The sequence below is a fragment of the Narcine bancroftii genome, chromosome 7 (assembly GCF_036971445.1).
Source record: "Narcine bancroftii isolate sNarBan1 chromosome 7, sNarBan1.hap1, whole genome shotgun sequence".
NCBI lineage: Eukaryota > Metazoa > Chordata > Chondrichthyes > Torpediniformes > Narcinidae > Narcine > Narcine bancroftii.
Window position 1 is genome coordinate 30,802,969 of NC_091475.1, and position 252,374 is coordinate 31,055,342.

General features: G+C 39.5%; 1 protein-coding gene across 8 annotated transcripts; it reads right to left on the reverse strand.

Annotated features, from left to right (window-relative positions):
* Nucleotides 1-6,594: 6,594 nt before the first annotated feature.
* LOC138738687 (cyclic AMP receptor-like protein A) lies at nucleotides 6,595-240,352 on the reverse strand. 8 transcript variants are annotated; one of them, XM_069889385.1, is made up of 14 exons: nucleotides 240,098-240,352; nucleotides 231,562-231,614; nucleotides 230,635-230,689; nucleotides 204,946-205,002; nucleotides 193,083-193,143; nucleotides 170,796-170,883; nucleotides 144,980-145,069; nucleotides 115,558-115,596; nucleotides 110,591-110,669; nucleotides 89,728-89,775; nucleotides 87,832-87,914; nucleotides 36,783-36,930; nucleotides 15,454-15,515; nucleotides 6,595-7,227 (listed from the first exon to the last, which is right to left on the reverse strand). In XM_069889385.1, exons 1-14 carry the CDS (start codon nucleotides 240,194-240,196, stop codon nucleotides 7,155-7,157), a joined length of 1,035 nt encoding a protein of 344 aa, XP_069745486.1. In that variant the 5' UTR covers nucleotides 240,197-240,352; the 3' UTR covers nucleotides 6,595-7,154. The 8 variants fall into 8 exon arrangements, 7 of the variants coding, with proteins under 7 accessions (XP_069745486.1, XP_069745485.1, XP_069745487.1 ...); XM_069889384.1 differs by lacking the exon at nucleotides 6,595-7,227 and adding an exon at nucleotides 11,115-13,392 and having other exon boundaries at nucleotides 240,098-240,351; XR_011341679.1 differs by lacking the exon at nucleotides 6,595-7,227 and adding an exon at nucleotides 30,793-31,541 and having other exon boundaries at nucleotides 240,098-240,343.
* Between the last annotated feature and the right edge of the window lie 12,022 nt (nucleotides 240,353-252,374).

Genomic DNA, 252,374 nt, shown 5'->3' on the forward strand with positions numbered 1-252,374 from the left:
TAAGAGGTATCTCAACTGCATCAAGGAAAACAAAAGTCTCAGTGGGAGAGGCCCATCAGTGGCAAGTTCAGAAAAAAAGTACACTAAATGGACAATCTATCTCAGTCGAGGTAACCCCGCATTACAGCCATTTAGCTAACATAATTTCACCTTAGAAAATTCATGAATCACTACCCAAAAGAATGAGATAAGGAATAAAATTTACTTATGGAATTTATGTGAAAAAAGTAAATAAACAAAAAGTTATTTTCTTTTAACTTGCACTTCTTAATGGATTAGTCAGTTTGAGCAGCGTCAGAGGCGGTGGCGACTGGAGCTTGGGCAGTGTTCGGAGGAGGAGGAGCAAAATGTGAGTGACGGGGTTAATTGGTCAAGGGCCAATAAAAGGGGGGCAAGGCAAAGGAGTGGCCAGTAAGGAGTGGCCCAGTGAGTGAGCGGGGCTTCGGTGAGCAGAGGCTGAGGTCGAGCATATCGGGATTAAGGCAAGTGTGTGTGTACTTTTTTCTCTTTGTAAAGTGAGGGGGAAGAGAGATGTGTGTGAGAGCAGTTTGCTGTTCTCAGTGTCAGCTGTGGGAGGTTCTGGAATCTTCTAGCCTTCTGGACATCCATGTCTGCACTAGATGTGCTGAGTTGCAGTGTCTCAGACTGTGTTAGGGAACTGGAGCTGCAGCTCGATGACCTCGCTCTGGTCAGGGAGAGTGAGGTATTCATAAATAGGAGTTATAGCCAGGTGGTCTCATCAGGGCCATAGGAGGTTACAGTTAGGAGAGGGAAAGGGAAGATACAGCCACGAGAGGGCCCCTGTGCCTGTAGCCCTGAACAATAGGTACTCCTCCTTGAGTATGGGGGGGGGGGGGGGGGGGGGGCGGGGGGCGGAAACGACAGTCAGGCTGGGGAAGGCACCAGTCCTGTATCTCTGACACAAGGTCAGCCTCTGTAGCTCAAAAGGGTAGAGAAAGGAAAGGAAGGGCAATAGTTTATAGGGGATTCAGTGGTGAGGAGGACAAATAAAGGATTCTGTAGATACGATAAAGAAAACCAGATGGTGGTTTGCCTCTCTGGTGCCAGGGTTCAGGATGTAATTTTTCATGTCCATGACATCCTAAAGGGGGAGAGTAATGAGCCAGAGGTCATGGTCCATGTTGGTAACAATGACATAGGGAGGAAGAGTGAAGTGGTCCTAAAAAATTATAGGGAGTTAGGTAGGGAACTAAAAAGAAAGATCGCAAAAGTGGGTAATCTCTGCTTTACTTCCCGTGCCACGTGATAGCGACGGCAGGAATAGTATCATATGGAGGATGAATGTGTGGCTAAAGGGGTGGAGGAAGGGGCAGGGATTTGAGTTCTTGGATCACTGGGACCTATTTTGGGGGAGGTGGGACCTGTACCAAACAGACAGGTTACATCTGAATCCCAGAGGGACCAGGATCCTGGCGGGGGCACTTGCTAGGGCTACTAATGAGGCTTTAAACTAGTGCAGTGGGGGGGGGGGGGGGGGGAAGGGATCCATATGAAGGAGAACAGCGAAGAGCAGGTTTGTCCACAAACAGAGAAGGCTTGTAGACAAAGTTTGGGGATGGATTGATAGGTGATAGAGAAGGATAAAGATTGGTGCCATGATGGAGGGGGGAATGATGGAAATAAATAATAGAATTCTCCGTAAGATGGGGTTAAGTAGAAGGTAAGATGTGGGAATCTCTGAAATGAATTTACTTTAATGCTAGGAGTATTTTAAGGAAGGTGGAAGAGCTGAAGGTGTGGATGGACATGGCAGTATGACGTGGGGGTGATTAGTGAGACATAGTTGCAGGAGGGATGTGATCGGCAGCTAAATTTGGTAATCTAGGATTTCGCCTCTTTAGGTGTGATAGAATTGGAGGGGTAAGGGGGTGTGGTGTGTGGCATTGTTTGTCAGAGAAAATATTACAGCCGTGCTGATGCGAGATAGATTAGAGGGCTCATCAAGGGAGGCTGTGTGGGTGGAATTAAAAAATGGAAAAGGTTACAATTCTTGGGGTGTATTATAGACCACCTAATGGGGAGCAAGAAATAGAGGAGCAAATGTGTAAGGAAATATTTGAGATTTGTAATAAGCACAGGGCTGTGTTAGTGGGGGATTTTAATTTTCTTATATAGATTGGGAAACATTCTGTGAAGGGGCTGGATGGATTAGAATTTGTAAAATGTGTGCAGGATAGTTTTTTGCAGTAATACATTGAGGTACCCACTAGAGAAGGGCAGTGTTAGATCTACTGTTGGGGAATGAGATAGGGGCAGGTGACAGATGTGTGTTGGGGAGCACTTCGGATCCAGTGATCATGGTACCATTAGTTTCAACAAAATTATGGAAAGGGATAGGCCTGGTCCAACTATTAAGGTTTTTGAGTGGGGGAAAGCCAGATTTCATGAATTGAGATTTGAAAGGAGTGGTTTGGACTGATTTATTTTATGGGAAGGAGGTAGAGAATTGGAGTTCATTTAAAGGTGATATTTTGAGGGTGCAGAATCTTTAGGATAAAAGGCAGGGTCAAAAGTTCGAGAGAGCCGTGATTTTCAAGGGAGATTAGAAAGTTGGTTTGATATAAAAGGGAGGCCTACATTAAATATAAGCAAGGTATGGACAAGATGCTTAGTAAATACATGGATTGTTAAAAAGAACCTCAAGAAAGAAATTAAGATAGCAAAAAGAAGGTATGAGGTTGCTATAGTGAACAGGGTGAAAGTAAATCCAAAGGGTTTTACAAATATGTGAATAGCAAAAGGAGAGTGAAGGATAGAATTGGTCCATTAGAGAATCAGAACAGACAACTGTGTGTGGAGCCAAATGAGATGGGGGAGATAGTGAATGAGTTCTTCTCTTCAGTATTCACTAGGGAAAGGGATATGGAATCGTGTAGGATAAGAGAGGCAAAAAGGGTAATTATGAAAAATGTAAGGTTCGGAAAGAGGGGGCATTGGAACTTTTGAGGCTTATAAAGGTGGATAAGTCTCTGGGTCTCTATGGGATTTTCCCCAGGACCTTGAGGGAAGTCAGGGAGGAAATAGCGGAGGCTCTGATGGTAATTTTTCAACAGTCACTGAAGGAAGGCATGATGCTGTGGGATTGGCATGTTGCAAACATGGTTTCTCTGCTTAAAAAGGGCTCCAGGTGTAGGTTTGGCAATTATCGGCTGGTATGTTTGACTTTGGTGGTTGGTAAACTAAGGGAAAGTATTCTTAGAGATAATATGTATAAGTATCTAGTGGGGCAGTGACTGATCAGGGACACCCAACATGAGTTTGTGCAGGGAAGGTCACGTTTGACAAATCTTGTTGAATTTTTTGAGGAAGTGACTAGGAAGGTTGATGAGGGTAAAGCAGTAGATGTAGTCTATATAGGTTTCAGTAAGGCCTTTGGTAAGGTTCCACATGGAAAGTTAGTAAGAAAGGTTCAGGCAGTAGGTATTAATGTTGAAATAGTCAGATGAGTTCCACAGTGGCTAGAAGGTAGATGCTAGAGAGTCATGGTTGATAACTGTCTGTCAGGATGGAGGCCGGTGACGAGCACTGTGCCTCAGAGCTCAGTGTTGGGTCCCTTATTGTTTGTCATTTACATTAATGATTTGGATGGAGTGGTAAATTGGGTTAGTAAATATGCAGACAATACAAAACTAGGGGGAGTTGTGGATAGTGAAGATGGTTTTCAGGTACTGCAGAAGGATTTGGACTGCTTAGAAGAGTGGGCTGAACGATGGCAGATGGAGTTTAATATCGATAAGTATTTCATTTTGGGAAGAATAATCAAAACAGGACATATACATTAAAGGGGAGGGCATTGAGGAATGCAGAGGAACAGAGAGATCTTGGAATAATGGTTATTTGTTCTTTGAAAGTGGATGCTCATGTAGATAGGGTGATAGAGAAGGCTTTTGGTATGCTGGCCTATATAAATTATAGCGTAGAATTTAGGAGCTGGGGGGTAATGTTGAGACTGTTCAAGGCATTGGTGAGGCCAAATTTAGAATACTGTGTGCAGTTCTGGTCCCCAAATTATAAGGTAGAGCGAGAGCAGAGGAGATTTACTAAAATGTTGCCTGGATTGTACTATCTAGGATACAATGATTGAGTAGACTGGGTCTTTATTCATTGGAGCATAGAAGGTTGAGGGGGGAATTTGATAGAAGTATTTAAAATTATGAGGGGGATAGACTGAGTAGATGTGAATAGGCTCTTCCCCTTGAGGGTAGGTGAGATTGGAATGAAGGGGCATAAGGGTGGAGGGCAAAAGTTTAGAAGTAACATGAGAGGAAGCTTCTTCACTCAGAGAGGGGTGGCTGAGTGGAATGACCTTCCCGAAGAGGTGGTCGCAGCAGGGTCAGTTTTGTCATTTAAGAGGTTGGATAAGTTCATGGATGTGAGGGGATTGGAGGGTTACAGACAGGGAGCGGGTCGGTGGGACACGAGGAGATCACTTAGATCAGTGTGGACTAGAGGGGCCAAGATGGCCTGTTTCTGTACTGTAAATGTTAGATGATTTACAGATGACATAACTTCACACAAATATAGCAATATGTGCCATTCTCTAGGACCATCAACCCATTTTGCCCCCTCCCCTTCATGAAAAGGGTATCTTACGGAAGATTGCTTTGCAAAGGGGAAGCAGTTAGTGGAGTTGCTGTCTCCAAGTTCCAGCAAAGCCAAAACATTTAATCCAGACAATCCAGTGTGGAGTGAGCATGTGACCACGTGGGTTTACCCCACGTGTTCTCGTTTCCTCCCACATCTGAGGGTGGTGAGACTAATTGGCCACTGCGTTGGTCAATGGTTGAATGTGAAGGGAGTTGCTAGGAATGTAACGCTAAACTAACGGTTGCATTTTTAAGTAAAGAAGTTCAGAAACAGGGCTCTTATTGTTTGTAAAATACTTTGGAACTTCCTGAAAGCAGCATCAACGGGGGTGCAAAACGTGCCAACCCCCCCAACCTTCAAATGCGGCGTAGTTTGGACCTTAAATGTTCCCAGGGCAGCCACTGACCTGGGCCAGCGGTCTAGTCAAGGTTCTCAGTGTGAAGTTGGCGACTTTCAAACTGCTGAGAAGTTTGTCCCGATTGGTTTGGGGTTTAAAGTGAGAGCAACGTTAAACAATGAAGCAGCCGGTCATGCATGTTGCCATTAATAATTATACAACTAAACGTTCTGTTTACTTCCCCACACACGGTAGCATTGGTTCCCCCACCCCCCCAATTCACAGTCCTGCCTCCCACACACAGCCCAGTCCAGTGGGTGCGGTAACTGGGGACGAGGCCACACGCCGCCCCCACTGTCCATCCACTCCGAATTCTTCAGTGCGGAGACCCCACACGGACCGAAGCCAAATAATCCTCGACCAAACGACTTTCCCCCAGGCGGTTTTCACCCAACGCGGCCGAAGGTCCTGCCTCACGTCAGTCCGGGAATCGACGCCGCCACGAGACCAGGAGTCAGAAGGTGAGCGCCGCGGGACAACGCGAACGAACGCTCAGCAACGGCGACAACGAAAGGGTCCACGGCGCTGGAGCGCGAAAATAACAGAAGGGCGCTTTACCTGGGGCGGCGGAGCGGGCGGTGCTGCTCGTCCCCTTCTTTCGCAGAGGTCCGCCCGCACGGTGCCAGCCACTCCGGCTGCGGCCGGGCAGAGCCGGTCCCGCGCACCGCAGCAGATCTTAACTATGGCCAAGTTGGATTTCATTTCGACTTTAATACCATCCAGCTGAATGCATCCAATTATTCAGTCCTGGTTTAATTGCCATTTCAGTTTGCATTGATTGCTTTTTTTTCACACTCCCAGTGAAAATCTAACTTCCTCCAGAGGATTTTCAGTCCTTGAAATGAAGACCCCCCCACAACCACGATAATGCGAGAATGATTCGCTGGAAGTGAATGTATTTAGAAAATATCTATTTACTTGATCTGGAGATCAGGAGCAAAGGCCGATATAAATCATAGCATAGAATGTAGGAGCTGGGAGGAATTGCCCTCCTCTGAAACCCAACAGTCTGCAGACACCGCCAGTGAATGCGCGATGCTGGAGAAACTCAGCAGGTCAAACCGTGTCCTTGATGTAACATCACTAAGGGGCGAGATTAAGAGGGAGGACAAGTTCTGCCAGGCGGTGGTGGTGGTGGAGGAGGAGGGTGACTGGTTAGGTTTCCTGTCAAGAATGAATGGGAAGGCTTTGAGAGGCTTAGGAGAATTTGTGCACACCTTGATGAAGGGCTTATGGATCATTATCTTTATTATATAAAGTACACCGTTGGACAAGCTGAGTTTCAAGCCTTGTGTTTTTATTCTCATTTAGTGAGTAACCTAGTTGGGAACCAACTTGCAGATCCACTAGCGTCCATGATGGTAAATCCTAACCTGACTTTGAATGACCAGCTCCAGTGTGATAGCACCACTTACTTCCTATGACCTGAATTGGTCAGATCAAACACGAAACAGCTCGATAAAAACTTTTGTAATAAAATCAATCGGGGATTTTACGGCTTCTCAATACCTCAAAATCTTTTAAAATCCACAAAACAATTAAAACTGAATAAACATTGAAACAATAAAAAATTTAAAACAAACATGTACATTAAGCTGCAATGCAAGGAAAATGATGAAATAAGGTACAAACCTAAACAAAGCTGGGAAAAGGATTTAAACATAAAGATAAAGAATGAAACATGGGAAGAGAACTATGAAGAATACAATAAACACAAGGCGACGTAGGATACAACATAATTGGTTACACAGGCTATATATTACCCCTCAGAAATTAAAAGAGTGGGACCCAACAAGATTCGACAGATGCTTTCACTATAAACAAGAAATTGGATCAACAATACATGCAATTTGGGCATGCACAAAAGTGAATACATTTTGGAAAGAGCTAACTCAGATATTAAGCAAAATCATAAAAAACATACCAAAAAATTCAGAATTTTTTCTTTTAAATAATATAAGAGGTAAAGAACTAGGTCTTAAATTGGACAGAGCCCAAAAAAGAGTCATTATGATAGCCCTAGCAATAGCAAAAAAAAATGTATAATGTCAATCTGGAAAATGGAAGAGAGCCTGAAAATACAACAATGGTACATGGAAATGAATGTGTATTCCATTGGAAAAAATTACATATAATTTAAAAGACAAAGTTACATTGTTCGAACAAATTTAGGAACCATACATGAAATATGACAGAAAATGCCGGCCTTGGACCTCCATCTCCTAAAGTGATAAGAAGATAAACACGGTCAGATTTAACGTGTAAAAATAGACGACACAACTTACTTTATTTTTTTTGTATGAAGATGTTGTTTTATTGTATTTTATATGTTTAATATTTATTGGTTTTGGAGGGGGTGGGAAGGGGGAGGGAGGGTAGGGGGAGAAAAGAGGGAAAATGTCACTGTGTACATTTACTGAGAAACATTTGTACATATTGTTGATATGGTTCATAGTGCAATAAATAAAAAGTTACAACAATAAACATTGAAACAAGACAATTAAAATATTTGAGGAAACACATTTAATTCCTACAGTACCTAATACTTTTTTTTTGCTGTCATTCTTTTCCATTGAAATGAATAAATGCTTAGGAGACCAACACCAGAATGCAGTCAACAAAATGGGAAAGATAAATAGCAATTTCAGGTTATTTGCAGGGAAATCCAAAGTTGGTAGCATTCACTCAGAGAAAAAAAATGCTAGCAGTTTGCCTTCTGCCTCATAAGATAATGGTTGATCTTGTATCTCAAATATTTCTTTTACCCAAATATCACAATTTCCATCATTCCAAAAATCTATTGATTTTATACATATACCAGGCATTGACAACATTCAATGATTTACAATCTGCTGGAGAAACTGATTTGTCCCCTTTAATTGGAACACCACCTTAAGTTGTGTCTGTTTTAGGTGTTCCAATGAAAGAAACCAAGCACAGAACATTAAATCTGTAAATTCTCCCAGAATCTTGAGCGGTGATTAATAATCAACACTAAATCCTGTTGACTCGTGTTACGTGATCTGCTGAATATTTTGAATTATATCTGTACCTTTCAGATTTCCATCACCTCCTGATCTATCATAAGGCAGATATGACATTTTGCTCTTAATTAATTAACCATTATCTTAAAACTGTAAAAGTTCTCTTCACACTACCCATTCCAGATTATGAATTGTGAATAGTGAGGCAATTGGTTGAATGATACAGCAGGATATATATATCAGTGGAAATCTGGACAGAGAAATGGCTGATGGAGTTTAATTATGGACAAATATGAGGAAGTCAAATGCAAGAGAAAAGTATACAGTAAATAGTAGGACCCTTAGGAGATTGATGTACAGTGGGATCTTGGAATGCAGGCCCATAGCTCCCTGAAAGTGACAACACTAAATTAATAGAATGGTAAGGAAGGCAATAGAAATATTTTAGAGGTATTCAGTTAGAAACATGAACAGGAGGAGACTATATTAGATGTAGATTACAAGTTCAGTTTGGCATCACATCAAGTTTGTTATCTATGTCCTGCATTGTAGTTTTCCATGTTCTAACATGTCGGAGTATACAGTTGTGTCAATTAAAATTGATTTCATGAATGCACCTATTTTATAAAATTGTATTTCCCATAAGTAACAAATCATAATTTATTTTATCGTTCTGACTAAAAACAACATCATGCAATGTGTATATGCTTCCTCTCACTAATGTGTCCCCTGGGTAGCCAGACATGCTTTCCTTTCCTCTGTTTGAATGTTTCTGTTTGCTATAATAACAACAAAAATCATGTATGTAAGCCCATTAAGGTAGCAAAACCTCACAATTCATAGGATCGTTATTGAAAATAATTTGACCAAGGTCTATTCTGTCAGGACATCAAAAATTTGGTCAAAAAAGTTGGTAAAGAAGCATTTTAAAGAAAATGAATATGAGTGTGAGGGGTGAATGATGGGGTTACAATTCCAAATAGAGTCTTTTGAGTTGAGGATACAACTGCCAATTGTGAAATGATAAAAACCTGTGATTTCTAAGGGTGCAGGCGCACAACTATCTTAGATGCTTTGTGGAGCTGAAAAATAATGCAGAAGTATCCCAGGACCTCATGATTTGAAAATAAACGTATTATTTCCTCTTTTGTGTGCAATACTTGGTTACTCATGTTCTGCAGATGAATCAAAGAAATGAAGTGACCTTGATATCTTGGACAGACTCTCTCTTGCTTCTCTTTCTCATCTTGATAGTGGTACTGTACTATTGGCACCTCTTTGTGTCTTTGAAGGGCAAAGAAAGCAAATATTGTGGATTTTGTGGACATGGCAATAAAGTAACCTTGATCGTCCTCTCATGATCTATTACTCCTGGCAAAAAAAAAACCCACTGATGGCTGCAGCTCTGGATGTTCAATGTCATCTCACAGTACATTGCTATCAGTTTTAAGACTGTTGATGTAGGAAATGGCAGTATTAGGCAGGTCAACGCTAATCATTTCCATTCCACAAAGGCCTGGATTTGTATCGTCATTTTACTGTCAAACGACTGGTTCAATAGGAGCAATCACATTGTGAAGCCCCATAGGGGGCAGTAGTTAACATTGTGGGCATGTTACCAATTGAAAGGAATTCTGCCATTCAGATCTCAGTCTGATTCCATAGCAGCAGCAGTTGGGGTGCAAATTCAGTTCAGGATATTTCTCACCCTTAAGAACAATCTCCAATTATCTTATTTAAATGAAGTATGAGAACAAGATGTGAATTGAGATTTTTAAAAAAGGAGAAATTTTAAATATCTAATTGAAGTTGGGACAATGTCAGTTCAGTTGACGACACACATAGATTCACAGCACATAGATATTATTTTATGATGAAGTTGTTGATATTATTTAAGTAGATTTTGAGGAAGACAAGTGTTTCTGAGGTGGAAATTAAGGTATGTTATGGGGAGGTTTAATAGAAATTCAAAATAGTAATTATCTGTAGGTCTCAAAGCAGGGAAGAACCTGGTCAGCAGGTACAAGGTGCTCTCAGTACTGCTGTATACTGTGCAGGTGTGGCTCATCCCCCACACCTGTGGCCTGGCAGTTACCAGGGTAGTCTTCCAGATCATATGGGGATCTGAGATGGAAAGGGACCGAAGGGTCACCATATACAAGTCACCAGACAATGGGGACAAGAGTGTACCCAACATGGCCCTTATCCTGATGACCACCTTCAAGTATGACTGCATCAGGCTGTGCATAGAACCAAAGTAGCAAGGGCACCCAGTGGTGCTTGATGCTGAAGTTCTACCTGTCCCAGCTACTGCGAAGGATGGATCGTGCAATGTCTCAGTCAGCTGGACTTTGCCACACCACCTCTCTTTTACGGAAAAGTTCTTCCAGCTAACACCTTTGGCCACAAGGCCACTAGGCATTGGTCAGCATGAAATGTCCTGCAGACACTGAGAGACAAAGACTCGATGGACATGATGAGGTGGTTCCTGGAGCAGACCATCCAGTCATCTGGCAGAATGCCACATCACTATGTTCATAAACAAGCACCAGGATGAGGCCTGGCTGGTGGTGAGAGGAGCCCTTCCTGTACAACTAAAACATCACCCACAATGGACGTTGTCCCTGAGATGACTGCAGTGGAGTGGAGACAGTCACTCACCTCTTTGCAGAATGCAAATTTGCTAAGAGTGTGTAGAGAAAGTTCATCCCAGTAGCTGAGTAACAGAGGACTCTCTGATTTATGGGATGCACCCACAGATTATTATTATTTTGAATTCCCATTAAACTTCTCCAAAACATATCTAAACTTCCACATCAGAAACATTTGTCTTCCTCAAAATCTGTTGAAATAATATCAACTTCATTATAAAATAATATGTATGTGCTGTGAATCTGTGTGTTGTCAACTGAACTGGTATTGTCCCAATTCCAATGAGATTTTATAACTTTTTCCTTTTTATCTCAATTCAAATCTTGTTCTCACACTTCATTTACCTGAGATAATTGGAGCTTGTTCTTAAGGGTGAGAATATCCTACACAGAATTTGCACCAATTGCTGCCACTATGGAATCTGAAGACAATGGTAGAATTCCTGTCAAATGGTTTCCATACCCATAATGTTGACTACTGCCCTTTATGGGGCTTCACAATGTGATTGCTGCCATTAAATGCACAGAGTAAGATATCCAAAACTGCTTGAAGACCATGAACTCAGTGAAAGATGCACTTTGGTATGCCCGAAACCTGTTGATCTTTCAGCACATGGAGATATTGGTGCAGGAATGCTGCTGACTGGCACATTCCAGGTTGCAGGATTACATGCTGAGGGACACAATGAGGCTCGGTACAGCCAACATGAGGGCACTGTGGGGAAGGGCCACAGTCTAGAGGGGCTGAGACAGTGGGGAGTATCATTAAGGTGTCACAGTGGCGGCAATTGTATAAATAGAAATGAATGTAACTGTAGAATGATGGAAATGAAACTATGGGTGTGTAGTGTAGATTGTGGAGGTTGATGTGGCTTCTTCATTTGGAACCTGTTGGGAATGTGGATTGTGGAGGGTCATATGATCTCTCTCTCTCTGGAACCTAGTCAGAAGTCACATCACCTGCTAATCAAGGTTAGACTCAGCCCACCCATTAGTGTACACCTGACCATTGGCCCCTTACCTGGGCCAGACCCTCCAGCTTACTGTGATATAAAGCCCACCATGATTCAGTAGCTTAGCCTCTTTTGCTCTTCAGTCCTGAGACAACCCTACTGAGGAGTTTTTGGTAAGGTGTGCACTGCATGGTGATCAAGGTTGATGTATACGCTTGTAGTTGTAGATAGCATCTGAGTTGCACCTATGTTAGACAGAGAGCCTATTGTAGTCTTTGGTTGCAATAAGTATGTATAAAAAAAAAATTGTTGGTATTGGTAGTATCAAGTCTGATGTGACTGGGTTGTACTGTGCTTTGAGAGTGTAAGCAGGTATTGGTCATGTTATCTGATGTGACTGGTTGCACTGTGCTTTGAGAGTGTAAGATGTTACAGGTATTGGTCGTGTTATCTGATGTGACTGGGTTGCACTGTGCTTTGAGAGTGTAAGATGTTACAGGTATTGGTCGTGTTATCTAATGTGACTGGGTTGCACTGTGCTTTGAGAGTGTAAGATGTTACAGGTATTGGTCGTGTTATCTAATGTGACTGGGTTGCACTGTGCTTTGAGAGTGTAAGCAGTTACAGGTATTGGTCGTGTTATCTGATGTGACTGGGTTGCACTGTATTGTGTGATTGAGGATATTTGTGTGTATCCTTGTTGTGATCACTTTATGTGTGTTTCAATAAAGATTATTTCTGCATGCAGCCTGTGTCCAGACCCACTACTCTTTTAACCCACCAAACTTTCCCTCCTGACACAAGAGGGTTGGAAGAAATTTTGAACAATTTTCCTTTTGTAATTAATTTATTGTGAAAACTTATTTTTTTGGTTAAAAATATATAATCCAAGTAATGCTGAATTTTGTAACAAATACAGAGCCTAAAAAGTTTAAGAACATCACTTTGAATTGTCATCAATTCTTTGAATGAATGGAGGTTCCCTTCCAAAAATATCCAAAATAATCCTCACAAAGCAACTTGTGGTTTATTCGGTCACTTGCCAGTCCTGGAGAAGGACTTACAATGTAGTTCTGATTAGCAGATGGCAAATCTAAATACTCTCAGGAGGTTTTTTTCAAGAACGTATGTGATTCATGATTGGAACAGTAATCAGTCAACCAGTAGAAAATCTCCCATTGGCAAGGTGAGTTATGTGCTGTTAATTTGATAAATAGTATTATCTTATCTGGCAACTTTTACATTTTCTATTGTATGTAAAAGAATATTAATTCTTATTTTGTTACAGATATCATTAGCTTTCTTGTGGCTTTTGTAATATTGAATGAGACCTGAAAATGTGAGGTACATTATTGGTATTGCTTTAAGTAGTCCTATATTGAGATTTTCAATTAGTACATGTAGAAGAGCTGCCATCAAGATCTTATATGCAGGATAAATGGGCTGTGATTAAGTAGAGTCAGGTTTAAACTCTTCATGTAATCCCTTTGTAGGTGGGCCAGACTTCATATTTCTGCACTTTGGTGTCTGATGAGCAAGAGGGAATAAAATCTAATCGTGACGATGCAAGGCTTGCAAGTACTGGTCATCTTCAAAGTCGGTCTTTTTTCCTTATTTTTCTCTGCTTTCGTTAGGAGCTCCAAAGTCGCACTGAAGGATTTGGACCCTAATTTTCAGGGCTTGCAATCCATTCTTTCTGTACAATTGTTCCCTTCTATTTGCATCCTTGTGCACCTTCCCATGAAGAGATACATTTACAGCCATGAAATGCCATCAGTGAATCTTGATTTTTCTGTAATCTGTTTCACACAAATGAACAGCAAGGAATCATTGCTCTGAGCCTGTGGTACCAATTTTACATGGTCCCCATGATCATTTAAACAGGCACATGCAACAAGCACCTAATACCTAAGACCAAAATTAATTTCTAGGTAAGAATTTCTCCCTAATTCTTCACAATTTATTCGTAGCCTGTAGTGAGGGTGAAGGATAAGGAATGAGGTTAATGGGGAAGGGTGGAATGTAGGATGAAGCTTTTTCAAACACAGCCTAAACCACATTTCATTCATCCTGTCCAATTCTTTTTCTTTAGCAAGTCCCGTGGGTATCCCATAATTGTAGCTCAGCATTTCTTACATCATAAGTGAGAAAAAAAAAGTCTGTAATCTCTTTTAAGCCTTCAGGGTGTTAGAAGCAGGGTCAAATTTGTGCACAGAAAAATAAATCATCTCTAGAGGCTCCAAGTCCACCAATCACCAATTCTGCCTGTTTCAGTTGATATTGGCAACAGCAATACTGTAACCCCTTTACCTGACTCTGACATTCAATGTAATGGGTTTGAATCTTGGCGTTCCTGCAATGAATTTTAACAAGTGATTATCAGGTTCAAATAGCACTGACAGAATGCCTGAGACCTAACCACAAATGGCAGCTCAATTGTTATGATGCAGAGGCTAAGCATTAACAGGATCCATCCCAGTATGTGGGTTTTGCCGAGTACAAATGCCGCTCAATCATGGAAAATTAAGTAAAAAAAAAAAAAAAAAAATCCATGTGGAAAGCATAGCTCAGATGCATTTACGTTGGAGTCAGCCTCTCACTGTTGTAGCAGTCTCTAACCTTTTTAGACTTTGACCTATTTGATTATTTTCTAGTACTTGAGATGGCAGAGGCCGACAGCATCGAATCCACGCTGCTGAAGATCAAACTGCGCTGGGTAGGTCACGTCTCCAGAATGGAGGACCATCGCCTTCCCAAGATCGTGTTATATAGCGAGCTCTCCACTGGCCACCGAGACAGAGGTGCACCAAAGATGAGGTACAAGGACTGCCTAAAGAAAGCTCTTGGTGCCTGCCCCATTGACCACCGCCAGTGGGCTGATATCACCTCAAACTGTGCATCTTGGCACCTCACAGTTTGGCGGGCAGCAACCTCCTTTGAAGAAGACTGCAGAGCCCACCTCACTGTCAAAAGACAAAGGAGGAAAAACCCAACCCCAACCAACCAATTTTCCCTTGCAACCGCTGCAACCGTGTCTGCCTGTCCCACATCGGACGTGTCAGCCACAAACGACAAGATCGTGTTATATGGCGAGCTCTCCACTGGCCACCAAGACAGAGGTGCACCAAAGAAGAGGTACAAGGACTGCCTAAAGAAAGCTCTTGGTGCCTGCCACATTGACCATCGCCAGTGGGCTGATATCGCCTCAAACCGTGCATCTTGGCGCCTCACAGTTCGGCGGGCAGCAACCTCCTTTGAAGAAGACCGCAGAGCCCACCTCACTGACAAAAGACAAAGGAGGAAAAACCCAACACCCAACCCCAACCCACCAATTTTCCCTTGCAACTGCTGCACCCTTGTCTGCCTGTCCCGTATCGTACTTGTCAGCCACAAACGAGCCTGCAGCTGACGTGGACATTACCCCTCCATAAATCTTCGTTCGCGAAGCAAAGCCAAAGAAGAATGTCCAAAACCTTTTACAACTACCAATTAGAAGTCTGTTTCAAAAATTTTAAATCAGACTATTGTTTTGCCATTTTTATCTCAGAACCTGTGGCTCTGACAAAATTATTAAAATACAATAAAAGTTGAAAGCTGACTGCTAAGATGTCTCCTTTCTCTGACTTGCTTAACTCAAATGTTTCATTTAAAATTAGGACTGGTTTTACAAATGAGCTTTTGTGGATGAAGCCTAAAGATGAATAGATTGGAAAATCTGGTGAGTTGTTCAGCTGAATGAAATGTGGATCGGTTGGCAAATACCTCCAGGGAGGGATGTGAACAAACAAAACTGTGTACTGAGAGTCTCAGCCACAGGGAGCTGGAAAGAAGTGAATTACAGTAAAGATGCCATTACTCACAGTGGCAATCTGGCGTTTGGCTCGTCCTTGTGCCAGGCAGTGAGATGGACATAAAGCAGTGACTGCAAAGGTACAAAGTGTTGATTAGGATTTGCAATGGCATACTGGAGATGATCCAACCCATTTTAACCTTTGCAGACTGTGTGGCAGGACACATACTTGGAAAAACAAATGCATTTATTCCATCTAACTTCCCCACAATCATTTACATTATGGATATTTAGTAATCCAGTATATATCCATCCCTCAAATAAAGCAATAGGATTAAACATTTTGCATAATTCTCATTCTAAATTTAAAATAGCAATCTTTGCAAAATTGAACTTGAAAATCATTCCAACAAAATAGAAATGTATTAGAATGTGAAGTGAGTATGACACCAAAAAGACCTATTTTTAAAGTATATGTGCATTTGGGTTGAAGAGAAAGATAACCAATTGATATGTTCTTGGTGAAAGGCAGATTTTCTTTTCATTTTCAAAAGACAAATGAGTTTACCAATTACATTGGAGATCAAATCATTCATACATCAAAGAAACAGGCTCTTTGGCCCAAATTGTACATGTTGACCAGGTTTTCTAACTGTGTTTCCTTGGGTTTGGACCATATTCCTCTAAATCCCTATTATTCATATATCTATATATGAACAAAGAGAAACTGAATAATTCTTTACAGAGCTCAGTATATTGGCAATGGTGGCAGTAATGTTTTTCTACAACTGAATCTAGTTCTCATCACTGCATTAGCTGTTAGTTGGCTTATTTGACATCATTGTGGAGTCACTAATCGTCTGGAAAAAGTTTTGAAATCGGACATTAATGTACCAAGGGAATGGTAGAGAATGATGGTCTGTTTTTTTCATTGTGGGGAAACATAGGATGAAGTAAAAATAAGATTTATTCTAGGTTTCTTTGGATTGCTTATATAGGATTGGAAGCAGAGGAGGAGATGAAACAGTAGAAAGATGCAGATGATTTCTTATTGCTGAAGTTGCAAAACACTTAATCACTACTGCAGTAGCTTATTTAAGGGCATTATGCAAGGGTTAGTGCTGCTATTTTCATCACAACAGCATCTTCCTCCATCTCTGACTTGGGGAAGAGAGTCATCCCATATTCCAAAAGAATCTCACCAACAAACCATTTTCTTGCCTTGCATTGTCACCAATTGTGGTTCCAGACATCATTGCACCTATCCTCTACAATTAGAGGAACTACTTTTGTCTGTCTCTCTGAATCAAAGGACAAACAGATGCAGTTAAACCTTTTGCTGTGTGGCAGCTGTTAACATGGATCATAGTTGGCATAACCAGTGACAGTATTGGCTATTTTCCTCTGACCTGAGAGATGTTTCCAGTAAATGACAAAAATCTGCTTTAAGGCCAAACACCCAGCATCAAAATATCAACAGCAGTCCTATAAGCTTCACAAGGTGGAACTATGCTTTCCTGATTATTTTTGCCATCCATTTTCCCCATTACTTCAGCCTTGACAAGGATTACTAATGGTACAACAAAACCTTTCTAAAGGGTTCAGCAAGTGTAGTCCATCTAGTGTTACACTTTCCATTGATTTTCCCCATTCTGTTAAATTTCACATACACAATTTTCTGCATGAATATGCTTTCTAAAACAGTTGAAACTTTCACAGGGATCAGCAAATAATTACCCAAAAGGCCTAAATGGTTTGCCATTTTAATTCAAGTTTTTATCCATTCTGAATTGATTTATATTATCCCACAAATGTTTGGGTGTAATTGTTCAATGGATACCAGCAACCCTTGAGTAACTTGCTCTTCAATTATTAATCTTTGAAGCAAATTCCGACATGCTGATGAGTGCTTCCTGAGTTCTCTCATGTACATATTCCTGCGGAGCATGGAGGCAAAAGCTTGGATCACCTTTTCCTACTAGCAGCTCTATCATGCTGGCACAAAAGGGGGTGAATAAACTGCTGTTCTGCCCAACAGTTGACGTGGCAACAGTCTGAGTGGGATAAGTGTGAAACTCTCCTCGTCTGTCTGACTGGTTGCATCATGGCCTGGTTTGGAAATCTAAATGCCTAGGAATACAGATGCAGTCAAGTCCATCATGGGCACGGACTTCCTGTCCATCAAAGATCTCGATGTGAGGAGCTGCCTCACAAATACAGCCAATATATTACATGAACCCCCATCCATTATCCTAGCCATTTTCTCTTCATTGCTATCTTCAGGTAGATGAATGAAGTCGAGCAACTCAATGTTCAAGAACAGTTTCTTTCCAACAGCTACCAGGCTCTTGAACTTCCCTTCATCACTCAGACCACCAAAGATCTGCCTGTACTACTGACAGTATGTTTTTTGCAAAGCCAGCCAACTGTGACTATTATTTATTTTATTCCCTCTTCCTTTTATTTTTTGTTTCTCAGGACATTTTAATTATATTTATGTTCACATGTTTTATACAAGACTTTCATGCATCTGTATGTTGTATATGTATTTGACAATAAATTCTGATTCATTTGATGCACGCATCTGAGAAAGTGAGATAATTTCACTGTGGGCCTAAACACTTAGCTCCCATATATGTCTAATCCAAACTAAAACAAAATGTTTTCCATTTATGTCATTGGAAATAGTTATATAGCCTTTCCCCTGGATTCCCAGTAGGACCTAAACTTCTCTCAGAAAGCCAAACTCCTTCAGTACCTGGTTAATATGTGAGCAGAATTGAGAAAGTGGCCCAAGGCTGTAGACACGCACAAAGCATCTGCAAACGAGTGGATGGAAGACTCATTTGTTCACCCCAATGCCATTTAAGCAGCGTCAAAATTGGAGTAAATTTTCCCACTAATCCTTAAGGTATCCACTCAACATGTCCATGCCCACGGTCCCATGCTTGCCTAAGGAACAAAAAGGACTATTTGCCCAAAAGTTGTCTATTAGGCTAGTTGGCTGATGTTATGCACTGTAGCTTTAATCTGTTACAGCATTTCAGAGATCTCCTGGAGAATGCAAAGATACAGTCTGACAAATGTAATTACTTTTTGCTGGTGGCTCAGAAGAAACTCTCAGTATGGAAATCAGAAACAGTCAACCTCCTGCTGAATTCAAGAATGAGGGTTAGCAATCCTGAGTTGAGGGCCAGGTAACTTTGTATCAGGGCCTTCAACATTACACCAAGCTATTTGAGTGTGGTTGCTAATCCAAATGGAAAAGGTAAGTGAAAGTAAATGGCTTTTTCATTTTTTTGTTTTAATTAATAGATATTTTTACAAATTAATTAAAACTATAGCAACGCTTGAAAAGCTTTTTACCTGCTTGAGTTGGTCAGAAACCATTAAGGGCTCAGTATCTACCATCTTTGGCCTAGTATTCTACTTCGAGTGACAGCGAGGGAATGAGGACTTCAACTCAATTGGGGTGAAAATAATATGATCTGCAAGGCATGAAGGAAGGACTTGCTTCCATGCTGTACCCTCTAGACAAGGCAGAATTGAGCATGACATGTCCCAACATACATCTCCACAAAAGTGAATAAGGCTTGTCAGCTCAAGATATACTTAGAGACATCTCCTAGTGGTTAATTATGAAATGATGCTTCCTGGAAAAAGCCTGAATTAAGCATAAAGTAAACCAGCCATTCTCAATGGGGGCCCTATGACCTCCCCTCCCCCTGCACAACTACCCCCCCCCCCCACCAACAGGGGGGGGGGGCAACAGCAATATTTTAGTAAAAGAACATAAGAAATAAGAGCAGGAGTAGGCCATCCAGCCCATCATGCTTGCTCTGCCATTCAACAAGATGATGGCTAATCTGATGAAAGGCTTATCTCCCCCACCAGCCTTTCCCCCATATCCCTTAATTCCCTAATTATGTAAAAATCTATCCATCCTTGTCTTAAATATATTTGCTGTAGTAGCCTCCATTGTTCCAATGGGCAGCAAATTCCACAAATCTGGGAAAAGCAGTTCCTCCTCATCTCTCTCCTAAATTTACTACCTTGAATCTTGAGCCTATATTCCCTAGTTTTGGTCTCCCCTACTAATGGAAACAAACTTAGCTATCTCTATTTTATCGATGCATTTCATACTTTTATGTGTTTCTATAAGATCCCTTCTCAGTCTTCTAATTTCCAGTGAGTACAACCCCAGATGATCCAATCTCTTGTCATAGGCTAACCCCTTCAACCTGATGAACCTCCTTTGAACCGCCTCCAAATCCATCCTCAAGTAAGACCAGATCTGCATGCAGTACTCCAGATGTGGTCTCAACAGTACCTTCTACAGTTGCAGTATAACCTCCCTGCTCTTAAATTCAATCCCTCTAGCAATGAAGGCCAACGTTCCATTTGGCTTCTTGAAAGTTTGCAACACCTGCAAACCAACCTTTTGCGATTCATACACAAGCGTTCCCAAGTCCTTTTGTATGTCAGCATGCTGCAATTGCTTTCCATTTAAATAATATTCTGATCTTCCATTTTCCCTTCAAAAATGGATAACCTCACATTTGCCAACATTGTACTCCATCTGCCAAACCCTTTACAACTCATTTAACTTAACTATATCGATGCAGACTCTCCAAATCCTCTGCACAATTTGCTTTTCCATTCAATTAGCATAATCAGCAAACATAAATACACTACACTCTGTCCATCGTGAACAGATGCAGGCCCAGCACCGACCCCGTGGCACCCCACTCCCCATCAATTGCCATCAAGAAAAGCACAACTGTACCCTAACTCTGCTCTCTATTAATTAACCAATCCTCTATCCATGCTAATACATTACCCCCAACTCTATGCATTCTTATCTTCTGTACCTCTTTTATGTGGGACCTTACGAACGCTTCTAAAAATACAGATAAACAACACTGAAACAGATTATGCTGCATTTTGCATTTTGTGTGTGTGTGTGTGTGAGAGAGAGAGAGAGACAGAGAGAGAGAGAGACAGAGAGAGAGAGAGACAGAGAGAGACAGAGAGAGACAGAGAGAGACAGAGAGACAGAGAGAGACAGAGAGACAGAGACAGAGAGAGAGAGAGAGAGAGAGAGAGAGAGACAGAGAGAGAGAGAGACAGAGAGAGAGAGAGAGACAGAGAGAGAGAGAGAGAGAGAGAGAGAGAGAGAGAGAGAGAGAGAGAGAGAGAGAGAGAGAGAGAGAGAGAGAGAGAGAGAGAGAGAGAGAGAGAGAGAGAGAGAGAGAGAGAGAGAGAGAGAGAGAGAGAGAGAGACAGAGAGAGACAGAGAGAGAGAGAGACAGAGAGAGAGAGAGACAGAGAGAGACAGAGACAGAGAGAGACAGAGACAGAGAGAGACAGAGACAGAGAGAGACAGAGACAGAGACAGACAGAGACAGAGACAGACAGAGAGACAGAGAGAGAGAGAGAGACAGAGAGACAGAGAGACAGAGAGACAGAGAGACAGAGAGAGAGAGAGACAGAGAGAGAGAGAGACAGAGAGAGAGAGAGAGAGAGAGACAGAGAGAGAGAGACAGAGAGAGAGAGAGACAGAGAGAGAGAGAGAGAGAGAGACAGAGAGAGAGAGAGACAGAGAGAGAGAGAGACAGAGAGAGAGAGAGACAGAGAGAGAGAGAGACAGAGAGAGAGAGAGACAGAGAGAGAGAGAGACAGAGAGAGAGAGAGACAGAGAGAGAGAGAGACAGAGAGAGAGAGAGACAGAGAGAGAGAGAGACAGAGAGAGAGAGAGACAGAGAGAGAGAGAGACAGAGAGAGAGAGAGACAGAGAGAGACAGAGAGAGACAGAGAGAGAGAGAGAGACAGAGAGAGAGAGAGAGACAGAGAGAGAGAGAGAGACAGAGAGAGACAGAGAGAGAGAGAGAGACAGAGAGAGAGAGAGAGACAGACAGAGAGAGAGAGAGACAGACAGAGAGAGAGAGAGACAGACAGCGAACTAGAACATGACAAGCTGGCAAGCTTGTGGGAAAAATCCCATTTTGAAGAGTGGTTGTGAGTGCTTAGTTCAGCCTGGTCAAAGCCCTTGAAGTCCATAGAAGAGGAGAGGACTGGCTGCCTAATGTTTCACTTGAAATAAGTGGAACAAAAAGGAACTCTGTGGTGACCTGAAAGAAAGAGGTTATCATCTGGAAAACCCAGATGGGGCAAGTTTCTTCAGCAAAGCACTGACATAGTTGATTAGAAAAAATCAGTTTGTGTCCAGAAACCAACAAATCTCTCTCTGAAAACTAACAAGAACCTTACTGAGCGGTAACCATTTACCTTTCAAGCACCAAAGCCTGGTGAACTTCATATATGTTAAATTCTGTGCATAGTATAAGAATTGACTGCAACCAGTGAATTTGGAGGAGTAAGATTGGACTGTAATCAAAGAACATTTCTAAACGTACACACACATTTGCTTAGAATTAAAAAAGGGTAAAGTAAGTTAATAGTGATAAGTTTAATCCCGTTTTCATGTTTAAAGATAATTAAAAGCAACTTTTGTTTAAGTAACCATTTGTCTTGGTGAATTTCTGTTGCTGCTGGGATTTGGGGTCGTCTGGGCTCATAACAATATCCACCTGCTCCCCTCTATCTACCACGCTCACTATATCCTCAAAGAACTCCACTAAAACCAAAAATAGTAAATCTAGACCAAACTGGATTTATTAAAAAAAGACGAACAACAGACAATATTTGTAAATTTATTAACTTAATTCATGCAGTAGAAGGAAATAAAGCTCCAACAGTAGCGGTTGCTTTTGATGCAGAGAAGGCCTTTGACAGAGTAGAATGGAATTATTTATTCAAAGTACTACAAAAATTCAGTTTACCAGAGAAATATATTAATTGGATTAAAGCATTATATAAGGGGCCATTGGCGAAAGTGACAGTAAATGGATACATATCAAAACAATTTAACTTAAGCAGATCAACAAGGCAGGGATGCCCACTATCGCCCTTATTGTTCGCGTTAGCCATAGAACCACTAGCAGAACTGATAAGAACAGAAAATAAAAGGGATAAAAATAAAAGACAAGGAATATAAAATCAGTTTATTTGCAGATGAAGTTATAGTATACTTAACAGAACCAGAAATATCAATAAAAGAATTACATAAGAAATTGAAGGAATATGGAGAAGTGTTGGGATACAAGATTAACACAAATAAAAGTGAAGCAATGCCAATGAATAATGCGGATTTCTCAAAATTTAAGAAAGAATCACCATTCAGATGGCAAATGCAAGCAATACGATACCTAGGTATAAAAATAAATAAAAACCTCGGCTATCTATATAAACTCAATTATTATCCGCTAATGAAAAAATTACAGGACGACTTAGAGCATTGGAAAGACTTACCACTAACACTAATAGGAAGGATAAACTGTATTAAAATGAACATTTTCCCAAGGATACAATACCTATTTCAGGCATTGCCAATACACTTGACGGAGAAATTCTTCAAGGAGTTAAAGAAAATAATAAGGAAATTTTTATGGAAAGGGGGGAAACCGAGGATAGCACTAGATAAATTAACAGAATGGTATAAACAAGGAGGCTTACAACTGCCAAACTTTAAAAATTATTATAGAGCCGCACAATTAAGATACCTATCAGATTTTTATCAAACAAGGGAAAAGCCAGATTGGACTAGATTAGAACTAGTTAAACTAGGGGAGAAGATACCCGAACATATATTATATAAATGGGATGAAAAATTGGTACAACGTAGGAATTCTCCAGTATTACATCATCTGCTCAATATTTGGAAGAAGGTTCATGTAGAAAGGAATAAAACAAATTACCAACTACCAAAACTAATACTGGCGCAAAATCAGCTAATCCCTTTTACAATAGATAACCTTTCCTTTAGAGAATGGGAGAAAAAAGGGATCAAAAGAATAGAAAATTGCTTTTCAGGAAATAAATTATTATCCTTTGAACAAATGAAGGATAAATATAATATAACTCACGATACAGTGTTGGCATACTACCAACTGAAATCCTACTTGAAGGACAAATTGGGAAGCAGTCTGAGGTTACCACAGGGAAGTAATTTTGAATATGTGATTACAGACACAATGATAATCAAAAAATTTATAACAAACATGTATATTAAACTACAAGAAAAGGAGAACGAGGAAACAAATGGTAAAACTAAACAAAAATGGGAACAAGATCTAAACATAAAGATAAAGAAGGAAACATGGGAGAAGTTATGCTCAGGAACTATGAGAAATACAATAAATACGAGGTTACGTATGATACAATATAACTGGATACACAGGCTATATATTACACCTCAAAAGTTAAATAAATGGGACCCAACAGTATCTGACAGATGTTTTCGCTGTAAAAAGGAAATGGGAACAACAATTCATGCAATCTGGACATGTGAGAAAGTGAAAAAATTTTGGGAAGATCTAAACCAGATATTAAATAAAATCACAAAAAGCAATATACCAAAAAACCCAGAGATCTTCCTCCTAAGTAACATAAAAAACAAAGAATTTGGACTTGATTTGGAGGGTGCACAAAAAAGATTTGTTAGGATAGCCCTAGCTGTAGCAAAAAAATGTATTATGTCAACCTGGAAATTAGAAGATAACTTGAGAATACAACAATGGTATATAGAAATGAATAAATGTATTCCATTAGAAAAAATAACATATAATTTAAGAAATAATATTACAATACTTGAACAAATATGGGAGCCATACATGAAACACAATAGAGAAAACCTACCGGGGACATCTACCACCTAAAATGACAGAAGGGAATGAAAAGAATTGACTCAGTGGAATTTCTTGTTTATTTTTATTGAGTGACAACATTGTTTGACGGGTTTAATGTATCTTAGATTCTGAACTTTAAATGAATGGGAGGGGAGGTAGGGAGGGTGGGATGGGAAGAGGGAGGGGGGAGAGAAAATGACACTGTATATATTTGAAAAAGAAAATGTATGTATCTTGATCAATATGGTTTATAGTGTGAAAAATAAAAAAATTTAAAAAAAAATGAACTCCACTAAATTTGTCAAACAGGACCCGCCTTTGCTGAATCCAGGTTGCATCTGCCTGATGGATCCATTTAGCTCCAGATGCCTCGCTATTTCTTCTCTAATGATAGCTTCAACCATTTTCCAAACTACAGATTTTAAACTAACTGGCAATAGTTCCCTACCTTTTGCCTACATCCTTTCTTGAATAGTGGCATGACATTTGCCTTCTATCAATCCACCTGGACCAGCCGAGTCCAATTTTGGTAAAGTATCACCAATGCCTCGACTATAACTTCTGCTATTTCTTTTAATACTCAGGGATGTATTCCAACAGGATCAAAGGATTTATCTATCTTTTGAGCCTCACGTTTTCTAAACACTCCCTCTATAGTGATCGCTATTACATCCAGGTCCTCACCTCCCATCACATTATAACATCTGTCTTTGGCATGTTTGACGTGTCCTCCACCATGAATGCTGACACAAAATAGTTATTCAAAGCCTTACTCATTTCTTAAATTCCCAATATCAATTCTCCCTTCTCATCTTCCAAGGGTCTAACCTTTAATTGAGCCACCCTTTTGCACTTTATATAATTATAAAACATTTACTGCCTATTTTTATATTTTGTGCTAATCTTGTCTCATAGTCTACCTTCCCTCTCTTTATTCATGGTTCTTTGTTGCTTCTGAAAATTTTCCCAATCTTTTAGTTTCCAACTGCTCTTGGTGACTGTGCCTTCATATTTATTGATTTTATCTATCTTTCAACTAACATTTAGGACCAATTGCCTTTTGCAACTAGAACTAAAAGACTAAAGTAGTATTTTGAAGGAGAGCTCTAATAACATTCTGGTTAATATTTATCTCTCCAATAACATAACAAGATTATTTGGTCGTCACTGCATTGCTGTGTGTGGAGGCTTCCTTTTTTTTTGCTTTGAATTGCAATGTACAAAATGTTGCAACTTACTGGATATCGTTTTTTGGAATGCACTGATGTTGTGAAAGGTGCTATATCAGTGTAAATCTGCTTTTCTTTCTAACTCAAACTCAGATAATCTATTCGTAAGATGGAAGATATTTAACAATTGTGATTGAGGTGACCAAAGTAAAAATTGGAGTGTCAATCTGCACCACCAAAGTGTTCTGGAGTGGTCACACTCATGGTTCATTTCATACTGGAATTCACTGCCCCCTGAGAATAAGTGATGTAACTTATTTTAAGTGTGAGAAGAAAAATAATTTTTAAAAAACCATATGTTGACACTATAATGAGTTCAGTTAGTCCACTGTGCAACCACTTAAATATAACCATTCAATCAGCTTAACTGATTAAAAAAAAACTGAGGTGAAAGCCTCTGAGTGAGCAACTGAATCCAGCAAGATTTAGTCTGTACCATATTAGTTCAATTCAATAGTCTTTATTTACTCTAGATTATTGAGGGGAAATAAATAGCCTGAGATGCAGCTACCAAAAGTTATGTAGCAACACCTTTGGAAATCCATGAATGGACAGTTTTGGATTTGGTGTATGTTGATAATTCAGTCAAAGTCCTGGCATAACTAAATGTTACTCTGGTGGGAGTCAGAAATACGTGGTTTCTAAGAAAGCATTTTTATTATCACTAATGTGCTCTGGAAAGGTGGGAAAGAGAGAATTGGCAAATAAACAGGGAACATTTGTTCTGAAATATTTTAGAGACTTACCCGAAAGCTAAAAATATATAACCCACAATCTTTACTACACTTGTCATGTGGCAGCTGAGCTTTATTGGAAGCATTTTCAGAGGAATAAAGGAGAATTGTGAGACTTCATTTCAAATAGGCTGATTCTATCTAAGAAACAATGATGCCACGAGGTTATGATGCTTTAGCCCAATGCATAGACATGTGATGTATGACTTTAAAAAAAGTTAGAATGTTAGATAATCTGAGCAGAAGAGATACCAATGTTGCAGTGCCCATGTTAAGGATTATCCATAGAATAATGAATGTCAATTCATCTGAGAATGCTTGAGAGAAAAAAAATCATGTGTTAACCTTTGGACACAGTTTGCACAAAAAAAAATACCATTTTACTTCTGCCTAGTGTGGTGAAGGACTATTCTCAGGAGAATGTTGCCAGTAAAATACTGGTGCAACAATTATTTAAGGATGTTAGTTTCTGTATAAATTGCATTTTGCATAAGATAAATTGAGTGTGAATTACTGTATTTACAACAAATTACAGGGGGAAATAAAATACTTTCAGAGCGTACATAGCCCTAAAATTGTTAGACTGTGCTTTAAGCATGAATTCTCACTGAACAAGATTGCAGATCCTAAATCAAGAATGGAGTTCTGCAATATTCAGATTTTAACTCATTGAAGTTGGAGGTAATATTCTTTGGACCCCTAGCAAGGTAAATATTTGAGGCATTTTACAACTGGTATTAGTCGCAATGAGAAGCATATTTACAAAGAATATAATGGGTTGTTTTCCAAGTCCTATACTTCATTCCTCACAAATGTGGAAAGTTGAATATGTGAATACATTCATATCAAAGAACACTTGATTACTGTGCTTAATCTTCATTCGTATCATATTCAGGGCTGGAACAAAGCATTGTTTGAATTTGTTTATTACAATCAGCTGCTTCATTTTGACGCCACAATAAGCTGTTTCTTCCCATCTCTCAACCATTTACTCCAACGTCAAACCTATTCAGCTACACTCTGAAATAGCTGGCAGAATCACATACAATGGATCTATTAGTTTGGGTAGCAAGGTGGTACAGCACTTTGTGCTGGCTCCTTAGATGTCTGGGTTTGATCTTGACCTGAAAGCTTGTTTGCGTGTTCTCCCCATGACTTTGTGGGTTTCCACTGGATATCTGTGTTCCTTTCACATTCCAAAAAATGAGTCAGTAGAAGCATGGCAAAAGAATCAATCAGAAGTTGACGAGCATGTGAGAGAAAATAAATTGAAGAGACAAGGGAAACAAGACCAATGGGATTGCTTCGCTCAGAGCTGGTAAGGATGCAAAGGACTGAATGGCTGTAAAAAGCAATTTTATTTGCTGGAATGTGATCTTCCTGCAGTTAAGATTTGGATAATGATATAGCACATTGCAGTTCCAATGGTATTCCTCATCAAAGCACATGAGTCACTGAAAATCCCAAATCGTTCACAAAAGAGGCTTAAATTCAACAGGTGATTTTAAACTGAGTTATGTGGGTGGACTTTCTAACACCAAACTAAAGAAATACATTGGTAAAAATCTGTTGTCATACTGCCAAAAAGGCACACAAAAATCAGCAGAATCATGAACAAATAAAATTTAAATGTTTAATAATAACATACATGACAGTAAACTTGTTCTGATAATCGATTGTTAAGATTTTGATTTGAGCAGTGGGATCATGTTGGAGCTGGTGGAAATGTAGCCTATTTAATTTTGGGGGAAAATTGTGAAATGGAAAGTTATTTTGGAATATTAATGAATAGAATTGTGAAGATTTCACAATGGAGTAGATTTAATAAATATATCAAATTAAGCAAAAAACATCTGTTTTATGGGGCAAAAACTAAGTCACACTATGGGTCCACCAGAGCTGTCTAGTTCGTGCATCTTGGTAAGGAGATATACACTATATTGGTTCAAAATGGCTGGAGGAAATGAACTGGGCGGTTCTCCTTGATGTTTGGAGGCAAGTCATGGTACAGAGAAGGGTGCACTCAAAGAGTAAGAATGCCAATAGATTTATAGATAAAACAATTATTGTTGAAATTGCTTAGTTAAATAAAATTTAATTAGTGTTTTCTTTAAAAAATTGAGGTTGTCATTTCAGTCTACCTTTATAAATCTACAGAAAAATGTAATTGTAATTGACCAGTGAAATAAAGCTCAAAAGCATTTTATTTTTTACCAATCCAATAACCTCAAATGCAATTTTGCAATGATTCTTCTTTCTGCACTTATGGTTTTTGTCATTTTACAAATTTCCTTCTATGTTTATATTACCTATTTGTTGAATTAAAAATATGGACTCTCTGTGTTTAGGCATATTATTCTTTCCCCTCTTTTTTATAATTTCCAAATAATTCATTTTCCAACAATAACTGTAACTCTCATCTACCTACGTAAACATATTCAAAAACAGTCATGTGATCCTTGCTGATTTATCTGTGGCAATCCTATTTAGTGCGTAAATTTGGATACACCATATAATAAAGAAACCTTTTTATATTTTTGTTTTGACTGAACTGGGGAGTTTAGGAATTTGGGAAAATTTTTGTTCCGTTGATTTTGAAACAATTCAATTTTACACCGTGCTAAGTCATAAAGAGTTTACTATAGTTGAAAAATTGGTTCAGAATTTTATCAATTGTATCTTGAGTCCCCACCTGAGGATGCAGTAACTAGTTAAACCAATTTTCTTCCAGCTCCAGCGTGCTTTCCAAGACTACTCAAATGAAAGTAGAATATCCATTACTAAGATTTTATTCAATATTGCATTGTTTGCTGGTGTGTTGGACTCTCAGTCTGATTCATAAAATGACTGTTTTTGCATTTGGAAGTAAGAGTTTAAAAGTTAACTATAACAAAATATTGCATTAAATAGCACTTCTAACACAAAAAGTGTTTCAAAACAGATGCCAAAAACAATAAAAGTGATCAAAACTTGGTTGCAGAAATGAAGTTTTGCGGAAAGTCTTATAAGAGATTTAGGGAAGAAGTTTCAAAGCATGGTATCTGGCATGCCGATGACTTGGCAGGCAATGATGCAACATAGGGAGCACTGGAAAATTGAGAAGCAGAAAAAGAACTGTACTGCTGATGAAGTTACATTTGTAAGGAGGGAAGGTGAGGTAAACCAACGACAAAAGGGTAAAATTTGAGGCACTGGTAGTTAAAACTGTTCAACAGGTGTAAAGGAAATGGGCAACTGGGCCTCAATGTTGCATAGCACACAGACAGAAATTTTTAATGAATTAAAGTCTTCTACATTATGAGGTGGAAAGACATGGATGAAAATTTAAATATAAGATAATGTTGCATTGAATTGCTTGTCAAGGGCTACAACTAATTGTGATTGGACTGTGATTGTGATCCAAACTATTTTTATCTTTACTAAATGAAGGATCAGAGGTGGGATTCATTAACATTGAGATATTTCCTGTTCCACTTGTATTTTATGAGGTCTATCTTCAGAGCAATTGGCTAAAGGAGTCAAATTTCAACCTGAAAAGTCAATGGGATGTCAAAATTTTAAAGAGCACAAGATTGTCCACCACCAGGCTTGGTTATGGAGGTAGTAAAAAGGAACATTCAGTCAACTTGCTCCCAGGAGATTGATGAACTATTTTAATATTTTAATGAGGATTGGAGCCTCTGCTAAAGCTTTTGTTCAACAATGCAATTAATCCCAACTGCTTTTCTTCCCCAGACCTTGGAAAGGACAGGTAGACCAGGACAGATGCAAGAGAAACAATGTTTTTGCAACACAAGAACTGGGGTCAGAGATGCACAAATACATGTCTCGGTTCTCCAGACTTAAGAGAGTAATTCCGTTTGATCAGAATGCCCCCATAAAAACTATTTCCAACCAGGGATCACAACCTTTGCAGAGAGTAGAACTGAAACCCCCAATTCCTTCTCAGACTGACTCAACACATCACTGAGTGGAAGCCAAGTTTATAAATCAGACTGAGGTCTGAGTTCATGAAAAACTAACAGAGACACTGTGGAGTTAAAATTCCACAGCATGTGAATAGTTTCTAGTTCTCTTAGCACGCTCTGAGCATGCAAAATAAAGTATAGTTTAAGTTATTAGAAAAGATGATTACGCAACAGCATGTTTCACATCAGCAAACCACTGATTAAATTTTACAACATTTTTCAACACAAATTTCCCTTTTGAAATAATTGCATAATTATGTAGAATGTCAATATCCATTTAGTATTCATATAATTATGCCCTTTGAAACACACCTTTTTCCTGTGTTGGTTTATAAATTTCAACATTCATTACTTCGTGAGATACTTTTCACCATCTTACGAAGTGCAATACTGTGAGCTGAGAACACCTACTCATCTCATCAATACAATTCTATGACTTCCAAGCAGCTGTCTGTTCTGAATGAGGCAGGTTAGAACTGACCACACTTCTTTCTCGGGTTGCAGCAGAATATTAAGAAATCCCATTTCAATGCAAGTTATGGCTCAGAGATAAAGGCATCATTCAGATCGATAATTTTCAGTTTAAATGTCACTTCAGAGATCTCGCCTTAGTTCAAAAGCAGTAATAGAATAACGTTCTAAGAATTAAAAAAAACTCAAAAGTAGAAACATGCTAATATTATTGCATCAAAGTGAGAAAAGAGTAAATAAGCTGTAGATAATCCAGATACCTGCTGCGATAGGAGTTTTCTTCATCTCGGGTAAATGATGTTAAAATAACACTGGAAGTCGCTCTGCCCTTCCGTCAGTTTGTCGCTGTTTTCTACTAAGGATTTCCAATTATGCATTTTCAATTTTCTTCAACCTCCTCTCTCCCTATCCCCAGAATCAGCCTGATTTTCCCCACAGAAATCACATCATGATTTTCCTCCATAACCTGAACTATTACACTGCCTGCTGAACTGTGGTGTGAAAAATATTGTTTATGTAAAAAAAGATAACTTAAAACACAATGTCTTCAGAAAAGGATGTAAAAGCTGGTTATTTACTTCAAATTATTTTCCTCGGTTTTTTTGCATTTTTTAAAATTTGAAGCAGAACTAACCAGAGGCAGTTTCTTTAACTGATATGTTTATATTCAGCATAATGCCTCCTTCATAAATCTGAAGCTTCTGTTCCAGTTTTATGATATTAAATATTAAGAGCCTGGAATTAATAATGAAGGTTGACAGCTCGTCTTTAATGTCAAAAAGGAGTTCTTCCTTTGTCTTGGAGTCCAACAGTGCACATATTCAATTGAAGGGTGTTTCTGTTGTCAAGGTCTCCTGTCCCGAGACGTCATGGAGGATGTGTAAATTGCTCCTGTACCATCATCACATGAGTCCGAGGAATCACTTTCCAAATGGGCTATGTAACGCACTGGCCCAGGCTGGTACTCCTTAATCAATGTTGAATTAGAAAATCTGGACTGAAAAGCAAGCTGAAAAATTTAATATATCATGCACTGTAATAAAGGAATGATTTCAGGGACATGCCTGATAGAGTTTTATGTCCTTTTTTTTCCAAAAATGGCTATATGAAGAAATTTAAAGTACTTCTTAAAACACATATAGATCATGTCAAACAAAATGCACAGAAAAACAATTTATGCAACAAAGATCTCATAATCCTTTCAACTGATCAAAGGGATTGTTATTACAGGTATACCCCACTTTGTGAATACTTGCTTTAAGCAAATTCACTTTTAAGAAGAAAGCCATGTTCGCCTTTACGAAAGGATTTTCGCTTTTACGAAAAAGTGGCTGGTGGGGATGTCAAAACTCGCTGTCTTCCCGATTCTGGTAAGTGAAACTACACTGTACATACATTATTTCTACTTTATATAGGCTGGGTATTTATCATATCATTCCTGGTTTTAGTGTTATTTCAGGTTTTGTGTGTTATTTGGTAGGATTTGGTTTTTTTTTGGGTCTGGGAGCACTCAAAAAGTTTTTCCCATAGAAATCAATGATAATCACGTTCTCACTTTACACCATTTTGGCTTAAGAAAGGTTCCGTAGGAACACTATATTTTCATAAAGCAGGGTATACTTATACTTGAAAAGACAGCAGCACACTATTGAGTTGGTAACAAGGGAAGGGTTCAACATTGATGTAATGGTGTCACATTATTATTGCCACCATAAAAGGTGCTTTATTGATGCTGGACTTGGCTAAAATAAAATAATGAGAGCCAAAATAACAACCAGGAAGTAAACAATAAAATCAGATTTATTGAAAAATGATAGAAAAAATGTTCACAAAGATAAAGAAATGAAAAGATTACATTGAAGGTCTGAGTTTATTTAAGAAACTAGAAAGGCTAAAAGGAGAGAGGAGGTAGTACTGGCTATTTTAAAGAAAATAAAGGGGGATAAATCTCTGGGCCCTGACAAAATATTCCCTAGGACCTTGAGGGAGGTTAGTGTACAAATAGTGGGGGGGGGGGGGAGGATCTGAAAGAAATATTTAAAATAACATTAGCCACAGGGGAGGTGCTGGAGAATTGGAGGGTAGCTCATATTGTTCCACTATTTAAAAAAGGCTCTAAAAGTAAAGCTGGTAATTATAGGCCTGTGAGTCTGATATCAGTGATAGGTAAATTAATGGAGAGTGTTTTTAGAGATGGTATATACAATTAATTGGATAGATGGATTGATTAGGAGTAGTCAACATGATTTTGTGCATGGTAGATCATGTTTAACAAATCTTAGTGTTTTTTGAGGAGGTTACTAAGAAGGTTGACGAAGAGAGGTTGTGGATGTTGTCTATATGAACTTTAGTAAGGCCTTTGACAAGGTTCCGCATAAGACGTTAGTTAGGAAGGTTCAATCATTAGGCATTAATTTTGAAGTAGTGAAATGGATTTTTTTTTGATTGGAGCTATTTATTTATTTATTTGATGGTAAATAAAATTTCTGAAAAAGGACTCTGGACAATCTCTGGTCTTTCTTACATCATGTATCTGCTTCATTCTTTCTTGGGGCTATGGGGGGGAGGGATATACACACACACACACACACACACACACACACACACACACACACACAGATAGATATATATCTACATCTATCTATATCTATATATATATAGATATATGATATATATAATCCCAAAATCTATATATCTATCTATATATATCACATGTGTAATGGATTACACTATTTAAAAAAAATGTATTGTATATTTTATTTGGTGGTTAAAACTTGTAAGTAAATATTCAAATAAAAATGCATTGGTTGGATAGGATGTGCCAGAATAGTGGTGGAAAATAGTTTGTCCAATTGGAGGCCGCTGACTAGTGGAGTGCCTCAGGGATCGGAACTGGGTCCATTGTTGTTTGTCATATATATTAATGATCTGGATGATAGGATGTTAAATTGGATTAGTAAGTATGCAGATGAAACGAAGATTGGTTGTGTTGTGGACAGTGAAGAAGGTTTTCAAAGCGTGCAGTGGGATATAGGTCAGTTAGAAGAGTGGGGTGAAAGATAGCAGGTGGAGTTTAATACTGATAAGAGTGAGGTGCTACATTTTGGTAGGACTAATCAGCAAAGATCATGTATTTTAAATGGTAGATAATTGAGGAGTCCAGTAGAACCAAGGGATTTAGGCATTCTGGTACATACTTCCTTGAAAGAGGAGTCACATGTAGATAGGGTAATGAAGAAAGATTTTGGCATGTGGCCTTCATAAATCAGAGTATTGAGTACAGGAGTTGGGATATCATGTTGAAGTTGTATAGGGCATTAGTAAAGCCAAATTTGGAATATTGTGTGCAGTTTTGGTCACTGAATTATTGGAAGGTTATCAACAAAATAGAGAGTGCAGAGAAGATTTACAAGAATGTCACCTGGGTTTCAGGGTTTGAATTACAGGGAAAGATTGAGGGGTGATTTGATAGACATATTTAAAATTATGAGGGGAACAGATAGAGTAAAAGTGGATAGGTTTTTTCCATTGAGAGTGGGGGAGCTTCAAACATGAGAACATGGATTAAGATTAAAGGGGGAAAAATTTAGGGGAAACGTGAGGGGGAATTTTTTCACTCAGAGGTTGGTGGGAGTGTGGAATGAACTTCCAGCTAAAGTCGTAGATGGAGGCTTGATTTTAATATTTAAGGAAAAGTTGGATAGGTATATGGAAGAGAGAGGTGTGGAAGGTTAAGGGTCCGGGTCAATGGGACTAAGTGAGAGAAAGTGTTTGGCATGGACTAGAAGAGCTGAACTGGCCAGTTTCTGTGCTGTAATTGTTATATGGTTATATTTGTTGCCAATATCCTATGTTGATTTTATCTTAGAATGTACTTTCACCTTTGAGTAAAAGCTCTGGTCCTGTCATAATCACAGTCTTGTGTAAGCCATAGCAAATTTGGTGGTGTTGTTCCAGACTTTGTGCAGCGCCAACAGATCACTCACAATTCTCAAAAGCTTAAAGGGCAAATTTTCGACCTGAAATGAACTTCCCTTATCAACTCTGCTGATCTGCTTGGCTCTGGACAGGAAGAAGAGGTAAATTTTCTTGGAGACTGTAATCAATGGCATCGCAGGCCTAACAGTTTCCATATCCTTGTGTTTGGGTAACAAGTAGAATAATATTAAACAACTTCCGTCCATTGAAAAAAGTAAAGGATTATCATTTTAATACAAAGCAAGTTTCTGCAACATTTATTAGGATACTGTTAAAAATCTGCAGGTGTTTAAGTAATTCTGAAAGACTATGCTGAATAACTGTGAAGTAGGTGAGGTATTTTGGATTTTTAGCCTTGAGTGATGCCATATGACAGACTGAACCTCTGCCTTGAAAATATTAGCATAGAAGTGAACAGGGCTTTGGAGTAATTCCGCATGTTCCTCTGTCTTTTGCTTTGTGATACTAGTTTCATGGTCGAGTGTAGGTATAAATGGCTACCACAAGGCAAATGTGACCAAAACTTCACACCCAGGTCAAGATCCATTATTTAAATACACCCTCTTGCAGAAGGATGTCACTGGGGGAAATGTATAATTATTTCTAGGATGGTTGGTACTGCTGTTCCTTTCATGGCTGACTTGTTCAACAACTTGTGGTCTCTTTGATGACTAGATGGTCTTCATCCTCCAATTAAATTTCAATTAAGTGACCATATGACATTTGATAAACATCTGAGATTCCAGCTGGGCACAACACAACCCAATTCAGCTTTTGTAAGTAAAATTACTGTGACTTTTCTCTCTTTTTTAGCTAAGATTTTAGCATCGACATTCAATAGGGAGATTGGTCTATAAGAGGAACATTCACTTGTGTCTTTATCTTTCTTTGCAACTAAAGATATACAAGCCTTATTAAATGAGTCTGGAAGTTTTCCCTTTTCAAACAAATTAGTAAACATCACCTTTAAGTAAGGTGTGAGCCATTGAGAAAATAATATGAAAAATTCCAACCGGTCCAGATTGTAATGAGGAAATAACAGCTTCTTGCACAATAGATTCATCCAATTTGATTTGAATGTCTAGAGAAATATTGGGTATATTCAATCAATTGAATAATTTTTTCATCAAATTACCATCATTCGTATATTCAGAAGAATATAATTTGGAGTAGAATGTTTTAAATGTATTGTTTATCTCCAAATGATCTGAAGTCATAATACCATCATCTTTATAAACTTTTATGATGTATTGTTTAGCGCTAAATCCTCTCAACTGGTTAGCCAAAAACTTACCAGATTTATCACCATGGATGTAAAACTGACTTTTAGATTTCAAAAGTTGGCATTTGGCTAGGTATATTGAGAGAAGATCAAATTTTGTTTTAAGTTCAATCGGTTTTTGTAAACATCTGAGTTTTTAGTTTAAGCCTAATGTTGATCTATTGTTTCTCTCTCTCTTTGACGGAAGCCTGGAAAAATCTTGTGGGAAATATATGTAATTTCTCTGAGATTTTAGTTGATGTCAGTTTGAGACCAGTCTAAATAAGTGCAATGCTTGTAACTTAATGCAATACTTATAGCAACAAAGCTTATCCATCAGCGGAAAACTATTATTTCATGAATCTTCATTCAAAACACAGGCATTGAACTTTTATGAAATATATTTATTTAGCAACTGAGAAATATAATCTCCTAGTTGATAATGGTTGGCTATTGAAACTAGGATGTCACCTTTATGGTATTTTGAAGATTATGTGACAAAAACACTCTCTTACATTAAGAGTATACATTGTGTATAGGTTTTTCTTTGGTACTACCAATTAGTGTTAATTCTGCCTCGCCCACAGGAAAAAGAATCCCAGGGTTGTATGTGATGTCATGTGTATTCTCTGACAATAAATCTGAATCTGAAAAGCTCAAATTATGCTAACTATTACAGTTGGGGGTGAAGATGAGAGAAAGCAGCCAATCAGAATTGCAGTGTAAGAATTGTGTCCCTTAATTATGAGAACTGCACCCACATTCATAAGCTTTTACAGTCAATGATTTTTATATTACAGCTAATTTCCGGTGTCTCATCCATTGGTGCTAGGAAGCCACACACCATCTTCAATTTCAAAATCTGAAAGCTACTTAAAGAGACAAGGCTGCTGAGCTCTCAAAAACGGATATTTGTGGAAAAAATTATTAACATATGAAAGCCCTGCAGGAGATTCTTCAGAAAGGCAGGAAAGGAAACTATATTCAAGACATGTGTAGGAGTTTTTTTACCTGCAGAGATGTTAAATTCAGCTTCCCCCAAGTCTCTCTGTCAAATCCAAACACAATTGCATTGGCCAGTCCATGAAGTGGAGCAGTAATAACATGTAGGAGCGTCAGGACAAAAACAGGATGGTTAGGATCAAATGCATTGTGCAACCTAATATTTGAAAGAAGGAACAGAAATCAATGAACAAATTCTTTTACTATACTTATAAGAAACATAAGGACTAAATTTTCTTATCAATTTACATCTGACTAAAGGGTTATTGTTCTTGGTGGAAGAGGTCAAAGACAAAATAAAGGGAGATATTTCCGGAGCATTGATACAATTAATGTCTAAAAATTAAACAGATATCAGTTTTCCAACACTCACTGTGGCCTGATTAATTCAAGTACATTTCTGAATAAAGACACCAAAAAATTTCTTTAACATCACTCGAAGTATAAATAATGATTAGCCAACAGCTTTGTGTATAAATAGCACTTCAAACTTTGAGGTTCATGGTAACGGATGATCTCTTTAATTTGGCTCATTTAATAGCTCTTCACTGATCATCAACACAGGGTCACCTCAAGGCTGCATAGTTAGTTCCCTCTTCTATTCCCAGTATTAGAATGTAGCCAAGTTCAGCTTCATTCAACGGAATCTATAAATTTGCTGACAACACCACCATTGTTGGCTGAATAATTGGAAACGATGAATCAAAATGCAGGCTGAAGATAGAAGATCTGGTTGGGTGGTGCCAGATCAACAATCTTTTTCTCAATGTCAATGTTATTGTGGATTTAAGGAAAGGAAGGCACCTCTCTGCATTGATTGGATGGAAATTAGAGGGTTAGTACTTTCAAGTTCCTGAGGGGTTCACATATTGGAGGATCTCTCCTGAAGGCAGCACATTGAGGCAACTGTAAGGAAGGTATGGCCTTCTATTTTCTAAGAAGTCTGAGGAGATTTGTCATGCTGTCCAATACTTTACCAAACATCTACAGTTGTACTGTGAAAAGTGTAGTAGCTGGTTGCATCATGGCATGATATGGTATTTTGAGTGTCCAAGAATGCAATAGGCTACAGAAGGTAGCAAACATTGCTAAGTCCATCAAGACTTCTGACCTCCTATCCACTGAAGACATCTTTATGAAATGCTGCCTCAAGAAGGCCCCCATCACCCTGGTCACATTTTTTTTTACTGCTTCCTTCAGTAAGATGGTACATAAGCCTGGCAGCATCTCTAAGTTCAAGAACAGGTTTTCCAACAGCCATCAGGCTCTTCAACCTCCCTTAAATCATAAACGACAAAAAGACCTATTGCACTATTATAATACCACTTTTTTTTTGCACTACTGTATAAATATTTATATATCTTTTATATTTTGCTATCTCTTTCTGTGTGGTAATTTAATGTATACTATTGAAGTTTGTTTATTTTAAACAAGGTGTCTGTTTGGCTGCAGCAAGTTAGAATTTTGGTGCATATGCACATAGTATTTTGTATATGCCAATAAGCTCATTATCATAATTCAAGATTCTTTTATTGTCATGTAATAAATTAAAAAATGAAATATTACACAAAATTCCCTTTAGTCTATCGTAAGGTAGATAAAGGTTCATCATCAGCACAAATTGCCTGGCGCCCCTTACTGCCAGAGAAAGAGAAGCAAAAGAGTCCAGCCAGAGTCATCAAGTGTCCATGGATTCACCTCCAGCACTTCTGCTGCCTGCACAGCCACACAGCTCCAGTCCAAACCATCGTCAACCTGAGCTCCAGATCCAAACTTCCAACGCGATCAGGAACTCTTCAACGCCCTCGGCATCCTTTCACATCTCGGTACTGATTCTTGGAAATCCTTCAGCCAATCTCGAGCTCGTCTCCAGCAGTCTGCAGCCTGGTGTGAGTCCCTTGACTACAGTTGGCAGCAGCACACAACTTGTGTGAGTTTCTCGTCTCAAGTCACCAACAGCCCGCTCCCCCTGTGTTTTTCAGCCTCAGCGTCCCTCTCTGGCCCCTGTCCCATGGGTCATCTCCTCTGCTTCTCCTTTTCAAATGGGGAGGGGGAGTGGTCTACCTGTTTTCTGGTGCCCTGCTTCCCCAGAGTCTGCCACACCTCAAGGCCGCTGCCGAACACAGGTGTCGCCATCTTGGGCCCAGACCCTGTGGGCGCAGGATTTTAAAATAAAACTAAAAATTAACTACTGAAAGACAGATTCTTATACATAAGGATTGGAGAGTAACAATGGCAAATAATGATCCCAAAGTGAGATATCAGAACATTTTCATGAGATCACAAAAGATTATTTCAATGAATCTTGAAATGGAATAATTGGACAGAACATCCAAAAGAGCATGAACTACCCCTTCTTAACCACAGTGCTGTAGACTTGTTATAATTTCAATGAAAATTATAAATCAATCCTGAATTAAATTAACTTGAAAGCTGCTTTTATTTTGTGTTCAAGGCTGAAGACGCTGCAGTAAAGTGCATCCCTTTATGAACAAAATACCATTACGACTTTGCTTCCTATATTATAATTATAGTTACACTTCTAAAATGCTTCATGGAGTTAAAGAGCTTAATTTACCCCAATGTCATGAAAGGTGTAATATAAATGTAAGTCTTTTCATGAGTTGTGTACCAATAAAAGGTGAAATGCAACAGTACAATCGGTAACAAACATAAATCATTTGTTTGTTGGCCTCATCTGTTTGCTCCTTTGCACAGAATTTGAAAAATATGCATGCATTGAGAATATAATTAGAAATGTTACTTTGGGATGTATTTTCAAGGTTTGAGTACAACTTAATACAGCAGAGTTTCCTTGGAAAACATCATCCTGAGGTAGGAATGTAGTTACAAGATAAATATTTGATGATTAGGTACTCTATCCATTTCCATTAATGACTAAACAACAAAGTATTTTATTGTGCACAAGCAAAAATTGGCAAGTGTCAAAGTATAGTCAACCTGCCTTTGCATCATTTAATCCTTTATTAAATTTAATAAATGTTCAAAGTAGATCAATGCATTATAAGCAAAGCAAATTTACCATCAAGATGGATATGAGTTTACATTTTATCAGAAACATGCAAAAACTACTGGCTCAGTTTAAATGCACATCCTTTAAAGCCAAATTTACAATGGCATAAGGAGGTGGAAGTTTTTAACTTCTGAGTACAATTGGATTAAATAAATTCATACTTTGTGCATATTCTCCATTTTAATTGATAGCAGTAAATAAACATACTTATAAAAAGATTTAAGATACTTTTTCATGTATCAGTAAATGGAATGATAAAAACACTAAACCATAGAAAACTCCTGCACTTGCGTACAAGAGCTGATTAAACAACCCTACTGGGTGCCTGTAGTGTTGCTTCGGAGAGGCATAACATCTACTTCTGAAGACCACCTACATGCTTAGATTAGTTTTTTTTGAAGTTAAGTGCTTGGCCTTTTGTTACAGATAAGCTGCCCATTTTCAAAATGTTTGCTTGGGCTTTACTTTCTAAAGTCTGTGCCACTCAAGCTATTTTGTTAGTCAGAACAAAAAAAAAGGGTAGTCATTTAGGAATGCCCTTCAACCAAATAGCCAGTTGAATAAGTGCAAATGCCTTTCTCCATTTGAAGCAATGCATTTTCCTGTGGCTAACAAGATTTGGATTCCACAGTTTCTTTTTACAACATTAAAGTAGGTTAAAAGATCTTCAACTAATTTACCAAATGAGATTTAATTGTGTAGAAGCAAGTGAAAGAGCTGCAGGAACCCACCAACTTAACTATATAGATGCTATGATTTTGACAGTTTGAAAGTGTTCTTGCCGTTGTTGTCGAAAAGATTTACACTCCCAAGTGCTAAGCATATTTTAGACCAACCCAGACACAAAAATTATACAATGTCATCAAACAATGCAACAGCTACTCTACCTGTCAATAGAGAGTAACAATAGAAAACTGGATTTTGCACTCATTATGTTTAATCTTGTGGTGAAAAAAAATCACACCATCCTTTAGAATTGCATGCAACCACCTCAGGGTATTTATTAATCCATTTAATAACGTAGGCAATTATATAAATGTGAAAGCAACTTAAATTACATATATGCTTGATCCAAATGCAAGAGGTTAATTTCTTGTCAAACAAAGTATAAATTAGTTCTCAATCTAATGCCACGAGCACATCCTCCATTGTCCTTTATTTAAAATATCCAATCAAAATCCTACCAAAACCTCTCTACTATTAGCATCATGTACATTAGTCCACAAAGGAAAATTTTAGTTCTCTACTTTGCCAGATCCCAATATAAAACTGTGCCTAAACATACTGAGATCTCTTTCTTTCTTTGGCTTGGCTTCGCGGACGAAGATTTATGGAGGGGTAAATGTCCACGTTAGCTGCAGGCTCGTTTGTGGCTGACAAGTCCGATGCGGGACAGGCAGACACAGTTGCAGCAGTTGCAGGGGAAAATTGGTTGGTTGGGGTTGGGTGTTGGATTTTTCCTCCTTTGTCTTTTGTCAGTGAGGTGGGCTCTGCGGTCTTCTTCAAAGGAGGTTGCTGCCCGCCGAACTGTGAGGCGCCAAGATGCACGATTTGAGGCGATATCAGTCCACTGGCAGTGGTCAATGTGGCAGGCACCAAGAGATTTCTTTAGGCAGTCCTTGTACCTCTTCTTTGGTGCACCTCTGACACGATGGCCAGTGGAGAGCTCGCCATATAACACGATCTTGGGGAGGTGATGGTCCTCCATTCTGGAGACGAGACCTACCCAGCGCAGTTGGATCTTCAACAGCATGGATTCGATGCTGTCGGCCTCTGCCATCTCGAGTACTTCGATGTTAGGGATGAAGTCGCTCCAATGAATGTTGAGGATGGAGCGGAGACAACGCTGGTGGAAGTGTTCTAGGAGCCGTAGGTGATGCCGGTAAAGGATCCATGACTCGGAGCCGAACAGGAGTGTGGGCATGACAACGGCTCTGTATACGCTAATCTTTGTGCGGTTTTTCAGTTGGTTGTTTTTCCAGACTCTTTTGTGTAGTCTTCCAAAGGCGCTATTTGCCTTGGCGAGTCTGTTGTTTATCTCGTTGTCGATCCTTGCATCCAATGAAATGTAGCAGCCGAGATAGGTAAACTGGCTGACCGTTTTGAGTTTTGTGTGTGCGATGGAGATGTGGGGGGGCTGGATGTCCTGATGGGGAGCTGGCTGATGGAGGACCTCAGTTTTCTTCAGGCTGACTTCCAGGCCAAACATTTTGGCAGTTTCTGCAAAACAGGACGTCAAGCGCTTAAGAGCTGGCTCTGAATGGGCAACTAAAGCGGCATCATCTGCAAAGAGTAGTTCACAGACAAGTTGCTCTTGTGTCTTGGTGTGAGCTTTCAGGCGCCTCAGATTGAAGAGACTGCCATCCGTGCGGTACCGGATGTAAACAGCGTCTTCATTGTTGAGGTCTTTCATGGCTTGGTTCAACATCATGCTGAAGAAGATTGAAAAGAGGGTTGGTGCGAGAACGCAGCCTTGCTTCACGCCATTGTTTATGGAGAAGGGTTCAGAGAGCTCATTGCTGTATCTGACCCGACCTTGTTGGTTTTCGTGCAGTTGGATAACCATGTTGATGAACTTTGGGGGGCATCCGAGGCGCTCTAGTATTTGCCAAAGCCCTTTCTTGCTCACGGTGTCGAAGGCTTTGGTGAGGTCAACAAAGGTGATGTAGAGTCCTTTGTTTTGTTTTCTGCACTTTTCTTGGAGCTGTTTGAGGGCAAAGACCATGTCGGTAGTTCCTCTGTTTGCGCGAAAGCCGCACTGTGATTCTGGGAGAACATTCTCGGCGACACTAGGTATTATTCTATTTAGGAGAATCCTAGCGAAGATTTTGCCTGCAATGGAGAGCAGCGTGATTCCCCTGTAGTTTGAGCAGTCTGATTTCTCGCCTTTGTTTTTGTACAGGGTGATGATGATGGCATCACGAAGGTCCTGAGGCAGTTTTCCTTGGTCCCAGCAAAGCTTGAAAAACTCATGCAGTTTGGCATACAGAGTTTTGCCACCAGCCTTCCAGACCTCTGGGGGGATTCTATCCATACCTGCTGCTTTGCCACTTTTCAGTTGTTCAATTGCCTTATATGTCTCTTCCCAAAGAAAAACACCACAACAAATTAAACCTGAAATAGCCATTTAAAGAAATGGTCCTCTGTGCAGGTTTAAAAACATTTCTAGGGGTACATAAAAAAAAAATAACTGACACCAGTCAAAGGTCTTGGAGATTGGAGCATCATTCTCTTGAATGGACAGTGAAGAGGATGATGGATAATTTAGTGAAATCCACTTAACCACATTAATTCCTGGAAGGTGTGGGAAACCTCATGATAAGTGCTGAATCAATAAAGCAGAAAGAGGCAGGGGTCCATTGTAACAGTTACCACTAATTTGATAAATGCCTTAATCATCAGGTTTAAATCAATAATTTAACAAGCCTTTAATCAGAATAATTGTGTTCTTGTATCATTTCGGATTATTTCTTAATTACCTATGTGGAAATAACATCGAACAAGGCTGCTTCATCCACCTCTGGTCCACAGATCATGCAATAGCCTTGACCGTCCACTCCATCCTGACCCACCTAGAGAATGATGCCTCATATGCTAGGCTGTTGGATCACTGACTTCAACACGATCGTACCAAAGAGGCTGGTGGATAAGATGCCCTTGCTGGGACTCAACTACCCTCTATGCAACTGAGTTCTGGACTTTTGATAAAAGACCACAGTCTGTATGCATTGGCAGCAAAACCTCAACTCCTATCCCGCTGAGCACTGGCGTACCTCAAGTCTGTGTACTTAGCCTGCTACTGTTCATACTGCTGACTCATGACTGCACTGCCAGATTCAGTTCCAACAAAATTATCTAATTTTCAGATGATTCCACAGTAGTTGACCTCATCAGCAACAAGGATGAGTCATAATACAGAGAGGATGAAAGGCTCGTAAAATGGTGTGAGAACAACAACCCAAGTTTCAATGTAAAGAAGTCGAAGTAGATTATTGTGGACTTAAGGTGGATGAACGTCAACCATTCTGCACTACATATCAATGGTTCCTAATGAAGAACATGGAGAGCACAAAGTTCCTTGCTGTGCATACAAGGGACGACCTATTCTGGAGTCACAATACTTCTACTCTGCTTTGTCCCCCCTGGTCCAGTCCCTTCCCAGGACATTTCACATGCTCTTCACTTCAACAACTTCCAGTTCCATGAACTTGATCACCTCATGTTACCATGGACATCCAATCCCTATACATGTCCATTCCCCATACCAAAGAGCTCAAAGCTCTTCATTTCTTTCTGGACAACAGACCCAACTGGTCCCCCCTCCACCACCACCCTCCTCTGGCTGGCAGAACGTCTTCACCCTCAATAATGTCTCCTTTGATTCATCACACATTATCCAGGTTAAATGGGTAGCCATGGGTAACCGCATGGGCCCCAGCTATGCCTGCCTTTTTGTTGGCTATGTGGAGCAATCCATGCTACAAGCCTACACAGGCAAGGCCCATCAACTCTTCCTCTGCTACATCGATGCCTACTTTGGTGCTTCCTCATGTAGCCATGATAAGCTTGTTGACTTCATCCACTTTTCTGCCAACTTCCACCCCAACCTCAAATTCACTTGGTTTGTCTCTAGCAACACTCTCCCATTCCTTGATATCTCTGTCTCCATTTTGGGAGACAAACTCTCAACAGACATCTTCTACAAACCCACAAACACCCATACTTACCTCAACTACCCCTCTTCCCACCCTGTCCACTGTAAGGATTCCATTCCATTCTCTCAATTCCTCTGTCTCCTAGGACTTCCATGCCAGATCATCAGATATGTCCTCCTTCTTCAAACAACATGGTTTTCCCTCTATCACCATCAACTCAGGGCTCACCCGCATATCTTCCATTACCCGCGTACCTGCCCTAGCCTCCTCTTCCCCCACACATAAGGACAGGATTCGTCTTGTCCTCACCTACCACCCCCTCAGCCTCCACATCCAATGCATCCTCTTCCACCATTAACTATTTGATCCCATCACTAGACACATATTCCTCTCTCTACCTTCTGCAGGGACTGCTCCCTCTGTGACTCCTTTGTCCACTCCTCCCTCCCCACCAATCATCCCCTTGGGACCTACCCCTGTGACTGCAGGAGATGCTGCATTTATGCCCACACCTCCTCCTCCACCACCATTTGGGGCCCCAAACTGTCCTTCAAAATGAAGCAACATTAAACAAGTGAATCAGCAGCAGTCATCTAATGCATCCGGTGCTCCCGTTGTGGACTCCTCTACATCAGAGAGACTGGACGCAGATTGGGACATCACTTTGTTGAGCATGTTGGATCTGTCTACTGCAATAATATGGATTTCCCAGTGGCCACCCATTTCAGTTCTCCATCCCATTCCCTTTCTTACATGTCTGTCCATAGTCTCATGCACTGCCAGACTGAGACCACCCGCAAATTGGAGGAAAAACACCTAATCTTCTGACCAGGCACCCTCCAACCGATGGCATTAATATTAACATCTGGCTTTCGCTAACCCATCTCCTCACTTCTTCCCCTTTGCCTTCCCCCAGATCTCTCCCTCTCCCTTCCTTGTCTCCTTTTGCACAAATGTAATAAATTCTCACCTCATCCCTTATTATATACAACCAATACTTTTTGTTGGTCTAGATTCCTCCCCAGCCAGCATTGTCTGAATTCTGAGACTTTATAAGATTTCCTGCTTCTGGCTCATTCCTTGAAGAAGGGCTCAGGCCTGAATGTTGGCAATATAGCTTTGCTTTTTTTGGATGTTGAAAAGATTGGCTGAGTTCCTCCAGCATTTTGGTGTGCTTTTACTTCAATCACTGTGTCTGCAGACTTTCGTGCTTCACTCACCACATCTCCACATTAATCAGAAAGCCGCAGCAGTGCCTACACTTCTTAAGGAGGCTGAGGAGGGCAAGGCTATCAGCCTCCATGTTGACAACTTACTGCAGGAGCACAACTGAGAGTGTCCTATCTGGCTGTATGGTAGGAGCAAAGCATCAGACTAGACATCTATGCAGAGAATCATGAAAACATTCAAGAGGATCATTGGGTCTCACTTTCCTCTATAGATGACAGTTACTGCAAGTGTTGTCTAAAGAGGGCTCAAGGAATTATAGAAAACCCTTTCCATCAGTGCCATTAAGAAGGTGGTACAGATGAGCTAACAGGGCTGTCCCTTGTCTCCAGCACTTTCTGTCTTGGCTATTGAGCACTTGGCAGAGGCAATGAGGCAGGACCCGGAGATAAGGGGTTTTATGATGGGTCAGACAAGCCACAAAATTAATCTTATGGCAGACAATGTAATCCTATATTTGACAGATCCGATCAATTCCCTTACTAAATTACAGATTCTATTAAAAGCTTATGATGAACTTTCAAAGGTGAACTGGGGAAAAAGTGAAATCATCCCAATAACAAATTTTAATTATATTGAGTATCAGCAAACAAGTTCATTCAACTGGCCCTTGGGTAGCATCAGATACCCTGAAATAATAGTGGATGATGATCTCCAGAATTTATACAAACTCAATTATGTCCCACTATTTAGTAATATTGAACAAGACTTGAGTAGGTGGATGAACTTACCCATCACTCTAATTGGCAGGGTCAACTGTGTAAAGATTAATATATTGGCAAGATTGCAGTACCTTTTCCAGTCCTTGCCAATTTTATTACTTCAAACCTTTTTTAAAACCCTTAATAAGCATGTTGGGCAATTTATTTGGAATTGTAAGGTACTTAGAATATACATGGTGAAGTTGCCTAGTTTCAAAAAGTATTATTTGGCGGCCCAAATGAGATTCATTTCTTCATTTTTTGAGAGGGTCGATACTCCCTCCTGGGTACAAATTGGATTTCATTCTCTGAAAGAGAATGTGTATAATGATTTCATGTATAAATGAAATTCCAGAATTATAGCCTGCAGAACAGACAAGCCCATTTTAAAACACTGAGTTAAAATATGGGGTGAGGCCTGTGGAGGCTCTGGACTGAAAAGTGGATTGTCATTGAAGATACCTTTAAGATAAAATGAATTTATATGCATGACTTTGGATAATAAAATTTTGGAAGCTTGGCATCATAAGGGGATACAATGTCTGGAGGATTTTTATGAAATTTCATGTCATTTGAACAGCTGAAGAAGAAATATGACTTGTCCATTAAGACCTTTTTTTTGTTACCTTCAGTTGCGAACCTTCCTTAGTGCCAATTTGGGCCCTGATATGACTCTAATGGGACTTAATGTAAAGGAGAAACTACTTCATGAAGGAAACGTATGTTTATTTCTAGAATGTATTTTTTTCTTGCTCACACCAAGACACAAGAGAAATTTGTCCGTGAACTACTCTTTGCAGATGATGCCGCTTTAGTTGCCCATTCAGAGCCAGCTCTTCAGCGCTTGACGTCCTGCTTTGCGGAAACTGCCAAAATGTTTGGCCTGGAAGTCAGCCTGAAGAAAACTGAGGTCCTCCATCAGCCAGCTCCCCACCATGACTACCAGCCCCCCCACATCTCCATCGGGCACACAAAACTCAAAACGGTCAACCAGTTTACCTATCTCGGCTGCACCATTTCATCAGATGCAAGGATCGACAATGAGATAGACAACAGACTCGCCAAGGCAAATAGCGCCTTTGGAAGACTACACAAAAGAGTCTGGAAAAACAACCAACTGAAAAACCTCACAAAGATAAGCGTATACAGAGCCATTGTCATACCCACACTCCTGTTCGGCTCCGAATCATGGGTCCTCTACCGGCACCACCTACGGCTCCTAGAACGCTTCCACCAGCGTTGTCTCTGCTCCATCCTCAACATCCATTGGAGCGCTTACACCCCTAACGTCGAAGTACTCGAGATGGCAGAGGTCGACAGCATCGAGTCCACGCTGCTGAAGATCCAGCTGCGCTGGATGGGTCACGTCTCCAGAATGGAGGACCATCGCCTTCCCAAGATCGTGTTATATGGCGAGCTCTCCACTGGCCACCGTGACAGAGGTGCACCAAAGAAAAGGTACAAGGACTGCCTAAAGAAATCTCTTGGTGCCTGCCACATTGACCACCGCCAGTGGGCTGATAACGCCTCAAACCGTGCATCTTGGCGCGTCACAGTTTGGCGAGCAGCAACCTCAGAGACCGCAGAGCCCACCTCACTGACAAAAGGCAAAGGAGGAAAAACCCAACACCCAACCCCAACCAACCAATTTTCCCTTGCAACCGCTGCAATCGTGTCTGCCTGTCCCGCATCGGACTTGTCAGCCACAAACGAGCCTGCAGCTGACGTGGACTTTTTACCCCCTCCATTAATCTTCGTCCGCGAAGCCAAGCCAAAGAAGAAGATTTTTTATTGATGAGTGAGAGCCCAAAGCCAGGTTTGCATAAATCTAGGGTGAGATGGGAGTGAGATTTAGACACAACAAGTGATGGACAACTCTGGTCAGATGTCAGGGAGGTTTGTTGGCTACTATCAATGCCAGGTATAGATTAGTCCATTATAATCTTTTCCACCAACTGTACCTCACCCCAGAGAAATTACACTAGTATAAACCTGAAATATCATAGATCCTTTTTACATTCTGCCTGGCTTTGCACGAACGTGAGGCCCTTCTGGTATGACCAGTAGACCCAGAGCTTTGTCTTCTGGGGAACTTTACTGCAGTTGGAAGATTACTAACTAATTCTCAAATTAAATTCACAGAAACTGCTTTATGTGTAGCCAGGAAATGCATAGAGGTAACATGGAAGTCTAACTCCCATCTACTCATAGTCTACGGAGATGAATAGTTGCATTCCACTTGAAAAGGTCACATACAAGGATATAGCACCTTCCTAAAAATCTGGCAGCCTTAGTTAGAGAATATTGGTACCTCACTGGCGCCAATATAGAATTATGATTGCTACTGGCTCGCCAGTAGACCTCTGTAAAGATTTTAACAATGTAGTATTATTGTGTCTCCATATGTTTTACTGTACACACTGACAATGGGATGATTTTTTTTTCTTTTTCTTCATTCTTTCTCTGTTTAATAGGACATATAGAGGGGAAGGGGTGCAGGGAGGAGTTTTCTTGATGTTTTATATTTGGTATGATTGTTGATTGTTAAATATATTAAAATAATAAACAAAATATTACAAAACAAAAAGGTGGTACAGAAGTATCAAAATCAGGACTGTCAGGCTCGGGACAGCTTCTTCCCATATGCTATGAGACTAATGAACCGTATCTTGTAACAGTGTAAATTGTCCCAAGTATTTATGTATTTTATTTATGTGATCATTGTTTATCATGTGATTTTGTGTGCACTGTATCATCAGGTTTTATATATACAATCAGATGATAATAAATTTGAACTTGCTTCCATGTTCCCTAACCCGCCTTCAACAATATCCCAACTCTGATACAAAGAGGAATTATATATGGATTCATTAATTGACTTTTATCTATACTTTTTGTAATTAAACCTAGAATTGAATGGCTATTTGATTACTTCCTTTAACAACTTCCAAGTTACATATTTTCAGAACAAACACATCACAGGGTGGTAGAGGAGCTGCAGTTGGTGCACAAATTCAACATTGTCAGCACCCAAAGTCAGGGTTGTTCTCGAGTCCCTGGCAGTGTGAGGCAGTGGCTCTACTAGCTGTACCATTGTGCCACCTACAGAGGATGCTGGACAGTTGGCAACGACTCACTGTGCCAAAGGCCATTTCTATTTTCTGACTTACTAAACCTGACTGCATCCTTTTGCATTTCACTGCGCAATTTATTACTTGCTTTTATATAATCCCTACACTTTTATTGAGATTATTAAAAAGATTATAAGTAGCTGAAGCCCAGTTATAATTCTTGAGGGATGTTTGCACAGCTAAATTAATATATTAATTTGGGCTTTTGGATTATTAACACATCAGGAAACAGAAGATCAAATCCCACCATGATGGCTGGAGAATTTAAATTATCAAGAATTTGTAAGGTAATGGCGACCATGGTGACTGTAGGTAATGGCAACCATGAAGCTATCAATTTGTTGGTTAATCCTCTTATTCACTGCAAATTAATTATTCCCTTGACCTGAGACTGCACCTTAGATCAGACTCTCCAACTAAATTGGCTGGATGTTCTCACTCAGTCTGGCCAATCCAAACATTGTGATCAACTCCTCCTGCCCTCTGAAATGACCTCGAAATTCACAGTTGTATCAAACTGCTATATTTAAACTAAACGACATTTGATTCATACCAGGAAAAGCTGATCTCTGTCCGGTGACCTTGCAAAATTCTCTGTATCAATGTCCAATGATTAGAGTTATGCCCTGCACAAGGAAAAACTATTATGGTTGTCAGAAATCAATAATTGTAGTCCAAGGATATCAGTGTAAGAATCTCAAGGCAGTGCCCTAAGTCTAATTATCTTCAGCTACTCTATCAATGACCATAATATCAATGTCATAAGATCACAAGTAGGGATGTTCACTGATGAGTGAACAATGTTGAAAGCCATTTGCAACTCCTCAGCAAATGAAGCAATGCCTGCCTGCATGTTGCAATACCTAGACAATATTCAAGCATGGGATGATAAGGGAGAAGAAACTTACATTAAATTGCTAGCCAAAATCCACCTATGGTTGACATTCAATGCATCACAGAGTCTCTCACCATCAATATCCTTAGCAGAGCCAGCCACATAAGTATCATCTGCAACATGTGACTGACCTCCTGACATCTCATGGTGCTTCTACCATTTACAAGGCACAAATTAGAAGTGTGTTGGAAAACTTTTATTTTGCCTGGAGCACCAACTCTGAAAAAGCTTAACAATAACCAGGACAAACTAGCCTGCTTGACTACAAGCCCATCATCCATGGTAAACAACAACTTCCTTTAAAAAATCAGCAAAGGGTGGCTAAAAGGTAAGCAAGGATATTCTTTAAAGTATTAGGCAATGGGAAATGTTATTCTCAGAGGGCCTACACACTGCAAAGACTTAACATGCAAATATAGAGAGCAATAAGGACAGCAAATAGTATACAACAATTCCTAATTAGATGTGGACTGAATACAAGAGGAAATATATTAATTTAGCCTTGCTAACATCCCTCAAGGATTATAACTGGGCTTCAGCTACCTATAATCCTTTTAATAATCTAAATAAAAATGCAGAGATTATATAAAAACAGGTAATAAATTGTGCAGTGAGATGCAAAAGGATGCAGTCAGGTTTAGTAAGTCAGAAAACAGAAATGGCCTTTGGCACAGTGAGTCGTTGCCAACTGTCCAGCATCCTCTGTCCGTGGCACAATGGTACAAGTGGAAAGAAATCTTTCTGCAATAGTATGGTTACTGTCCTGTAACATTGATTGTGTACTTTTTTGACCTGATTTTAGGATAAATTTACTTGTGTTGGAATGAATGAAGCAAAGTGGTGCATACCGATTACTAGGAAGAGGGATTTGTCCTATGTAAAGATTGAGTAGATCTGATCAAAATTCCCCTTTCATTGAGAAGAATAAAAAGATCATAAACAAAATTTATCAGTGGCTTTGATGGGTAAATACTGAGAGTATTTCTCTGGATGAGTTGTCTAGTTCTAGGCATATAATATATTATGAATATGGATGACCCAGAACTGAGCTGAAGAGAGATTTCTTCATTCCAAGGATGGGAATCATTAACACAAAAACAGAAATATTGTCAGCTGAGCAGCATATGAGGAAAGAGAAACCAGTTAACGTTCTGAAAACAGAATAGCAGTAAATTATTGTATCAGTTTAAACAGGGAAATAAACTACTGGTTTTCAACCATAAAATATCTTGAGTCTCCAAATTTCACTCCATATTTGGTTCTCCCAAAACCTACCGACCATATTTTAGTGTATTGGAATGACAAGTAATGTTACTGCAGCACCAAAATTCCTATATCATATTGGCAACAGATTCAATGTAATCTGGATCTAAAAAGTCATATCTGTGAAGGCAGACAGAATGAGGTGAAGAGACATGGTTGCTCAGCATCTCAAGGTAGTATTTGACAAGGTGTGGCATCAAGGAGCTTGAATATACAGTAAAACCCCTGGTATCTGGAATTCAAACAACCAGCAAAAAAAAAGGTAAAAATACACAAGTTTAACATTTTAAAAGTGAATGTTCTCTGAAGTAACACATAAACCTTTGGTGAAAATTGGAGCAAATATTCAGCCAGTGGAATGCTTTGGTTGTGCTTTTCTTGTAGCAGCTGTTTGAATAAAGTTGTGTGAAACAGCAATGGCATCATGCAGGATGAAGAGCTGGCTGATGTTGCTCGATGCTGAGGTGATTCTCTTAAAGAGAATCCTTATCCCTGCTTAGTAAGTCAACGCCAGTCAGAGCCTTTATCTGTAAATTTGTGGGGGGGAGGGTTCAATTATCTCTAACGTTATTGTTTGTCTTTCAGGCGACTCCGTGGAGGAACCTGCAGATGCAGCGATGGTTAAATGTTTTCAAAGAATGTGACTGAAAATAAAGTATATTGCTTTAAGTTTTATATATTCATGCAAGTGAAATTTGTTCAGTATAAGTACAATGCCATTGTTAGAGCATGTCTCAAGTAACCGGAAAAAATACTTATCCGGCATCTAGTAATCCCCCATGGTTGCCGGATACCGGGGCTTAACTGTATTAAATTGGCATCAAGGTTAAAATACACTAATGCAGTAAAATTCCATTAATCCTGTATGCTCAGGACTTGGTAGTGTGTGAAGAGCAGATTTCCTTAATGATTGGATATCACTCAGTATACTGAAAATACTTTCAATAAAATATATCACATGGAAGAATAATACAATTTTCAGTGAATCTGGTATTTAAAGGGAGATAGGAAACAAGGTCCTGGTAAGATTCAAAGGAGTGTGGGAAACAGAAACTTTGGTCAGTGGACGTGAGAATGGGAACAAGGGCCCTGGGAAGCCGAAGAGAGCTTGGGAACAAGGACCCCAGAAAGTGGAGGGGAATGCAGGAATAGGGCCCCAGTGAGTAAAATAAAGCATAGGAATCAACACCCACTGAGCCAGGCGCAGAAACATTGGAATGTTGAAATAATTGGATAGGAGATTATCAGAGTTTTACCGTAGTTGGAATCATACCTCACAAAAAGGAAAATTGTTGTGGCTGTCAAAGTAACTCATTTCATCCCCATCATATAATTACAGAATCTCCTCAAGGCAGTGTCCTAGATCAGCTATTTCCATCAGAATCTCAGATTTCTCTTTACAACTCTAGAAAATGAAGCAGGCCAAGACCACATGCAGCAGAACCAAAACAATAGTCAGGCATGGGATGGTAAGTAACATTTACTGCCACAAAAATGCCAGAAAATGACTATCTCCAATAAGACATCACCATTACCATATTCCCACCATCAATATTGTACCAATGATGATAAACACAACCAGCCTTGTGGCATAATAAATTGACCACAAGAGCAGGTCAGGGGCTTGGTATCCTTTGGTGAATGACTCACCTTCTGATACCTCAAAGCCTTTCCACCAACTACAAATTAGGATTATATTGGAATGCTCTTCCCTTGCCTTGCCAACAACTTTCAAAAAGATTGACATTGTCAAAGTTTGTCAAAAGCAGCCGTTTTGATCAATCACACTAAACATACACAGAGGCTGCAATGCACTGATGTACAAAATGCACTGCAATTACTCACCCAGGCAACCCCGATAGTAATTTCCAACCATTCTTGATTTGCATATATATCCTGATATGAATCTTATATGCTGTGTGAGTAATTTTACCAGATATAGAGCTTCAAAAAAGCAGCTCATCACTACCTTCTCAAGGGCATTAAAAATGCTCAATGAATGCTGAAATTGATAATGACACCCAGATCCAGAAATATGCATTAATGAAAAATAGGAGTTAAAAGTACGAAGATTATGGAAACTTTTGATGGCCAACAATACAGACTTGGACTTCCCTTTAGTTCCTTATAAAAGGGAGATCTTCACAGTATATGCCTCCGTCCCCCACCCCATGAAGATTAGAGATGGGATTCAATGTTGTCATGTGATTTTATGTTATTTTTTTTAGAACAATAGCAGTACGTGAAGGAAAGAGGCATTATTCAAGGAGGATGGCCCCAAGAACTAATTTCTAAAACTATAGAATATATGGACATTATTAATCTATTTCTTATCTTTTGAAAGACAGGATGTTAAAAAGTACCATGAAAAATAAACTGGTACTTTTTAAAATGAGAAATGTTTGCCTTGAATATTCTCTTATTATACAATGTAGAAGTGAAACCTTATAGCAAATGTGCAATACTTATGACTAATTATTTTTGGGTGGCGAAGTGACAATTACAAGAATTTATTGGTTATCCTATAGTTAAACCTGAAAAATTAAAGTACTGCAACTAAATGTTCATTTATGTTTACTCTACTGTACTTTACCTAATTTCTGAAAGATGTCCAAATACAAAATTATATATTTTGTCTTTTTAAAATGTTATACAGGTTGAGCACCCCTTATCTGAAATGCACGGACCATAAGCTGGGCCCAGTACTGAAGGCAGTGAACAGCACCTCTATACGAACTTACAGCACCCTCACCACCCCCCTACGATTTGCTGGCCACCACTTTAAATAGACTTTTACCATCCTGGCAGTGGTGCAACCACTCCTGGGAGCCGAATTCCTGTGTACCCACTGCCTGCTGATAGATTTGAAAGGGCAGTGTTTGGTGCATGCCAGAACTTTCAAATGATGCCCCTAGGGGAAGCCAGACTATCGTCCTCCCACCTCGACTCCATCATGCTGTCCCACAACACTTACACATGCATCCTGGTGGAGTTCTCCACAATCATCGTGCCACAATTCTCCTCTATGGAACCAAAGCACGGGGTAAGGCACAACATCCACACTGAGAGTTCCCCGCTCCACATCATGGCGTGCCGCCTTCTCCTGAAAAACCTGCCCTCGCCAAAGAGGAATTTTTTTTAAATGGAGGAGTTGGGGGTAATGCGGTGGTCGGACAGTCCCTGGGTTTCCACCCTGCACATGGTCCCGAGGCAGCAGGAGGGTGGAGGCTATGTGGTGACTACCAACACCTCAACGAGGCCACCACACCAGACAGATAACCTGTGCCCCATATCCAAGACTTTACTGACAACTTACAAGGGGCACGGGTGTTTTCAAAGGTCGATTTAATCATGGATAATCATCAGATGCCAGTGCACCCCAAGGACATACCCAAAACTACCATAATCACCCCTTTCAGCCTGTTTGAATTCATGAGGATCCTCTTTGATGTTAAGAATGCTTCTCTAACCAAATCAAAAGGAAGAGGCTATTAAATTTACTGAAAAAAAGAAAAAATTGATATAGCATTCATGCAGGAAACACATCTAACTGAAGTGGAACACAAGAAATTAAGGAGAGACTGGGTAGGGCACGTAACAACAGCATCATATAACTCAAAAGCCAGAAGAGTAGCTATATTAATCAATAAAATGTACCAATCAAAATAGAAGAGGAAATAAAAGATCCAGCAGGGAGGTATGTAATGATCAAGTGTCAGATATATACGGAATTTTGGAATTTGCTAAATGTATATGGACCTAATGAAGAGGATCAAAAGTTTATGCAAGATTTATTTTTGAAGATTGTAGATACGCAGGGGAATATACTAATAGGAGGGGACTTTAACCTTAATTTGGACTCAAAGATGGATAAAACTGGACAAAAGACTAGCAGTAACCAAATTTATGGTTAAATCGATGCAGGAAATGCAACTTATGGATATATGGAGGAGACAACACCCAAAGGAGAAGGAATACTCATATTATTCGAGTAGACACAAAACATACTCAAGGATTGACCTGTTCCTGTTGTCAGCCCACATCCAAGGGAGAGTTAGGAAAATGGAATATAAAGCTAGATTGTTATCTGATCACTCACCCCTGTTATTAGCAATAGAGCTGGAGGACATCCCACCAAGAACGTATAGATGGAGATTAAACTCCATGCTACTCAAAAGACAGGATTTTAGAGAATTAATTGAGCGACAATTTAAAATGTACTTTGAAATAAATACGGAATCAGTAAAAGACAAATTTGTATTATGGGATGCAATTAAAGCTTTCATCAGAGGGCAGATAATAAGTTACGTAACTAAGATGAAGAAAGACTACAATCGGGAAATAGAACAGCTGGAAAGGGAAATAGTAAGTACAGAAAAAGAACTAGCAATAAGGGAAGATGCAACAAAAAGAGAATTGGCGGGCAAAAAAATAAAATATGAAACACTACAAACGTATAAGGTGGAGAAGAACATAATGAAGATAAAGCAGAAGTATTATGAGCTAGGAGAAAAAAGGCACAAAATACTAGCTTGCCAGCTTAAAACAGAACAAACTAAAAGAACGGTATTGGCAGCAAGGGAAAAGGACAAACAAATTACATATAACCCAAAAGAGATCAATGAAAACTTCAAGGAACTCTATGAGCAATTATATTGAGCTGAGAACAAAGGGGAAGAAGACAAAACAGATGAGTTTCTAGCTAAAATTGAACTACCGAAATTGCAAGAAGAGGAGCAAAACAAATTGATAAAACCATTTGAAATAGAGGTAGTACAGGATATATTAAAAAAAGCTATCGAACATTAAAACGCCTGGAGAGGACGGACTCCCAATAGAATTCTATAAAACATTTAAAGACTTATTAATTCCTCCTCTCCTGGAAGTAATGAACCAGATTGAAGAAACACAAAACATGCCAGATTCATGTTCTTCTTCTTTGGCTTGGCTTCGCGGACGAAGATTTATGGAGGGGTAATGTCCACGTCAGCTGCAGGCTCGTTTGTGGCTGACAAGTCCGATGCGGGACAGGCAGACACGGTTGCAGCGGTTGCAAGGGAAAATTGGTGGGTTGGGGTTGGGTGTTGGGTTTTTCCTCCTTTGTCTTTTGTTAGTGAGGTGGGCTCTGCGGTCTTCTTCAAAGGAGGTTTCTGCCTGCCGAACTGTGAGGCGCCAAGATGCACGGTTTGAGGCGATATCAGCCCACTTGCGGTGGTCAATGTGGCAGGCACCAAGAGATTTCTTTAGGCAGTCTTTGTACCTCTTCTTTGGTGCACCTCTGTCACAGTGGCCAGTGGAGAGCTCGCCATATAACACGATCTTGGGAAGGCGATGGTCCTCCATTCTGGAGACGTGTCCTACCCAGCGTAGTTGGATCTTCAGCAGCATGGATTCGATGCTGTCGGCCTCTGCCATCTCGAGTACTTCGATGTTAGGGATGAAGTCGCTCCAATGAATGTTGAGGATGGAGCGGAGACAACGCTGGTGGAAGCGTTCTAGGAGCAGTAGGTGATGCCAGTAGAGGACCCATGATTCGGAGCCAAACAGGAGTGTGGGTATGACAACGGCACTGTATACGCTAATCTTTGAGAGGTTTTTCAGTTGGTTGTTTTTCCAGACTCTTTTGTGTAGTCTTCCAAAGGCGCTATTTGCCTTGGCGAGTCTGTTGTCTATCTCGTTGTCGATCCTTGCATCCAATGAAATGGTGCAGCCGAGATAGGTAAACTGGTTGACCGTTTTGAGTTTTGTGTGCCCGATGGAGATGTTGGGGGGCTGGTAGTCATGGTGGGAAGCTGGCTGATGGAGGACCTCAGTTTTCTTCAGGCTGACTTCCAGGCCAAACATTTTGGCAGTTTCCGCAAAACAGGATGTCAAGCGCTGAAGAGCTGGCTCTGAATGGGCAACTAAAGCGGCATCGTCTGCAAAGAGTAGTTCACGGACAAGTTGCTCTTGTGTGAGCTTGCAGACGCCTCAGATTGAAGAGACTGCCATCCGTGCAGTACCGAATGTAAACAGCATCTTCATTGCTGAGGTCTTTCATGGCTTGTTTCAGCATCATGCTGAAGAAGTTTGAAAAGAGGGTTGGTGCGAGAATGCAGCCTTGCTTCACGCCTTTGTTAATGGAGAAGGGTTCAGAGAGCTCATTGCTGTATCTGACCCGACCTTGTTGGTTTTCGTTCAGTTGGAAAATCATGTTGAGGAACTTTGGGGGGCATCTGAGGCACTGCCTCCCCTCCTAGGTCAGACCATACTGCCCGGACCAGGCCCGGGGCCGCCGCTGCTTTCCCTGTGCCCGGACCGGGGCTGCCTCCTCCTTCTTTCTGCCCAGACCGGGGCCTCCGCCTGCTTCGCTCTGCCGAGGCCGGGGTCACCGCCTCCCCCTCGCTTCTGCCCGGATCGGGGCCTCTGCCTGCCTCACTCAACCGAGGCCGGGGCAGCCGCCTCCCCCTCGTTTTTGCCCGGATCAGGGCCGCCGCCGCCTACCTTCTGCCTGGACCGGGGCCGCCGCCTCCTTCTTTCTGCCTGGACCGGGGCCTCCGCCTGCTTCGCTCTGCCGAGGCCGGGGCCATCGCCTCCCCCTCACTTTTAAATGTCCCTCTTAAATGTCCCTTTTGAACCACCATCCCCGGCAATACATTCCAGGCACCCACCAGAGTACAACAGCGATAATTACAGTAATACCACCAACATTGTATAGACCAATATCTCTACTTAACTCAGATTATAAGATAATAGCTAAACTATTAGCAAACAGATTGGCTGAACTGTGTACCAAAAATAGTAAAACTAGATCAAACTGGATTTATTAAGAAAAGACAAACAACGGACAATATCTGTAAGTTCATTAACTTAATCCATGCAGTACAAGGAAATAAGACGCCAACAGTGGCAGTTGCTTTAGACGCAGAGAAAGCCTTTGACAGGGTAGAATGGAATTATTTATTCAAAGTACTACAGAGGTTCAACCTACCAGAGAAATATATTAATTGGATTAAAGCATTATATAAGGGACCAGTGGTGAAGGTGACAGTAAATGGATATATATCAAACCAATTTAAATTAAGCAGGTCAACTGGGCAGGGATATCCACCATCTCCCTCACTGTTTGCATTAGCTATAGAACCCTTGGCAGAACTGATAAGAACAGAAAGTAAAATAAAAGGGATAAAAATAAAAGAGAAGGAATATAAAATCAGTCTATTTGCAGATTATGTCATAGTATACTTAACAGAATGAGAATTATCAATAAAAGAATTATATAAGAAACTGAAGGAATATGGAGAAGTATCGGGGTACAAGATCAACGCAAATAAAAGTGAAGCGATACCAATGAAAAATTCGGATTTCACAAAGTTTAAGAAAGAATCACCATTTAAATGGCAAACAAAAGCAATCCGATACCTAGGTATTAGATTAGATAATAATCTAGGCCATCTATACAAATTAAATTATCAGCCATTAATGAAGAAATTACAAGAGGACTTAGAACATTGGAAAGATTTATTACTAACACTGATAGAAGGGTAAATTGCATTAAAATGAATATCTTCCTAAGGATAAAATACCTATTTCAATCGTTACCAATTCCCTTAACAGAGAAATTCTTCAATGAGATAAAGAAAATAATAAGGAAATTCTTATGGAAAGGGGGGAATCCGAGGGTAGTGCTAGATAAATTAACAGAATGGTACCAACAAGGAGGCTTACAGCTACCAAACTTTAAGAATTATTACAGAGCAGCACAATTAAGATACCTATCAGATTTTTATCAAACAAGGGAAAAACCAGATTGGACCAGATTAGAGCTAGATAAAATAGGGGAGAAGGTGCCAGAACATATACTATATAAGTGGGATGAAAAGCTGGTGCAACATAGGAGTTCATCAGTACTGCACCATCTGCTCAACATTTGGAAGAAGATTCATGTAAAAAGGAAAATAAAAAATTACCAACTACCAAAATTATTATTGATGCAAAATCAACTAATCCCTTTCACAACAGATAACCTTTCCTTTAGAGAATGGGAAAGAAAAGGGATCAAAAGAATAGAAAATTGTTTTTTTGGGAAATAATTTATTATCTTTTGAACAAATTAAGTATAAATATGGTATAACTCACGGTACAATGTTTGCATACCACCAACTGAAAACCTATTTGAAGGACAAATTGGGAAGCAGGCTGAGGTTACCAGAAGGAAGCAGCTTTGAATATGTGATTACAGACACAATGATAATTAAAAGATTTATAACAAACATGTACATCAAACTGCAAGAGAAAGAGAACGATGAAATAAGCTGTAAACCCAAACAAAAGTGGGAACAAGATCTAAACACAAAGATAAAAAATGAAAAATGGGAAAAGCTATGCTCCGGAATTATGAGAAATACAATAAACACGAGGTTATGCATGATACAATATAATTGGTTACACAGGCTATACACCACGCCCCAAAAGTTAAATAAATGGGACCCAACAGTATCAGATAGATGTTTTCGCTGTAAGAAGGAAACGGGAACAACAGTACATGCAATTTGGGCATGTGAGAAAGTGGAAAAGTTTTGGGAAGATCTAAATCAGGTATTAAATAAAATCACAAAAAGCAACATAACAAAAAATCCAGAGATCTTTCTTCTAAGTAATATAAGAAGTAAAGAACTCGGCCTGAATTTGGATGAAGCTCAAAAAATATTTATTATGATAGCCTTAGCTGTAGCAAAAAAAATGTATAATGTCAACCTGGAAATCAGAAGATAGCCTGAGAGTACAGCAATGGTACATAGAAATGAATAAATGTATTCTGTTGGAAAAAATAACATATAATTTAAGAAATAACATCACAGTATTCGAACAAATTTGGGAACCGTACATGGAACATAACAGAGAGGGCCTACCGCAGACCTCCACCCCTAAAATGACAGAATGAGAAGAAGACAAAATGAATTGACCCAGTGTGTAAAAGTAGATGAGATAATTTTCTTGTTTATTTTCATTGTGTGATGACATTGTTTAATGGGTTTAATGTATTGTATATGTTGAACGTTTAGTGGGTGGGTAGGGGGTGGGAAGAAGGGAGGGAAGGAAAATGACACTGTGTATATTCAAGAGAGAAATGTTTGTGTGTATTTTGGTTAATATGGTTCATTGTGTGAAAAATAAATTTAAAAAAATAATGCTGCTCAGATTTTTCAGCGGCTAATGGGACATGTTGGGCCGGGCCTCCCATTCGCATTCATCTACTTGGACAATATCCTTATTGCCAGCCGCCACCAATCAGAGCACATGGCCCACCTCAGACAACTATTCACCCGCCTGCAGGAGTTCGGGCTGACCATTAAATCCGCCAAGTGTCAGATCGGACGGGACACAATTGACTACCTGGGGCATTGCATTGACAGGTACAGGGCAAAACCACTGCCCGAGAAGGTGGAGGCCATTTGGCGGTTCACGAGCCTTCGCACCATGAAGTGGCTGCAGAGATCGCCAGTATGATCAACTTCTTCCATCAATTCATACCAGCAGCAGCTCGGATCATGCACCCCCTTTTCTGCACTCATGGCGGGGATAAATAAAGATATTGCCTCGGACAGGGAAACCTTGGAGGTGTTCCTGAAGGTGAAGGATGCTCTGGCCAATGCCACCCTTCTGGTTCACCCCAGGCTGGAGGCGCCGACCACCTTCACAGTGTACACTTCCAGCACAATGGTCGGAGGGGTCCTCAAACAGCTGATCGATGGGCATGGCAGTTCCCTGGCCTTTTGTAGCAGGCATCTCTAGCCACCTGAACTTAAATACAGTGCCTTTGACTGGGAGTTATGGCACTGTACCTGGTGGTCAGGCACTTCTGATACTTTCTAGAAGGCAGACAATTCAAGTTCTTCACAGAGCACAAACCACTGACTTTCGCCTTCCACAAAATGTCTGCCCATGGTCAGCCAGGCAGCAGAGGCACCTTTCCTATGTGTTCGAATTCACCACAGACATCTAGCACATTGCCAGCAAGAGAAATATGGTGGCCGATGCACTCTCCCGTCCCACCATTTTGTCCATCCACACCCTATCCCAGGGCATAGACTACGCAGCCCTAGCCAGGGCACAACACGACGACCCTGAGATCCCAGCAAACAGGATGTTGCTTTCCAAGCTGTGGCTGGAGGTTGTCGTCATTGCCCCTGGCAACCAGATGCTCCTCTGCGACGTCTCCACCGGCAAACCCCACCCCATCATGCTGGCAGCATGGAGGTGGCAGGTTTGACACGGTGCACAATTTGGTGCATTCACCCATCAGAACCATGGTAAAGATGCTGGCCAGCAAGTTCATCTGGCACGGACTCCACAAGCAGGTTAGTCAGTGGGACAAGATCTGAATGCTCTCCTAGACATCCAAGGTGCAGACTCAGACTAAAGCACCTCCTCAGACTTTTGAGCAAGCGCGGCGCAGGTTCAGCCACATCCACGTCGACATCATGGGGCCGCTACTTGTTTCCTGTGGGACGAGATACCTCCTATGATTGACTGCTCCACGAGGTGGCCGTAGGGTCCCAATGGCAAACACAACCACAGAGACCTGGCTAGGGCACTAATCAATATTCAGAGTCCAGGAATATCTCACCTCCGACAGGGAAAGCATAGTTTACCTCAGAGCTCTGGGCAAGACTAACCAAACTGTTGGGAACCCAACTCCACCATACCATGGCATATCACCCACAGGCCAACAGGTTGGTGGAGCGGTTCCACAGACACTTAGAAGCAGCCCTGATGGCCTGGCTCAAGGGGTCTAACTGGGCAGATGAACTGTCCTGGGTCCTTCTGGAGATATGCACTGCACCGAAAGAGGACTTTTTTTTTTAACTTTAATGGCTCCACATCAGAAATGGTCTACGGTGCACCCTTGGTCATCCTGGGGGAGTTCCTGGCCGCTGCCAAGGATCTGGAAACTCCCATGGATGGCACTGAAACAGCTGAGGGAAAGACTAGGTATCCTAGCCCCTCCACAGCCCCTGCAGCATGGGCAGCCCAAATCTTTCATCTACAATCGTGGTGCCACGCCTGCAAATTATGCTTTTGTGGAAGGGGAGCGCAGTGGGCACTCCTTCAATGGCCATATGAGGGGATGTACAATGGGTCGATGTGTGTATTGAAAATTGACGGAAAAGCGGAAACATTCATACTCAACTGCCTGAAACCAGCCCATGTAGACATTAGTCAGCCAGTCGAGGTTCAGTCTCCACGATGTAGAGGTAGGCCCCACAAAGTGGAAGTGGACACTCTGATCACTGGTTCGGGGGGGGGGGTTGTGTAGTGGCCCACAAACCAAGTGGTGGCCAGATTCACAAAATGGCCGGTGAACGCAGCAATTCTGAGGGTCCCACAGGGACCAACGGCTGTCATCCCGTGTGACCTCCCGCAAAGTGGGAAACAGCAGGCAACGGCAGGAACGCCAGCCAGTTGGAGGGCGGCGGTGTGATGACATCACTCCAGCTGGCAGAGGCAGGGAGTGAATATAAACAGAGCTAGCTGGCAGAGCAATAGATCAGTTTTCAACCTTGATTCGACTTTGTGTGTGTGTGGTTCTTACTCCACACTTCACGTAGAGCGTCCGCTACAATAGAAAACAACCTCCATTTCACCATATTTAAGTAAAGGCTATTTTTATTTTCAGTACAACCATTTAAATATTAACACAGTATTTTTAAATAACATAATTTTGCCAGAATGAGGTCCAGTATAAACTATAAGAACAACTCTTCACTTTTCACCTGGGTAGTCTACAGCCCAATGGTATGAACATTGAATTTTTAATTTCAAGTAACCCTCACCCTACTCTTCTACCTATCTACCTTTGGTCATTCTGCATTCCATATTGTTCATGTTTTCATCCCCTGCCCCAACTAATTTTAATTTCCTCCTCATCCTGATTCCATCTACCGCTATTCACACATTTCACCCAGTGGATCCCCTCCTTCTACTTGGTCACATATGTCCCTCACCTCGTCTATAGTTTCCATTAGCATAATTATCATATTCTTTAGTAATTACATTCCATAATTGGAAGCCTTTGATCCCACTAATCATTCTCCACCAGCTATCTCATCTTCACCCTCCCTTTATCCATATTCACTTTTTTCTCTTTGCGCATCTACCAATCACCCGCCTCTGCGTCCAAACTCCACCCCTAACTCTCCCCAACTTAGCTCCATCTGTCTATAATCTTTCACCACTCAATAATTCACCTATGCCCTAGTGACACCTGTTTTACCCTTTTCACCATCTCCTTCTTATATTAGTTATATTAGTTATAAAGGGTTTCAACCTGAAACATCAACAATTCCTTCCTTCCCACAAAGTTTTTCCAGCAGATTGTTTTTACTTCATTTTTGTTATATCTGATTGTAATTTTCCCCATGATCAGGTCTGATTAATCTTCACCTCTTTTTTCTCATAATCAGCTGAAATACAAGATGCTGGGAATAAACTAGGCAAAGCCCATCCTCAAATGTTTTTCTTCCCCTGAAAGGACACACTGCTGCTTCTGGTCAGCATAATGCAGGTCAAAGCAAAACTGAATGTCAGTGCTCAGCACGACATCATTATGCTACTGAATCCTTTTAGCAGTAATGTGCAAAACACAAAATGGGGTTTTGAGTGGAACAAAGATTGCTGTATGAAATTGTTCAAAAGAAAATGAGCAGAAAATGTTCAATTCCACCCCATTGTCTAATCGTTACCTTTCCATTTGTCATCTTTATCAATTAACTTAATAAGTCACAATTAACTGCAAGGTTAACATTTTCACAATTATCACAAAAGAAAAAAATGTATGTTGATCATCTGATGGGGGCATTAAAAGTAATATATGTTATTGGTGGCTCCTGCCTGTTGTTAAACTGCTGACCTGATATCTCTGCCCCAGCTGATGCCAAAATGAGATTGCAAGTTATTGTATGAAGAGTTAGCTATGACCCATTGTACAGAAAGAAATGGCAGTGTCCTTGGACTTATTTTTCATCTCCAAGGACAGATGCTACTTAACTGCCCAAATCTTCACTATTACTGTCTCAATGTTTGTTTCCTCCCCCAACCCCCACACCACCGCACCCCCCCCCCCCCCCCAATCATCTCTCTCTCTCCTCTCTTTTCTGGGATTTTAGTCAGGAACTCTTTCTTTTCTTTGGCTTGGCTTCGCGGACAAAGATTTATGGAGGGGGTAAAAAGTCCAAGTCAGCTGCAGGCTCGTTTGTGGCTGACAAGTCCGATGCGGGACAGGCAGACACGGTTGCAGCGGTTGCAGGGGAAAATTGGTTGGTTGGGGTTGGGTGTTGGGTTTTTCCTCCTTTGCCTTTTGTCAGTGAGGTGGGCTCTGCGGTCTTCTTCAAAGGAGGTTGCTGCCCGCCAAACTGTGAGGCGCCAAGATGCACGGTTTGAGGCGTTATCAGCCCACTGGCGGTGGTCAATGGGGCAGGCACCAAGAGATTTCTTTAGGCAGTCCTTGTACCTTTTCTTTGGTGCACCTCTGTCACGGTGGCCAGTGGAGAGCTCGCCATATAACACGATCTTGGGAAGGCGATGGTCCTCCATTCTGGAGACGTGACCCATCCAGCGCAGCTGGATCTTCAGCAGCGTGGACTCGATGCTGTCGACCTCTGCCATCTCGAGTACTTCGACGTTAGGGATGTAAGTGCTCCAATGGATGTTGAGGACTATACATCACCTTTGTTGACCTCACCAAAGCCTTCGACACCGTGAGCAGGAAAGGGCTTTGGCAAATACTAGAGCGCATCGGATGTCCCCCAAAGTTCCTCAACATGATTATCCAACTGCACGAAAACCAACAAGGTCGGGTCAGATACAGCAATGAGCTCTCTGAACCCTTCTCCATTAACAATGGCGTGAAGCAAGGCTGTGTTCTCGCACCAACCCTCTTTTCAATCTTCTTCAGCATGATGCTGAACCAAGCCATGAAAGACCCCAACAATGAAGACGCTGTTTACATCCGGTACCGCACGGATGGCAGTCTCTTCAATCTGAGGCGCCTGCAAGCTCACACCAAGACACAAAAGAAACTTGTCCGTGAACTACTCTTTGCAGACGATGCCGCTTTAGTTGCCCATTCAGAGCCAGCTCTTCAGCGCTTGACGTCCTGCTTTGCGGAAACTGCCAAAATGTTTGGCCTGGAAGTCAGCCTGAAGAAAACTGAGGTCCTCCATCAGCCAGCTCCCCACCATGACTACCAGCCCCCCCACATCTCCATCGGGCACACAAAACTCAAAACGGTCAACCAGTTTACCTATCTCGGCTGCACCATTTCATCAGATGCAAGGATCGACAATGAGATAGACAACAGACTCGCCAAGGCAAATAGCGCCTTTGGAAGACTACACAAAAGAGTCTGGAAAAACAACCAACTGAAAAACCTCACGAAGATAAGCGTATACAGAGCCGTTGTCATACCCACACTCCTGTTCGGCTCCGAATCATGGGTCCTCTACCGGCACCACCTAGTCAGGAACTATTGTATCAAGTTATGGACTATTTTTTATTATGTTCCTCTCTAAACTGTTATCTCAGTTGACTGTGATGTTGACTCAGTAAGAGAGGCCAGAAGGCCCTGGAAATTCCATATAACCACTTACAGCATGGAACAGGCCAGTTCGGCCTTACTAGTCCATGCCGTGACAAATCCCCACCCTCCTAGTCCCACTGACCAGCACCCAGTCCATACCCCTCCTGTCTCTCCTATCCATATAACTATCCAGTCTTTCCTTAAATGTAACCAATGATCCCGCCTCAACCACGTCTGCCGGAAGCTCATTCCACATCCCTACCACCCTTTGCGTAAAGAAATTTCCCCTCACGTTCCCCTTATAATTCTCCCCCTTCAACCTTAAACCATGCCCTCTAGTTTGAATCTCCCCCACTCTTAATTGAAAAAGCCTATCCACATTTACTCTGTCTGTCCCTTTTAAAATCTTAAACACCTCTATCAAGTCCCCCTTCAATCTTCTACGCTCCAGAGAAAAAAGCCCTAGTCTGCACAACCTTTCCCTGTAACTCAAACCTTGAAATCCTGTCAACATTCTCATGAACCTTCTCTGCACTCTCTCTATTTTGTTTATATCTTTCCTATAATTTGGTGACCAAAACTGTACACAGTACTCCAAATTTGGCCTCACCAATGCCTTGTACCAGTCTATTCATTTAGACTCACCTATAAAACCAGTTCATTCAATTTTCTTGACCATTGACTTTGGATAGAACGGCTGATTTGTTATTACCTTACATTTTGCAAGTACTAGGCCACAACGATGAGGAAGTGATTTACTATACTCAAAGAAACTTCAAACAACATCTTCTCTTGAGGATTGAGAACACTGGCATCCCCAACTGTGCTACGGGTCATGGAGATGTACTTAGTGAGTTTCTTATACAGAAACCTCCATTCTATGATCAACATCACAGCAGGAGTGGAGGTTTGTGGGCCGGATGTGGCCTGTAGGCAGAAAGCTGTTCATTTTATTAGTAAGAAGAACCTATGGTGCACAATTAAACATGATTAATTTGTGTTGCCTTCATTGAGCATGCACTAATAACAATAAATTGATTGTAACAGATATTTTCAATCAATTATTACAAATAGATTAGGATTATGTTGAAATGATAGTACATACACAATAACATTTTAAAGATGCATGATTTAAATAAAAAATTGTCTGCTATGAAATTTGCACAACCCCATTTTAAAATAACAGCCCATTAAATAGAAGTTACTTTGATTAGACTCATTTAATTTACAATATATTTAATGGTTAGGGAGGTAGTATGTTTAGTCATAGATTGCTATGCAGAGTTAGACACTATATCCAAAGAAAATTGCTTCTGAAATAACTTGAATTCAAGCAAGTAGAACTTCATTAAATGATGAAATAGTTAAAGTGCAGAAGATCAAGCTTTAGCTGACTCTAACATTCTTGGCCTTTTCTTTGTAGATTTACAAATTTTATCCATCAAACATTAGGCAATCCCATCTTAAGGGCACAGTGGAATTTGTCTCAATTACAACAGAATCCAACCACATGCTGCATGAATAAGTTTTTGTCATGTCAATCTTAATTATCTTCCCCATTATTTATATTGGTGACATCTAGTCCTTGATTCTTTCCACTCTGTTCAATCAACATTTTATATACTTCTGTTAAATCTCTACTCTTATGTTTGGAGTAGCAGTTAGCACAACCCTTTACAGCACCAGTGATTGGGACCTAGGTTAAAATCCAGGTCTGTAAGGAGTTTGAATGTTCTCCCCGTGTCTGCATGGTTTTCCACGGGGGCTCTAGTTTACTCCCACCGTTTGAAACATACCGGGATGTAGGTTAATTTGGTGGCACGGACTTCTGGGCTGAAATAGCCTGCTACCATGCTGTATGTCTAAATTTTAAAATTTAAAAAATTTAAACTTATGCGAAGAAAATAATTCTAAGCTTTCTAAACTATCTGATAACTGGGGAAACACATTTTCCTTCACCCCCTCTAATAGTTCACATTCTTCTTGTCATGTGGCATTTGGTATTGAGGCCAGACAAGCTACTTACAAAGATTCAGCAGAACTTCACTTTTATTTTAATATTCTGTCTGTTTTTACGTGTCTCCAATGTATACGACTTATTAATTGCTCTCCCAACCTAGCCAGCCATTTGCAAAGATCAGTACCAATGTACCCTGAGTTACCCTGCTCTGGCATCCTTTTTAGAACAGTCTCCTTTATTCTATATTTTCCCTCCTCATGTTCCTGCCAAAAGTCATCAACCCAGATTTCTCTGCACTAAACTTCACTTGCTATGTGTCTGACTATTTGAGCAGCCTGTTTATATACAGTGTTCTTGCCATTTCTTTTGCTATTCATAATATTGCCACATTTTGTGAGGTTTATACATTTAGAAACTGTGATTTAGATCTCCAAATTTAGATTCTTAATGCAGATCAAAAAAACAGAAACAACAATCACTGGGGAATGTCACTATTCATTTTCTTTAAGCCACAAAAATGATTCATAAATTTATCAGTTATTTTGACAACTTTGAATCCATGTTGTCTGTGTCCCTTTTATTCCCATGTGCTCCAACTCTGCGGACAAACCTGCTATTTGGTACATTCTGAAAGTCCATGCACATAACTTAATCTCATCAACTATATCTGTCACCTCATCAAAAAATTCTATAAAATTAGTTAAACATGATCTAATTTTAACAAGTCTGTGCTGGATTGCATTAATTAATCAATTTTTATAGGTGCCAATTATTTTGACCTTGGATCATATTTATAAAAGTTTTTCCCACCACTGAAGTTAAACTGATTGGCCTGTAATTGCTGGGCTTGCCTTGCTTCCCTTTTGGAACAAGCAATATTTGTTACTCGCCATTTCTCTGCCTCTTCCATAATCCAAAGACCATTGGAATATTAAGGTTAGGTCCCACAATTTCCACCCATACTTCCCTAAAAATCCTATGATGTATCCCAACTTTCATAGTGACCCTCAACTTCAAGTTTATTATCACATTATACCTAATACAGAGAGAAGGGTTTGTTTCACAACCAGTCAGCAGCAAGTCAACTCTAGCATGCACAAAGTTGAAAAGAGCATAATGTTACAGCAAAAAGATCAATTTCCATATAACAAGGGCGACACAGGTACACCACCATGAGGTTCATGACTATGGGGAAGAAACTGTTTTTGAACTTGTTTGTGTACGATTTCACACACTTGAACCATCTCCCTGATGGGAGGAGGGAGAAGAGAGGAGATAAAGTTCAGTCAACTTTTCTAACATTTCTAACATTTCCATATGATTAATTTTTAACGGATCTCATGTTTCTTTCTTCCCTTTACCATTACCAGGGAAGATGATGCTTCCAAAGACTGATATAAAAAAAACTCAGTTAATACTGGCCTCTGTATTGGTGTGGTTACTCCCATTTTTGGGTTAAAGGGCCACAACTCCACTGTCCATTACCTTTTATTGTTTACATGCCTGTAAAATACTTTTGAATTCCCAGTAATTTTAGCAGCAATTGTTTTCATATGTTCTCCTTGTGCCATTTATTTTAATACACTTTCCCCTCTGATTCTTTTGAAATCACTCTGGTTCTTGCTGATATGTATAACCCTGTACTTACCATAAGCAGCCTTTATCTTTAAGATATCTTTATCTTTCACTTTATCTTTCTTTCTATCTCTTTTGTCATCCAGGGAGCTCTGAATTTTTGTGTTCTTTTTCCCCTCAGGAGAATGTGCCTCAGCTATTTCTTTTTCAAAGGCAACCATTGTTCTGGTACAGATTTTCATGTCATAGTTTGGTTCCAAATTTACTTGAGGCCCAAAATGATCTCATTCCATTGAAATTGGCATTATTCCAGTTAATAAGTTTTACTTTGGATTCCTTCTCTTTCTCTATTGCTAACCTAAATCTTTGATGTCTTGATCATCAGCTCCTAAATGTTCCTCTTCTCTTAAAACAAAGTTTTAGTTTAATCTAATATTTTTTTTAAATTTTCTGACTCTACTTGTTGATTTACTTGATTAATTGCTCCACCATGGTACACTCAGCTGTCTGGCCCTGCACTGTTGCCTTTTCGTTTTAATTTGCCATATTAAACATCACCTTATTTCTTTTTTATTAATATTTTGTTTAAATTTCTGTATGGCAATCATATATTTCAAATCAGTTATACATGCTACATACTATACCTCAATGAAACCCATAAACCCCCTCCCCCAAATAATAATCTCCAAGAAAGAAAAGCAAAAGGAAGAAAAAAGAAAAAGATAGAAATAAGAATATGGAAAAGTTAAGGGAAAAAGACCTGGTTATCAAAATATCACCACCATTCACACAACTTTGCCTTCTCAATATCATCATTTATTTATCCCAAGGAGTTAGCAAGGTTTCATGAGGTTCAGTGAAAGCTCCTTATAAATACCTATGGTATGTAAGTAAGGGCACCAAGTTTTCAAAAAGGTATTATATTTATTCCTTAAATTATATGTAACTTTCTCAAAGGTTATACAACTATATATTTCTGATTGCCATTTTTCCATTCCTAAATGGGAATCTGATTTCCATGTCACTGCTATACATTTTGGTCCTTGCCCATCCCATTGCCCCAGGGGTTCTTTAAGGCACTCAACGGATGTGTCAGGAAGTTTTTGTGGAATGTTAAGGTGACTAGGGTCTCCATGGAAAAATTGACTTGGGGTTGCGAACTGGGAGGTCTGAAATTACCAGACTTAAAAAAAAAAACTATTGAACAAACCAGTCGAGGTTTATCGCTTCTCTCTATGAGGGAGGTGGTACACCCTCCTGGGCACAAATTGGGCTACACATGGTAGGAGAAAAGATAGGAGAGTTAATATATAAATGGGATTCTAAATTGATATCAAGGGAAACAGATAACCTCATATTAAAATATGTAATTCAGACCTGGAAAAAAATAAATGTATTGGACTAAAGGTGAGATTGTCTCCTAAAATGACCTTGTTCCAGAACAGATTAATACCTCTGACTCTGGATAAGATCCTGGACACTAAATGCCAGAAAGGGATCAGAAGTATTGAGGATTGCTATGAACGAAGACAACTCATGTCATTTGAACAGCTGAGGAATAAATATGATTTATCAAATAAAACCTTCTTCTGGAATCTGAAACTAAGATCTTTCTTAAGGGATAATTTGAGACCATCTATAGCCCTACCCATGTGTAGTGACATGGAGATTCAAATCGAAGGGGGAATACGTGTGTTTATTTCTATTATGTATCTCCTATTCCAAAGTGAGGGCCCAAAGCCGGGCTTACATAAGGCAAGGGAAAGGTGAGAGATGGACTTGCGCACAATAATCCACGAGTGGTGCTGGTCAGATCTGTGTTGGGACAGTATTACAGCAGTTATTAACGCCAGGTACAGGTTGGCGCAATATAATTTCTTGCATCAACTGTACCTCACACCACAAAAATTACATAAATCCAAACCAGAAATTTCAGTAATGTGCTTTAGGTGTGGTGTGGAGATTGGAACTTTTATCCATTCTACCTGGCTGTGTTCAAAGGTGAGATCCTTCTGGGAGAACCTGGAGGACATTCTGAAAAAAATGACAAAGGTGGATTTTTCACATGATTCAGAATTGTACTTTCTGAGAAACATTATGGACGTGTGTTTTAAACTGTCCAAGTACCAAATTCATTTGAAGGTCACATTGGCAGTAGCCAGGAAATATATAGCGGTCATGTGTAAGTCCAACTTGCAATTAAATATTACATGATGGAATATGGAAATGCAGAGTTGTATTCCCCTGGAGAAAATTACATACTATTTGAGGAAGAAATATGACACATTTGTTGGGGTATGGCAGCCTTATCTGCTGCATAGAGGTATGCAGATATAGTTATATCCCTTCCAAATAGAAGAAAGGTTAAAATCCAAACTAATAATGGAAAGACTGAGATAAATGAAGTGGATTGTGGCACAGATGACGTGCTCTTCTTTTGTATCTTTTTCATTTCACTTTATGTTACTCTGGGTTTAAATTTGATTCTTTTAAAGGTCTGTGACTCTATAGATTTTTTGTTCTTTATGTTTGTTTAATTTACATAATCTTTTCCTTGTGGCATTAAGGTATGAGGGAAGGGAGAGGGGTGAGGTGGAATAGACTGAATGTTATGTGATATATAATTGTTGAGAAGGTTGTACTGTTGTTTGGATTTGTGTGAGTCTTGGAAAATCAAAAATAAAATATAAAAAAATCTACTAACGCAATTTTCATAAATTCATTTTGGAGACAAATTCAATTTCAATTTTGATCTTATTGCCAAAATATTACCCAATAAGAAACTTAACTCCCGAAACTTGTTCTATAAATTTTCATAGTTCTATCCAAAATGATCTCAATTTTGAACATGGCCATATAGAATGTAAAAAGGTACCTATCTCTTGACTACACTTAAAACATTTATCTGATAAATATGATTTTAATCTATTTAATTTTTGTGGATACAATTGATGTAAAAAATTATATTGAACCAATCTATATCTAACATTTATTGTATGTGTCAACCTATCATAACATAATTCCTGCCAATTTTCCTCCACAATACTTATATTTAAATCCATTTCCCAACTCTGTCTAGATCTATGAATACTCTGTTTCAAAGTTCCCCTTTGCAATAATATACATAGCAGATATAAATTTCTTAATAAATCTATTGCAAACCAAAGTTTCTATTTCACTTCTTTCAGACAAAAACATTGTTGAATCCAATTTATCTCACATGGTCTTCTTTAGTAATAACAAAATATTGAATTATTTTGTAACCCATATTTATTTATTAATTGATCAAATGACATTAAATTTCATCCTTCATTATACTCAATAATCTAGTTACATTATCTGCTAATTTTCTCTTTTTAGCAAAACCAGTCTGGTCTATGTTTATCAATTTTGGCAAATATTTTGCCAACCTATTCACTAATAATTTTGTTACTATTTTATAATCTGCATTTAACAATGAAATTGGTCTATATGATCTGGTTTTAAAGGGTTCCTTTTTTTTTGGTATTACTGTTATTATTGTCATATGTGTTTCAGCCACCTACCCTAATACTTCCATGAATGGAGGAATCAATAAATCCTTAAACTCTTTACAAAACTCAGACAGGAAACCATCCTTTTCTGGTGACTTATTACTTTATAATGAGGTCTAACCTCCACTAGGGTGAAAGGGGCATCCAATTTTCTCTGCTCTTCCAAATTTAATTTAGGTAAGTTTATTTGTGATAGAAAATTATCCATTTTATTATCATCATTTAAAGATTCTGATTGATATAATTTTGTGTAAAATTGTTTACAATTTTCATTAATTTCTTGTGGTTTATAAGTAATTAAATTAGAATAATTTTTAGTTGCAATAATTGTTCTTGATACTTGTTCTGTTCTTAACTGCCATGCAAGAACCTTATGTGCTCTTTCACCCAATTCACAGTACCTCTGTTTAGTTCTCATTATCACTTTTTCTGTTCTATGCTTCTAAAGTATTGTACTGAAGGTTTTTAATAATAAGTTGTCTTCGTTTGTTTTCATTTACTTGTTGCTGTAAGTTCTTTTCTAAATTTGTTATCTCCATCTCTAGTTGTTCTACTTTTTTCATAGTTTCCCATAAAATAAGTTTATAAGTAACCGAACTGGAGTTGGTCTCAAAAAAGTTCATTATGTGTCTTCGAATGAATTCACAAAAATCTTTCCTTTTTAATAGCATAGAATTGAACCTCCACCCATCAACTGATTCTTCTCTATCCAACATAGTTATTATCAACAACAAAGGAGAATGATCAGTTAAAATTCCTGCCTTAGACTCTGCTTGTTGAATTCTATCTTGAAATTGTGCAGATATTAAGAAGAAGTCAATCCTAGAGTAACAATTATGCCTATTTGAACAAAAAGAGTAATCTCTTTCTCTTGGATATATTCTTCTCCATGCATTTATTACATTTTAATCATTCATTAACAACAATGTAGCTTTAACTGATTTTGTCCGTGCTCTTATAGATATGTCTAAAAAAAATTAAAATCTCCCCCATTAATATATTATCATGTGTATTTCCTAAATTTATAAATGTTTTGTATAAATTTTTCATCATCTACATTCAGTGCATATATATTCATAAGTGTCCAATATTCTGGAAAAATTTGACTATGTACCATATCTTCCTGCAGGATCAGTAACTACATTTTGTATTTTAACTGGAAGATTCTTATTTATTAAAATTACTACTCCTCTAGCTTTTGAGTTAAATGAAGAAGCCGCAACATACCCTAACTAATCTTTCTTCTACTTCTGATGTTGTTTTAATTAAATAAGTTTATTGCAAAAAAGCTATATCAACCTTTTTCTTAATACATGTCAAAATCCTCTTCTTTTTCACTGTACTATTGAGCCCATTAATATTAAAACTTAAAGTATTCAATTCTTTATTGATTGGTATCTTTTAAAAATAATTGGATACCATACCTCCCCTTCACCTCTCTCCTCCCAACTCCTTGGTATTTCAAATCATTTTTAACTCTTGTGCTAAGGCATATGCATCTTATCAATCCAGGTAAAAAAAGAAAAAAAAGAAAATATTGTAGCAGGCTTACCTGACGCATCGCGGGCTAGCAGTGCAGTGCTAGGTGCCAGAGTACAGCGAGTGGATCAGATGAAGCCCCTGCCTAAAGGCACTTGTCCCTGTGGACCAGCAGCTGTTCACTAATGACCTCATTAATAGACAGGGAATAAAAGGTCTGGGTATGTCTGCAATAAACCAGTCTTGAGTTGACTACCTTTGTGTGTGTTTGCCTTTATTTAGTAGCATCTACCGTAGTAGTCACTACAATATAAAAATAAAAAAACCTCCTATTAACTGTTCAAATACTACGCATTACCCCTCTCTATTTTGTGATTTGATAGCTGTCAGTCCATTTTCCACCAGCCCCCCGCCCCACCGAATGCTCACTAATATTCCAATTCATTTCTATTAGACTGAATAAAGTAATTTTAGTTCATTCCTTAAAAATCAATAAGAATTTCAGACTCCTGCTTGCTGTTTTGCCCCCGATCAACTTCTTGATGAATAGTCGGTAAAATATCCACATATTCTTGTGCACATCTGGGGTCTGTAAAAAGCTTGTTTGCTCCTCCTTGCACAAAGATCTTGAGAGTGGCAGGATGGTGTAGAATAAATCTATAACCATTCTTCCACAAGGTATTCTTTACTGGATTGATTTCTTTCCTTTTCTTAACAACTCAAAACTAATGTCAGGATAAAAGAAAATCTTGGTTCCATGATATTCCATTGGGCCCTTTCTCTCTTTAGCTTGCTTTGCTACTAGCTCTAATACTTATTCTCTGTCCTGATAATGAAGAAACTTTATCAATATAGACTCTGGTTTTTGATCTGGTAATGGCCATAGCCTTAAAGCCCTGTGTGCTCTTCCTATTTCAATATCACCATGAAATTTATTCTGTCCAAGAACTTCAGGTATCCAACATTGAAAAAAGGTTATTATAGTATTCCCTTATTCAACTTCTTTAGGCCAACAATTTTGATATTGTTTCTTCTACTAAAATTCTCCAATAAATCTAATTTCTCTCACAATTGTTTATTCACAGCAGCAAGTGCATCAGTTGAATTCTCCATTTTATCCATTCTATCCTGAACCATTTCTACACCAAATCCCAAATTTTAACTTTCTTCCATATCAACTTTTTTGCATTCTGTGTACTATATCATATTTCTTCATTTTTTTCATCTGATCTTTTATTATCTACTCTCACTTGTTTTAGCTCTTTCATCAACATCAGTGCTTCTGTACTTAACCCATGTTTTTATCTGCATTTTAAATTTGCTACCTCCTTTAGTAACTTCTTCAATTCAGCAACACATTCTTCTTCTGTAGGCAGCGTTTCAATCAAGCTGCCATCTCTAGTGACTCCTTCATATTCTTTTGTTAAGCGCCAGCACATGCGCAGTGATTCTTCTTGTTCCTCTTTGACGTCCCTCCGTAGCTGCAGCTGCAATGGCCCTACAGTTCGTTGAACAGCCACCTTGAGAAATCTTGTCGGTCAGCTGGAGACTTTCACCACAGTGTCTGGATCCATCTGCAAGGTAGGCCTTTCTTCTTGTCCTTGTCAATTTCTTTGCTGCGTTCTTGATGGACCAGCAATATTTTCTCTTTTTACTGAAAAAGATGCTTTCTGACTACACTTAAGCAGTTTCTGAAACTTTGATTCCGATCTCTTTATTGATTTTACACTTTTTAAAAAAACGATTTCTCGGGAGAACCAGATTCTTACTTACTGACTCTACCTCATCATGTGATGTCCCCCACATCACCTCATTTCAACCCCTACCTTTTATTTCCCCTTAGAAGATTAGTTGAATTCCTTTGCAAGAGAACCTGCAAAGACCCTCTTAAGGATATTGGTTGCTCCTACTTTAACGTGTCTTACTTGTAAAGGGACTGTCTCACCAGAAATGTCTGGATTTCTTAGGAATCTGGAACTTTTCCTTCCAACTTTTCCACCCATGCATTCATCTGACTTATTTTCATATTTCTGTACTCTCAATCACATGTCACTGGTAATCCAGTGACGTTAAGCTTTAGGTTTTGTTTTCTTAACTACTTTCTTAGCTCTCTCAACTCTGCATATAGGACCTCATCCCACTTTTTACTTCTATAACTAATGTGGACCACAACCTCTGGCAGTTTACCCTTTCCCTTCAAGTTATCCTGCAGCTGTTCTCTGTTCTTCTTAACCACGGCACTATCTTTGTCCACAGGAATTACTATATGTTCCCAGAACTATTGAACCCCATCCCTATTTATTTTTGTTGTGACTGCTAAAATGAAAATATAAGAACAAACTTTGAAAGGAATACAAATGTGATTTTGATCTTGGTCTGCTGATGCCAGAATGAGTTTATTGGAGTAATAGCCAGATTTGTCAAGCCTTGGCTTAAATTCACGTAGAAACCTTGTAAGTAGCAAGTACAGTTTAGCATCAATGTGTCATGCTGAAATATAATAATATAACTTGTGCCTGCAACTATCATAGGCAAAGTACTCCACATCATTACACAAGTTCAAATTCTTCAACTGTTCTGATACCTTGCCCTCCTCAAACAGCTGGACCTTCCTTAACTGGTGACAAATCCATCAACTGGTCTACAGGTTTAATTCTGCTTGAATAGCATGCTGTTTTTTAATGGCATGTAACTACATATCATTTGCTTCAGTATCAAGAAAATATCTCTTATTTTAAAAAATTACATTTCTGAAAGTTAGTACAATGATAAACTCATCACCTTTGAAAGGTACTGGAAGTAAAAATAAAAGACAGCCTAAAATCTATAGCTCTATATTGTTTCAACTTAATTCCACAATATGTCCCGTGTGGCAAAGTCATTTATCTTGCTGTCATAATAAGAGGCATTGCTGACATGCTGTGGATAGTTAATCATCTGTTGCGACTTTTACAGTTAAATATACTTTCAATCATTCTGCAAATCATGTTCTGCCACTGAACTATGTCCACAGAATAATTGTTAACAAATAATTGCAGAGGTGGTGCTGAGTAGCAAATGAGGGCAAAATTAGTAGATTTAACTAGCTAGTATGATACAAATAAAACTCAATTCTGAGTATTTTGAATAAAAGTTCAGTTAGTGCAAAAGATAGACAATCAATCTTGGATAAAAGCCACATCAACATTATTTCTCTCATTAAATACTGTGGGAAACCACAGCACAGTGACACTGACTCAAGTTATCCACTCAAATCAATACTGGTCAAAAAATGATCCATCAGTTTGACTTGTACTTCGAAGATGAGCATCTTCCTGATCTTGTGCAATTTCCAACCTGATGGTGAGAATTGTATCCATTAAATCAGAGCTCCTCAAATGCATATTGTGAAGAAAGATTTACAGGCATGAAACCTTTCAATTTGGGAAAGAGGGTTTTACATTTCTTATATCTCCATCTCTCTAGAAAATCTTACTGCAACTCTACAAAGGTTTCAAACATAGAGAAATCAGAATTTAATATTTAAAAATTCAGAATCAGGATTTATTGTCGTGAACAAGTCATGAAATTTTGCAGCAGAATCATGGGGCGAACTTACATATTATAACCATCTTTCATCATTACTATAAGAAATAAAATAAAACAAATAATAATAACAATAATTAGTTCACAAAAAGTAAGGGAGTGTCTTTGGTTCATTGATTATTCAGAAATCTGATGGCAGCGGGGAAGAAATTTGCAATTCAGCTGGTGCGGATCAGATCACTGACCCATTAATTTTACTATAAGCACCTCTTGTACACTACCTACATTTTTGCAGCATGAAAATAAAAAGATAATTTCCAGAGGGTTAGTGTAAAATCTGAAGATTAGCGAAACATTTACTTTATTTTTGCCACTGTAAGGTAGATAGATGTATGTAGGGACAATTTTACCTCTATACTGGAGGATACGATAATGATGCTCTTGATTCAATGAGTTTGAAATCAGTTCTACGTAGTTGAAGTCCAACAAATAGTTCCACATTCAGCAATGTACCATTACAATTTAAAAAGAGATAATTATTACAAATCAAATATTCATCCATCATGAGCATGGAATCTTTTATCCACAACCAAAAAAAGCAACTAATTGAAATGTTAAGGAAAGCTGCATACATTTTCAAAATCTCAGAATGAGAATGACTGATTTCAGCTAATAGGAAATTATTACAATCTGTAGTTAGGACAAGATGGTTTCTGTCAAAAGTATTCAACCTAATTACATGATGTAACTGATTCTGCCAATTGTATACTTTTCTTTCCCTAACCTTCTAAGCTCTGCAGGGTCCTACCACCAGGTCCTAATGTTGACAGCTCTGTACAGAAAGGAGCAGATGGTATTTATCTTAAAAAGCCTACAACCACGGAGGGCTATGACGAAGTTGGAGACTCCGGGGGAGCTGTGAACTGGTCACCAGAAATGGGGAGAACACCACCTCCTCCCATTGAGAAGGAGAAGCACAGGAGACAATCCTACAGGATGGTGACCACAGAAGTGGACCAGCGAGGGGCTCAGCCAGTGATGGAATCACACAGGCTGCAAGCTTCTGGAGACTGGCTCATGGTCTATCGAAACCAGGATTCAAGAGAGCACCAAGGGCAAGAAGAGCTCCTGAAGGGCCTCGGGTGCTGTCATGCTGAAGGCTTCCTGATCGTATCGGATGTTTGGATCTGGAGCTCCGGTTGCCGATGGTTTGAAATTGCAGGAGTGCTGCAGGTGAATCCATGGACACTCAGTGTCTCTGAAGGGACTCGCTTTTACTTTACTTTGAGAGACACTGGTTAACAGCAACTCTTTGTTTGCTTTACAGCAGATAACAGTTACAGTACATCATGTATGTGACATTTTTAATGTATCACTACATGACAATAAAAGAAACTAATGAAATCATTAAAAGCAATTTCCATTTATTTAATACTAGAAGGTTGATATTAGCAGACCAATGCTATCAGAATGCAATGAAAATGAATTAAATTGGTAAATACAAGTTTTCTTGAAAGCAACACAAATTAAGGGAATATCCATGTATTAGAAAATGAACTTCCTTACACACTGTGGCATGATTCAAGATAGTTCATGTATTTAATTGGTTGACTGCTGATCACTGAGGTGATTTCAGTGATCTCTTCAATTTTTGGGAAATACGCAAAGCAGCAGGTTCAGTACAGTTTAAATAAAATTACTATCCAATTAATATCAAACTGAATAAAATGATCAATATACATTACATACTTAATAATTTTGGAAAAATAACTATCTTCTTCCTAAAATTGTTCAAGATTTGATGAAAAGTCATAAATTTAAAAAGTTAATTCTGTTTCTCTCTCCCAGATACTTCTGTCCTGCTGAGTATTTCCAATATTTGTTTTAATTTATATTTCATTTACTGGATGCTGATCAACTTTCTCACCACAGGAGGGAGCAGACGGTATGCTGTCAGACACCAGAATACCAGATTAAATAACTAAATTATGGTTGAAATTTACCAAGACTGAAGTCGCACTGGTAGGGTTCTCTGATATTGAAAATGTAGCTCCGAATACATAGTAGGGCTGTTATTCTGACCCAGCAAGTCAAGCAGCTGCACTGCCAAAATATCGAAGGAACATTCAGGCAAAGACCACACATTAGATTTGACCACACAAGGTCAAAAATAATCCTAAAACCATAAGCCATTCCTTCCTGGGATATTGAACTATTTCTTCAAAATCAATCAGTATTGCCCGTAAAGCACCGAACCACCAGCACGAAGCCATTCTCACTGAAATAAACCTCACATTCCTCGAGACTGCAGATTCGGAACTCAATACCCCACCAGGAACAATTAACCGCGGAAAAATCGCCAGTCATATCTTATTCCCGATGTCGGGTCTGAAATCCTATGTATTTCGATAAGAGTTGTAGACTAAGAGGGAAAGTTTAATGCACATTCTACTCATTTACATGAATGAAGTTGATGAAAATGTAACAGAAAACTTGTTATAATATAATTACTGCTACCAAACACAAGTCTAAGGCAAAGGCACAATTCCAAGACATACCATATAACTTGTTAATTATTTATGGAATTCTTGACACAATAATACATTGAAAATAAATTTGTCTACCAGGTACAAATTCCCAGATTATTTGGTTTTTAATAATGTTCACTAATCTAATGTTATGCATCTTCTAGAGACAGAGACACGAGAGTTTGTGGGTGCTGGAAAATGGAGCACAAAAAAAAAGTGCTGGAGGAAGTTGGTGTGAAACACTAAAGTCTGCAGACACTGTGATTGGAGTAAAAACACAGAAATGCTGGGGAAACTCAGCAGGCGTAGCAGCGTACATAGGAGGTAAAGATCTTAAGTCCTTCAGACCTTAACCCTTTCTTCAAGGTGTGAACAAAAAGCAGACAGGCGCCCAAGAGAGGAGGAACTCAATCCAACAGGTGAAAGGCAATAATTGGACATGGAGAGGAAAGGTGAGAACTGATTGGGGGAGGGGTGTGGCTCTGTGAATGCAGAGCTAGAAGAAAGGAGACAAAAGGACGGAAGGAGCGAGAGGAACAGGTTCAGGGAAAGTGAGAGACAGGAGGGGGGCTAATAGAAACCAGAGAAGATTATGTTAATTCAATCTGGTGGGAGGATGCCCAGATGAAATAGGAGGTGGTGTTCCTCCAATTTGTGTTGACAAAGGGCTCAGACCCAAAAAGTTGGTTATGTATCTTTACCTCCTATGGACACTACTAAGTTTCCCCAGCATTTTTTTGTTTTTGCTGGAGGCTGTTAGTGGGTTAACAGTAACCGTGGAGACAGAAGGATAGTCAATGTTTTAAGTTGAGATCCTCCTGGTCAGTATGCAGAGGTGAGGGGGAGGGGAGGGATCTGGCTGGTGAGAAGGGGAACCAGGTGTGAGCAGATAGAATGAGGTAGATAAGGGGCAGGTGGAGAGAGAGAGGTTGCAAGTAGCTACAACTGGAATCTAATAAGTAAGGAAGCCAATTAGCACCTTGGCTGTGTCCACCCCAATTGCATGGATCTCCCAGTGGCCACCTATTTCAATTCCCCATCCCATTCACTTGCTGACGTCTGTCCATGGTCTAAAGCACTGCCAGACTGAGACCACCTGCAAATTGGAAGATCAACATCTCATCTTTCGACTGGGAACCCTCCAATTGGATGGCATTAATATTGACTTCTCTAGCTTTCATTAAAATGCCCCAACAATCCCACCCCCCATTTCTTCCCCCGCCACCTTTCCCCACCTCTGTCTCTTCCGTTCCTGTCTCCTTTTGCACAGACATGATCATTTCTCATCGCTCCCCTTATCATATCCTTTTATTGGTCTTCCCCAACCCAGCATTGTCCGAATTTTGAGATTTCCTGCTTTTGGCTCATCCGACATTTTAAAATTTTTTTAAAAATTTCTCACACTGTGAACCATATCAACCAAAATATGTACAAACATTAAATATACACAATGGCGCTTTTCCCCTTCCCTCCCCCCTCCTAAACCAATAAATATTCAACATATACAATACAATAAAACCATAAAACAATGTCTTCACACAAGGGAAAAACAAACAAGAAAAATGTGTCATCTACTTTTGCACACTAAATCAAATCGTTTTGTCTTCTTATTATTTTAGGGGCTGGAGTCCCGAGGCAAGCACTCTCTGTTATGTTCCATGTATGGTTCCCAAATTTGTTCAAACAATATAACTTAACTTTTTAAATTATATGTTATTTTTTTCCAATGGAATACACTTTTTCATTTCCATGTACCATTGCTGTATTCTCAGGCTCTCTTCCATTTTCCAAGTTGACATTGTACATTTTTTTTGCTGCTGCTGAGGCTATCATAATGAATCTTTTTTATGCTTATCCAATTTGAGGCCTAATTCTTTATTGCTTATGTTACTTAAAAGAAAGATCTCTGGATTTTTTGGTATGTTGTTTTTTGTGATTTTATTTCTGATTTAGTTCTTCACTTTTGCACATGCCCAAATTGCATGTATTGTTGTTCCCATTTCCTTTTTACAGCGAAAACATCTATCTGATGTTGGATCCCATTCTTTTAATTTTTGAGGAGTGATATATAACCTGTGTAACCAATTATACTGTATCATGCGTAAACTTGTGTTTATTGTATTCTTCATAGTTCCAGTACATAACTTTTCCCATGCTTCATTCTTTATCTTTATGTTTAAGTCCTTTTCCTACTTTTGTTTGTGTTTATAGCTTATTTCATTATTTTCCTTACCTTGCAGCTTAATGTACATATTTGTTATAAATCTTTTAATTATCATTGTATCTGTAATCACATATTCAAAGCTGCTTCCTTCTGGTAATCACAATCTGTTTCCCAATTTATCCTTTAAATAAGCTTTCAGTTGATGGTATGCAAACATTGTACCGCAAGTTATTCCATATTCATCCTTCAACTGTTCAAATGTTAATAAATTATTTCTCAAAAAACAATTTTCTATTCTTTTGATTCCTTTTCTCTCCCATTCTCTAATGGAAAGGTTGTCTATTGTAAAAGGGATTAGTGGATTTTGCGTCAAAAACAATTTTGGTATTTGGTAATTCATTTTTTTCCTTTCTACGTGGATCTTCCTCCACATATTAAGTAAATGATGCAATACTGGTGAGCTGTTATATTGCACCAGCTTTTCACCCCACTTATAAAGTATATGTTCCGGTACCTTCTCCCCTATTTTATCTAGTTCTATCTTAGTCCAGTCTGGTTTTTCCCTTGTCTGGTAAAAATCTGATAAATACCTTAATTGTGTGGTTCTATAATAATTTCTGAAGTTTGGTAACTGCAAACCACCTTGGTTATACCTCTCTATTACTTTATCTAGCACTACCCTCGGTTTCCCCCTTTTTCCACAAGAATTTCCTTATTACCCTCTTTAGTTCAACAAAGATTTTCTCTGTTAAGGGAATTGGTAACATTTGAAATAAGTATTGTATCCTTTGGAACACACTCATTTTAATGCAGTTCACCCTCCCTATCAATGTTAATGGTAGTTCTTTCCAATGTTCTAAGTCTTCCTGTAATTTCTTTATTAATGGCTGATAATTTAGTTTGTACAAGTGGCTTAAGTTATTGTCTAACCTGATCCCTAGGTATCGGATTGCTTGTGCATTTAAATTGCTTGTGTATTTGCTTCACCATTTAAATGGTGATTCTTTTTTAAGTTCTGTATAATCCTCATTACTCATTGGCATCATTTCACTTTTGTTTGCGTTGACCTTGTACCCTGATATTTCTCCATATTCCTTCCATTTCTTATGTAATTCTTTTATTGATATCTCTGGTTCTGTTAGGTATACTGTGATATCATCTGCAAATAAACTGATTTTATACTCCTTCTTCTTTATTTTTATCCCTTTTCTTTTATTTTCTATTCTTATCAGCTCTGCCAATGGTTCTATTGCTAAGGTGAACAATGAGGGGGATAATGGACATCCCTGCTTAGTTGATCTATTTAATTTGAATTGGTTCGATACATATCCATTTACTACCAACTTTGCCAATGGTCCATATATAATGCTTTAATCCAATTAATATATTTTTCTGGCAGATTGATCTTCTGTAATACTTTAAATAAGTAGTTCTACTCTACCCTGTCAAAGGATTTTTCTGCGTTTAAGGCAACAGCCACTGTTGTTTTTTTATTTCCTTGAGCTGCATGAATTAGATTAATAAGTTTACAGATATTGTCCACTGTTCGTCTTTTCTTGATAAATCCAGTTTGATCTTGTTTTACTATTTTTGGTACACAGTCGGCCAATCTGTTTGCTAATAATTTCACTATTATCTTATAATTTGAGTTAAGTGGAGATATTGGTCTATATGATGCTGGTGTTAATTGATCCTTCGCTGTCTTTGGTATTACTGTAATTATTGCTGTCTTACATGAGTCTGGCAAGTTTTGTGTTTCTTCTACCTGATTCATTACTTCCAGGAGAGGAGGGATTAATAACTCTTTAAATGTTTTATAAAATTCTATTGGAAATCCCTCCTCTCCTGGTGTTTTATTATTCAGCAGCTTTTTAAATATATCCTGTACTTCCTCTATTTCAAATAGTTTTACCAGTTTGTGTTGTTCCTCTTCTTGGAATTTTGGCAGTTCAATTTTAGTTAAAAACTCTTCTATTTTATCATCCTTCCCCTCATTCTCAGTTTGGTATAATTATTCATAAAATTCCTTAAAATTTTCATTAATCTCTGTTGGGTTATATGTGATTTGTTTGTCCTTTTTCCTTGATGCCAATCCAGTTGTTTTAGTTTGTCCTTTTTAAGTTGCCAGGCCAATATTTTATGTGTTTTTTTTCTCCCAGTTTGTAATACTTTTGCTGTGTTTTCATTATGTTCTTCTCCACCTTGTATGTTTGTAATGTTTCATATTTTATTTTTTTGTCCGCCAATTCTCTTTTTCTTTATATCATCCCTTTTCACTAGTTCCTTTTCTGTACTTGCTATCTCCCTTTCCAGCTGCTCTATTTCCCGATTGTGTTCCTTTTTCATCTTAGTTACAAAACTTATTATCTGTCCTCTAATGAAGGCTTTCATTACGTCCCATAAATTAAAATTAAAATGGCTGAAACACTGTCATTTAAGTATGAGTACCAACTGGAGATTACAAGAATGCAATCACATTTTGTGCATTAAATTGTTGAAGCTTCATTATACTAACACTGAGAATTGTGAAAGGTTTTATTAGATTACGACCTTATGTCATTGTCAGGTCCATTTATTATTTGAAACTATACCCTAGTAATTGTAACACACACTACTTCAGTAAATATGAGGCTGAGCCACTGGCAAAAATAAGAGTGACAGACATACACCTCAATTTGTAGCTTACACCTGTCAGAAAAACTTTAGTGAAGTGTTATAGTGGTGTATGATATATCGACAGATTTGGGAAAGCTGAAAAAATGTTTCAAAATACTCAGCTGGTCAGGTAGCCTCTGTAGAGAATGAAATAGCTGCATTTCTTTATCATCTCCATATTCTTGAAATACTTTAGTTGTGTCTTACTCCTTTTAACAATAGAACACTTAATAAGTTGCCATAGAAATTATAATTATTCACATCATAATAATGAAATACAATGTCAGAAACTATCTTAATTCATATGAAATATTTGCTCCAACTTGTAGTTAACAAAGCATCAGGATGCAAATCAAATAAGTGTCTTTGAGACAGCACAAGAGAAGGTAAGAAGTCTAGCATCAATAAATATAACATTGGTTTTCAAAAAATCATGACAAAACTTAGTATTAAAATTAATATTTGTGCTTACATAATATTTGCAAATATATTTGCAACAGCTGTCTACATTTAAATTCTTTAGGGAGTGATTGACACAATTTTGCAAACAAAAAAAAATGTAGGCACGGAGAACTGGCGCTCTTCTGCTGAATGTCATGAAATGAGTAACAGTAATCTCAAGGGGTAAAGATATTTGCACCCAAATGTTTTAAAAGATCTACCTTTTCATACTGACAATTACAGGACTGTTCAATTAAAATGGCAACAGTTGGCATAGCAGTTAGTGTAATGCTATTACAATGCCAGAGACCTGGGTTCAAATCCAGCACTGCCTGTAAAGAGTTTATATGTTCTCCCTGCGTCTGGACGTTCTGGTTTTCTCCCGCCTTTCAAAACATACTGGGGTTGTAGATTAATTGATGTATTTGGGCAGCACAAGGCTGATAGCCTGGAAGGGCCTGTTATCCTGCTGTATGTCTAAATTTAAAAATATAAATCATCCACTTTTCTCCAGTAAAACTCACCCGTTGTCCATGTAACACTTCCCTTGAGGTTAGATCAAATGTTAGTACTTGGCATTGCTGATGAACAACTGGAAACCTCAGCTGAGTTCAGAGATATTACAAATTGTGTTGGACAATATCTTAGGGCAGACCATACACAGGATAATTTTGTTCCTGGTGCTTAGAATATTAATTTTTAAAGTCTTTGGTCAAAAAAACTTGAAGGAGCAATGAAATATATTATTATTCATTGTGCTGTATTTTTAAAGCATAAACAGGTGGAGCATTGTCAAAATTAGCTGTAAAATAGCTTTGTATATTTGCACATGCCTTTGTAGTATTGTTAAAATTATGGGTCATTTATTTTCTTTGGTATCATTTAAAACAGATGCTAGTTCCCCTACATATGGTTGGTGTTCAACAAACAGGGTTGCCAGCACAAGAGAGAATTAACACTGTACAAAAAAAAAACATTGCTACGGTGTTGTTTTGATTTCACAATTCTTAAACCAGCCCCAATCCTGCTGTTACTCCACTCTACTTTCTCTGTGGACTTGACTTGCGGCCAGTGAGGAAAGCAGTCTGTTATTTGTCACCTGCAAATGCATACGATAAAAACAGCAGGAGGCCAGCCTCAGCCTACCAGTTGACACTTGCATTTGTCAACACCCTGTTGGTTATATGCTCAAAACATTGATGAATAATGCTGATAATGTCATCTATTTTTCTTAATTTATGAAACCTTTGGTTATTAATATTCTTAATTTATGAAATCCTTAATTTATTCCTTTACATGTGTATTTTCATGGTGTATCTGTGAAGTCTCCTGATAGGTAATGATGGATTTGAGGTTAAAAGATAGTGTTTCCAGATTCCAAAGGTGAATGAAGGCATATGTGAATTTGGGAAGTCCATCAAGTCACAACCACTTAAGAAAGTAGCAGCATCTTATTGTGTTATGCACTGGCAAACAGTCTTATAACTTGAAAATTACATTCATGCCTGCAATTGGAATAAATATCTCTATTTTGAACAAAGTATAAAAATAATAAAAGTAATAAAATCTCATTAACCCCCCCAACCCCATAAAATTCACAGAACATATACAATGAATCATCTTTAATCTGACAGTGATCGCCTCACAGCCATGCTACTTGTCCACAGTAATCTATAATTATTGTAGGTTTATTAAAGCACCAGAAGCTGCAGCAACACTTATTTTGACCCACCTATTAATGAGAGGAAAAAGGGACACCACCAGGTATACAGATGGGTACCACTTCAGTGGCCTGATCTCAAGAGCCAATAAGATCTATAATGGAAACAATAGGAAGTCAGTTTCAAATACCCTGTAACTTCTTGCAAGGATAATTATATCAAAAGTTTGACATAAAATCTTGTGTTAAAAATAAAAGGAAGACAAATCTACATTTCTATTTTAAACTAATGATATTCACTGTTCATTAAACAACCAGCTCCAAAAAAAATTCCAGATTGGTAGATTAATTAATAATGTGGACAAATGCAATAACTGAGAAGAACACATATGAGCGTGCGTGGGTTATGAAGCACATTAAATCCAGGGGTTCAATTTTAAGCCACATTTTCAAAATCATAGCAAAATTGTTTTCGTTTAGAACCATAGAACAATTACAGCCCAGAAACAAGCCATCTTGGCCCTTCTAGTCTGTGTTGATCTATTTTTTTTCCTAGACCCACTGACCTGCACCCTCCCCATAGCCCTCCCTACCTTCCCCATCCATGTACCTGTCCAAATTCTTCTTAAATGTTAAAATTGAGCCCACATTTACCACTTCATCTGGAAGCTCATTCCATACTCTCACCATTCTCAGTATGAAGAAGTTTCCCTTCATGTTCCCCTAAACTTTTCCCCTTTCACCCTTAACCCATGTGCTCTGGTTTGTATCTCACCAACCCTCAGTGGAAAATACCCATCTACATTTACTCTGACTATCCCCCTCATAATTTTAAGTACCTCTATCGAATCTCCAGGGAATAAAGTCCTAACCTGTTTAACTTTTCCCTGTGTTTAACCTTTCCCTGTAACTCAGTTCCTAAAGTCCGGGCCACATCCTAGTAAATCTTCTCTGCCCTCTTTCCATCTTATTGATATCTTTCCTGTAGTTAGGTGACCAAAACTGCACACAGTACTCCAAATTTGACCTCACCAATGTCTTCTAACATCCTAACTCCTGTACTCAATACTTTATGAAGTCTTTCTTTACAACCCCATCCACCTATGATGCCACTTTCAGGGAATTAAATATCTGTATTTCCAGATCTCTCTGTTCATCTGCACTTCTCAGTGCCCTACCATTTACCATGTATGTCATTCCAAAATGCAGAACCTCACACATGTTTGCCAAGATCAAAAAATTTGGTGAATATACAAAATGCATACCGTTATTTTGTAAAAATAAATAGATGGCAGTGCTACAAAATTATAATTATTCCTTATTTTTAATTTCTATCTCTAAATGCATTATATTGTTTTAGCCATAGTCTATTAAATATATTTAATTTTTACCAAAAAGCATGTTTTCCTGCCATTTGTTAATCAATCAAAAAAACGACCCCAGTAATCAGAACTTAAAAGTTTGGAATTCTCCTTCAAAAGATTCAATATTTTGGAGTTAGGACACAAGTAAAAATCCTCAGAAAATGAGATTTTTTGCATTTAAAAATACATTCTTTCAGAGATTATTGTCAAATAGATGCATATATTTGGTAGAAAAATGAAGTTTGCAGCATTTTCAGAAGCCAGAGAGAGGCACCACCACATTTTCCTGCTGTACAATTACCCTAGGCTTGGATTTTCAGTTCTTACATACAAAATCATACAAGAGACCTGTAACTTTTACCCATACTTCACCACATAGATAAAACACACTTTAGCCAAATACAGTAACTGGAAAAACCCACCCAAGAAGAATTTTTTTTGAAAAATAAGAGTTTCATGCAGTGTCCTTAATTATAGACAAATTGCTGTAAATATTTCTATAGTTTCAAAATGTTTCTGTCTGCACAGTATTGGAAGAAATTGGGATTTTCATAACTACTAATATATTCTTTAATTGAAGTTGGTGTCACTATCAAAATTGTACCTTGCTTCTTTCTCTTTCAGGATCATATGGGCCAGACCAAGTTAAAACCTGTAAGAAAAATAACAGGATACTGAAATAGACTTAGAGAATCAATGCTGCAACATTCATATGTGCTCAATGTTTGGGCACTATTTAGATACCAGAATTCGTCCACCCATGGAACCCAAGCAGAAAGTGCAGAGTGTGGGCAAGACATCAATCTCTATACAATGTTGAACACTCTCTCTGGTAGGCCCAGAGCTTTCTAAAGGGAGCTTCCACTACTTGTAGATTAGTTGCAGGCTGATTTATTCTTGCCTATGGAACGATTCTACCAATGTTTAGTGTTTTCATTTATTCTCACAAATTGCAGAAATTCAGAGAGTGGACATACTGAAAGAATTGGTATTACTGGTAGAATGAGCAGAGGATATACTGAGCAAAAAAAGGTATTGAAAAAAAGAAAGAGGAAAAAGGACAAGTGGGGTTTTCTCTTACTTTGAACTCAGAGAGAAACGGACATTGATGTGCTTCCATAAGGATATCTTCACCAAATGTATTCCTGCTGCAACCATAGTTGCAAAGTCAGAGTTGGGGGGGGGGGGGAGGTGGGGGAGGTCCAGTGTTCATTGACTCTCTATAGGCTGGTAAAAAGATTATTTGTAATATCACCCACTATTAAATTAAGGGAGGCCAAGTCCATTCTTCAATCAAAGGAAGCCAAATATAAGAGACAAACGGGTGCAGAGAGTAAATGTACATCTGCTGGAATTGCATCCTTGCTCAAGATGACAATGTTATTTGCAAAGCACATAATACACTACTCTTTACTCCTGAACTAAATGGGATTCCACTCCTCCAGTGTCCAATTTTATATATATCCTTAGCTGGCAATTCATTGTGATGATCAGTATCTGGCATCCTGGGAGCAGTTTTCATTCTGCAGCAGTCTACAATGCCAGCTGCATTTGAACCATAAAATAAAGAATGACTATTGATGGGGGGATGGGGGATGATCAGTACAAAGACAATTTATTGACAACTTTGTCAATGACTCTGGTGTGTAACCCAGCAAATGGAAACTGGATACCTACAATGTCGCACAGATGTGACACAGCAAAAAGTAAATAAATGACAAGCCAAAATAATGTATATTCTGCCTGGAGGAGACCTGTAGCACTTGGTATAGCAGTTGTAAAAATGTGTGGTGATCTGCTGCATGTCACTTATGACGAACACATCCAAATCAGATTTCAATATTCCACCTATCTCACCTTTTCTCCATTTATTACTGACCATCACATTGTCACTTAACCAAATTGAAAAAGATCCTGCCACAAAGTTAACATTTCAAACCAAATTTATAAATAAATCATGCCATATTTTATGCGTCAATTAATCAGTTTGGTGCAGTTTTTTTTAGAATATATCTTCTGTGTGCCTTTGTCCCTCATTAGTTTTAGCCCAATGGGTTCAGCTTGTTTGATGGGAGGCTACTGACTCTCAGAGAAGACAGATTACCAAAGGATGCCATTAATCAACAGTGTACTGAAAAGACTTGGCTGCAGTCAGCATTGAAAAGATGAGTGCAGTACCATTGGCTTGTTAATAGCCAACTGCAAGATACTGATAAAGTAGCAGCATTAAATTGGAGAGTTGTCTCAGAGACCCAGTAATCATTTGATGATCAGATTACTGCCTGCTACTAAAAGTTCTTTTACATATTCTAATTCCTACCTACTGGATCATGCCAGCAGACTGAGCTTGAGTGACAACAGCTTCCAGTGAAGGGCATTAAAGTTGGAAGGATGCTGCTCATACTGCAATGGAAGTTATGACATCATTCATCACACTCTGCATCATGGCTTGGTCCAAACATATCTGAATGTCCTAAAATAATTCACAGTGATGATATCTCATTCAACCAGAAGACTTGATGCATTCCAGTATCTGCAGTAATTTTCAGAATACAATATAGACTTATATTGCCCTGTTATTCTTGGCAAAGAATTGCTAATGGTGAAGTTACTGAAGTAGCTGGAAATGTTCTGAATCACTGATCCAGGGACACAAGTTCAAATCCCAGCTGGAGAATTTAAATTCAAGTTAAAAATCTGGGATTAAAATAAATCTTGTCTCATTAATGATAACCCTAAAAATATATCTGATTATATCCATATCTTTCACCTATGTCATCCTGCATCTATGATTTCCTCTTGACAACCTTGATTCACCACCCTGTATCCAGCCACACCCTCCTGTGGCTGCACTCAATGTTCATATTTACTGTCAGAGTACATACATGACATCACAGATAACTCCCGAGAATCTTATTCCTCCCAAAGCATCATGGTCCCAGAATTAATCCACTCCTTTCTTCCATTCTGTAATAGAAATGCCTTGATTGCTTGATTTGTAAGCCTTGGACCTTGTAAGCTATGGAATTTTACTGCAGTGGGTCAATATGCACAGTGACATTAATGCAGCTAAATTAATATTATTCTGCCTCAACAGGTGGCCTTTCAATTTCTAGATTACAACTCCCTTCTCATTACCAATGTCCAGGTAACTTTAAGGAGCGCAAATTAACAGTACCTGGTGCTAGTCACTCACAATATTGATCTCTGCTACAATGTACAACAATGGATATGCAACATTGTAATTTGTTGTCAATTCCAGTATTGAGTTACGGGTTATATTATATTTTATATTACATATAAATATATGTTTAAAAGAGATACATTGTGGGGGATTTAGCGTAGGTCACTTCACAAACAGATACTTACACTTCTCATCTCATTTAAAATGCAAGAGCTTTGCTGAAGCTCAGTAGCTTTGCAAAAGACAATGGAACTGCTTTGGAAGGAACTTCAAAAGCAGGTGCAAATGGAACAAAATCCAGTTCAAGTGCTGATAAAGATCTTTCAAAGATTCGATTTGGAGCTTTGGGAAGGTTCTGGTTTTTACAAGCAAAGAGAAAGGAAAGAAAACAGGATTCTTCTTTTAGAGAGGGGGGGGGGTGTCAGTTCTGCAGTACCTTTTCGAGGCTGCAACATGGCAAGCTGGCAGATTTGTTGAAAACCCCATTTTGAAGGCAGGTTGTGAGTTCTAAGAACAGCATATTGAAAACTCTTCAAGTCCTTACAAGAGGAAATGGCTGGCTAGGGTGTTTCTCCGGAAATAAGGGAAACAAGAGGAACTCTGTGGTGACCTGCAAGAAGAGGTTATCATTTGGAAAACCTATGATGGGCAAGTTTCTTCGGTAAGACACTGAAGTGGCTGATCGGAGGAAATCAGTTTGTGTGTCCTAAGAGCAACAAGTATCTCTCTCTAACCAACAGGAACCTTCCTGAGCAGTAACCTTAAGCACCAAAGCCTGGTGAAAATTCATAAATGTTAAACTCTGTGTACAGTATAAGAATTGCCTGATACTGGTGAACTTGGAGAAGTGAAAAGTGAATGATTGGACTATTAAAGCAAAGAACTTTCCTGAACATATACACATTACATACATGAGTGCTTAGAATTAGAAGGGGGTCAAGTTAGGTGAAGTTAATAGTAATAAATTAAAGTTTGATCCTGTTTTAATGCTTAAAGAAAATTAAAAGCAATTTTTGTTTAAGTGAGCATTTGTCTTGCTGAATTTCTATTGCTGCTGGGTTTTGAGGTCCTCTGGGCTCATAACAAAGTGAGATCTTAAACTTTTAGAGCTTTTGGAATTTATTAGTTTATTGGTTTTTCCCAGCTAATTTAAAGGTTGTGTGTGTGTGTAAAACAGCAGCAATGGATGTTAGTACATTTTTGTTACAACCTTCCCCTACAGAGCTGCAGAGAAAAAGAGGAACTGATGGTGATTGCTAAGAAATTAAAGATGGCTGAAGTCAAGCATTGGATGAAGAAAATACAAATACAGAGAATTATAGTGAAAGATATAGATGAGGGAAAATTTGTTGAGAAAGACTTAGACAATTTTCCAGAGGATAGCTCTTTTGAATTGAAATTGGAATTGGAGAAATTGAGGGTGGAAGAAGAAAGAGAGAAATGGGAATTTGAATTGCAGAAACAAAAATATGAGACAGAGGAAAACAAAGAAAAAATGAGGTACAGGAAGCAGAAAAATGGAGGGAGGACGATGAAAGACAAAATATGACTGGGAACAAAATGAAAGAGGTTTGTTTCAATTAGAGAAGTTAAAAATTGAGATGGAGGAAGTAAGGGAATTGAGTTTATAACTCCTAGGGAGCGGTTTTTGGCTAATAGAGAGGCAAATTTGGATCCTCCTTTCGATGAGAGAGAGATATATACACATACATATTTTCAGTTTTTTCAAAAGGTTGCTGAGAGCTCAAGATGGCCGGAAGAAAAATTGCCTCTTATGCTCCAAAGTGTATTGAGAAAAAGCACAAATTACATACTCTAGTTTGATTATAGAGCAATTAGCAAATTATGATAGTGAAACAAGCAGTATTGAAAGCCTATGAGTTGGTTCCGGAAGCATATAGACAAAAATTTAGGAGTTTGGTGAAAACGTGGAACCAATCTTATATGGATTTTGCTCTAGGAAAATCTGTATGTTTTGACCAATGGTGCACCTCAAAAGGAATAAATAATAATTTCAACAGATTAAGAGAATTGATATTAATTGAGGAAATTAAAAGCTGTGTTCCCAATGAGATCAAATTATACCTGGATGAGAAAGACTTGGAGATGTGGCAACAAACAGCTAGGTTAGCAGATGAATATGCCCTGATTCACAAAAACAAATTTCAGTATAGTAAGCCTTTTCAGGGGGGCGTGGCAAGATGGCGTAGAGTCTAGACGTGCAATCTCGACCTCTCTGGCCAGACTTTTAAATACCTGTTTTTTAACCCTTTGTTTTCAAGTTTAAACTTTTTAAATTTTAGTTTAAAGTATTAAGGAATTATTATGGCCATTAATGGTAAAAAGACTAAATCTCAAGTTTAAAAGAAGATACATTTTCGAAGTGCTGAAGATCTGGGGCCTAGACGACTTGAAGCAGCCCCAGGCTCAATTTCTTCATTGCCTTAATCCCAAAGATTGCCTGAGGGGGCTGGAAAAAAAAATATTACTCACCAAATGAAGGATGGTGCTGGAATTACGTTCTCCGGAAGAAGGTGCGTGTTCCCAAGAAGTGGACCCTGATTTGGAAAGCTTTTCGATTTCAATGGGGGGAGCACACAGGAAGACGACTCCATTGTTGGAAAGAAAAACTTTTAAAATGCCTTCTGCTGAATTGCAGCAGGAGTTGCAGTTACCTTGTTCTGCCACCATGTCAGAGAGAGCAGAGCTGAGATTTACTGATTTACAGTTTATGCAATTAAATGCAGTTATTCAACCTTTGTTGACATCTCTAATGAATGAAATGGTTCAAATGAATGCTGGTATAAGTTCAGAATTAAATATAGTTAAGATACGTGTGGATGCATCTTATGAAGAATTTAAAAAATTTCAGACTGCTTTTTTGGACTGTAAACAACAAGTGACTTCTAACACAGAAAAAGTGTTGAAGGTGGAAAAATCAGTCATAGAATTAGGAGATCGTGAGAAGGAGCTAGAAAGAAAAATAGATTATTTGGAAAATCAAAGCAGAAGGAATAATGTGAAAATTGTTGGTTTGCCAGAAGGTATAGAAGAACAAGACCCTCTTCGTTTCTTTAAAAACTGGATTCCGCAAATATTAGGGCAAGAATTTTTCTCTGGGGGATTGGTACTGGAAAGAGCCCATAGAGCTTTAAGAAGAATATCCTCAGCTGGTCAACCCCCGAGACCGGTAATAATTCGATGTGAGTTATTTGGATAGAGAAGCAATATTTCGACATGCAGTACAAAATGCGAGACAATGACAAACCCTATTATTGATTCAGAATAGTAGAGTCTTTTTTTATCCTGACCTGAGTCAAGATGTCATTCAACGTCGACGTCGATTTAATCCAGTTAAAGAAGTTTTGTGGCGTAAAGGTTATAAGTCTACTTTTCGTTACCTGCAGTGTTGAAGATCTTTTACGGAGACTATCAATTTTGGTTTTTTGAAACTGATTGTGAAGCAATGATTTGTGATGATTCATTGCCAGATATAAGAGGACAAAGATGTAGTCCACCATTATCTCCTAAAGAAAAATTTGGTAGCTCTGGAAACAGAAGGAATGGGAAAAATGGGAATGGAAAAAGTCCACCTCCTTCCGAAATGGGATCTTCGAGATTGGAGTCTTTTGGATGAAAAGAAGAATTTTCTTATTTTATTTTTTCTCTTGTTATTATGATACTTGGATGTTATTGATAGTTTGGCTGGGGAGGGGGAGATTTGCATTAAGTTCTTTACTAGTCATCAGCCACTGGTGGGTGATCCACACCCAATTTTTGTTTAGGGGATGACTATCTTTTAGTAGTTTTTTTAGGGGGGGGGGTGGATTTTTTATTTATTATTTTTTTTTTAACTTTCTTCTTAGTTTTTAATTTGTGATTTTTTTTATTGGAGGGCCGATATATGTTGATTTGAGTTTTTATATAAAGATATTATTGGTATTTAGTAATAATAGTAAATATGTCAAAGTTGAGGTTGTCTACTTTTAATGTTCGAGGATTAAATAGTCAGATTAAATGTAAGCGAGTCTTGGCGTATATTAAGAAAATGAAAATTGATATTGCCTTTTTACAAGAAACACATCTGAATGTGAAGGAAAGTGAAATTAAAAAGGGATTGGGTTAGGCATGCATAATCTTCTCCATTTAATTCTAGGTGTAGCAATTTTGATACATAAAAATTTATCTTTTGAATTACAATCAATGGAGGAAAAGGCAGGATGCATTCTTAAAGTGAATTGTAAGATTTTTAGCGAATTTTAGACTTTACTTAATATTTATGCTCCAAATGCAGATGATGAAGTATTTATTTCGGATGCATTTTTATGTTTGGGTCAAGCTAACGATAATATTTTAGTTGGTGGTGATTTTAATTGTGTTTTGGAACCTTTATTAGATAAATTTCCAAAGAAAGTTAAAAAATCCAAGATGGCAATCCAGGTCCAAGCGTTGATGAAAGATCTTAATTTAGTAGATATTTGGAGATGTCTTAATCTGACAGAGAAAGATTTTTCCTTTTATTCATCTAGACATGAATCGTTTCCAAGGATTGACTTCTTTTTAGTATCGGCACATTTACAAGGGAAAATACAAGTGGAATATAAAAGTTGGGTGATTTCAGATCATTCTCTGTTATATTTTACATATGAAACTTCTGAGAAAATTCAAATAGCTCATCATTGGAGATTTAATACAATATTGTTAAAAAATACGGAATTTATTGATTTTTTGAAAAAACAAATTAATTTTTGTTGAAAGAGAATTCTAAATCTCTTCAAAGTAAGTTTGTATTATGGGATGCTATGAAAGCATATTTGAGAGGACAAATAATTAGTTATACTTCTAAAATAAAAAAGAATCAATTAAATCAGAGTCTTGAATTAGAGAAACAGATCGATGAGTTAGAAAAGGAATTTCAGAAAGATGCTACAGAAGATCAGAAAATAGAATTATCTAGACTGAAATTGAAATACCTTGCAATCTTATCAATTTGAATGTGTGATTAATAGGACTAAACAACGGTATTACGAATAGGGAGAGAAGGCACACGAAGTATTGGCATGGCAATTAAAGAAAGAACAGATATCGATGACTATTAATGCTGTTAGATGGAATTCTCTTATTACTTACAAACTTCGTGAGATTAATGATGAATTTTATTCATTTTATAAAAAGTTATATACATCTGAAGGGAAACAGGAAACTGGATCAATTGATTTATTTTTATCACAGTTGAATTTACCAATATTAGAGGATGGACATATACAGGAGTTAGAAGAACCATTTACTGATACGGAAATTAAAATGGCTATGCTGGAAATGCCATATGGTAAATCGCCTGGTGATGATGGATTTTCGGTTGAATTTTATAAAATTTTTTATGATGATTTATCTACAGTGTTTGGGGATGTACTACGTCAAGTTGGAGAACACTATGATTTACCTGAGTCTTGTTCTAGTGCTTTAATTACAGTAATTCCTAAAAAAGATAGAGATCCTTTGAAGGTATTTTCATATAGACCAATTTTGTTGTTAAATGTAGATTATAAAATAATAGCTAAAGTATTAGCGAATAGATTGGCTAAATTTTTACCAAAGTTGATTCATATTGATCAAACAGGTTTTATAAAGAATAGATATGCTTCACATAATATTTTGCGAGTGATTAGTTTGATTAATAGATTTCGACAATCTTTAGATCATCTGATGGTGATATCCTTAGATGCAGAAAAAGCATTTGATAGAGTTGAATGGAATTTTTTGTTTAAAGTTTTGGAGAAATTTAAGTTTGGTCCTGCTTTTATTGGTTGGATTAGGGCTCTATATAGTAAACCAGTAGCTAGAGTATTGACGAATGGTTTGATTTCAGAATCTTTTAAGTTAACACGATCAACTCGTCAAGGTTGTCCTTTATCACCAGCTTTGTTTGCGTTAGTGATTGAACCTTTAGCACAGTTGATAAGACAAAATACACAGATACAAGGTATGAAAGTTTTAGATGAGGAATATAAAATTAATTTATTTGCTGATGACGTATTGGTGTATTTAACAAATCCAGCTCAGTCACTTTTGCATTTGAAGGAATGTTTAATACAATATGGATGTCTTTCTGGATATAAAGTTAATTGGGAAAAAAGTGAAATATTACCAGTAAGTGAAGGAGATTATTCAGTTTATAAGAATATTATTAATTTGAAGTGGACTGATCGAATTAAATATCTGGGTATAATTTTGAATGTTAATTATCAATCTTTATATAAATTAAATTATGCTCTGCTAATGAAAAAAATTAAAACTGATTTGATTAAATGGAAAGATTTACCTATTAATTTAATGGGAAGGATAAATACAATTAAGATGAATATCTTTCTGCGTATATAATATTTGTTTCAATCTATTCCGTATTTACTTGATAAATTTTTTTTCGAGATTTAAATAAAATGGTTAGGGAGTTTTTATGGAGGGGTAAATTTTCGAGAGTAGCTTTGAATAAATTAACTTGGAAATATGAATTAGGGGCATTACGTTTACCACATTTTCAAAATTATTATGAGGCAGCCCAACTTAAATTTATTAGTTCATTGATGGATTTGGTACGGCCTCCTAGTTGGGCTAAAATTGAGATGGCAAGTATTTCTGAATTTGAAATACATCCATTTTTGTTTAGGTGGAATATGAATTTGTTACAACAATATAATGTGCCTATACTAAAACATTTAATGAAGTTATGGATAAAGAAAAATAAAATGATAGGTTCTAGGGGTAAATTATTGGCTTTGACTCCATTGTATAATAATCAACTTATTTCTTTTTCAAAACATAATCAAAGTTTATTCCATTGGAGCTTTAAAGGTGTGAAAAATTTGGGAGATTAAATGTTTTAAAGAGGGTAAGTTTTTATCTTTTAATCAGATGAGGGAAGATTTTGGTATTGATAAGAATTCTTTATTTCTTTATTATCAAATTTGATCTTTGGTAAAATGTCTGTTTGGTCGAGATATGATTTTACGTAAAATGACTAAATTAGAGATTTTTCTTATAAAGGTACCAGAGAAGGATTATATTTCATTTATGCATCAAATATTACAGGATGGTATGGATAAAAAGGGTTGGGATAGATCTAAAATTAAATGGGAAGCAGATATTGGTTTTATTTTTTCTGAAGAGGATTGGTTAGATATCTGTTATGATAGTGTAACTAAATTGATAAATGCACGTTATGTAATGATTAATTACAATTTTTTACATCAATTATATTTGACACCTGAAAAATCAAAAAAATATGGTTTTAATGAATCAGATTTGTGTTTTAGATGTGGTGACACGGTTGGAATTTTTTTTCATGGTGTTTGGTCATGTATACATATACAATCTTTTTGGAAGAAAATTCAATCATTTTTAGAATATCCGTATAAAATTAAAATAGTTTTAGATCCAACAGTATTTTTATTGGGTAGTTTGCAACCTCTGAAAGGCTTGGGATTAGATAAATTTCAGCTTGCTTTTGTATATTTAGCTTTATCCGTTCATGTTCATGTTTAATTGCTGTATATGTCATATATTATTTGTTTTTTGAATGAATAAATAAAGTTTTTTTTAAAAGTAAGCCTTTTCAGAGGGTTAATGTGGAGCAGACTAGTAAAACTGAAATTAAGCCTGGGGAGAATATTAAGAAAAAAGATGAAGGTAAGGAGGGAAAGGACAGAACTTCTGGATTTGTATATCATTTTTGTAAGAAATCTGGTCATGTTCTTGAAAATTGTTTAATGTTGAAAAAGAAATGAGAAAAGGAGATATTACCAGAAGCATGTATTCAGACAGTTGAATTTAAGAGAACAGATGTTCCATTCCTGATAAGGATGTTATGGAGGTATTCAAACCTTTTGTGTCAGAGGGCTTGGTTTCAGTAAAGAATGGAAATTTCCAGGTTCCAGTTACAATTCTTAGAGATAACAGGGGCTGCCCAGTCACTGCTGTTGGAGAATATTTTAACTCTTGATCAAAAGATGGACACAGGAGAGATGACTTTGATTAGAGGTGATTTAGAGTCAATATGTCTGCACAAAATAGTGCTGAATTCAGAATTAGTTAAAGGACCAGTTGTAGTAAGAGTTATTTCAAAGTTACCCATGCAAGGAGTCTCATTCTTACTAGGGAATGATTTGGCGGAGGATAGAGTTAGGTCATTTTTGAGATTAACAAATAAACCTAGTAAGGATGAGTTTGACGAAGATTGTTATGTCCAGTAACAAGGTCTTTGTCTAACAAAATGATGAGAGCAGAGGAAGATCCAGTTGAAAAAGATTTGTCCAGTACTTCTGAAATAGTCCAGAAGGAGGAGGTTAAATGTGAGAGTCTGGATTTGTCTTTGCCAAGGAAAGATTAATTGAGCAGCAAAAGACAGATTCTGATTTTGTTGACGACAGAGAAAGCTGTGAATGAGGACGAGATTAAGGAAATGCTCTATGGATATTACTGGAAGAGTGAATTGTTAATGAGGAAATGGAGACCTTTTGATGTTCTTGCAAATTAAGAGTGGGTGGTGATTCATCATGTGGTAATTATTAGAATTTACCAGAATTAAATTTAAAATTTGGCCCATAGAAGGTGATTGTGGACTTCAGGAGGATGAAGATTAATCATTCTCCATTACAAATCAATGGTTCCATCATGGAGAGAGGAGAGAGTGGAGAGCACAAAGTTTCTTAGTGTACATGTAAAGGACAATCTATCCTGGACTCACAACATCTCAATAGTCAGGAAGTACAGTCCCTACACTTCCTAAGGAGTTTGGTGGGGGGGTGGGGGGAAGAAGGATAAAAGCCCCCATCTTGACACCTTTTTATAGGAGCACAATTCGGAGTACACTGTCTAGCTAAATAAATATGTGGTATGATAGCTGCAAAGCATCAGACCAGATGTCAATACCAACAATCATCAAAACAACCAAGAAGGTCACTGCCTAAATAGGGCTTTCCATTCAGCACCCAGTAACTTTGACCCACTCCCATTGAAAAGAAGGTTCAAGAGCATCAAAATAAGGTCTCCCAGGCTGGAGAATAGCTTCTTACTGCAGGCTATGAGATTGATGAACAGTATCCTGTAACCAAGTAAATCATCCCAAAATATTTATATATATTTATTTTAAATTATATCTTTAGGAATATATGTGATTATCATATACTGAGTATTGTATATGTATTTGTGTGTGCACCATGGTCACAAATGCTGTTTTGTTGGGTTGTATATGTACAAACATTATAATAAACTTGAACTCGAAATGAATAAGATACAATTAAAATATAATTTTCTTAAAAATGATGTTAAAGTACACACGAATGTAACAATAATACACTTTCAATTGCAACCCATATAAGGATGTATGCATTTTAGAAAAATAGATAAGGATATTTCTAACAATTAAATCAATTAATAGAGTGCTAAACTGTTATAAGAATAATTCATATTTGACATCACAATAATCGAGTTAAAATGTTTAATCTTTTGGCTTCACATTTTTAAGAATTGAATAAAACATCTTCCATTATTAATATATTTGTGGCGGCACACCACTAGGCAGGTGAACCGGCCCCGCTTGTAATCCACGCGGTGGGGCACCCGGCCAAAATGGCGCTGTCGGGGGTTTCCCCTTCTTCTCAGCACAGGGCTCAGAAGGCCACACTGGGGGACCACGTGACACCCGGGTGACATCAGCGCCCCCCAGCGCTGTTCTCAGCCAGGTCCGGGCTGGGAGTAGAAGTCCAGCCCAGCAACCTGCAATAAATCAGTTCTGCTCACTGAGCTCAACCCGTCTGGTTGTGTTCTTTCAGTAGCAGTGTAGCTGCTGCTACAATTGGTGACCCTGACTGGTTCAAACGTCTTTGAACCCATCATGAGCGAACCTGGGATCAGTGCTATAGCCGTCAAGCTGTCTGAATTCTGGGTTCAGGAGACAGAGACCTGGTTCGGCCATGCGGAGGCTCAGTTTCACCTCCGCCAGATTTCATCCGACACAACCAAATTCTACCATGTGGTTGTCACCCTGGACCAGGTCACCACCAAATGCATGCTGCACCTCGTTCAGCACCCACCCGCCGAAGATAAATATGAGACCATCAAGCGAGTGCTCACCAGATCCCTCGGACTATCCAGACGCCAGCGTGCCGCTCAGATGCTGCACCTCAACACCCTGGGGGACAGGTCCCTGATGGAGCTGATGGATGAGATGCTCACGCTCATGGGTGATCACACCAACTGCCCACTTTTCGAGCGCATTTTCCTCAACCATCTGCCCAAGGACATCTAGCCGTTACTGGCTCAAGAGAGCTTTACCGACCCGAGGAAGGTTGCACAGAAGGCCCAAGAGTTATGGCTTGAGCGATTCCCAGGGGGTTCGGCGGTCCAGCAGGTCACGAGGCACGGGCATGACCATGCCAAGCCCGCCCCTAGCACTGCGGTAGAGCATCCGGCCCCTGCAGGGGCCACCAAGAGTATAACCAGGGGCATGACATCTGCTCCAGGCCTCTGCTTCTACCACCAGAGCTGGGCAGCCAAGGCTTGGAAGTGTCGTCAGCCCTGCTCGTTCCAGGGAAATGAGCAGGCCGGCCGCTGTTAATGGCTGCGGCGGCTGGCCAAGGACATAGCCTCCTCTACCTGCGGGTCCTCAGTTCTCATGGAGGTTCACTGTCTCGTCCCTTCCGACTGCCATCCTGGGTGCCAACTTCCTCCTCGCCCGTGGGCTTCTGGTAGACATTTGGGAGTAGGCGCCTGGTGGATGCCCGTACTTTCCAGGCCGTTCGCCTCAATGCCTCCTGCACAGAGCAGCCACAGATGGCCCAGAGACAAATTCCACATAATCCTGGACGAGTTTCCAACCCTCCTCAAGCCACAGTTCTCTGCTGCCTCACTGCGTCACGGGGTGTTCCACCACATTCCCACCCAGGGCCCACCGGTTCACGCCAAGGCACGCCAGTTCCCGCCTGACAAGCTCCAGGTGGCGAAGGAGGAGTTTTTGCATCTGTTGGAGCTGGGGATCATTCGGCGGTCCGACAGCCCGTGGACCTCACTGCTCCAACTAGTTCCGAAAGCCTCTGGCGGCTGGTGTCCCTGTGGAGACTATCGATGGCTCAACAAGGCGACAGTTCCTGACCGTTACCCCATCCCTCACATCCAGGACTTTATGGCCAACCTGCATGGTGTGAGGGTTTTCTCCCAGGTTGACCTGGTGCGCAGGTATCACCAAATCCCAGTGCACCCTGAGGACATACCCAAGACAGTCATCATCACTCCCTTCAGCTTGTTGAAATTCCTTCGCATGCCCTTCGGGCTCAAGAACGCCGCTCAGACCTTCCAGTGCCTCATGGACTCAATGGGCAGGGACCTCGATTTCGTCTTCATTTACTTAGATGACATCCTCGGTGCCAGCAGGGATCGGACACAACACAAGGCCCACCTGCGCACCCTCTTCTCCCGGCAGGCAGACTTCGGCCTCACCATCAACCCAGCCAAGTGCCAGTTTGGGAAAGAGTCCGTGTGGTTCCTGGGCCATACCATCACGGCTGATGGAGCCATGCCCGCCGCTATGAAGGTCGCCGCTATCAAGGAGTTCCCACATCCGGACAATCTCAAGGGGCTGCAGCAGTTCGCGGGTATGGTGAACTTCTACAATCGATTCATCCCGGGAGCTGCATGCATCATGTAGCCGCTATTCGCACTCATCGCAGCCAAGCACAAAATGCTCACCTGGACCCCAGAGGCCTGCAGTGCATTCGAGGCCACCAAGGACGCCCTCGTGAAGGCTACCATGCTCATCCACCCACACACCGACCTGCATATGGCGCTCTCCATCGATGCCTCTGCCACAGCCGCCAGCGCCGTCCTGGAGCAGCAGGTGAACAGACAATGGAAGCCGCTGGCATTCTTCAGTCGGCTTCTCCGCCCACCAGAGTGAAAGTATAGCGCTTTTAACCGTGAGTTACTGGACATGTACCTGGCGTTGCGGCATTTCCGCTATTTCTTGGAGGGGAGGACTTTTACCATCTTCACTGACCACAAACCCCTCACCCAGGCACTCGTGATGGCGAAGGACCCCTGGTCGGCCCACCAGCAGTGTCACCTCTCCTTCATGTCAGAGTTTATCATTGACATTTGGCACAAGGCGGGGAAGGACAACGTGGTCTCTGATGCACTCTTGCGACTGGCCATCTGCGCGCTGATGCCCGGCCTCGACTTCAACCAGCTCGCCCGAGACCAGAAGTCCAATGAGGAGATGTGAGCCTTCAGGACTACCATCACAGGCTTGCGGTTCCGAGACCTCCCGACTCTGAGCGGCGGAAGCACCATCCTGTGCGATGTCTCCATGGGCACCCCGCGGCCAGTGGTTCCCCAGCAGTGGCGCAGGCAAGTCTTCCATCACATCCTCGAGCTTTCGCACCCGTCCATCAGGTCCACGGTCCGGATGGTGGCAGAGCGGTTCGTCTGGCACGGGCTGTGGAAGCAGATCGCGGGCTGGGCCACAACACGCACCATTGCCAAATGTCCAAGGTACACAGGCACACCAGGGTGCCCATGCAAGAGTTCGAGCACATCCAGGAACAGTTCAGCCAGATTCACATGGACATAGTCAGGCCCTTACCTGTTTCCCGGGGCAACCGTTACCTGTTCACGGTGGTGGACCACACCACTTGTTGGCCCGAGGTAATCCCGATGCCGGAAGCCTCCACAGACTCCTACTCCCGAACACTGTTGCACGGTTGGGTCACCTGGTTCAGAATTCTAAATCACCTCACCAGTGATCCGGGCACCCAGTTCACCTTTGCGCTCTGGGGACAGCTTGCCAACAGGTTGGGCATCGAGCTACACCCCACCACGGCCTATCACCTGCAGGCCAATGGGCTGGTCGAGCGTCTACACCGCCACCTTAAGTCGGCACTTATGGCCCACCTCACCAGTCCTGACTGGGTGGACGAACTGCCTTGGGTGCTCCTGGGCATCCGCTCTACGCCCAAGGAGGATCTGCAGGCGTCATCAGCTGAGCTGGTCTAAGGCGCACTGCTGGCACTTCCTGGTGAGTTCATCAATGCGCCTCACAACCCCCAGCAGTCACTGCACGACCTGCTTCCCCACTTCCGGGCCCACTTGGACTCCTTCGCACCCCCACCGGCTCCAGACATGGCACACGGCCATCTCACGTCCCCAGCGAGCTGCTTTCCGCAGAGTATGTTTTTATTCAGCGGGGCCCGCCCGCAGCACCTCTGCAGAGACCTTACTAGGTTGTCCAGCGTTCAGGGTCTACATTCACGCTGGACATCAGCGGCAGGCAGGAGCTGTTTACTGTGGACAGGCTGAAGCCAGCACACCTCGACCCCACAGAACCAGTGATTGTGGCCCAGTCCAAGAAGCGATGCCGTCCAGCTAAAAAGGAAATTGGCGCCGGTTCTTGGTGGGGGGGGGCTGTGTGGCAGGCGAACCGGCCCTGCTTGTAATCCACATGGCAGGGGAGCCGGCTAAAATGGCGCTGTTGGGGGTTTCCCCTTCTTCTCAGCACAGGGCTCAGAAGCCCGCGCTGGGGGACCACGTGACGCCCGGGTGACGTCAGCACCCCCCAGCACGGTTCTCAGCGAGGTCCGGGCTGAAAGCGTAAGTCCAGCCCAGCAACCTGCAATAAATCAGTTCTGCTCACTGAGCTCAACCCGTCTGGTTGTGTGTTCTTTCAGTAGCAGTGTAGCTGCTGCTATATATTCATCTTTATCTGATCAATACATTTTTGAAATCTTCACACAAATAACTTTGTCAATAACAAGCAAAAAATTGCACTTTTTAAAAACTGGTTTATAAAAACTACCAACCAAGAAATTGGACTTTGAGGTGTTCAACTTGGTTATGTTTTCAGATATCATTGGTTATGTAGTATCTGTTGTGTTTAAAATTATGAAAAAATAAAAGATGCACCATTACAAACGTTACTTTAAATGACCAAACAAAGGATAATCCTTGTGGAAAAATGTGCAAAGATTTATATTCAAGTATACTTAATATTGCTACAGTATGTGATAAAAATATCAAACTCTTCCTTATTCCCAACAAATAGATGTTAAACATAGATTACAGCAAGAGGTCATCAATGAAGGAAAACATTGATCTTGCAAAACTTTTTGTAGAAATTAAACAGAGTACATGGTAGGTGAGGACCTGAGTCTCGATTCAGTGGGAGGCACCAGCTTAGTGAACCCTAGTCAATTTATTAGTTCAAAGAGGCTTTCAGAAAAATGTACACACTCTCCAGGCCAGGCATTGTTAGTTTTATTGATCCTGTAGAGGGCAGAAATGCACAGTGTTGCCTTCCATTAAGAGCTTTGCCAGCCAGCAATTTGAAAAAAAATCATTATCAAATGGACATCCGTTACTTGCACTGCAGCACTGAATCACATGGCATGGCCCTGGATGGTTGTATTCCAAGTTATACTTAATTTAATTGAGACATGGCATTTGGGAAGCTGGTGTGAACCTCGGGGTGGAGGGGGTAAAGAAATCAGCATTTAACTTGTTTAATTTGGGGCACCAGCATGATTGACAAATCATCACTTAAAAATTAATATACACAAGATCACTTACTCAAAGCAAAAATGCATTAAACAATGAAAGTCAAAACAATGTGTTGTATAACAAGTTCTCTGGGGTGATAGTGAGAGAATAATTAAAGTGAAATGTAATACAAATTATTCAGGACTAATCTACACTTCAATTTTAATCAAACAAAATTATATATTCTTATAAAATGTTTAATATTTAAACAAAATATGATACTCAGCATCATAAAGAAATACTTGAAGAGTGTTTCAAAGTGAAAAGAGAAATTGGGAAGAAGAGAGCTTAAGCTAGAGAAATGCAGAGCTCAGGTCCTTGAGTGAAAAGAAGTAAAACAAAAGTAAAATAGTCAACAACAGTGCCACAATTACATTTCAGGATAACCTCAATAAAGGATTCTGACCCAAAACATTGACTGATGATTTCTTGCCACGATTGCTATCTGACCTATTGAGTTCCTCCAGCTTCTAATTATTGCTCATGTTATTCTGTTCCTGAGTCAGTCAATACCAATAATTAGGATGCTATGCAATGGTGATCAGAAAATAGAGGTAGAAGTCTAACAAGCAATAATCCAGTTGTAATTGGATGAAAATGGACAAGGTGGATTACACCTAGACAGGTATAAATACAGTGCCCTCCATAATGTTTGGGACAAATACACCTTTTTCCTTTATTTGCCCCATACTCCACAGTTTTAAATTTGTAATCAAAAACAGGTGTACCGTGGAGAGCATTCTGGCTGGTTGCATCACTGCCTGGTATAGAGGCGCCAACTCTCAGGGGGTTATTAACTCAGCCTGCCACATCACAGGCACCAGACTTCACTCCATCGAGGACATCTAAATGAGACTGTCTTAAAAAAGCAGCCTCTATCGTCAAAAATCCCCACAACCCAGGCTCCCATTAGAAAAGGTACAGGAGCCTAAAGACTAGCACTCAGTGACACAGGAACAAACAGCTTCTTCCCTGCTGCCATCAAATTCTTGAATAATCAATGAACCACAAACACTGTTTTACTTCTCATGCATTACATTGTTATTATTATTTTATTTTATTTATTTTTATAGTAATGTTGTAAGGTGGTTATAATATGTATGTTTGCTCTGTGATGCTGCCACAAAACACTGAATTTCATGACTTGTTCATGACAATAAATCCTGATTCTGATTTGGAAATAATTCACATGTGATTAAAGATTTTATGTAAGGTTATTTGTATACATTTAGGTTTGACCATATAGAAATGATAGCACTTTAAATACATAATTCCCCCATTTGCGGGAACCATGATATTTGGGTCATTTGGCTTCAAAGGTGTTTGTGACTACTCAGGTATGTTTAATTGCTTCATTGGTGAAGGAATAAGAGTGCGAGGCTTGCTTATAAATTTTTCATAACCTTTGGAGTCTGTAGTTGCCAAGATGCAAACCACTAGTTAGCCAGAGAAACAGGATGATCAGATTACAGATTGCCAAGCAGTATTTAAAAGAGTCTGCAGAATTCTGGAAAAAAAAGTCTTGTGGACAGATAAGACCAAGATTAACCTGTATCAAAGTGATGGTAAGAGCAAAGTGTGGAGGCTTAAAGCACCTGCCCAAGATCCTAAGCATACCACCTTATCTGTGAACATGGTGGTGGGGGTTTATATGGCTACCATAGGTACTGGCATACTTATCTTCATTGATGATGTAACTGCTGAGGGCAGTAGCAAAATGAATTCTGAGATGTCTAGAAACATCTTATCTGCTCAGGTTCCAGCAAATACCTCCAAACTCATTAGACGGCACTTCAGCCTACAGCAAGACAATGATCCCAAACATACTGCTTAAGCAGCAAAGGAGTTTTTCAAAGCTAAAAACTGGAAACTTCTTGAATGTCCAAATCAGTCACCCAATCTAAATCCAATTGAGCATGCCTTCCATATGCTGGAGAATATTTAAGGGACAAGCACCCAACACTAGCAGGGGCTGAAGATGGCTGCAGTAGAGTACTGGCAGAGCATTACCAGAGAAGATACTCAGCACTTGGTGATGTCTATGAATCACAGACTTTAAGCAATTATTGCATACAAGGGATATGCAATAAATTACTAAACATGACTACTTTAATATGCATACCATTGCCAGGCCCAATGGTGCCCTGAAATGGGGGAACAATGTATAAAAGGTGCTGTAATTTCTACAATGGTCAAACCAAAATGTATACAAATAACCTTTCATAAAATATGGAATGTGTACTTTCATTACATGTGAATTATTTGATAACAAACTTAAAACTGTGGAGCACAAGGGCAAAGAAAGAAAACAAAAGTGTCTTTGTCTCAAAGGTTATTGTACTACCTCAGTTGAAGAGAACAGAAGGAACAGAATGGAACTAGGTCTTGGAAACATGGTTTAACTCCTTACTGTACCCAGGAACAATACGAGAACCTGAGAAGGTCAAAAGTACTCAAGATTTTCATTCAGAAGAGAAGAATATTGGGTCTGGGTATACTGTGCAGGTTGTCATAGTGATTACTTGTACTTTGTCTTTGCAATTAAAGGTGTGAATAAAGCTAAGTGTGCCTTTTACCAATTGTCAGTTGTCCACCTCTAATATTTGTGCAAATTGGCACATTACTCCATGGGCCCATCAATTCACTTTTGATTGGTCTGTGACTTCCAAAGCGGTCATTTACAGTAGCCAATTAACTTATGCATGTGTTTGGGTTGTGGGAGGAAACTGGAGCACCTGATAGAAATCAACGTTGTTACAGAGAAAATATGCAAACTTCACACAGACATCATCCATGTTTAAGATTAAACCTGAGTCCCTGGATGCAGCAGCATCAGCTGATAAATCACCATGCCAGCCAGGATGGAAACATCTTAGACAAAGATTAGAGAAAGGAAGTGCAGGATCTGAGTTTTAACCAAATGTCCATGTAATCCAATCATCAAATTCAGAGGCAATAGAAACTTGATGTGCCAAGACATGAAAAGCAGGATTATTTATGACCTTGTTTATAAAAAATGGAATGGCCAGCTAAAAGCACACTGATAAAGTCAAATCTAGACATCACTAAAATCTCATAGGCAATTAATCAGCAAATGAGCTGAAATGATTAAAACCTATTGCATTCAAAGTTTATCTCAGAGACAGATATAGCAAAGATTTATTAAAATATTCTGCTTCTGTTTTTGATGGTTGCCAAGGAGAGGGTTGAAGTCAGTAATCTCACCTCCCTTTTTTGTTAGATTCCAATGCAAGATACAGAATACACATTAAAGATCCAATTTTACATCCTGCAACTAAATGACATTATCCATTTTTACCCATAAAACAAGGAAACAATTTATTTCAGATGCTATCCATATTAATTGATGGATGAATAATTAATTAATTTACACGACTAACAAAATATCTTGTTCATTAATATAGTACATTAATTGAAGAAAGATGATAATATTTACTTAAACCCAACTGTTGTCTATCATGGGTCCTCATGGGTCTTTAAAAATGTTAAATGAAATATTTTAAATTAGATAAAGATGTGTTTCTTACAGAGTTGCCTTTGACTTGAAATTATTGCTCTGTCATTGCCACTAGTGGGTCATAGCATGTTAGGCCGGAAGCCAGGTGGGCTGTAGACTGAAAAAAGTTGAGAATGTCTGTTTTATCCTTTATTTGTCAGAAGTTAAAATCTGGATGCTTACCCTCTGTTTGGCCACATAAAATATGTGAAGGTAACAGGACATCATCAAGAAGATGAGGACAAACAAAGGGATGTACCATCTGCAAAAAAAAATAGAAAATACCAAAATAACAGTTCTAATATGATTTTCAAGGTATGTAGTATTATTGTATTTCAAATGTATTTCAGAACTGATCATAGCAAGATCTAATTACCACACCAAAGATCAGGGGAGGAATAATTAATTATTACTAACATATCATGAAAACATAAAGCTCAGGAGCTGAAAAATGTGTAATAAAATACACAGGATTTAAATGTTTTAATTTATTTTGTATGTCAAATCAACAAGATGCATAAATGTACATTTCATATCTTATTTATGAAATAAAAGGAAGATACAAGAATAATATATTACCAGGGAATTAGCTAGTATGGTACCAAAATTGGGTTAAATATCTTTGCTTACATTAATGAGCATTCCTACCCTTTCTTTACTATCCAGTGAAAACATTCAGGCCTTCCATAATCTTTGGAACATAGACACTTTTTTTCCTTTATTTGCTTCACAGTTTTACATTTATAATCAAACAATTCACATGTAATTAAAGTGTAAATTCCAGATTTTATTCAAGGTTATTTATATACATTTTGGTTTGACCATATAGAAATTACAGCACTTTTTATACATAGTCCCCTAATTTCAGAGCACCATAATGTTTGGGACATTGGAGTTCTGTGGTGCAACCACTCTATAGCTATAATGTATGTATCGTATGAGGTGGCCAACCCCCTGCACCTGTCACTCCTCTCTCCCAGAAATCCCAATAAAGGCTATTACGCCTAAACTCCTCCCTCAGTACCTGTCTTGGAACTAGGCCAGCAACATGTGAAATGTGTTAATGTCTTAAGGTCATTCAAGCCTATTAATCACAACTCTCGGCCTAATGTGGTTGATCAATAGCGCAACAGCTTCACAGTTATTTGTGAGTACTCAGGTATGTTTAATTGCTACATTTGTGCAGGTATAATAGAGCTAGGCTTGCTTTGAAGCTTTTGATCACCTTTGGAGTCTATAGTTGTCATTTTCAACATGAGGACCAGAGTTGTGCCAATGAAAGTCAAAAACAAGGATAAAACAGTAAGAGATATTGCCTAAACCTTAGAATTACCAAAATCAATTGTTTGGAACATCATTCAGAAGGGTGTACTGGTGAGCTCAGTAATCGCAAAGGGCCTGGTCTTCCAAGGAAGATCTCCACTGCTGATGACAGAAGAATTCTCACCATAACGAAGAAAAATCCCCAAATGTATGTCCGACAGATCAGATACACTCTTCATGAGGCAGGTCTGGATATGTAATTGACTATTGCCCTCAGAAGACTTCATGAATAGATGTAAATCATTGCAAAGGTGGTATGCTTTGAATCTTGGGCTGTTCCTTTATGCTTCTACATTTTGCTCTTGCCATCTACACTCTGATACAGGTTAATCTTGGTCTCATCTGTCCTCAGGACCCTTTTCCAGAATTCTGCAGGCTCTTTTAAATACTTCTTGGCAAACTGTAATCTGACCATCCTTTCTGCAGCTTGACACCTTGCAGTGTAGCCTCTGTATTTCTATTCATTAAGTATTCTGAGGACAGCAGTTGACATATCCAGACCTGCCTTGTGAAGAGTGTTTCTGATCTGTTGGACATACGGTTGGGAATTTTTCTTCATTATGATGAGAATTTTTCTGTCATCAGCAATGAAGGTTTTCCTTGGAAGACCACTCCCTTTGCGATTACTGAGTTCACTAATATACTCTTTCATCTCAAATGTTCCAAACTGTTGATTTTAGTTATCCTTAGGTTTGGGTGATGTCTCTTACTGTTTTATTCTTGTTTTTCAGCCTCACAATGGCTTCTTTGACTTTCATTGGCACAACTCTGGTCCTCATGTAGAAAATGGCAACTACAGACTCCAAAGGTAATCAAAACCTTAGAAGTAAGCCTAGCTCTCTTATATCTGCACCAATGAAGCGATTCAACATGCCCAAGTACTCACAAACACCTGTGAAACCAAACATTATGGTTCCCAGAAATGTATAAAAAATTCTGTAATTTCTACATGTATACAAATGTATACAAATAACCTTGAATAAAATCTGGAATGTGCATTTCAATTACACGTGAATTGTTTGATTATAAATGTAAAACTGTGGAGCACAGGGGCAAATAAAGGAAAAAAGTGTCTTTGTCCCAAACATTATGGAGGGCACTATATATGCAGAACTTCAGCAGGTAGCATAATTGGTTTTGGCTTTTGCCAGTAATATGCCCAAAATGCTCATGTGTTTTAGAAAATAACCTACTGACTGAAATAATAAGATAGTGAACTAAAAGTAAGTGAAATAATTTACATATTAAAGAAAGGAAAAAGGAAAAATATAGGATCTTCTCAACTGGAGATCACTGAGAAAAGATTTACAAAGAAACATTGAGGTCAATTCATTCTCAGAATCCCCCAGAAATAACACAATCACAAACAGATAAAAATAAGATCCTTTATTTTTGTGGGTTTGATTGACCAAGATATATATTGCCAGGATACTGGAAATAACTCAACTCTTCTTTAAAATATACTCTGAGTGAATGCATGGTCACAGGTGAGGTGCCACATAACTGGACGAAGTAAATATGGTCCTTTTATTCAATAAGGTCAGCAATGATTGTCAGGTAATTATAGACACCAAGTCTATATCGGGGGGGAGGGGGGAAGAGAAATTACTGGTACATTAGACTCTCATTTAATTGGTGAAGATGAGGATATATGGATATTGGCTTTATCAATGACAGCAGGAGGAAATCCAAATTCATTAAAGAAAGAGAACATTTTGTTTTCCAGGAGTGGAAAACCTCATCTTGAGAATAAATATGGTGGAGGCAAGGAAATGGGAGAAAGAGATGGTGTCCTTACAAGAAATAAGGTGGGGAAAAAAATATAATCCAGGTAGCTGTGGGAGTCGATGAGTTTGTAAAAGATGTCTGTGGACAGTTTTTACCCCTCTGAAGAGAAGGGAACTGAGGTGTCAGAAACTGTCAAGGAAATTTGAAGGCGGGGTGCCAGTTTTATGTTTCTCTGAATGTGAGGTGATGCATTTTGGGAGGACCAATGAGGCTGGGATATACACCATGAATTGTATGGTCTTAGGGAGTATTGAAGAACAGAGGATCATTGGTGTACAAGTCCAAAGATCCACAGGTAGATATTATGGTTAAGTAGGCCTCTGGAAAGCTGGTGTTCAATAGTCACAATATTGAGTACAAGAGCAGGGAAGTTATGCTCTACATTCATTAAAGGTTAGTCAGACCTCAGCTGGAAAACTATGTGCAGTTCAGATCACTGTACAGTAGGAAGTACTGTTATAATGTTGGAGAAGGTGTGGAGAAGATTCATCAAGATGTTTGTAGTGTGAATAAAAGTTCTCATGAGTGGAGGGAGAACAAATGTTTTTATTAGCTTATAACTATGGGTAGGGTTTCACAGTAATCTTTGGAAGGGTTCTGGGTTTAGGCATGAAACTAAGGTTATATGTGAGCAGATGGGGGCGGAGTCAGCCATCAGCACAAAACACAACCAAAAATTCCAGCTCACTGCAATGTTTCCGAGCATGGAGAATTTCAAATTATGAGAAGAGATTGGAGATGCTAGGACTGTTTTCTCTGGAGTGAAAGCATTTAAGAGGAGATATGATGAAAGTATAGAAAAGGGAGCAGAGCATACATTATTTACTTATCAGGATTTAAGGAACATGATCTCTTAAATGAAATTATTTTACTCAATTTCAATGTAAAGTATAATAAATTGTACTTAAAATAAATAAAGTGTGCTAATGTTATTATAATGTTGAATTTGATTAATATAAGAGCACATTAATATGATTGTCCAAAGATAAAGTTTGGGAGAAACTAGAATATGAATGACATTGTGACGGGCCCAGAAGACCCTAAAACCCAGCAGTAATAGAAATTCATGAAGACAAATGGTTACTTAAACAAAAGTTAATTATCCTTAAACATGAACACAGGATCAAACTCTAACTTATTACTACTAACTTAACTTAACCCCCTTCTAATTCTAAGCGCATTTGTAAATTGAGAAAAGTTCTTTGATTCACAGTCCAATCTCACTTCTTATTCCTCCAAGTTCATCGGGTATCAGGCAATTCTTATACTGTGCACAGAATTTAACATTTAGGAATTTTCCCCAGGCTTTGATGCTTGAAAGGTAAATGATTACCGCACGGGAAGGTTTTTGTTGGTTTTCAGAGAGAGATTGGAGACAAACTGATTCCTTCTGATCTTGCCAAAGAAACTTGCCCCATCAGGATTTTCCAGATGATACCCTCTTTCTTTCAGGTCATCACAGAGTTCCTTTTTGTTTCCCTTATTTTAGGTGAAACACTCTAGCCAGCCATCTCCTCTTGTATGGACCACAAAGGTTTTGACCAGGCTGAACTAAGAACTCACAACCTGTCTTCAAAATGGAGTTTTTCCACAAGCTTGTCAGCTTGTCCTGTTCCAGTCCCAGCTGCTGCTGCTGAACTGTAGAATTGAATTTTCTCTCTCTCTCTCTCTCTTTCAGAGAAAACCACATGACCCTCTTAGAACAGCAAACAGCATTCAGACAGACGGTGGGACCGTGCCCAATCTTCTGAGTCTGTTCATCTGCTGCTTTCCAAAACAATAATCCATTACTCCACAGCATGTCCAATTAAAACCTACTTGTAAAGTCCTTACAGGCCTTCTTCAAAGTTTTTTCAAAGGCACTCAGAGCCTGGACTGTCTGGCTTGAGCAGAGCTCTGGTATTTTAAATGAGATCTGTGTTGTGAAGTGTTTGGTTGTGACCTACACTAAAAAAACCTGCCACAATTTATCTCCTTTAAAACATATCTATATCCAATTTAAAATATAGCATAATCATCACAACATGAAGCAGACTTACATGCTAAATCTCCAAACAACATGTTCATCTGTAATCCAGCTAGAAAGAAATAAGCATTCTTTAAACAGAAAATAAAGAGTAGATGAAATCATTCAAATCACATAGTAAAGTAAGAGCAAGGTGAAGAATATTTGCAGTATTAATTAAGACACATCCCATCCCAGTCACATTCTCTTCTTCTCACCACCACTGTCCAACCCCCCACCCCCAACCCATGTCAAGTAGAAGATACAGGAATTCAAAAACAACGACCACCAGATACAAGGACAATTTCTTCTCCATCATTATCAGAGAATTGATGTTGGTGTTGCACTGATTTCAAGTGAACCTTAAGTCTGTCAACTCTGCAGTTTTGATTTATTTTGCACCACCTGTAACACTTATGGATTGATGTTCCTGAACAGCATGCAAAACAAAGTTTCATCCCTGTATCCCAGTATGGATGACAATAAACATGTCAATTTCAATCTAATTTTACATGTTTCAAATAAAATGGACACCATCCCTATTTTTTTCCTGGAAACCTACAAACAACATAATTAATTCATGTCAAGTTAACTACATAATTTACAGCTGAAAAATTAATTAACAGGACTGATGAAATATCTTAACCATTTACCCAAAATAATCCATAAAGAAAAAAGTTTTAGCAAAAATGATCATGCATATTGAATATTCTTTTGTCAGAATATAAAAAGAAAGTTTTATAAAAGGCAGATGTGATTCCTCCATGTGTGAAGAACATAACACATAGAGTTGTCGGGCAAAAAAAGTGTCAGTTTGGAATGTGATAATCTTTTGAAGATGTGTATGGCTGCTGGTAAAAAAATGCCTGTTGTCTCTGTTTCTAAGATACCTACCAAGTTCAAGAATCACAAGAGATAAGACAGCATTGGGAGGCTGGCTCCACAGGAGAGATGGAAAAGTACTGGGATAAGAATTAAGTGAGGTTTTGAAGGGTATAAAATGTAAAGGAAGATTGAACGTGTCATCCTTCTTAATTGTGACACTCAGACAGTCTAGTGTTATATCTAGGGATAATCTAGGGTCATATAATTAATGTGGAAAATTAATAAAGGTACTAGCTGCAGACTTTGCTTACTCAGCAGGATATAAATAGGGTCTAGTCCTCTGTGTAGTTGGGACTTCATCTTAGACTTGGAATCACAACAGGCTGAGACAAGAAGAGAGAGAAGGCTGTTAAACCAGGGGCCCCCGTTATAATTGGATTGGGAGTATTTTCCTTCTGGATTTTCTTGAAGTATTTGATGAGTGGGTTTTATACAATCATATATAATTCCCCTTTGAAAGTTATCATTGACTCCTATAGACAATGCATTCTTGAGCATAATAACTCATTGTAAATAAAAAAAACTCACATTCACCATATTTATTCCATCATATCTCTTCATATTTTTTCTACACCTTTATAAAATATTCTTTTACTTTGCTTGGCTCTAAGAATAATCCATATTTTTCTAAACCCTTTACACGCACTGACATGTCACATGGCCGGTTCAAAGCCTCCTGGGAGTTGTAGTGCCGCTACATGGCAACCCCCACCCCCACCACCAGAACCAGCAGAAAGGTTCGTCTGTCTTTTAGGTGGTCAACCTCTGGTTGCTGCAGTGGGGAAGACTTGTCCACATGAGCTGGTTTAAGCCTGTCAATAGTGAGAGACTGGCTTCCCTCCAATGTCAAAAATACAGGTTGACCTAGTTTGTCTAAATATCCTACAAGGTCCTTCGTAGGATGTTTGTAAAGGTTGACCAAGTGTTCCCCCTCCGAGCTGAAGACATATTCATACTTTTTGAGGTCTTCAGGTACAAAGGAAGTATGTTCTCCATGTGACAATGCTGGTATAGAGGTTAATTTTCCTATAATCTCCCTTATTCTGCTCAACAGTTCCTTAGGATCATCACTGGAGTTGGAATGGTAGGGGACAAACTTCCCTAGAACTACCAATGGTACACCATACACGAGCTCCACAGATGAAACTTGGAGGTCTTCCTTTGGAATTGTTCTAATGCCCAGTAATAGCCAGGGTAGCTCATCAGCCCAGTTTGGGCTCTCTAACCAAGCCAACAAGGCTGACTTGAGATGCTTATGAAATCTTTCCACCATTTCATTGGCCTGGGGATGATAAGCATTTGTATGATGAAGCAAGACAAGGACCTCCACAGTGAGGAAGTAAATTGTGGTCCTCTATACAAAGTAACATGCACTGATAAACCAAAACAAGACACCCAGGAACTGAGGAATGCCCGAGCACAAGGGCCACTGTGTAAACCTGTCTATTACTATAAAAAGATAACAGTATCCTCCTGAAACAGGGAGTGGACCAATGATGTCTACGAGGGCATGAGCATAACGCTGAGTGACTGCCAGGAAGGACTGCAGTGGCACCTAGTATGCCGCTGAATGTTTGCTTTCTGGCAGGCAATGCAGGACCTCGCCATTTGTGTAATGTCGCTTTTAGACCGTGCCACACAAACCTGTCCAAATCCATACGAATGGTCGACCTAATTGATGGATGTGAGAGACCATGCTCAGAGTCGAATACTCAACGTCTTCATGATGCCGGAACTACTGGGCATGGGTGTCCATTGATATATCACAGAGGAATACTTTGCCATTAACTCCAAACTGGACATCTTTCAATTGCAGGTTCCTGATTGGAGTCTCATAAGCAATCGTCTCATGGTCACGCTCTTGGGCTGTGGCCAAAGCTAGATAGTCAATATCTTTGATCTATAGGTGAAACCTTGAGTGGAACAGAGCAGGAAAGTGCATCAGCTACTACATTGTCTTTTTCTGGAAATATGTAGTATTTTTGTGGATAATACTGAAATGAATAATTGCCATCGTTGTCGCGATGACCAGGCTCTGAGATCTTAGAAAATGCAAATGTTAAGGGCTTGTGGTCGGTGTACATAGTAAAATCTCTGCCCGCAAAAAAATAACGGAAGTGTTGAAGAGACAAGTAAATGGCCAAAAGCTCCTTATCAAAAGCACTGTATTTCTTCTTTGCTTCACGATGATGGCGGCTGAAGAATGCTAATGGTTTCCGTTGCCTATTGATGTATTGATGAAGTGCACCTCCTATGGCCATACTGGAAGCGTCTGTGGAAAGGGTGGTGGCTGCATTTAAAACTGGGTAGATGAGCACAGTGGCATGAGTCAGCAAATCTTTCATCTTCAAGAAGGCATTGTTCCCCTCTTCAGTCCAATGCATGGCTCTGGTGTAACCAGACAGTAAATCGAAAAGAGGCTTCATGACTCCCAGAAGAAACCAACGGTAAAAATTTACCATTCCCAAGAATTTCTGCAGGCTTTTAACCATAGTAGGTTTTGAGTACTTGGTAATGGCCTCAACTTTGGATGGCAGCAGAGTCACGCCTTCCTGTGTCATATTATGCATCAAGAAATCAATAATTTCTTGTCCAAAAATGCATTTACCGGATTGATGGTCAGTCCAAACTTTTGAAGAATAAAAAGTGTATGAAGATGTTCCAAATGTACTTCCTTAGTTCTACTAGCCACTAAAACGTTGTTGAGGTAAATGAAGACATTGATCATACCACATTCTAAAGGAACCATCACACGTTGAAATGATTGCAGCATTCTTTAATCCAAATGGCATTTGTAAAATTTCAAACAACCCAAATAGGGTACATATTGCTGTGTTTGGAATGTCTTCTGGCTCCACTTGTACTTGGTGATAGCCACGCACCAAGTCTATTTTGGAGAAGAACTTTGCTCCATGCAAATTAGCCAAAAAATCCTGAATATGAGGTATCAGATAACAACCCAGGATGGTGGCGTCGTTAAGCCACCTGTAACCTTTACAAGGTCGCCAACCTCCATTGTGTTTCAGGACCATAGGTAATGGAGATGCCCAGGAACTGTCGGACCTATGAATTATGCCTAGTTCCTCCATCTTGGAAAACTCTTCCTTAGTTCAGTGCAGCTTCTCTGGAGGCAAGCAGTGTGATTTAGCATGGATAGGAGGGTCCTTAGTACAAATGCGATGAGTAACACTGTGCTTTGCACTGGAGGCAGAAAATTGTAGAGTAGTAACCTCAGGGAAATCTTCCAACAGCTTGGAAAATTCATCTATTGGTTTACTTAATGTTTGAAGGTGCAGAGCAGGGATATAGGCGTCTGCCAGAGGAATTGTCTGAAAAGTAGTTCTATCTATTAGCCAATGCTCTTTTAAGTCAATGAGGAATGAATGAGCCCGAAGAAAATCTGCACCAAGCAAAGGTCAGGATATCACTGTTATAATAAATAGCCAAGTGTAGAGATGATTCACAAACTTGACATTCATCTTCCTGGTGCAAAGATCAGAATGTTGGAACCATTAACTGTTTGTAGTTGCAGGTCTGGGATAGGATGGAGTGTGCCAAAACTGGTGGGTGAAAATTCCCCAACTTCTGAACCTGTGTTCACCAGAAATTTTCATTAGGACAACTGGTCCCATTGCAGATTTCTCGCCAACTGCTGCAACCCTTACTGGTGGTTGATCTGGACATTTCCTGCAAATGGGCACAGCATAAGGCACTTGCAGGCATTTACTCCCCGACGCCTGTGGTAATATCACCCAGATTAGGTGTCCACAGGCTTACTGCTTGTCTTGGGGCATTGCCTGCATGTAGGAAGTGATGTGGTAAGAGCACTAAAGTATGTTACAGAGTCAATATCAGAGGGGTTGGTTGTGCAGACTTCCCTTTCCTCACTGTGCTTTTTAGCCTGCCAAAGAATGTCTGCCTCCACTGCTACAGCCCTTGGGTCTTCAAATGAACACTTGGATAACAAGAGCTTAATATCATCTGGCATTCGCTCTAAAAAGAGCTGCTTGAATAACACATTGGGACTTTTGCCAGCTGGCAGGAACAGCATTTCATCCATTAGTTCTGAAGGGGTGTGGCCTCCTAACCAATCGAAATGTTGTAGTTTGGCTGTCCTTTCCCTACGGGACATACCATACACACGAAATAAAAGTGCTTTTAAAGCGACATATTTGCTGGTATATGGTGGATCCTGTAGGAAGTCGCTGACCTTCTTAGCGATAGCCTGGTCCGGGGCACTGGCAAAGATGGTATTAACGAGTGGTGTCCAATTTGACTTTGCAAAGGTGAAATTGTACTTCAGCTTGTTGGAACCACAGTTCAGATTCAATTGTCCAGAAAGATGGTAGTTTCACAGCATCGGTTGCAGAGTCCATGTTTGTCCAAAAATACGTTTTTGGACTCAATGGGGCCACAAATTGTGGCTACTGAAATTGCAGTGGACACGACATAATAACCACACAAGCTGTTTCTCGAGTGAATCAAATGGATTTACTCTGCATCACCCATGCAACATTTTAAAAGCCACAATCACATGCTCGAATCACATGCACTGACATCACATGGGTGGTTCGATGCCTCCTGGGAGTTGTAGTGCTGCCATCGTGCCGCTACAAGCCCATTTAAAAATTATACAAATTAGTTTATTTCATCTCTCCTCATTCTGCCTTGCAAAATGTTCTCATTTATGTAGATTAAAGTTCGCCTGTCATATGTTTACTTGTTTCATTAAAATGCTCAAGTCATTCTGAATTTATTTTTCCAGGAAGCAGCAGCAATGTGCAGTATATTATTGGAGAATATGCAGGCTGCAGCAGAGGACAGGCATGTAAATATGATGTGGGATATATAGTCTTTTTATTTAGGTGCATCATTCAAATCCATTGCAGTGGTTGCAGCTCAATAAAAATGATACTGTTGATGTGATTGTGCAAAGCAAATTGATGTGATTGTACAAAGCAAAATTAATCTAATCAAGTGTAGTGGGCGCACAGCGCGGTATTGCGAACCACTACCGTCAGTTCACAGACTTACCTGACACATCGGAGGCTAGCAGTGCTAGGCGCCAAAGTACAGCAAGTGGATCAGATGAAGACCCTGCCTAAAGGCATGGGCCACTAATGGCTCACAGCTTTAACCTCACAGTGGACCAGCAACTGTTTATTTACGAGCTCATTAACAGGCAGGGAATAAAAGGTCTGTGTATGTCTGCAATAAACCAGTCTTGAGTTGACTACCTTTGTGTATGTTTACCTTTATTTAGTAGCATCTACCATAGTAACCGCTACAAATTGGTGACCCTGGATTTAAGATTCAATGAATTTGACTCCTTATGGAAAAGGAGGACATTTCAACAACAGCAACAACAACAACTGCTGCCGCCGCCATGACAGTTAATGCAGTGGGGGTTCATTTGCCTCCTTTCTGGACACATCAGCCTCAAATTTGGTTTCTTCAAGCTAAAACCCAGTTTTGTCTTTGGGGTATAATGGTAGAAGACACAAAATTTTGGCATGTCGTGAGTACATTGGACGCGCCCACTGCATCGCGAGTAAGTGAATTTATTGCTCATCCTCCAGCAGGAGACCAGTACACCAGGTTCCGCCAGTTTCTTCTTGACACATTGGAACTTACTCGGCATGAGCGTGGCATGCGTCTTTTGAACATGGAAGGCCTAGGTGACAAGAATCCATCAGACCTGATGAATGAGATGCTGGCATTGTCAGATGGTCATTCCCATTGTCTGCTTTTCGAAACCTTATTTCTGTCAAAACTTCCTGCTCACGTTGCCATACCCATTGATAATATGGATTTCCACCGTCCCCATGATATGGCTCGAGAGGCTGACAGGCTCTATTGTATCCTACACAAGAGTCTGCCCGAATACATCCAGTTTTTGCAGCAGAAGCATCTCCCGCATCCTACCAGCCTCCTGTATCTGCAGTCCAATCCAAGAAAGAGGAACGTGCTGATATACATCGAGAGTGGTGTTTTTACCATTGCCGCTGGGGAAAAAATGCCCATAAGTGCGTCCAGCCATGTACCTACTACAAAAAGAAGTCGGGAAACGAGAGATCCGGTTGCCAGTAGTGGCCTCGGCAGCTGGCAGACATACAGGCCTATTGTACCTTCAGGATGATGTGGGTAAGCGCAAATTCCTTGTAGACTCAGGTGCTGAATTTAAGTTTGCTCCCGCCGACCTATTTTGAAAGGATGCATAAAAAACACCACTTGACCCTGTGAGCGGCGAATGGAACTGCCATTCCAAGTTTCAGCATTAGATGAGTCGCAATGGGAATAGGTGGAACCACATTCCATTGGAATTGTGTCCTCACTTCTGTTGCTCAACCCATTTTGGGTGCAGATTTTTTACGTTTCCACGACTTATTGGTAGATGTAAAACGCATAAAATTAGTTCACGCCACCACATTTCAGAGATATCCACCGACGAACATCAGGAGGAGAGTTTCACAGCTCGGAGTACATACATTACACAAGGACGCATATATTGCTCTATTCAACGAATTTCCCCATATTCTCACCCCTAACTGCAATGCCTCAAGAACAGCACATGGTGTGTCTCATTACATAGACACATCAAGCCCACCGGTCCATGCCAGGGCTCGTCATCTGGTGCCTGATAAATTGCTGCAAGCAAAGGCAGAATTTAAAGGAGTGGAAGAATTGGGTATCATCCGATGCTCAAACACCCTTTGGGCCTCACCTTTGCTTATGGTACCCAAGAAGACAGGTGGATGGAGACCTTGTGGCGACTACTGTAGGCTTAATGATGTCACTACACCTGACAAATACCCAATTCCACACATACAGGATTTCACCGCCCATCTGCATCATTGCCGCATATTTTCAAAGATTGATTTGGTTAAGGGACATCATCAGATACCGATTCAGGAGAATGATATTCCCAAGACAGCAATTATTATGCCGTTTGGTCTTTTTGAACTCCTCAGAATGCCATTTGGTTTAAAGAATGCCACACAAACTTTTCAGTGGCTTATGGATGCTCTAGGCAGAGATTTAGCCTTTGTATATATTTACTTGGATGATATCCTTGTAGCAAGTCAAAATGAGCAAGATCACCGCCTGCATTTGCACCGCCTTTTCCAACGGCTCCAAGACTTTGGTCTGACAATTAACCTTGACAAGTGTCAATTTGGCAAGTCAACCATAGAATTTTTAGGGCATAAAATTACAGCAGACAGCACATCTCCGTTATCAGGCAAGGTAGACGACATCCGTACATTCTCCAGACCTGTCACCGTCAAAGGGCTACAGAAGTTTTTGAGAATGATAAATTTTTATCACAGATTTATTTCCGGAATTGATGATATCCTGCAACCCCTGTTTGACATCATCTCTGCTCCAAACAAAAACATTGCCTGGACCGCAGAAGCAGAGGCCGCATTTATGTCCGCCAAAGAGGCATTAGCCAAAGCAGTGATGCTTGTGCATCCAAATCCTGAAGCTGCTTTGACGCTTAGCACAGATGCCTCGGGAACAGCTGTGGGTGCAGTTCTGGAACAATACGTCAATGGCCATTATCAGCCTCTTGTTTTCTTTAGTCGTCATCTAAGACCAGCGGAAATGAAGTACAGCGCCTTTGATCAAGAACTATTAGCACTTTATCTGGCTATAAGGCACTTTCATTATGTCTTGGAAGGTCGACATTTCCTCATATTCACAGACCATAAACCATTCATTTTTGACTTCAGCAAAGTCACAGATCCTTGGTCGGCAAGACAACAACGACATTTGTCCTACATTTCGCAGTTTACTACAGACAGACGTCATATTTCAGGAAAGGACAATCTGGTCGCAGATGTGCTCTCTAGATCAAGTGTGTGCCATATTCAAGGTGGAGTCAACATTGCTGAACTGACTGCGGCACAATCCGTGGATCCGGATATACAGGCATACAGTACAGCTATTACTAGACTGGCATTCAACAGATGGCACCACAACAAGGTAGTCCAGAACTCCTTTGTGATGTATCGTTGGGCTATCCTTGACCATTGGTCCCATTATCTTGGAGACGGAGTCTTTTTGATGACATTCACAATCTATCACACCCATCCATCAGGACTTCAGTCAGAATAATGTCAAACAAGTACATGTGGCATGGGCTGAAAAAAGACCTCGCGCAATGGGCACGAACGTGTATATCCTGCCAATCTGCAAAACTTCAACACCACACCAAGGCACCCCTGCAGCCTTTCCCGACAATATGCAGAAGATTTGAGCATGTGCACGTGGATCTGGTTGGACCATTACCAGTATCACAGGACATGAAGTATATTCTCACGATAGTAGTTCGCTTCACACGCTGGCCAGAGGCCATTTCATTACCAGTCAGTGATACTGAGGCATGTGCTAGACCATTCATCTTAAATTGGATTGCTAGATTTGGAGTGCCTATACACATAACATCGGACCGTGGACCACAGTTCACTTCGGCTTTATGGGCTTCCTTGGCTCATTATTGTGGTACACAGTTGCACCACACTACTGCGCACCATCTGCAGTCCAACGGCCTGGTGGAACGTTTCCATTGACAACTTAAATTTTCACTGAAAGCCCGACTCACCATTCCCAACTGGGTTGATGAACTACCTTGGGTTCTACTAGGAGTACAAACAGCTCCAAAAGAAGATCTGTCTGCATTGTCTGCAGAATTGATGTATGGTACGGCCCTTCTGGTTCCAGGAGATATTCACTTCACAAGCAATTCAGACATGGATGTCCTGCAACAACTCCACAAGGGTATTGCTAACAGCAAACCGTCCTCTACCAACTGGCATGGCAAACCTAGGCAACAAGTGCCCCAGTCACTATTAAACATTGAATTTGTATTCGTATGAAGACAGGTTCCAGAGACACCGCTACTAAAACCATATGAAGGGCCATTTCATGTGATTAAGAGAGATGGAGTGGTATATACATTAGACATCGGAGGGCATCTACAGCTATTCAGCGTGGACAGACTTAAACCCGCCCATACGGACCCTACTTCACCAGTTCAGTTCCCTCAACCCAGAGGACGTGGACGTCCACCTAAGTCAAGTGTATCTGGCATCTTAAGTTACGGTAATGATTCGGGGGAGTGATGTAGCAGGCGCACAGCGTAGTATTGCGAAGTGCCACCGTCAGTTCACAGACTTACCTGACACATCGCGGGCTAGCAGTGCTGGGCACCAAAGTACAGTGAGTGGATCAGATGAAGCCCCTGCCTAAAGGCACGGGGCGCTAATGGCTCATAGCTTTAACGAGCTCATTAACAGGCAGGGAATAAAAGGTCTGTGTATGTCTGCAATAAACCAGTCTTGAGTTGACTACCTTTGTGTGTGTTTGCCTTTACTTGACGTCCTGCTTTGCGGAAACTGCCAAAATGTTTGGCCTGGAAGTCAGCCTGAAGAAAACTGAGGTCCTCCATCAGCCAGCTCCCCACCATGACTACCAGCCCCCCCACATCTCCATCGGGCACACAAAACTCAAAACAGTCAACCAGTTTACCTATCTCGGCTGCACCATTTCATCAGATGCAAGGATCGACAATGAGATAGACAACAGACTCGCCAAGGCAAATAGCGCCTTTGGAAGACTACACAAAAGAGTCTGGAAAAACAACCAACTGAAAAACCTCACAAAGATAAGCGTATACAGAGCCGCTGTCATACCCACACTCCTGTTCGGCTCCGAATCATAGGTCCTCTACCGGCACCACCTACGGCTCCTAGAACGCTTCCACCAGCGTTGTCTCCGCTCCATCCTCAACATCCATTGGAGCGCTTTCATCCTTAACGTCGAAGTACTCGAGATGGCAGAGGTCGACAGCATCGAGTCCACGCTGCTGAAGATCCAGCTGCGCTGGATGGGTCACGTCTCCAGAATGGAGGACCATCGCCTTCCCAAGATCGTGTTATATGGCGAGCTCTCCACTGGCCACCATGACAGAGGTGCACCAAAGAAAAGGTACAAGGACTGCCTAAAGAAATCTCTTGATGCCTGCCACATTGACCACCGCCAGTGGGCTGATAACGCCTCAAACCGTGCATCTTGGCGCCTCACAGTTTGGCGGGCAGCAACCTCCTTTGAAGAAGACAGCAGAGCCCACCTCACTGACAAAAGGCAAAGGAGGAAAAACCCAACACCCAACCCCAACCAACCAATTTTCCCCTGCAACCGCTGCAACCGTGTCTGCCTGTCCCGCATCGGACTTGTCAGCCACAAACGAGCCTGCAGCTGACGTGGACTTTTTACCCCCTCCATAAATCTTCGTCCGCGAAGCCAAGCCAAAGAAAAAGAAGAAGTAGCATCTACCGTAGTAGCCACTACACAACCTCTAATATGATACAAAATGATCACATGAGTGAGGGAGGAAGGTCATCTAAAGCTAGAGATTCCAGTGCTCACAAATAGGTAACTGCTTCTATAATCTGCAGTTAAAAATGACCCAACCTTTGTATTGTTTCAGGAAAGTTTTCTACAAAAGATTATATATCCTAAAAAATGCTCAGAACAATAATTTAAAGCTTGGCATATCAGAAAAACTGTTTCAAAGAGCTCATCACTTTCGTCGTCAGAGATCTACAGAACAGAAACAGGTCTTTTGAATTACATCCATGCTGCCTCATTTGTCTGCATTCGGCCCATATTGCTCAAAACATTTCCTATCCATGTCCCTGTTAAAAGTTAACATATAGGAATTAAGTGACAACTACTTGGAAATGGGCAGCACAGCACCAAAGTTTCAGAACAGCCCTAATTCTTAAGATTGTGATAATAGTTTATAAATGGGCCCAATGTCATTTGGAAATTAATATTTGAATCTTTGATGGCATATCTAATTTTTTCTAAACTTAAGCAAGACACAATATCATTTAACCAATGAGTGTGTGTAGGTGCAGTATTAACTTTCCATTTAATCAAAATTGCATGACTGGCTATCAATGCAGGATAAAATTCGGTCTTGAGTTGAAGACAGTAAAACATCATCATTTTGAAATGATCTCTTGGAATACAGAGAGCAATTAAAGTGAAAGGAACTGATTTAAACTTGAGAATCATCAATAATGTTTGAAAAATATCTTTCCAAAATGTTTCTAAACTAGGGCAAGTCCAATGAAGCTTCACCAATTTTACATTTGTCACATGGAGGATTTATATCTTAATAAAAGTGATACAATTTAACTTTAGACTTATGTACTCTATGGACCACTTTAAATTGCAACTAATGGTGTCGTGCACAAAGGAGGTCATATTAGTCAGATTATAAATAGAGTCCCACATCTCATCTGAGAATGAAAGATTCAAATCCCGTTTCCAATCATTCTTACTTTTAACTAATGAGGCTATCCTTAAATCAAGTAAACTAGTATAAATAAGGGATATTAAACCTTTATGAGAATGTTGTAAATCAAAGTGTATCGAGAATGTTTTCCTTGGGAATTTGAAGTCAGTTAGGGATCCAAGACTGAACAAAATGTCTAATTTGTAAATATTTTTAAAAATTAGCATTTGCTAAATTTTACCACCAATTGTTCAAAGGATGCAAAATTGTTTCAAATGAAATACTACGCTGTGCGCCTGCTACATCACTCCCCCGAATCATGCCAGTCATTGAAGATAGTATCTTGCAAAGAATGTTGAAGAAGATCATTAAATATAATAGGGTTGGTAAGAGAAAAACCTAAATTGTGCCCATATTCTCAAACTACGTCTAATTATTGGATTATTAGTTAGTTTATATAAAGAAGATTAAAAAAACCCTACAATTGTCAGCAAAGAGGTACTTTTAGTACAATTCAGTTCCTTTTCTATGCATGAAGGGTGGTCAAGTAGATTATCAAAGTAACAAATGAAGCAAATTACGTATTTTGACTGCCCAGTAATAAAATCTAAAATTAGGAAATGCCTATCAATCATAATAGCAAGGAAAACACCCCATCTTCAAAAAGCTAAATGTCTTTTAAACATTACAATTATCCCTGCCTCTACCAGTTCTTCTGGTAGCTCTTTCCATAGACCCAACATCCTATGTAAAGCATTTACCTTCAGGTCTCTTTCAAATCTTTCCCATCTCATCTTAAATCTATGCCCTATAGTTTTACATTCCACTCTCCTGAGAAAAAGGATATTTACATTATCTCTGGCCCACATGATTTTATAAACTTGTGTAAGGTTCCCCCTTAGTATTGTACACTCTAGGGAGAAAATTCTCAGCCTATTTAGCCTTTTCTTATCAACCAAACCCAAGAGTCCCTGTAACATTCTTATGAAACTTTTCCACACTTTTTTCAGCAACTGCATTTAGAATAAGTTACAACATAGAAAATGCAGTTATTTTAATCCTATTTGAACTCTTTTTGATAAGCTGAATTTGCAGAATATGGCTAACATGCAGGCCACTCATGTTATCAAAAGAGACAACAAAAGTAAGCACAAGGATTTCAAATGCATCAAGACTAAAGTAGGGACAGAACAAAGCAATGTTATAGAGTCAAGAGTAAGGATATGATTAATGCATATAGGGTTTGAAGCTTTATTTGAAATACAGAGCATTGTTCAAGGTGCATAACAATGGTCAGAACAATGGAGATGGGTAAATGAGTAGAGATGATAAAAATGCAAACTTTCCTCCTGAAGTAGTACTGAGTATTATGGATAGACATGTGGGATCTGATCCCATGCATGTACATGAAGTCATCAAAGAGTATCATGAAGAGGATGAATCCAGAAATTGATTGAATATTTTTAGACAAATCGAGAAAAGCAGCTGCTGGGCAGCTACCAGTGGAACCACAAGTTAGGAATTCATGAACCTGGACGAAAGGCACAAAGAAAATAGTTCATAGGAGTCAAGATAATGAATTGTGACATTGGTGATTAAGGGCAGGGTGTATTTGGTACTGTGAACAGATGAGAAGCCAAAATGATGGAATTTAAAAGAGTTTGAGAGATAGCAATACATGTTGAATCAGAACAATCAAAAGATCATAAAGAGGAAAGAGAATTAGAGAACAGGCTTTTTCTAATTGTAAAGGAGAATGCAAACAGATTCAGAAGTGAAAGTGGACTCACAAAAACAAAGTTCACCGTCAAGAAAATACCTTATAATTCAAAAATATATAGAGGATGTGGTTTTTTTTTAATGGACATAAAAGTAAAGAGATGCATGGTATTTTTTTAAAAATTAAGTTGAGATTGCGCAACATCTGAACAACCAGCTAGAAAAGGGTGCTCGCTGAACCAGTGTAACCACATTTTATTGTGACATTCTCTAAACGTTTGAGGAGTGCCACCCATTACTTAATTTCGGAACACTCACCTCATTGAGCCAGACAAACAGCATTATTAAGAAATACATTCAAAATGTCCAGTGTAATTTGGTTCCAGTAGTTTTATAAAGCAGTTACTAGCTAATGTCTGTGTGGCGATTTACAAACCTACCCATGATACATCTAGATGAGGACTGCCAACTAAATTAGTTAGCAGGGAAACTTGTTAATAATGCCAGACTGCTTTAGAATAATTAATATTTTTGGAGGCACAAGAGACTGCTCGTGCTTGAATTTGGAGCAAAAAAACCATACACAATGAGGAATTCAGCAAGTTGAGTAGCATCCATGGAGGCAGATGGATCATCAATGTTTTGGGCTAGTCCTGATGCAAAAAGGAAGTGGATGGACCTTTGGCATGGCATGCATTGATACTGAATAATGGACTGGATTTTACAATGGGAATATTGTCCTTAAATTATTGGCAAAGGAGAAACCTGTCCAAATATTTAGTGTGCATCACAGTTGATGTTCAAAATATTTACATAGAAACAAAAGAAGAAGGTGAGTCAATAACTGAAAAATTTAATTTTTCACAGTGATATTGCAGAAATAATAGACAATTTTAAAACATTGTAGGTCCTGTTACAAGATATTGTCCGAAGGCAACTGAATCAAGTCCATCTTCAAATAAAATTCCAAATTGCAGCTACTTTCATGAATGTAATCAGAGATATGACCAAGACTTTTTCACCAGTGTCAATCTCAGTGAAGACTGGCATCATATAACGTTGACCTTTTTTTTTCTGCAATGCTGTATCTTACCTCTTACAGATTTTTCAGAAGATTGGAGCTAATCTTCAGAATTGATGGGAAACTATTCAACCAATGGCATCTGTAGTTCAGAAAGCCACCCAAACCTCAGTAATCAAGTGCAATTTGCACATTGCTGCATATGCGTTTACTCAGAGGCTATGCTCGAAGGTTTTGTTAACCCATTCAAATGAAGCATTTGAATGGATCAACCTTACACCCAACATCCACAAGATAAAGACAAAACTATCCTCCAACAATAAAAGTTCATATTGTGACATTGGAAAATGTGGACGACAACTCATATCCTTTCAATTAATTCTAGGCATAGCCATTCGTTGAATATGAAACAAGATAGCACCATGTTTGGTCAGTTGAAGATAAAATCCTGGCACCAATCTCATGATCTACATGAACTAACCTCCTGCCTGCTTTGAGATCTGTACTACCTTGCAAAAGAAAAATAAATGAAAAAGTTTTGATTTAATTGTAATTTGCGTTTTTTCTTTTACATTGCACTGTGCCCAAAAACTGCAGAAACCTTCATCTTTTTGCCTACTCTATTTTTCCGACACCGTACTTTGGCTCTACAAACTACCATTCAATCTAATTTGATCAGCATGCAGCATTCTTATTTTGTATTCCAATTTCATAGTGTACATACTACATTCATTGTGGATCTATGAAATCATGAACTTAATATGCTGTGTAAGAAATTAGAAGTGGGTAAAATACCAAAGAAAAATATGATTTGCCTCTTCTGATATGCCAAAAATATTTTTATTGAAGTTATTTTACAGATTCAATTTTTATGGCTGCTCAATTATGATAAATTTATAATGGAAACATGACCCTATCACTGAAACTATTTTTTTGTGCATCTGGGAAAGGTCTGACCTGTACAAAAAGGATGGGCTGCACCTGAACTGGAGGGGGACCAATATCCTGGTGCCCAGATTTGCTAGAGCTGTTGGAGAGGGTTTAAACTAGTTTGGCAGGGGGGGTGGGAATTAGAATCTGAGGGCAAAGATTAGGGTAAAAGGATAAACGCTTGATGCAGTGTGCTCTGAGTGGTGAGGAAGGACAGACAGGGGAATAAATATAAAGGCAGCCACTTGGAGGGTTTGAAATGCTAGGAATATTAGGAATAAAGGGGATGAGCTTAGAGCATGGATCAGTATGTGGAACTACGATGTTGTGGCCACTATGGAAACTTGGCCGGAAGAAGGGCAAGATTAGCTGATGCAGGTACCTGGGTTTAGGTGTTTTAAAAAGAATAGGATGGGAGGTAGAAAAGGGTGGAGTGGAGTAGCATTATTGGTCAGGGATGGTATCACAGCAAAAGAAAGGGAGGATACTGCTGAGGGAGTGTCTCTGTGTGGGTGGATGTTAGAAATAGGAAGAGAGCTAAAACTGTGCTGGGAGTAGTCTATAGGCCACCAAATAGCCCTCAGGACACTGAGGAGCAGATAAGCAGGCATATTTTGGAATGGTACAGGAAATACAAGGTTGCAGTTATGAGAAAGGGCTAATTATGAAAGGATGAGGCAGGAACTAGCGAGAATAAATTGGAAACAGATGTTTAAGGGTAAAAGCACAGAAGTAATGCGGAGGAAATTTAGGGACCACTTGAGCAGGGTTCAAGATAGGTTTGTCCCACTTGATCAAGGAAAAGATGGTAGGCTGACAAAACAGGTCAAGCAACAAGTCAAAAGGGAGAAGGAAGCATACATTAGATACAGAATCAACGCCAGAGCGAGTGTAAGTGGGGAGTATTGTGCAACCGCGGGGGGGGGGGGGGGGGGGGAGGTCACAACTTTTCTGCCCTAAAACCCATTCAGTGGGGGAGGGGGGGGCCAGGGGCCTACCTCTGCCTTCATACACTTGCGTGCGGTGCTGTGGTAACATTCCCCCTCTCCCTCCAGCATTTCATGGAACTGTGCATTGTTTTGGAAACCTCATGTCTCTCCTTTTGGTGATGCCCCTCTCTGATAATGTCACCTGCTACTCCTAGTGCCGTTACTGATGGGACACTTGCATCTCCTGCCAATCAATGAAATGAATGAATCTAAAGGCTTCTTCAGGTGTATTCTCCGCTAAGAATGTGCCTGAAGAAGAGAAAGCGGCCCTTTGATTTGCCGTTCAGGTGGCAACGCTAAAAGCACAGCGCTGGCCACCTGAAGAGACAGCTGCAGTTGAGCGTACTCCGGCTCCTCTCCCTTGAGCTGTCAAGTTAGGATGGCTGGCTGTCAGCTGGGACAGCCAGCGCGGGGACATCCTCCGTGGAATGACCCCACACTGATCGCTCTGCCCCTCGGCGGGAGAGAAGTGGCCTGGACCGGCTGGTGGGGGAGAGGGGGTTTGAGGCAGCCGGCAGGAGAGAAGGGCGCTGGGGTGGCTGGCAGGGGAAAAGGAGGCTGGAGCAGCTGGCGGGGGAGTATGGCGCTTGAGTCAGGCACCGGCATTGTTTCGGCCAGCCCCTTTATCCCCCGCCGGCCGCTCCAGCCTCCTTCTCCCCTGCCGGCCGCTCCAGCCCCCGTTCTCCCCCGCCGGCCGCTTTTAGGCGGCTACATTCAGATGGCTGGGGAGCCCACTGTGCTGCGGCGATTATCCCTCTCGGAGGAGGGTTACAAAGTTCATCTTGCAAGCGCCTCCTGCACATTCACATGGCCTCCCAACAGCCGCATATTGCCAAAATATGTGGCTTTACAAGCGGGGCAAATGGCCACCTGAAAGTGCCTCAAGAAACTGAACTGTGGAAGCTTTCATGGAACTAACTTCCATGAACACGAGAGTTCAATATTATCAATATAATTTGGTTTAAAAAGAAATGTTACAATATTCACCTGTGATTAAAAGCAAGCTTGCATTGGAATGCAATATTAAAAGCTGGTAAACTAAATTATGGAAGTACATTTTTAAATACTTTATGCACTATTGAAAAATAATAGCTTAAATTGATTTAAAGTAGAATTTACATTCCAATACCCTAGTTTGTGTTTTGAAACCAAGATTTTAAAATGATGTGTTGTTTCTGCAAAGAGAATATGTCCTTTATCATTTTTATGGTCATAAACTGGTGGAGTATAGTGCCTCTGTCAATTAGTGACCAGGAACAAAACTGGTGGAAAAGGAGAAAAGCTGGAAGCAACATGGCTTCACATGCATTTATCATCTTCTCAATCCTATAAATGAGTTGAATGTTGAATCTCAACCATATACTTTATGCATACACATTAAAATAAATACAAAAAGAAAATTGTTCAAAGTTCTGTATCCATAGATTTCCATCATTGAACATTATTACATTTTTTTTGGAAATACAAAATATAAATTCAATGATATAGTAACTTAATAAACCATTGAAAATGATACAATATTTTTTATTTAACCCCAAACCCCTCCCCAAAAGAAAGAATAAAATAAAAAGATAAAAATTTACTTCTACATATATATTATTAACATATATAATATTCATTTTTGGACTATTTTTTATAATTACTAAATGAGAGGGGTTGGCAAAGTGGAGGAGGTGGATGGACTTTTATTCATAAAATCCATATATGGTTCCCAAATTTTATAAAGGTTTTCAATTTGATTCCTTAAATTAATTTTTTTCTAAAAGTATACAATTTTGCATTTCAATCTGCCATCTGTCTAATTTTCCCAAATTCTCAGTTTTCCAGATTACTGCTAAACATTTCTTTGCTATCGCCATGGCTATATTTAAAAATTTTTCTTTATATTTATCCAATTTCAATTTTATATTTTCTTCATAAATATTCTCCGCTCCATCCTCAACATCCATTGGAGCGCTTTCATCCCTAACGTCGAAGTACTCGAGATAGCAGAGGTCGACAGCATCGAGTCCACGCTGCTGAAGATCCAGCTGCGCTGGATGGGTCACGTCTCCAGAATGGAGGACCATCGCCTTCCCAAGATCGTGTTATATGGCGAGCTCTCCACTGGCCACCGTGACAGAGGTGCACCAAAGAAAAGGTACAAGGACTGCCTAAAGAAATCTCTTGGTGCCTGCCACATTGACCACCGCCAGTGGGCTGGTAACGCCTCAAATCGTGCATCTTGGCGCCTCACAGTTTGGCGGGCAGCAACCTCCTTTGAAGAAGACCGCAGAGCCCACCTCACTGACAAAAGGCAAAGGAGGAAAAACCCAACACCCAACCCCAACCCACCAATTTTCCCCTGCAGCCGCTGCAACCGTGTCTGCCTGTCCCGCATCGGACTTGTCAGCCACAAACGAGCCTGCAGCTGACGTGGACTTTTACCCCCTCCATAAATCTTCGTCCGCGAAGCCAAGCCAAAGAAAAGAAGAAGAAAGAAGAAATTCTCAAGTAAAAATATTCTTAGATCTTTTTGTATCTTTATCTTCATAATTCATCCTAACAATACACTCAAATCTTTCCAAAATTATTCCACTTTCATACAGGATCATACTGAATGTAAAAAGGTCCCTATTTCCTTGTTACATCGAAAACACTTATCCAGATAATTAGAATTAAGTCCATTCAATTTATATGGAGTATAATATAATTGATGAAGAAAATTATATTGAACCATTTAACATCTTGCATTAACTGTATTTGTAACACTCTATTGACACAATTTTGATCATATTTCCTCTTGGATTTGTATATTTAAATCTTTCTCCCATCAGAATTCTTATTTATATAAATTTTTTTTCTTTTAGTTCTTGTAATTTTAAATACATATTGGTAATAAATTTATTGATAATAAATATATCTGTTATTATACCTTCAAGTTGACTTTGTTCTGGGAGTCTCAAATCTGTTCCTAATTTCTTTTTTAAATATGATTTTATTTGATAATATGCAAAAATTGTATGATTTTGTATATTATATTTATCTTTTAATTCCTCAAAAGTTAAAAAGAAAGGTCCCAAAAAACAATCTTTAATCCTCTGTTTACCTTTACTATACCAATAATCAAATAAAGAATTATTCAAAGTGAAAGGAATAAGTTGATTTTGTTTTAACACATTTTAGGTAATTGATCATTTTTAATCCCTCTCTCCATATGAATCCCATTCCATATTTTCAATATATGCTTTACAATTGGTACTTCCATTTTTCCTTTAAACAATACACTATTCCATTTATACAAAATTTGTTCTGGGATAATTTTTCCAATTTTATTCATTTCAATCTGAACCCAAGCTGTTTTCTCACCCATTTGATAAAAGGAGGACAAAAATCTTAATGGAGCTGCTTTATAATAACTTTTAAAATTTGGTTCAAGGCTAATTCTTGACATTTTACCTTTCTTGTATAATTTTATTCAAATTCTAAAAGAATGTTTCTGGCACATGAATGAGCAATGATTGAAATAAATATTGTATTCTTGGAAAAATATTCATCTTAATACAATTCACCCATCCATTTATTGTTATTGATAAATCTTTCCATCTTCTCAGATCTTCTCCTATCGTTTTTAATAGTGGTGAGTAATTTAACTTAAATAAATTATATATATTCATGTCAATTTTTATTCCTAAATATTTAATTGCTTCATTTTGCCACTTAAATGTTGTCAATCTCTTACATTATGAATAATCCATATCAGTCATATACTTTACATCACTTTTATCAACATTAACTTTATAGGCTGTCACAAATCCATATTCTATCAATCTCATATTCAACTTATTCAACGATATTTCTGATCTTGTTAAATATACTATAACATCATCCACAAACAAACTAATTTTATACTCTTTATTACCTATCTCAAATCCCTTAATTTCTTTATCACTTCTAATTATTTCTGCCAATGGCTCTATTGCTAATGCAAATAAAATAGGTGATAATGGACAACTTTGTCTAGATGACCTTTCTTACAAAAAAGGTTTTGATATTTGTCTATTCGTAACCATTTTTGCTTTTGGCTGATCATATAATGCTTTTATCCAATTTACAAAAGTATTTGGAACCACAAATGTATTAAGTACTTTTAAAAAAACTTTAAAAAAAAAATTTTTGGAGAGAGAAGGGGTTCACAGTCTAACCCCACGTCATCACGTGACACGCCCCTATTACATTCATTTATATTCACACCATTACCACCACCATGGCAGCATCTAACCACACAAAGCTGCTAATAATACTTTGTTCGACATCAACAACCAACACACCAACCTAGTTCCAATTTTAAAATATTCTGCAAAGTCCCTCTTTAACACACACACACACACACACACACACACACACACACACACACACACACACACACACACACACACTCTGCACTGTGCCCATCAACATCATTTGAAATAGACTATATACTCCACTCTTACAGAATAAATGCAGACAGACCCAAAAACTATTCAACATTTTGTGTAATAATCATGAAAGACAAGGCTGGCAACATAAAGTGAAATGAAATAAACGCATGGCTTCGCTTTAGAAGAGCTGCAGTGTTGGCGAGTGTTGGTACTGAAACTCTTGAGAATGGTGTCCTTCCACTCATTTGTGCATTTTCAGGTTAGGTCCATCTCAAACACTAGCTGAACCAACAGGCCCTTTCTTTTGTGGAGCATTGCATATTGATGGTCTGAAAAAACATTTCTCAAAGTGGAGAATGAATTCTCATACATTGTTGTGGAGGCACCAAATGTTACAGCACGTTTGAAAGCAGTCATTACACTGGGCATTCCGCTCAGATGTATGTGGTACTTTGAGAGTACGTGCTGAACAGTCCAATCCCTCTCAATTGGCTGCGATTGTTTTTGCAACCTGAAAAGCTGCTTAGCAACTTCAAACTCTGTCTCAATTACAGATGATCATGAGAGGTCCATAATATGCTTCACAGCCTTTACATCACTTTCTGGATTCAGTGCAACAAGTGCACTAGCGAACTGTGAGTTGCGCTCGCTGAATCTGTGATCTATCTCTCCAAGTACTGAATCAATGGTGTTGTAGTATACTCTCTCTCTCTCTCTCTCTCTCGTTCTGCTTTATCGTGATCATCCCTCTGTCCTGTAGTTCCCATAATGACATAATCATTCATAATTGTGTGAACCTTGCATCTCTGTTTGATTACGGGTCTCATTGATGCACTGGCAGCCATGGCCATGTCCCACGCTTTATTAAATTCCTCGTCACAATGGAGTCTCTGTACCCAAGCTGTTACACTAGCCATGATATTTAAACCTGTCATCAAGCCAATGTCCTCTTTCTGCTGAAGATTGTTTGGTGGGTCCAACAGAGAAAGAATTGTGTGCACTAACTTGGCAAAGAATGAGAAACTGGCCTGGGTCATCTCACCCAGCAGGCCCACAGCCTCCATTCATGCATCTGCTTTCTAGACCAAGAAAGAATCAATTCCACTAGTCAAAAAAGATGCTATAGCTGACACAGAGGCAAGATGTCCTGTCCATCTCTGTTCCAGAAGGTGTTTAAGATGCACACCCTTATAGTGCACAGCAATTGTGGGGCTTTCTGAGGAATTTGTAGAGGGGATCACACACATTAAAGAAGTCCACTGCAGCTAACTCTGCTGAGATTGCACATACTACCACCAAGTGTAGCTGGTGGTTAAGAGAGTGCACGTAAGGTATCTCACGACCTAGTTTCTCTTGCAGTAGTTTCTGGACGCCACTATGCTTCCCAGACATCAGAGAAGCCCCATCAAATACTTGGCTTAGAATCTTTGATGTGTCCAGTCCAACCTCATATAGCTCTGCCAAAATGGTGTCTGTCAATAGTTGTGCGTCACCTTTGTCAACTGTTGCTATGGTTAACAGGTGCTCTGTGACCTCATATGATTCATTTACGTAGCGAATGACAATCGATATATTTTCACATCCAGTGGGGTCACTGGGTTCCAGCTACTTTCAAACCTACCTCCTCCACGATAGCCTATCACAACACTGCTGAGTGTACTTATGAGTTCATCTTGGCATGTCGTGACACGTGCACATGGCATTGTGAGGAATAGTTTTTACAACCTCAGTCAAATCAGGGATCTTTTTAACTGTACAGTCCAGTATTGAGAGGAAAAGTCCACTCCCCTCCTCCAACATGTTATCAAAAGCCTCTATCTTGCCTCGAAAAAGCAAATGGTTTTCTACCAAAATTCCGAGAAATTCGATGACAGAAGAAACATAATACCTTCTCTTTTGCAGTTGTTCTGCTTTGACCAGTGTTGAAATCTCCTTTCCAGTAGTGACATGCATCACCTCCTCCTTCCACTGTGTATAGCAAGAGATACGTTCCTTTGAGGATGCATGTTTATGAAATCCCCAATCTCGCTCCACAGCATTTTTCCAGTTACGAAAGTCCATACTCACAAAGGCATCTGACCTCCAAGTGGTGCCAGACAGGCAACACCAAAAACAAAATGCTGCATTGGCCATGACACTGTATTCAGGCCAGTCTCGATTGTGATACCAAGTGAAGACAAATGAATGCTTCCTACCACTGAACATGCTGGCAGGGTAATTCTGTAAGACGATCTGGTTGGGATGGTCAGTCCCGAGATCATCTATGGCTAAGGGCTGTCTTTCACAGCTAGCACTTAGTTCAGTATCACAGCTGCCTCTCACAGAAGATCTGGCATTATGGCTGCTGTTCGCAGAAGGACTAGGACCCTCTGGCTTTATAGAGGTAGCCATGCTGGGTGCTGGTGGAATTGTAGGAGGTCTTGATTTAGAAGATGAAGAAGGAGATACATCCAGCCATCTTCTTTGCTCAATTTCTGTTGTGTAGGTTAAAAATGGGGTTTGCAAAAGAGAGGAACCGTACAGTAAGGTAAGCCTAAAGCGCACTTTCCTTTCTTCAGGTTTAAACGTAGCACTGCGGCATGACATCACATGCGCATACACGTTCCATTCATTAAATGCAACATCCCTTCTGACGTCACGAGCGTAAGTACAATTTTTCCGTTCCTATTTTTGTTTATTTCAGAAATTAATTTAGTCAGAGATTTTAATGAATATATATTTTAATGAAAACTGTTTTGTCCGTTCTGCGGGTGGGTGCAGCAGTGCATTGTTGGGGAGGGCACACGCTGTGCCGTGGTTGGGGGGCGGTCACAGCACCTCACTTGGGGGATCCATTCCTGCTAATGCCCTCCCTTTGGCCCCAACCCTGATTAGATATAGGAAACAGAAAATGGGAAGTGCTCATGAGAAGTACGTTAGCTAGGAAGGAGCTTAAGAGAGCTCAAAGGGGGTATGAAAAGGCCTTGCATGTAGAATTAAAGAAAACCCCAAGGCATTCTATGTGTATGTGAAAACAGAAGGATGATGAGAATGAAGGTGAGGCCAATGAAGGACAAAGGAGGCAGCATGTGCCTGGAGGTGGAGGAGGTCCTAAATGAATACTTTGCATCAGTATTCATAAGAGAAATTGAACAGGCCTGTGTGCTAGACAATGTGGAGATTAAGGAGGCAGCTGTGTTGGATCTTCTTAAAAACATCGATTGATAAGTCCCCGGGGCCAGATGCAATATACCCCTGGCTGCTGTGAGAGAAGTGAGATAAGAAATAGCTGCTATGATCTTTGAATCCTCTTTGGCCACAGGGGAGGTGCCAGAGGATTGGAGAATGGCAAATAGGGTCCCCTTGTTTAAAAAAGGTAATAGTGAGAATACTGGGAATTATAGACCAGTGAGTCTTACATCAGTCAGTAGTGTGCAAACTAATGGAGAAGATTCTTAAGGATAGGATCTATGAGCATTTGGAGAAGTACAGTCCACTCAAGGATAGTCAGCATGGCTTTGTGAAGGGAAGGTCATGCCTCTTGAGTCTAATTCAGTTTTTTGAGAAGGTATAAAAAGAAATTGATGAGGCTCCGGGAGGAGATGTGGTCTACATGGGTTTTAGCAAGGCATTTAACAAGATCCCCCACAAGAGACTCATCTGGAAAGTCAAGAATCATGGGATCAGTGGAAAATTAGCTGTATGGATAAAAAGATTGTCTTGTAGTAAGAAAGCAGAGAGTAGTAGTGGAAGGAAAGCCTGGAAGTCAATGTCACAGGGATCTGTTCTGGGAACCCTGCTCTTTGTGATCTTTATAAATGACCTGGATGAAGAGGCAAATGAATGGGTCAGTAAGTTTGCAGATGACTCGAAGGTTGGAGGGGTTGTGGATGGAACTGTAAGTTTTTGTTTGAATATTTTATTTATAATTTTTCAAACTCAAACAGCTTCTGTATTCAAATATTTACAAATATAATTCTTTCTTTGGCTTGGCTTTGCGGACGAAGATTTATGGAGGGGGTAAAATGTCCACGTCAGCTGCAGGCTCGTTGGTGGCTGACAAGTCCGATGCGGGACAGGCAGACACGGTTGCAGCAGTTGCAGGGGAAAATTGGTGGGTTGGGGTTGGGTGTTGGGTTTTTCCTCCTTTGCCTTTTGTCAGTGAGGTGGGCTCTGCGGTCTTCTTCAAAGGAGGTTGCTGCCCGCCAAACTGTGAGGTGCCAAGATGCACGGTTTGAGGCGATATCAGCCCACTTGCGGTGGTCAATGTGGCAGGCACCAAGAGATTTCTTTAGGCAGTCCTTGTACCTTTTCTTTGGTGCACCTCTGTCACGGTGGCCAGTGGAGAGCTCGCCATATAACACGATCTTGGGAAGGCGATGGTCCTCCATTCTGGAGACGTGGCCCACCCAGCGCAGCTGGATCTTCAGCAGCGTGGACTCGATGCTGTCGACCTCTGCCATCTCGAGTACTTCGACGTTAGGGATGAAAGCGCTCCAATGAATGTTGAGGATGGAGCGGAGACAACGCTGGTGGAAGCGTTCTACGGCTCCTAGAACGCTTCCACCAGCGTTGTCTCCGCTCCATCCTCAACAAATATAATTATAGCCATGTATAAAATCAACCACCGAGTTCAAGTCATTCCTCCCTCTCACACATCTCATACCTTGCATACAGGACATTTACAACATAAATAAGGGAATCAGCATTGAAATCGTCCCTGCCCCTTATTCCTTTCAAATAGCTTCTTAGTTTCGGGGCTTTCTATACATATTAATCCATTTAGGAGCATTCACACAGCCAGACATTATTAGACATCCAGATCTGCACATCACACCCAGACTAACAGGAACAAAGAAGAAAACAGAAAAGGAATTAACCAATAAATAAGGTTTGAGGATTCGCCACATTGCCGAAATAAATTTTTGTGTGTTGCCCTTTCAAATCAGGGTCTCCATGTTACTGCACATTGGTAAGGTCACCGATGGACCTAATTTATTCCAAGAAAAAAAATGGAAAGATCTTACCTGAAGGTAGCAGAGGAACGTCTTATTTGATAAATCAAATTTATCCCTAAATTGTTCAAATGACATTAGATGCCCCTGCTCGTGACAGTCCTCAATACACCTGATCCCCTTCCAGCATCAGGTGTCCAGGATTTTGTTATCTACTGTCAATGCGATTAATCTGTTCTGAGTCAGGGGCATTTTTGGAGATAGTCCTTTTACTCCAATACACTGATTAATTTTATTCCAAATAATAACGACATGTTTTAGCATTGGGCTGCTTTTTTTGCCAGATTTAGTATTCCATATATAAATAAAATCCCCTGTATTGGTTGGCAATGTAATAAAATAAATGTACTGTGTATAAAAGTTAAGATGTTATTATAATAGTATTATGGAAAGTAGAGTAGATTTTTTAAAATGATTGCTGTGAATTACTAAGAAATGGGTATTGGGACACTCAAACAGACAGGTCAGCTGCAACTACAACAACCCATTCCAGACAACTATCCATTATCACCTCTTCCATAAGCCATCCCCTGGTCCCCTGCACACAATAGCGCTATTACCTGCAGTTACCCATTCATAACCGGGTTCCCCGGCCAACAACAGCCTACGGCACTACAAGCTTGTCAAACAGAATGTGGAAACATCAAAAACCTGCAGAACGACCAATGGCTTTGTTTCAGGGTCTAGAATTTAACTAACCCTGTTAAAGATCATGAATATGGAGATCACTGGGGAAGCAACATTTACATGTGCCAAGAGCCAAGCTAACACTGTCTTAAAGCAAACTGACTGTAACACCTCAGCTTGAAACAATCCCCTTAAAGGAATGGTCACTTAATCATATGCAGCAAAATGCCTTCAATATTGTCCTCTGTAACCTGTACTTTGAATGAGGTTCAACAGTATTAGGGAGGTGACCTTGTCTATCCAACCCTAATTACTGCTCATACCCACGAGCGTGACTCTAATCAATTCTCTCTGTGTTGTATTTTGTGGTTTGGTTATACTTTTTGTACCTTGACAGGACTAAACTATAACACTACCTTCTCATCCACCATGTGCAGACCAATTTGTGCCCAGGATGATTCACCTCCCCCACATCCCCCCCAATTGAGAGATGATATACCGCGATTGGGCTCCCCAGAAGATTTTTTAAAGTCAGGTAATTTTAAACCTTCCGGACTGTAGTCCCACATTAATTTCTCCAAGGAGATGCTGGCTACATTATCATTCCAAATAAATCTTCTAATGTGAATGTAGGTTTTGAAAGAATCCTCAGGGCAAAGCTACGGGCAAAGTCTGGAAGAGGTATTGAAGTCTCGGCAACACATTCATTTTAACACAATTGACCCTGCCTACCATTGTGACAGGCACGGCTATCCATCTATTAAAGTGTTTTTTAAAAATATTTTATTTATAGTTTTTCAGGTTTAGATGCAGTAATTTATAGCTTGGCAGCAATAATCGTTACAAGTCGACATCAATTACTACTTATCCATGTCATCATCTATTCAAGTCTTCCTCAATCCTTCTAAGCAAGGGGGTGTAATTCAACTTGTATAAATTATTCAAGTTGTTGTCTACTCTAACTCCTAGGTATTTGATCCTGTCTTGCAGCCACTTCAATTGACTATTTTGTTGGCACTGGCTGTAATCCTCTTTAGTAAGCAGCATAATCTTGCTTTTATCCCAATTGATTTTATCCAGAAATATCTCCAGAATTTTCCTGAATAGAGTGTAGTTTAATCAGCGAGCTTACTGGGTCTAGATGCACTTCATCTGCATATAAATTGATTTTGTGCTCTTCCTGGCCCACCCTAAATCTGGATCCCATCGAATAGCCTCAGCCAATGGTTCAATAGCGAAAATGAATAGAACTGGTGATTGTGGACACCCCTGCCTACTAGATCTAGATAGTGGGAAGGCTGGAGAAATTTGTCGATTGGTCACAACTTTAGCCTTAGGCGCTTGATATAGCATCCTTATCCAATTTATAATAGTTGGCCCAAGATCTCATTTTTCCAGCACTTTGAATAAAAAGTCCCACTCTAACCTGTCAAATGCTGGATCAGGGGATACTGCTATACTTTTGTCATCCCTTGACTGTGCCAGATGTATTAAACTCAGTAGCCTACTGATTTTGTCGGGGGCTTGCTTCTTTTGCACAAAGCCCATTTGGTTTATATTCATTAGTTTTGACAAATATTTTGCCAATCTATTTGCTAGGGCTTTGGCAAGTATCTTATAGTCAGTGTTCAATAGTGAAATTGGTCTAGAAGATGACGTTTTCAATGGATCCTGTTTATTTTTAGGAGGAACTGAATGTTGTTGAAGAATATAAGATGAAATAGACAGGATGCAGAGTTGGGCAGAAAAGTGGCAGATGGAGTTCAATCTGACTAAGTGTGAGGTGATGCATTTTGGAAGGACTAACCAGAAGGCTGAGTACAGGATTAATTGTTGGTTATTTAAGAGAGTGGATGAACAAAGGCACCTTGGCGTACAAATCCATACATCACTTAAGGTCACCTCACATGTTGATAGGATAGTTAAGAAGGCCTATGGGATGCTTGAATTCATTAATGGGGGATTGAATTCAGGAGTAGAGAAGTCATGTTACACCTCTACAAATCTTTGGTAAGACCACACTTAGAGAATTGTGTTCAGTTCTGGTCAGCTCATTATAGGAAGGATGTGGAAACTATGGAGAGGGTGTAGAGGAGATTTACTAGGATGTTGCCTGGATTTGAAAACAAGTCTTATGAGGCAAGGTTAGCAGAGCTGGGACTTTTCACTTTGGAGCATAGAAGGATGAGAGGAGACATGATGGAGGTCTACAAAATTAAGAGAGGCATCGATAGGATGGTCAGCCAGCACCTGTTTCCCAGCACAGGATCGGCAAACACCAGGAGACATATGTACAAAGTTAAGGGAGGGAAGTTGAGGGGAGACATCAGGGGTAAGTTGTGGGTGCCTGGAATGCCTTACCAGGAATGGTGGTGGAAGTTGAAACATAGGGGGCATTTAACAGACTCTTACAAAGGCACATGTTTGAAAGAAAAATAGCGGGTTATGGGGTAGGGAGGCTTTACTGAAGGGCCCGTACTGTGCTGTATTTTTCTATGTAGTGCATTTTTCTTTTGTAGAAATAGACAGTTGACATCCTTTAAGCACAGTTTGCATCAGCTACTTGCACATTCAAATCCTTACCACCATGCTCCAGCAGGGCCATAGTAATCTCCAAAGAGTGGAAGACAGGACAGAATGAATGGCACTCCCCAAGCAGCAACATAATACACACTGCAAGAGATTATAGCAGAAAATATAAGTCAGGGTTTATCCTGAACAAATGAACTAAAACAAAACACACTTGAAATCATTAAACATTTAGTCCCTAAAACCGTGGAGATATTATTCCTGTGCAAAATGTTGCTTGAAGGATGATGGGTAGAGAAAGTAGAAACCCATTTTAGTGTAACTTTAATTTTCTGCCAATGATCAACATTCCATTACTTTAGAGCTAAAAGAACAACCATTTTAGAATCAGAATCTATTGACATGAACAAGTCACAAATTCATTGTTTTACAGCAGCGTCACAGTGTAAATATTCATATAAACCACCTTCAATAAATTAATAGATGTAATAGGGCTCAAAAAGTAAGGCAGTGTCTTTGGCTCATTGATTATTCAGGAATCTGATGGCAGCAGGTAAGAAGCTGTCCTTGGGCCGCTGAATGCTCATCTTCGGGCTCCTGCACATTTTTCCCCATGGTAGCAAAGTGAAAAGGGCAAGGACTGGGTGGTGGGGGTCCTTGAGGATAGAGGCTGCATTTTTAAACGACATTGCCTCTTGTAGATGTCCTTGATGGAGTGAAGTCTGGTGTCCATGATGTTGCAGGCCGAGTTAACAATCCTCTGGAGATTTTTTTTAACATCATACTGATTTACTTAAAGAAGGAAAAAAATATTGAAAATAATTTTAAAACGATAGTTAAGTTCACAAGAATGTGTGCTGAAGAGCTAAAATACCAAGCAAATGACAGAACAAAGTGATCTCACAAAGAATGGATCACACTGAAGCTCTGAAGAACTGCCACATATAGTCATGAATGGTGGTGGACATTCAAACTAACAGGAAGAGAATGCTTAAAAATACAAGTGGGGGGACACCAGGTTCTAAAAAAAAAGATTCACAGCTATATTCACCAGATGGCTGAACCATCCATCTCTGATCCATCTCTCCCTCCTCCTGCGATCCCCATCATCAAGGAAGCCAATCACAATTTGATTGATTCCAGATGATAACACAAACTAACTGAAAATAGTAGAGACTGCAAAATCTGTGGAACCACACAAATTCCCAGTAGAACATTTAAAGATCGGTGATCTAGCCAAACTGTTCCAGGACAATTACAACCTAAAAATGTAGATAATTGCCCAGATAGGCCCTCTTCACCAAAAGCAGAATTTATCATTCTGGCTGATTACCCGGCAATCTATCTGATCTCAAGCATCAACAGAGTGATGGACAGAGTGACTGACAGTGCTATCAAGCATAAGTCATTCTCCAATAACCTGCACATTGATGCTCAGTTTGGGTTTGCCAGGACCACTTGTTTCCAGAACTTGATCATACATAGACCTAAAAGTTGAATTCTAGAGGCAAGCATGACTATCCAAGATAGCATTGACCACATGTGGCAACATCGTGCCAAGGTAAAACAGGTCAATAAGCATCAAAATACTCCAGTGGACAGAACCGTACTTAACACAAAGGAAGATGATTGTGGGCGTTGGAGGTTAATCATCACATCTCTGAAACATTACTGCGAGAGTTCCTCAGGGCACCATCAACTATTTTCGGTTATTTCAATATCCATTAAAAGATAATTACTGGGGATAGATCCATTATGATTGCACAATATTCAATTCCATTCACAACCCTACAGTCTATGCTTCCGTGGAACAAGAGCTAAGTAACATTTCGACAAATATTATTAAAAAAACATAAGAATGTTAGAAAATTAATATTTAAATCAATTTAGAACCTAACTACTTACCCTTGATGTTCAATGGTATTACCATTGCTACATCCTCATTAATCAATAATCTGTAGTCAACAAGAGCGGTAATTCAACCTGGCCGATTGTATTGACCTGCTGAGTTTCTCCAGCATTATGTGTTTTTCACATTATTTGTGGCTCTAGTGCAGATCAAATGCTGACTCAGAGACAAGTAACTTAACTTCCTGACAAATAAGGGATTTCCCCTATCAGAAGAGTGTTGGAATGCACTGCATTTATCTTGATGGGTGCAGGTCCAACAACTTTCAAGATGCACAATACCATCAAGGACAAAGCAGTCTGTTTATATGGTACTCTGCCCACCATTCTCTACATCACCATGGGCAGCTAGTAACTACAATGTGTTTAACTCTACTTGCTCTTTCATGGTTGAGAGCAGAAGTCCAAGAAATAGCTGTGATTCTGTCAAGGGATCTGTCCACTATGATGGAGGGGAAGCCAAGAAAGAAGACACTTCAGAGCCCTCTCTCATCTCATGGAAAATCTCATCAATGCAGTAAATGCAACAAATGCAGAAGAACTGGGAGAATGGAATGAGTCCTTACTGGAGGTAAGGTGGAAGAAACTATGGCCAAGATAGCCGTGGGAGTTTGAGAGTTTGTAATGGATGTTTGGGATCCAAGTGGAGACAGAAAAATCCAAATAGGGGACAGTCAATGTTGGACAGTAGGTGCTTTTAAGCTGCAGAACCTGGGTAGCCCTCTTGGGACCCAGGTGTGATTAGTGGGGCAAAGGTGCTTCCAGCAACTTTTAAACTGTAGGGAATGGACCCATTAACTCGCCATCCCGGCGATTTAAGGGGGACCCTGCCACGGCAATGATCCGTTAAGTGACGTGGAACACACTCAGGGGAACTATTGTTGTCTGCCCCGCGCCCCGCCCCCCCCCACTGGCTATCATTCACCCCCCCGACCCCTCTCCTCTCTCCCCCACAGCAGTGACCCCTCTTTTCTCTCCCCCGCAGTAATGACCCCTCTCCTCTCTCTCCCGCGGAAGCAACCTCACTCTCTCCTCTCTAACCACGGCAGCAACCTCTCTCCCCCCATCATGGCAGCGACTCCCACCCACCCCCGATTGTAGCAGGCACTTCACTCAGGGATTTCCCTATGGCATCAGCGCACAATTTTGCTGTTCAAGCCGCTGGTGGATGCATCCTGGGTAAATTTAGCTGGGTTCTCTGACTACCTTTGAGGTAGGGTAAGGACCCAGTTGACTTTGGACGACGCTGTCTGGGTCGGACCCTTTCAAGCTACCTTGTGAGTGGGGTGCTAATCTGGCAAATTGCCTGGTTAACCCCATTTTACAAGGCAGCTTGAAAGTACCTCATGTAAAGGTGATGGAAAGTGGAAATTGGCAGTAAAAATTAAGAAATTTGAATTCTGCATGTACTTAAGCAGCACTAATGTACCTTAAAAAAGAGTTAAGGGAGCAGGCCTGAGTAAGCACAAAACAAAGAATCTTTTACATAACCTTCAAAAGCATAGCCATTGCTTGGGCCCACGTGAGTGCTCATAACCTCACTTTTGATCTGGACAAACTGAGTAGAGTTGGAGGAAGAGATGTTCTCATGATGTAAATCAACATGATGTGTTCATTTAGGTGCAGAACTTGTTGCTGGTAGGAAATGGTTGGGCCTCTATTCAAAGAAGAATGGACACCCATAAACCCTCCTGATGTAAAATGAAAGTGCAGCGATATTACATGTCCATGATGAAGATGAATCTGTTGGAACAAAGATTGGAAAGTACAAACATGGTAAAGGGCATCCAAAGTGCCATAGATGCACTGGGAAGGGACTGGACCAAGGAGAAGTAATGGTATCAAATTAGGAAGAAGTAAGTTTGATGTGATGAGCAGGCTAAAACAATGGGTTTGTCCAGACAGTCCTGCTTGTGAATCATGAGCAGAAGGTAGCAAAGGGCTGGGCAATATGGCTGATAGCTGTGGAGGGAAGAGCTCTCAAGGAAATAAAGTCTCTGGTTATGTGGAAGACAATGGCTTCATCTTCAATGGTGAGGATATTGGTCTTGAGGAGGGTATTTAGATGTATCTGAGAGCAAATGCTTGGCCTTTGTGAGATAGAGTTCACTTGTCAGAGAATAGAAGTGCCATTCTTGTCGGCAGGTTTAATGACAATATCAGGATTGATTCTTGGAGAGCAAAATGCTGCACGTTCAAAAGGATGTAGATCAGATTGAGTGAAGGGAATTCAAATATCAATGTTCATTCAACAGTTAAGAATGAATAGATATGGAGATGGTAAGAGATCAGAGGGAAGGGTTCTCAGGTGAATTAGGAATTCTGAAGGTTGGAAAAAGAGTTATTTGCTGAAGGTGCACAAGGAGGAACTTTGTCCAATGGGACATGTTTGCCCTCTGAAGAAGGAATGTGTGATAGCTAGCTTTTTAGAGAAAAGGATTTAATATTTTATTTTTCTGAATGGCTTGAAGTATTAATTTAGACTTTACGACTGAATGTAATGACAAATGCTTTGAGAAGGTCCAGTTAACTGGCTTATCCGGTATTGTATTTTTAAATTTATTAAATTTAGACATACATTCAGCACATTAACAGGCCCTTTGGCCCATGAGCCCATGCTGCCAAAATACATCCAATTAATCTACAACCCCTGTACGTTTTGAAGGGTGTGAGGAAACCGGAGCACCCAGAGTCACGGGGAGAACATATAAACTCCTTACAGAGAGTGCCAGATTCGGACCTGAGTCACTGGTGCTGGTACATACAGCATTATGCTAACTGCTGAGGTAACCATGGCACCTTAAACAAGTGGTCCTGGCAAACCCAAAACATGCCTCAAAGCACTCCTCTACTATAGCTGGATTTCAAGTTATTTTACAACAATTCTTACTTGCCTCACAAGATTGCATATTTATTATCAACTAAGAACTTGGCGCAATAATTCTGCACAACCCACTGCACCCCTTGTGAATGCAGCCTCTGATCAGTAGTGAAAAACTTTTCATTCTCCCGATACACTGCATAATCATTTCCTTACAAATTGTCACTTTCCTCTTTCATTTACTTAATTTCATTCATACATTGCCGACTGACAATCACAGGATACGACTTAACCCATTTAACCCGTATATTTGAACAGTGGGCTTGATGTGACTGCAAGAAGCCTCAACCATATTGCATATTGGTGAGGGGCCCAATAAGTCATAATTTGCTTACTGGATAAATGTAAAGTAAAATCATAAAAGTGTGAAAAATATTTTTTTTTCATATTTCATGTGGTAATTTTCCTACTTGATAAATGATAATAAAATGCATATGATGTTACTGAGGAGAAGATAATATATAATGCAACTTCAAACCAATCATATGCTCTAGCATTAATCAACTTTATTATCATAGATCCTTTATTATCCATGGATCCTCTTGCTCGTAAAAACAAATATGGTAGGTTTGCTTATTCTGCTTAGTGAAAATAATATGATACATTTCCTTTTTTAAAAAATTATAACTTCTCATAAAGAGATGTCAAGCTTTAGTAACACTATGCATTAATTATTTTATTAACTTGGCATCTGCTTGGTTAAAATCTCAGCACACTGACTTTTGGGACAGGCGCCAAGAATAGAACAGTTGCTTTGTCACAGAAAGGAAAGGGAGGGTTTCCCAATGAATTAGCAATGACTCAAGAGAGTAGTTGAGCAATGTCAGGGAGGGCCTGTGGAAAATTACTGAACTGAGGTTGCTGCAGTGGCAGGATTTCACTATTGATCACCTTCATTCAAGGTCTCAATTTGTGGAGGTCAGATGAAAACAGAATCAAATCCATTTTGGTTAATTAGTCTGCCAACACACAAAGTCAAAGTTTACAATAAAAACCTGACCAGTTATTTGAAAGCAATTGATGTCTGTCAACCTATATAATGATCTGCATCATTAAGTTAAGGAGCCCAAATTTGCAAAGGATTATCTAAAACTGGAGAGTGTTAAATAACTAGAATACTCTGCTATCCCACGTAATATATTGAAAATAGCTGTTTTACATAAAGGGGACATGGTTCCTACAATTCTTGGTTAGAGAGAACATCTTTTCTTTTTTAAATGCATCATAGAAAAAATGTTAAATAATTATACTGATTTAGCTTCAAGTAACCAAAACAGAATGGTGATACTTCAGCAGCAGATCTTAGATACTAATCAACATCAAGTTGTTTTACTAACTTTTCCTAGTCATTATGCTGGAAAATTAATTGCTATTTTAATCACATCAGTAATTTCTAAGTAAGAAAATTTCAAGAAATTCTTATCAGCAAATATTCATGCATATTTCACTCAGCCCTACATACAAGTTATTATGGGTTTGCAACAAAAACAATTCTGTAACTTTACCAGATGTTTAAACAAGTACCCAACAACCTTATACTGGCATGCTGCCCACAAAGGAAAATTACCAGATAGAAACGATTCAGGGTTCTGCCCATGTTTTGTCATTGCAAGTCGAAGAACCAATCAGCTAACAAGTTACAGGGGTGTGTGCAGAAGATCTGTCTAATCAAACTGTCACTTTAATGAATGAATCAAGCCCTGACCTAAATTTTTATGTTGCATGAATAACCATCATCCTCAAGAAAAACACAGTTGAGCAATTGCAATACTTTTTCATGACATCTGTGCACCTATGCGAAGTATACACTGAAAAGGATGTAACTACAAAATGAAACATATTGTCGAATTATAGCAACATTTACCACCATGGAGCTACATATTTGCTGTCCTAAAATTCCTGTGCATTAATATCATACTTTCAACTGAATGTATAAAATCCATTTTCATAAAAAAACAAGAGAAATACTGCATTTTAAAATTCTCAGTTCATTTCCCAACAACTGGAGCTTAATAACCACTTCAACTCCCCCAATCATTTCTAAAATGATATGTCTGCTCTAGGCTTCATCCATCGTCAGCATGAGGCCAAACATAAACTTGAGGAATAACACATCATATTTTTCTTGTGCAGCTTTCAACCCAAAGCTTGAACATTTTTTTTTAAATAACTCCACTCCTTCATGGTTCCTGTTTTTGTCTCTACTTACTCTTGCATTTACTTTTTCTCCCCTCTCTAAAATTTCTTCCCCTCCCCCCACACCATTCCAGTGGTCTTTCCCTCTACCTATCTCTCCACTTCTCAACCACCCACCCAACCCCCACCCCTGGGGCCCTTCCCCAAGCTTCTCCCCTCTATTTCTATACCAAATTCTTTGAATTTGCCACAACTTTCAATGTCTAGACCTTATACATCTTAAATTGGGTTTCTGATCAGCCATGACACTGAAGCAACTCTAAACTGTTTCACATGATAGCCTCTGTGACTGTGCCCCACTAGCACATCCTTTTCACTGCAGCTTTTAATACAAAGCCCTTTTTATACTGAAAAGCTCCGTTATTGCCATATATACAACCCACCTCTGGAAGCTGATTTGCTTGTTCAGACAGAACCAAAAAAAGCCAGCTCCATGAGTCCTTTTACACAGCAGATCAGCTTTCCGAAGCAAGAGAGGCAGGATGTGTAGCACAGCAGTGACGGTGCTAGTGTGACATTGTGTTGTGTTGGGTCTGGACACAAGGATTTGCAATCACACGTAGCTTTTATTAACACAGAATTAAGGAAGAGCATGGGAAATTTTTAATGGAAATAAAACACGCATTCACACAATTTATAAAGGAGTATGGGAAAGTCTTATGGGAGTAAAATACTCATGCACACAATTTATAAGGGAGCATGAAAAAATGTTAAACAGTCCAGTTTTGATCCCGGAAACACAGGTTGACTGTTTTAGATAGGTCCCACATTGGTATGCTCCACCACTGAGAGTACTTATCTTGGCAGGTCAAAGACGGGTAAGTCTAAACCCCCAATTTGTCTTTGATGCTTTCACACAGCATGTCACATGGTCACATGGATAAAACCAGGCTTTCAACACTATGTAAAAGGGGCTCATCATTACCTTCAAATGCCTCATATCCATTACCCAGTTAAGAGGGATTTGACTCATTTTATTCCATTCTTTTATTCAATGGTTAGGAGTGAAGCCCCAGCAACTTATTCTCTCCTTGCCATATTATCCTGTACTATTTTTGCCTAACTACGCATGATTTCCACAGCCAAATATATGGCTTCCCATTTTGTCAGTATTTTGATGGCACGAGCTCACTCGACCTCATCCAATGATTTTTATTTGTTGTCATTCTGGCTGTCCAGTAGCCAGTTATGGATGAGCCACAATATTCGTCAATTAAATACTCAGAAGACCAAACTAATGTATTTAATTCTAGCCATGAACTCTTCTCTCACCAATCAGTTTTCCCTCACAGCTCCTTCTCCACCCTCACTCAGGCTAGTGTAATGGACTGCTAGACGAAGCTCAACTTCTAAAGTTTTTGACTTCTTCACAATGTTGGGTCCATGATGTCATATATCACCACTTTTACCTCAGTAAAATCTCTGTGTTAGCACTCTTGCCCATGAGTCAAAAGCTGGTGGAAACAAGTCCCAGAATGACACTCGAATTTACTACTTAACAAATGCTTCAGTTTCATCTTTTACCTTTGCTATCTTTTTGATGGCACATTAACAAAAATTGTAAGCAAACGGTGAAAGGCATTGGATTTTTGTCTCTATTTACCTAAACGCTTATAAATGATTTAATTATTTCAAGGTACAACTCTTGTGATTCCCCCAGTGGCTTCACATTCTCCAAACTCCATCAGCTTATCCAAAATTTTGCACTTTGCAGTCTGACCATCAGTGAATAATACTCATTCATTCAAGTTCAAGTTTATTATAATTCGATTGTACAAGTTCAACATGGCGAAACAGCCCTCGGTTTTTGCACTGGTCCTCGGTGAAAAAACATGCAAACACACATACAGACATAACATACATATATAGACAAATGAGACACATGGATGTCGTACATAAGTATACAAAAATTACTAAATATAGTTAATAAATAGAGGTCTCTCAGAGGGAATTTATAAGTAGTTTATCAGTCATTCAGCAGTCTTAATGCCCTTAAGAAGAGCTGTTTCTTAGCCTGGAGGTTCTGGCTCTGATACTCCTGTATCCTTTTCCCAACTGAAGAAGATGAAAGATGCTGTGTACAGATGGAAGGGGTCCTCAATGATTTTGTGAGCCCTCTTCAAACAACAATCCTGGTAGATCAAGTTGATGGAGGGGAGAGGGGATTGGGGGGGGGGGGGGGAAAGGGGACCCTAGTAATTCTCTCTGTCGTTTTTATGGTCACATGGATTGACCTCCAATCCGATGCTCTAAAGCAACCATACTACACTGTGATGCAGTCAGCCAGGACACTCTCGAAAAAGCTCCTGTAGAAAATTGACAGTATGGTGGCCGGTTGTCTTGTCTGCCTCAGTCTTCTCAGAAAGTGCAGTCGCTGTTGCGCCTTTCTGACAAGGAGACATTTTGTGTCCAGGATAGGACGCCGTCTCTCTACTTTCTCCACTGCAGTTATTGATTAGTAGTGGAGGGTGGTCACTCCCTAGTCCTCCTGAAGTCCACAATCATCTCCTTTGTCTTGTCCACATTAAGTACCGGGTTATTATTCTCACACTATTACATGAGATTTTTCACCTCTTCTCTGTATTGCGACTGCTATTGTGCCATCTGTAAACTTGATGACTCTGTTGGAGCTGGAGCTGGTGTTGCAGTCATGGGTCAGTAGCATGAACAAGAGTGGGCTGAACAGACAGCCCTGAGGTGTGCCACTGCTCAATATGACGATGCTTGATGTTTGCTGCCAACCTTGACAGACTGTGATCTTTCCATTAGGAAGTTCAGAATCCAGTTACAGAGAGGATTCAACGAGGACCACTTTTGTACCAACCTTGGGGAATGATTGTATTAAACTGAGTTTAAGTCATTGATCAGCAGCCTGGCATCATTCTCCAGGTGGGTCAGGACGGAATGGAGGGACAAGGCTATAGCATCATCAGTGGAATGGTTCTGTCTGTAGGTGAAATGAAATGAGTCCAGGGAACCTGGAGGTGAGCTTCAATGCATTCCATCACCAGATGCTCAAAGCATTTATAATGGCGGAGGTAAGTGCCTCTGGGTGGTAGTCATTGAAGCGTGTTACCATCGCACTCTTTGGTATTGGGATGACAGTAGCTCTCTTGAAACCTGCAGGGATGATGGACAGCTGTAGTGATGTGTTGAAGATATCTGTAAGGACTGCCATCAGTTAGTCTGCACAATCCTTCAGTACATGACCAGATATGTTGTCTGGTCCCGCTGCCTTTTGTAGGTTCACCTTGGATAGGGTTTCCCCCACCTCAGCCACATTCATCAGGGGGATTCGGAGCTTTCTTAAGGATCAGTCTGTTCTCATCAAACCATGCATAGAAGATGTTCAGTCTGTCTGGAAAGGAAGCCTCGTTGTCTTTGATTCACAAGGTTGTTTGTGGTCTATTATAGTTTTGATCTCTTGCTGCATGCACCTTGTGACATGCAGCTGTCTATTCCATAATAGACCAGAGTTCACTGGTGCCTCAAATTAATGAATTTTATTCCTCACGCTCAGATCCTTTGTGAAAGAAAAAGTCTTTCATAGTACTCATTCTTGCAATTGCATAGTGCGGTAACCAATCAACAGAGGAAGTACAGAGAAGCAGTAATGCACTGAAATTCTTTTTGATAACGTTGAAGGTGAAATTTCAGTTGGAAGTTGAATAATACTCAGCAGAATTTGCCAGGTCTGATAATAAAACAGAGTGTGCCTGTAAAGTTTTTTTATTACAATAAAGAAACTTGGGTTCTTTTTAAAACAACTAGATTATTAATAAGCAAACAGCACGAACAACAGAACATACACATGCCAGACCTCATGTGGAGGCATCCATCTTGAATCTAGCCAAGATGCAGCAGCATTCCCAAGATGCAACATTCCCCAGATGCCACACACTCAGTCTCCGACTCCTTCTGGTGGTAGCACTCTATCACTACATCCCCCTTCCTTGAGATGTTTAATCAAACATGACACATTAATACAGTATTCTTTCAATTTAAAGTTCAACACAAACATAACATCAACAGCACAAACCTTTAAGTGTGCAGCTCTTTTTCTTTTATAGATTCAGTCTGTCAGGTGCTTTGACAACTCGTGTGGATCTTCTTAACACAGGTGTTTGTGTCGGCTCTGCTGGTCCAATATCGTTTAGCACTGGTGGTGTTTCCTCTGTTTCTGTGCAAGTTGAATCCTCTACATTTGTCTGTTCCTACAGTATCTCTGGCATTTTCAGCAGGCTTCTTCGATTCCTCCTCAGTATTTGACCCTCCTCGATTCTGACAGTGTAGGATCTTGGGTTTACTCTATCCAGAATAGTAGCCATTTTGTCCCAAGTGTTGGAATCTCTGAATCTCACAGTGTCATGTTGTGCCATTGCCCCTAAACTTCTTGCTGACTTGTCATAGTTTGCCTTTTGTCTACCTTGCAGACATTTTCGTTACTGTTCGACATATCGGTTCTTGTTTTGGCCTGCAGAGTAGGGAAGTGTGGTGCGTAGTCTTAGTTCCATCAGAAGTTCAGCAGGTGTCATGCCATGTTCAAATGTTGAAGTTCTGTTACTCAACAGAGTTAGATACGGATCTGAGTTGCTATCTAGTGCTTTCTTGAGCAACTGTTTAACTACGTGAACTCCTTTTTCTGCTTTACCATTTGACTGTAGATGCAGAGGCCTTGAAGTCACATGTTGGAAATCAAATTCTTCAGCAAAGTTCTGGAATTCTCTACAACTGTAGCGTACATTGTCACTGTAGACAATTTAAAGAATTCCGTGTCTTGCAAAGATCGATTTCATGTATTGGAAGCAGTGAAATCTCCAGATAATTTGATAGATAATTAATAACCAGCAAGAAATTCTTTCCATCTATGTGGAACAGATCAGTCCAAACTTGCTGCTATGGTTCTGCTGGTACATCATTCATTATCATGGGTTTCTTTGTCTGCTTGTGTGATGCTTCAAACAGGTCTCAGAGCTGGAAACCATCCTGTCAATGTCAACATTTATCCCTGGCCAATAAACAGCAATTCTGGCCCTCCTCTTGCATTTTTCAATTTCAAGGTTCCCCTCATGCACCCTTTTCAGAATCTCTTGTTACAATTCTGCTCTGTCTGAGAAGAAGCCCATTGACAACACTCAGTTCAGCTCTGATGTTGTAGTATGGCTGACATTGACTTCTAGGCCATTCTTCATTCTGATTCTTGATGACCTTCTGTAGAGCTATGCCCTTTTCTGTTTCAGCTGCAATCTGCTTGGATTTCATGTCAGATACTGGAAGAGATTCACTGATCAGATTCATATGGAGATTCACATCTGTCCCTGTGGAACTCTCATTGCATGCTTCACTCTGCATTGTTGCCCTGGATAACACATCAGCTAACACAATAAGTTTCTCTAGTGTATACAACAATTCAAAGTCATAACTTGTAGCTTCATCATCTGTCTTTGAATTCTCGGTGACATTTCACGAAGATTTTTCTTGATTATTGTTATTAATGGCTTGTGGTCTGTCTCTGCCATGAATGTTGGTAGACATAACTGTGTAATTTCTTGAGTCCATAGAGCAGGCATAGACACTCTTTCTCAATCTGTGCATACCAACATTCAGATGTTGTCATCATCCTTGATGTGTATGCTACTGGCCTCCAATCTTCTCCTATAGCCTGAAGTAGTATGACACCTATTCCATCTTTTGAAGCGTCTGTGGATATTTTCATCCTTCTGGATGCATTAAATAACGTCAAAAGTACTGGTTCTGTAGTTACAATGGTCTTCAATTGTCCCCATTCTTCCTCAAGGTTGTCTGTACAATTGAATTCACATTTATCCTGTAACAACTTCCTTAAATTTGTTTGGAAGACAGGCTTGGTATGAATTTATCAATGAAATTGATCATTCCCAGCACTCTGAATATGCCTTTTTTGTCAGTGGGACTGGGCATCTCTAAAATTGCTTTCACTGGCTCTTGTCAGGCTCTACACCTATCTCTCACAGTTTATCTCCTAGAAAGGTGATTGCCTTCACATCAAATTGACAGTATTCTGTTTAACTTTAATCTTTATATCTAGATGTGTTGCAGCACTTTGATGAGCCTTTTGTTGAGTTGTGTTTGCGGATCCCCATAGGTGTCCCCTTGGGTGTCATCCATGTACACACATACCCCATTTATGCCTTCTATGATGTGCTCCATTGACCTGTGGAACACTTCCAGAGCTGAGGAATTCCAAAAGGTATTCTCAGACATGAGTATCAGCCAAACAATGTATTAAATGTACAGTATTTTGTCCTATCATCATGCAGTTTTATTTGCCAGAAGCCCTGGGATGCATCCAATTTAATTAAAAACTTTACAACAGCCATCTCACTTGTAATTCCATCCCTGGTTGGAATCTGATAATGTTCCCTCTTTATATTGGCATTCAAGTCTTTTGGGGTCCATCCACATATGTAGGTCACAGTTCTTCTTTTTGACACACACCACTCAATTCACCCATTCTTTGGGCTCCTCCACTTTCTTTAAGACCCCTAGTGCCATCATTCAGTCAAGTTCCTGCTTGGGCTTTTCTTTTAGTGGTGCTGGAACCCACCTCAGGGCATCCACTCAGAGCTGTGCATCCTCTTTTAACTGTATCTTATAGGTGAATGGTAGAACTCCAAACCCCTTAAAGATGCCAAGGAATTGATCCAGTATTTCCTCTACGCTGTTCTATGCTTGGTCACTGTTAATGTGATACATCCTCTTGACTCGTTTTAAGTTTTCATGTGCTTTCCCACCAAGAAGTGAAGAATGTCAATCTGGGACTACTGTGAACCTGAGGTGTTGCTCTTTATCTTTAATTTTCACCTTGAGTTTGCATGTACCTTTTGAGACAATGCTTTGAGCAGTACAGGATTTGCATGGATGTATGGCTTTATTTTCATTGCCCTAATGTCATGCTCAGAGATTAAATTGACATAACTTGAAAGGACACAGTCCATTTATCCTGCTCTACACTGTTTACTTCCTGCACCACTATGCCCACGAAAAGTGTACCACTGAGAGCAGTTTCTTCTATAGTGTGCACACTTTTACTTGTTTAGTTTCCCTTTGGGAAAAACATTGCTTTGCATGGTGATTCTGCCCTTTGCACTTATTAGACACTTTCCCATAAGCTGGGCATTGCTTTAGCGTGTTCAGTGCCACATCGTTTACCATTGAATGTCTCTCCACCTTTTTGTTGGTTCCTGTACCTCATTTTTTGTTTGTATTTGTGTTCAGACACTGTGGCTATGACTATGCCTTAATTTTCACTGCCTTTTACACTATCACTGAACTTTTGCGCGAGCTGCAGAGCTAATTCACTGGCATGGCATATCTTCAGTCGAGCTAAGGTAAGATCAGTCTCTCTCAGCAGCCTCTCACTCACTTTCTTATCATTAATCCTGAATGCAATTTGATCATTGAATCTTGCAGCAAATCAAAATTGCATGTTGTTGCTTTTAATTTAACATGTCAATAACCTTGTCGAATTTGCTCTGGTCTGCCTCAGGAAAAACAAATGTGTTTTTAAAAAATATTTTTAAAATTTTAAAAAATTAATACATATAATCCAATATATGACAAAGTACTCCCTCAACTATCCACCCTCCTCCCATGTGACCCCTCCTACCCACCCCTCCCCCCCAATGCTAACTAACCTATCCCACAAGAAGGAAAAAAAGGAAAAAAGGGAGATGTAAACCATAATGATGTAATTAATTAATTACCATGGATTAGAATAACACCATAACTATGTGGTCGGAGAATTCAAAATTTTAAATCCATATGATCCAAGTAAGGGCTCCAAGTTTTACGATAAAAAAATAGTTATCATGTAAATTATTTGTTATTTTTTCCATTGGAATACAAGATCTCAATTCCATATGCCATATATATACTCAAATCAGTCTCATTTTTCCAAGTAATCTCTAAACATTTTCTGGCTACAGCCAATGCTAATCTCAAAAATGCAATTTGAAATCTAGTTAATCTTAATTCTAAACACAACTTCTTAATATTACCTAACAAAAATACTGATGGATCAAATATTAATTTCACTTTAAAAATAACTTCTAAAAAAATCCTTAAGTCATTTCCAAAAAGGTTTTACCATTTCACATGACCAAGTAGAATATAAAAAAAAGAACCTACTTCCTTCTGACATCAAAAACATAAATCTGAAGAAATTAAATTATATCTCTTTAATTTTTCTGGATTTAAATATAAATGATGTATAAAATTATAATGAACTAACCAATATCTCACATTAACAATTTTAGTCATACTAACTTTACATAAATTTCTCCAATCATCTTGATTAATAACTATTCTTAATTTTTTTCCCCCCATTTTAACCTAGATTTACACAAATATAACTTAGGCATTTTATTCTATAATAATGAATACATTTCATATATAAATCCCTTCTTCCCTCCATCTGTAAGTAAAATTTCAAATTTAAATTGTCCAGGTAACCATAAAGTATGTCCAAAATTATCCAATAATAAAGCTTTAATTTGATAATAACAAAAAAATGGATGATATTTCGTTTTTATTTCATTCTTTAAAAAGAAATAAATTAACCCGCTTCATAACAATCTTGTATAAATTTAATTCCTTTTTGATCCCATAAAACTGATTATTAAACATAAAAGGAAAAAGCTTATTTTGATATAAGGGTGTTTTACTTGAAATTTTCCCTTGAGTACCTATTACATAATTTATTTTATTCCATAATTCCATTAAACCTATCAAAATAGGTGAAGTATAATTACATAATAACTTAGAATTCCATTTATAAATAAAATAATCCATCTTCTTCTCATCAATTTGAGACAATTCAATGTTTGCCCATACGAATGACTTTTCAAAATCAAACATTCTATTAATAAACTTTAATTGTGCCGCTTTAAAATAATTTTGAAAATTCGGAAGCTGAAACTTCCTAATTCATATTTCCAAGTTAATTTTTGTAAAGATACCCTTACATTTTATTTTTCCATAGAAACTCCCTCACAATAGAATTCAAATCTTTGAGGAAACTTACAAGGAATAGATCGAAAAAGATACTGAATCTTAGAAAAAATATTCATCTTAATACAAATAACTGTTCCTATTAATGTAATCGGTAAATCTTTCCATCGATTCAAATCATTTTTAATTTTATAAAACAACGGTAAATATTTTAATTCATGCAAATGACTAAAATTACTATCTACTTTAATAACTAAATATTTAATTTGATTCAATCATTTAAATTTATCAATATGTTTACAAGAAGTATAATCCATTCTGCTAATAGCATGATCTCACTTTTTTCCCAATTAATTTTATAACCTGATATTTCACCATATTGTTCCAACCTATCATGTAACCATTTTCAAAAATTCTAAAGCTCTGTTAAATATATCAAAATATCATTTGCAAGTAAGTTAATTTTAAATTCATCAGACTTCACTTTAATACCCTTAATATTATTATCTTGCCTTATCATCTGATGCAAAAAGAGCTGGTGACATAGGACAGCCTTGTCGAGTGTATCTATTCAATGTAAAAGGTAAAGATAACTGTCCATTCGTCACAACTCAAGCAGTAGGATTTTTACATAAAACCTTAATCCACCCAATAAATATTGGTCCAAATTTAATTTTTTCCAAAACTTGAAAGAGCTCCATTTTACTCTATCAAATGCCTTTTCTGCATCCAATTACATAACCATTGGTAGGTTGGATTCCTCCCGTGAAATATTAATCAAAGAAATCAATTTCACAATATTGTCCACCAAATAACGATTTTTAATAAATACAGGCTGATCCAAATGAGTCAAACCTGGTAAATATTTTGCCAATCTATTTGCTAGAACCTTCATTACAATTTTATAATCAACATTCAACGACAAAATAGGTCTATAAGATCCAGTTTTCAAAGGATCCCTATCTTTTTTAACAATAACCTGTACTGCTGAAAGCATTAAATTAACAATAATTAAGTAATAATTGCCTGAGAAAAAGAATCCAGAAAAGAATGAACCTCCGTTACCTGTTTCAGTACTCCATCAATAATGGAATTAATAAATCTTGAATTTTTTTTTAAATTCAAAAATAAAACCATCTTTGCTTGGGGTTTTCCCATTAGGCATAGATCGAAGTGCTTCTTTTATCTCTCTAGAATTAAAGGGATCATCCAATTTTTTTTTAATATCCATACTAAAGAAAGTAAATGAAACTCAGATAAAACATTTTCAATTTTAACTTCATTTTTATCTGATTCAGATTTATATAATTTTATGTAAAATTCCCTAAACACATCATTGATCTCCTGAGGTTTATGTAATAATTGAAGCCCTTCTAATAGCATTTATTGTTCTTGAAACTTTAATTGCCAAGCTAAAACTTTATGAGCTCTTTCCCCTAATTCATAATATCTTTGATTTGTAATAACTTCTCAAGTTTATGTTTGTAATGAATTATATCATAATTTCATATTAATCAAATGTACTTATTTAATCTCCGTTGAACTCTGTTGTAATTTTTTTTCTAAAATTTCTCTCCTCCAATTTATTAACTTCAAATGAATATTTTTTCTTAATTTTAGATGTAAAATAATTTGTCCTCTCAAATATGCCTTCAAGGCATCCCATAAAACAAATTTACTATTAATTGAATCCATATTTATTTTCAAATATTGCTCTATTTAATTCCTTATAAAATTATAAAATTCTATATGTTTTAACAATAGAGTTGAATCTCCATCAATACGTAGTATCAATCTTTTCTAAACTTGTACATGTTATTAATAAGAGAATGATCTGAAAATGTCCTAATCTTATACTCAGCTGATACATGACCTTGTAAATGTGCCGATATCAAAAATAAATCTATTGCAGAATAAAAGTCATGTCGAAATGAATAAAACTAAAGTCTTTCTCTTTAGGATTTAATCTCTTCCATATATTGACTAAATTCATATCTTTCATTAACATTATCAATTGTTTTTCCATTTTAGTCCTAATTACGGTTTTTGGAGATCTGTTAAATAATGGATCCAATAACAATTAAAATCACCCCCAATCATAACTTTTTCATATGCCTGATTCAAATTAAGAAAAGAATCTAACATAAATTTCACATCTTATACATTAAGAGCGTAAATATTCATCAAACTCCATGATTTGGAATAAATTTTACAATTTACAATTAAAAGTCTACCAATTGATTCAATTACTGATTCCAACTTAAATGACAATTTCTTATTAATCAAAATAGCTATACCTCTTGGTTTAGAATTAAATGAAGTTATAACTTGACCAACCCAATTTATTTTTAATTTCTGATGTTCCTTCTCAGTTAAATGTGTTTCTTGCAAAAAAGCAATATCAACTTTCAACTTTTTAATATAAGCCAAAGCTCTTTTTCTCTTAATTGGATTATTGAGCCGATTAACATTAAAAGAGCATCATTGTAATTTACCTCAAAAACCTCCATACCACATGGAGTGGGACTCCAATCCATGGTCAATATACAAAAAATAATACATCTCCTCAAAAGAAAGAGTAGAAGAAAACGGAAACCCCATAAAAAAACCCCAACAACAACCAAAGTACTACCTCCTTCAATTATACGGGAAGTGACTAATGCCACAAACCAACAACTTTGGAAGGAGAAGCAAACAAAACCATCTCCCCCGAACAGAACAATCAATAACAAAAAGTAAATAAATCATCTCAAGTATGATAATCTTCCTCCAAATCTGTTAACTTGATCATCATCAATGTCAATTTCAACCAACTGTTGACATTCCCTCGCTTGCACACCATTCTTCTATTCCTCTTGAGCTGGTATGAATTGTTGAGAAAGACTTTCTTGACTTTTCTTCTGTTTATTATCAGGCAAAGAATGAGCAAATGAAAGAGCTTCAGTATCATCCCTAAAAAACTGGGATTGAAAATCTCCATTAAAAAACTTTTAAAATAGCAGGATATCGTAAAGCAAATTTATATCCTTTCTTCCACAAAACAGCTTTGGCAAAATTAAACTCTGTGACGTTTAATAACAGCTTGACTCAAATCTGCATAGAAAAAAAAACCTCTATTATTCTTCACCACCAAAGGACTTCGATTTTGCCTTGCATTCTGAACTGCAATCAGTTCTCTATCCTGATAACACAGACAACTGATGAATATGGAACGTGGCAGTTGTACAGGAAAGGGCTTCTTTCTAATTGCTCTGTAAACTCTATCCAGCTCTAAACCATTTGGAAAATATTCCTTTCCCAAAATGTCAGGAATCCATTTCTGAAAAAATTGTATTGGGCCAACCCCTTCAAAATCTTCAGGTAATACAACAATTTTAACATGATTCCTTCGACTCTCCAAAGCATCAATCTTTTTTAACAAATCATTTTGTTGTATTTCCCAACCAATAAAAGAATCCTCCATCTGTCCCATCCTTTCTTTACGTTGCTCAACATCATCAGGACAATCGTGAAAATCCTCTTCAATCTTCTTCACTTTATCCTGTACTTTATCCACCAGATTCACACATTTTGACACATCAGATTTAATAGTTAGCATTTCTTCCTTCATACCAGTAAATTGATTATTCAAAGATGAAAAACCTTGATTCATTTGCTTTGACATAATTTCAATTGGTTTAGACAAAGTATCTAATTGAACTGCAGGGTCTGGATAATGAGAAGTTTCAGCCTTCTCCTGAACATATTTAGATAAGGGCCTACCCTTGTATATCACAGTTTCCTCTTCTTCTGTGCCTGGATAGGCCTTCTCTTCTTCAGTTCCATTGATGACTTCACCTTCCTCTTCCTCCTTTGAAAGTGACTGCATCACGATCCGTCTGTGGGGTCTTGCCCTCTTCCTCAACTGTCCAGCATCCCTGGGCTGCAAGAGATTGGTCCCCTCCTCATAAAGGCCCAAACTTGATTTAACGCACATACGTGAAAATTTTGTGCATGCATGTTTGTTCTTCATAGTCCAAAGGAAGACATCTCCGGGCTCCAGCGCCATCTTCGCCAGCACTCCTGGAGTCATCTGTACCTTTCCCAAAGATGGTCCCTGTGGACGGTGATGGTGAGAAATCGACTCTCCAGGCTCCATCTCGAAGGTAGGCCCAAATTCTTCAGTAGTTGGTGGTTGTTTCTGGGTTGTTTTTTTTTAACTGTTTGAGACTTTGTTTTCCTCAGTTATTACAGTTATCAGTGCTTTATAAAAATATTTAATTTTTTAAAAAAACATAAAACTTTTATAATAGGGTTTTTAGCAGTTCTGTCGGGAGAGATGTTTCCTCACGTCTCCCACCTACGCCATATGCCATCACGTCATGCTCCCACCCCCCCCAAAAAAAATCACGTGTTGAAAACCTCTAGTGCTTGAGGTCCTGCCACGGTAAGTAGCAGTGCAATGTTCTGTGTATTCGGTTTGCTATCGATTCTAATAGCTTGCAGGTACAGAATAAAGCTTAGTTTAAACAGCCTCCACTCATAGTTGACATTTCCACTCCATTTTAGAGCATTAGGAGTATTTTCACTGCTGATATTGACTGTTACTCACTATGCACACTGTGTGTTTTTCTTATTTTTTCTTTCACTCCTGTACACAGCAGAATTGGACTGTTTCTTCCACTCCTGGTTCCATGCAATGTTTCTTTTATTACAATAAAGAAGCTTGGGTTCTTTTTAAAACAATAAGATTTATTAACTTAGCAAACAGCATTAAGGATAGAACATACACATGCCATCCTCATGTGGAGGCATGCATCTTGAATCTACCAGATTCCCCAGATGCTACGCACTCCATCACTGACTCCTGGTGGTAGATAGTATAAAGAAGCACAATGGTCAGCATGGACATGGTGGGCTGAAGGTCTGTTTACTCCTGACTCCATACAAGTTAAAAGAAATTGTATAGCTGACATTGAGTCTGGAAAACTTCAATCTAATCACGTGGAAGATTAGGCGCTGTCCCCTATCATTGGGCTTTGTTGAAATAGTGCCCATAGCTGCAAAATGTTTGGTCAGAATGGGAGTAAAATTGCAAATGAAAGTACAGGCAAATGGAAGTTCAGCTTGGTAATATTGATTGAAGAATAAATATAAGCCATAACATGAGGAATAACATGCCTGATCTTAATATCTGATCTAAAAGACTGCAATTCAGGCAAGATAGCAGAAGTTGAAAAACAAAGCAAACCAGTTCCTAAGAACATCATATAAGTAGCAATGACTCTCTTACAGCTAATCATCAATGCATTGTTTAGTTCCACCAGAATCATTCAACGGCACATCCATCACAGCTTTGCCTGGCATTCCAAATTAAAAAGCATTGAACCAACTTTGACACCACAGAGCCCAAGCTGAAGATAATGGGTATTATGGGAAAAATATCTAGTAACTGGTTCAAGGGAGCATCTTCAGCCCAATCACCATCAGATATTCTCTTCCATTAAAATGTTGGAGTAGTCCTCTTCATCAATTGCCCTGAATTCCACCCTTCACGACTGAAGCAATATTGATTGCAAACAGCAATCTTACTTAGCTTTATTTTCACATACAAATAGCACAGGTACAATGGATGAAATGGCTTTCTCGTGTTATTAATTTTCTCCAACTCCATGACAACACAAGATTAAAAGAAAAACACGAGAAGAGGGATCAGTCCTAAATTCCATTCAAATTTTAAAAGGTTAAAAGGACTTCAACATCCAAGCTATTGGGAAACACAAAAACTGCAGATGCAGGAATCTTAAGCAAACAATGAGCTGCTGGAGGAGCTCAGCAGGTCAGGGAACATCCGCGGGTACAAATAGTTGGTCAACATTTGTTGTTAGGACTACTTGGTGAGATCAATTTAAAAAGGAGTGAAATTTAGTATATGGAAAGAAGCTGGGCAAGGGCCAAAAGGTGATAGGGCATTTGGACAGCAGGCAGGAGAGATGGAGAAACAGGTAGAGGGGATGATGGATAAGTTAGAAAGGAAAGTAAAACAAGAGTAGGAAGAGATGTAAACAGTGGAAAAAGTAGGTTGGGGTTACCTAAAATTAGAAAGATTGATAAGCCATTAGGTTTAAGGCTGTCCAGGAGGAAAATTATGTGTTGTTCCTCAAGTTAATGCCTGACCTCACCCTGACGATGGATGAGGTTGAAGACAGGAATTGAAATGGTTTTTGACTGAAGTCCAAGATATGGTCCTCCTTTCATTTAGCTGATTTAAAAGATAAGTGACACATATAGTTATCTATAGCACTAAATAACCCATGGTTAATTATTATTGCCAAAACATTTTATCTTGCTTTCTATCTTACGTTAACAACCTTGAATGTTTTCATAATCATAATCAGAATTTATTGTCCTGAAATTTGTTGTTATGGGGGAGCATTACAGGTGCAAATATTGCAATAAATTACATTTCAAATATAAATAAATTAGTACAAAAGAAGGGTAAGTGAGGTAATGTCTGTGGTTCATTGTCCATTCAGAACTCTGATGGCAGAAGGGAAGGAGCTGTTTTTGTGCCACTGGATGTTCGTCTTCAGGCTCCTGTACCTCCTTCCTGATGGTAGCAGTGTAAAAAGGGTATGGCCTGGGTGGTGAGGGTCCTTTAGGATACAGGCTGCTTTCTTAAGACACCTTAAGAATATTTTCACCCTGAAAATTGTCTTCTAGAGAGCCTGTTTTCAATAAATGTCATTTGTAAATTTTCTGTACAAGATAATGATGTCTCTCCCCAGCCTCCAGCCACAAAGACAAATTAAACTACTCAGATGTTGGACCATATGAAACCAACAAACTCAGCACAAAGCAGGAATTGCATCTTTATCTTATTTGTACGACATGATATATACCTCACTCATAAATTACCTATAAAGTTACCAAAGACAGAGAAAAAACAAGATGCCCTTAAAATGTGTTGTAATACAAGCTGATCCAGCAAATGGATGTGTTAGCATTTTTGATCTTTCAGTGCAGACATCAGCATGCATCAAAGAGATACGACCTATTCCATCGCAATTATGCCCTGCAGCAACTGAAAACTAGATTCTAAGGAATTAAATCAGACCGTGAACTTCAGTGCCTTTATAAATATAATGGAAGGATTTGAATACCTTCTTAGGAGATAGTTATAGAGTTTTACTTTACTATTATATGACATAATTTAGTTACTAGTTAATGTTAATCCAACATAAATCATCTATTTATCAATACTACAAACTTGAGATTTTCTGGTTGTGTTCTGACCCAATTATCTGAACACAACTTTGTAATATCTCAGCATTTAAAAAAGTTCAGACAAATAAAAGAGAACATATGAAGAAATAACTGTAATTTTCAAATGCAATATCCAATGATAAGGTTATAATCACTTTATAAGAAAAGATTTTAGAATAGACTGAAAGGTGGATGCAAAAAGAGGAACAGGAGGATTTGTTTGTTTTGATAGGTAAATGGAAGAAGAGAGATGTTGAATGGACAGTTTCAGTCATAGTATTTTTAGAAGCCCACAGTTCCTTATCAAAGATGGCTGGAAATATAAAAATAAAAGTGTAAATTCTGTATGCTGATGTAAAGAAATTGTGTTGGAAAGGAGGATGGAAGAAGCAATTGGAATGTAATGAAGACAATGGGATCAAGTGAATATGAGGAGATTAGTTTAGGGGTCAGAGTGATTACATGAGAAAAATAGGTGGTCAGTGGACTTAGGAGAAAGTTGGATTAAATTAAAGATGTAGAGTGTGGGCAAAAACTGAGGAAATGAAGAACAGAGGTTATTTCAAGGTGAAAAGCAATGCAGGTTAACAACCAACATTTAAAAAGGTGGACGAGAGAGGTTAGGCAAAGAGAAAATGAAAGAAATGGCTTGGTTAATAATAACTCACAAAATACACTGGAAATTATTGAGTGAAAAATGAAGTTTTGGCTGGTAACATTGTTCTATATTATGAGGCAAGTTGAATTCCATATTCTGAGGCAAGTTGAATCATTCTATTAAAATCTTCTTCCAGCAATAATTAAACTTTATATAATTACTTAAACTTAATTACTTAAATATAATTACTTTATATTAATTACTTAAACACATTATTGCATCAAGCTATGATCACAACAAAACGTTTGTACATTCGTGGAACTGTATCATAGAAATTTATAGCCAAGAAGCTCTGCTTGACCCTTGCTACTAATATTGCATAGAAACAGAAAACAGGGGGAATAGGCCATGTGATCCTTCAAATTTGCTTTGCTATTCAATACTAACACAGCTGACCCTCTATCTCAATCCCATTTTTTGCTCTTCCCATTCTAAACCATTTGATGCTTTTTATGTGCAGAAATCTCTCAATCCCTTCTTAAAATACTCAGCAACTTAGTCTCCACAGTCTTTTATGGTCAAAAATTCCTGGTCTCCTCATCTAAGTCTTAAATGTCATAACCTGTTCATTCTGAGACCATGACCCTTCATTCTGGACACCTATAGTAGGGTAAACATGCCTGGTCATCGTCATAAAATCAGAGTTTTTCAGCATGGAAGTAGGCTGTATTGCCCAACATGTCAATGGCAACCACATTATCTACCTTAGTTGGTCCCACTTGCCTTTAACAATAATATCTACAGATGCTGGAATCAAGTGTAGTACTCAATAGTTCTGGAGAAACTCAACAGGTTATGCAACATACAGTAAGTAGAATGCAAAAGGCAGTCAGCATTTCAGGCCTGAGCCCATTTACGGAATGTTGAAAATCAGGCAGATCCTAAATAAAAAGGTTAGGGAGAGGTGGGGAGGGATGATCTAATCCATATATCCGACTAAATGACTTTTAAATGTTGCACCTCCTCTGGCAACTTGCTGTGAGAAAAAGTTGCCTCTCAGGTCCCCTTTAAATCTTTTCCCTTAAATCTATGTCCTCTGAGATTTTTCTGACTCTGGCAAAAGGACATTGATTATTTACCTTATCTCTGAACTCACCATTTTAGCTACCTCTCAGTCACCCCTCAGTGTTCTGCTCCAGGAAAAAGGTCCCAGTCAATCTAGTCTCTCTTTATAATCTTTTCTCCACCCTTTCCAGGTTAATGGCATAATTCCTACTGCTGCGTGACCAGAATGCTCTAAGTGTGGTCTTACCAACATGATATCCCAACTCTTGTGCTCAGTGCCCTGACTGATGAAGTTAAATGAGCCAAATAACTTCTTCACCACCTTGTCCACCTGTGTTGCCAGTTTTAAGGAACTATATACCTTTACCCCTTGTTTCCTGTAATCTACAGCCCTCTCCAAAGCCCAACCATTTACTGTGTATGTCTTGGCTTGGTCTAACAACAAAATACAGCACCTCACTCATGTCTGAGTTAAATTCCATCTGCTGTTCCTTGGTCCACTTTCCTAGTTGATCTACATCCTGTTGTAATCACAGATAATCTTCTTTACTGATCTGCCCTGCCAGGATTTGGCATATTTCAATAAGATCCTCTCTCATTCAACTAAGATCGATAAGGTATAGTTGACCCAGTCTCTCCTTATTAGACAGCCCTGCCATCCCAGGAATCAGCTTTGTTGAATTCCCTCAATGGCAAGTACATTCATTTTTGGTAAGCAGCACATAATACTCCAGCTATGATTTCTCCAAAGTCCAGTGCATTGGAGCAAGATGTTCTTGTTCCAGTACTCAAAATCTCTTGCAATAAAGCCAATATAACATTTCACTTCTTAACTGCTTGCTGCACCTGGATGTTTATAAGTATGGAGCAAGACTGTGATGTTAGTATTTGTAAGAAAAATATATAGATGGTATATTTATTTTAAAATTATCTTAATCTACAAAAAGAAGATCAAATAGAAAATAAACATTTTATTCCACACTCACACTGCAAGATGATCTGTTCTGGTTTCTTTCACCAAGTTGAAATATAGGTTGACGGTAATACAACAAACCCATGCCAGGGAACACCAGTCTGTATAGAAACAAAAATTGAATTAAACATTGACAGGAAAAGCAGAGTTTCCAGAAGGTAACAGACATAGCCAGATCCATCAGAGGTCCTGACCTCGCATGCAACATCATAAAGGTTCAAAGTTCCTTTTATTGTATAGCAATAATACATAAAAATGTAATATACATGATATATTTCACCTTTTGTATTCCATAAGATAAACAAAGAGTTCCCATGAGCATTGCTCAATGTCCCTAACAATAAGAGAAAGAGAAACAAAAGAGAGTCCCTTCAGAGACATGGAATTCACCTCCAGTGCACACAGAGCCTTTGCAGCCAGACAAGCCACTTTCAGGTGGCCACAATACCCGACTGTAAAGCAGCCTATTGTACTCCTATGCAGCTGTTGAGTGGCCACCTGAAAGTGGAGAACCCGCCCAGGAGGTTTACCTACCTAACCATTCCCCTGTAGACGTAATGTCCTGCTCCAAGAATCCCCCATTGCACCTGAAAGCAGCTCAGGCAAAGCTGCTAGCAGCTTTCAGGTGCCTAGCAGCGGGCAGGCTGTTGACAGTCAGCTGGCGACCCACTGACAGCCACCCTCCCTGCTGCGGACACCTACCCTCCCCGCTGCCTGACAATCCCCCGGCGTGGGTCTACAGGGTTGGGGAGGCTGGTGGGGGACTATGGGGCTGGGGCGACAGGCGGGGGGACTGTGGGGCTGGGGCAGCCGTACTATTGAGATTTCACATCCTGCCCTGAGAAGATGTTTGAGCTGTTGTAAATTGTTTCCGCCCTTGAGGTGCAGGTGCTTTGCAGCTGAGTAAGATGCTCCAGCAGTGGAAAAGAACCTGATGCGATAGTATTGCTACTCCTGTTTTTCCTGGTAGTTTGAGGTTGTGAGATGGTGCTGAATTACCAAACAAGGACCAAAATGGTTTATGATACTTCTTGCGAAAATCTGGACTGCTCGGGAATTGGGTTGGTCCTGATTTTCTGGATTCTTGGGCAGTAATTTTAAAATTCAAATTTAAGGAGGAATAAAGAAGAGATGAACAGGTGAATTGTGACAGTTTATTCATCAGCAAATATAGCATGGTTCATTTATCAAAATAACATTTTAAAGAAAAATAAAGTGGTCGCTTGTTGCCACTGTGCATCTGTAGTGCTTACGCATGGACACAATATCCCGCTAAATTTAAAAGGTGAGAGTTTTCAATAAGTCCGGATTCTCGGGGACGGCCACCCCAGCCCTGCAATCCCCAACCGGGTGTCCCAGCCCTTCAGTCCCGTGCCGGGATGGCTGTCAGGCAGCAGAGAGATGTAAAAGCAGTGGTGAACCAAATGGAGCAGTCCATGGCTGTAACTCTCAGGACTAATATCGATGCACACGCCGGCGTTGGTCACTGTGAAAGAGCATACTTGAAATGGGAGCGCGGATTGTAGGAACGTTAATGTATTGTATAAGATCACTCTACTAATGCAGTTCAGACTTACAACAATAGTGATCATGGACAGGAGGGAATCTCTATAAGTTTAAAGGTTAGCAAATTTTCAGCATTATCAATAAATTTAAAAATGGGAATGTAAAAGCTTTCTTTCAAACAACATCAAGTAAAAATTAACGCAATGTTCCAGATGCTTAAAACTGTCAGACGGCTGCCCCTGCCCGGACTCAGGAGACGGCTTTTGCTCTGCGGCCCCTCTCCCCACTTCAGATTTTTCAAGTGGCAGAACACCTCCTTCAGCACTGCCACCTGAATGTCCCTTCACAGACACCTGCTCTGGAGCCGCATTCTCCAGGTGATTCCACCCGAAAACGACTACAGACTCCTATTCGATTCATGGCACACAAACTCAAGATCCAGGCTTTCAGGGCCAGAGGCCCTTCAGGTGCACTTCTTGCTTTCAGCACCCCCTCAAATCCTAGTTCTGATACCTAGTTATCATGAGCCAATCTCCAGTATCCCACAGCCTGCATGGATCCTTCTATTGCAAGTCGCCTGCAGCCCACAACTTCAGCAGCTGAGCCCCTTGGTGGCCTGCTGTATGGTCACCTTCCCTCTAGGACCATCTCCCATGCTTCTCCCTTCTCAACAGAGGTTGTTCTCCTATCTTCTGGTGCCCTGCACTAATATGCTGCCTCCCCCCGAGTCTGAAACTTGGAACACTGTCCAACACAAGTGCTGCCATCTGTGGTTGCAGGATTTTAAAAAAAACATCATCAACTCCTTTAACAGGCCTTCACTTCTGATCACTCTGGTCAAAACCTCCTCGCACTGCTACTTTCGGCCATAAGGTACAGAAGCCTCAAAGTTCAAGAACATTTCTTTCCAATGGCTATTAGGCTCTTGAACCTCCCCTTGTTTCAATAATCAGGGATTACTCCTACACTAGAAAAGATCGGTCTGCACTATTTCTAACTCACCTTTTTGGCACTGGGATAACTCTGAATATCTAGCAACATTTCTTGTGTATTTATTCTCTTTTAATTCAATCAAGTATTTAGTATGTAGTTTTATTTTAGTTGTTTTCTTGTTGCTTTTTTTTATATAAGGTACCTGTGTAGAGGTTAAAACCTTCTGTTTCTGATTTATGGTTGTTTTTTGACTTTCCCTTTAAGGATTAATTATTTTTGTAGAGTATTACCAGAGTTACTACGATGTCATATGTGGCAATATCCGAGCGGATGAGGAGCGCATTTCTCATTCTTGGAATGACCATGGAAGAGACATGAGCTCTCGAGAAACTTTTCTTTGAATTTATCATTATTATTCATTATTAATCATTTATTATCATTTTAATTCATTTACATTTGTTTGAAGTTGAGTATCGTTATAATTTACAATATGCTTTGTTTTATTCATCGTTATGAAGTGCAAAGCTATGAAAATATTTATTCGCTTCTATCAATGGAAATTTAAAGCTATTTACAGCTCCAATTTTGAAGTTTGATTTATTTGGATGAATAAGATACTGTAGCGCGTCGAATGACTCAAAGACTTGTAGATTCAAACCAAGGCTTTTATTACCAAAAGACTGGAGTGTAGTACATCGAGGTCGACCAGTCTAGACTGACCTGAGTCTGGTTAGGTGCAGCACTTTATGATCTGGCCAGTAGTGTGGCTAAATATATAGAGGTGATAGGATCCCATACTATCACATTCACCTCTTCTTTGAGAACTGACCCTGGGGTAGCTAAAACAAAGGGGGGGGGGCGGGTTCATTACAGAGTGATGGTTTTTCTGAGTTCTTAATAGTCCGTTGTCTGTATGAAGGAGAACAGCATGGGTACACCCTTTCTTTGGACTCCAAAACATGGGGAGGATAGCTTATAGGGGATACGGGCTGTAATGGTCGGGTGGCCTGATCATCTGACATGATTGTCGTGGCGCCGGAATCGGAGTACATGATCATCATTGGAGTCTCTGAGAATCACTGTGGATACCCATAGTCTGCAGTCATTATCTGTGTGTTGCTGCTGGTCCCACTGTCCCGGCATGTTACCTAAGGGAGAGCTGGAGGAAGGTTGGGGAACGAACGTTACAATGTTAGATCCGACTTGGGCCAGATCCCTTACCGAGACTGTGTCCTCCCATCTGTCCGGGTACTCAATATAAACATAGTGCGGGTTCGCGTGTAGCAGCATTACCTGGTCCACTAGAGGGTCATTCTTTGAGTACCGGACATGACGTCTCAGCAGAACAGGTCCAGGAACCGTCAGCCAAGCCGGTGTGGTCGTCCCCGATTCCGACTTCCGTAGGAACGAGAACATGCCTTCGTGCAGGGTAGCATTGGTGGCAGTACATAACAGAGACCTGAAGGAGTCTAAGGCATTTGGGAGTACATCCTGCCAGCGAGTGGTGGGGAGGCATCGTGATCGCTTTCCAGATGGTGGCATTCTCCTTTCGACCTGCCCGTTAATGTGTGGATTGTAGCTAGTGGTCCTGTTCGAAGCAATACCACGCTCCAGAAGATACTGCCTCAGCTCAACACTCATAAATGAGGACCCCCAGTCACTGTGGATATAACTGGGGTATGACTGTGGAGGCAGTCATGTCCGGACAGTGAATAGCAAATGGGAAGTGGAAGTACTCATTGACCACCAGAGAATATAGGTGTTACGGTTTGTCAAAGGTAGGGGCCCCTTGAAGTTTACACTGAGACGTTTGAAGGGCTGGGTGGCTTTTATGACATGGGTCTTCTTGGGCCAGAAGAAATTGGGCTTGCACCCAGCGTAGACAGGGCAGGCTCAGGTCATGGAGTGGATCTCCTCGATCGTATAGGGCAGGTTGCAGGCCTTTACAAAATGTGCGAACCTGGTGACCCCCACGAGACAGAGCTCCTCATGGAGTCTCTGCAGCCTGTCCAGTTTTACGCTGGCACATGTCCCATGGGAAAGCTCATCAGATGGGTCATTGAGTTTGCCAGGCAGGTACAGAATGTCATAGTTAAAGGTAGAGAACTCGATGCTCCACCTGGCAATTTTGTCATTTTTGATCTTACCCCTCTGGTTGTTGCTAAACATGAATGAGACCGCACATTGGTCGGTCAGCAGTGTAAAGCGGTTGCCAGCAAGGTAGTGTCTCCAACGACGTACAGCTACCACAATGGCCTGGGCCTCCTTCTCAACAGAGGAGTGTCGACTTTCTGGGCCATGGAAGGACCTGGAAAAGAAGGCCACAGGCCTGCCGACCTGGTTTAAAGTGGTTGCCAGTGCAAAGTCGGAAGCATCGCTCTCTACCTGGAAGGGTATTGATTTATCTATGGCATGCAGGGTGGCCACGGCGAAGTCTGACTTGACAGGGTCGAAGGCCGCTCTTGCTTCCACCAACAAGGGGAAGGAGGTGGACTTAATGAGTGGCCATGCCTTATCAGTGTAGTGGGGGACCCTTTGGGCATAATAAGAAAAAAATCCCAGGCAACGTTTGAGTGCCTTCTGGGTTTGGGGTGGCGGGAGGTGCACGCAGTCGGGAACTGGCCTTACCACCTCGTTTTCTACCACGCAACCTAGAATTGTGAGGCAAGTGGTCCGGAACACACACTTATCGAAATTATAGGTTAGGAAGAATCTCTCAAGGTTGGTGTCGTGGTCTTGCGGGTCATGGCCACAGATGATGACATTATCCAGATACGGGAATGTAGCTGTTAGCCCGTTCTGGTCTACCATCCGGTCCATTTCCCGCTGGAAGACTGTGACTCCATTAGTAAGACCAAAGGGGACCCTGAGGAATTGGTACAAGCCCCCGTCTGCTTTGAAGGTCATGAAGGGGCGGTCCTCCAGACGGATCGGCAGCTGGTGATAGGGTGATTGAATGTTGATGGTGGAAAACACACGGTATTGGGTGATCTGATTCACCACGTCCGTGATTCGCGGGAATGGGTAAGCGTCTAAGAGCGTGAAGCGGTGGACCGTTTGGCTATAGTCAACCACCATCCGCAGCTTCTCCCCGTTCTTCACGACTACTACATACGCCCTTCAGGGACTTGCGCTGAGCTCAATGATGCCCTTGTCCATCAGTCTCCGCACCTCACCTTTAATGAATTTCCTGTCCTCGAAGCTGTACTGCCGGCTTTTGGTGGCAATCGGTTTCCAGCCAGGAGTGAGGTTGGTGAAGAGTGCTGGAGGATCAACTCGGAGAGTGGAGAGACTAAAGTGGAGCACCTGGTTCAGGGCACGGAGACTGGCGTGGGCTGTCGCTAGCAGGAGGTATCCGGAGTGGAGTGGTGGTGGCAGACAGAAAGCGGGCTATGGGGACTCCTGTAATGCAGTGACACCGATTTAAAATGGCATTGAAAATCCAACCCCAACAATACAGGAGCACACAGTTGAGACAGGACTAGTAACTTAAAATCTGTAAATCTGATGCCCTGAACTTTCAAAGTCACCATAGAATACCCCTTGATGCCCGTTGAGTGGGCTCTTGTGGCCAGCTAAATTTTCTTGTCAGTCGGATAGACTGCCAAGTGCACATCGTTGGACCAGGTCTGGGTGAATGAAGCTCTCCGTCAAACCTGAATCAAAAAGACAGTTTGCATATTGGTTGCTCACCTTGATGGTTTTCATGGCCCTAGCTAAGGGATGTGGTTGGCTTTGATCCAGTGCCACAGATGCAGCAAACGATGCAGTGAGCAGAGAGTTGCCTGTGTTGTTGTCTCCAGCAGAGTTGCCTGTGTTGCTGTCTCTGGAGGCTGGGGTGATGACATCATGCATCGCTGGGAGGGCCATACGTAGGAGCCTCGTGTCACTGGAGCAGGGGCGGAGCATCGTGGTGCCTCGGCCTGTGGTGTGCTACACTTGTGTGGTGACGTCATCAGAGTGGGCGGTCCGTCAGGGCCTGCCGACACAGAGACCCGGTTGGAGGGGCCCAATGTGGAGAACCGTGGTGCCGGTAAGTCAGCGGCGAGTGGTGGTGGCTGCGGCGGCATGCATGGTGCAGGTGGTCCATTGGGGCCTGCCGGCGCAGAGGTCACATTGGGGAGGCCGGTGTAGAAGCCAGTGGCAGCGGCGTGCGAGGAGTGGGCAGTCCGTCGGGGTTCAGCGTCACGGCAGCGAGGGCGGAGCGCTGCAAGGGTGGTGACTTCCACGCGTGTTGCTTGCCTCGTGACACCAAGTGTTGCCATGCAATCGGTTCCTCGCTCCCATTGGATGAGAGTTCCGAGATTGAGCAGTTTGAATCTGGGGAAGGTGGTTGGGCCTCGCACGAGGCACTGTGCTTGGCAGTGGCCATCTTGGACCAGCAGACTTTTGCAAAATGGCCGTTCATTTTGCACTTTTGACACCAGGCCTTCCTCACAGGGCAAAGGGATCGACTGTGTTTCTCCATCCCGCAGAGGTAGCACTTCAGGGCTGCGTCGGGGCATGGGAAGGTCGAATTAAAAGCAGATGTTCTACTCACATCGTAACGATGGGCCCATGACCAGCCAGAACCCTGTGTGTAGGCATCCATGCTTAGGGCTGCAGCCTCCATCGTTTCTGCAATCTGTGCAGTCTTTTGTGATATCTCATTGGCATAAAATTCTGTTTGATAATTACTTTGAAGCACCTTGACTATTACACTGAAGACAAATGGTTTTGAAAGGGTTCAAGAAGTCTTAAAAATTTGCTGGAACTTCTGAATGCATTTATTAATTAAAAAATTGTTTTCAAAGATATACACAGTACAACTCTGATTATCTGAAATGTTTGGGACCGGGCCTATGTCGGATAAAAGTTTTTTTTCCAGAGAACTGGTCAATTTTTAAAAACAGCCCAGTAGCAACAGCAAATCACTTGTATCAATGTTCAAACAATAACAAACAACAAGCAAAGGCCTTTTAAGAATTAAAATAATGTTTAATTCTCACCAAAAATTGCCAGCTGTGGCCAATCTCCGACATGACCCCACCACTGCTGCCGATCTCCGGGGAGGCTTCCTGGGCCAGTGGAACACTCACTGACAAGTCAGCGGGCTCTTGTCTCCTCAGAGCTCCCAAAGCCTATGCCCAGGTCCCAACCCGAATCCTCTGCTAGGCCAACTACTTATACAGGATTGAGATTGAGAACTTGGTTGAATGGTGCACTCAATGTCACCAAAACTAAGGAGCTGATGGTTGACTTCAGGAAAGGAAAGCCAAAGGTATACAATCCAGTGATCATTGGGGGATCAGAAATGGAGAAGGAAACCACATTTAGGTTCTTGGGAGTCACTATCTTGGAGGATCTTTCCTGGACCAAACACAGTAATGGTATCGTGAAGAAAGCATGTTAGTGTTTCTACTTCCTCAGGAGTTTGCGGAGGTTTGGTATGACACCAGAAACTCTGACAAATTTCTACAGAGATGTGGTGGAAAGTGCATTGTCCGGCTGCATCACGGTCTGGAATGGGAACACCAATACCCCTGAGTGTAAAGTCCTCCAAAAGGTAGTGGACACAGCCCAAGACATTACAGGCAAAACCATCCCCACAATTGAGTGCATCTACAGGGCAGTGGCAATCATCAAAGACCCACATCACCCAGCACATGCTCTGTTCACACTGCTGCTATCAGGAAAGAAGTATAGATGCCACAAGACTCACACCACCAGGTTCAGGAACATCTGCTACCCCTCCACCATCAGACTCCTCAATGACAAACTCAATCAGAGACTCATTTAGAACTCTTACTTGCTATGGACTTATTGCAATGAACTATTTTCTTTTTTATATTCCAATTTTATAATCGGGATGGAAGAAATTGAAGAAATATTCTTTTTTTTAAAAAAAAAGTCCTTTTTCCTTTTGATTTCCAAGATGCTATTTTAAATTAACGAGATCAAGCATGCAAGGTTGTTCTTTATCACCAGCCTTATTTATTTTAGCTATAGAACCACTTACCCAGGTAATTCGCTCTGACTTACAAATTAAGGGTTTTTAAATGGATCAAAAGGAGCATAAAATTAGTTTATTTGCAGATGATGTTTTAATATATTTGACTGACCTGGAGTCATCCTTATGAAGATTATATGCCCAATTAGAAGAATATGGAAAATTTTCGGGTTATAAAATCAATTGGGATAAAAGTGAAATTATGCCATTAAGAGTAGGTAATTATACTCAATGTCAAAAGGATACAGAGTTTAAATAGCCAAAAGAAGGTATTAAATATTTAGGTTTACATACAGATAGTAATCTGAAGAATTTATACAAATTGAATTATTTATCTTTATTTAAAAAGATTGAGGATTTGATAAGTTTGAAAGGTGAATTGTATAAAGATGAATAAATTTCCAAGGATACAATATTTTTTCCAGACGTTACCAATTTTAATACCTCAAAATTTTTCAAGAATGATATAAACATGCAAGGAAATTTCTTTGGAGGTAAAATGTCAAGAGTTTCTATAGAGAAGTTAACATAGAAATATGAATTGGGATGTTTACAGCTTCCTAACTTTAGAAATTATACCGAGTGGCACAGATGGGATTTTTTGCTTCTTTTTTTGATTAATATAGAAATGAACAAAATAGGAGAGAAAAAAGCAGAAGAATTTATATTTGTGGGAATTGAAATTATTGGTTGCTGATAAAGAAACGCCATTATTGAAACGTTTGCTTAATGCTTGGAATAAAATAAATCATGATATTGGTGGAGGGTCCATAGCACCTAAAACATCATTGATCCAAATTCCTCTTTTAGCTCTTTCAAGAGATAATCAGTTCTTGAATATATGGTTTCGTAAGGGGATTGTTAATGTTAAAGATTATTATGAAAGAGGTCAATAATGTCATTTGAGCAATTGAGAAACAAATATGGTATACCACATAATGCTCTTTTTTGTTATTTTCAGTTAAGAGCATATTTAAGGGACAATCTTGGACCAACAAAGATTCTGTCTAGTTGAACTGAAGTAGAACTTCATATTAGGAGTGAGATTGTTAAAAAAAATTACTTCTTTGATATATTCATTATTACAAGCAGGAACTTCCAAATTAGGATTACATAGATCTAGACTGAGATGTGAAACAGACTTAAGTATTATAATTTATCAACAAACATGCGAAAATTTATGTACGGACTGTACTATTAATGTAAGATATAAATTAGTTCAATATAATTTTTTTTACACCAAATATATAACACCATAGAAGTTGAATAGATTAAAATCAGATTTATCAGACCAATGTTGTAGGTGTGGTGAAGATGTAGGGTGCTTTATACATTCAACGTGGTCCTGTCTTAATGTAAGGCCCTTTGGGTAGCTTTATGTAATTTTTTGGAACAAGTTAGAGAAATTGTTTTTCCACAAAGTGCTGATTTATTCTTATTAGGAAATATTGAAGCTACAAGACCTAAATTAAAACTATCAATTTATCAATTGGAAATTGTTAAATTAGCATTAGCGGTAGGAAGGAGATGTATTACAATTACTTGGAAATCTGATATATCTTTGACTACGCCAAGTGGCATGCTGAAATTCAAAGTTGTGTTATCCCTGTTACCATTTTCCCATGCCTGTCTTTTGTAAATAAAATCATTTTACTACAGAGTCCTTGCTTTTGAAACCCATCGAATCTGTTTTCTCACTCATATTACCAACCCACACACTCCCGCACCCCCACCACCCCAATCCGGAGAGTGAAGGGCTGGAGAGAACAAAGCATTCACTGTCAGTGAGTATGAAATATGCCACTCACAACATCACCGCTAGAGGTTGGGCTCCCCTTTGCTCCATGATACCAGGTTGGTAATGTAAAAAGATGCAGAGAACCGGTTTTTCTTGGTCCAGTGTGAATGGCCCTCCTGGTATTTCAGAATGGGTCGTTCACAGGCCAATTTAGCGGATTGCTAATTTGAAAAGACCTTTTGACTCAGAAAGTCCTGGGAAGGAACACTTGTTTTATATGGGGAAAGTTATTAATAATTGATCTTGCCATGTCAAGGATAACATGGTACCAATATCCTATTTAATTACCGGATGGTTTAATCTTATAAGACGATTTAAAGCAGTGGATAATGCTTAGAGCAGATGTTGAGTAGACTATTAATTACTCCTTTTATGTCTACGGCAAATTTTCTAAAATATATAACTCCTCAGGATAGTACCAGTACTGGCATAAACACACTTCTTAGGTTATTCAGGGACTTAATAAGAGATTCCTTTTAAAATGTTTGTAAAGAGTATATAACTACACTGATTGCACAGTTCCCAAAATTCATCAGGCAGAGATATTGCACAATTGTTAACAAATCCATTCTGATTGGGCCCATCAATAGAAAATGGCATTTTATTTTCATAAAGCAAGTTGACAATGTTTTCAGAATATCATTGAAAATTAATTTATTGTTAATTTGCAATTGGAGACCTAAGTTCTGAGCTGCCATACTAGTGCAAAATATTTTTATAGTTTTTTTTTTAACTGGGAAAAATATCTACTCTTCCTATAATACTCAACTGGGAACTATGTCATAATCATGCTTGACATGTTGAAGTGGAATAACAGGTAGACAGGATGGTAAAGAAGGCTTTTGATAGAGTTGTCTTCATTGGTTAGGGTACCAAATGCAAGAGCTGGGATGTTACATTACAACTGCAGAAGACGCTGGTGTGACTACACTTGAAATACTGTCTCAAGTGATAGGAATTTTATTTAAGTGGAAAGAGAACTGAAAATGCTCACAAGGAATTTATCAAGACTGGAAGGAATGAGTTATGAGACTGGATAGGTTGGGGCTTTTTTCCCTGGAGCGTAGAAGACTAAAGGTGACCTTATAGATATATCAAATCATAAGATAAGATGAATGATCAATTTTTTTTTCTCATGGTAGGAGAGTTTAAAATTAAAATTCTGTCCTCTTTATACTGGCCTTTCTACTAACTTTCCACAATCTTGATGAAGAATTTCAGCTCTAAATGTCAACTATTCTTTTTCTCCTACTGTGGCTGTTTGGCCCAGTGAATTCTCCAGTAAATTGTGTTTAGAATAAATTAATTCTGCATTTGGTGTTTACAATGGCTCATTCTTAACACTGAAGAGAAAAACTGCAGATTGGGTGATTGTTTGCAGAACATATAAAGGTAACAAAGGAAGGATGGAGATTAAGGTAAAAGGTAGAATAGGGAATATATGTGAGGGTCATTCTCTGAAATGTGTGTACTTTAATGCAAGAAGCATAGTGAACAAGGTAGATGAGCTTAGAGCATGGATTGGCACTTGGAATCATGATGTTGTGGCAATCAGTGAGACCTGGTTGCAGGAGGGTCAGGACTGTCAACTAAATATTTCAGAATACAAATGTTTTAGATGTGATAGAACAGGGGGTAAAAAAATGGGGAGGAGTTGCTCTGCTTGTTAAGGAGGACATTACTGCCGTGAGGTGGCAGGATGGTTTGGAGGGATCATCCAGTGAGGCTGTTTGGGTGGAATTGAGGGGTGAAGGAGGCATGAGGGTACTAATAAGAGTGCATTATAGACCACCAAATGGGCCAAGAAAATTGGAAGAACAAAATTGTAAGGAGATAGCATATATGTGTAATAAACATAAGGTAGTGATCATGGGAGATTTTAACTTCCCTCACATTGATTGGGATACACATACAGTAAGAGGGCTGGATGAGCTAGAGTTTGTCAAATGTGTGCAAGATAGTTTTCTTAATCAACACTTAGAGGAACCGACTCGGGACGGTATAATACTGGATCTCCTGTTAGGGAATGAGATAGGTTAGGTGTCTGAGGTTAATGTTGGAGAACAAATTGGGTCTAGTGATTACAACTCTATTAGTTTTAGGGTAGTTTTAGGGAAGAACAAAGAAGGGCCTAAAGTTGAGGTTCTGGATTGGAGAAAGCAAATTTCAAAGAAATGAGAATGGCTTTGGGGAGTATTGAGTGGGACATGATTTTTTTCAGGAAAGGATGTAAATGAAAAATGGAGAATATTCAAAGAAGAAATTTTGAGAGTACAGAGTAGATATGTCCCAGTGAGAATCAAAGGAAAGGCTGGGTCATAGGGAGCCTTGGTTTTCGAGGAATATTAGAAATATGGTTAGGAGAAAAAAGGAGGTGTACAAGAGGTATAAACAGCAGGGTGATGAGAAATTGAAAGAGGACTACAAGGAATGTAGAAAAAATCTTAAGAAAGAGATTAGAAAGGCCAAAAAGAGGCACGAAGAGGCTTTGGCAGGCAGAGGAAGAATAAATTTAAAGGGTTTCTATAGGTATATTAAAAGTCAAAGATTAGTGAGGGACAAAATTGGTCCCCTTGAAGATAGGGAGGATAGGCTATGTGAAAAGTTAGAGGAGATGGAGGAAATTTTAAATGATTTCTTTACCTCGGTATTCACTAGGAAAAAAATATTGTACCAGTTGAAGTAAAGAAAAATAGTGGGGAGGTCATGAATCATATAAGGATAACTGAGGAGGTAGTGATGGCAGTGTTAAAAAAGATAAAGGTGGACAAATCTCTGGGTCCAGACAATGTATTCCCAAGGACATTCAGGGAGACTAGTGTACAGATAATGGGGCCATTAACAGAGATATTTAGGATGTCACTGGTCACGGGGGTAGTGCCAGAGGATTGGAGGGTGGCTCATGTTGTTCCGCTGTTTAAGAAAGGGTCCAAATGTAAGTCTGACGTCTGTGGTGGGTAAGTTGATGGAAAGTGTTCTGAGGGATGGCATTTACAAATATTTGGAAGAACAAGGATTGATAGGAAGTAGTCACCATGGTTTTGTCAGGGGTAGATCATGCTTAACAAACCTTATAGAGTTTTTGGAGGGGGTTACAAAAAAGATTGATGAAGGGAAGGCTGTGGATGTTGTCTATTTAGACTTTAATAAAGCTTTTGACAAAGTTCCCCACAGGTTAGGAAAAAAGGTGGAGGCATTAGGTATAAATAAGGAGGTAGTGAAATGGATTCAGCAATGGTTGGATGGGAGGTGTCAGAGAGTACTGGTAGAAAATTGTTTGTCAAATTGGAGGCCAGTGACTAGTGGAGTTCCTCAGGGATCGGTCCTGGGTCCTCTATTGTTTGTTATATATATTAACGATCTGGAAGAAGGGGTGGTAAATTGGATAAGTAAGTTTGCAGATGATACAAAGATTGGTGGTATTGTGGATAGTGAGGAAGATTACCGTAGCTTAAAAAGAGATATAGGAAAACTAGAGGAGTGGGCTGAGAAATAGCTGATGGAATTTAATACGAATAAGTGTTGCATTTTGGAAAGGCAAATCTAAATAGGTCTAATACATTGAATGGTAGACAATTGAGGAGTGCAGAGCAACAAAGGGATTTAGGAGTTATGGTAAATAGTACCCTCAAAGTGATACTCAGGTAGATAGAGTGGTGAAGAAGGCATTTGGAATGTTGGCCTTCATAAATCGGAGTATTGAATTCAAGAGTTGGGATGTTAAATGATGAAATTGTACAAAGCACTGGTGAGACCAAGTTTGGAATACTGTGTGCAGTTTTGGTCATCGAATTATAGGAAGGATATAAACAAAATAGAGAGAGTGCAGAGAAGGTTCACGAGAATGTTGACAGGATGTCAGGATGTCAGGGTTTGAGTTACAGAGAAAGGTTGAGCAGCCTGGGGCTTTTTTCTCTGGAGCGTAGAAGATTGAGGGGGGAATTTGATAGAGGTGTTCAAGATTTTATAAGGGACAGAGAGAGTCAATGTGGATAGGTTTTTTTCAATTAAGAGTGGGGGATATTCAAACCAGAGGCCATGGTTTGAGATTGCAGGGGGAAAATTATAAGGGGAACATGAGAGGAAATTTCTTCACGCAAAGGGTGGTTGGGATGTGGAATAAGCTTCCGGCAGAGGTGGTTGAAGCAAGGACATTATTTACATTTAAGGAAAGACTGGATAATTACATGGAGGGGAGAGGATTGGAGGGGTATGGACCAGGTATTGGTCAGTGGGACTAGGAAGGTGGGGATTTGTTCCGGCATAGACTAGTAGGGCCAAACTGGCCTGTTCTGTGCTGTATATGGTTATACGCACTCAGATTTCAGGAGTGACCCTGATCTTCCAGTTGATTGCCATTTAAATTCACCTTCCCATTCCCACCCTGCCTTCTCTGTCTCCAGCCTTCTGTACAGTTACAATGAGGCCCAACATAAGCTTGAGGAACATCACCCCAATTTTTGTCTGCACATTCAGGCGGCCTCAAAACAGCCGCATATTGCCTAAACATGCGGCTTTACATGCGGGGCAATTGGCCACCTGAAAGTGCCTTTTGTATCACCATCTCTTTTGTCATTTAATCCCCCTTTTCTCAATTGTTCTACCCTCTCAAACCTTTTTCTGGACATCTTTAAACTTATTTTATCTCCAATATTTTCCAATCTGAAGAATGGTTGGACAAGAAACATTAAATCCTGTTCTGTTCACAAACACTGTCTGGTCTGTGGAATACTGCCAAAATGTTTTTATTTTGGATTTCCACCACCTATGTATTTTAATTTGAGTACAGGTATTCCAACACTTTTGCCTGATATTTCACTTAAAGTCAACAGCTAATTTTTTATTTTAGCTTTATCAACTGTTTTATCAATGAAAACATTTAATTGTGTTTAATTCTGGTCCAATGATCCATTGAACAGTTTCTTTTACCTGAACCAACTGCTACAAAAAATACACAAACTCGCAGCGTGGGAGGTTAAGCTCAGATTTATTGAGGCTGGAAAGGCTCCTTTTATATAGTTGGAGTTCCGACTTTTTGTTTGATTGGCTGACATTAGCTGCATGAATAACAATAGAGGGCAGAACATTCTTGCATGCGAATACCCTTCTTCCCCAGTCTGTTATTGATCTGTCAGCTGGGCAGCTTGGCCAGCGCCATTTTAGGGCTGCTGGTCTTGTACTGCTCCAGCTTTCAACTGCGCCGGTTTGTTGTGTTAAGGGACATGTTACAGTGTGTTATGCTGCTGTTTACTACCGTGCACACCACACGATATGCCAGCTCGATCTCCACGGTGGTGGGCCACCACACATCCTTGATTTTTTAACTAAATTTTTATTTCATTTTCTGCACCTACTGTTTAAATATTTGAAACAGTTCCCTCAGAAAATACCCCAAATTAAAACATTTGTTTTTCAAAATAAAGTCAGAAAGGCTATCACCAATTTTAAAAAATCCATTTCAGCCTTGAAGTATTTTGCCACCTCTGCTTCCTTAACTTACTCAACTTTTCTTGATGTTTCATAAAAATGAAAATGATAAGGTAAATTTGAAGTTTAGAAATGTTGGAAAGGGAGATTATCTTAGTGATGAGATTATATGTTATCAGAAGCTCAACTCAATCATCAACTCAAATACAACAAAGGTCTGGATCAGCCTCAGTTTTAGCAGGAAATTAATAGGGAACAGTTTATAGAAATATTTTTAAAGCTATTTGGATCCTTTTGCTGGTTATTTAGCATTTGTGTTCATATATTCATTGTTATAGCCAAGGTCTTTACTTGTTTAACAATTCTCAATCCTGTTCCAAAGCATAGGAAAATAAACACCTCCACATGGTCTGAAGCAAATGAGGACAGATATGACCACTTTCTTTGAAAGCACCTCCTGTTGAATTTAGATTTTGCTTTGTTCAAGCACCTGTTCTTAAAGGTTAGAAATGACTTGCTGCTGTTTTATAACTATTCACAATAGCTACAATTAATATTTTATTTCAGCAAAATTGTATTCCTTTGAATAACTTTGAAATTTAACAGGAACATGCATAGCGACTGGATTCAATTATTTAGAAATTGGACACTTTATCCAGGGTAGAGCTGCCTTTACATTCACAAGCTAAATAAAAAGGAGTACCTGTATTTCCTATTGGGAGATTCAATTAATAACTGTATCATGGAAGCCCAATCTTAAATATGAAACCTAATTTTATTATAGACTACCAATTGGAAATCATGCCATTGTTCTATTTGCCAATACAAGCACTCAAATAGTATGCTTTTATATCAGAAACTCAACCACATTTTTAAAAATCCCAAATAGAGATATTTTCTATTAACATAGGACATTCTTTACACAAAAACATGCTACCTATCCCATTAAATTTAGTTTCCCATTATTGATAAGAGTTAGAAAGGCTGAGTGTTATAATTAGTAATATGGCATGCAAACAGGCCCTTAAGTTTACCAAGTTCATGTTGATCATCAGGCAATCATTTACATTAATACCACTTTTATTCTCCTCAAATTACTCTCTCCTTCCCATAGATTCTATCATCCATGCTCAGTGATTAGAGCATTGGTCTTGTAAACCAGGGGTTGCAAGTTTGTTCCACACAGGTGCCTCATTTCTGTGAGGGCTGCTTGATTCAGTGGCGGCTCTCTGTCTTTCTTACGGTAGACAAAGTTAAAGAATTTAATGTATGTTACCTTCTAAATGTATTATTACATGACAATAATGGAACCTTTACCATTACTGTCAAGTTACAGTGGTCAATTAACCAACCTGAATGACTTTGGGATATAGAAGGAAAATGCAGTACCAAGAGGATATGCACCTGGTCAGAGGGAGAATGTGCAAACTTCACATAGACTGCATCGGAGATCAGGATCAAATCTGGGTTTCTGGAGGATATGCACCTGGTCAGAGGGAGAATGTGCAAACTTCACATAGACTGCATCGGAGATCAGGATCAAATCTGGGTTTCTGGAGGATATGCACCTGGTCAGAGGGAGAATGTGCAAACTTCACATAGACTGCATCGGAGATCAGGATCAAATCTGGGTTTCTGGAGGATATGCACCTGGTCAGAGGGAGAATGTGCAAACTTCACATAGACTGCATCGGAGATCAGGATCAAATCTGGGTTTCTGGAGGATATGCACCTGGTCAGAGGGAGAATGTGCAAACTTCACATAGACTGCATCGGAGATCAGGATCAAATCTGGGTTTCTGGAGGATATGCACCTGGTCAGAGGGAGAATGTGCAAACTTCACATAGACTGCATCGGAGATCAGGATCAAATCTGGGTTTCTGGAGGATATGCACCTGGTCAGAGGGAGAATGTGCAAACTTCACATAGACTGCATCGGAGATCAGGATCAAATCTGGGTTTCTGGAGGATATGCACCTGGTCAGAGGGAGAATGTGCAAACTTCACATAGACTGCATCGGAGATCAGGATCAAATCTGGGTTTCTGGAGGATATGCACCTGGTCAGAGGGAGAATGTGCAAACTTCACATAGACTGCATCGGAGATCAGGATCAAATCTGGGTTTCTGGAGGATATGCACCTGGTCAGAGGGAGAATGTGCAAACTTCACATAGACTGCATCGGAGATCAGGATCAAATCTGGGTTTCTGGAGGATATGCACCTGGTCAGAGGGAGAATGTGCAAACTTCACATAGACTGCATCGGAGATCAGGATCAAATCTGGGTTTCTGGAGGATATGCACCTGGTCAGAGGGAGAATGTGCAAACTTCACATAGACTGCATCGGAGATCAGGATCAAATCTGGGTTTCTGGAGGATATGCACCTGGTCAGAGGGAGAATGTGCAAACTTCACATAGACTGCATCGGAGATCAGGATCAAATCTGGGTTTCTGGAGGATATGCACCTGGTCAGAGGGAGAATGTGCAAACTTCACATAGACTGCATCGGAGATCAGGATCAAATCTGGGTTTCTGGAGGATATGCACCTGGTCAGAGGGAGAATGTGCAAACTTCACATAGACTGCATCGGAGATCAGGATCAAATCTGGGATTCTGGAGGATATGCACCTGGTCAGAGGGAGAATGTGCAAACTTCACATAGAATGCATCGGAGATCAGAATCAAATCTGGGATTCTGGAGGATATGCACCTGGTCAGAGGGAGAATGTGCAAACTTCACATAGAATGCATCGGAGATCAGAATCAAATCTGGGTTTCTGGAGGATATGCACCTGGTCAGAGGGAGAATGTGCAAACTTCACATAGAATGCATCGGAGATCAGAATCAAATCTGGGTTTCTGGAGGATATGCACCTGGTCAGAGGGAGAATGTGCAAACTTCACATAGAATGCATCGGAGATCAGAATCAAATCTGGGTTTCTGGAGGATATGCACCTGGTCAGAGGGAGAATGTGCAAACTTCACATAGACTGCATCGGAGATCAGGATCAAATCTGGGTTTCTGGAGGATATGCACCTGGTCAGAGGGAGAATGTGCAAACTTCACATAGACTGCATCGGAGATCAGGATCAAATCTGGGTTTCTGGAGGATATGCACCTGGTCAGAGGGAGAATGTGCAAACTTCACATAGACTGCATCGGAGATCAGAATCAAATCTGGGTTTCTGGAGGATATGCACCTGGTCAGAGGGAGAATGTGCAAACTTCACATAGAATGCATCGGAGATCAGAATCAAATCTGGGTTTCTGGAGGATATGCACCTGGTCAGAGGGAGAATGTGCAAACTTCACATAGAATGCATCGGAGATCAGAATCAAATCTGGGTTTCTGGAGGATATGCACCTGGTCAGAGGGAGAATGTGCAAACTTCACATAGAATGCATCGGAGATCAGAATCAAATCTGGGTTTCTGGAGGATATGCACCTGGTCAGAGGTAGAATGTGCAAACTTCACATAGAATGCATCGGAGATCAGAATCAAATCTGGGTTTCTGGAGGATATGCACCTGGTCAGAGGGAGAATGTGCAAACTTCACATAGAATGCATCGGAGATCAGAATCAAATCTGGGTTTCTGGAGGATATGCACCTGGTCAGAGGGAGAATGTGCAAACTTCACATAGAATGCATCGGAGATCAGAATCAAATCTGGGTTTCTGGAGGATATGCACCTGGTCAGAGGGAGAATGTGCAAACTTCACATAGAATGCATCGGAGATCAGAATCAAATCTGGGTTTCTGGAGGATATGCACCTGGTCAGAGGGAGAATGTGCAAACTTCACATAGAATGCATCGGAGATCAGAATCAAATCTGGGTTTCTGGAGGATATGCACCTGGTCAGAGGGAGAATGTGCAAACTTCACATAGAATGCATCGGAGATCAGAATCAAATCTGGGTTTCTGGAGGATATGCACCTGGTCAGAGGGAGAATGTGCAAACTTCACATAGAATGCATCGGAGATCAGAATCAAATCTGGGTTTCTGGAGGATATGCACCTGGTCAGAGGGAGAATGTGCAAACTTCACATAGAATGCATCGGAGATCAGAATCAAATCTGGGTTTCTGGAGGATATGCACCTGGTCAGAGGGAGAATGTGCAAACTTCACATAGACTGCATCGGAGATCAGAATCAAATCTGGGTTTCTGGAGGATATGCACCTGGTCAGAGGGAGAATGTGCAAACTTCACATAGACTGCATCGGAGATCAGAATCAAATCTGGGTTTCTGGAGGATATGCACCTGGTCAGAGGGAGAATGTGCAAACTTCACATAGACTGCATCGGAGATCAGAATCAAATCTGGGTTTCTGGAGGATATGCACCTGGTCAGAGGGAGAATGTGCAAACTTCACATAGACTGCATCGGAGATCAGAATCAAATCTGGGTTTCTGGAGGATATGCACCTGGTCAGAGGGAGAATGTGCAAACTTCACATAGACTGCATCGGAGATCAGAATCAAATCTGGGTTTCTGGAGGATATGCACCTGGTCAGAGGGAGAATGTGCAAACTTCACATAGACTGCATCGGAGATCAGAATCAAATCTGGGTTTCTGGAGGATATGCACCTGGTCAGAGGGAGAATGTGCAAACTTCACATAGACTGCATCGGAGATCAGAATCAAATCTGGGTTTCTGGAGGATATGCACCTGGTCAGAGGGAGAATGTGCAAACTTCACATAGACTGCATCGGAGATCAGAATCAAATCTGGGTTTCTGGAGGATATGCACCTGGTCAGAGGGAGAATGTGCAAACTTCACATAGACTGCATCGGAGATCAGAATCAAATCTGGGTTTCTGGAGGATATGCACCTGGTCAGAGGGAGAATGTGCAAACTTCACATAGACTGCATCGGAGATCAGAATCAAATCTGGGTTTCTGGAGGATATGCACCTGGTCAGAGGGAGAATGTGCAAACTTCACATAGACTGCATCGGAGATCAGAATCAAATCTGGGTTTCTGGAGGATATGCACCTGGTCAGAGGGAGAATGTGCAAACTTCACATAGACTGCATCGGAGATCAGAATCAAATCTGGGTTTCTGGAGGATATGCACCTGGTCAGAGGGAGAATGTGCAAACTTCACATAGACTGCATCGGAGATCAGAATCAAATCTGGGTTTCTGGAGGATATGCACCTGGTCAGAGGGAGAATGTGCAAACTTCACATAGACTGCATCGGAGATCAGAATCAAATCTGGGTTTCTGGAGGATATGCACCTGGTCAGAGGGAGAATGTGCAAACTTCACATAGACTGCATCGGAGATCAGAATCAAATCTGGGTTTCTGGAGGATATGCACCTGGTCAGAGGGAGAATGTGCAAACTTCACATAGACTGCATCGGAGATCAGAATCAAATCTGGGTTTCTGGAGGATATGCACCTGGTCAGAGGGAGAATGTGCAAACTTCACATAGACTGCATCGGAGATCAGAATCAAATCTGGGTTTCTGGAGGATATGCACCTGGTCAGAGGGAGAATGTGCAAACTTCACATAGACTGCATCGGAGATCAGAATCAAATCTGGGTTTCTGGAGGATATGCACCTGGTCAGAGGGAGAATGTGCAAACTTCACATAGACTGCATCGGAGATCAGAATCAAATCTGGGTTTCTGGAGGATATGCACCTGGTCAGAGGGAGAATGTGCAAACTTCACATAGACTGCATCGGAGATCAGAATCAAATCTGGGTTTCTGGAGGATATGCACCTGGTCAGAGGGAGAATGTGCAAACTTCACATAGACTGCATCGGAGATCAGAATCAAATCTGGGTTTCTGGAGGATATGCACCTGGTCAGAGGGAGAATGTGCAAACTTCACATAGACTGCATCGGAGATCAGAATCAAATCTGGGTTTCTGGAGGATATGCACCTGGTCAGAGGGAGAATGTGCAAACTTCACATAGACTGCATCGGAGATCAGAATCAAATCTGGGTTTCTGGAGGATATGCACCTGGTCAGAGGGAGAATGTGCAAACTTCACATAGACTGCATCGGAGATCAGAATCAAATCTGGGTTTCTGGAGCTGTAAAACAGCACTATAGTGCAAATTCTTAATCTTTAGGCAAATAACTTGGAATCTTTTTAATCAGCTATATGTCAAACTTACAAACCTACCTCAGTTTTTCCAGCAGAGAGAGAGAGAGTGTGTGTGTGTGTGTGTGTGTGTGTGTGTGTGTGTGTGTGTGTGTGTGTGTGTGTACACGTCATGAACAACATTGATCATGGATCTCCAGCCACAATAATACCATTACCCCCAATCTTCTAAGGGCAAGCCAATTCCAAATCCAGACTATCATGCATCTTCACCTTCTGGATCAGCCTACCATGAGAGTACTTGTCAAATGCATTACTGAAGTCCATGTAGAATACATCTACCGCCCTACCCTCACAAACCACCCTTGTCACTTCCTCAAAAAACTCAATCAAATGAGTAAGATAATACCTGATCCATACATAGCCATGTGGATTGACCCTATCCTGACCATGCCTTTCCAAATATGTGTAAAGCATGACCCCTAGTATATTTGTTTGTTTTGTGTAAATAATAATAGAAATCATTATTTTTGTGTTTCTATACACAATAAGAAGCTCAGAACTCACCAAAATATGTAAGCCACCAGGCTTGGAAGTTGCACAGGGCACCATCTGGGATAATTTCCCCCTGTTATAAAGGCAAAGTTTCAAACAGTCATTTTAAAAACAGCAGATATTGGTAGCAAAAGATATTTATAGTCCTCCAACAAATGTCATACATTTCCTGCACCACTGCTCTGTCCCTCTCCTCCTGGACAGAATGAGAGTTCCATGGTCCTCACCTTTCACCTACTTATCTTTACATTCAAGACATTATCCTTCACATTTCCACCACTCTCAACAAAATTCCACTGCCAAACACATCTTCCTTTTTCCATCTTCACCAACCACACCCCTACTTATAACAAGCAACTTCTGGAAATTCAACACTTCTCCCTTTACTATCATCCAGCAACTCAAACAACCCTGCCAGGTGAAACACTCATTTACATGTACTTCTTTCAATAAAGTGCACTGCACTGCATTTAATTTTCATAATGTAATCTGATCTACTTTATAAATTAAATGCAGATTGGGTAATCACTTTGCAAAGCTCTTGTGTTCAGTAGAGAACCTAAGCTTTTGTTCCCCATTCCATTCTCATTCTAATCTAGCTGTGGCCTTCTGCATAGATACAATAGTTACAAGGACCAACACAAGCTTGAGGGACAACACATTATTTTCCATATTGGCATGTTGCAACAAATTGAGATCAATATTAAAACTCCAACTTCTTGTAACACTTTTCAGATGTAACAGAGATTCACTGGCACTTCTTCCAATTTAGTGTACTGAATAATGCTATCTCCAAAATGCAGATTTGGTAAGCACTTCAGAGAGGACTCACATTCAGTTTCTAGGGTCAATGCTGAGCTTCCTTTGCTTGCATTTCTATCTCCCCTCCCATTCAGTGCCCTCCTCTACTGTTATAATGAGACCCAAGGGAAGTCTGAAGAATAGTTAGGTATTCAGAAGCCTTCCCAATTCTACAGCTTCAGGTAACAGTAAAAAAAAAGACACTGCTGGAGCAGCTGTAATGGCAGTGACGCTGCTGGTGCAGACCCAGGAGAGCGGAGTCACAGCACTGTTCCAAAGGTTTCAACCACCCTGTTCTACTGGTGGCAGCTCCATACAGGCTTTAAACAGCCTGTTAAAGGAACTGACAATGTCTGTAAGTAAAATTCTGCAACCACAGAGGTCTGTGCCAAAATTGTGGCACATGTGCTTGGCAGTGGCTCGAGGGATTGCAGACTCCAGGGGAGCAGCGGACTGATGCAGGGCACCAGCAATGGGAAGAACAATCCAGATTGAGAAGGAGAAGCATGGGAGATGTCCCTACAGGATGGTGACCATGGTAGTAGACCAGTACAGGACTCAGCAGCTGGGGGAACCACACAGGCTGCAGGCAACTTGCGATAAGGGGACACGTGCAGGCTGCTGGACACCTGCTCATGGGAATTAGGTTATCAGAGCCAAGATTTGAGAAGGCTCTGAGGACAAAAAGGGCTACCAAAGGAGGCCTCAGGCACTGAAGGCTTTCTGATCGTATCAGAGGGTTGAATCTGGAGCTCAAGTTGCTCATGAAACAAACAAGAGTCTGTGCAGCTGCAGAGTCTGCGGGAGCACTGGAGGTGAATCCACGGACACTGACTCTGAAGGGATTCTCTTTTGCTTGTCTTGCTCCTTTAGTTAGGGGTGCCAGGCAATGCTCATAACGACTCTTTATTCGCCTTATGGCAGATAAGTTATTACGTGACACTATTGATGCACCATCAATAAATTCAAAAGACTAGAAGTTATGCAAAACTGACAGGCTTTTATTCATAATAGAATGAAGGCACATCCAGGCTGGTCGATTGTCCTGAGCTAGGGAGGGAGCTGTGGAACAGTCACCTTTATCTAGGAGTCTGTGGGTGGAACCACAGGTACAGCCAGCCAATGGGTGTGCCCCAACAGATAAATATACAGATAGTGGATTACCACAACTATGAACTGACTTTTGTGGTCTGTATCAGAACTAGCCAATCCATCTGGTATTGAAAACAGAAATGTTGGAGGACGTCAGCAGATCTCGCAGCATCCATAGGAGGTAAAGATGTATGACTGACATTTCAGGCCTGAGCCCTTCCTCAAAGTCTCACAACTTCAAGAAGGGCTCAGGCCTGAATCGTTGGTTATATATCTTTACCTCCTATGAAGAGTGTGAGACCTACTGAGCTCCTCCAGTGCTTCTGTTTTTTCTCTACAATCATAGTGTCTGCAGACTTTTGTGTTTCACTCCATCTGGTTCATTTTCTTCAATAACATAATCTGACCTGTGGGTGTCTTAAAGTGCTGCATTTTGCAACTTTTATACTCCTTTGTTATCTCACTCACTTACTACCCTTGTTCAAGGCTTTTATATTCATTTAATCACATTTATCTCTCTCTTTCCCCATTAACCCAACAATCAGATAAAGTCACTTACAATGTATGCTCCTTTAACCATGCCTTTTGCACTATTCATCCCTCTCTCTTGATCTTAAAATATCTTGCTGACTCCTTTTCTCAGTCGTCATAAAGGGTAGTGCAGGTGTGACCTCACTGGACTGTACAGGTTGGCCCACCTCCGTCCCTGTAACTCCTCACCATAAGATTCCCAATAAAGGCTGATAGCCTTAGTCTCCTCCCTCCATATCAGTTTTGGATCTGGGCCAGCAGCATGTGGCAACATGCCTGATGTTTCTGGATATTAAAGCCTTTAACCACTTGTTTTGTGTCAGCTTGTGGTTATTGATCGAGCTACAAATTAATATCGAGATTACTTACCATGGACAAGGCAATCCGAGTGGAGAAGCTGGAGACCGGCCCCAAGGAACCAGAGGCCTCCATCAAATTTGATATGTGGCTACATTGCTTAAAGGCCTACATGAGGAGCCACGAGATCACCACAGACAGTGTCAAATACAATCTGCTCTTTTCATTGGTGGGTCACCAAGCATACCAAATAATATGGGACTGAGAGAAGTATAACATTGAAATGGCCCTACTGCGACAGCAATACGGTTCCCCCATAAATGCCATTTATGCCCACTACTTACAGGTCACCCAATGCCTGGGTCTTAGTGAGTCCATTAACAATTTTGTAAGGGCCATGAGGGTGCTGGGACGAGTCTGTGGGTGCTAAGATGTGACTGTGGCGGCCTAGCAAGAGGAGCTCATTCGTGACGAGTTAGTGGCTGGCTTCTGTTTCAACCACATTCAGGAGAGACTCCTGGAGAAGGGCAATTGGATCCTTCAGGAAGTTGTGCAGCAAGCTCAATCACTGGAGAAGAATGCAGGGGCCTACTCGGCAAGTCACGCGGCCGCCAGGTGGGAAGCACAGGTGCCACCATCTTGGGACTTGGGGACCCCAAATGCTGCGCTACCACCAAGCATGCGAGGTGCAATTACTGCGGCCAGGTCAAACACCCATGAAGTACCACACAGCCCATAGTGCAACCTGCTCAAACTGCCGGAGGAAGGGGCACTACGCGAAGGTATGCCACTCTAAACCTCCCCCACTCCAGCAGCACCGCATGCAGACTGCAACCCACATTGACATCTTGGGTCAACTCACTTCCAGCAGCCGAGAACCGAACGGCAGGAGCAGAAGGAAGACAACATAGGATGATTCCGGCTTCTCTTCCGGACTCAACCACGTTATATCCATGGGGGTGGCCATCTTCGGGATCTCCAGGATGGTCATCTTAACGGCAGTCGTCCCAATGCTACAATAGCAGCAACTCCAACAACGAGTTGACTTTGGCCTCCATCATGCTGGACTAGACAGGCCACTCCAACTGCCGTGATCGATATCGAGGTAAACGGCTGCAACACGGGCTGCCTGTTCGACGTGAGGACAACAGAGAGTTTTATACACCCAGGCACGGTCCAACTTTATTCCCTGCAGTGTCCCCTGTAACGTGTAAGGTAGTTCTAGCGTCCAAATCCAACTCCACGGAAATCTACAGGTGTTGCGCTGTGACCCTGTCTGTTAGGAGCACTAAGCATAAAAACTTCAAGCTGGTCGTGATGCCCCACCTCTGTGCACCAGTCATATCGGGTTTGCATTGCCAGCTTAAGAGTGTGCTGATGTAGTTTTGATGGGCCCATCCTCCCCTCATGATTAGAAATAACCAATTCCTAGAGGGCCTGCACTTCCCTCTGATCATGGCCAATCAGACACAAGAATATCATCCAAGGCACCTGACCTGTGGTCTGGCCACCCTCCGGGTCCCTCCCCCCACCCCCATTCCAGAACTTCACCCTGGATTGCCAACCAGTCACCACTAAAAGTAGGTGATACAGTCCAGGGGAAAGGGAATTTATAAAAGCTGAAGTGGGCGACTGCTCGTGGAGGGCATCATAGAACCCAGTAACAGTCCCTGGAGGGCACAAGTGGTGATGGTTAAGAGTGGGGAGAAGCACCAGATGGTCATCGATTATAACCAGACCATCAAATAGGTTCACCTTATTGGATGCCTACCCCCTCCCCTGCATAGCCAACATGGTTAATGAGATTGTCCAGTTTCGGGTCTTCTCCTCCATTGGGTCGGCGTACCACCAGATCCCGATCCACCCAGAGGATCATCCATACATAGTGCTTGAGGCCAACGGCCACCTCTACCACTTCCTGCAGGTCACATTCGGCCTCACAAATGGGGTGTCAGTGTTCCAAAGGGAGATGAACCGCATGGTAGATGACAATAAATTTAAAGCCCATATCCGGATAATGCCACAAAATGAGAACCTGCAAAAGTTCCTTGCCACCGCTAAAGCCCTCAATTTAATGTACAACCAAATAAAGTACGTATTCAGCACCATGCGTCTAGCCATACTTGGGTACGTAGTGGAGGATGGTGTCATTGCTCCCGACATTGAGCACATGTATCTCCTTCTGGAACTCCCACTGTCCCAGAACCGCAAAGCTTTAAAAAGGTGCCTGGGGTTCTCTACTATGCCCAGTGGATCCCTAATATGCCAACAAAGCCACACCCTGGTGAACACCACAACCTTTCCCCTGTCGGCAGAGGCCAGTAAGGCCTTCAAGGACATTAAGGGTGAGATTGCCAAGGCAGTGATGCATGCCATTGATGAATCCATCCCGTTCCAAGTGGAGAGTGATGCCTCCGACTTCGCCCTGGCTGCCAATCTGAAGCAAGTAGGCATTCTTTTCCCAAACTCAGGCACTCAGCCATTGAGAAGGAGGTACAGGCTATAGTGGAGACCGTGCACCATTGGAGGTATTATTTGGTCGGTAGACCATTCACCCTGCTGACGGATCAGAGAGCTGTTGCTTTTATGTTTAACAATAAACAGCAGAGGAAAATCAAAAACGACAAGATCATGAGGTGGAGAATTGAGTTGTATTGGCCGGGGAAGCTCAATGAGCCACCTGATGCCCTGTCTTGGGGAATCTGCGCCAGAGCATAGGTAGATCGCCTGCAAGTCCTCTACGCTAGTATATACGACCACAGGGTTACCAGGCTCTATCACTTTGTGAGGCCCAGAACCTCCCCTATTCAGTAGAAGAAGTCAGGGAGATGACTCATAACTGTTTAGTCCATGCAGAGTGCAAGCTGCAGAGATAGAGCTCAGCTCATCAAGGCCACTCGCCCCTTTGAACATCTCAGTAAGGACTTTTTTTTTTTTTTTTTTAATTTTTTATTTTTCACACCATAAATCACAATAGCCATGATATACACTTTTTCTTTTCCACACATTTACAGTGACTTTTTCTCCCTCCCCCCTCCCTCCTCCCAAGCCACCCCCCCATCCCCCCCCCTCTCATCCATTTTAGTTATACAATCTAGGTTGCATTAATTCAGTTAGACAATGTTGTCATTCAACAAAAATACACCAGAAATTCTACTGAGTCCATTCTTTTCTTTTCTTCTCCTTCCATCAACTTAGGTAATGTTTGTTCCCGGTAGGTTTTCGCTATTGTATTTAATGTAAGGCTCCCATACTTGTTCGAATATTTCAATATTATTTCTTAAACTATATGTTATTTTTTCTAATGGAATACATTTATTCATTTCTATATACCATTGTTGTATTTTCAAATTATCTTCCAATTTCCAGGTTGACATAATACATTTTTTTGCTACAGCTAGGGCTATCTTAACAAATCTTTTTTGTGCATCCTCCAAGTCAATTCCAAATTCTTTATTTTTTATGTTACTTAGGAGAAAGATCTCTGGATTCTTTGGTATATTGTTTTCTGTTATTTTATTTAATATCTGATTGAGATCATCCCAAAATTTTTCTACTCTCTCACATGTCCAGATTGCATGAATTGTTGTTCCCCTTTCTCTTTTACATCGAAAACATCTATCAGATACTGTTGGGTCCCATTTATTTAACTTTTGCGGTGTAATGTATAGTCTGTGTAACCAATTATATTGTATCATACGCAGCCTCGTATTTATTGTATTTCTCATCGTTCCAGAGCATAACTTCTCCCATGTTTCCTTTTTTATCTTTATATTTAAATCTTGTTCCCATTTTTGTTTAGTTTTACCATTTGTTTCCTCATTTTCCTTTTCTTGCAGTTTAATATACATATTTTTTATAAATCTTTTGATTAACATTGTATCTGTAATCACATATTCAAGGTTACTTCCCTCTGGTAAACTCAAGTTGCTTCCTAATTTATCTTTCAAGTAGGATCTCAGTTGGTAATATGCCAGCGCTGTATCTCCCGTTATATTGTACTTATCTCTCATTTGTTCAAAGGATAAGAATCTACTTCCTGAAAAACAATTTTCTATTCTTTTAATCCCTTTTTTTCCCATTTTCTAAAGGCAAGGTTGTCTATTGTAAAAGGGAGTAGCTTATTTTGCGTCAATATTAGTTTTGGTATTTGGTAATTTATTTTATTTCTTTCTACATGAATCTTCTTCCATATATTGAGGAGATGGTGTAATACTGGAGAAGTTCTATGTTGTACCAATTTTTCATCCCATTTATATAATATGTGTTCAGGTATCTTTTCCCCTATTTTATCTAATTCTAGTCTCGTCCAGTCTGGTTTTTCCCTTGTTTGATAAAAATCTGATAGGTACCTTAATTGTGCGGCTCTATAATAATTTTTGAAGTTTGGCAATTGTAAGCCTCCTTGTTTATACCATTCTGTTAATTTGTCTAGTGCTATCCTCGGTTTCCCCCCTCTCCATAAAAATCTCCTTATTATTTTCTTTAACTCTTTGAAGAATTTTTCTGTCAGTTGTATTGGCAATGCCTGAAATAAGTATAGTATCCTTGGAAAAATGTTCATTTTAATACAGTTTATCCTTCCTATCAGTGTTAGTGGTAGCTCTTTCCAATGCTCTAAATCGTCCTGTAATTTTTTCATTAGTGGATTGTAATTGAGTTTATATAATTGGCCTAGATTTTTGTTTATTTGCACACCTAGGTATCTTATTGCCTGCGTTTGCCATCTGAATGGGGATTCCTCCTTAAATTTTGAGAAATCCGCGTTATTCATAGGCATTGCTTCACTTTTATTTACGTTTATCTTGTATCCCGACACTTCTCCATATTCCTTCAATTTCTTATATAGTTCTTTTATTGATAGTTCTGGTTCTGTTAAGTACACTATCACATCATCCGCAAACAGACTGATTTTATATTCCCTGTCTTTTATTTTTATTCCTTTTATATTATTATCTCTTCTTATCGATTCTGCTAGTGGTTCTATAGCTAGCGCAAACAATAATGGTGATAGTGGGCATCCCTGCCGCGTTGACCTGCTTAAGTTAAATTGCTTTGATACATGTCCATTTACTGTCACTTTCGCTAACGGTCCCTTATATAATGCTTTAATCCAATTAATATACTTCTCCGGTAAACTGAATTTTTGCAATACTTTGAACAAGTAATTCCATTCTACTCTGTCGAAGGCCTTCTCTGCGTCTAAAGCAACTGCTACTGCCGGTGCTTTATTTCCTTCTACTGCATGAATTAAGTTAATAAATTTACAAATATTGTCTGTTGTGCGTCTTTTTTTGATAAATCCAGTTTGGTCTAAATTTACCATTTTCGGTACCTGTTCTGCTAATCTGTTCGCTAATAGTTTAGCTATTATCTTATAATCTGTGTTTAGCAGAGATATTGGTCTATATGACGCTGGTGAGAGTGGATCTTTCCCTTGTTTTAGTATCACTGTAATTATTGCTGTTTTACATGAATCTGGTAAGTTTTGTGTCTCATCAATCTGGTTGATTACATCCAGGAGGGGCGGTATTATTAGGTCTTTAAATGTTTTGTAGAATTCTATTGGGAGTCCATCCTCTCCTGGTGTCTTATTATTTGGTAAATTTTTTATTATCTCTTGTATTTCTACTGTTCCAAATGGTTCTGTTAATTTATTTTGTTCCTCTATTTGTAGTTTTGGTAGTTCAATTTTAGTCAAAAATTCATCTATTTTCCCTTCTTTCCCTTCGTTTTCGGTTCGGTATAATTGTTCATAGAATTCTCTGAAGTTTTCCTTAATTTCTTTTGGATTATATGTAATTTGTTTGTCTTTTTTCCTTGTTGCCAATACCATTTTCTTAGTTTGCTCTGTCTTAAGCTGCCATGCTAGGATTTTGTGTGTTTTTTCCCCTAGTTCATAATATTTCTGTTTTGTCTTCATTATATTTTTCTCCACCTTATATGTTTGTAATGTTTCATATTTTATTTTTTTATCCGCCAATTCTCTTCTTTTGGTTGTATCTTCCTTTATTGCTAATTTTTTTTCTATGTTTATTATTTCCCTTTCCAACTGCTCTGTTTCCTGATTATAGTCCTTCTTCATCTTGGTTGCATAACTTATTATTTGCCCTCTAATGAATGCTTTCATTGCGTCCCATAGTATAAACTTATCTTCCACTGATTCCGTATTTACTTCAAAGTACATTTTTAATTGTTTTTCAATAAATTCTCTAAAATCCTGTCTTTTAAGTAGCATGGGGTTTAATCTCCATCTATACATTCTTGGAGGGATGTCTTCTAGCTCTATTGCCAATAACAGGGGTGAGTGGTCCGATAATAGTCTAGCTTTATATTCCGTTTTCCTAACTCTCCCTTGTATGTGGGCTGATAACAGGAATAGGTCTATCCTTGAGTATGTTTTATGTCTAGTCGAGTAGTATGAGTATTCATCTCAGTAAGGACTTCAAGGGCCTCCTTCTGTCCACGAATCGGAACATGTACTTCCTGAAATATTGTGAATGAGTACTCATGCTTCCCATTTGCCAACCCCTGCCCACGGTAATTAAAACCCTCTGCAACCTCTTCACCTTGTTCAGATACTCCAGTTATATTCACAGTAATCGGGGGTCCTCAGTCATGAATGAGCAGTTGCACCAATATTTCCTGTCCAAGGGCATGGCCACAAGCAGAATCACCAGCTACAACCCCTGGAGGAATGCGCAGTTGGAAAGGGAGAATGGCACAATCTGGAGGGCAATCCTCTTGGCCCTCAAATCAAAAGGGATGCTTGTCTCCCAGTGGCAAGAGGTCCTTCAAGGTCCCTACTCTGCACAGCAATGAATGCCACCCCACATGAGAAGCTGTTCTCCTTCTCTAGGTGGTTGGCGTCTGGAACCACACTGCCGGTCTGGCTGACTACCACAGGGCCAGTACTTCTCTGCAGACACATTAGAACCCACAAGGCAGACCTGCTGGTCGAGGAAGTGCACCTCCTGCATGCAAACCCCCCAGCCTATGTACAGTACCCAGATGGACAGGAAGAAACAGTATCCATCCAGGACCTGGTTCGAGCAAGGGCCCTGGCGCAGGAGGTGTACCCAGAAGCTCTCATCAGCGACCAGATGGCCCCAGGGACCACCCTGACAAATGATTACTTGAACCCACTCCCACGGCTCCTCAGGCCGCCACCCCCTCCACCCCTACAACCAATTCCCCCATCCTCCCTCGGAACCTGATCACACCAACAAAGTTCAGCCTCCGGACATTCAGCCTGCCAAACAGGTCACCATTCCACAGGTGCTGCCGCCGACGCAACTGGTGTGTGGTGATCACAGCGGCAGATAAGGCCACCAGAGCGGCAAAATCTGTGAACTGCTATTGACTGCACGACCAGTGATGATGTACACTGCCCCACTTCACCTTGCCACACTTCATCTAAAAGGAAGGAGTGAATGTGGTGGAATATAGTAGTGCAGGTGCGACCTCACTGGACTGTACAGGCTGGCCCACCTCGTTCCTCTAATTCCTCCCCATAAGATGTCCAATAAAGGCTGAAAGATCCAATCTCCTCCCTCCATACCATCCTCCATACTAGATATTAAAGCCTTTAACCATTTGCTTTGTGTCTGCTTGTGATCGAACTACAAGTCTTCAACCTTAAATGTTAACTATTTCTCTTCCCATAAATGCTGACTAAACTGTTGAGTGTTTCAAGCTTTATTTTTTTACCTTTTTGTCAGCTTCATTGCTGAACAGAAACCAAGTCAATTTTAAAACCATTACAAACATACATACAATATCATATGTACTTTGGTCTTTGAAGCAATACAATACCATGTGGACAGATGAACCCTTCAAAAATGTTCGCAAACCTCCCTGCGGGAAATCATGATGGAAGAGGGATTAAAAATCCTGAGTCTATTCATCAGGACCACACAGAGGCCCATCCTGTAAATAGTGGAAGGGACACACCACCACTCAAACTACCAAACTATCACCCATCTCATCAAGATTTTTGTCCTCCTCGTGCAATCTGCTTATACTACATTTGTCACTTTAGCACACACAGCAGTAAATTAGCAAGTTATGTTCAATCACACAGGCCTGCCATTGGAGAACACATTTACTGTCGTTAAAAAAAATCATAGCTATAAGAAATTATTCAAAAGGTAATAAAAATTTCAAAGGTTTTACAGAACTTTATTAACTTCAAAAGGAAGGCTCAGCCAAAAGTGGAATTTTTCTTATATCATTTTGGAAAATTATATCTTTAAAAAATACAGATATGTGGGATATATACTATACAACTGCAAATTGTATAGTCGGAGAGACAAACCACAGAAAGACTCCCTACAGTCCACAGTCTCTTGTGCCCAAACAGAAAAGTCTGCGCACACCGTGATTGAAATAAAAACACAATGCTAGAGAAACTCAGCAGGTCAAATAGTGTACTTTATATCGCAAAGATAAAGATACATATCCAACATTGCAGGCTTGAGCCCTACATCAGGGTATGAGCAAAATGCAGGTAGTCACCCAAACAAAATGGTGGTGGGAGAGGCAGGGGGAGGAGCACACTCCCAAAGGCAGGAGAGAATAGGTGGATAAGGGAGAGAGGTCACAACAGCAAACGGAGGAGGGGGGGGGGGGTAGCTCTGCGAATAATTGTTCATTTACATTATATTCCATTTTGTAGAGTTTACGAAGATATATCATTTCAAATATGTCAATTCATACAATAACACACGTACATTTAAGAAATGATCTTTAGAAATCTTTTAGGACCAATACCCAAAAGTGCTAAAGAAACTCAGCAGATCACACAGAATCTATGGAAAACAAAGGAAATTACTAATGTTATGGGCCTAAGCCCTTTTGGATATTGCATGACAATCAGAGTGTCTGCAGACTTTCCTACTTAACTCCATACAGCCTAATACCTTACATTTATTATATCATACCTGTTTATTTCAAACTAAAAGAGGATAGATGATCAAACATTTTAATTTTTCTGAAAAACATACAAGTGAAAAATAAACATTTTTAAAGTTTCTGTACAATATAAAATACCAGTGTAAATTATAAATGAATCATACTACTATAAATCTGAAGGGTTAAGGTTAAAAAAATTCTATAATTGAGGTATGGTCCATTAAAGTTATTATATACTTACCATTAGATAGGCAATACTGTCAAATAATGCAGCCAAAGTCAGGCTAAGGATCATTTTCTATTGGGAAAAAAATTGAAACTTGCATTAGGAAAGTTTTACATTATACTTGCTAAAAACTGGTGGTTATAGAAATCTCACCCAATGCTCCACTTGTTGAAGCTAATTTTCTATTGACTCAAAACAAGATACCTTGCTCTGTCTTGACTAATGACAGACAGTTATACCTCTAGTAGCAACATATGAACAAGTCTCCCTCCCCATGCTACATGAAATGAAAGCCCAAGAGATATTAACTACAGGGTTAAACAAGAAAGTGTACAGATGCTAAAATACTGGATAAACTCAGCAAGTCACACAGTTCTCTTTATGTAGCAAAGATAGATACTTAACCAACATTTTGGACCTGAGCCCTACGTCAAGGTATGAGTAAAAAGCAGGCAGGCATCTGAATAAAATGGTGGGGATAGGGGCAGGGGGAAGAGAACAGGCTCACAGTCAAGAGGTCATGTCTATCCATGGTCTTGTGTACTGCCAAACCAAGGCCACTAGCAAATTAGAGGAGCAACACCTAAAATTCTGTCTGGGCACCCTCCACCAAATGGCATTAACATAGACTTTTCTGGTTTACATTAGGCCCCTCCCATCACACTCTCTTTCCCAACTCTCTATCTCCATTCCCCCAACCCACCACTCCCTTCCCTCTCCATTCATTGTGCTATCCATTCTCAGCTTTTTTCTCTTGTGCCCTCCCACCTATATCCACTTATGACCTCTTGTCTGAGGGCCTGAGCTCCTCCCCCTGCACCTCCACCCACCATTTTATTCGGCCACCTACCTGCTTTTTGCTCATAATTTGATTAAGGACTCAGACCCGAAACACTAGTTACATATCTTTATCTTTGCTACATACAGAATGCTGCGTGATTTGCTGAGTTTCTTCAGCATTTTTGTGTAAAATATTAACTCACAGTTCGGCGGGCAGTAACCTCCTTTGAAGAAGACCGCAAAGCCCACCTCACTGACAAAAGACAAAGGAGGAAAAACCCAACACCCAACCCCAACCAACCAATTTTCCCCTGCAACCGCTGCAACCGTGTCTGCCTGTCCCGCATCGGACTTGTCAGCCACAAACGAGCCTGCAGCTGACGTGGACATTTTACCCCTCCATAAATCTTCGTCTGCGAAGCCAAGCCAAAGATTAACCATAGTGTCCTCTTGTCCATTTTGTTCCATTGAGCTAAATCATAAAATTCAGCATCAAATTCTTAGTTGCATATTGGTACTCTCCATTCTACCTGATTTAAGCTTATTGCACTTTGACAATGAAAATCAAGCTCAAGGTGCCACAAAATTAACAAGTCATTGCATAAGTAACAATTGAATGTATCAATGCAGTGATCTAATTCAGTTATGTAAACTACAACTATTCACACTGTGTTCTACTGAATTTATCACCTAAATATCTCTGATTGGATTATTCCCCTGCAATCATTTCACGTACAATTTTTTTTTCTTTTAAAAAAAGAACATTCAAAATAATTTGGCTGCTTTTCTAAATTTTTTTAAATTTTGTGAACTTTTAATCTTTGTTGAAAACAGATGTTAAAAATATAATATTTAAGTTAACCTTAAGTATGAACACTGTTACCTAAAATGGATGAGGGGGGGGGGTGGGGGGGTGGCTTGGGAGGAGGGAGGGGGGGGGAGAAAAAGTCACTGTAAATGTGTGAAAAAGAAAAAGTGTATATCATGGCTAATGTGATTTATGGTGTGAAAAATAAAAAATTTTAAAAAAAAAGTATGAACACTGTTAGCCAACTCGAATGAACACACAATTAATATTAATACTGTAACTGATCCACATAACCTTCAATTCCTGCATCTTTCAAAAATGATTTCTCTCCGTTTTAAATAGCTCCAATGAACTAACTTCCACAATCCTCTCGGGTAGAGAATTCCATAGAATCTGCATCCTCAGAGAAAAATACCTGTACTCCACTTTAAATGAATTATCCTAATCTTGTAATAATGTCCTTCCTTTGAAACTCTCCCATTGGTGGAAACATCCCAATATTTATCTTGTCAACTCTGTTTAGGATTTTATGTTTCAGTAAGATCATCCTGTATTGTTCTAAAATCTAAGAATAAGGTCTACTTTTTTTTTAGGACAACTTCTTATTCCAGGTATTGGTCTAGTGAGTCTCTTCTGGGGTGTCTCCAATGTTAGTGTATCCATTATTAAATATGGGGCCCCAAAACTGCACCTGGTGCTGCCAATGTAGCCTCAGAAAACATTCTGAACAATTGTGCCAATACTTTTTCATTTTTAAACTACCAATTAGATAAGAACATTACAGCACAAGGACAGACCCTTCAGCCTACGATCTCCACAATTTGAACTAAATCTCTGCTTCTTGCACATGATACATACTTCATTAAGATCAATATGCTATTTGCCTTTTAATTTCCCTTGTACCTACATGCTCAACAACATAAAGATACCTCTGTATTCCACTGTCTTTTTGCAGTCTCTCTCTCTCTCTTTAGTTTGCCTTTTAATTTCTCCTAAAGAAGTGCACAACTATACATTTCTACTAAATTTAATTTGACTAATTTTCAGCCACTCACTCAAACTATTTATATCCTGTTCCAAAGTCCAAATGTTCTCCTGACACCTTTATGGCATCGGATAACTTAAATGCCTATAACCTGCCCCTTCCTCCAAGTCATTAATGCTGACATCAAAAAGCCAAAGACCATTCCTTTGGAACAGCTCATATTACATCTATTGGGCTGTGTGTCTGAGATGGACAACCCTTGCATACTACTCAAGTTTTTATACATATTCAGGTACAGGGTATCTGCCAATCAATTTTGTTTCAGTTACCAAATGTTTGTCTTAATATAATGGATGGTGGAGGAGTCACGTGATGGAGTCGTGGCCGGTAGGAGAATACCAGCCCTCTCCAGAAAAGAAGGAAAAAAGTGAAGAAAAAGCAAAGCCCCAGACACACAAATCACAACAAATAAAAAATAAAGGTGTGGAGGAAATGGCACCAAAGAAAGAAAAGCCAAAAACAACGGGAAGAAATTAAGAAGGAAAGATGCCGGAAGAGAAAGGTGAAAGCCTTACCTGTATGAAGAAGCAGGGACCCACCATGGAAAGACGAGCCCACTCCCTGAGGTCAGTGGAAACCCCGCAGGGTCGCGACCCACCGAACACAGGACTGCAAAGATGGCTCAAGGAGCCAAACAGAGGTGCGCAACCGCGCATGACAAAGACCACACCGACGGGAGGGGGGGACCAGCTGTGGAGTGGAACACCACAGTACGAACAGCTGAGAAAGATCCGACAGCAGGGCTCCCAGCGGGAAGATACAGAAAATAACGGGAACGGGAGGGATGAGAATGAAAAAAGGAAACCAGAGACACAACAGATAACCAGCCCAGAAGAAGATGACCAACATTAAAACACCATTAAAAAAAATACCCAACAAACTGAGACAAACAGCCCAACAAGAAAGTCAGAAGAGACACAGATACAAGGAAGAGATGTAGAAGACACAAACCCTAGAGCAGACACAGAAGAAGAAGAACATCAAGCTCTGCACAGAGAAATAGAAGAATAAGGGAATGGACAGTACATAGATTTTAAAAAATTTCAAGAATATATGGAAGGACTAAAAGAATGGCTGATACAAGAATTTAGTGAAATAAAAAGAAGAATGAAAAGTACAGAAGAAAAAGTGAGTAGATTAGAGCTGGTCATGACAGAAATAGGGAAAAGAGTAGACAAGGTGGAAGAACGAGAAACAGCCGTAGAAATGGAAGTGGACGACTTAAAAAGAAAATTGGAAGAAACTGATAAAAAAAAGTTAAAGAAACACAGGAGTTGTTAGCTCAGAAGATGGATATAATGGAAAACTATAATAGGAGAAACAATATAAACATAGTGGGCCTTAAGGAAGATGAAGAAGGCAAAGATATGAAAGAATTTATAAAAGAATGGATCCCTAAGGTCCTGGGAATGCCAGAAATACAGGAAGGAATGGAAATAGAAAGGGCACACAGAACATTAGCCCTGAAACCACAGCCACAACAAAAACCAAAATCCATTTTAGTAAAATTCCTGAGATATATGACAAGAGAAAATATATTGGAGAAGGCAATGAAAAAAATGAGAGAAGACCAAAAGCCACTGGAATACAAAGGTCAAAAAAAATTTTTCTACCCAGACATAAGTTTTGAGCTCCTAAAGAAGAGGAAGGAGTTTAACGCAGCAAAATCGATCCTACGGAAGAAAGGCTATAAATTTATGTTAAGATATCCAGCGGTGCTTAAAATAGTTATCCCGGGGCAGCAAAGCAGACTGTTCTTGGATCCGGAGAAAGCACGAGAATTTGCAGAATGCCTGCAAAACAGAAAGAGAGATGAAGAGATGTAACAAGAACAAGAATGACGACAAACTTCATACAAAGAAGAAAAATAATGTATAAGTAAGAGCTAAGGAGGGGAAGAAAAGGGAAGAAAGGAAGTAAGAGGGGAATTAAGAGGATGAGCTTTGTTATATGTGAAGATAAAAAGTCTTTTCTGGAGGCGCTTGGGTGGGAGAGAATAACAGTCATTGCGAAATCAGTTGACGCTTGCGAGCGGGTTCGCAATCCAAATGGAGAGGGGAGTTGTGGTTGCCCGGCAAGGGACAAGGGGCAACTCAGGGGTGGGGGGACATTTGGGGTTAAGGGAATTTTAGATGTGGGAATAGTGGAAATATTTTATGTTTTAGAAGTATTGTCTTACAGTGCGTTCAAAAAAAGAAAACAGAAATGGATAAGGAAGCGGAAATGAGAGGTAAACAAAGTATGAAATGGCCATGTTGAACTATATGACTATAAATATTAACGGAATACATAATCAAATCAAAAGGAAGAGGCTGTTAAATTTACTGAAAAAAGAAAAAATTGATATAGCATTTGTGCAGGAAACACATCTGACTGAAGTGGAACACAAGAAATTAAGGAGAGACTGGGTAGGGCACGTAACGGCAGCATCATATAATTCAAAAGCCAGAGGAGAAGCTATATTAATCAATAAAAATGTACCAATCAAAACAGAGGAGAAAATAATAGATCCATCAGGGAGGTATGTAATGATAAAGTGTCAGATATATACGGAATTTTGGAATTTGCTAAATGTATATGGACCTAATGAAGAGGATCAAAAGTTTATGCAAGATATCTTTTTGAAGATTGCAGATACGCAGGGGAATATACTAATAGGAGGGGACTTTAACCTTAATTTGGACTCAAAGATGGATAAAACTGGAAAAAAGACTACCAGAAAGAACAATGTAACCAAATTTATGGTTAAATCGATGCAGGAAATGCAACTTTTGGATATATGGAGGAGACAACACCCAAAGGGGAAGGAATACTCATATTATTCGGGTAGACATAAAACATAATCAAGGATAGACCTGTTCCTGTTGTTAGCCCACATCCAAGGGAGAGTTAGAAAAACAGAATATAAAGCTAGATTGTTATCGGATCACTCACCCCTGTTATTAGCAATAGAGCTGGAGGACATTCCACCGAGAATGTATAGATGGAGATTAAACTCCATGCTCCTTAAAAGACAGGATTTTAGAGAATTCATTGAGCGACAATTTAAAATGTACTTTGAAATAAATACGGAATCAGTGAAAGATAAATTTATACTATGGGATGCAATGAAAGCTTTCATCAGAGGGCAGATAATAAGTTGAAGAAGGACTACAATTGGGAAATAGAACAGCTGGAAAGGGAAATAGCAAGTACAGAAAAAGAATTAGCAACAAAGGAAGATACAATAAGAGAATTAGTGGACAAAAAAATAAAATACGAAACACTACAAACGTACAAGGTGGAGAAGAACGTAATGAAGACAAAACAGAAGTATTATGAGTTAGGAGAAAAAACGCACAAAATACTAGCTTGGCAGCTTAAAACAGAACAAACTAAAAGAACGGTATTGGCATCAAGGAAAAAGGACAAACAAATTACATATAACCCAACGGAGATCAATGAAAACTTCAAGGAATTCTACGAGCAATTATATAATGGATGGTAAAGTGGCACAGCCAACTAAGATGCTGTCACATAAATCCAACAACCCAAGTTTAATACTGTTCAGTTGTGTGGAATTTACACACTCTTCCTTTAATAAAGTGAGTTTCCTACTGGTGCTCCACATCCCAAAGATGTCCTGGTGCTTTAATTGACCATTGTAAATTACTCCTGTTGTGCTGGTAGAATCTGAAGGAAAGTTGATGAGAAAGTGGGGAGAATAAAATGGGATTAGTGTAGAATTAGTGTACAGGAATATTTGAAGGTCAAGACATACTCATTGGGCTGCAGAGCCTGTTTCTGTGACTATTACACCAAAACTAAATTGAAGTTTATAATTTAGTTCTGAAATTTTCCAGACTTCAAGCAAAACTGACAACAGTAAATAATTTGGTTAGTAACAATATTTCAAGGAAATTCTTCAAAAAGGTTTTGATATTAATAAAATTTAATAAGCATGAATAATTATAAAACAAATTTATGCTTGATTTAGTCAAGCATTAAATCATATTTCTAAACACATTACAATAACCTGTTTGAATATAGCATCATTATACATTACTGATGATTATTGATGCTTTTTGGCAAACTTCCATTTTCCTTCCCATTTCTATTTTGTGAAGTCACATTGATAGCAACTCCCAATGCTCTAATATTACCCAGAACTCAAATCTTGTACTTTTGAACCAGTGCACTAATTAGAGAACTAGTATCACCTAATTATTTTCTTCAAGTAAATTAATCGCTTTTCGGAACCATTTAAACTGACCCGATCTACTCGTCAAGGTTGTCCTTTATCACCAGCTTTGTTTGCGTTAGTGATCGAACCTTTGGCACAGTTGATAAGAGAATACACAGATACAGGGTATGCAAGTTTTAGATGAGGAATATAAAATTAATTTATTTGCTGATGATGTATTGGTGTTCCTAACAAATCCAGCTCAATCACTTTTGCATTTGAAGGAGAGTTTGATGCAATATGGACGTCTTTCTGGATATAAAGTTAATTGGGAAAAAAGCAAAATATTATCAGTGAGTGAAGGAGATTATTTAGCTTATAAAAACATTCTTAATTTGAAATGGACAGATCGAATTAAGTATTTGGGTATAATCATGGTCCAACATCACATAAAGGTATAATCAATATTTATATAAATTAAATTATGTTCCTTTAATAAAAAAAATTAAAACTGATTTGATTAAATGGAAAGATCTGCCTATTAATTTATTGGGTAGAATAAATACAATTAAGATGAATATTTTTCCACGTATACAATATTTATTTCAATCTATTCCGTATATACTTGATAATATTTTTTTTCGAGATTTGAATAAAATGGTTAGGGAGTTTTTATGGAACGGTAAATTTTCAAGAGTAGCCTTGAATAAATTAACTTGGAAATATGACCTAGGGGGACTACGTTTACCACATTTTCGAAATTATTATGAAGCAGCCCAACTTAAATTTATTAGTTCATTGATGGATTTGGAACGGCCCCCAAGTTGGGCCAAAATTTAGATGGCAGATATTTTTGAATTTGAAATACATCAATTTTTGTTCAGATGGAATGTAAATTTGTTACAGTAACATAATGTGCCTATATTAATGAAGCTATGGACAAAGAAAAAGAAAATGATAGGTTCTAGTGGTGAATTGTCGGCCTTGACTCCGTTGTATAATAATCAACTTATTTCTTTCTCAATACATAATCGAAGTTTATTATATTGGAGATTTAAAGGTGTGGAAAATTTGCAAGATTGTTTTAAAGAAGGTAAATTTTTATCTTTTGATCAGATGAGGGACAGTTATGGTATTGATAATTCTTTGTTTATTATCAAATTCGATCCTTGGTAAAGTATGTGTTTGGTAGAGATATGATTTTACCTGAAATGACTAAATTTGAGACTTTTCTTATGAAGGTACCAGAGAAGGATATATTTCAGTTATGTATCAAATATTACAGGATGGTATGGATAAAAAGGGTTGGGATAAATCTAAAGGTAAATGGGAAGTGGAAATTGGTTTATTTTTTCTGAGGATGATTGGTCAGATATTTGTTATGATAGTGAAACTAGACTGATAAATACATGTTATGCAATGATTATAATTTTTTACATCAATTATACTTAACACCTGAAAAGCGAAAAAAATATATGGTTTTCATGAATCAGATTTGTGTTTTAGATGTGGTAACGCTGTTGGAACTTTTTTCATGAACTTTTTTCATTGAAATCTTTTTGGAAGAAAGTACAATTGTTTCTGGAATACCTGTATGAGATTAAAATAATTTTTGATCCAACAGTATTTTTATTGTGTAGTTTGCACCTCTGAAAGGTTTGAGATTAGATAAATTTCAACTTGCTTTTGTATATTTAGCATTATCTGTAGTGAAAAAATGTATTGCTAGTATGTATTGCTATACAAATATGATTGATATTAATAGATAATAATGAGATGAAATATTGTTTAATAATAGAAAAAATAACATATGTTTCGTGTGATAACTATAGTTTTTTTATTAATAAGTGGTTGTTATTATCAGAATATTTACATTTTGATTTACATTGATTAGATCTTAATATGTATGCTTAATTTTTTATTTTTTCTCTCTTTATGGCTCTCCTTAGGAGAGTTGGCTGAAAAGGGGGGGTTCTCTTTTCTTTCTTTTTTCTTTTTTATATATATATTTTTTTTTTCTCTTCTTTTCTTTGGCTTGGCTTCGCGGACGAAGATTTATGGAGGGGGTAAAAAGTCCACGTCAGCTGCAGGCTCGTTTGTGGCTGACAAATCCGATGCGGGACAGGCAGACACGGTTGCAGCGGCTGCAGGGGAAAATTGGTTGGTTGGGGTTGGGTGTTGTGTTTTTCCTCCTTTGCCTTTTGTCAGTGAGGTGGGCTCTGCGGTCTTCTTCAAAGGAGGTTGCTGCCCGCCAAACTGTGAGGCGCCAAGATGCACGGTTTGAGGCGATATCAGCCCACTGGCGGTGGTCAATGTGGCAGGCACCAAGAGATTTCTTTAGGCAGTCCTTGTACCTTTTCTTTGGTGCACCTCTGTCACGGTGGCCAGTGGAGAGCTCGCCATATAACACGATCTTGGGAAGGCGATGGTCCTCCATTCTGGAGACGTGACCCACCCAGCGCAGCTGGATCTTCAGCAGCGTGGACTCGATGCTGTCGACCTCTGCCATCTCGATTACTTCGACGTTAGGGATGAAAGTGCTCCAATGGATGTTGAGGATGGGGCGGAGACAACGCTGGTGGAAGCGTTCTAGGAGCCGTAGGTGATGCCGGTAGAGGACCCGTGATTCGGAGCCGAACAGGAGTGTGGGTATGACAACGGCTCTGTATATGCTTATCTTTGTGAGGTTTTTCAGTTGGTTGTTTTTCCAGACTCTTTTGTGTAGTCTTCCAAAGGCGCTATTTGCCTTGGCGAGTCTGTTGTCTATCTCATTGTCGATCCTTGCATCTGATGAAATGGTGCAGCCGAGATAGGTAAACTGGTTGACCGTTTTGAGTTTTGTGTGCCCGATGGAGATGTGGGGGGGCTGGTAGTCATGGTGGGGAGCTGGCTGATGGAGGACCTCAGTTTTCTTCAGGCTGACTTCCAGGCCAAACATTTTGGCAGTTTCCGCAAAGCAGGACGTCAAGCGCTGAAGAGCTGGCTCTGAATGGGCAACTAAAGCGGCATCGTCTGCAAAGAGTAGTTCACGGACAAGTTTCTCTTGTGTCTTGGTGTGAGCTTGCAGGCGCCTCAGATTGAAGAGACTGCCATCCGTGCGGTACCGGATGTGTGTGTATATATATATATATATATATATCATTCATGTTTAGTTTATTGTTATATATGTTATTTATTATCTGTATTTTGAACGAATAAATAAATTTTTTTTAAAAAGTAAATTAATCGCTGGTCATGGTCCAACATCACATAAAGGTAGGCTATTGTGAACTAGTTAATTGAAAAAATGATCCAATTTACTGTATACTCTTGCCCTTTCCCCAATTTCTGGAATTATTTTCATTTCCAGGAATATATCCTATTACAATTTCCCAGTCATTAATGAATCTGCATTGGTGAACCTGGTTATAATAATATGTTGTTTGGTTACTGATCCTCTTACCAACCAAACTAACAGCCCAAAACTAATCAAAATTTTTAATAGATCTACTAAAAATCATTCTAATCTCTCCATTCCATAGAGAACAATCCCAGATCTCTCATCTCTCCACCTTAATGAAGTATCATTTTTGTGCATCCTTTGGGCACCCTGTAGTGGAGTCCTACTTTGTAGAACCAAATGGATTTCATACTTAATACAGGTGACCCCCCCCCCCCCCCCCCACCGCATTATGGAGGGGATGCATTCCATATCTTGATTTTTTTTTGTAACGTGAAACCTTATTTCCCAACCAATCCCATGTTACAAGAAGAAATGCATTCCTATAGGATGTATTTCTTCAGCAGTTCAGCGGATGGTTCACAGCAGAGGAGGGGTGCATTTAAGAAGTTTTCTTTGGAAAATGGCAAGGCAATCTGTTAGGTTGCCAGCAGCTGCATTTGGAGATACAGTACATTTCCCCATATCAGAAATTCCATTAACCAAAAAGTTCCATTAACCAAACTTTTTTCGGCGCCGATATGACACCACAAGTTGAAAATAATTTTATCGCCCAACTTGCCCATGTGGGGCTCTGACACTCTGTTGGTACCAGTTTCGTAACAACAGAGCTCAGAACCAGCAAGGAAGACAAATGCTGAATGTCAGCTCAGAGAAGCAGGCTGGAATCTCTAGCCATCAGTGAGCGACTGGAGGAAGTCGGCAGTTCAGGCAGCACATGGGAAGAAATTAGAATGCCAATTATCCTCATTTCAGATAACACCCTCCTCTTTCTCTTTCCATTTTTTCTTTACTCTCAACTATACTTGGTTCTCCGCTGTTCCGGTGTCATCAAGGAGAGCGGCCTCCCAGACAGGAGTGGGGACCTTGGGTTCCCAGTCAGGAGCAAGGACCTCAGAAGGGAGGTGCCAGGGACTGCTGACAATGGTGGAGGAAGTGTCGGGAATCGGCGACAATCGTGGAGGAAGTGTCGGGGATCAACCGCGGCAGTGGGAAGGTGTCGGACCAGCCATGGCAGTGGGAAGGTGTCAGGGATTGGCAGTGGCTGCTGCTACTGTGCTGTTTTTGGGTTTTTTTGGTTTTGTTTTGTTAACGGAAAAAATCCAATAACCGAAAACCGTCCTGTCCCAAGCTTTTAGGATATGGGGAAACATAATGTACAAGCAGCACACATTTTAAATGCTTATCAAATATGGAAAAAATAGTTGAATGGTAAAACTCACAAAACATAATTCTGGTCATTTAGGTGAACAAGTTATACTTAAATTTGATGGCCCTGTTTCAGACATCACAGGTGAAATAATAGTTCATTAAAGCTATCAGATAAATGTTATGTAAATCCTCACAATCTTTATCCACCCTGCCCAACACCCTGATTAAATTTTTTGCCTGAAACTTATCCCCATCTATAACTGTTATTCATTAGAGATCCCTATCCTCTAGAATCTCTCAATTAGATCCACATGTAACTCACTCCTAATTATCTGTTATTCAGTACAAGAACTTCCAGAACGTTTAACTAAATCCAGCCTAAAACACAGTCCAGAGTGTCTTTTATTGCATACAAATATAGTTACAAGATCAAACCAGCAACCAGAAAGAAGGCATATCACAAAGGGGTAAAGATGAACAATGACTTTATTAACAAAAATTCACCTTCAAACTTTAATTCAAAAATCCCCCCTTTTATAACAATGCCCACAGGTTACTATGAAAATTCCTATAATAGTGTAAAACTAATAAATTCCCCAGCCTAAATATAACGTGTAATTAAAGTCTAAGTTATATTTCCAATCAGCCCACAGAAAAACTTAGACACAAAACAAACACAAAACACACAAGACTCACAAAACTTCGATCTCAACCGAAGCAAAGATCAAAAACAAAATTCAGTTTGTTTGGTAAACTGAAGCCAAAAGATAATTGAGAGAGAGAGAGAGAGAGAGAGAGAGAGAGAGAGAGAGAGAGAGAGAGAGAGAGAGAGAGAGAGAGAGCACAAAATTCGAAGTTGCCTTGTGTTGCTTGCAGAGAGAGGAACAATAGCTTTAGTCCGGATCCTTCTGGCTGCCTTTGGAATGTTCATCCTTTTTAAAATGCCCAACATTCTAAACTGCCTCCCAGACAATGACTCACGCTTGGGCCTCCTTCCACTTCACAGCCACACCCAGTGGTGGTTTGTCATCCAAGTCCAGAAATTTCTAGATCATCTGCACATGCCCAGTCCATCTCCCACTCTCTGCAGTCCACCTTCACCTTGACTCTCAAAGGCAAACTGTCACTTTTTAACATAAAACCACACAACACATAGGTCAATACACAACACAGAACTCTGTAACAGTACCACAAACCCTTGACTGAATTCTAGTCTGTTACTAAAGTTCAAAGTTCAGAATTATCGTCAGAGTACATAAAGGAAGTCATATACAGCCCTGAGATTCCTTTTTCCTGCAGGCATGGCAAAATTACCACTAATTGGTAGTGCAAAACATTAACAGTACACAACGTAAAGCATGCAAACAAACAAATAACTGTAAACAGATAATGAATATAAACAAACTGTGCAATACAGAGAGAACAAAAAGAAACGAAGAGTCCTTAATTAAGTCTCTGATTATGTATGTCGTTGAGGATTCTGATGGTGGAGGGGTAATAGCTGTTCCTGAACCTGGTGGTATGAGTCTTCTGCCACCTATACCTCTTCCCTGCTGGCAGCAGTGAGAACAGAGGATGTCCTGAGTGATGAGTCCCTTAATGACTGCTGCTGCTCTCCAGCAGCAGCATTCCATGTAGTTTTCTCAATGATGGGGAGAGTTTTGCCTGTGATGTGCTGCGCTGTGCCAACTACTTTTTGCAGGGCTTTCCTCTCAGAGGTATTGGTGCTGAGCATCCAATTATTCTATATATAACTCCGGCAAATCCCTCAATTAGACCGTTTAGTTTTTCACTCCCACCTATCTGCCATCCAGTATCAAAAGACCCATCTCCTCAACAGATTCCTTGATTCTGGATTATATTGTCTGTCTCATTGTATGGCTATCATATCCAAAAAGCCCTTTTCTGGACATGGATTTTGGCAACTATGTTCATTTTTCCACCACAACCTGCTTCAGTGAGAAAGTCAGATATTTCATATTATCAATAAGATTTTGTTAATTCTCTACAAATTATGGAAAAGACTTGAAAATCTCCTGGACAGCAAAATATGCCTACCATGCTAAAATAAAACTTTCATATTTTCTGCACATTCATCCAGAAATGTGAGTTGAAAAAAAATATTTGTCAGTTTCCCTACATAATTTCCATCAGAGCATATTTTATTTTACAACACAGGTTTTTGGGTAATCATTACTGAATTGCATATGAGTGAACTACCAGAACCAGAACACCCATAACACAGGGGTCATCTGTATTACTTAATCTGAAAATGTTCACGAATTGCTTGAGTTAGTTTCATGCTTATAAAACTGCATCAATGCAACAATAAGTAGTGCTGCTTGAAGGCACCTCAATTAGCTGAGCAGTAAACAAGTAATCAGCCAACTGCTTAATCCAGCCCTTCCCAATGAACTGTGCAAAATGTTACCACTTTCTTTCCATTGATTTACAAGGTGACAGCAAAATTGCATTTCACTCAAAATGCTGGTTCTGGGCCAGATACGAATGGAACAAAACAATAATACCAACAACATGAACAGTACATTTGACAGGTGACTAATTAATTAAACTGTTTAAAAAGCAGCCATTCTCAATGGGGGCCCTCAGCCCCCTGTGGACCACAGCACATTTAAGGTCTTGTTTTGTTTTCACCTCAAGTAACATATTTTTCATATTCCTTATGTGGTCGGCAGGAGAGAAGTACGGAATAAATGAAAACATGATTGCTTCACAGGGAAGCAGTCGAAGGGGGGGGGGGGGGGGGTGCAGGTGGTGGCCATAGCTATAAAAAAGTTGAAAATGGCTGATTTAAAGCACCATTGAGAACTGATTACTCCAATGAACATAAAGGATCATGGTTACCTACAAAATGTCAGTGAACTGTTATCTTTCTTTCTGTGTCTACTGCTTGATTGTCAACTCCAGTGGCTTCTGTTTAAATTAAGTTTCCAGCATTTTTTTTCCTACATTCGTTAATTAACTATTGGCCATATTATTCAATTACTACAGATTCCACTTTAACACACATGCCACAAAGATGTGATATCCTCACCTAAGTTACCATTATTAAAATGTCCTAACAACTTCAACTATTTATTACAATGATAACAAAGTGAAAACAATGCATCAAGAATTTGTCTTGTTATCCATAAGAGTTCACATTGTGATTCAAATGAGTAAATTTAAAGAAAATAATGTTGCTAACACTGTGTATCTCTGGTTGAAATTTAGAATATCTAAATGGAAAAATTAATACTGTAAATTAAACATTTAAATGTAAAACTATTTTTAAATCCCCAAATACAGCAGCTTTACATTTTATTGCGGCTTCAAGAAAGCAGCCAAATTCATAAAGGAACCCATCACCCTGGTCACAACCTCTTCTCACTACAATCTTCCTGAAAAAGGTCTAGAAACCTGAAGATCAGCACAGTTTCAATAACAGTTTCATCCAATGGTTATCGGGATCTTGACTCTCCTATTGTCACACTCATCATAAACTAACATCACAAAACGGCTCGTCTAAACTATTAACATAACAATAACATAACAATTACAGCACGGAAACAGGCCATTAGGCCCTTCTAGTCCGCACCGAACCAAACACCCCTTTCTAGTCCCACTTCCCTGCACAATGCCCATAACCCTCCATCTTCTTCTCATCCATATACCTGTCCAACCTTTTCTTAAATAATACAATTGACTCCGCCGCCACTATTTCTCCCGGAAGATCATTCCACACGGCTACCACTCTCTGAGTAAAGAAGTTCCCCCTCATGTTACCTCTAAACCTCTGCCCCTTAATTCTTAACTCATGTCCTCTTCTTTTAATCTTTCCTCCTCTTAACGGAAATAGTCTATCCACATCCACTCTGTCTATCCCTTTCATAATCTTAAATACTTCTATCAAATCCCCTCTCAACCTTCTACGCTCCAAAGAATAAAGACCTAATCTGTCCAATCTCTCCCTATACTCTAGATGCTTAAACCCAGGTAACATTCTGGTAAACCTTCTCTGCACTCTCTCCACTCTGTTTATATCTTTCCTATAATTAGGCGACCAGAACTGCACACAGAACTCCAAATTAGGCCACACCAACGTCTTATACAATCTCAACATCAGCTCCCAACTTCTATATTCCATGCAATGATTGATAAAGGCCAGCATACTAAAAGCCTTCTTCACCACCCTATTCACGCGAGTTTCTACCTTCAGGGAACGATGTACCATTACTCCTAAATCTTTCTGCTCTTCTGTATTCCTCAATGCTCTCCCATTTACCACATATGTCCTATTCTGATTCTTCTTACCAAAATGAAGCACCTCACACTTATCAGCATTAAATTCCATCTGCCATTTTTCAGCCCACTTTTCTAAGCAGCCCAAATCCCACTGCAATCCTTGAAAACCTTCTTCATTATCCACTATTCCACCTATCTTAGTATCGTCTGCATATTTACTAATCCAATTCACCACCCCATCATCTAGATCATTAATGTATATAACGAACAACAATGGGCCCAATACAGATCCTTGAGGCACACCACTGGTCACCGGCCTCCAACCTGACAGACAATTATCCACTACCACTCTCTGGCCTCTCCCTTTCAGCCAATGTTCAATCCATTTGACTATCTCAAAATTTATACCTAAAGACTGCACCTTCCTAACTAACCTTCCATGTGGTACCTTATCGAAGGCCTTACTGAAGTCCATATAGACAACATCCATTGCGCTACCCTCATCCACATTCCTAGTCACCTCTTCAAAAAATTCAATCAGATTGGTCAAACATGACCTTCCTCCCACAAATCCATGTTGAGTGCTCCTGATCAGACCCTGTCTATCCAGATGTTTATAAGTACTATCTCTAAGAATTTTCTCCATTAATTTACCTACCACAGACGTCAAACTTACAGGCCGATAGTTGCCAGGCTTCCTCCTTGAACCCTTTTTAAATAACGGAACCACATGCGCAATGCGCCAATCCTCCGGCACTATCCTCATATCTAATGACATTTGGAAAATTACCGCCAGAGCCTCTGCTATTTCCTCCTTCACTTCTCTCAATGTCCTGGGGAAGATCCCGTCTGGTCTCGGAGACTTATCCACCTTTATATTCTTCAAAAGCCTTAAAACTACACCTTTTGTAATCTCTATATTCCCCATATTTACCCAATTTGCTTTTTTTATCTCACATCTCCCAATATCCTTCTCCTTAGTGAATACCGAAGAAAAGAAACTGTTCAATATCTCCCCCATTTCTCTAGGCTCCACACACAGTTTTCCGCTCTGATTTTCTAAGGGACCAATTTTGTCTCTAGCTTTCCTCTTACCATTAACATATTTGTAGAACTCTTTTGGATTAGTTTTCACCCTGCTTGCCATAGTTTTCTCGTACCTTCTTTTAGCTTTCCTAATTCCTCTCTTTAAGATTCCTCTTACATTCAATGTATCTTTCAAACATCTCCTTAACTCCATGCTTCTTATATCTAATGTACGCCTTCCTTTTTCTTTGAACCAAGTTTCCAATATTCCTTGAAAACCACGGCTCTCTCAAACCTTTTGCCCCTCCTTTTAACCTAACAGGAACATAAAGCTTTTGCACTCTCAAAATCTGATCTTTAAAAGACTCCCATCTCTCTACTACATCCTGCCCATAAAACAAATTGTCCCAATGCACACCCTGCAAGTCCTTTCGCATCTCCTCAAATCTAGCTTTTCCCCAATCAAAAACCTCAATCCTTAGCCCTGATTTCTCTTTCCATAATGACATTGAAGCTGATGGCATTATGATCACTGGACCCGAAGTGCTTGCCAACACTAACCTCCGTCACTTGACCCATCCCATTTACCAACAGTAGATCTAACACTGCTCCTTCTCTGGTCGGCACCTCTACATATTGTTGTAAAAAACTATCTTGCACACATTTCACAAACTCTAACCCATCCAGTCCTTTCACAGAATGTGTTTCCCAATCTATATGTGGAAAATTAAAATCTCCCATAATTACAACCCTGTGCTTATCACAAATATCTACTATCTCCCAACATTTTTTTCTGCATGATGGTAACTGAAAATTTATTAGATATCTTTTGTACTTAATTTTCTTTTTAATGTAATGTATAGAATGCTAGTTCCATTCCCCCATCCCCAAAGAGAAATATCCTCTCAATGTGCACTGTTTTTCACTTAAAGCACCTCTAATTCTTTCAAACTCCAATAAGTATAGGCCCAGGCTTCTCAGCATATCTTCATAAATCAACCCCTTCATCCAAGATATCAACCTTGTAAACTTCCCCCTTATTTAAAGAGAGATATACTTTCACCAAAAACAGTTTAAAGGCCAAAAATGTAAATTGTGTACCAGATGTGATCTCACAATGTGCTATCCAACAAATCAACACATAAGTATAGCAAATAAAACACAGTGCAGAGAGATCGGTTAGAATGTAGAAAATGCAACATTATAATTCTGCTGTGAACAGAATCCAAAACAAACTTTTTCACTGGACCTCAGTATATGTGACAGTAAACGTGATATTGAATGAGAGGAGAAAGATTTATAGGGGCCCTGAGGAACAGGTTTTTAAACACAGATAGTGGATATATGGAACAAACTACAAGAGGAAGTGCAGGAGGTGGGTACAATTACAACTTTTGAAAGACATATTTGTAAATAGGAAAGCTTTAGAAGGATATAGCCCAAATACATGTAAATGAGACTGATCCAGGAATGCACCTTGATTGGCATGGCCACGTTGGGCTTAAGGGCCTATTTGTATGCTATACAACAGTTAGACTCTATTTACCAGAATGAAATCTGGTCACCAAAGATAAAGTTACAAGTAGATAAAACTACAAGATTTTATTCACTGAAATCTTTAATGTTAAGCAGAGATTGACTCAATGTCTTCGGCAGTCATTGGGAATGGATAAAGTAGATAGGATTTACTTTTGTTGATTGGATCAAGAACTAGAGGATTTGGTCTGAAAATAGACAATTTTTCTCATGATCTAATTAAAAATGTCTATATTCTAAAAATTGTTTTTAATCTGGAACGTTGGCCTGATGGATCTGATTTTGGTCTGTTCACTTTCTGTGGTGTGGGATATAATTGATGTAAAAAAGATGGTATTGAACTAATCTATACCTTACATTAATTGTATTGGTCATAGAATATCTACATAAATTTTCACATTGAAAGACTTGCATGGTCTATGATCAGATATTCCAATCGTTACCAATTCACCTAACAGAGAAATTCTTCAAGGAGCTATAGGAAATTCTTATGGAAAGGGGGGAAAAACCGAGGATAGTGCTAGATCTCCCTTCGCCCCCTCCCCCATCAACGTGATCTACCGGGACCATTGCCTGAAGAGGGCGCACAAAATCAGTGAACCGGTGCAGACTCGAAAGGCCAACATGGCCTGTTTCCGCTCCATAAATGGTTATATGGTTAATTCATGTAAAATATGAGTTATGAATTTTTTGAACTTGTTATCTTTGAAACTTCCTCAGGACTTGGAGTTTAATGTTATAGGGAAAATATATAATTTCAACAGGACCATAAACAGCTGATGTCTGCCCTGTATGAACTACTTTTGCAATCTAAGGATAATTCCCTGGATGGAATTAAAAAACTATGGAAACAAGATTTCCAACAAATATTTTCTGAGACTACATATTCATTCATCCTCTCTCTGTGCTAGACACTCAAAATTGCAATTTCATTGTGCCCACTATTCCAAAACACTAGTGGCTAAATTCTATCCTAACTTATCTTCTAAATGCGATAAATGTAAAACTGAAAATGGTTCGTGTATCACAAGTTTTGGTTATGTCCTTCTCTTCTCAACTATTGGGAAGGCATATTTCAAACACTATCTTTAGTTCTTAATATTAATTTGGCTCCATCTACTTTTATTGCCTTGATTGGAACATGTGGGCCCAATGATCCAATATTGAATTCTTCACAATCCCATGTCGTAGCTTTTGCTTCCCTGATTGCTGAAAGGGGCATAATAATGAAACTGAAAGATTCTGTCCCTCCCACTCATTCTAATTGGCTGATCTAATCTGATACGATGGCTTGTTTGTCTTCAGAAAAAAAATAGATGTTCCACTACTGTTATGAATGTAAACTCTTTCTTTATGGGGTTCTTTCCTTAATTATTTCCCAAATTTGGAAGCTTAACTAATTTATGATTCTTAACCTCAATGTTTTTTTCAATATCAGATAGTGGATATGTATTATTCCAACAGCCTCTGTAGGTAGGGGGTCGAATTTGTAGATTAGCCAGTTTTTTTGCATTTTTTTAAAATGAAACATAAGTTTTGTCATTACTGATATTATTATCATATAAATTTGATTATTCTTCTATGATGTTTATTTACCTATGTAACATTTACTAAATGAAATTAATAAAAATATTGAAAAAGAAATATGAGTTAAAACAGCATTTTGTTAACTGAAGAAAAGTTAAAAGGATTAAGTAGACCACACATCATCCTAGGTCTCATTTAATTATAGAGTTTTCTTGGGCTGGTTAATACATAGATGGTAGGCAGTCACAAAGGTGGATAATAAATGTCCAGCTTTGCCAATAATACCCACATGTTGAAAGTAAATTATTTTGTCTGCATAATATAATTCAGTAATCACCTTCCTAATAACAGATGCTCTCGTGGCAAAATAGAACCACAGAACACTACAGCACAGAAACAGACTCTTCTAGTCTATGCCAAACTATTCTTCTGCCTAGCCCCATTGATCTGCACCCAGACCATATCCCTCCATGCCTCTCCCATCCATGTACCTGTCCAAATTTTTATTAAATGTTAAAATTGAGCCTGCATTTACCAATTGAGCTGGCAGTTCATTTCACACTCCCACCCACTCTCTGAGTAAAGAAATACCCTCTAATGTTCCCTTTAATCTTTTTCCCTATCACCCTTAACCCATATGCTCTAGTTTATATCTCTCCTAACTTCAGTGGAAAATCCCTCAATTCCATGCCCTATTCCCATGCCGACATGACTGTCCATGGCCTCATGTACTTCCAAACTGAGACCACTCGCAAATTGGCGAACACCACCTAATATTCCGTCTGACTACTCTCCAACCAGGTGGTGTTAACACCAACTTCTCCAGTTTCCATTAGGACCTGCCCCTGATTCTCTCTTTTCCTATCCTACTGTCTCCTATCCTACTGTCTCCTTTCCTCCAGTTCCCTCTCCATTTAGAGTTATCCCCCTCCCCCTTCACTTCCCAGCTTTTTTCTTTTCTGCCCTCCCAACCCTATTCACCTATGACCACTTGCCCGTGGGCCTGTGCTCCTCCCCATGCCCCTTCTCCCCACCATTTTATTCAGATGCCTGCCTGCTTTTTGCTCATACTTTGACAAAGGGCTCAGACCTGAAATTATGGCTACCTATCTTTACTACATAAAGAATGTTGCCTGACCTGCTAAATTTTTCCAGCACTTTTGTACATTGATCCAAAACTATTATGGCTTTGAATGGGTTTATTTAAAATATGACCCAATGCAGGACATCTTGTCTTGATAACCTTTAGAATAGGGAAGAATAAATAGTCAGGAATCCAAGCCTGATGTCTACCATAAACCAATGGTCACAAGTACACTTAAGATAAAAGCATAAATGAGTTTGGCTGTAATGTCATAAAAAGTCACTAGCATGCCTGAACCCACAATCTCAATTGTACTTTGAATGTGCAATAGTTTTGTAAAAGTCCAACAAAATTAAGAAAGCATTTGCATGTACAATTTTATCAAGAGACACAAAATGACATCCACAAATCAAAATGTAATTATTGCAAACCCTAACAACCTGACTCCACCTCAAACTTTAGACTCAAGATATATAATCTTACAGTTTGCTGAATGTTGTCATTAAATTAAGTATTAAATGTCACTTCTTCTAGTGTAAGGTACATTGAACAATATGTACAAGAAACACAGCAGCACCATTACTTGAAAAACTAAGTCTGTTTCCCATGTGGATAGAGCGTGAACATGTTCTATTGGTGATTGGATACGTATCTTGTATTACAATAAAAAGTATATCCAGTTGTTCTGATTTACTGAAAACCAACAGTCAATTTCTCCACAAGTCAGAAATGCCTGTTTTCTATGGAATTACATAATAGTTATAATTCATTGAATAATCACTCTAACCCTACCCATAATTAAATTCATGGAAAATATGGTATCGATTCTAGTAAAATTCTATCTTGCAATATATCCAAGTGTTCCATAGACAGTATCTCTTTATCTGAGGAATAGTGCAGGGCAGTGCTTTTATGCCACAACATTTGAGCCAGTTTCAGGATTCTTCTGATATTCTGAAAGATACTATCACCATTAATCTCATTCTAAACTATTCAGACAAACATAGAGGCAACATTCCAGACCATAACTGTTTTCAAACACCAACAATGTTCAGTTTTTTCATGGTCTTCATTCCGAATTACACATCTCACTGTCTTAGATTACTCTTCCAAAAATAAGTACTGGTATACCTTCCACCTAACAAAATATGATACAAAATCCCTATTGATAACAGGATAGAAAATACAGTACGTTTCCCCGTACCTGAAATACTTGGGACAGGACATTTTTCGGTTTTTGGGTTTTTTCGGTGATCAGTTCAGTAGCATCAGCAGGTTAAACAAAAACACAAAATAACGGCAGGCTTTTTGAGCATGAAAAAAATGTTTAATACATACCAAAAAAAATCTGACCTCTGCTTACAAAATAAGATAAATGCAACTTGTGATGTCATGTCAGCGCCGCAAAGAAGTTCCGTTTTTGGATCTTTTCTATATTCAGAACTTCAGATACAGGGAAACATACTGTATATAGTTAAACAAATATAGTATTTAATTATCCAATAAATCATTCAAGCATGAGACTCTTAATCTCAGGGTTTATACCCCATGTTGGGTGAATTATTTAGAGGTGGCACAGTTAACATAGTGGTTAGTTAGCGCAATGCTGTTACAGCACCAGCGATCAGGACTGTGGTTCGAATCCTGCGCTGTCTGTAAGGAGTTTATACATTCTTCCCATGTCTGCGTGGGTTTCCTCGAAGGGCTCCAGTTTCCTCCCACCATTCAAAACGTACAAGAGGTTGCAGGTCAATTGGGTGTAATTGGGCGGCACGGGCTCGTGGGCCAAAATGGCCTGTTACTGCTGTATGTCTAAATTTAAATTTAAATAAATCAATAATCCTTATGATGCACATCAAAGATTTTTATGAAATCATGAGCACTGGCTTTGGATAAGCATGCACAAACACAGAGAATGAAGCTTGCAAAACTTTTTTTTCATAAGATCAGATTGAAATATGAAAGTAGAAAATCCTACATTCCATACATTTATAAAAATCTTCAGATCCTATCATACATTGCACCCACGTCTAAAAGTACTCAAAAGTTTACATTTCTACTAATTCAATCAGAACCCCATTGTTGAACATTCTTTTAGAACTTAAGTCTCCTTCATGCATCAGCTTTAATTTGATTTCCACTCATTTGAAATCTAACTCTTTGGCCTGCAGTTTGATTTGACTTCAGAATTTCACTAAATTTCTTTCCAATCATATTTCAAAGTTTACAGTATATTTTATTTTCTCTCTCTTTATAATTCAATCTTCTGATGTTAACAGTCAGATTCGAGATTCTCTGCTAGATCAGTTGTACAATTTGATTGTTTTATTGAGTTAAATATAATACAAATCAGATAGGTCAGGACACCAAGAACTCCTGAAGTAAATGCCAGACCTTTGATCTATGTGATATGCAATTATAAACACTTTTAATAGAGGCAGTTACAAATTCCAAGTCCAACTTAGATATATTCTTATCCTGTGATATACTGATTCCATTTCTGCAAATAGTAATGTGCTTTCCCTGTTCCATTTTAGTCATGTGATAGCATAATCTGCTCTTCATACTAGTAAGAAACAGGATTCTGTGCATTCTCCTATTTCCTGAAGGTTGAACACAATAATAGGAGACTGTAGACCAAGTGGCCTTTCCAGTCTGCCCTGCCTTTTGGAATAATCTGCCCCACATCTCAACTCCACTTCTCTGCCATCTCCCCATCAGAATCAGAATCAGGATTTATTTTCATGAACAAGTCATGAAATGCAGTGTTTTGTGGCAGCATCATAGTGCACTCGTTATGACTGATATGACATTACGATAAAAAATAAAATAAATAATAGTGCACAAAATTTAAGGCAGTTTCTTTGGTTCATTAATTATCAACCCTCAAATACCCTTCAATTCCAAAAATGTACCTTGCTCCGCTTTAAATAATTCTAATAATCTGGGTCTAATGACACAATAAAACAAAAAAAAACTCTGATTGCCATTCATAGATCCAACACCAGGAAGACTTTAATTTTCCTCTAGGATTAATCTAACACACAGAGATGTTCTAACAACAACCATAGACAAATTCTGCAGATCCTGAAAATCTGAAATTAAAATAGAAAATGTTCCATACACCTTCCAAATTAATCGGCAGCTACACAAGGTTGGAATTTGCTTTAGGTCAATGACCTTTCATTGAAGAATTAACTAGTATCAATCAAGTACAGAGGCAAGTTGGGGGAGGGGTTACATACAGTGCAAATGGAGAAAGAGCAATGATTTTCAACAGCTGCTTTCGGAAAGGTTGGGACAGCAATTATTAGAGTTGGAAAGTGGTCCACGTTTTGCTCTGAGCCTTTGTCATGCAGCAGATAGAAGAACTTGTGAGTTCAGACCAAGCTTCCAGCTGCTTTAATGAAAATGTAGATTATGGATTGGACTCAGCTTATAAGTACAAAGGTCAGCATCATCTGTGAAATGCAAAGTGACCATTGAAATTTGTTAAGGATAGTACTTGCCAGAGTTGGATTAACCTCCCATTAGATCTGAAGGATTTTGCACTCCTGAGGAAAGTTTGTTGGATGTAAGTTGCCACACTGTGATAAGAAATATTTAGAAAAATCTCGGGTAATGACTTCAGACTTCACTGATAATGGTTCTGTGGTATATCCACAGATTAATATCAAGGCTTGCATGCCATTAGAAAGAAAGGCTACATTTCTCTAGGCAGCAGAATTTGAAGATGAAGTCCCACCAGCGTGATGAAGCCAAAGGCCTTGGAGAGCATACAAAAGGTTGCTGCTGTTCCTTGGATCTGCTTCTATTGGCATTGGTGTTCGGAGCCAGTTTGAGAGAGATAATAGGGCAAATGAGGTGTAGTCTGTTCACCATTCATTGATAGTATTCTTGGCACAGATGATCCCAACATCTTTGCAATCCCTCATTTCGATGATGATAAATATTCTAACAGATGGGGGCATTTCTGCTACAAACTGTGCTTGTCAATTGGATGAAGCAGGTATTCACTTTATTATCAGTCTGTGCTTCAAGCATTTTGTCAGGAAAAAACCTCTGGGAGTTGGACTTACCTACTGACTCTTTGCAAGTCATGCTTTGTAAGGCATTTGTGCTCCCTCCTCACCTTAAGTGGTTTCAAAGATGAATGAAACTTGTATTGAATGGTCTCCTAAAATTAGAAGCATTGCCCTTAGAGACTGACATGAACTCACCTATGGAAAATTTTCTTTTGGATTCCAAATTACTTGGGTTTGACTAGCTTGTTTGTGAAACTAGTTAAAATATAAAATGAACAACTTTACATTAACCCAGGCAACATATTCAACATTTTGTCCATCCAATTTCTCAAATAGCATCACTATTTTCTTGTGTTTTTCATTCCTCATTGTATTTTTAAGATCCTCACTGTATGCTGAATGATGTTTTAGGTCTTCAGTAATGGCATCTTCTTTGTCTTTAAGGAATCTACTAATTTGGATTATTAATCTTTTCTTTCTTAAACCTTTTATATAAATCAGAATTATTTATTGCATTACTCATTAAAATAAGTTTCAGGCAAACAATAATGTAACACAAATAGAATATCCTTCAAAATAACACAATCCTTCAGACTGAACATTTATGATACTCATCTTTTTTGTCATTCTACCCAGGACACACACAAATGAAAAAAATTGGATTCAGTTCAAGTCAGAGACCGCTTTGTACTCAACTGGCACAGCTGGCAGCAAAATTGCACCAATAAGCACATAAATGAAATATCCAGTCTGCAACCTTCCATGTTAAATAGTACTTAACACAGACATCAACGATGATTGTGAAAAATCTAAAGACCTAATAGTGTTTAGTGATTATGACATCTTAAATTTTATATACCAGTATATGTTTTTACCTGGGCCAAAGAGTTGTACTTCCGAAATAACCATATCACAAGAAGCATAAAGAAGCTAAATAAAAACAACAATTATTAGTACATATTCTCCATAAACAGTAATAAAATATTTGATCTTTTGCATCACAAGAATTCACTAATCTGTCCAGGATGCACCCAAGTCGTACTTGCTGAATATCTAAACCAAAGTGCTTGGTTTAATACCTGTAAATACTATACTCTCAAGAGATGAAAAATTGGTGCCATAGGTGGACTCAATATCCTGACAAGCAGAGAATGATTGGCAGAAATGCAGGGAGCTGCATCAAAAATATAAATGGTCTGTTGTTTCTAAACGAAAGTACCACCCACACAAATTTGTCTCCCTCTTGCATCTGCATCATAATTGAGCCATGGAGCTGTACCACACAGAAACAAGCCCTTAGGCTCACCACTTCCATGCTGAATTTTTTGCCCATCTACACAAATCCCATTTGCTTAGAAGTTAAACAAGTTAAACCCACACTGTCTATAAGGAGATTGTATAATCTCTGTGTGGGATCCCCCTATGTACTCCAGATTCCTCCCACCCTGCAAAAATATATGGAATTTATAGATTAATTGGGTGTAATTGGGTGGCACATGCTCATGGGCTGAAAAGGCCCGTTACTGTGCTGTATCCCTAAATTATATTTTAAAAATCTGTAGATGCTGGGGTCAATTGCTAACTAAACCAGCTAACTAACCAGGAACCAGGGATCAAACATAGATACTTTGCCATCCACAAAACAAGTCACTTCACGGGATGCACTAATTTCCTATAAATAATTTTCTTTTAAATAGTCATAATGGAGGATTTTGTTTCTCTATAACCTCAATTGATACAGAGTCAAAACATAAGGAGAGAATTTTGTTTAATCATAAATAAAAAGATGAAATGAAACTTACCATCCAATGAGAGAAAAAGCAGCAGAGGCACGCTTTAATGCAATGATGATGACCTGCAGATAACAGGAATTTTATTAGGTTTTCCTCCATTGATTTTTGGTATATCTCTGTGGCATACAATCCTCCATCATCTATTGAGAGATAGTAAATCATTTATTTTTATGCTTTCCATTTTAAAAAAAGGAAGGTCTGCAAGTATGAAAATTAGATTCACATATAAATTCACAATATCTCTGGGGAGAGAAATTGGTCATTTGGGTAAGAAGATGAGTATGAAGAAGGTAGCAATACACAAAGCAAGTGCTAGAGGAATATGGCAGGTCAGGCAGCATCCATGGAAAGTAGGGGAGTGGGAACCAGAATGTGAGTGCAAAGAAAATAGGATGGAAGGTGAAAAGCGTAATGCAATGTGTCATGAGTTTGTGAGGAAGGACAACCAGGGGAGGAAGCATAAATGTAGACAGTAAGAGGGTTTGAAATATCTCTATTTCAATGCAAGGAGTATTAGGAATAAAGAAGGTGAATAGATCAGTATGTGAAATTACAATGTTGTGGCTGTTATAGAGACTTAGCTGGCAGAAAGACAGGATAGGCTGATGTTGGTACCGGGGTTTAGGTGTTTTAAAAGGAATAGGGTTGGAGGTAAGGGGTGGGGGGAATAGCATTACTGATCAAGACAATATCACAGCTGAAGAAAGGGAGGGCGCTATAGAGGGAGTGTCTATTGAGTCAAAGGTGGCAAGAAAAGTGAACCTTAGTTGACGAAACAGGTGAGGCAACTAGAAGAAGGAAGCATACATTAGATTTAGGAAGCAGGAAACAAGAAGGGCTCATGAAAATTATATGGTAGCCAGGATGGAATATAAGAAAGGACTTAGAAGAGCTCGAAGGGGGCATGAGAAGACATTGGAAACTGGGATTAAGGAGAACTCAAGGCGTTCTATGTGTATGCAAAGTACAGAAGGATGACGATAATGAAGGAGGGGCCATTTAAGGATAAAGGAGGCAAAATGGGCCCGGAGGAGGAGAAGGTTGGGAGGTCCTAAATGAATGCGTTGCTTCAGTATTCACCAGAGAAAAGGACCATGATCAGGGGGTGAGGTAATAATAGAACAGACTCGTGTGTTGGACAATGTTGAGATTAAGGAAGAGGGAGTGTTGTGTCTTCTTAAAAACATTAAGATTTATGTCCCTGGGCCAGACGTGATATACCCTAGATTGCTGTGAGAAGGGAGAGAAAAAATAGCTGGGGCATTGTCTGTGACATTTGAGTCATCCTTGGCCACAGGGGAGATGCTGGAGGATTGGACAATGACAAATGTGGTCCCCTTGTTTAAAAAAGGTAACAGGGAGAATGCTGGGAATTATAGAAGGGTGAGTTTTACATCAGTGGTGTGCAAACTATTGCAGAGGATTCTTAAGGATAAGATTTATGAGCATTTGGAGTAGACTACTCAGGGATAGTCAGCATTGCTTTGTGAAGGGAAGGTCATGCCTCACGAGTTTAATTGAGTTTTTTGAGGAGGTAACAAAAGAAGTTGATGAAGGTAGGGTGGTAGATGTGGTCTCAATGGATTTTAGTAAGGCATTTGACAAGGTCCCTTATGAGAGATTCTTTCAGAAAGTCATAAAGCATGGGATCCATGGAACCTTGGCTGTGTAGCTTAAAAATTGCTTTGCATGTAGAAAGCAGAGAGTATTAGTAGATGGAAAGTATTCTGCCTCAAGGTCAGTGACTAGTGTTCTGCAGAGATCTATTCTGGGACCGCTGCTCTCTGGAATTTTTAGAAATGGCCTAGATAAAGAAGCGAAAGGATGGGGAAGTAAGATTGTGGATGATACGAAGGTTGGAGAAGTTATGGATAGTGCTGAAGGTTATCGAAGGTTACAAAAGGATACAGACAGGATGCGGAGTTGGGCAGAAAAGTGGCAGATGGAGTTCCATCCGGATAAATGAGAGGTGATGCATTTTGGAAGGACAAACTAGAAGGCTGAGTACAGGGTTAATGGTCAGATGCTCAACAGTGTGGAGGACCAGAGGGACCTTGGGGTCCAAATCCATACATCTCTCAAGGTTGTCACACATAGGATAGTTAAGAAGGCCTATGGGATGCTGGGCTTTATTAATGGGGGGATTGAGTTCAAGAGTCAAGAGGTCAAGTTGCAACTCTACAAATCTCTGGTGATGCCACACTTAGAATATTGTATTCCGTTCTGGTTACCTTGTTATAGAAAGGATGTGGAAGCAATGAAGAGGGTGTAGAGAAGATTTACCAGGATGTTGCCTGGAGTGGAAAAGAAGTCTTATGAGGCAAGGTTAGCAAAGCTGGGACCTTTCTCTTTGGAGTGAAGAAAGATGAGAGGAGACAATAAGATCTACAAGATTCTAAGAGGCATAGAAAAAGTGAGCAGCCAGTGCCTTTTTCTCAGGGAAGGAATAGCAAACACCAGTGAGGGGAAGAAAGTTTAGGGGCAACATCGGGGTAAGTTTTTATACACAGAGAGTTGTGAGTGCCTGGAATGCCTTGCTAGGGATGGTGGTGGAGGCTGAAACATTAGGGACATTTAAGAGACTCATAGATTGGCACATGGATGAAAGAAAAAGAGGGCTGCAAGGTAGGAAGGGTTTAGTTTTTTTGGTAGGTATATATGGGTTGGCACAACATCAAGGGCCAAAAGGCCTGTACTGTGCTATAATGTTCTATGTAACAGACAGTTGATGTCTCAGGCCAAAAACCTGCTCTTCCACTGAAGGGGTTTCAGCCTGAAATGTTGACCATCTATTGCTTTCTCCATGGATGCTGCCTGACTTGTTGAGTTCCCTCAGCACTTTCTTTGTGTATTGTTCCAATTTTCAAGCATCTGCAGACTGCTTGTTTACCAATGAAGAGTGTACAACAATGCTGAAATAGCCAAACAAGCCAGTTAGTTCAAGAGCAATTGGGGATGGATATTAATTGCTGTCTTTTTGGATGAACTTAAAAAATACCCTCACCAATTAAGAAACAAGTCACTTTAATTCAATAGTGTAAATAGCTAGAAATTCAACACATCTTTTCAATGCCTCCAAAGGCACCAGGTCATACAAAGGGCCAAAATAATGAGTCCCAGTTTAGAGCTACTCTGACAAGCTTATGTTTATAATTTTGAGAAGCATGGACTTTTTTTAATTAAGCTCAATAATAAACTCAGGGACAAGATTAAGTTATCAGTGACATTTTCTTTTCCAGTTAGATAAAAAGACCACTGCATGCTTAAAAATCACAACATGACAGATGAGAGGTAAAAAATTGTAAATTTATCAATCAAGTTGCCTTTTGGGCAGCAAGGTTGGCGTAGCGGTTAGTGCAATGTCTTTAGAGTGCCAGCAATCAGGTCTAGGGTTCAAATCCCGCGTGGTCTGTAAGGAGTTTGTACATTCCCCCATGTCTGCTTGGGCTTTACCGGAGGCTGCAGTTTCCTCCCACCATTCGAAGCGTATCTTTCGAAGTGCATATTAATTGGGCGGCACAAACTCATGGGCCAAAATGGCCTGTTCCCGTGCTGTTTATCTAAATTTTAAAAATTTAAGTGTTAATCCAATAGAGCCTGATTGGAGTGGAGACTTCAAAAGGATATGGATCATCTGAGTGAGAGGGCAAGAGCAACGGGGAAAAAATGTGAGCTTATCTACTGCTGTGTATATGGAGTTGAGCATTTGTTAACATGAAGAAAGATTGGGCAGTGCTTCTTTTCAAATGGGCCTAAAAGTGCTTACATGCAAGTTGGTGAAGGCCAACATGCATCTATAACAATCAAGAGGATTTATATGCAGAAGTAAGGATAATTATTGCAATTGTAGGGTGTTTTATTTGAGACCACAGCTGTATATGTATAGTGTATATTTATTGCCATTAAGGAGGTGTAATAAATTGGACTAGTAACAGGGATGGCATGTACAAGAAAAGATTGAGTAGATCAAGGCAATACAATCATTGAGAAGAGAGGCAATCTTATTTAAAGATGCATTGCACCAAAATATGCAAAAAATTTTTAAAGAGACCTGAGCCCTTCATCAAGATATAGGGCACAAGCCCAAAATGATGATCTTTGCCTCCTATGGACGCTGTGGGATCTGCTGAGTTTCTCCAGCAATTTTGTGTATTTGATAGATTTCTTGGCATTTAATGAATCAAGAGATACATGCTGGAAATTGACACCAAGGTAGATGACCAGCCATCAGCTTAATGAATGGCAGACTTGAATAGTTAGATGGCCTCTTCCTGCTCTTATTTCTCTATTTCTTTGTTGTACAAGATACCATTGTAATATTGCCTCTACATTATCAGCTGTCATATGTGCACAATGAAATAATGGCAATGGAAGAACAAAGGCCAAATTTATCAACCTAAAACAGGAGTGCTGAGGAAATATATCATAACCCTGTCAAAACATTCCACTTACAGGCACAATATCAGTGAACACCCTTGCAACCATGTAAAACGGATTTGGACAGTACACAACCTTGGTGATATTTATACCTATCTGTGCCATCTCAAGGAACGTCAAATTCCATCAAGGTTCCCGACCCTTCCCTTGTCTCAGCTCACGTATTGTTTTTTTTTTTTTTTTTTAAATTTTTTATTTTTCACACCATAAATCACAATAGCCATGATATACACTTTTTCTTTTCCACACATTTACAGTGACTTTTTCTCCCTCCCCCCTCCCTCCTCCCAAGCCACCCCCCCATCCCCCCCCCTCTCATCCATTTTAGTTATACAATCTAGGTTGCATTAATTCAGTTAGACAATGTTGTCATTCAACAAAAATACACCAGAAATTCTACTGAGTCCATTCTTTTCTTTTCTTCTCCTTCCATCAACTTAGGTAATGTTTGTTCCCGGTAGGTTTTCGCTATTGTATTTAATGTAAGGCTCCCATACTTGTTCGAATATTTCAATATTATTTCTTAAACTATATGTTATTTTTTCTAATGGAATACATTTATTCATTTCTATATACCATTGTTGTATTTTCAAATTATCTTCCAATTTCCAGGTTGACATAATACATTTTTTTGCTACAGCTAGGGCTATCTTAACAAATCTTTTTTGTGCATCCTCCAAGTCAATTCCAAATTCTTTATTTTTTATGTTACTTAGGAGAAAGATCTCTGGATTCTTTGGTATATTGTTTTCTGTTATTTTATTTAATATCTGATTGAGATCATCCCAAAATTTTTCTACTCTCTCACATGTCCAGATTGCATGAATTGTTGTTCCCCTTTCTTTTTTACATCGAAAACATCTATCAGATACTGTTGGGTCCCATTTATTTAACTTTTGCGGTGTAATGTATAGTCTGTGTAACCAATTATATTGTATCATACGCAGCCTCGTATTTATTGTATTTCTCATCGTTCCAGAGCATAACTTCTCCCATGTTTCCTTTTTTATCTTTATATTTAAATCTTGTTCCCATTTTTGTTTAGTTTTACCATTTGTTTCCTCATTTTCCTTTTCTTGCAGTTTAATATACATATTTTTTATAAATCTTTTGATTAACATTGTATCTGTAATCACATATTCAAGGTTACTTCCCTCTGGTAAACTCAAGTTGCTTCCTAATTTATCTTTCAAGTAGGATCTCAGTTGGTAATATGCCAGCGCTGTATCTCCCGTTATATTGTACTTATCTCTCATTTGTTCAAAGGATAAGAATCTACTTCCTGAAAAACAATTTTCTATTCTTTTAATCCCTTCTTTTTCCCATTTTCTAAAGGCAAGGTTGTCTATTGTAAAAGGGAGTAGAGCTCACGTATTGTTAAAGACCCGTATTACCTTCAGTCTTGACTGAGCAAACATTCTCAATCTAATCTCAACAAAGTTGAGGCCATCCCAAACTCTGCTGCATGTGTAATAACTCAGACTGAGTTCCACTCACATCATTCGTACAGACCTAACTGCACACTGACTCCTGATTAATTAAAGCATCAACTTTAAAATCTAATTTGTTTTCAAATCTCTCTAATGATCTCACTTATCTTCATGTCTGATCTTCTTCAGCACAATAACCTTCGGTTATGTGCCCTCCAATAATTATAGTCTCTTGCACATGCTGGAATATAATCTCTTCAGCTGCCAAAGTTCTAAACTGTGAAATCTTCTCCCAAAATATCTCTTATTCATTCTTTTTCAACATTTACAACATCTAGATGAACTTTTTTTTGGCTTAAAGTCCGTTTTTTTTTATTTTGAATTGTTCTTGTCATGCATCTTGCAATGTTTCATTTGAATGACACCATTGACATCAGAAAGTTTTAGCCATTAGTAATTCAGTTCAGGCCTTGAATGGGATTTTCACCCAGCTGTTTCCATGGGAACTAGAAACTCTGAAAAGTGGCATTCTTAATTTTTAGTCAGACTGCAGTTAGCAGGATATTGATTGCATGGGCATTCACAGGTTCAGTCCTGACCTCATTATGCACACTGCTTATAATGGATTTCCTAACCACATTCTTGAAAAGCACTGAATTTGAAATAAACAAACTGCTTGGGGAGCTCAGCAGGTCAGACAGCATCAGTGGAGGCAGAAAATGGTCGTTCAAGTCAAGATCATGCAGGGTGTTGGATTTTTAAAAAAATATTTATTCATTCAAAAAACAAATAATATGACATATGCAGCAATTAAACATAAACATGAACTTTTTTTATATATAGAAAAAAGAAAAGAAACCCCCCTCAGCCAACTCACCTGAGAGCCATAAAAAAAGAAAAAAGAAATATTAAAGAAAAAGTTAAATGTACATATTAAAATCTAATCAATATAAATTGAAATGTAAATATTCTGAGTATTACAGCCACTTATTAATAAATAAAAAAATTATAATTATCATGCGAAACATATGTAATTTTTCCCATTATTAAACAATATTTCATCTCATTATGCCATCTATTAATATCAATCATATTTGTATCTTTCCACGTACTAGCAATACATTTTTTCGCTACTGATAAAGCTAAATATACAAAAGCAACCTGGAACTTATCTAATCCCAAACCTTTCAGAGGTTGCAAACTACCCAATAAAAATACTGTTGGATCTAAAACTATTTTAATCTTATACAGGTATTCTAAAAACGATTGAATATTTTTCCAAAAAGACTGTATATGTATACATAACCGGGTGTTGGATTTTGATGCAGAGTTTTGACCCAAAAAGTTGATAATCCCTTTGCCTCAACAGATATTTGCATGATACACAAGTTCCACCAGCAGTTTGTTTTTTGCTTACAGATTACAGAATCACGTCTTCCAAAAATGAGGGTTGATGCTTCCCATTCTTTCTATCACCAAGTCCCTTCACTGACAACAGTCAACACCACAGAATTTAATCAAACCTGAGACTTTCTGGATTTGCATAACTCAATCCTGCAGCACAGTGACTACACCTTAAAAAAAATGCACGTGTATGTACAATATTTAGCTAATAAAAAAATAGTTTTATATGCCAATATGGGCCCTCACCTCTACTCTGAAGCTCATTTGATCAGTACCTTAAAGAAGAGATCAACATTTTAAGGTAGATATTAGCATGCAAATTTTTGTCTCTGTCAGAAGGGCTGGATGGTACTGAGGGAGAAGGTGTGAGGGCAAATGTTGCACGTCCAAAAGTTGCCTAAGTTTTTATTTAGATCTTGCACTACTTTGGGGGAGGGGTGAGCTTGCCTGGATGATGCAGAGGGCAGGGCTTTTGATGGTGCCTTGGTCCATGTGACAGTGAACAATTCAATTCCTTGTAACAGAGGAGGGGCACAGATTGAGTAGATAACAAGGAACTTTTCATCATGACCGTGTTGTCCCAAGTCCTGAGGACATAGATTTAAGGTGAGGAGAAGAGGGGATCGGAGGAAGATTTTATTTCACCCAGTGGACAGTTGCAATATTAAACACGCTGTCTGAGAAAGTGGTGGAAGAGAATACTTTCACCACATTTAACAGGCATCTGGACAAGCACTTCAGTCGCCAACTTATAATAGGCTGCAGGACAAGGATTGGTAAATGAGTGGTATTTTATCGGTCAGCAGAGACATGGTGAACAAGTTTATGAATACAGAAAAAGTGGCACTTTAAAAAAAAAGCGATGTACGGTATGATTTAGCCAATTGTTTGTAGAGGAAAACAAGGCATCAGAATCCACTGTCACTAAATCCATTGGCTGAGTTGAATTATTTTTATTATCCTGTAAAACGAGAACTGAAATTCATGATCCAAGTGCACTATCTCGTGCCACGAATGCAGGCATTGACTCGCAGTGGTGGGTGAGGTGACCAGAGGGCAATTTATTTAAAAACATTGAAATATCAATGCTAATTGCAGCTGAGTTATTTCACAACATTCACTGCCAGCTTTACACCACTGACCATGCAGATTTTTTTTTAATGCCCCACGGAATGGTTGCAATTATAGATTTGGTCATGCCAGTTTATTTCTCCCGGGCCTCCAGTTCAGGCTGGCGGACGGAGTCAGCTCAACACAGGCGAAGCCATACTCACGCATTTGTCACTCTCCGAATCAAACATAGTGCAGTGGAAATTCGACACGCCCGTCAGGTTACTGGCAGGGCCATCCATTTGCACAGGCCCATTTTCCATGGGAACCGAGCGGACAAAGGCCGCCGCTCTTGACACAGGAACCACGTTACGGCCACCGTCCGGGCACCCACGAGCGCCGTGGGCTCGAGCTCCGGCGCCAGCGCCGCATCACCCACCCCCGCGTGAACATGCTCCATCGGGAGAGCGGGCAGGTTTCGGCAACGTGCATGCGGGACATCAAGGCGTGCGTTCATCTGCCACGGAGGAGCATCGTTCTGACCATTTTCAAACACACCAACGGCGCAGTGTTGGCTTTATTGGTGCATTATTTCAGGAATTGCTGGTTCACAAACATCAAAGGTCCATTTCAACTAGCTTTCTGTCTTAGAAAAGGTGCAAACATTGGGGGGGGGGGGGTGGAATAAGTCCTAAAATTCTAGAAGTAAGCGATTCAACCACAAAAGTCATAATCTAAATATACATTGTATCCCTTGTTTAACATTTTGAAATGTCTGGACATTTTGCATTGAATTTCATTACTCTCACATCTGTCAAGGTCAACAATATTTAAGGTGTGTAGGAAAGTTGATTCATTTCTGTGTCCTTGATTTAAAAAAAATCTTTTGGAAATCTTCCACCTGGCAGTTTGGAAATTAGCAGAAATGTCTATCATCAGCTGTTAGTAGCCCTTCCTTAACCTTAAGGAGACATGCCAGAATACACAAAGTTTCCCTGCAGTAGGTACCACACCATGCTACAGATTCCATCAAACCATGAGAGTTGTTTCAAATAATATGTGATATAGAACAAAATATTTATTTGTGAATACAATAAAGACTTGTAAACAGCAGACTTAAAACAATGATAAACTCTGCAAAAGATTCTTACAAACATCACATCATAGTATGTACAGTCAAGTTACGCAGAGGATCTTCAGACAATCATCTGTGGCACACCTTGTTATCCCAAATCTAAAATGGCTGAGTTTGCTTCAGAGTTACCATAACAATTCAAAGCTAGAAAGTCTTCCATCAGTCTTAGGGAAAGAAGCCTTTTTTTTTACACCCTTCATATTCGGATTACCAACAGGTAATCTTGTATATATAATTATCTATTCCTTTCTTCATTGATCTGTAAAACTTCCTCTTTATTTTACAATTGCTTTGTCTAATCACACCCATAACTCCAAATTCAACAATAATCATTCTCACATTATCTGGACAACAGCAATGAATGTGACTTAGAATGCACTATAAAAACATATTAGAAAAAAATACTTAGTGAACCTAATCGATACGATACTGTGATCAGAAAGAATTCTGAAATTTGTCTGGCTTGTGCTTGACATCCTCTATTGTTAACACTGACAATATTCTGCTGACATCAGTTGACAATATTCAGCAGCGAAATGTAACCACATTTGGCATTAACTGAAATAACAGATGGAGGTTGCACAGCCGAATATACTCAGTGGTAGCTGGTTAAATGTTCCCTTTCCACTCACTTTGCTGAAAATAGAACTTTTGCATGCTGTTTAAGGGATGCTCTTAAGAAATGTTATCAGATAATTATCAGCACTGAAACCATGAAGATCAGTTTTACTCAGAAAACTCAAAAAAGTTCCTATCAACTAGTTTAAAATTACGTACAAATTAAGTAGATTTTGTGTGCGAAGTCCTGAAAATCATTTGATCAGTGAACAAAATTCTGCCCAGAATTTACATGAAATGGTTGCAGAATTGCAAGCACAGTCAACAAAAAGACAGAATTAGGTTTGAGGTAAACATGAAAATCTGCTGATACTAGGATCTAGTGCAGTACACAAAAGTGTTGGAGAAACTCAGCAGGATGCCGAGTGTCTGCTGAGTTTCTCCAGCTCTTTTGTGTACTAAAATAGCCTTGAGAAATATGTAGAATTGTGAGGGTATATCTTTACTTGAGCCCACCTGCTCACAAGTAGGAATATCTTTGGCTCTGCACTGCTGATTATTGGCTAAAAATAATTTGCTGAGTGAATTGGAAACACCATTTTGTTTCCCTGGAATACGCCAAGTCCAGTGTATTTTTAATTTCATTAAACAGGAGGGAACTTTTAAGGATAACTACTTATTTTAATTGAATGCTCGTGGAACTTAAATGTTTGAGTTGCCGCGCACAATAAAACTCTTCTCTTTGGCTTGGCTTCGCAGACAAAGATTTATGCAGGGGTAATGTCCACGTCAGCTGCAGGCTCGTTTGTGGCTGACAAGTCCGATGCGGGACAGGCATGCACGGTTGCAAGGGAAAATTGGTTGGTTGGGGTTGGGTGTTGGGTTTTTCCTCCTTTGTCTTTTGTCAGTGAGGAGGGCTCTGCGGTCTTCTTCAAAGGAGGTTGCTGCCCACCGAACTGTGAGGCGCCAAGATGCACGGTGGCCAGTGGAGAGCTCACCATAGAACACGATCTTGGGAAGGCAATGGTCCTCCATTCTGGAGATGTGACCTACCCAGCTCAGTTGGATCTTCAGCTGTGTGGATTCGATGCTTTCGGCCTCTGCCATCTCGAGTACTTCGATGTTGGTGATGAAGTCGCTCCAATGAATGTTGAGGATGGAGCGGAGACAACGCTGGTGGAAGCGTTCTAGGAGCCGTAGGTGATGCCGGTAGAGGACCCATGATTCAGAGCTGAACAAGAGTGTGGGTATGACAACGCCTCTGTATACACTAATCTTTGTGATTGTGCTTATTAACTACAAACAAGTACTGTTCACTAGCATGCTTGAAATCTACTGCAAAGATTGGCCACTGAAAGAACGAGAGGGAAGTATGGATTGTGAATACCACACTGTACAAGAGCAGGGATGTAATGCTTAGAATCTATAGGGCACTGGTGAGACCTCACTTGGAGTACTGTGTACAGTTCTGGGAACCTTATTTGAGAAAAGACATGCTGGAAAGGAATCTACAAGATTTTCTAGAATGAAACTAGGAATGAAAAGGTTATCACATGAAGAATGTTTGTCAGCTCTGGGACTACTTGTTGGGAGTACAAGATGAGGGGGACCTGAGACATTTCAAATACTAATGGCCTGGGCAGAGTAGATGTGGCAAGTTTGTTTCCGATGATGAGTCTAGGACAAGAGGGCACAACTTCAGGACAAAAGGGAGTCAATTTAAAACAAATGTGGAAACATTTCTTTAGTCAGAGGATCATGAGTCTGTGGAATTTGTGGCCACAAGTGGCTGTGGAAACGAGGATGTTTGGTGTATTTAAGGCAGAGATTGACAGGCGTTTGATTAGTCAGGGCATCAAGGGTTACAGGAGGAGGTCAGGGAGTGGGGCCGTGGGAGGATGGATCAGCTTATGATCGAATGGCAGAGCAGATTTGAAGGGCCTACTTCTGCTCCTATATCTTGTCATTTTTTTTTAAATATAAACTTTCTTCATTTACTTCAAAGAAACTATTTCTCAACCAATTGTTAACCAGCCCAACACCATCATCCCAAAATAGGTACTCTGTTCAAGCTCCATCATAGCAAGATGGTAAGCAGGCAGAGCAAACACTTACCTGAAATTTTATAAAACTTGTTGGCTCATCCCAGAACTCTGAAATCAGTTGTCAATTGTGTTGTGCAGTGAAATAGCTAACAGGAAGTGAAAACTCAGACCATTCTCATCCCCACTGATGTTGGGAGTGTATTTGGAGGAGCAGCATTTTAGTACTAAAAAGTAGAAACATTTGCAACAATATTCAGCCAGAAGTGCCAACTAGATGATTCATCTCAATTTACTGCTGAGGTATCCTGAATTAGTTATCAATTAATTTGATTCACTCTACATGATCTCAAGAACTGGATTAGAGCTCTGGATACAAGACCTTTGGCACCAGACAAACCCCACTGTAGTACTGAGGAACTGCACTACAAAACTAGCTACACTTCTGGCCAAGCGGTTCTGGTAATTGGAACAACACTGGTACTTACTCCAGTCATGTCCCCTTCAAAAAAAAACAAATCCAATTTAACTAATTATTATCCAGAAGGTTGGCGGCTGGCGAGTGGATGAGGGTGGGAGCAGTTGTGGGGGCGGGGGTGTAACTGTCCCTACATTTAATGTGCCTCCGAATTATGCCCGGTACAAATTAAAAAAAAAATTATCCAGAGAATCTACTCTCAAAGTGATGGAAGCTATTCTTGACAACTATATCAAGCAGCACTTAACTCACCAATAACTTAACCACCAGAACCCAGTTTGGGTTCTGTCAGAACCCAGTTTGGGTTCTGTCAGAACCATTCAGCTCCAGACATTACAGCCTTTTCTCTAGCGTCAGACAATATTCAGAGATCCTCCCTTCCAATAGGCCCTTGATGATCTATAATTATAGGGATTGTTTTGTGTACCCTATTGCAAAGACTGAACCAAATAATTTAGAATCTCTGCTATTTCATTATCCTATTGTTTCATTAAGATACTTGGGGTTACTTCAGCCATTTCCTTCCTTGTAGTTCTTACTGTCTAACTTTATATTATTTGCTAGTTTACCATCACATTTAATCATCATCTTTGTACCTCACACCATTGTAATATCATTTCAGTCTATGATACATTTGTTCTAAGTTCTACTTGTCATCAGCCACTGGTGGGTGACCCACACCCAATTTTTGTATAGGGATTACTACCTTTTGGAAGTTTTTTTGGGGGGGGTTTAAATTTTTTAAAAATTTTCATTTTAGTTAGCTTTTAATTTGTGATTTTTTTTCTCCTATTGGAGGGCCTATATACATTGATTTGAGTTTTCATATAAAGATATTATTGGTATTTAGTAATATTAGTAGATATGTCAAAGTTGAGGTTTGCTACTTTTAATGTTCGAGGTTTAAACAGTCCGATCAAGCATAAGCGAGTCTTGGCGTATATTAAGAAAATGAAAATTGATGTTGCTTTTTTACAAGAAACACATTTGAATGTCAAAGAAAGTATGAAATTGAAGAGGGACTGGGTAGGGCATGTATATTCTTCTTCATTTAATTCCAGGGCTAAAGGTGTAGCAATTTTGATACATAAAAATTTATCTTTTGAATTACAATCAATGGAGGAAAAGGCAGGATGTATTCTTAAAATTGAATTGTAAGATTTTTAGTGAATTTTGGACTTTACTAATATTTATGCCCCAAATGTAGATGATGAAATATTTATTTCAGATGCATTTTTATATCTGGGTCAGGCTAATGATAATATTTTAGTTGGTGGTGATTTTAATTGTGTTTTTGTATAATTTTGAATGTTAATTATCAATCTTTATATAAATTATGTTCCGTTAATTAAAAAAAAATTAAAACTGATTTGATTAAATGGAAAGATTTACCTATTAATTTATTGGGTAGGATAAATACAATTAAGGTGAATATTTTTCCACGTATGCAAAATTTGTTTCAATCTATTCCGTATTTACTTGATAATTTTTTTTGAGATTTGAATAAAATGGTTAGGGAGTTTTTATGGAGAGGTAAATTTTCAAGAGTAGCCTTGAATAAATTAACTTGGAAATATGAGTTAGAGGGATTACGTTTACCACATTTTCGAAATTACTATGAAGCAGCCCAACTTAAATTTATTAGTTCATTGATGGATTTGGAACGGCCTCCTAGTTGGGCCAAAATTGAGATGGCAAATATTTCTGAATTTGAAATACATCAATTTTTGTTTAGATGGAATACAAATTTGTTACAGCAACATAATGTGCCTATATTAAAACATTTAATGAGGATATGGATAAAGAAAAAAAAATGATAGGCTCTAGCGATGTATTATCGGCTTTGACTCCATTGTATAATAATCAACTTATTTCTTTTTCAATACACAATCGAAGTTTAATACATTGGAGATTTAAAGGTGTGGAAAACTTGGGAGATTGTTTTAAAGAGGGTAAATTTTTATCTTTTAATCAGATGAGGGACAGTTATGGTATTGATAAGAACTTTGTTTCTTTATTATCAAATTCGATCTTTGGTAAAACATACGTTTGGTAGAGATATGATTTTACCTGAAATGACTAAATTTGACACTTTTCTTATGAAGGTATCAGAGAAGGGTTATATTTCATCTATGTATCAAATATTACAGGATGGTATGGATAAAAAGGGTTGGGATAAATCCAAAAGTAAATGGGAAGCAGATATTGGTTTTATTTTTTCCGAGGATGATTGGTTAGATATCTGTCATGATAGTGTAACTAGATTGATAAATGCACGTTATGCAATGATTAATTATAATTTTATACATCAATTATACTTAACACCTGAAAAATTAAAAAAGTATGGTTTTCATGAATCAGATTTGTATTTTAGATGTGGTAATTCTGTTGGAACTTTTTTTTCATGCTGTCTGGTCAAGTATAAGATTAAAATACCTTTAGATCCGACAGTATTTTTATTGGGCAATTTGCAACCTCTGAAAGGTTTGGGATTAGATAAATTTCAACTTGCTTTTGTATATTTAGCTTTATCTGTAGCGAAAAAATGTATTGCTAGTATGTGGAAAGATACAAATATGATTGATATTAATAGATGGCATAATGAGATGAAATATTGTTTAATAATGGAAAAAATTACATATGTTTTGCATGATAATTAGTTTTTTTATTAATAAGTGGTTATATTCAGAATATTTACATTTCAATTTACATTGATTAGATCTTGATATGTTTGTTTAATTTTTCCTTAATTTTTTTTTCTTTCTTTATGGCTCTCCTTAGGAGAGCTGGCTGAAGGGGGGGGGGGTTCTTTTCTTTTCTTCTATATATAAAAAATAATGTTCATGTTTATGGTTAATTGTTGTATATGTTATCTACTATTTGTATTTTGAACGAATAAGTAAAGATTTTAAAAAAAAGTCTATGACACTAGTTTTGGACTTGGGTTTCTCATCCTCAAATGAAACAAAATTCCACCATGTTATCTTTAGAAACAGAAAGCTACAGCACAGAAAACAGGCAATTCAGCCCTTCTAGTCTGTGCCATCCATTGTCCCAATAACACTAACCCATTCCATAACCCTCTCGACTTCTCCCATCTATGTATCTATCCAATTTATTCTCAAAACTCAGGATCAAGTCTGCACCCACCACATCAGATGGAAGCTCATTCCACACACCCCCCACTCTTAGAGTGGTTTCCCCAAAACCTTTCCCCTTTCATCCTAAAGCCATGTCCTCATATTTATCTCTCCTAATCTCAGTCAAAAGAGCTGACTCACATTTAATCTGTCTGTAACCCACAATTTTGTAAACCTCTATTATTGTTCTTTCCAAGGAAAGAAGTCCTAACCTGTTTAATCATTCCCTATAACTCAACTTCTGAAGACCTAGCACCATCCTAGTAAATCTTCTCTGCACTCTCATTCCTATTGATATCCTTCCTGTAGCTAAGCAATTAATACTGCACACAATATTCCAAATTTGGCCTTGTATAACTTCAACATAACATCCCAACTTCTATACTCAATATTTTGATTTATAAAGGCCAGGATGCCAGAAGCTTTCTTTACAACCCTGCCCACCTGTGACGTTATCTTCAGGGAACAATGTACCTGTATACCCAGGTCTCTCTGCTCCTCTGCACCCTACCATTTACAGTGTACATCCTCCTTCCTGGATTTGGTCTTCCAAAATGCAATACCTCACACTTGTCTGCATTAAACTCCATCATCCATTTACTGGCCTATTCTCCCAGTTGGTCCAGATCCCTTTGCAACCTTTGAAAATCTTTCTCATTGACCACTATGCCTGTCTTTGTGTCATCAGCAAGCTTGCTGATCCAATTTACTATTTTATCATCCAGATCATTGATACAAACAATGATGGTCCCAACACAGATCCCTGAGGCATACCACCCGTCACAGGCCTCCATCTGAAGAGCAACCATCCACTACCACTGTTTTCTCCCATCCAGTCAACTTCAAATCCAGTTTACAACCTCTCCATGGATACTTAGTGTCTAAACCTTCTGAACTAACCTCCTAAGTGGGACCTTGTCGAAGGCCTTACTAAAGTTCATGCAGACAACATTCACAGCCTTTCCATTTACTTCCTTGAAAAACTACAAGATTTGTTAAACACGACCTACCATGCACAAAGCTATGCTGACTGTCCTAATACCTTTATATCCCATCTCTTAGAACTCTCTCCAATAGTTTATCTACTATTGACATCCATCTCACTGGCCTATAGTTACCTGATTTAATTTTGGAGCCTTTCTTAAGCAGTGGAACAACAGGAGCTACTCTCCAATTCTCCAGCACCTCTACCCTGACTAAGATTTTGAATACATCAGTTAGGGCCACTGCAATTTCAACACTCGTCATTCTCAAGGTCCAAGGGAATATCATATCTAGCACAGGGGATTTGTCGACCTTTATTTGCTGAGAGGCAGAAATCACCTCCTCCTCCTCCTTAAATCTCTTTTATGACACTTTTATTTGTTTCCCTTCCTTCCTTATACACTATGCCAGTTTCCTGAGTAAATACTGATGCAAAAAAAAAAACTAAGATCTTCCCCCATTTTTTGAGGCTCCACACATAATTGACTGCTCTGATCCTCTAGGGGACCAATTTTGCCCTTACCCTTAATATTCTTGTAGAAACCCTTTGGATTTACCTTCACATTCTCTGCCAAAGCATCTTCGTGCCTTCCTGATTTCCTTCTTTAGTATTCTCTTACATTTTCTATATTCTGCAAGTACCTCATTTGCTCCTTGTTGCCTATATCGGTTATACTCCTATTATAAGTGAAGGTTCGTGTGGGTCCAATAAGTTAAAAACCAGATTGAGGAACAAAGCACAAGTTTATTCTCAAGAGATGCAGAGGAAACAATGGAATCTAAATGCTAAGTTAATTTAAACACATAGTTTGCAAGGGGATGAATATGCACTGGGGGTAATGAGGGAAAAATGACAAAACTTAGGAATGACACAAACACACAAATAATTAGATCAAGGTAACGCTATTTGCCCCCACCCCTTGACCTGTACGGACAAGGCTCTAACCAACTGGCCTCAGGACTCTCCCCAGTATAGGTGATACACTCAGGTTACTAAGCGTCAAGAGAGAGCAAAGGAAAGCATGATCCTTTATAATGCGAGAGGGCCCAGCCCAGATTATTTACAGGGACACAATAGCTCAGTGCTAGGAGGGTTAATCCAATTATAACAGCCAATGGCCCAAGGCCAAGCATATGGAGGCTGGAGAGTGCAGTCCAGGTAATTTACATGGTTCAAACAGCAAGGTGTGCAAACCTTGATTGGCAGCTGGTGTGTCATCCAACTAAGTAGGGAGCAGTGCTGTCACATGACAGCCACAACCCTTCCCAATAACACCTCTTCTTAATCTTATCACTATCCCTCTCTCCTTCTTAATCATATCATTATCCTTCAAAAACAAAGATTCCCTATGCCAGTTAATTTTCCCTTTAAACCTGATAGGAACATGCAAATTTTGCATCCTCAAAATCTCACTTTTGAATGCCTTCCATTTGCCAGACACATCCTTGCCAGAAAGCAGTTTATTCCAATCAACTCTTCCGAGATCCTTTCTCCAATTTAGAATCTCCAAGGACCAGACCTATCCTTATCCTTGAAACTAATTACATTATGGTCACTGGACCCAAAATGCTCACCTACGCAGACTTCTGCCACCTGACCTGCCTGGTTCCCTAATAGATCAAGTTTTGCATCCTCTCTTGTTGGTACCTCTACATATTCAGAAATTTTTCATGTACACATTTAACAAACTTCAAGCCATCCAGTCCTTTTAGTATTGGAGTCCTATTCAATAAAATCTCCTACTACCACAACTTTGTTTCTTGCAATGGTCTGCTATCTCCCAACAGATTTGCACCTCCAATCATTTCAGACTATTAGGCAGTCTATATTATTCAAGCCCATTAGTGTGCTCACACCTTTTTCGTTCCTTAGCTCCAACCCATGTGGTGGGTGAGTCCACAGTGCTGTCCTGTCAAAGCTCAGCTGTGGTATTTTCCCTGACTAGCAATGCCACTCCTCCCCCTTTATCAAGTCTGAAACATAGGAATCCCGGAGCATTGAGCTGCCAGTCTGCCCTCATGCAACTAAGTCTCACTAATAGCAATAATGTCTTAATCCCACGTGCAAATCCACACCCTAAATTCATCTGCCTTACAATAATACTCACATTGAAATAGATAGAGATAATTTCTATCATGTATAATGCTCTGCTTTCTGTCTTTACATGTAGTCGTTGCATGATCCTTTACCATGCTTCACCTATCTGTTCTGTCACTCTGGTTCCCCTCCCCCTGCATGAACACATTTATTAATCTTATTACATGATATCAGATCTAAAATACCCTCCTCTTGGTTCATCCGTCAAAATATTGTGCTGAGAAATTATCCTAAAAACAATCTACAGACTCTTCAGTAAGGTTATATTTTCCCATTTGATTTGTTTCATCTATGATTAAAATTACTCATTTATTATAATCCTTTCAAAAAAATATTTTTTGATTTATACTCTGTCCAATATTTTGTCTGCTGTTGGAAATCAGAATTAAGTTTATTGTTGTGTTTCTTCAGCATTGTTTTTATTTCATGAAATTTATTGATTTGCAGTAGTAGTACAACCCTCCATAGCCTGTTCCTGTCCTGTGTATTGGCATCTCCATACCAGACAGTGATGCAACCAGTCAGAATGCTCTCCACAGTAACCTGTAGAAATTTGCAAGTCTTCGCAAGCTCCTAACAAAATCCGCTGGAGTGTCTTCTTCATGATTGCATTGACATGATGGTCCCAGGAGAGGTCTTCAGAGATGTTCACAACCAGGAATTTGAAATTTCTTATCCTCCCTACTGCTGACTCCTCGATGAAGACATTCCATTGCATCAAATTTACCACAATCTGACATCTTCCAGTAGCACCCAAGGCTGAATAACAAATGCCCACCTTGCCACTGTTGTACACATCCAGAAAATTTAAAACACAGCCAATTTTGAATGATCAAAAAGGCACAATCATTTTCCATGTTTTTCATGCTGCTTATTGTGAAAGGTATATTGGCTAAGATTTCAAAATATCTCCTTGGTCTTGAAATAAAACTATGCATTTTGTAAGTAGTTATTAGTTTAATATCACATTGAACAATAAAGCTCAAGACCACCTTTGGCCCATAGCATATGCACTGAATACAAGGCCAAATTAAACTAAATCTCCTCTGCCTCCACATGATTCATAATCCTCCACTCTCTGCTAATTTGTATAGGATTCCAAAAGTCTCTGAACAGGTTCTGCCATTAACTGTATTCTTTCCTCTTACATTTGGCCTCCCAAAGTGCAATGGCTCACACTTGCACACCATCTACCATTTCTTCACCCACATCTGTAACTGATCCTGTTAGTTGCTTATCAATTGAATTATCTATATTTTTATCCAATTCAACAATAAAATTCATAAACAGCAATTGCATGAGGATCTGCACACAGCATCTTTCAGCTATACCAGTTGGGAAAGAGTTGTTCAAGTGAACCGGTACGGACTTGAAGGGCCGACATGGCCTGTTTCTGTGCTGTAAATGGTTATATGGTTAACACCAACCACCACCACTGGTCACAGACCTCCAGCCAGAATAACACCTTTCCACTACCCATTAATTTCTATGGCTATGCAAATTCTGAATCTAATCTTTATCAATTAATTAAAGATCTTATACATTACCTTTTCTGGACCAGCCAACCATCAGAGACTACGTCAAACACCTTTTTTTTGTTGCAAGTCCAGGTAGTCAACATCTACTACCTATCTCCATTAACTGCCTTCATCACATCTTTAAAGAGCTCAAATCATTTTTGTAAACCATGAGCAACTCAGCAGTTATGCTGACTGTACTTAATCAAGCTATGCCTTTCCAAGTGTACAAGCATGCAAGTACATCAAATCGACCAAGTCCCCACCCGGTATTATTTTTAATGATAATTTAAATAACCATATAACCATTTACAGCACGGAAACAGGCCATGTCGGCCCTTCAAGTCCGTACCGGTTCACTTGAACAACTCCACTAACTCCTCCGCAAACGCCTGAGGAAGTAGAGGCTTTCCTCATCATGCCATCGGTGTGCTGGTTCCTGGAAAGATCCTCCGAGATAGTGACTCCCAAGAACCCACATTTGCTCATCCTCTATTGATGACAATAAAACAATCAAGTCATTAGGGAATTACAAAACAATTTGAATAA

Excerpts from the sequence above, each read along its gene's own strand:
- LOC138738687 (XM_069889383.1), bottom strand. The coding sequence starts at position 240,196 with ATGGAAAATGGGCCTGTGCAAATGGATGGCCCTGCCAGTAACCTGACG. Across the intron at positions 145,070-170,795 it reads AGAACAGATCATCTTGCAGT|TGTGTATTATGTTGCTGCTT; the intron begins GTGAGTGTGGAA and ends AATCTCTTGCAG. Across the intron at positions 115,597-144,979 it reads GGCCCTGCTGGAGCATGGTG|CTGGATTACAGATGAACATG; the intron begins GTAAGGATTTGA and ends ATTTCTTTCTAG.